The following is a 235,812-nucleotide window of genomic DNA, read 5'->3' on the forward strand; positions in this document are numbered from 1 at the left end:
TGCCTCACCACCAGGAGCTGCTGTGACCTGCTCTCTTCTAAATGTCACTCTCATGGTTCTTAAAACACTGTTGTATTACCTGTTTTCCAAAGCATGCACACAGAGAAAACCAACACACAGCTACTAATAGTTTTTATTCTTTTCCTGTTTCTCTGCAGGGCTGGATAAATGAAGCAAGACAAGGCTGTGAGAATGCCCAGAGGCATTTGTTAGATATAGCTGGTTCTGAAGACAAGCCCAGCACCATGGGCAGCCCAGCAGGAAGCTTCCTCTGGCCAACTTGCAGAGGAGCCACCAGAATCAGAGGACACTGGAAAGGAGGAGGAAGAGCACAGGCTTTTAACTGCAGGAGTTAAACTGTGTCTCAGCTGGTTGAGACACAACTGTGGGGAACCTGTCATGATGGCAGAGGATGCAGCTTGGCAGGATGAGAGACAGCCCAGGAGAGCTCCAACAGAGCAAAAGCTGGTCTTGCCTCTCCCTTAGTTGTTTCCACCACTAGTTTTGCACAGGGTGGATTGCTTGTCTGACCCCTCAGCAGGTGTTTCCCTTGGAAAATTAGCAGAACATCAACTGAGAAAAAACATGAAAAATTTCCCTGTAGGTTGCCAGAAAACTTTCTGTGCTTTCAACCTCAGTGATCTCTTAGAAGAGACAGGAATTTCCTGAAACAGCACAATATTATCCACCTAGTTAAATCCAGGCCCTGACCTGCTATCATGGCCACAGGTATGAGCCACATAGTACTCAGAAATTGTTTGACACTTTCCTCTGAAAGCTGATAGGAAAGCATTCAGAGCCACATACCAAAATTTCCACTTTGCCCAGCATGCTTCCAAAAGCCAGAAGCCAGGCTGCCTTTCAGCAAAGATCTGAAAGAAGAGGTGAAGTGTAAGTGGAGTGTAAAGAAGCTGTAGGAAATATTGCTTTAGCATCCCCCTTAGATGCTGTCCTGTCATCATGCCTGAGAGGTATATGGCAAGTTTGTGCAGACTGGAGATTGATAGATTGGTATCTCCTTTTCTGCTACGTGCCATCTGCAGTCTACAGCAGGAAGAGACTGCCTTTTGCCTTTTGCTAATATTTCTATACTTTCATTGTCCTGATTGCATCAGCACCTCTTCTCCCTTGCTTTGGACTGCAGATCAATGACATTTTTCTTGCTCCTAGAAGTTGCTTCTAATATTTGGCCTGTGTTTTCATACCAGTCTGAATGTCTGTTTTCTGATGCATTAAGCCTGTGTCTAGGTATCCCAGTATCAGATCAAAAATAACATGGCCACATAATAAAAGCATTGAATTGGTAACATTCACTGGTTCACACAATCTGAGTCCACTGGTTTATCAGACTGAATTTCCTGGCTGGTTAATAGACTCTCTGTCTTTCCACTTGTTCTCTAATTGTCAAGTGGTCCTTGTGCTTATCAATCTCAAATAACCATTTTTTTCACTTTTTCCTCAGAAAATTTGTATCTTCACTGGTAATTGAGCAGCATCAACTTTGTCTATCCAGCCTTTGCTTCTCCATAATTTTATGCTTGACTTTTAAAATAACCACAATTAAAATTATTCTCCATTTTCCCATCCCAAGTTTCTTTTTTTCCCCACTCAATGTAGCCAGCTAGACCTAAAATCCCCATGAATTCCTAACAAGCAATTAACAAGCAACACTGAGGGATACTTCCTTCATGGTGCCATCCAGCTATCAGAATTTTTTAAAACCCATTTATACTACTTGATTGCTTCAGTATTATCAGCCCAGAATGGAAACTTCCATGGCATTTTACGAAAGGAGGACATGATATTTTGAAGATCAGCCCACTCAGCTCTGAGGAAACAAGGAATTAATTCTATGAGGTAATGTGAACCCCCATTCAATGCCATTGTTTTTTACTTGGAATGTTCTTTGTCCTTTGTCCTTGTCCATAACCACATCAGAAATCCATAGGCCATCTCTCTGTGAAGCTCAGTTTAGGATTGCAGCACAATGTTGAAAATCTGATCCTGACGCTGCAAGCATGCCAGCAGGTGAGCTTCAGGAAGATTTCTCGCTTCTCTGGGAGTTTTCCTTCTAGTAAGTATTGACATCTCTATAAAGCCAGAGGGGTGTGTGCTGCTCCTGAGTCACATTCCTGATTCAAAGCTTCTAATTTGTGCCATTGCACAGGGAATTCCGTGGTTAACCAGCTGCTTCGGAAACTCATCACATGGCAACTCTCAAGGCTCAAGATCTTTCTTTTGTAACACTGAACATAAAATCTCATTTGAATAATAAAACAGGGTATTGAACGTATTTGTTTGAATCACTGTCTGCATAAATATATATTTGAGGGCTTTTCTGGTTCCCTCAGAGGCTCTACATCAAGTTTCTCCCAATCCATGTGGCTTTTCAGTGGATATTAAAAAATACAAATTGCTATCCTCAGAGATGGGCTTCTCCTCATGTATAGTATTTTTGTAGTAGCATCCATGGGAAGAACAGTAAACAAAATTGTAAGGTTTCCTAAACAGCCACAAAATAAAATAAATCAAATTAGTAACCTTTCAATGATAGAATATATTTTACAAGCCTAACATGGAAACCAGGGGAATCAGCTAAAAAATAGCAAACATCAGAACTATGGTTAGAAATATTTTTTGAAAAATCAAATACTTTTCCCTTTGTCCTTTTTGCTCCAGGCTCTCCCATCACAGGCTCCCTGGAAGTGGGACTCAGGGATAATCCCCTGGAATACCTGAGGCATAGAAGCCAACAGGATTAAAGCACCTCGTGCTCCTCAGCCTGGTCATGTGATGACCTCCTGATCCCAGCAAAGGCCTCGTTTCCCAGCAAAGTTCTCACTTCATTTGCCTGTCTGTTGTTCCTGCCTCCACTAAGCACAAGGAAATAACTCACAAAGCTTTTAGTCAGAAACAAACCCAAGAAAACCACTCATATTAACAGCAGTAGTAGGTGAAGAAAATAAAGGATAACTCATGTGAGCTTTGCCCAGCAGTTGTCCTCCTGCAAGGGGCAGCTTCAAAGAATGTCTAACTTTTAAATCTGCTCATGCAGCTCTGTCAGCTCTCCCCAGGCTAATGTACAAGAAGAAAGAGGTGGGTGGTCTGGAGGCTGCCCAGTAACATATTGAGTAAGGAACACAGATATGGTGTTTGCAAACTGCTTGATGGGAGAAAAACAGGAGTCAATGGTTTTTTCTTGATCCAGAGACAGATGCTCAAAGTTCTTTCTGAAAATCTATTGGCAGATTGTCTGTGTTTCCCACTAAACTGTGGAGAAGGCTGTCATGCAGACTTCTGTGTGTCATCAACTGTGAAAGCGCCATCAATTCTAGAAGAAAAAAACCTATTTTCTTATTTAGAGTATATTACTTCCCTCATCTCCTTTTGCCATGTGCTAATTCAAGAAAGGCAGTTTACACTGAAGTGCTAAAATGTTAAGTCAAATAATTTGTTCTGGTTCTTCCCTATGTTCGTACTTAATCTGACCACGTTTTATTTTTGCTTCCTGTTAGAAAAAATAGTTTGCTTACAAATTCTTTTTTTTTTTCTTTTTTATGCCTACTGTTCTTCTTATTTAACCAACCAGATTCTATTTAACCAACTATTTACTCTAAAGCATATAATCAAACTAGGAATTCTGAGAACTTACAATTGATTCAGTGTCCAAACTTTACTTTTACTTCCTCTCCAATTGCCAGGAGAGAGCAATCATGTGCTAGGCAGAAGATGAAAGTTTATAATAAATGCCTGTATTTTGAAACTTGTAGGGGGTGGGGGGAAAGTCACTTGGCTTTCACTTAAAACATGTGATAATGAGATTAACCCTGAAGTGTATTTTGTGTGTAAATGCATCCTGTGTAGGAATGGGGAAGCACATTGAAGGGTGCGCTGTAGCAGAAGTCAGCAGTGAAGCATTCCTGGTGGAGGGAAGGAATTCCTTTCATACACAGGCCTTTGGAGGGGTCAGAGAGAACACTCCATGCACTGAAGCATAACGCTGATGCTCTCCTGCTGCTCTGTCACTATGCTGCTATTTGCCCTGGCTTTTCTGCTCGTCATCCTTCAGCCGTCCGCTGGGCAGTTCCCCAGAGTCTGTGCGAATGTGCAGAGTTTGCTGAGCAAGGAGTGCTGTCCCCCCTGGGATGGAGATGGGTCCCCCTGTGGGGAGCTTTCCAGCAGAGGGTCCTGCCAGAACATCCTTCTCTCCCTGGCTCCACTGGGACCACAGTTCCCTTTTTCAGGAGTGGATGACAGAGAGGACTGGCCCTCTGTATTTTACAACCGGACATGTAGATGTGAAGGCAACTTCATGGGATTCAACTGCGGGGAGTGCAAATTTGGCTTCTCCGGGCTCAACTGCACTGAAAGGCAAGTGAAAACAAGAAGAAACATCTTCCAGCTCACCGCCAGTGAGAAGAACAAGTTTCTTGCCTATCTTAACTTGGCAAAGAACATCCCTAGCCAGGACTACGTTATTGCTACGGGCACGTATGCACAGATGAACAATGGCTCCAACCCCATGTTCAGAGACATCAATGTGTACGATCTCTTTGTGTGGATGCATTATTATGCCTCTCGAGACACACTCCTAGGTGGGTCCAATGTGTGGCGGGACATTGATTTTGCCCACGAAGCCCCCGGTTTCCTGCCTTGGCATCGGGTCTTTCTGCTGATGTGGGAACGTCAGATCCAGAGGATAACGGGGGATGAGAACTTCACCATCCCCTACTGGGACTGGCGAGATGCAGAGGACTGTGAGGTCTGCAATGATGAGTACATGGGTGGCAGACATCCCACCAACCCTAATTTACTCAGCCCAGCATCAATTTTCTCCTCGTGGCAGGTAAGAACCAGCCAAGGAAAGAGGAAGGGAATGACCCCATCTGATTTTAAGCACCTAGGTGAGGTGCACAAGATGGGGGCTTAGCCCTACTGCCTTCCCTTAGATACTCCTGGAGAGAAAGGAGGAGATACCAGAAAGCAAATCAGATTTTTAGTGGATTTTAACAGTTCATTTGTAACTTTGTCTCATTTCTTTCTGACTGTAGGATTTAGGTTGTTTAATTAAGAACATAAAAGTAAAGTGGAAGGGGGAAAGTTATGCTTTTGTGTCCAAACATAGTCTTTAACAGGTTAAACAAGCTTGACTCTGGTGTGCCAGTTAGGTGAGAGAAGCAGGATTTATGCACACAAATTTCTAGCACCATTGCAAAACAGTGGGTGACTGAATGATGGAAATAGAAGCAGATGCTTCAGAGGCTTTTCAGGCACTCTACCCCTCTCCTACTGTATTCCTCCCATCTGTGAGTTAAAAATTATCAAATTTAACTAACCTGCTTTCAATGTTAGACAGACAAACAAGTAAACCAAACCTTAAGAACAGAGAAGAATCAGCTGTATAATTCACATCAGTAGTCCAAAGAAATAGAGAAGAAATAATATCTGTTGCTCAAAGGAGCTGAGAGGCAAATGCAAAAGTGATTCTTGGCAATTAAAAGCACTTCAAATGAGGCCATAAAACACAGTGACATTACATCTATATGTAAGTGATAAGGTCTCACATAGCTGAATTATAGTGTCCTACTCTAACACTGAGGGCTTTTTTTTGTCTCTTGCTCATCCCTGCCACATTGCCTAAAACTCAGTGACAACGGTCTATCAGCTTCAATAGACGCACTCATCCATGACAATAGCAGCAGTTGCTTCTGGTGTTGAAGTCTGTGATTATGATCATCTAAATCTGCCTTCCATTTATTTCGGCAGCCCAAATGAATGTTGGGCAGTTTTAGTGATTTAACAGAGCGAGAAATTCAAGCGGCTCTGGGATATTCTGGCATATTACAAATCAGCACTCAACTGGGCTTACTGGGCTGGTTGTGCTGTATTTAGTCCTGATTTGTGCCCTCTGAATAATAGAGGGTGGGTAGACCTCTAAATTCAAGCATTTGGAGATAGGGTAACAGAACTATTCAAGTTATTCTGTGGCATACCTTTTTCTCCCTCAGACAGGAATCGTTTCAGGGACCATTCCCAGGAGAATGTTTGCATAGAGACACCCTGTAAAATTATTTTATTGACATAAACATGGATTATTGGATGTCACTTGGCCTCAGTGCCTCAGAAATTTCCTGAACACATTTAACTTAGTGTAGACATAGACATAAAATAAATAAGAAAACAAATATGCATTTTCATCCCATTTACTAAAATTCTTCTTATTTCTAACAGATTGAATCTGGATCAACTCTACTAGCTTAATTAGATTGTATTGTCAGAAAGAAGTGGATTTTATGCTGTTCTGCACTGAGCTGAATAAATGATTGTGTGAAAAATGTACATGTGGGGAAGTAGATAAAATGAAACCAGAATTGCACTGGTTACATGTGTCAAGTAGAGCTATCAATGCAGTATATTGGATGAGATAACCAGGGTAGGAGGAGACAGGTAATACACAGGAATCAGCAAATTTACTCTCAGGATTTTCTAAAAGACATGCAGCTGTCAGGCAGTTGTGTTTAGTTGTCTTTTGGTTTTTTTCAAAGGCTTTATTGTGCCTAGATTCTTAAGATATTTTTATCTTGGTAATAAATACCCAGAACTTTATGATATATTTAAGAAATAGTCAGGTTTATAATTTCTTATTTAAAATTAGTTCCCACTAATATGGTCTTAAAATAAAAAGGGTTTTTTTTATGGAACAAGTTGTTCAAACAGATATTTTTGTATAACTTTAAGAGGTGCAGGAATAAAAGGCATGCTATTTTTAAAACACATTCAGTGTCAGTGTACATAGGTAAGAGCATTTAAGTTGTTTGCTGACGTTTTCCAGGTATTTTCTGGAAATGCTTATTACTTATATTTTTCAGCAACTTCTGGAAATGTTAGAATTTTTTCAAAATTTCCAAAATATGTGATAACTTTACCTTCAAATACTAATATTTCCCTCTAATATATTCCATCTATTTATGGCTCTCCCAGCTTATCCTGAGAATGAATGAAAGAGTTTGAACAGATCAGCATTTTCAGTCATGAGTTTGGGCTAAAGATATTTCTTTATTAGCATTGAATCCAAATTTTAACAATTGCTTAATAGGGAATAGCAGTCAATACAGTAACTTCGAGTAGCACAAAGTGAGAGATCAAAATATCACTCCAGAAAATCAAAAGGGAACAAAAATAGCCTTAGCTTGAACCCAAAAACAGCCACAGATCTGCTGCAGAGTGCTCTAATTATCTAAGCTCTGTAGCTAAACAGCATGAGGGGAAAAAAAAGAAAAAAAAATAAAAGAGGAGGATCCAGAAATGTGAAGGAATTTGAAGGAATTTAACAAGAATGCTTTCAGCAAGCATTCAAAATAAAAAGAGGGCAAGAGTAACCTTGGAATAGCACATCAATAATATGGTGTCCTTTTTAGAATTTTAAGTGTCTTTACAATGCCTGCTATGTTAGGAAAGGTTTAGATTTATTTTAAAAAAGGTAAAGTGCCTATTTGCAGAAAAGCATCCCTCTTTCTTTTTTTTTTATTTTTTAATCCCAAAGAAAGGAGAAAATACTTTATTCCATTGAAGGGTTGCCATAGCAACATGGATACCCATGGATACATGCTGAAATTCTTGCTTTCACCTTACTTTTTCTTCAACATGCTGCTGTTACCACTTGGCTGAGTGAATTATCCATCCACGTTTTTCTCATATTTGTCATCTAAGTGACACTTCTGATTCCTGCCTCTTTTTTACTAGCAAGACTATCAGGAATATTTACTGGTTTTGTTTGTTTGCTTAGCTCATGTTTTAGGGTGGGTGGGAAGGGTTTTCTCATGTTTTCAGTTACTTGTTTGTGATGATTCAAGTGTTACACTCAGCATTAGGACTGCATGAGGCAGACTAATGCTTTAGTAATTTTTGCAATTCTATGTCAACTTATCAGAAAAATATATAGGAATTGGAGATATTCCATTACCTTTTTAGAGGGTGTTCTTTTGTTTCAGTGCTCTTTTCTGTAACTATACTAAGTAATGTATTTGCAAAAAAAAAAAAAAAAAAAAAAAACCAAACTAGTTGAAACTGTCCCTGCCCATGGCAGGGGGTTTGGAGTAGCTGACCTTTAAAGGTCTCTTACAACCAAAACTGTTCTATGATTCTAAATAGTAGGAGGTTAAATTTTTCTCTCTTTTATGCTAGAAGAAACAACTGAAGTCAATGGAGTTGAAGATGCATAAAAGCCTACTGCAAATTAAAAGCAGAATCTTTCTTCTGGCAGTTAATGTTAGAGTCTGGGAATCCCCACCGTGTGCTAGACATAGGATGCAGAAAATACAGTTGGAGAATCTAAGAGCTATTTCAGTTTGCTGTTGTGGTAAGCAGGATACACCACCAACTTCAGCTCCCTCTATTCTGTCTCTCGTAAGACTTGAGAGAAGCAATTGCATAACATGGAGAGCTGGCTGCTCTCAGATGTGCTGGGGTGAGCCTGCTGCCAATTCTTTGTTGCAAGCATGGAAAATTTCCCTTAGCACTTCATTCCATATCACCCTGAAGAACCACTTACACAAAAGCAAAGCTACTACAAAAGAGAAACAAGTTACACAAATAGAAAATTGATAAAATGCTTCTGAACTAATAATGACAGTACTTTAGATCCATTACCTGAAAACATGGCTTCATAAGAAATATGAATTCAGCTATTCAGACACAGTTATTTAATTCTAAGTACATTTTATCAGGAAGCTGTATTGCTAGGTGAATTGTCTGACAGCGTTTTTTGAAAGATTATTCTACACCTACCTTTAAAAACGGCAGGAAATTTTCAGATATACAAAGCCAGAAGCCAGCACTTCTTGATTCTTAGATCAGAAAAAGTCTTACATCCATCTGCTAATGGACACCCAAGGAACTCAAAAACTTTATTTTTTATTGCAACTTAATAGATTGTGGTGCCAGCTATGGGCTGGTAAATTAATAAACAAGAGCCCAAATAGAGCAACTATAAAGAAAGAATTTATGAAGTGTGTTCTCAACGATATGCTTACATGGATTATAAATTTGAAACATTTTCTGTTAGGAAGAGGTTCTTCTTCACATGCCACCTCAAGACTGCAGCAGGAGGGTATCACAATCTGTGCACAGCAGAAACAGCCACTTGGGTATCCTCAGCCTCTGTGTCCCTGTGACTGGCTGTCCACGGGATCAGGTGTGGGTGACAGTGGAGCTGGGTCCCTGAATGCTTGGCTGTTCACTAGTGTACAGCCATGCTTGCCCAGAAGTCATGAAAGGTAAAAGATAAAGAATATACACCTCTAGAGGTGTGTAAATCAATAGCTAGGTCGATTTCCTAAAAACTGGGGTTTGTTAATAATTCACCAGCAGAAGAATCTTACCATCTCTCTCCAGAGAGATGTGTCTGAGTGATTTCACAGTAGACATGGAGACAGCAGCAGTGATGGTACAGCCTGGAGACAGCTGCAGAGCTGTCAGACCAGGAGGTGCTAGTGAATGCTTCATCAGTAATTGGTAACAGACTTTCCTACTCCAGCCCAGCACCATTTAGAGGTGCTTAATCAGCTATAGGTTGCCCTTCAGTTCTGGGCTGCCTTCATGCAAAAAGGTGAAATTCAGCCAGCTTTTACTGAAGGCTGAGAAAATACCTTGAAGTCCCCAGGTTTGTTTTAATGCTGTCAGTTCATGTTTGTCTTATCTCCTTTTAGTTTGAGTTTCACAGCTCCCCCAGTTTATGTATGCACCATAAAGAGAAGAAAGACAATTAAGGACCTCACCCTTTTAGATGTTTCTTAGAATTTCTTCAAGGTTTTGCTTTGTGTATTTTCTTTTCTTTAAATTCTCTTTATCCTTTTCTTTCAATTCTCTGCATGTTTAACTTTTCCATTCCTGCCAATATTCAGCAGCATATGAAGAACCAGATATAAGTATGCACAATCTCTTAAAACCCTTTTGGTCTGCTACAGATACAGCACCTTTCAAAGTTCCACCTGTAAAAACAAGGTCCCAAGATACAGCTTTTATCTGGGGATTTCCTTGCATTTTCCCAGTTTGGTGAGTAAATGGCTTCTGGATGCCACTTAATTAGCATTAAATTATGCCAGGCCCTAATGCAGCCAAAAAAGAGAAAAAATTAAACCTCTTTATAGCTGCCAAATGTTTTAAATCCAGTGTGAGAGCTGTGCTTTAATGAGATTCCCAAGCAAGGTTGTGAGAATAAGTGGAGAAAGATAGAGAAAGATAATGAATCAGTAAAAAATATCTTTGGGTTCCATAACAAATCTCCATTCTGGACTCCAGCTCAGGAGTCCAGACTTCATCTGGGAGAAAAAGGTGAGGGGAGGTGTGAAAAAAGGCAGTGAAGTGTCTACATCACATCTCTGCGTCTGACACACATCAGCAAGTCAAGTGGCTGCTCTGACTGCAGTCTGAAGTGGTTCTTTTAGGCTATCTAATCTGCAACACAGCACTATGAAAATGTGCTCCTACAGCTTCTGGAGGGGGGCTCAGTGGCCTCAGGGGAGAAGCAGTACAAGGGATCAGTTCTGAAGGACACAGAGGTGTGGATTGGCCCTTTGAGTGGCTCTACTGCCCCAATGAACTGAGGAGCTTCAGATCACTTTTTGAGTGAGCACCTATTTTGATCCCATAGAGAATCCTCTTTTCCCAAGTGTTTAGGTATATATTACCAGTGTTGAATGCCTTTGTGAGCACATCTCTAATAAGCAAAAGTAACCCCAAGAAATCTGTCACAAAATTCCACAAAGGTTTAAATTTAAAGACTGCAGGCAAAAGACTGAACATCACTGAAATCTTCTGTAAGGCAGTTCCCTTAATTTTGGCACAGGGGCTGGTCTGTGCAAGCAGTTGCAAATTAAAAGACAAAAGGCTTTCCCATTTGCCAGAGGTGTGAGACAGTAGCCTCTACAGTCTGTTTTCTTAGAGAGAAACACACAGAGCTGTGTTCAAGATCTCAGCTGCAGTGCACAGAGGGATATTTTTTGCTGGGTGCTACAAGGTCCAGAAGCGATGCTGCATATTCTGGACTGCCATCTACTGGTATTTGCTCTGCTCACTACTTACATAAGCTTTTTCTCAGAGTATCTTCCTGACAGTTTCCTTGGGACTGGCAAATTCACACAAGCAGGTCCAGCTGGAATTTGAAGATGTGTCCAGGGTGAACTGAGAACTGAGAAATTTGATCAGGACTGTTCTAAAAGGGAATAAAATATCATGTTTTAACCAACACGTTTACACTAGAAAGTATTCCTGCTGAAGCTAAATAAGACAATGGTGTGACCCATTTCATGTGTTCTTTATGCAGATTACATCCAGAAAGAACCATTTGACTGATCTATTACCACTTACTCATCACATGACTGTTAAAGCAGCAAATTATAGTTTCAGGATAGACCCATAATTAATATCACCTAAGTTAAATATTTCTGGAAAAGCATTCTGGTTAAATTTATAACCAGGCCTTAATTTTTAGTTCACAAAAAGGATTACAGGCAAAATGTTACAGACAAGCATTATCATTCCTGGGACTTATTTTGTGGCATTTCTTGACCATGAGTTTCCAAATGCCTCTTAGCATCTGGCTTCTGTTTAGGATGAATTTGGTTAGTCAGACAGTTAATGAAGGCTACACTGAGAAATAAATGGAAAAGAACATTAGCACTCTAAAAATTTATAAGCCTCATAACATTAACAACTACATTAAATCCCACTGAAATGAATAAACAGAACAAAGGGGAAAAGTTTTTTTGTTTAGAGATATATTTAAGCTCATTCTTGAAGATTCCCTGCCTGAATATCTGAAAACTGGGTCTTGAACACAGCATGTAATTCCTCTTTAAGACACAATTAAGATATATCCCTAGGGCAGAGGGAAAACGATGGAAGATAGGAGATGGCAGGATGGAGAACCCCGGAGATATGAACCTTGATAAAGACCATAGGAGAGGTAGATACAAAATCCACACATAGGAAGCTTCTGAGCCAAGAAATAACAGAGAAACAGGTTGAGCTTCACCAGGCAGGACACATTTGCCTTCATCACTAATGACTTCTAGGGACACAGAATGGTACATTTTATAAATGAATTACTACAGCTTCTCCTGAAACATCCACCTATTTTCCTGCTAGTGGGAATCAACTCAGTAACACAAACTAATCATAAAACCAGTACAAACTATGGTTTGTGTTTATCACTGTGGGCCTATCCCTGTCACTACCTCTCCTTTCTTGGTGTGGATTCTTAGAAGAGATTCTTTAGAGACACACTCCTGACCCGAGTCCCTCTTAGAGGTGCAATCCTGACCCATTTGGTGAGCTTCTGGGGGAAACGTGCTTGTGCAACTCTGCTGGAAAACTACCTACAGCCTCCAAGGGCTCCTCAGTAGTTTTAACAGAGATAGACAGATTTCAGCTAACAGAGCAGGATGAAAGGGTAAATTGCTCTGATAAGCTTTCTTATATACTCCCAAAAAAGATGAGAATAGTTTTTTCATCATATTCATATTCATAGAAAATTTATCATTTAAGAACTCCAGGTTCTTAAGGACTCTGTGTTATATCACCAGCTTCATCAAACATTATCTATGAATTTGTCATCAAATCACTAACAAAAGGATTCATCTGATCTCCTTCCACTCTTTCAAAAGTTTGTTCAGCAGCACATCAACTTGCCTTTGGCTCTGTCTTTAGTTAGTTCAGAAGCACATCTGAGCCTCCAGGGTGTGATTCATCCCACCCTAATGCAGAAATAGAGCATTAAGTTGAACACTCTTAATTTTTCTTCCCTTGCTAACTGCAGTTCAGAGACCGTTTCAGCACTGATTTTTTTACTCATTTTATTTCACTGACTTAGTCAATGGAGAGAGTTCGGCACCCCTAGAGGTAAGTACATCTCACCTACCAGACATCTGGTTTGGGAGAGCTGTATCACACTCAGGAGATGCCTCCCTCTCCTCTGACTGCAGAGGTCACCCTGAAGTGTTGCTTCAATCTCACGGTTTCTACGTAGCTAGTATGTGTGAAATGAATCTCCCACCCACTTCCTTCAACAGAGAATTTCATGTTCTTCCATTAATCCCATTCAAAGCAGAGATGATTACTTTCACTCACCTTCTTGTTCATTGTTTTGGTCCATGAAATAGAAATAGACCTTCAGGATAAAAGAAGTTGAGGTTTCAGTGTTAGGTGTTTTCTCCCCTGTGATGTTTCACTCACTAATGAGACCTATTCTTTCCCTACCCCAATTTCTCATTAACCACATCGATTACTTGCTAAGTGCAGTGTCCTGTGTTTTAAAGGGGTCTCTTGTGGTTTGGAGTTTTACATGTTTTGGTTTTTTTTTCCAAAGGAAAGCAAAACAATAGACAGTTAAGTTTGATTCAGAGCCTCAACATTACCTCCTGATAAACAAAATAACTTCTGGGAATTATGAGAAGTTGTTCTGTTTCATCCTCATAGACCCACCATTGAATTACCTTGCTCTTCCAGGAGACTCAAATTGGACTGGCAGCTTCTGCAGATCATCTGACAAATAATGACTTTTTATGCTATTGTAATTGGACTTTGTCTGTGAACCCAAAACATTTATATAAATGATGCTGGATTCTAGCAGTATTTCACATCTTTCTCCATCTCTCTGTTTAAGATCCTTTCTCAAAATCCATCTCTACAATATTTCAGTTGGTGATATAAGTTCATCTCCACAACACTTCTAGGAAGTACAGCAGAAAATTTTCCCATATAATACAAGTAGCATCATTGACACATAGAGAAAGTAAGTGTCCATTTACTCTGAAAAAGCACACACAGATATTTTCATAATAATTTTTTTTTCATATTTTAAGTCAACATTTCCCATTCTTACTGTACTGGGTAAAAAAATATCAGTGATTATGGCTTTGTTCAGTAGCTTACTGAAGCCAAAAATCCTCCATTTAGCAAATTCAGCAGCAGATTTACCTCTGTGTCCTGCTGCATTCGTGGGTAACACTGAATTTAGCCTCACTGAGTTTTCAAGAGCATGAATGATTTGATGCCTTAGTCTATATGGGTAATTTCAGATACAGATCAGTGTATTACTTCAAAATGTGCACTGTATTAGAGGGCTGGTTTCTATTAAATAACCATATTATATTAAAATCATACACATAAAACATAAAAAACAATATATATTCTTGAAACAAACTTGTTGCATTGTACATTTCTTTTGTTCTTCAAAAAAAAAAATCATCCAAGTACCTCTTTTTTTTTTTTTTTTTTTTTTTGTAGTTGCAACTCCTCTAATAGAAAGTGTTTTATCCAGGTAATCTGCACTCGGTCTGAAGACTACAACAGCCAACAAGCTTTATGCAGTGCCACAAGCGAGGGGCCTATAAGGAGAAATCCTGGGAACAATGATAAATCAAGGACCCCAAGGCTACCATCCTCAGCTGATGTCGAGTTTTGCCTTTCTCTGACTCAGTATGAATCTGGACCCATGGATAAAATGGCCAATTACAGTTTCCGAAATACTTTGGAAGGTAACGTGTTTTATTCTATTACACCATTTCCAGCTGTAAATTGATTCTCTCTGGGCTTAGAGTCTTCAAACTCCGGGCAGTTTGAATTGATTTGGTGAAGGATAACTGTAAATAAAAGAAAAAGTTATGCTTTCACCTGGAATAGCAGAAGACAGAAAGAACCACATTAAAGGCATTTGATAGCAAACTAGACACTAGACTGGATCAGACCCTAAGCCTGTTAGGAGATATTGTCTCCTGCTACAGCCAGCACCAGGCACTGCAAAAAAATACAGGACAGCAGAAAAGGAGAACATCCAACAACCTGCTTGTGCACAACCATGAGTAACCCCCTAGCCATGGAGAGTGCATGTTTGCCCTAGAATTCACTGTCTTCCAGGGACCAGGCCGGATAACAAAAGTGAAAGAGGATGTTGCCAGCTGGCATGTTATGTCTACATCATTCCACTGTGAACTCCACAGCAGACTTTTTTCCAAACTCTAAGAAACATGGATTAAGTTATCCCTCAAAAATGACACTTAGTATAATTTCCAAAAGAATTTAGTGGTTTAGTTATCCAGCTATTTAACCTCATTTGAATTTTCCTAATTAGCTAGTAAGCAAAAGTTCTTTACTAAAAGAAATTCGTAATTATCTGTCTACTAAACTCTTTTGAATCTTGCAAAATTTCAAATAAGCAAGGATAACACGTTTTACATTTAACAATAAATATATTTCTACAATATCAGGTATCAGCTGAATTAAATGTGATCTACTTTTGATTTCTCAGAGCTTTTGGTTTTCAAAGAACTGCAAAAGGGCATAACAATATAAAATAGGAGTAGGAGTGAGGCTAAGAAAAGAGTCATAAAGATGATAAGAGGGATGAAGCAACTCTTTAATGAAGACAGGCTGAGAGAGATGAGGTTCAGCTTGCAGAAGAGAAGTCTCCAGGGGTAAATAACTGGGATCTCCTAGTACATTAAGGGGGCTTAAAAAAGAAGGGAGAGGAACTTTTTATATGGGCAGATGGAGAGAGGACAAGGGGCAATGTTTTTAAACTGAAAGAGTGAAGGTTTAAATCAGATATAAGGAAGAAATTTCTTTACTCAGAAGATGGTGAGGCACTGGCACATGTTGAATGGAAAAGCTGTCCCATCCCTAGAGTGTTCAAGACCAGGCTGGTTTGTGTCCTGAGCAACTTGATCTAGTGAGTGGCATCCCTGCCCATGGCAGAGGAGTTGGAGCAAGATGATCTTTAAGGTCCTTTCCTACCTTCACCATTCTATGAGTCTAAAAAAGTTTCAATATGTTCCGTCTAAGTCTTAATGCAATGTGGAATGCCATAAAGCTTTTTTGGGAGAAGTGGACCATTTTGTTTTTTAAAAATAATCAGAAATTCAGACTTTGTCCGTTGCAGCCTAGAAAGAATCCAGACAGTAATTGTCTGCATCTCCAAACGCAGCTGCATTTTCTGTCCCTGAAAACAGAAACTACATGAAGTATTGGAAAGAAAAAGATGACATAACTAAGTAGAGGTTTGCTTACATTTTACTCCATGAAGTGTGTAAATAGATGCAAAGGATTAGAGAAAAAGGAATAGAAGTAAACAAGTAATGAATTACTGAGGACCTACCATCATGCTACTGGTATTGTAAACAAAAGCAAAAGCAGTCTGTGAGAGTTTTTTATTTTGTTTTTTAACCTGAATTCTTTCAACACAACTTCAGACCACAGGACCACAAACATTTCTGCAACCAGCTTATTTAGATAACAGAATACTGAATGGCAATGAAGTCAAGAATTCATGGCTAATGTTGAAAAAAAATGGGGTAAAGTTTTAAAAGAAATTTTACTGAAAAAAAATCCCTTATAATTGCATTAACTCATTCCTTAGAAATGGCTAGCTTCATTTTTTGTTGTGTAAAAATGCCAAGCTTAGATTGGTGATTTGCATTTACTGTCTCTGTGCCTACTTCTTTATTGCGTTCTTTCAAATGTGTTAGGACCTTTGTAGATCCTAACATTTTGTTTTTTTTCAAAGCAAAACATTTTTCAACCCTGCTTTACTTATTTGCACAATCTTGTGCCAATACACCTAGGGTCAAATTCTAATTCCTTTTAGACTGTAAGGAAATCCAGAGTAAGTGCATTGACCTTAATGGAGTTACTCTAGGTTTACAAAAGGTGAACAGAACTAAGTCAGTAACTGTAATTGAGCAGTTCCTGATTTACACCAATGTGAGATTTACACCTCAGTTTCAGTTCTGTAATGAAAAATACTTGTGATCACATAGAACATCCCCTTCTGGGCAAAACTTAATGTTTTTTCATTCTTCAGTGCACTGGAACAAAGGCTGAAACTTTCAACCTTCAAAGGGGCAAGTATCAGCATCATTGTGAGCAGATGACAACAAGGCAGCTGAAATTTCTGTTTGACTAACATAAAGTGCTGCTGCAGAGACAGAAATTATGTCACTGAAGAATTTATAGCACAACATCCATAAGCAGAAAAGGTCAATATTGTTCAATAAAACACTCCCATGAGGCTGTGCCCATGAATTGCCCTCTCTGTGACAGACCAGATTCTGCTACGAATGAAAAACAACAGGTTAAGAGCAGCTTACACTTTGCCCCTGGAAGCAATTATTTTAAATAGGTTTCGTTGATTCGTGGTCCTAACTGGGGAACACTGCTGACTTCATTGGAAACTTCATGGACACAAGAGAACAGAAAATCAGCCTAGTTTAAAAGCATCCAGAAAGATCAGAAAAGGATTAGCTGACTGCTAATTAAGTAATTTGGCTTCTTTGTTCAGTTCAGTTTTGGAGTGTGACGCTTTGAAGGCTACTACCTAAGAATAAGAAATGGCTGAAAAATTTAGACTTTCTTTTTCTCAATGAGCAGATTCCACAGTTGAAATTAGTTTATTCACAGCAACTTCAAATGAAAAGCAAGGCCTTCTAAGTTTTGCACAATGTCACAGAAGAACACTGAAAAATTCTAAAACCCTGTATCACTCATTATTCATGAATTAACTCATGACAAATGGTATCAAGCCAAACCATGTCATAGCATTCCATTGTCTGTCACAATTATGTATTGTTGCTGCTACTTTGTCACGAAATAACTGAATAAAACATCAAACATTTCAAAATGTAATTTCATTTCAAAAGAACATTTTCCCTTTTTTTCTGAAATGAGAAATTTTCATCTGGAAAACTCTTCTCAGTATGTTCACAGCAATCCATAAAGCTATAGAAAAAATGGTTTCTAAAAATGAAGTTAGCCAACAGAAAACTTCTAATTGAAAAAGTTTCAGGCTACAGCCAACATTCCTTACCCTGTTTGAACCTCCACCCCTAGGTAAATTTGTGCTGTGCACTGAAAAAAAGTTGTCAGGTTGCAAAGAGTCATTGCTAGAGAACTAGAAAGACTACTCAGCACAGATCACATTGAAACTCTACTAGAGAAATTTTAAGAAAAAATAAGTAGATAGTGACATGGTCTAAATTAGATAATCACAAACTTTGATTTACTCCAGTCACATGGGTCAAAATCCATGGATCTTGCAGCTAGAGAGATTACAGTAATAACACCACCTGAGAAAGTATGAAAGATTTAACCCTGAAAAATTTCCTGTGAATTTGCCAATGGCATAAATACTGCAGAAATAGCAGCTAGAAGAACATCACTAACTTCAAAGAGCTTCAAGAATATGGCCTTAAAATTCTTATGCTCCTCCTGTTTTAATGCATATGCATCTATCTGGCCTGAACGTCTCTAAAATGTGAAAACTTTATTAAAGAAAACAATCATACTCAGGGAGAATGGGAAAAAGTTGAACTCAGAGAACCATGGAATCATTTAGACTGGAAAAGATGTTTAAGATCATTGAGTGCTACCATAAGTCCAACACTGTCATGTCCATCACAAAACCATAGAATCACAGAATTATTAAGATTGGAAAAAGTGTCTATGATCTCCAAATCCTGCCATTTTCACTATTAAACCATATTTCCAGGTGCCATATACAGATGTTTTGCAAACACTTCCAGGCATGGTGTTTCTATCACTTACCTGGACAGCCTGTTCCAATGCCCAGCCACCCTGTTCAAGCAGATATTTTTTCTAAAATCTATTCTAAACTTCCCCTGTGCAACTTGAGGTAACTTCCTCTTCTGTTGCTTGTTGCCTATGAGAAGAGGCTGACCCCCATCTTGCTTCACCCTCCTTTCAGGCAGCTGTAGACTGATCAGGTCCCCTCTGAGCCTCCTTTTCTCCAGGCTAAACACCCCCAGCTCTCTCAGAAACTCCTCACAGAACTTGTGCTCCAGATCCTTGCCCAGCTCCATTGCCCTTCCCTGGACATGCTCCAGCCCCTCAATGCAATGAGGGGCCCAGAACTGAGCACAGGATGCGCTGAGTACAGGGGACAGTCACTGCCCTGCTCCTGCTGGCCACACCCTGGCTGATCCAGGCCAGGATGCCATTGGTCTCCTTGGCCACCTGGGCACACACTGGAGCAGCTGCTGTCAACTAACAGGTCTTTTTCCAATGGGTGGCTTTCCAGCCACTCTTTCCCAAACCTGTAGCATTCACGTTGGGAACCACCATTTCAGCTGGATGAACCTCATACAATTTTCCTCAGCCCATTAATCCAGCCTGTCCAGATCTCTCTGCAGAGCCTTATTCCAGCCCAGAGGAGGGCAATGGGGTAGTGAAGGGTCTGGAGCACATGTCTTATAAGGAGCTTCTGAGAGAGGTGAAGTTGTTTAGCCTGAGGAAAAGGAGGCTCCTGGGGGACCTTAACACTCTCTGAAAGTAGGTTGTAGCCAAGTGGGGTTGGTCTCCTCTACCCAGAAACTACAGCAGGATGAGGGGACACAGCTCCAAGCTGTGCCAGGAGAGATTTAGGTTGGGTATTAGGAGGAATTTCTTCACAGAAAGTGTGATTAGACATTGTAATGGGCTGCTCAGGGAGGTGGTGGAATCTCTATCCCTGGAAGTGTTTAATGAAAGAGAGGACATGGCATTTAATGCCATGGTCAAGTTGACACGGAATGTTTGTTTGAACTGGATGATCTCAAAGGTCTTTTCCAACATCATTGATTCTGTGATTCCTGGCCTCCAGCAGATGAACCATCCAGCTTAGTGTTTTCTGCAAATTCACTGGGAGTGCAAATCAATCCCCTCAACGTGCAACAAACAAAGCAGAATTTGGCCTTTAAAGTACCAGCTGTCCTTTCCACTGGCCTAGAAAGTCACACAAAACTAAAATTTATTTTGTCAGAAATACTGTTTTGCAGTTCAGAAAACCACTTGCAAAACTGTTATGGATATCTAAATGATGCTAGGGATGCCAGAGATGCTAAGCAGTTCCCCAAGATAATTAAAGCAGATAGGATTGTTGGAATGGATCCTCCACTTCTGTAGCACTTTGCAGTGCTAATGCTCTCCCAGCTCTGCATACCTGCTGTTAAGTGTAGTTACAGCACTTCAGTCAGTGGCAAATGAGCAACTGAGGAAAACACTACCTGCTTTCTACATAAAGTTCTGCACTTGACTGATGGTGCATGGACATCTATGGTCTCTGATAGCAGATTGAAAAATCCACTGTTAATGTAATTAAGTGCTCTATTAAAAGACATACACCTGAGCTAATTGCATGCTGAATGAGAACCATCTATATACCATCCTAAAAACTATCAGGCAGCCTTAATTTTTGAGTGGCATCATTATTTTCTATTATAATAAACTTTTGTCTAAATTTCCATCTGATTTAATTTAGCCTGGCTCAGTAAAGTTACTTGAAATGCACTGAGCCACTGTTGCTGGTCCACAGTGTTAGGAGCAGGAGCAGAACAAGGTTTATGAAGCCCTAAAACTGATATTTCTCTTTTCCAAATCACTGGAGAAACTTCACTTCAGTGATGTATGTCCTGATAGCTATTTCTGATGCACCATAATCAACCAAAGGTTTATAAGAATGTCTCAATGTTACAGCTTCCTATACTGGCCAAGATGATTTAGTAGCTCACTGCAGACTCCTCCATCCATTTGTCAGTCGCTCTCCCTCCTTTTTTTGGTACCATCACTTATCTTCATCATATCCTTATCTGAGAGTCTGCATTTTAGGGGCCTGGGAAAAAAACCTGAGATCCTACACTCCAGGGTAGTTTCCTGCCAGAATAGTCAGTGAAATCAGTTCACAAAAGGACTGACGAGGTAAAGTTAGTGCAGAGGAGAGGAAGGCACAGCATGGGGCAAGGCAGCTGGAGGAAGAAGAGTTCCCCTACACAGAGAAGAAGAACTCTTATTTCAGCTCACTGCTTGCATCTGTAGTCTCACATCTGCTTTAGAGGTGATTTTACAGCAGCTACCTCAGCAAAGTTTCCTGTACTCTGAGAAAACTTTGAAGTTTTCACATGTTCTTTTTGGGCGACTCGACTCTAGCATGTCATCCTGCATAACTGATTGTACTGAAGTGTTTTAAAAAGCCTAAAGAATAAGACCCAAGCTAATAAGTCACAGTGACATCACATCATGGCTTTATTCCTGCTAACTTACAAATTTATATGGAGTTGAGCTACATGGAGTTGAGATCAGATGTTAGAACTTCTAACGTGTGGGGTTAAACACGACATCAACTTTGACACTGAGTGGATGCACCCCAATTATCTGGAGCTGGAGGGTGGGGTTGCTCAAGCTTTTCCAGTGCAGAAATTTTGATGATTAAGATAAATTACTTATGTGCAGATGTTCCATGAAAAGCTGTCCAGAGCCAAAATGAGTATTCAGTGTATTTTTATGAATGATTAGATCAAGTGTTTAAAATGCATTAAGAAATGTAAGAAGCATCCAAAGTCTGATATCAAACATATAGCTGTCTACCCAGACCCTGCAATAAGTTTTTTTCCCCTTAAACATACTTAGATACTTAATGCAGTAGAACATAAGTGGAAGAATTGCTTCAGAATGATACACAGATGTATGCTATCCAGTTAATGTTCACAGAAATGTCCCAGTATTGCCAAATTGACTGATTCCAATAACCATGTGCAAGAAATCCAAAATTGTGGCCACTTCTTCCTGTGAGTTCTGGACAGACTGTCAATGTACATATATTCTTTATAAGTAATATTTTACTCTGTTTTTTCCCCTGATTTGATATAAAACATAGCATTCACCATCCTGCAGATTTCTGTGGGCCCAATTTTCACTTTGAGAACTTCTGTCCTTTGCTGTTTAAGTGACCAAGCAGACTCTGGAATTCTGGTCCATATCTGATGTACTTAAAATCTGCAGGTGTTAATGTGTTCTTCTTTGTTTCCTGAATCCAGACATACTTTGCCCTAAAGTTTACAATATTCAAAGCAAGCCAACTCTACCTTCGCCAAATGTCCTAATTATATTTTCAACTCTGATTTCCCCTAAATTTTTCAAAAGATTTGTCATATTATAGACTCAGAAAGATGGATGGCTATTACTGGTTTTTTGGTTCTTAGGTGCCATAATTGTTATTTGATTCTTATATATACCAGTGGGTTCATGCCAGATGCTCTCCGCTTGTTTGAAGAAGTTGACTGACAACAAAAGGCCCAATGAGGGCCCATCCAGAGTGGCAAAGCAATGCAATAATTTCACACAGAAAATCAGAGTCTCAGTTGGGTGTAAAACTCAGGTTTCTAAGTTCAGAGTATGACCCTACTCATAAGGCAACTCTGGCCACGTCTCAATTAATACCTTGTCTGACTCAGAGAGGAGCAAATCCAGAGCAAGGTAGCTGAAACTGTGGACCCAAATTCCATGTTGCATGTAAGGGTTTTCACAAGGAAGGGTTTTTTTCATACTGGCTGTGGTTTAGTCTCCTGAACTGAACACCCACTTACAGTTGGCGCGTTTTAGATTTTCTCCAAAGGGAATCCAGGTGGCAAAGTCAGCAATTGCCCCGTGGTGTGAGTAACAGAGTCAAGTAGCAAGACTGTTGGGAGATTCACTTCAACAGTATATTACTGATTCTCATTCAAATGCTAGCTCTTCACCCAAATAAGTTAATAAAGCAAGTGTTCAAAGTCCATTAGGAATTTCCCATAGATAAAAGCTAATATCTTTATTTTCTCCACCTTGCAGATATGATAAACTAAAACAATATTTGGGAAATACTGAGGATCAACCCAATGACCATATTGTTCACAGCTCTTTTTTTTTGATAATTAAATTGTGAAGAAGTTTTAATGTGCCTCTATTGAGCTTCCTCTTCCTACAGCTTACAGAAATTGTGAGAAGAAGACACCTACAGTAACCAAACAGAAAAGACAGATATGAGAGACTTTGTGGCATGGATTAAATATCAGAACTACCATCAGGTTCAGAAACAGACTGGGAGGACAATATTTCTTTCTCTTTCTATTCTCTGGGGAAATCCCAGAGAAGGATCAGATGGTTGAGTTGACTTTTACTAGGAGTCGTTGCAAGTAGGTTGGAGGCATGGCTGATGGGATGATGAGTGGGGCTATAACTTCAGACTTAAATATAGACAGGCTACCAAGATAAAAACTAACGCACAAACTCATCTTCCAGTATTTCCTGCTTGGGAGTTGGTCTGTACAAACTCTTCCAAAAGCCCATCTTTTAAGTGTCCTCCAAAATAACAGCAGTCCACAGACTTCAGTCCTGCAAGTCTGACTGTAAAAAATGATTGATTACTCACCAAATCCTTCTGTAGAGGTTATAGATTGTATTGTGTTGGCTCCTATCAATAAAAGAACGTGTTCTGTAGAGGCAAACATTAATGGATGACATTAATATGATGAGATAAAATAGCCTGTTTTATCTTAGGAGCCTGTAAGTACAGAGATTAAAAATGGAAATAAAGCAAAAAAGTATTCTCAACATAAATAAATGTCCACACATAAATGTCTATAGGGATTATGTTGTGTTTTATCAGCCAGACAAAATAGAGCAAGAAATTTAAAAATATAAAGCAATTAAGCAGTACATTTGCTGACATGCTGCATTAGCTACACGGCAGGAGTTTTAATTTAGCTTATTTTAATTTCATCTTTGCTATGCCTTTGAAATATATTAGCACTCCTTTACAAGTTTTCCTAAGCTCTTGTCTAAAAAGCTGAATATAAATGAATGGAAAGCAAGCACTTTGATCTTCACTGTTACTGGAAAAGGAATTATACACATTGTCATATCAGCCTGTGATTTTTCTCTGCAGGCTTTGCTGATCCTCAGACTGCGATATCAAACCCGGCACAAAGCGGTTTGCATAACGCCCTTCACATCTACATGAATGGCTCCATGTCCCAAGTACAAGGCTCTGCAAATGATCCTATCTTTGTCTTACACCATGCATTTGTGGACAGGTAAGTTTCATTTTCCTGAGTAAAACTAATTCCTTATGTGGTTTTTGGGTTTTTTTTTCAGTGAGGTTTTCACCTGCATTTCAAAGAGTGCAAACATTTTACATTTTTTTACACACACATTTTCAGACATGTAGAAAGGAACTGTGCTGTTATTTGGAAGTATGTGTCTTTCCTAACCAGTCTGTATGTTCACTGGATTAAATATGATTTGATGAGTTGACAAATGCACTCAGCTTTTATTAAAAAGGTAAAAATAGTCCTTCAATGATGTCACAATGATTAATATATATGAATGTGTATGTCAGGAAGTTTGGATCAAAAGTGAGTGACTCATTTTAACACGACTATAATCATTTGGAGCAATTCCTTTACATTCTAAATGTCAGGGCTGTTTCAATTTCTATTCCATAAGGAAAATCTAAGCCTGCTATTCATAAATAAAGGGGAAAAATTAGTATTTAAGTGTGACAAACAAAATTCTGACTGTTTCTTGATGAAAGAGAAGAGTACAGCTGTGCATAATGAAAGGAGAGCAAACAGAAGGATATCATGTTTATTAATAAGAAAGGGTAGGAGAACACAGATTTGCAAGAAACTGTTGAAATTGCTACATTAAGGGCAACATTCCCAGATTTCATTTCTGTGCCACTATAGTACATGTGAATGGCTACAAACAATTTACTCTGGACTGCATTTACACCAAATTGTGATGACTAAAGAGCAATTTAAAGAAAAAAAAAAAAAGCTAAACAAAGAACTGTAAAAGCCACACAAACAACACTTGCTCTGGAGCAGTTTATATTTTCTTATCTATCTTCTACTTTTTCTCCACTAATTGCTACTTGACTACTGCATTGCTTAAGGCAAAAAAAAAAAAAAACAACAAAAAAAAAAAAAACAAACTTCCATAAATCTGCATGTTCAGAAACCTACTGTCTGAGACTGCCTGCGTGCAGCAAGGTACCTATTGAGATGAAGACCAATGGTTTTTTCCTTTGGGCCACTGAGGCATGCAGCATAGGAGGGGTGCAGATTACAGCTTGCCAGGATCATCTTGCAGTCTCAGGCAGCTCACATCAAAACTCTTATATAAAACTTTATCCTATTTAACTAAAAAGCTGGTAGGTGTAAAAATACTAAATTCAAGTTGGGCTTTTGCTCCTTATATATATTTAAATTATAAGAGGACTGAAAAAAAAATACCATCTATATCTAATAAAAATCTATTTTTATATATATATAAAATAGATTATATATTTAATGAGCCCAATGATTATTTTAACCATCCAGAAATAAGGCATCAAGTAAGGCAGGTCACCCAGGCATCAGTAGAATTGTTCTTTCAATGGCTGACTTACATGTCTTCAGCTCCGTATATCGTAGGGTATAATTAGCCTTCTGGAGGTGTCAGTTTTGAAAATCTTTTATGTGAAAAGCTTTTCTTGAGGACATTTTAAACCTTACACAGTGTAGATTAGCTGTGATTTAGCATATCCATACATTCACTGCTTCACAGGATGGATGGATGAGGGTTTCAAGTGTGGTTACCAAGCTCAAGTTGGTGCCTGAAAATCAACTTTCCAGCATCTAGGCTATTAAAAAAAAAAAAGGATCACTTGAATACTCAGAGAAAAGGAACACAGAAGAGAAAAATATTTTGGGCCATATCAGAAGAATTGTTTTCTTTAGACATTGACACTTGCAGGAGACCTTTGCACCTCTTAGCTCCTACTCATTGCAGGCTTAAATAGCACCTTGGTCTTCATGACAACCCTTTCCACCGAGGAATTTCAGCCATAGTCATTATGAGTCCCTGGAAATAATTCTTATAACTGTAGTTGTTATCAATTTTAAAAGGCAAAATTATTTGCAAATTATAACCTCATTAAACTGTACTAGTGTTGAGAAAATAAACCACTGCACAGGCTCTGTGGGGACAGTGAGATATGCATGATGCAACCTCATCCCATCTGTGGCAGAAAGGCACCACCAGTGCTCTGCAGATGCTGTGATATGGGCTTTAGTACACACAGCTGTAAAATCTGAGAATAATGCTGCCTTTTGTGTAGGTGACAGAAATGCATTTGCCTGATTCAGGTTACTTAGCATCTCTATCTGTGACAGATTAATCATGCTTTTAGTTATAATTAATAAGTAGGTGACTGATAGGTACATACAGTGCATATTAGAAAATCCTGTTCCTCTCCTACATAGACTTGAAGGGCTGCAAGGAAATTCTTTTCTGAGAGGCAAGCAAGAATGCAAAGAGTAGAGGAAGAGGGAGACAGTCTCCAGAGAAGCAGAAGCACATTTTTTGGTCCTTAGCAACTTTTTCTCATTAGGGCAGAACACTTTTGAGCTGACTGCTAACATTATATTGGGCCAATGGGTTTTTAACTAACTTTTCAACTGTATCTTCTGATGAGTACAGCAACCACAGTTCTGCTGGGTTTGCAGAGGCAGGGAGCAGCTCTGTGTCAGGAAATCAAGAGTGGACACGCACTTTGAGCATCCAAGTAGGATCTCACTGAGAAATTTCCTCACTCCACTGCAAATTCCTTGGGTGAAACCCAGCACGCAGCTTTCTCTCCCAAACTTTCATCCCCTGGAGATGTGTTTCCTTCCCATTGATTTCAATGAGGCCTTTGAGGAGCTGTGGATCTGAGCTTGAGCTAACCCATCTGTACAGTGGGAGATATTAGATGCCTACGCAGCAGGGATGCTGTCAGGCTAAATGTATTAATGACTGTGAAATGCTCAGTTACATCCATAATAGGAGTGATAGCAATAAGGCAATAGATCATTGGAACTGATTTTGCATGGAAACATATGGTACAGAGGAGGATAAACAAGTGTATACGGAGTCTGCTGACAGGTGTGAGCCAAATGTTAGGAGTTGCTTTCTAAACTGAGCAACAGGCAGCCTACCATCTGCTGTGCCTCACCTTCCCTGTCCAGGCCTGATGCAGGAAAGGAGGGAAGGATAGATGAAGCAGAGGTGCAGTTGAGATGGCACACGTGAAAGAATAAAACATTGGCTTGTAAACACTTCCATGTTTTTTTTTTTTTTTAGGTCATTTCCTCTCAGTAATGCAGATGTATGAAGGTACCCAGGCAACAGCTTTCTTTGCAATGATTAATCCAGCTCCTTGCCTTCTTATTTGCTAGAAGATGTAGGGATCAAATCTCAGTGTTTAGTAAAAGCAGGTGACCACCCTAAAAATTACTAATTGTTAATTTAATTGCCTAAAAAATAAAAAAGAAAAAAAGATGCAACAAAATATACATTCAGCAAAAACAAGAGCTTTTTTAGCTCTCTGAAGCATTTCTCTTAATTGCAAATCTCTTCACTATTCAGATATGCTCTACAGTCAGCACAAGGGAATAACAAGGGAGGAGTCAACCCACACAAGCTGTAAGGAGCAGCTGCACAGGCCATGAAAGCCCAAGCCCACATCCCACTTGAGATCATTGGGGTGTTTTCTGTGCTCAGAGAAGGAACTCTTTCCTCTCTGCTGGATCTTTTAGACATTTCATCTCTAGTGGCCTGTAGTATCTTCACCTATTCACCCTGAACTTCTATCATTTGAATACTTCAGCTTTCTTCTCATTTATTTCATAACTCTATAACTCTGGGTTTCCACACCACAACCCAACAATTTTCTTAAGAAAAGCTAAATAGCAACAGGGAATAGAAGTTGTCATCAAATATCTCTTCACAGCTTTATGCCCATGCAGCAGCTAATGCAATAGGGCCTCAGTCCTCATCTTGTTCCTAAGTTCTGCAGCAATGAGCAGGGTTTATTACAATAATGTGGATGGCTTCCAAAGGCCCTGCTTTTAGAACAAGCAATTTAGAAAAAATTTGCTGAAGACACACAACAGATGTGTAGGATATCAGTCTCTCACCTCTCTAAAGCCGAGTAGTTGTTAGACTATTTGCATATTAGTCCAGAGCTAATCCAGATTGCCAGTTCTTGTGATGGCATCATTACAAGACCTGTTTTGTCCAGCTATCATAAATAACTGCACAGCTCAGAGTGCTGCTGCAGCCACCATCACATCCACTCAATGCTCTTCTCAACTCCAAGTGCTCTTCTCTCTTCATACCCTTCTGCTTCTTCTTTGCTCTCTTCACATCTGATCAACTGGTTTCTGTTGTGAAGGCGCTTCACTGCTGAACCCCAAATCGTTGTTAAGGAACTCATGTACCCCTCCAAAATGGTCAGCATACCATTCCCTACTGTACAACTTTTTGGCATTCAGGCAAGTCCCTCCATACTCCTCTTTAGTGAGTAGATTATTGCAGTCCAAGGCATGGGTGCCTGGTCCTCCTCCTGTTTGCATCTCTCTGTTGTGCCTTGTCCTGCATGCATGTTGTAAGCACTCTCCTTAAGGGACTATGTTGTTCCCCTGGTCTGTGCAGCACCTGGCACATCCTTAGGCTCTGACTGTGGCTCTCAAGTCCAAAGAAACAGGAGGTAACAATTGCTTCATTTACCATCTCATGAAATAGCAAAGACAAGACACAGCTGGACATCCCTGCTCTGATCAGCAGCACCCCATTGCCTCAGCCAGTTTCAGTTTTATGGACACTTTCAGTCCTTGTGGATTCAATATATTCACCATAATGCCAGCACCTTCTTCCACTTAAAAAAAAAAAAAAAAAAAAAAAAAAAAAAAAAGCACTATGGCAAAAGTTAGAATAGTGATTTTGTCACAAAAAAATGCTTTAACAAGAGAAAATTTGATTTTCACTCCCAGATGTCAAAATAAAAGTTACTTATTTTTACTCTGTTTTTGAAACAGAACATTTTCATTTTCTCTTGAATGTCATCTCAGGGTTTTTAAACCAAAATAAGGCACAAGAAATAACCAAGTTGTTCTCTTGTTTTGAATTGTTTACAGGAAACAAAAACTTATTTTAGAAATTAAAAACTATTTGCTTCAAGGATTTGGAACATTTGGAGAAAATGCATTCAAAAAGTAACATCAAAAATTCTTGTAAGACAACGTTATGTTTCCAGACTTGTTTAATACGTGAAATAAGAGTGATTCTTTACCCTGAAATATCTCCATTGGGAGACAGCCCAGATAAACCATGAGGCTGAGGAATTATTTTCTCCCTTTGGTATTCAAAAACTTATAAACACCAAAACTTGACTGAGGTGCAGCTGATATGGGTATTGTACAATAATATATCAGCTAACAAAAAAGCAGTCTAAAAATTTAAAAATCACATTATAAACATAAATTATATGATTAATTGTATTCCTTGATATGGGCACAGCAAGGCTGTTACTGCTTTTTGAGGTTACATTTGCAAATGACACAGCCTAGAAGTCATATTTTTCTGGAGCTGATGAGCTACGGCTTGGAGCCACTTGAAATCTATTAGACAAAGGCAGGTCAAGAGGTTGCCATTAGCAATATCCTGGGAAGAGAGCTCTGATCAGCATGCACAGCTACATCCCACCAGCGGGTTCTGTGGCACAGCAGCAAGGTAGCCCAGCTCTCATCCTTCCCTGGTATTTAAAAAATTCACCTTGTTACAGCAGCTCCTGCACACAGAAAACAGCTCTGTTCTATCAAAAGGGACTTAGAGGGAGAAAACTGCTCTCCAGCAGAATATCTGAGATGAGGGTGGGCTAGGAATGACTCTGGGTCACAAGATTTATTGGCATACACAAACTCCTACAACAAGTATGAGACACAGACCAGGTAAGTACAGAAGGCGGGGGTAACTCGAGTATGGAAGTTTTTACAAAGGAATTTTCTACATTTTTAATTTTGTTTCCCCTTGGGGATGTCTACAAATGAGCAGGAGGACACATGCTCCCTCTTTTAACACAAGCCCTCTTTTTGCACTTAGCAGAGCTGTTAACCTTTCCCTCCTAACCTCTCAGGCTTTGTAGCATGTTAACCAGAGCTACTCAGCTTGTTTGATGGAGCTGACTCACTCAAAGTGGGCTCAGTATGTGGGCAGAGTGAGTTCACATCTCCTGTGAAATACCACATAAATATATCCATGGAAAGCAGAGTGTAAGTGGGAAGGATGGGGTGTTGCTGAGAAACAGCTCCCCAGTATCTCTGCTTCGATATCGCTGCGTCTGGGGCTGAAAGGCAAATCATACACCAAGGTACTGAGCTGGGCTCTAACATCCACTTCAGTAAGCCTGAGCAGTTGCAATTGCAAAGCACCCAAAAGGATGCAGGAACAGCCTTGGAGGGTCACACCATCTATCATCTAGCACGTACCATGGCTAGAGGTGAAAGTGAAGGAGTACAGGTTCAGAGCATCCCTGCTCCAGTGGACAGAGGGGGACTGAGTATGTGTAGTGCATTTGAGGGTGCACCTGCATTTAAAGTAACATTAAATAAGTCCTCTGGATATCCACAGATACACCATACAGAGACAGACACAGAGAGAAATAATGACAAGGATCAAGCTCTGGAGATAAATATTCTTTTTATTGATTAAGCATACACATAACCTGCAGTGCTGCTGCTCCACCTTGCTTTAAGGGAATGACCAGAGAAAGCTTAAACAGACATCTTCTGCATCATATGTGAAATATAGCAGTTGGCAATCTCACCTGCCATGTCATTATTCAGGCTAGATGTTTGTAATGATCCATTCTGTTCATAAAAGTCTATTATATAGCAGGTTCAATTCAAAGGGTTCCATTTAAAGTGCAGGTTTCATATCAATCTTACTGCAAGATTTTACTTCAACCAACACAATCACTGAATGGATCACCACATATTTTGCAAACAATTACTGGTTTTTAAAAGGAAAGGTTACACCGCCCTGAAACTTCACAAGAGCTGCATGGTTAGTTTTCACCTATTCTCTTAATGCTGGAGGAGGAGGAAGCTCCCTGCGGCACAGCAATCAAAATGAGCTCTGATGCAGACAGCTAGCATTTCCTTCCTGCAGCACTCCTGCAATAACAGCTGATGTAATTGTTCAAATTATAAAAAATCACAAGAAAACATGGTACTTTTCTCACCCACAAATAGCTACCTCCTATTCATCAAAAGAAATTATCACTTCACTTCCATAGATGTGATTTATGTATTACATGCCCTTGTGAACCTCAATAATGACAATATTTAAGTCTCAAAAGAACTGAATCGTAGAGCACAAAAGTGGGTTCCATAGTGTCAGTCCAGCTACCTCCACAGCTATCTATTTTAATCTGCTTGTTATCTTTGTCTTCAGGGAAAAGTAGTTATTAAACTTCGGAGCAGCTGGCATTTTTACTATCTCTGACTTCAAGTGATGTTTTTGTGTTAGCATCAAATCATGGCAAAAAATAAATCTGAGAAATTTAACACAGGATACACATTCCATCAAATGCTAACTTCTGTTTTCATTGCAGCACATGGTTGGTTGCATTTCTATTTCCTTATTTACGAAGCACACAGGACACCCCGTTATGTCTCATCTATGACCTGGGCTTTGCAGTGTTGGACAGTATTGGAGACCTAAATCTGAGTGGAAAACAAATATCTCTAGCCAAACATTACTCTGGGTTGTCAGTAAGGGGTGAAACAACACACATGATGACAGCCATTTATGGAACAAAAATTTATCTCCTGTACCTCAGAAAAGTTATTTACAACATTGTGCTAAACAAAGGCTGACTTGACTAAGAAAAGTAACAGTTTAGATCAGGTATCTGACAGAATCTCAGTGCAGCTAATCCTCATTTAAACTAATTTCTTTCCAGCAGAGGTACGGACAAGCTCCCACAGGAATTAGATCATTTTGCCAATAACAGGGTTAGGCTAAGGCACTACCTAGTCCTACGCTAGAGAATATGGACATTCCTCTGCACAGATTCCTACCCCTTTTTTCCAACACTCAGCTCTTGTCTTTAGTGTAAAGCTTTGCTTATCCATTATCTTCCTCTTTAGTCAAAATAAAGCTCTTTACATGCAAAGTTGGGCTCAGCACTCATTGTTTCATCCTACCCAGTTTTCTGATAAGGCAAAACCAGTAATATTTCAGTAAGGTTTCTTTACTGGGAGAGTAGGCTACAGGACTGCTCAGCTTGTTAAGCTCTGTGCCAGGGGAGCCCAGACTTACATGCAATGGAATTGAAGCCTCAGGTAGCTACATGACTTTCTTGGGAAGGTTAAGCAGTTTGCAATGTAACCAAAGGATATTGTGATAGCAAATGGGGAATAGAACTGCAGGACATCAGCAACCCTCTCTGGGAGAGGAACAGAGAGCAGTCATCTCTGCTCAGGATGATTCTATCTGAATTCTCTGCAGGACTCTGGTGCTTGAGCAGCGACTTTTCACTAGAGAGGCTTGAGGAGCTGGTGACATTTTTTATTCTAGGAGAGAAACATTTGGAGGACTACATGATTATTGGAGCAATGAGGGGAAGCTATATTGCCCTCTGCAGCTAAATAAGCATGCAAAGCAGCAGTGAGAGATCCAATTGCATTTTCTCCAAATAGCTGTGGAAGCTCAAGTCATTTGACATAAAGAGGAAAAGTGTCAGATGGAAAGTATGAAGACCCTTCTCTTTACTTAGTCCTACAGACATGTTGAGGGTGTTTGATAGATTAGGGGAAAAAGTTCTAAAACACATTGGCAGGGAAAATATTAAAAAATATCTCATTAATGGCATGGAACTGTGTCAGGCAAGATCTAGGTTCAAAAAGGAGAGCTCAGGAAACAGGTCCCTAGTTTAGGGAAAGGTTCTTTACCCAGAGGGTCCTTGGGCATTGTGCAGGCTCCCCAGGGAAGTGGTCACAGCAACAGCCTGACAGAGTTCAAGAAACATTTGGACAACACTCTCAGGCACATGGTGTGACTCTTGGGGATGTCTTGTGCAGGGCCAGGACTTGGACTCAGTGATTCTTGTGTGTCCCTTCCAACTCAAGATATTATATGATTCTATGAATGCAGCAGCTGCAGTAACCTTGAGGTTTTCAAGAAACAGGGACATAGGCAAAGCAGCACTGTTTTTCTCTTAGGTGGGATTGGTTGCATGGGATTGGTTGCATTGATTGGCCCTTGTCAATTCCCTCCCTCTTGTTTCCTTTATCTGACACTTTCCAAACATCCAGTCTGTGCAGTGAGAACAAAGGAGATGAAATGGTTGTAGTGAGATCCATGAAGCAGAGCAGTGCCAAGATCCTCAGGTGGCTCATGGCTGCCCAGCTCTGGTGGTACTCTGTAGTGGGTGGGAAGGTGTCAGCATCGTGTATGTTATTATCCCTCACTCAGAGAATGGTGCTTTAGGAGACAGCCTGCAACCAATATCATCAACCTTGCTGAATAAGGAAGGGGCTTTAGGTCATCCTCCATGTTTCAGGTGGTCTATTCCATTCAAGTCTGCCAAAAAAAAATCCCCACTTTTGGTTCAGAGGATGGGAAAAAGGGAAAAAATGAAGTAGGCTAGGCCTCTCTTGAAAATGAATATCCATATTTCAGATGCATTTAATTGATCTACATGAAGAATACGTGCTCTGAGAAAAAATATCAGAAGCACAGCATTATGTGGGAAGACAGCTCCACCAGGCTAAAACATCCTTTTTTTTTTCTGTTTCATGCAAGTCTATCTTTTAAGTGTTGACAAACCTAGAAGCCCAAGCTGGTATGGCTACCACAGCTTCATGTTTTTGGGTGCAGCCAGTTCTGAGGTTGAGCATGTATTCCCAACCTCAAACACACACACACACACACACACACACACACACACGCTAGGTGTATATATATATATATGTGTGTGTGTGTGTGTGTGTGTTTGTGTGTGTGCATATATGCAAACACGCTTGACCAGATATCCATATATGCAGATCAATGCAAAAAATGCAGCACTGACACAAAATTCTAAAGGCACCAACAGCCTCAACCTGTTCACCTGTTTGGCTGACCATGATGAAAGCATGTTATGGGAAAATATCCATACATACAGGGGGATATTCATGCACAGGTATCTCTGGTGGCTGGCCCAGGGACTGGCATAGGGGTAGCTTCACAGAGGTACTGGAAGGGTTTGGGGAAGAGGCAAAGTTGTCCAAAGATCCTTGCTGCATGCTGCAGCTTGGAATTTATGATGGAAACCCCTGGATGTTCTCCAGCAGCTGGAACCAGACAGAATAAGCACTGTAACCCAGGGCAATCCTCAGCAGTGATTCACCGGTGGAGGACACAGCCTCAAAGGCTTTGGATGGGTTTGCACAATTGAGGGCAGCATCTTAATTTTTAATCAGACACTTGCATTATGATGGTGTAACTTGTTTACAACATCCCTGAGAGTCCCTGTAGTGTCTTTAGCCAACTTAAAACAAAAAGAACAAAAAAGAATACTGCAATATAACTGCATACATTGGCAAACAGTACAGTGCCTTGACTTTACAGCCTCAGCATCAGCACCTCTTCCAGGACTGAAGCACTGATCTTTCTCCCAAATGCTTGGGATGGGAATTACCTGAGGTGACTTTGCAATACTAGCTGACTAGTGCCAACTTTTAAAGTGATGACTACTGTGTAATCACAGTCCTTGGGCTGGCATTTCAGCTTTCTTTAATTTATTTCCTTTTTCTTTTCTTTCCAAATGCAAATACATGTTGCTTGCCAGATTTCTTCTACAGCATGTCAGATCTCATGATACTGAAATAAATTGTACAAATGAGCTCTAAGCAACGTTTTGTATTCCTTCTGGCATAGTCAGTGTGACCTCGCCTCAGTCTCACAACTGGAGAGGAGGAATGAAAGTCTCTGTGTCAAACCTGGCACAATAAAGTACATGGCTTTGGATTTGAACCTGGTAAATTTATAAGTGGATAACAGAGCAGATGTCTAGCAGCTGAGTGGTTAATACTGAGTGCAGGCTCGCTGAGGCAAAGGTTTATCAGACTATTGAGAAACAAAGGGCACAATTTCAAGTCAGTTTGACCTAGTACATAGGTTAGGAAGAAGAAAAGCCCTGCTTGGCAATTAGCGCTGCCCAGAGATGCTCACCTCAGTTTCTCCCTTGTGTTGGTACTGGCCATCACACAAAAGAATAATGAATCAGATCCTCAGCTTTATCTCACCTAAACTATACCAAAACAAATGAAAATAAAGGGGAAGTTTGGTTTTAAAGAAAATCAGTTCCTTAATCCTGCTTATGGTATCGTTGTGCAAATGCTTACAAAGAAAGTGAGGACATGGAGGCAGGAGGAAATCTGCACAGTGTCCCCTGCAGTGAAAAGGACCCAGTGACCATGAGCCTTCATCATAAGGTGACTGCAGTCCTCCACTGGGCATACCTGCAATGCCACTCTCGTTCCTTGTTGTGTGACAGAAATTCATACAGAGGAACTGCACCCTCTTCTTCCCCCTTCACCTCTCTTCAGCTGTCCTTCTTTGCAAGGTAAAACACACTGGAATAAATTTTTCTGTTAAATCTTCCTGAAGGGACAGTTAGTTTACATTATGAACCAGTGCCTCTGAGGTGGCTCAATGTTAGAAATGGATATTTAAAGTCTGGTTTCTCCTCTTACACTCAGTGAAGAGTACCTCTGCCCATGACTGTGGTAGCACACTTGGGAAATGGCCATTATAAGGATGATCTGCAAAATGATAAAGAAAAATGACAATTCTTATTTTTTACTTTGCTTTTTCTAGATTTTAAGATTTCCTTCCTGTGAGCAGCATCTTTTTCAGAGTGCACAACACTATTTGGAACAGTAGGAAGGAACCCAGCCTACATACAGCAATACTATTATACTCTGCCTGGTATTTCCCACTGGCAGCATAAACCCAGTTATTTCTTGGCTCATCCTTTCATTAGTTATAATCCCATTGCATATATTATTTATAAAATAATATGAATTCATATTTTCAGTAAGAAAATATATGTTGGTGGGCTTTTTTTAATCATCCTCAAATCAATCCTATTTTCCCACCACTCATTAAACTGAGGTGCGTTTGTTTGTTTGGGTTTTTAAATTAATTTTCTGCTACAGCTCATTTAATTTCATTTTGTATAACCTGGTATGTATGGAGCAGAACAAATAAAACACTTGAGTCTATTTATACACAATTAAATAAAAGTGATATATCTATGTCTTTAATAGATGGCTCTAATTTTCACCATATCACACTAAAATGTTTTGCAAAAGCAAAGTATATTTTCCCTGAATGAAAAATTTAAACTGACAAAGCATCTACATACCAGGTGGGCATCATTATTGCCTTTTCCCACACACCAATACTTTGGAACCTATTAGAGCTGGTACACACAAGTATTAAGCTCACCAGCAGTTACAGTGACCCATACACAGATATATAGAAAAATTTTAAATAAAATCGAGACTCCATGCTCTGCAGTGGTATAACCTAACTCTTAGGGGTGTCGCAGTTTGGCACAAACTGGCCCCACAGCTGAGGTCTCATTCCCCTACAGTGTACAGTGTGGCTGGTATGAATTTAGGTAAGTTATTTTTACTCTGCACAAAATCGGCAGAGAGTAAAATGAGGCTTGCAAGAGTCTCTAAGACTTTTCCATTATGCAGGAAAAGTATTCTTTTCCTTTATGATTTTTTGGGAATCCTCTGACCTGATTACCTTCCTTAGCTATTTCTGCATCAAACATGGCTTCTGACTGAATCAGAGTTTAAGTGGCAGCGAATTTATCATGTCCTATGATCAATTTTTCCAAGGTTTAAATACAAACTTGAGCCTTTTTTTAATCTTCAGGTGTCTAAATCGAACCTATTCTACAATATTAAAATTCTGTTTCCTACCACAAAAATAGTCTTTGCATAGGGTGTTGATTATCATAATCTAGTAATTACTTTGCTATTACACCCACTAGAAAATTATTTCTAGCTTGGAAATGCACTTTAGAGAGACTGAGCCTCTCTGAGCACTAAATGTGAGACAGGGCATCTTCCAAAATACAAATTAGTCTCCAATCTCTTTCTGTTCTTGGACCTCTTATTTAGGACATTCACTTTGGGCACTTTGATTTCTTCAAGAGAAGGAAGAAGTCTTCCAAATGCAAACAGTATTTTCTCTACTCTAGATAGATTTTTTTTTTAATCTGACCAATGCCTTTAAATAAAAACTACCCTTTCCAAGTCAATTTTGCTTGCTGCCGAGGAAATACAAAGGGTATTAGGGGCTATCAGGAGACTAAGCTCTATTTAATTTAGTTACTTTCCATGTTTTAAATTTGTCTTTTTTAAGCTTTGATTGCCTGGGCCCCTTCTAGGTAGACCTATCATGCTCAAGAATTTATGGTTTATTGCTGCTAATCCCAGGATCCCAGGGTTTCTCTCCATTTCCATTCTCTGAATAAAATTCCCAACAACTTTTGGTTAGCTCATCTCTTCTTCCCTTATCTCGCCTTGTCTTCCCACCATGTTCACATCCCATCTGCTCCCATAGCACTGCCAACATCTCCCAAGTGATGCCAGTCTAGCTGGAATTGCAATGCTAAAAAAGCCTCTGGAAAATATCACTTCCAGCTATACAAATAGCTATTGATCTGCTTGCTCTCTTTGTCTAGATGCTGAGGAAGGAAAAGTAACCAACCAGACTTCTGCAGCAGCCAGAGAGATTTCTCTTCTTCTCATTAAACTTATGTCCACGGCTTTTTTTTTTCTTTTCCTTTTTTTTTTCACAGAATTAGTATGGAGATTGGATATAGCAGAGCCCGATCTGAACTGTAGATGTCCTTTTTGTTACCTTTAGTTAAATTATGTCAAACAGGGAGGCAATATGGAATAAAATGGACCTGAAGATGCCCTTACCTCATGGTCCTGCTTTTTTAGGCTCTCAGGTCCTGGGAAGGATGAAGAGGTTCATATGAAGAGAACATAAGAGCAGTGGTTTGCCAAGATAATGAACAATCTGAGGGAGTTAAGGTCTGCTGCTTTGCCACAAACCTGGCTTTGCTACCAAGAGCTTTGTCACTCCATGAAGGGACCAGCTAATTACCTCAGCATTTTGTCTCTCTGCATGTATCATTAATTCTGCAGACCTAGGCTCTTCCAAGGCTGCAGCTACTGAGAAAAGAACAGGAAACAGCCACATATTTTCAAGGTGCTAAAGGGAAATAACTTATGAGACTGCGTAGAGGAAGAAAAGAAAAACTTCTGTCAACTGTAAGCAGATCAACATCTGATGATGGGAACACTGATTTCTTTCTGTCATGGAAACCACATGCCTGTTATTGGATTAAACAACTGCAGATCAAGGCACATGGAAGAATTGCAGTAATCCATCATAGCTGTTTGGATGTGTTCTCTTTGCCTTCAGGAAAGGACAGCCCTGCATGACAGAGAAAACACTTGATGCTAACTGCCTTAAAAATAGCCATGGCTGGAGAAAGCACCTGATTTGAAGAAAAAGGTATTCTACAGTGTTTGACTCAGTGATCACAGTACTCTGAAACAAAAGAGAGTGTGATTACTTTCTCCAAATACAGTGTTTTTTTTCCCAAATCTAAGTCCCCAAGGACAGGAGCACTGTGCCAGTGTCACTACCTGGCTGACAGCAAATGCCATAGGCTACTTCAGGATTTCAGTTTTCCTTTAAAATGGATGAAGGGAATTAATGGACTTGGCTGGGGAGTCATAAAATGTAACTCTCTGATATGAAATGGTTTATGGTGCCCAAGGAGAACCATTTGTACTTTACCAATAGAAATATAGCTGAAGTTGTGCCCTGTCCATGGGCTTTTCTCTCCAACTGGATGCCATTGGGAGTTTTCTTTTTCCATTAAGCTAGGAAACTGTTTGTGAAAAGCAAGAATAATGTTCTTCTTCTCTAACTCACAAAATATGAGTAAGGAGTGGAAAAAGCAGTGTCCCTGGAAGTGTCCCCTTGAAAGGAGGAATACAAACAGATGAAGTACATGTAAAAAATATTACTGATATACTGCATCTGTCAATTTTCTCACACAAAATTAAAAAAAACCATGAACACTTGAAAATACAAATCACCATGCATTTTCTGGCCAGGAAAAAAAATAGTGTTTCGAGTCCATCTTACTTAAAATCTGGGAAGAAGCCTTTAAATTGGAATAATAAATGCAACTTCACCCAATAATTTTATTAGCGAGAAGAATATGATCTTAATCTTTCAAAGTGTCATATAAAACCCAAAAGGAAAAAAACCAAGATTACTACAAGATAAATGCACATGACTAGCTGTTCTGAAGAGAGTAAAAGAAAATGTGACTCCTAAATCTTTAAAGAGTGTTCCTGAGATTCCTGTGGTGGCATACAGGTATGTTCAATGAAAGAGATTTCAGCCAAGGTGATAAGATCTTGTGCCAGCTGACGGAGAGAACTGTTCCCAAACAACTCAATGAATTGTGCAACACATCATGTGCATCAGCAAGACTCATCACATCAGGATTTAGAGGCATATGATCACATCTGAATCTAAAGATCAGCTGCAAGGGCAGGCAATTCATTGCTCCTGCTACTGCTAAGCAAAGCTTGATACCTCATGTGGGAACCACTCTGCAAACGAAGAAAACCAAAAGAAGGAATCCAAAAGTACATATGTTCATTTCCATGGAAATGCTTTGCATTTGCATTCTGCTTGAAAGATTACTGGCCTAAGGATTCTTATTAAAAGCTCTTATGCAACAGCAACACTTAAATCATGCAGCAAGGATGCTGCATTTCAGGGCATTTCCTATTACCATGTTCCCACAACCAGAGTATCCCTGCACCTCTAACCACCTTGTGCTGCAGAGAAGAGCTATCTCAGCTCCCATCTGCAACTGCCAGGGAAATAAAGCTCTGATAGTCAGGATACTTTACCTAAGGCAGGTAAAGTAAAAGACAGGCAGGGAAAAGATTGGAGTACAACACTTCCCCACATCCCACCCCTCCTCAAGCTTAATTATTCCTTTATATTCTATGTCTTTTTTAGTGATTACTGAATTTCTTCATGCTGTTCCCCAAAGACTACAGAACTTCTCTTCAAAATTTCTTGAGATAACACCAGCTGAAGTCTTCATATTGTTTATACTTATCCATCTGAAAGCTTCAACTAAACATTATTATTCAGATAAGAGTTTTTCCAGACAGGATTGATGAAATTAACTGAAGAAGAGAGACACAAACAAAGATTTTAATCAAAATTAATACCTGCATTGTAAAGAGTAGACAAGGTATACGATCACAGTCATGTTTTCGTTTATTAGAATTTTTGATCCTAAAAAGAGAACAAAGATTTTAGCCCTACCTCTATTTTGATGAGTATGAGAGGGCTTTAATTTGGTGGGCTATGAAGAGTGTGCATATCAATATTTCTGCCCAAAAATAAGATGTAGAAATCTGCTGGCAGAATTCCTTGATAACCTGCAGAGATCCTCATACCCCTGAGCACTTGCATTTAGGAACTGTATTTCTGAGACAACCTGAGTCCCTGAACAGCTGGAGGTGGAACATGGAAGGGAAGTCCATGTCCTTCAGTTGGTGGCCAGTGTTGGGGAGGAGCAACTGTTGAGCTAAGATCTCCATTAAAGCACAATTTATAGGTCTCTTTAGAATATTTCTATCCCTTATAACTAATAAATGAATCCAGAGATGCCTCCCTGAGCCTAATCTTGATAAGTACCTCCCACCAGGATATGTGGATTTAGTATGGAGTCCCCTTTCCTCATGCAGAAGATACCTGCATCTGCTTGCCCTGTAGCATTTTTCCACCTTCCCTATTCCAACCTTGCACATTCAGATGAATAAACACAAAGGGATCAGAGAAAGTGTTTGAGGATTTAAAGTGAAGAGTTGACCTGAAAAAAGCTCAAAGGGAGGAGAACTGAGAATGTTTTGGAAGGTTCTTAATTTTGCTTTCCAAACATATTCAGCAGTTAAGTTGAAAATGCCACTATACACTTCCCCCACTGCGGCCTTAAAGCTTTCTGCTTCCAAGTTAAAGAGCAGACACATAGCCCTGTGGTGACAGGGAGCTAATGGAAGAAATTCTGGAACAGAAATATAGTATGGAGCAGCTGAGGCTGGAGTCATGGGGTACAGCTTCTATTGGGTTTACATGGCAAGGTTCTGGCCATTAAGGGGCTACAGGGTTGACTTCTGCCAGAAGGTGACAGAAACTGTCCCCATGTCAGATGGAGCTTGTTCCAGCTGGCTGCAAGATAGACCTGACACTGGCCAAGGCTTGATGCTGGCAGTGCCTCTGGGATAACATATTTAAGAAGAGGTAAAATAAAGCTGCACGGCAGCTGGGAGAGAGGAATGTGTTAAACAACAGTGCAGACACTGAGGTCAGTGAAGAAGCTCTGGCTGCAGAAAGACACTTAACTGGCAGCTGACTTGCTTTGTCAGCCTATCACTTCTTCCTCAGATGTTTCCACTCTTCTGGTGATGTCCATAGGACCTTGATGTAAAACCCTTGTTAAGAAATTAGAGGAAGAGGAACAGCAACTAGAAACAAGACCGTTCAAAACTAGCTACAAATGTTTCAGAGAGTGAGGAGGAAGGACTGAGGTCTTTAATCCATTTCTCTCTATTCCTCAAAACTACATGAATTGCTGAGCACAGAAAGGGAGTGATTTACATTTATGGAATTTCAAAGCACATTCAGACTCTTTGCAGTGGCACAGGCATTTGCTTTTTGTAGGCTTGCATAGGAACTCAGTACTGAAGTGGATAACCCCAAATTTGGAAATTTGGAGAGCATTACACACACAAACACAAGACATTGCATGCAACTCTTTCTCAGCATTTAAAAAAAACCCCATCACTTTATTTTAATCTTCAAGAAGAAAAATTCTGCTAATCCTTATCATTAGTTAACATGCTTTTTCTTCCACAGCATTTTTGAACGATGGTTGAGAAGACACAGGCCCATGCTAGAAGTATACCCAGCAGCTAATGCACCAATTGGGCACAATCGAGAAAATTACATGGTCCCTTTCATCCCTCTTTACAGAAATGGAGAATTTTTTAAACCCTCAAGAGAGCTGGGGTATGACTATGAATATCTGCAAGAACCAGGTAACGTCATAATTTTGGGTAAAAGGGGAAATGTAAAATCCATTGCCTACAACCTGGAATATGTCTGTCTAATGAGAAGATAAAAAATCATTTTAATTCCAGATTTTTTCAAAAACATTAGAAGACTGGACAATCACTAATCTTATAAGGTTCAAAAAAGGGGAAGTGTAAGATTCTGCACCTGAGATGGGGCGATCCTGGATGTATGGACAGATTGGGGAATGAGATGCAGAAAATACTTAGTCCAGATGCTGGAATATAAACTCATGAAACAGCCAGATCAAGACCAGAAATACATATTCATATTTCTTAATCAGACATTAGTTTCCTCAACTCCTCTTATTGCTAGAATTGTACAACTCAGACAAAGTAGCAAATACCATGACTTTCAGGAATTCTGAATCCTGAAATTGTACTGCAAGAGGAAGGAAGTGGTAAAATACTAACCATCCAATAATTAATTCCTGTTGCCTCTTGGACACTTGCCTTTTCCCGGGGAGAACCTAGTCCTCAGAAAAAGGAAATCCTATTAAATTCTGCCTATGTTTTTAACAGAGGTAAGGAAAGTAGTTCCTTAATTATTCTGAAAGATCAACACAATGAATGACATTCAACCTTGTTCAGAAAGATAATCCAGATAATCCTCAGATGTGGCTCAACCCCTTGGTAATCTTGCTGAGAAGAAGCAAGCTTAAGCTATTTCTTATCTGAAGGGGAGAACTGGTTACAAATGGAAAATGGTTGGGCTCTCAAATTACAGACACAGATTTTCTCACTCCAGTGTAAAAATATAGACTTTTCTTTAGGAGAAGAGAAAGTCTGTGATTGGCAAAAAGGAAATACTGGACAAGTAGGAAAAATTTATGAAAGAAAGAAGAAGTCAGTAAAAAAGATCTAGGTCATCAAGAAAAGGCAGCATTTCTGCAGATCTTCCAGATGAGGAAGAGGCAAGGCAGAGGAAGAGAACAAGACAGAATGAGGAATGAGCACACAAGATCTAGCCCAATCCTATTCTGAAAACCTGTATTCTTTGCTCCTAAAGAAAGTGGTTTGGGGGCGATTTTGGTGTTTCTGGGTTGACAGGTAAACTAGGTGGCCTTGGAGGTCTCTTCCAATATTGAAGATTCTGTGACTGTCTGAAGAGCAGCAGCTCTGAGTTACAGTACCAGCAACTTAGAAGAGATGAAGTAGGATTCAACTGAGCATGATGAGGCTGGTTGCAAGAAATAAAACTTGGAAAGAATCCAATGACAAAATGGATTTTTATTGTTGTTGTGACCCTGAGGAAAAACTGATGCCTGTAGCTCTGCTTTCCACTGCAAAGCAAATCAGTGTGTAAGAGTACATAGTTTTAATTGCAGTTTCATTTATTTTTATATGTATGACAGTGCTGAAGAAGAAGTGGTCTCAAACAGTGTGTATGGAAATCCATCCCTCAGGACCCCAAGGCTTATGTCAGAGTGTAGCTACTGGGGAGCTGCTCTGAGCAAAAGCTGGAGCAGACACCCAGCTTTCTATATCATGAGAACTGTGAGCTGTAAAATGACCACAACCTGCACAGCTGCCTGAAAACAAACAAGAGTTAGCATCAATAACAGAGATTTGGAAGACTAATGGCACCCCCTAAAAATAGCTGTCAAAAGAAGTTACTCTGTTAAGAGCTGTTTCAAGGCTATATTTCAGCACATGGACTAAGATTTCTCTGTATTTTTCTCCTTCTTCCAGAAATGAAAACAGATAAATTTACAGATGCAGTCTTGACTTTTGCCCAGAAAATCTCCCTCTTCCAGTGGGAAGAGTTTTATAGGATCACAGAATCATTAAGATTGGAAAAGACTTCTATGATCATACAGTCCAAGCATAAAACCAGCACTGTCAAGCCCACCGAAACATACCCTAGCACCACATCCAAATAATTTTTGAACACTTCCAAGGATGGTGACTCTACCACTTCCTTCAGCAGCCTGTTTCAGTGGTTGACAATCTTTCCATTAAAAAAGATTTTTCAAGCTGTAATAATGAGTAGACTGATGAAATGTGTAGGAGCTGGGAACAAAGAAAAATAACCCTGCCTTAAAGCTGAGGGACCCCATGACTTGAATCTCTCCTACTCGTCTTTCTAGTTTATTCCTTTCAGTACTTTCCCCTAGCACTGAAGGAATCAAGGAGAATACTACCTGAACACCTACTCCTTTAACTGCCCTGAAGTCCCTTTAGGTTACCCTGGGACTTCCTCCTTCATTCTCACCCTATCCACCTGGCATACTAATAGAGGGTAGTCAGGGTGCCACACCAAATCAGGCAGCTTCCTGGCTAGACCTCTTATCCAGGCCCTGGGAGGCAGCATCTTTTCAGAGCACAATCCATGTAACAGAATGTTTTTAGAAGTACCGTGACCCAAGAGGATATATGGATTGTTTTTCTGGGTGCCAGTGAAAAATGCCAGATAACAGGAAGACATTCACAGCCTTTGTGTGGGTACAACATTCTAAATATGGTTGAGTACATCTAAATCAGTCCAGATGCATAAAGAGCATTCAGAAATAAACCACCATAGGAGTTCCCAGAGAAGGTGCCCATAGAGGTGCTCTTTCTTTTCCCTACTAGCTAGTAATTACTGCTAATAATGGTCTTAGAGCTAATAATTGGGAGATGTGGATTCCAAATCCTCCTTGGCCCAAGTGGACAAGTATTCTTATTTTTCAAATTCAAGCCAGCACGTTGTTTTATGCATTTTGAACATTTCTTAAAGGTTTCTTTCCAGCCTCTGCTGTGAAGTGAGAGCCTTGTATGGCAGGGTTTTCGTAACTCATTAAACCATAGCAAGAAAAACAGACACACACACACAATTCATATCACAAAGCCAGAAGGCAGCTGATCATCTAACAGACAGAAACTGCCCTGGATTCACCAAAGAATGAGGATTTGTTGTGCAGAATGACCACAGAGTAGTTGTCTACTTCCTCTCCCCACAGAGGAACTTTCAAAGCAAGTGGAATGCAGGTTCACAATTAGTACAAGGAAGCTTTTCCCCCACCCAATATGTAGTTAATGTAGTTAAGGCAGAGATGTTTTTGCTGCTAAAAGTTGTGATAAAAGTTTAAGGAGTAGCTTGAAAAGATGATGGAAGGAGAAAAAAAATCCTCCAGTGACTATTACACACAACAACACAACATCTGGTTCAGGAAATCACTGAACTGCAAACTTTTGGAGGCTGGGTAAGTATTTTGTGAAGGCATTGTAATAGAGTTGACCTTTCCTTAAACTCTCCCCAGTGTTCTGCCTCATTTATTGTTGCCAAAGGATGCTGAGCTAGCAGGACCTTTGGTCACGCAGTATCATCTTCTTGGGTTAAAGTCTGAAGTTTTGACAAAATGGTGAGGAGCACTGGGGACAGATAACTCTGTGCCAGCTTTGGACATGAGGTCTGAGAAACAGACTGTCAGGGCTGAAGAGATTTATTTGAAACTATTTGTGACTCTCAGACAATTTCTACCACTCTTGTCTCTTTATACTCAGTCTTCCAGTGTTCTCTATTATAGAACTTCCATAAACTGACAGTGTATTGCATCAAGTAAAATGATCTTTCTTCTTCTGTTTGATTTTTTCAAGCCCTTCAGTCTTTCCAAGACTTTTTGACACCCTATCTTCAGCAAGCCCGTCAGATCTGGGCTTGGTTGGTCGGAGCAGCTGTGTTTGGAGGCATTGTTACTGCTGTGCTCACAGGGCTCATCAGGGCCTGCCGGAAGAAAAAAGGAGGAACTTCTTCAGAGATACAACCCTTGCTCATAGAAAGTGAAGATTACAACAATATAAGTTATCAGTCCAATTTCTAGAGGCCTCCAGTAACTCAGTCATGTTACTAAGGTGCTAATCAAGCATGCAGTGTTTGATTGATGTTTACAAATACCTTGTTGAGGTGTGCTGCAGAAGCAGGATGGGCCGTCTCAAGTCTCTTTTAATCTCCAATGTCATAGCATCTTATCAGATCCACTCCTAAAAAGATCTCCCAGATTCAACATAAGCTATGATGCCACCCAAAGAACACCGTGTATTTCCTATGCTTGATTAAATAATGCTCCTATGAAACCAGACTGGCTTGTGTGGTGGATTTAATGTATAATTCTATTTTATTTGCTTTTTAACAACTGTAAATTTGGTCTAATTCTGCTGTCCAATCCATGTGTTTGGCACATGGATATAGTGACAGGTGCCTTACTGCATAATTGGTGCTACATCCACTCCGTGTTTGAATGTAAGAGCAAAAAGAACCCTTTAGTTCAGTTAGCAAAATATACTGAGCAGACTGACTATCCCACTGACAAATTTTCTTCTGGTATAGGAGTTTTCCCTCCAGCTCCTATAATGCCCCATAATGTTTGTCCTTGACAGAATGCCATCAGCAAAAGAGAGGAAGGTCAGAATTCACTTCTCACTTGCTTTAAATGCTCATTAGCTGCAGTCTTCTATACTGCCTTGCATTTATCTGGAGAGCTGGGTGACTTTTAGGAGGGGAAACCTGGTCTCACCACACCCACCTCTGTTCCACTTGACCTAATGATTGCTCACACTATAGCTGACTATTCAGCATGCATGGATTCCACAATGTGACACACTTGTAACAAAACAAAGTGGGGTGGGTTGATCCTGGCTGGACAGCAGATGCCCACCAAAGCTACTGCATCACTGGCCTCCTCATTCTGCATGGCACAGATAATATATGGGAAAGTTCATGTGACAAGATAAGTACAGGGAGAGATCATCCACCAAATACTGGTATGAGCAAAACAGACTTGATTTGGGGAAATTAGTTTAATCTTAATTTCCTGCCAACCAAAATTCAGAATAGGATAATAAGAAATATTAATAATATAAAAGATACACCTTCCCCCTTCTTCCCAGGCTCAAATCCAGATTTCTACATTCTCCATGCCAGCAGCACAGGGGGATGGGGAATGGGGGCTGTTGTAGCTAAGATCTGAAGAAGCATTCAGTCTTTAGAGGGAGAGAGAATGAAAATCCTGTCCAGGGGCTTCCCAGGAAGAGTCTCCTGTTGGAGGCTGGAGCTTGTACACGTTTAAGGTCCCCAGTCCTGGAGTTAGAACGTGACCAGAATATGTTGGAATTGTGTACCTTAAAAGTCCCAAATGTCCAGCTTTGAGACACTGAATGGCTGTGGCAGTCTGGGACTGACTGGCAGAGCTGAGACCCCTGGCTGAGTGCTTGCCCTGACAGAAATGCCACTCCTGTGTTTCATCAGGTGCTTGGTGAAAAAGTGCCATCGTGCAAAATATTTCAGCGTCAGTAAAGCAATGTCATCCTTTGAAAAGTTTTTCTGTAGAAAAATCATAACTGCATTAAGCGAGTTTATTTCAGTCTTTTCAGTATTCCATGGTGATAGCATTTCACTTTCACACTGATCAAGTTAATTTTTACCAGATGTCACCCACTTGCAAAAGACATGGCCAACAAGTCATTTCTGATTGAACTGTTCAGCTCTTCATGTCTTCTCCACAGATCATGAGTGTTCTCTGGGCCTCCCTCCTCTGGCCATGGCAAATCACCACGTGTGAAAGGATCAAAGTGAAGCTTTGGCTCCTCAGGCCTACTTTTGGCACCTCTCCTTCCTTAAAACCATGGATTGCATAATTTGTACTTGTGACCAAACTCACGACCTTTTAGTGAAAGTCTGTTTATGCTCTTGAAAGTCTGTTTATGCTCTGCCCAGATAATTTACCAATTCCCAGGCAGGCTTCTTCCTTTCCCTTGTCTTCAGCGAAGGATCTAACAGCCTTTTCTTCCCCTGGAAGTTTCATCACAGAGAATTCAAACTAGCTCTAACTGCTAAAAGAGAATTTTTATCCCTTTCACATTTGTAGGCATACCCCCGAGCAATTTTCCCACTCACCATATGACCTGGAGACCACATCTGCTTTGAGAGGGAACAAAGAACACAGGCCTGCTTCCAGCAGTCAACATGGTCCGTGGCCAGGAACAGGCAGCACAGTGTATATTCATCTTAGTAACTAGGACAGAACTTCCACACGTAACACCTGCTGGTTCTCTCCATCGTCGTGGTGTTTCTGCTCAGACCAGGGGCCTGATGCCAGCTGGGAGTCAAAGCCCTTCAGAGGTGTCCCTGACTCTGAGCACATGGAACCCCAGCTGCTTCTCTTTTCTGAGCAAAGCTGTTTAGGTTCCTTAGGCATGGGAAGCAAACACAGCTGTGCCAGGTGTGGAATGACAGTACCAACCATGAAGCAACTGTTCTGGGACAGGAGAAACTGTCCTGTAGACATGCCTTCCCTTTGGCTTTTTGGGGACCCAGCATCTTAGCTTGGACTAGCCACCTATGTTTTGGACGGGACAGAAAGAAGGAGAGGCCTCATTTATCACCATGGCACTAAATGCTTTCTTGGCCACCAGCACTGCCAGGAGACATTGTGCTTTCTTGTCTGCAAGCTACAAATGCAATGGCACATTCTTTGTCTTCTCAGGGTCAGGCTTAGGGTGGCGTTGCTCAGATACATGTTGAATTAAATGTTGAAGGAACTCTTTTCTTCATAAATGCTTCCCTGAGAAGCTGGAGCTGCATTTTATTTTTAAATTGGGAATGAGGTAATGCCACAAGCCTGTACTTGCAATGTGATCTCACTGAATCAGAATGATCAGAGTTTAAACAAAACCCCGCTTTTACCTTTTTCTCCGTCTTGGCCAAGGTATCTTGGAACAAGACACTTCCCATTGCCATTAGGCAGATGGATCAGGCTTGGGGAGTTTATCCTGACAGGATCAATGCCAAAACGAGGGCATTACAGTACTTGGAGCCTGAAAATCTAGATCCTGTGTATGTACACCAGGCAACCACATAAACCTTCACCCAGTGGGCACTGAGGTCAGGCTTATACAAAAGTACTTGTTAAATGAGGAGGCCACCAGTTTAAATGTCCAGGGAAGTATTTGCAGCATCATCACCATGTTGTTTCATATTAAAAAAAAAAAAAAAAAAAAGAAACCTAGAGCATACCTGATAGCTTCATTTTAAGGTATTCATCTTTGCATGTCTCTGTCCTTTGCAAGAGACAGTTACCTCTGTCAAGTTTTTAATTTTCTAGCCTGGTCTCTTACTTCCTCAGACTGTTAAGAGTCACATTTAGTCAAGGCAAGACAATAAACAGCTGTCAGTCTTTTTCATTCTGCTCTCCCTTACACATTTTACCCAAATCCGTATTTTTAGCACCTGGCCTCTCCATTGAGTTAAATCTGTAATTCACCATCTGTGTACCCGCATGTGTATGGATGTAAATTTTGAATCAGTCTCCATAGTGAGATGAAAATTGGCAGCAATGAGACCTTGTCATTAAAAATGGCCTCTAACTGTAATTTTTGTAATAAGCTTTGAATTAGATATGAAATAACTCTTATAACTACAAAATCAACTTATTTCTGCATATTCATCCTCCACCCATTAGGGCTTTCTGGTATCCCATTTCATAAATGGACATTTCCTCAGAGTTCTGTCCATTATCTCTTCTCTTGAGAGCACCAGTTATGCAGAATTCACATGATGCCAAGGAGTTCTAGAAATCTGACCGGTTAATAAAATTTGTAGAAAAACAAGCACTTTCCCCATATACAGGATAAAAAATCCTTTTTGAAACAAGAATTTGGCAGCAAACAACAATTCTGGACCCTTGCTGTGGCTGAGCACTTCCAATGACGTTCCTTCATGAAACTTGATTCCCTCTCCTTTCCTCCCAGACCGCACTGTCTTATCCGACCAGAAAAGGGATCCCTGGGGGCTCAGGGGTGGGACTGTCCCACAGTTTTGAGGCTGGTGTAGTAGTGGTGATGACAGGCCTGGTGCTGTATGTACAGCAATGTACACAAGCTATTTAAAGGCAAGTGAGTTTATAAAAACACCTTCCCCACTTTTATTCACTGTTTTCTAGAAAAAGAAACATTCTCAGGCAATAATAAGCAAATAAGGAATTTTCAGGTCAATTACATATTGTCAACAAATTTTCACACATTTTCCTGTAATCAAAACAATGTTAGAATGCTTCTGGCTTGAAGTTGCTTCTGGTTTCTTGGAAAACTTAAGCCCAACCAATTCAATGGGCTACATTTTCAAACCAGTGTACATCTTCCCAAGCACTTTTGACAGTAATGCCATAAATATAAATAGTCTGCAGAGCCTCTTAACTCTTAGGGCAGAGTCATGAACAAGTCTTTCCTTTGCCTTCCATACAAGTACAACTTTCCTTGTAATCAGGTTATGGTTTTCCCCACCAGTGACTAATGATAGGAAATTTTCTACAACATTAATGTCTTCACTCACCTTCATTCCTTTGTGCAACCTATTACAAATAAAGTCTATACACACCACAGGAAAAAAAAAAAAAAATTGGAAGAAGTGCTAAAAGCTTAAGTTCTTTGCATATGACCCCTTCATGCAAAGGCAATAACATAAAAAAAAATGCTGGCTATTTTGTCACAGAGCTGAACGTATCAGGAAGGTGCATTAAAAGCTTAAAGGCCTAGACCATTTTCTCATAAATTTATGGGAGATTGGCAAGGTGGTGCTCTGCTAAATTTACTATGAACTGATTACGTTGTCAGATGACCTGTAGGAAATAAACACATGATTAAACAGCTTGAAAAATACCAAATTATCAAAATGACAGTATTTGTACACAGAAATACTTAATGGTGCAATTATGAGAAAATATTATTTTTTAAAAACTGAAGCATCAGACATATCCCAGAGTAACAGAGCTCCTGCAGTTATTAGCTGATAGCAAAATACATATACTCATAGCAAAAATACAAATACTGAAATAACTGTATACTCACTATAATAGTAAAAGTAGTGCAACATGTGTGCATATGTTTGCAGACAGGCACTATAAGGACTTTTTCCAGCTCCCGTTTCATCTGGACGATGTTACAGTCATTTGTAACAAAAGCAAGGGAATGTAAGACTTCTCAAGTCAGAAGAGTGGCAATTTGTTTTAAATTTCATCTTGCCAGTTAATACCAGTGACCACTGAAGATACAGACCACTAGAGAACTTAGTCTCCATGTCCTCTTTTACACTATCAAGGACTTGAGATGCTATTTTAAAATTAATTTTAGTCTTTTAATTCTATAGTCTGTGGTCTCAATTATTTAATCCAGAGGGCTGACTTTCAAAGCATCAGCCTCCTATTAATATTCAGGGAGAATCAGACTCTTAAAAACTCACATTTGAGAGCAGAAATGAAAAACAGGCTTTTCTGCGCTCCTCACAGCTACTTCAGAAAATCAACTCACTTCTAGTCAGAAAGACTCCTCCCTTTTAGTGAAACAAATGTGCTTAAATCTAAAAGTCTAGACACCATGTCTTAAAAGTGGTGGCCTTTTGTCTCATCATAGGAGCCATGGCACTCTAAAGCACCAAACAGGGATGTCTGCAGGGAGGCTGTCACTTGAGAAATTGTGTTTAGCAGTCTGGGCACAGACAGATTGCAAAAACCCTGCAGTCATCCTCATTAAGGTGACATTCTCCTACAAGAAGACATACTACTGTAAAAAGTTACAGGAAGGCTTGTTTGCAAAATTAATCTGTAGAGAGATGAGAAACTGTGGTCTAACAAAATTAAGTTTCAGGTAAACCAGAAAACAGCTTAGGGGAGGAAGACAAGCTGCTGGTTACTCAGACCATCAGTCATCAATTCACAAAGCACAATTTTAGATTAGAAAGCACAGTGTTATTAAGGTCAGTCTAATGCTTATACATATCCTAACAAGAAACCAGAAAGGGAAATGATAAATTATGGAGCCATTAAATTAATTGCGATTAAATTTGGGAGGAGTCAGAAAATGGATGAGAAATGCAGATTATTTGAAGTCATCTTACAAAAAATGATGATGGGTTTTCGGGAGAAACAATCCAAGTTGTTGCATTGATTACAAATTATTCCCATGGGCCACTCTTCAGCCCTCCTGTAACATCCACATGGCTGCAATGCGCTTTTGGGCACATTTCAGGCAAAGCATCAGGTTCCCTGCTGTGAACAAGGCTGTGGCTGCACTGCACAGCTGCTCCCCAGCTTTCAGAGGCTGGTGGGACCAGCAAGGGGGAATTATTATTTTTATTCCTGTATTAGAATCAGGAACAGATGAGGAATCACCTCTGTGTACTCCTCAGCTGGTTTCAGTTTTTCAAAAGTTCAAATAGTATTTTCAAATGGTTCTTCAGCTGAGATAATTTAGGACAGGGGAGCCAGTTCATATTCAACCAGTACCCATGCTTACAGGCCATGCCATGCTGTGTTCTCCAAATAAATGAGTATGTTCCCTGTAACTTCAATGGAGAGGACAAAAAAAAAATCACTTTTGAAATGACTTTGTGACCTGAAAGGCAAAAATCCAAGACAGGTGTATCAGATCTCCTTGGAGGGTCTTCAAAGGTTTTCATATCTGCTCCCTGACAATGTGAGAAGGGTGTTCATTTACCTGAGGAGATTTGGTCCATTAAATAACTCAGACCCATGTGAGTTTGGTGCCCAGGTCAGGCAGACAGAAGCTGCTGAGCCCACAGCTGCTTGTTTTCTCTCTAGAAAATCTCACAGGTTACTGGGAGCAGTCTTTGCCTACTATTGCCCATCCTTCTGCTCACCTCCTTATCAAGAATTTGTCATGGTCCATGATGCCCTGATAGTGTTGAAATGGGGAGAAGGAAGAAGTTTTTCTCTTCCATCAGGAAAACAGCAGACTGCAATACTTTGTTGTCTGCTGTAAGGAGAGTTTACTATTTGCATCAGCATTTTCAGCCAGGTTTTGCTAAAAAAAAAAAAAAAAAAAAAAAAAAAAGGTGTTCCTTTTTCCATAATCTTCTTGCACGAACATTGAGATTTCTCTTTTGACCAAATGCATTTGTGAAATATATAGTTTCCCATAAAACCTCTCCAAATATCAGACAGAAGATCAAAGCTCAAGAGCCAAAACACATTTTTGCCAAACCTCATTACTTGGCATGGGGAAGGTGAGTGGGAAAGGACATTCCTCTTAATGAAAAACACCATCATAATTTTTGAAAATACAAATTTTTTCCTCTGATAACTCTGCCCTGCCTGCCACTGACCCTGCATTTAGTATAAGTAAACACCTTTTGTAGTTGCACAGATCAGGAACTTCTCTAAATTGCAGCTGCTAGCTTTCCCTGTATGTTTTTAATTTAATGACCAAAAATAAATGAGAAGGAATATACAGGGGTTTGCTATTTTGGTTGGTTTTTTTTATATTGCTGCTGATAAACTCCTTATTCTGGAGGGATGGTACTTTTTTCCATCATTGTATCACCACCACTCTGTAATGAAAAAGTAAAAACCACAACTCTGAGATCAATATATGCAGTTTAACTACATATCCTTACTACTCAAAAATAAATTACCCAGAATTTTTAACAATTCTGAAAAATCTCAGAGAAGTCTGCATACTTGTATTCATCTGTGATGTGCAGTTTTCCTATAAAAACCCACAGCCCTGCGAAATGCAGGAATGATTAGGCAGACAGCACCCAGAACATTCAATATCTTGTAAGAAGTGGGGGCTTTAGTCTGCAGTGCACCCAATAGACCCCTAAACACATCACTGGGAAGTGAATTACGAGTTCTAAACCAGCTGTTGCAGATTTGCTGTAGAATCAGCAGTGTCTTGAAGATCATAATAAAATAGCAGCTCTCAGATTAATATCTATCCAAAGCAGCATGGTCTGAGCACACTGTGAAATACTTCACCAGAGCAAGCAGAGCACGTTTCAACATCAGGCCCTCAAGTGTTTGGCACAGGTGGGGAGGATTTCTACACACTTCTGATATGGGAAGGAACTCTTCCCCTCACTGATTTTGATGGGTCAGAATCAGGCAAATGCTCCTTTCTCCTTCCACTGTGCTCTAAACAAAGACAGAGTGTAGTGGAGTGATATTCTGGTGAATTCCAGTGTGTATGATGATGAGATTGTATGATGAATGTATTCTGCTTCTAAGGTGGTCCCACAGCCACAGATATATATGGAATAAGCACGTGCCTTATGTTCCAGGGCAGAAAATTACTCTGGGTGACTAAACAAGGGTGCTTAGTAGAATTCTGGTACTTTGGGTATCCTACCCAACTTCCTGCTGTCATGGCAGAGGATCCTGGATCTCCTGCAGCATATCTGTGAACCCTTTGTGGATGTTTCAGCAAGTTTGGGGCATCACAAAGAGTATCAGAGCCTCTGCTAAGGAGTGAAATCCCAGCCTCCCCCACCAGCAGTAACACACATGCATACATGCACATACACAATGCTTCCATGATTAAGACAGTATGTCATGGATTGAAATCAGGCCACAAACAGCAACTCAACCATGTTCTGCTCAGTCTTGGAATGGTTGTTTATTCCAAAGTCATGAAGCTTCCTGTAAAGTAAATACTTTCAGAGTACAGTGCCATAATTACATGATGTATAAACATATGGTGCTTCGTCAAATACAATAAAAGACATAAAATCACATTAAGATGATCTGCTAATATAACAGAATGTAAAAGTAACATCTGAACAGCAAAAGAACTCAGCAGCCAAATAGTTTAGTTTTCAGGACTGCCATTAAGATAAAATGTCTAATTCAGATGAGTATTTTGGGCAAGAAGCCTCCTTTCCATACTGCAACCAGGATTTTGTATTTTACTGAAACAAAATTTAAATGAAGGACTATTTGCCAGGCAAATCTTTTCCAGTGTGGCTGTCCCCATTTTACTGGTAGGCAAAAAGAAGACAGGATTTTAGAAAGAAACCTAATGCAGTTAGGTATAAAAATCTCAGTGAATTTGAATTCTTCTTGTTACTCTGAAAATCCTGCACAGAGTGACTGGTTTGTAGGGGAACTCTGTAACAACATGGGATAAAGCTCAAGAGCCATGTCTGAGTCCTTTTTTTAGCCAATGGATTTCATCTACCCTCACAACACTGTGTAATTAAGGAAGGCACACTGGGAGAAAAGAGTTCTGATCGTAACGCATAAAACAGAGAAGAATAAATAAACCCCGAAAAATAGGAAAATAAAAACCCAAAGATTTTTTAATGATCAGTTTTCTAGTTCTGCCTCATTATATAGACAACTGGTAAAAATATTCCTTTGTCTTAGTGGAAATAACAGATTCAGAAAGCTTATTGTTTACTCTTTGAAGGTTTATGAGGCATGCAGGTACAACAGTGACGTATTTAAGTCCTTCCAGTCAGTGAAACACAGTTCCTCTGTTGTGCTGGGGGGGGCAGCAAGCTGAAGCTACAAAATGGGATGTTTCACACAGCAGAAGTATGACCTGTTATAGACATGAACCCAGTATTCTTTTTCTTAAAGTCACGCTTAGGGTGAAAAACTTACAAATGAAATTCAGGGCCAAATTTTGCTTTCTGCTCTACTTGGAAACTAAGCAGACATTTCTCTTCAAAGAATTGTACCACATCCTGATCTATAAAAACATAAGAACAGATTGAAATTACATTAATATAAACAGGCACCTCTGAAAAGAACACAGAGTACTCAAAATTGTGGACATTTATGTGACTACTTTCCAAAATGGTTATCTTGCACATTGTAAAGAGACATAAAAAGTAAATGTCCCCTTCCTTTTTAATAAATTATTTTTGTTTCACTTCTAGTGGCAAAGATATATAATTACAGAACTGGAAATTCAGAAAGAATTTTCTGGTCTCTTCCTTTTGGGACAGGAAAGAGTGAGAGAAGAATGTGGTAAGAATTGAAAAAGTTAAGACCTGCAGCTACAGAAAACACAAGACAATTTTTCAGTCTCATTATACATGTAAACTGTAAATAACTACTTTCATGGCTCATTTCTTAAAAGAAAAATAGGAAAGCCAACATTAGTTTAATGCTTTTTCCAAATTTTAGGGATGGCAAAAAGAATTTCCACAAAGAATTTCCTTTGTGGCCCACATCTTCCTTCCTGAGACTGGATTTTAATTAATTTGACTAGTGGGATAAAAGCCTAAGGTCTTTTCAGCATGCTCACACTTGTAGCAGGGGCTCCAGTTCCTGTCTGTTTACCACATCAAACTCTCACGTGGCTTTTGAGTCCCAAACACATACCCAAAGGAAGACAAAAATCGATCATGTCTCCTTGCTCACAGAAACCCAAGTCTAGACCTGCTACAGACATTGCCTGGAAGGTTCAGATGACAGTGTAGACATGACCCTAAAGAGCTGCCTTGCTTCAAAAGGAAGACACTGAATTGCTACAGCTCAGACTGTGGTACTATTGCTTACTTTGAACTGTACTTTTTCACTAATGAAGGTTGGAAAGGAAAAAAAAAATATCAAAACCAAATAATGCTTTGCCATTAGAAAGGAAGAGTTTTTTTGAGCTGGTTTCCACTCTTCTTCTAAGCATCTGGGAAGAATTCTTTTAAAATAGACTTGTTTTGGACATACGAGCATTTTCAACGTAAAAAAGATGTTTCGGATTTTTTTTGTTTGGCTGGTTCTGAAAATGAAATTAGATTTACATAAAAAAATTTAAAATCATAGATCTTAAAAAACCTGCACACATACACATTATGGAACTAATATAGCTGGGCCCTTCAAAATACTTTTTTGGACATCAGTTTGAGGGGAGATACCACAATTATGATTTTTCTTCTCAACTACCACAAACCAAGAGAACCATTTCTTACCCAGACATGTTTCATCAAATTTGCTCCTGCAAATGATCAGAAGGAACACAGAGAGAGGAAAACTCAGTGTGAGCATGGGTTTCACAGCCTGGTACATTTGGACTAAGGGTAACTCTTTCAGAAAAAGCTAATTAATAAGCCCTGAGATTCATCAGTATATGAAGCCTGGAAGAGGGTCCTGGTCACACCTGTCTCAGTGAAAACTCTGCCCTTCTGCACTCACAGCAGCATCAGGGCCTCCCTCTCAAAGATGCAGAGCTGAACATACTTGTTGGGAGTTGTCTGCTTAACAGCCCAATACTTCTTTCCCTTTATAAACAACAAGCTTTCAAGCTCACAGAAGCAAAGAAACCAGGCAAGGAAATATTTAATCAGTGAAAGAATGAAATTATATGCAGCTGTTAAAGTAGGGGCTGTATGGAAAAAGCACATGTAATTGAAAGAAGAAACCCTTTCCATCACTACCCAGTGTCCTGAAATGCCTATGTGTGAAAGCAGAAGCATGACTTAATTTCAATGGCAGCCACAAGTGAGTGATCTGACTTTTTCAAAACCAAATTCCCAATTCTCATTCAGAAGATGATGTAATCTTTGCTCTTATGAGTTTCCCCATTTTCTACATATCTTTCCTTGTAGCACTGCCCCTCCTCTTATTGCCAGAAGCATCTCCAGCACTGGGATGCTGCAACCCTCATTTTCCTGAAGTTAATCAAAGAAACTACAATAGTCCCATTGGATTGTGCACACCAGGAGCATTACACAGGTTGTGCATGCTGCAAATAAAATTGGGGCCCTCTGCATTTCCCAGAATGGCATTCTCCTGAGTTGAGGGAAACAAAGAGTGGAAAAAGCCTCCTAATATAATTTGTGCTATGGAGGGAGGAAGAGTACAAAAAGAAGAACTATGTGATGGGAGTATGTGAGGGACATGGGTGATGATGTATCCAGTGATCAAAAGGTTCAAACACACCTCTAGGTGAAGGCTGAGGTTATATGCAGAGAGGAAGAGAAGGATCTGAAAGCCCAGCTCGCTCTAATCTTCCATGGTGACAGAGCAGACCAAGATGAATGAAGCACAAATGCATCCAGCTCCAGCAGACAATGACATTTCACTATGAGGTAGAGATCCCCTGCCAAGCTCCATCTAAGCTATATTTTAAAGCTTTGGGGCATTACGTTTTTGTCAAAAAGTGTGTATCAAACTGTTACTAGGGCTTAAACAGTCAGAAAGAATAATGTCATAAGTGAATCTTCACATTCATAGCAAATATTTTTTAATGGCTAATTATGTTGCTCTGATACAATAAAATAAAAATACAGCACTTGTGTCTTCTCTGCAGAGATTTTGCCATTTATTCCTCAAGAACACTACTGGAAAAATGAGCAGGGTATATTCAGTTGTGGGTGGAAGCTACCATTTACCATCCTCATCTGTTCTAAGCAGTACATGCTTTCAATCATCTAACACCTAATGAGGTACAATAACGTAGCCTGCTTCCCTGGCCCTGAACAACATGCTTCTACAAAGCTAGAGGAATACACAAGGTATGTCCATACCTTTGGCTAACCATGGAACTGTGACTGTACCCAAAGGTCAGACCAGCTCATTGCCTACACAATTCACCCTCAGGTATGACAGCTCTGAGCTCCAGGCTTGAAAGTGCACACAGGAGGTTCATCCAGCTCTGTCTGAAACACCATTCATCTCGCCCTGCAGACACAGTCCAAGAGCCCCTGACTCCACCTTTGCCAAAGCACACCTAGGACTGGCTCGGGCTCATCATGGTTCAGAGATGTGACAGGCAATGTGGTGACCTGGCCTGCTTCTGAGCACAGACCATGTATCACTGACATGTCCTCCTTAAAAGAGTTACACAGAATCACAGAATATCTGAGCTGGAAATGACCCACAAGGATCATCATTGAAGTGAACGGTCCATCAGGGGATCAAACCCACAGTCTCAGCTTTGCCTCTTCCCAGCAGCTTGCAGAGCTGCTGTGCAGCATTCCTAACCAGGCTGTGCCGAGTGCAGCTTGGGACACAGTCCACTCTGTGTGCTCTCTGGTATTTTACATTTCTCTCAGACTATTCAAGGCAGAAGCAAAACTCGAGGCGTTATTTATTCAATTCAGAAGGAACCCGTTATCACTTTGTTACACTTCTAACATGCAAACACCACGACACAGGAGGGAACCCGTTATCCCTGAAAAAGAAATGGCATGCTCTTTTGAAATCAAAACAAGTGCCCTGCTGTCGATGAATGTATTCTTGGTTACAGCACAAGGAGGAAGTTTTCGCTTTTCCTCCCCCATCTCTCATCCAAATTTCTTCCCCAGGGTTGCAGAGTATGAGATGAGCAACGTGACCTTGCAATGACAGAATTTTAATGAGTGACTGGTGCACCAAAAGCGATGCAGCAGCGTCTCCCTGCTCAGCGTTGCTATGTACACTAGACATTTATGTAACACTGCTTCTCATCCTCAAGGCTGTCCTTTCCTAGGGTCAGCAGCAACAAACACAACATTTATTTATCGAACTGTCAAAGCTACTTACAGCTGACACAGAGAACTCTACACTCCAGTGTTTTGGTGAAAAGGAGTTAACAGGTAAAGCTTTTTCCCAATTCCACAGCTGCAGAATAGATGTTTTTCAGAAGTAAGTTAACTTGAAAGAGTAAAGGTTTTATTTCAAAGGAATTGCTTATTTCCAGGGTGTTTGCTATAACATACTAGCTTTCTTCTGGGCTTTAGCACTGAGTAGTGCATGGAAATGCAATGCATTTGCATACATTACCTCTCAACCCCCAGGGAGACTCGGTATACACATCTAGAAAATGGGGCTTGGTTTAATTTCTAACATTAGGAATCTAAGAAGAATGTCTCCTCCCTCCACTTGGCTCCCAGGTACAAAATACTTCACCCTTCTTATTGTTGGCATTCATCATCCTCTCCTGCCCTCCTTGGGTTGCTCCTCCTCAGCTGACAGCAGTTTACCTGGAGCTCCAAGAAAAGCCTTCCCTCTCATCCAAGGGCTCTGTTAAGAAGCAATCTGCAACTGGGACATGTGGCTTTTTCCAGCCTTCTCTATGTGCCCATGTAAAAATGGGACAGATCCACTGCTCTTAGTACAGAGCCAAAACCTGTCTCTTAGAAATAGGATCCCTCTAGAGAATATAACACTTCAGGCATGGGAAACCTTGAGGATCTACTGCAAGTTTATAGAGATATTCATAACATCAGAAAGTACACAGCATTCCCTGGTACCAAAACAGATCTCATCCCTCTTACAACATGGGTGATACAATTAGCAGGATACTAAACCTTCAGATAGTAACCTTCAGATAATAACCTTTAGATATCTTCATCCAGCCCTTTAAAGAGAAGCATTTGTTGCTTAAAACCTTTGTGTCAGAGCATTCATTATACATGTCAGTCCAGCAGAGGACTCAGGTTTTTTAACCTTAAAAAATGCTAATTAATCTACTGTGCCTACAAAGGAAATTTCAGTTTCTAGGATTTACTATGCTTAGTACAGGCACTAAAATTCCAGGCTCTTTATGGGAATGAAGAGTCTCATTCCAGCTCCATACATTTTGCCAGTGCATCACCGTAGTGGCCTTAATGAAATACACCAGCAGCAGAAACAATGCAAATCCCAAATCACTGTTCACAGTTGAGTCATCAGCTATATTACATACATATATATATCCCTGAAAAATGTATATTCATAGCAAAAAACATCAGGTCAGCACAGGCATCAGTGGCATTTTGATTAAACCTTCCTGTTAAATCCTCTTGGCTAAAACAATAAAAACTGCTTGAAATTATGAGGGATGGGAAATGGGCAGAAAAATTGGATGCATAATCCAGAGAAGAAGAGATCCACCTTGCATTAGATCAAACTGGTGAGTTTATGAAATGATTGCCAGGCTGAAGTGAAAATTAATCTCCCTAGAAGCGCTTTTATTTTTCAAAAGAGTAAACATTGCCTTTTAATAACTTTGCCCCTTCTCTGACTTATGGTCCTTGAACTGCTATAAGCAGTGACTCTTTAGCCTCAGGTCTGCTTTCCCTAAGCCATGTCTTGTAGTTTGAAACTATAACTGGTGTATTAAATGTTGAGTAGAGGTTTTCCTCTTAGGCTGCTGTTCTCCAAGTCTTACTAAATAATTACTTCTCTGCTCTGTTAGGCTGGTACAGCTGAATTACTGTTCCCAACATGGCTGTTCTGCCACTTAATGCATTATCTGCCCTCTCTCAACCAGCTTCAAATTTCTTTGCCACCCATGTGCTAGAGGCTAGAAGAGGAGAAAAAGACAAGGAAGAACTCACATGCTAGCAGTAGTACCACATACTGAAACAGGGAAGTGTTGCTCCAAACAATGGGCTGGAATAATCATTGTGGAGGGACAGACCGTTCTGCAGATTTCGGTGGTGAAGGTCAGTCCCCACTAGGCCTTCCCACTCTGCTGCTCCTTGTTGTGGCAGTGGACATTTACTCACACAAGTAATCTCAGTGATATGGCAATAGGTCTTGGGTACACCTGATTGATCCTGCTGTTAGCTGTGTAAAGCCCTGAGTCCCACACAGCTGCATGAGGGCTGGATTCTTGTTGCAGGGAAAGGGCTTGATTTTCATCATGGTTTGGAAACATTCCTGGTCTAAAAAATAGAGTCCTGAAACAATTTTCATTAATAAAACACAAAGACCCTGCTGAACAAACACTGAGAGGTCTGCAGCTTTGTGAAAGACTGAGTGAAACTGGGAGAATACAGGGCAGGTCCTTCCCCTGCCAGCAAGACACTTATGACAGACTCACAGGACACAGTTTAAAGTGCAAAGTGATGCTCAATTGCGTAAATCCAGTTGATCTGCAAATGTGGAATTGAGTGCTGTCAGCCTTCACTTACTTCTCTGGCACTGAGTTATATTTTTACATACATTTGGCTTACAGATATAAAAGCAATGGAGTTTAAAAGAGGGCTTGACTCTGTTTTGCAAGCTGGAGATACACTCAGAGCAATGACAACATAGCCTGTAGAAAGATTGTATTTATCATAATATTTGCCACTCCTGAAGCCAAGTCACAGTCACTCAACAGCCCTTGAGCTTTTTGCCTCTCTTACAGAAAAAAAGCTCAAGGAAAAGGAAAAAACAACTGCAGCTTATAGACTTTCCCCAAACTCTTCCTCACCTGGTCTAGTGATTACTCAAATCAGCAACAGAAAGGTTTTCCCAAAATAAAACATAAGCACATTTGCATAGCAATTAGATAACTCTTTCTACTGCTTGTGCACCAAAGTGATCCCAAAACATTAATTAAGCCTCAAAACACTCCAGAAAGGCAGACAGTCCAGAGCTTGTTTTACAAGTGGGTCAGCTGAGTCAGATACAGCCGAAAGACAGAAAAGAGGACAGCCTGGATTTGCTTTGATCTTGCTGCGACAGCACTGCTTAATGTCACAACATGTGTTTAACATGCCTACAAACAGCATCAACTCCTGCAACAATGCAGAATAACAGCACAGTACTAGTATTACTATTTTAATTATAAAGTGTTACGTATGCAGAAGCTGAGCCAGAAAATATAATCTGCTTTAGCACAGAGCTAACTGCAAAACTAGCTGCTCATTATATGGTAATAGAGCTGATATCTGTCAGAGGAGATGTAAAACCACAAACAACATAGTGATTAGATGACTCTAAACTGTATTTTAAAAGGATGAGATACTAGATCCCAAAACTAGAGGAAAAGATCACTTTCTAGTTGTGGGTAACAGATGCAGGCATGATTTCAATCATGCTTTAAACTAACAGCCAGAAAACAAAAAAGTATGCAGGACCTACAATATCCAGTATCTATGCATCTTGCCAACAGTTTTATGTTTATTATAAAATCTATGCAGGCAGTATTAGAAATAAATCTTACTGATTAAAAAGAATCAAATCTTTTGCTGCACTCCTCCAGTTTTATAGTGATGGAAGAATAAGATCTGGTAGGAAAATAATGGTCCTTTCTGCCTCAAAGAGAAAAAAATTAAAGTCAGTAGCTGTAATGTAGGCTCCCATCTCACACTGCATTTTCTATTTTGGCTTCTCTCATCTGGGCTACTTCGAGAATTTTTGTCAGTAGGAATTCGTCTATCTCTGGTTCTTTCCTTCCTGCCTGGATTTCAAAGTGGGGAGAGCCAGAGGTAAAGACTTCAGCGCCAAGTCTGGACACTGAGGAACACATTTCCATGTGGCTTCACTGATGCACCTCCTCCCTGTTGCTCACTGAGTGCAACTCCTGAGCAGAAGCTGCCAAGGCAAAGACCAAACTCATTCTCACTAGCTATACATGCAGGATGCCTATGCACCACCTACCAGAAAAATGCTTCCCTCTGAACACTCACACTGATACTTGCAGACTCTGGTACAGTCTGTGTCCCAAGCAGAAATTTAGTGCCTTTCCCACTGCAATAAAAAAGGTATTCCTTGGACAGATGTAAATGAAAGCAAATGCACTGCCCTAAATACAGGTGAGCCACAGGCACAAGAGTTCTCAAGTCAGCCTCAGCTTGTGCATGCTGCAAACGCTACACTGTACTGCTCCCAAGCTTCTGCTGGAGATCAAGGGGAAGGTTTTCACCATGTTAAAGTGATGTTGATCTATTAAGAGACACTAGAGTGGTGCCTGTTTATGCCAGCTAAGTGTCTAATCTTTGTTTAAATGCCCTCATCTCAGCCAAGTAAGGAAAAGGGAGAAAATAAGGAAATAAAAGAAGTTGGATTGGCTATTTGGATGGACCAAAAAAAGGTGCTCCTCAGAACCAAAAAGTTTTGAAGTACCAGTTTCAACCTTTAGCTGTCCCATGGCAATTGCAGCAGAAAACAGCTGAGGGGAGGAGAAGGGAAGGAGAGCTTAAAATTGGGATGTTTTGAGATCTTCCTCTATGGCACAAACTGAAAGCATACTGCAGCTCCTGCAAGGTTTCTATCTGCACACATCAGCCAAGGAGCCACAGAGCTGAAGGGTTCTCACTCTGCTGTGGATCTGGTCTCATCCTACTTCCAGTGGCACCAGGGCAAACAAACGGGGCTTCAGGGAAGACACTCAAAGGACCACAGTCAACCAAATATATTCTGGGACCCCTAAAACTGGGTTTCAATGTGCTGTGTTGTAAAAGAATCAGTCAGAGGAATTGAAAGCTTGAAGTATTTAACATTCAGGGCATGTGAGTCCAGAGTGAGTGCAACTACCACGCTGAGTGTGTGGTATAATAAAACTTCAGGTCCTGTCTGCTCCTGTTCATTGCTTTTCTTGCTCCATCTTTATGGCTGCATAAATCATAATAATTTTGCAAACTCACTGAATACTGAACTGATGCAAGATACAGAGTTCTCCATGTACAGATGCGTGCTTGCCAAAAGGCTGTGACTAACATCATAGCAGAGGCTGCCCACTGGTGCTACACAATTGTGCTCACTTTTTCTTAGGTTAACTTCATTACAGAAGTAGACTAGCAAGAGTAACACTCTATGTTTTAAATACAGAATCCCAGTTCTGCAATGTATAATAAAATCTTTAACATGGAGTATTTTCACCCCAAAGCCTTAAGATTTGTATACCAACAAAAGCAAGAGTCTTTGTAATACATTATGTTTTGCCACTTGGATTAACCTGGGGTTTCATTTACTGATCCAGCTTCAGAGGACTGAAGTGGACGAAGTTCAAACATTCCACAGATTCTTCTTCCATCAGCTTATAAAGCAATTGTGTCTTTCCCCAGCTTCTGTACTTTTTAATTAACAGAAACAAATCCAACGAATCCCTCCCACCACAAATATTGTGTGAGCGTATTTGAGTAAAAGCACTGATTATTTGTTGGTATACTGCTGCATCCATCAGTCTTAAATAATCATAAATAAAAACATTTGTGCTATTCTTTGGTACATTTCTGTCTGTTTAAACCACAGCTGAACTTTTTTACATTGTATAAACAAAAAATTGCACTTTTATCTTCTAGAGAGTCTTCCTCCAACAGACTTTCAGCTGAAGGATTCTTTATTGTACTCAAACCTTGTCCCATAAGAGTTGCTGCTGTTGCTCAGTTTATGAAGTATCTTAGAGATTTTGTTTGGCCCACAGCAGAAAACTCCAATGGTCTTCCTGTTAAAAAAAAAAAAAAAAAAAGAGGGGAGGGGAAGTTATGACTTTGTGAATAAACCATAAGAGAGAGAAGTGGATCCTGGCCTCATGGTATTATGCATAAGCCACCCACATACAGATTTAAAGGTGAGAACAGTTCACTAGATTATGCAGTTAGTTTTACTGAAGGCACCACATCTCTCCCAAGCACCCCTACAACAAACCCTATTATTTATCTGACTAAGTCAACTCTAAGGAAGAAGCGCTTCATCTTAGTCTCAAGATAGCAAATGATAAAATATTACTATTTTTCACTCTATTTTTTTTCCCATGATTAATCACTTTTTTTTGTTAAAAAGATGTCTCACTGTAAAGACTTCCTTAGTGTAACTCATGAATTACACAAGCATATCTAATCACTAACAGTGATTCGTTACACTAATGAAAACAGAGAACTACTAACCCATGATTATTTCTGGCAGCAACAGAATAATTTTACTGCTTTACTTTCACATTAGCATGTAGTTTTTCCTTCAGCATCTATATGGGGAAATCTTACAAAAAAGTCAAACACAGAGTATGATCCTTGTTCATCACCCATAGATCTCAGCCCGGGCTCCTTAGTCAACCTGACTTTTTCACAACATTCTACTGACAACAGCTCTTTGCTCTCTGGTTACCTTAAAAATAGGCTGTAAGTCAGACTTACAGTCACACAACATTTCAGGGCTCAGAACTTTAGTCAACATCAGAACAAAGCACATCCACCACAGCAGGACTGAGCCATTCACAATATTCACTATCTCCCTTTTTTTTAAAGATGAGGAGAGGGAAAGAAAGCAGAGAAATACAATGTAGTGCTGCCTTTTCTGTATCATATAAAAAAAAAAAAAATTATCTTCTTCCTGCTGAAATTGTGCCACTACAGAAAAAGATCTAAAAGATTTACTAGGATGAAGAAAAAGCATACAAGAGGGAACATGTCTCTAACTATTGTGATCTACAGCACCTACCAAGAGGATGGAGATTTGGGTTCTGGGTTCTGCCTCCAGGACTGTTTCGATATTTTATGCACTAACTATTTAATATATAATATTTTAGCATATGCAAGATAATCAAATTCAGTTTAAAGCTCCCTGTGTGTGTTTGATGAGAGGAGGAAACTGATTTAAGAAGAAATCTTTGGTGCACACTGCCACGTGTACGTGTCAGGTGTCAGGCAGCTGCTGGAGTAGCATGGCACTGCACGCTGCACCAGTGCACAGCAACACTGGCAGGGCACTCAAACATCAAAAATCACCAAAAACATCTGAGCACTCAAACAGCAAAAATCACCAAAAAGTTATGCAGGTAACTGCAGTGGTGTCCTTGTGCAGGCACCTTACAATGCAGATTTTAACTGCCTTCAATGACATCATCTCTCATTTCAATCCATAGCAAAGTCGTAATTCATACTTTTCTCACCCTTATGTTTACATATTAAGCTTTCCTGTTCTGGCAGTATTCCTTTTAATGGCAATGGGTGCTGTGCTGGTGGCTGAATTTGCTGCAATAATGAGAGAGCTGCTGCTCTCAAATAACAATCCTCAGCACTTGCAGACTCTGAAATCCCTGTAATCCGTGCACACTGGAGAAAAAGGATTCATGAGCTGCCAGCAAGACTCTGTCTTCTACTGTGTATTTAATTGAAAGAATGAATGTCGTTGTTGGGTTTGGTTTTTTTCTTTGCTTGTTTGTTTTCCTTTTTCTTTAGTTGAATTAGTACAGTGAACTGATAAAATAAACCCCAAAGAGTTCAGCTGCCCCTCTCTCTTTCATTACATATAAACAGCCATCAAAGAAAATACATACTGCCAATGTATTCCCATCCCAGCAACATCCTTCCAAGGTATACAGAATTTTAGTCTAGTGATCAGAATTAGAGGAAGGTTAAAGGATTTGCCTGAAGTCACACAAGAGACCCATGGCTAAGGTCTCCTGAAACCCAGCTGAGTCACTGTTCTGTGCAGTGAGCCACAGGCTCTCAGACTGCCTTCCTGGGATATCCACCACCAGCATCCAGTCTGGACACCCCTTCACACATCATCTACCTTCCTCCCCTGTGTCCCTGCCTGCAGATGCCTGCTCCCCTCCTCCCCCAGATCCTGCCTGGCTTCTGGAACACAAACAGAAATGTGGCTGAGGAAAGCTACTACATGGAGCAGCACATTACTACCCTGACTGTTTATCTATCATTTGTTTGGGACAAAGGCTCACTTTGTGTCTGAGATGAAAACAGGCAGCTGTGTAGTCCTATGTCTGAAAATCTTCATTAATACCATTACCATGTTTACAGTTAAGGAAAGTATGTTATAGGCCATTCTTTATAATAATTATAAACTTCAATTTAGAATTTACTTCTTCAGAGCACTAAGCAAGTAATTCCTCAGTGTTCCTACGTAATGAGTAGGTCAGCACATATTCTTACATCCATTTTATGAACAGCAGGAGTTGAGAGAGAGATTAAATATTTTGCTACATTGAGGGGACAGAGTATGAAATGTTCCTCTTTTAAATCCCACATTCGTTCCTAGAGAGAGGTTTCTCCTTTAGAACACATGAGAAACATATCATGGTGCTCCATGTTTTTTTTTCTCCTACAGGTATTCATGTCTTTTTCTAGATCATTCTCTACCTGGAAAAAGGCACATGCCCTTTTGACCTAAGCGAACTGAGCATGGTGCAAGCTTTTCATCCAGCACACAACTGAACAGGAACAAGGCTGTTGCTCCATTCCCCCCCAAAAAGCATGAAAAAGCAAGACCAGTAATTTATTGTGTAACTGTTCCAGTTCAGATTGCTGGGTCGGCAGGTGTCATATGAAATACGAACAGTAGATGGCATACATCTGCTCCTCTCCTCCCGAAAATCAAAAAGGAGCAGGAACCTGATGCTGGGTTGTCCCATGTCATGCTTTGAAGGTCTGGCAAAGCTCAGACACTTACAAATGCACTTTGCTTATTGGGGACCCATACAGCAACAACAGCAACAATTCACAAAGCACACAGCAATCAGACGGCTACACAGAGAGACAGAGAGCTTTGCCAGCTGCCTGTTTATTTATATGCAGCTTTTCCCAAAATCACAAGATAAAAACTGGAAAATATCTTGGCTGCCCATAAACAAGCCCAAGGGGATGATTGCAAATGTGAAAGTCTGAACACTGGCACCAGATGTTGGAAACAACTTGATTGACCTGTTTTGCTTTAGTTTGGTATTTTTGGTCTCTGTATAGCAGCAGGGGCATTTAGGTGGAAAGTTACAGAGAAATAAGAACTGAAATAAAGCTAGTAGCAGACCTGAAAATTGGACTAGAGGGAAAAACTAAAGTTCCCATCTCATTCAAGGAAATACAGAGAATAATTAGCTACAAAAGGTAAATTTCTGCAGGACAGGTGAGATTCAGGCTTTGCTACTGTGCACCATTACATGTAACTACATCTATAGGTACAGACCTATATAAACCTTGATAAAGAGATGACAAAGAGGGACAAAGCCTACATCTTAGCAAGGCAATCAAAAGAGAACATTATTTTGGTATTAAAGACACCTTGCTTGAAAATGGCAGCCCAATTTAAAGACCTGATGTGAAAATGCAGAGGAAATGGTACTTGAAGTCTAGTTTGGAGTAATGCAATGGAAAGCAAAAAAAGAAAAGTCAAGTATGACTACTATTACTACTACTGCTACTACTAATGGCTTCATCTATACTATGTGCTCTTACATCCTCGAAGGGAAGTGGCAGGAACCTCATAATTTTCATCTTTTAAAACTGCACTCACATAGTTAAACAAAGACATTAGAATGGAGTACAAAAGGTCAACAGCCCACTATGCAGAGATCTGTGAGCCCAGAGAGTCAGCTTGGTCCTCTGAATTCTCTCTTTCCCTCTCTTTCCCATGTTTCTTTGCTCTAAGCCCCTTCTTTCAGTGTGAAAATTCTACCAGAGATGTAGCAGCCTATGGGGCGTCCTGCTCACAACACCCTCTATGACCTGAATCCAAGACAAGTACTGTCAGCAGCTCACACTGCCCACAGTGAGACATTTGGCACTCAGTATTTCTCAAGAGCTAGGGCTCAGTGTCCCCTAGTCATATTTAGCCTCAGAAGAGGGGAGTCAACAAGCAGATTTCACTTTGCAGGTGCAAGAGAGGACAAAAAGTTCTTGAGGGAAAATTCTGCAGAGCACCTCTCAACCTGATGCACCCAGATTACTATCAACAGCTACTCAGGGGGGTTTGCTCCAACACCACTGACTTTTCCAGAAGTAGATTAAGGAAGAATCACACAGTCCCTTCTTCAGATCAGCTTTTGAGGCAATGAACTGCCAGTGGCAGGTAAAATATTCATCCAACAAAGTTGGATCTGGACAAAGACATTCTATATGTACGCCTTCTCTGGTTTACACTTGTCTTATTTCAGACCATAATATGCTTTCCCAGCACAATAAAAATGCATTGCCAGGTTTTAACAGAGAATATAAAATAGCTAGAAATACCCAAAGAGAATAAATCTTCTGAATAAAAACAATACAGGTAATTCAAATTCTTCCTTGTGAATTCTGTTTGTAAGGTAGCATTACAAATCATGAATCAACAATTTTAAGAAATGTAACTTTATATAAAGAACCAGCATATGCTGAAAGCAAGACATTGTCATGGACAAGAACATATGTAATCTCTGTGCAGTGAGATGGAAATCTGCTACTTTTATTTTCTGAGCCACTGAACACCTCAACTGCATAAGAAGCTGAACTGCTCTGAACGTAAAAAAAAAAAGTGTTTCAGTTTGTATAGGCTATCTCTCAGCAAGATAAATCCCAGAAATATTTTCATGCAAACATAGCTAGGAACAGATATGCTCAGCCATCCAGGTGTGGCACCCTTCAAGTGGACGAGCACTTACCTCCTATTGCACTTTGCTATGTCATCAAACAGGAGCTTCCACCGGGGTCGTCCAATCAAAAGCCTGGAGTTTAAAGCTTGATATTTTTCACCAATTATTTTCTGAAAGAAACAAAAAATTCCATTCTGCCTGATTTGCAAATTGCCTCATATCACCCAGGGCTCCCATTTCTGCTATTGGCTGACTTGCTGGAGTGCTGAGGTGTAAAACCTGAGCACAAGTACCAAACAGTTGTGATGGGAGCTGCAGCCATTTTATGCACCAATACCTCTGCTCAGTATCTTTTCAATGGCTCTCCTTGGTGTTATATACATTGTCCCTCATGCAGCTGCTCATTAATTTCTACATTACTTTTAAACCAATTTATTTAATCCATAAAACAATACCCATGCTCCTGTTACTCATTCCCACACTGGCTTTTAATGCTAAGCTGGAAGAAATGCTGCTGATGCAAAAATCATATTTTTGTCTGAAGTCTTTTTTTTAAACTTTGTACAAGTAACTATTAAGATGACTAGGTCTGAAAAAGCAACAAGGGAAATCTTACTTTTCTCCCTGAGAGTAGTCTGCCAGCTGTTTTGAGCTGCTGCAACAGCAGAAAGCAGCCAAAACTGCTCCCCAGATGGAACCCACTCCATTCCAGAATGCTAACTCACCAGCCTTTTGATAAGGTGAAATGCCCTCCCATTGCAGGGCACAACCCTGGGTTTGCTGCCCTAACAGAGCAACAAGAGGCAGAGAGCCATCCATTATCTAGGCTCCCACATTCCCTCCCTTGCTGAACAATCCGAAACACTGCTCACACCAATGCAAACACAGTCCTGGCCAACTCAGCCTCCCTTGGGTTTTCATACACAAGAGGCACTTGCTGCAGGGTGAGCTCTTACCACACAGGCACAAGGGCTTCTCACAAAGGGAGCAAGTAGTGTAACTGCCCAAATTTTGGCAGCAGTCAGCACTTTGGACAAACATCAGTGAACACACCACCTGTATGGCCATGGAGACTTAACTCCTTGAGCAATTATGAGCAGCACTATGCTTCATGGCAGTTTTGTTCAACAGCACAAAAAAATGACTCTAAAGAAGGACTTCAATCAAAAAGCTGACTTAAATAAATTCAGCAGCTGCTTAATTAGCATCACTATCCAGTATTTGTGTACTATATAGTATCAGAAAAAGTCCCTTTGAATTTACTATTATTTCACTTTCCCTATCACATTGCATTGCAGTCCTGCTTCAGGTTTTAATTTTAACCTAACAACTACATACCAGGTTCATCAATTAGGCATTTTCAAGTTCTCCATTTCCATCAACATATGTTGCCCAGGCATTACATTTGTCATAGTCATAACTACTGTAGCTATCACATCATTTAAACCACAGGACTGTGTTCCTACCAGAGCTGTGAATGTTATGCTATCTCCACCTGATAGCAGGCAGATCAAAATCCTTTGGGCATGGTTTTTCACTGCATTTCATGTATTGCAGTAATTGTTAGGCTTGGCTCTGGGCCCTCTGTAGTCAATGCAAAGCTTCCTGACATGGCACAGTAAAGACTTGTACCTAGGCTTATGTGCTAAATAATGTAAAATGAAGGTTGCAAGCATAAATAGTTACATGAGATGCCAAGAGTTGGGGAATTAGCCTGGCGTTAGCGTGGGCAATACATGTCAATTGACAGTTCAGTATAATTTCCAGTCTTACACATCAAGAAATTTCTATCTTTCATCTATATATGAGACAATGAAATGAAAAGCTTTTAAAAATAGCTAGGTTCTTTCACGATATATATGGGACAAGAAGATCCGAGCTTGTGAGTTCCTAGAACTATTCTGGTTTGGTTCATAGCCCAGAAACGATGCAGATTTCCCATCAAACATGGCCAACTGTCTGGTCTGTGGCCTGGCCTGGAAGGACCTTGTTCTCCTAGAAAAGGAAGATAGGGATTTCTGCCTGCACCTAATTGAGTTAAGGGTACTGCACTAGACTGTCTTTATGCTGTGGGGATGAACTGGCTGTCTTGCTCTATTAATGAATCAGTCACCCGAGTTTATGGCCTCATCTCCTGTTTTTACCATCTGCAGTAATCCCCTTCTGCCTTTGACTGACAGTTTGCATTGCCTATTACTCCAAGGTCTAGTTTAGTTTACAAACAACATTTGGCCACATACCTGTATTCCATCTGTTTGACTGAGGTACAGCTGGATATTTATATAGTCTGGCCGATTCTCCTGCCAAAGCTGGGAGGATGATAAAAACAGCTAGTGAAATAATATTCTTTTTCTTAATGTAAGTGTGAAGTCACTTGTGCCTACTATGCTGAGGTACATGGGTTTCAGCATCAATGAAGTAAGCTTTTCAATGAAGAGGATGTGCTTGTATAGCACATCATGCCATGTAAAAAATATTATTTTAGGAAGCTCCATGGCTCCTAAAATATACTTGAAATTGTAAATCCCACTCCCTTTTCAATCTGCCTACTAGCCAAATGACTAAAGGTCACTCAAGGCTTCCCAGACTGCATGTGCTTCTTCTTTCATCTCATAAAGTAGTCTGGACACAGGTAAGTGTCCAGGCTACTGGAACATGGCAACACTGCAATGAAACATTGGTGATGGATGCTCAAACTGGTTTTGCTCCAAGAACAAGTGAAGCCTGGATCAGGCAGCCCAAGCTACTGCTGGAGCTCACTCGTTTTGAGCAAGGCTGCCATCCTCTACAAAATGCCAGGTGTGTGGTGTGGGCATACCTTGCATTTAAGCTGTCAGGATCCCTCCAAGCAACACCCATTACCTTGTTATGCAACATACAGAGCAGATCTGCAAACCAGCGGAAAGACTCAATGTCCCTGCACACCCAAATGAAGTAGAGTCTTCTGAGCTTGTAGCATTTCCAGCCGTCACTTGAAAATAAAATGTGTGGGTAGTTAAAAACTATAATTTAAAAAGGAAACATTAATGAGGATGCTTTATATTTATTAATGGAAACATGAATTTCCTTTAGAAGCTAACTGCTAAGCTGCTCTTCAAGCTATGACACATCAGACGCTGAATTGACCAGCACAGCCTATTTGGATTATCCTGAGAATATTAAATATCTAGCACAGAGCTAACAGCCATCACAGACACTGCTTCCACACTAGGAAGTTGTCAGCTATACAGATGATTTGGGCAGCAAATATGGATTCATATATCATCATCAAACTTTTATTTCAAAGCAAAGGAGACATTCTAAGTTCAAGTGTATTATGTCAATGCTTTATTAGGTTTATAAAGAGGTCCGTAAGTGGAAAATATTGACAAATGTAATCATGTCAGGACTTAATTCTGCCTTTCTATATGAAAGGCTTTGGTTGATTATAATTAATACTGTAGCAAAATCACAAAGACCAAATGAAATCAGAGCTCCATTGTGTTAGGGAGCTGTGTGATATATTACAGACCTCAGAAAATGCTGGTGGATAAAGTGCAGCCATGGGCAGATTCTGGCATTGCATTTAGAAAAACAGGACTCTCGTGTCAGATTTCTAATTCAATTAAAACACAAAAAAGTACAAAGGAAGGATTTGAATTAACTAGGAAAGAAAAGAGAAATAAAAATATCCTGATGAATAATGAGTTCAAATAAAGCACAAGTATTCAAGAAGCATTTTCTTAGTTAGCCAACAGTGGTTTTTGTTGTTCTAATCACTGAAATGGTCAGTGCATAGTTTCCTCCTTTTCCTCCTAGAATGATTTTCAGATAGAGAAGAGCATAGCCTGTTCACTTAAAATTAAAATGCCAGTCCTAGAAGCCAGGCCTGGTCAAAAAGTTTCATGATACATCTCACCATACCCACTGTACTTTATTCCAAACTGCAGAGTTGCTGGCATATCCAGCCAGGATATAGGGTTAAGAGATCTATATAAGTGATGGCTCCAACCAGTGTCTTGCCTCCCTATACATCTGCTCTGAGGAGCAAGGATGGAGACATCAGCAGCACCTCAGCAGCACGTAGAACTGAGGACTTGCCTTTCATGTAAACTCCCAAGAGACAGTAAAAAAAGTGCTTTCAGACTGTGTCTTTCAAGTCCTGATTTCCAATTTTTTATTTGTTAACTGCTGACTTTCTAAACACGATTTCCTCCATCTCTTTCTGACTGCCTAGACTAAGACAAGCACTTAGGAAGGGTCACAACCTGGTCAGATATGACAAGAGGACTATAAGCAGTAGCAAGGAAAATAAATGCTTTTCACTATAAACAGGGATAAAAGAGAAAAATGCAAGGCATTTTGTATTGAAACGCTCCAGTTCAGTAACAAAACACCACTTTCGGTGATGAAACACTGCATCTGGACAAAGAGACTGGACTGAAAGACTTCATCAAACAAATCCAGCATAGATTTAAAAGAGCACCCCAGACACATATGCCTGGGTCTACCTCCAGCAGGATATATTGTGCAGGAGAGGTGCAATCCCCCATTACAAAACCCATCTCTTGTGTGTTTCTGTGTTACACTGCCCATAACAGCCATTATTTCCAGACTCTTGTGCATAAAAGCCTCTAGCTTTCCATAAAGTACATAATAATTTCTTAAAATAGGGCACAGGGTTCAACAGCTAAGTGGAGGGAAGGGCAGGGGCATGAATCAAATTATGTACATACAACAGGAAAACAACAGAGCAGGAAACAAGATTTCAAGGACAGACTTTGGATCTCTCCAGACCTGAGTGTCCTTGACACAACAGGACTGGCCTGGCTGCTCTGCAGCGCTGGCACCATCAGGCAGTTTGCTAGCTCTTACCTGCCAATATCTGCTTCCAAGACAGGGCAAAGACACACACAGATCAGCCACTAAACCAGCGTCTTGTTGACGTTTAAATACTGAGGAGGGAAGCAGACTAAGACTTCTGCTTTCCCCCGGAATGATTCCCTTGTATATAACACAGTGCACAAGGGGAAGAGCAGCTAAAAAGGCAGGTTATGGAATTAGCTTCTTGGAAGTCAGTTTATGGCTTTATGCAGATAAATGGACATTGCAAAATCCTTTGGACACTACCATTTTCTCACAGTGTCTGTGAGAACTCCTACAGCCTCAGATAACACACATTCGAGGCAAACATCTAATTACCTGCTGCTGGCCCATCTTTGTGTTCCGTGACATTTTTGCTGAACGCTATCAGGGATAATCCATCACAAGGAAAACAGTCATTTTATCCACCTGAGCCCCAGGCTTTCAGCAAAAATGCACCCTGGTTTTGAGAAGGTGATCTGTATGCTCTCAGGAAAAGAAAATGAGGGAGCCCAAGATGGTCTTTGGGGGCTGCAGCACCGTGAGACACACAAGGCTAATAACCTTCAGCACTTGGCACTGTCAGGTCCAGCCCAGGCTAAGGACAGAAGAATGTTTACAGCACCTAAATTCCACACTTCAGCTTCACTTTGGAGTTAGAGCTGACCACTGGCATGCTCATCTTGCAAGAAATGCTTTAACTGTGCACTGCAAAGCCCTCCCAAAGCCAGATGGCCTCTCAGCCTCTCAGGGAAGGTTTGCTGCTTTGGCTGGCTGTTTACACTGGGTCTTTGACACAGGGGTGCTAAACCTGTGACTGGAGCCCTTAACCAATAACTCTAGAAAATATAAATAAAATCAATAGCAATCATAAAAGGAAGCCTATTTCACATAGCATAAGATTTAATGGGAACCATGCTGTCAATGTGACAGAAAAACAAGACGTTAAATGTTTAATCTGCATTGAATATCAAAGGCTTTACATTAAAGTGAAATTTAAAAAAAATGAGAAAAACATGAAGGGAAAAATAGAAAAATGCATATCAGAAATTTAAACTTTTCAAATGGAGTTAAACATCTGCATACTACCTGAATTCAGACTGATCCCCTTCTATTAAATCCTCAAGCTTAGATATTTAAAAAGTCAAACCAGGAGAGTTGGTCCTACATTTCCAGCAAAAGGATTGTCACAACTGTCTGACTCCCAAAAACTGTTACTGTACACAGCCTCACCTAAGCTGGGACTGGGGGAACAGGTCCTGCTGAAGGGCTGTGACTAGATTAATCACAACCTTGACTGGTGGCAGGATACAAAGGCTGGTGACACTGTCCCAGTTCAGGTGCATCTCTGCCACTACTCCTTGGGTTACAGAGCTGGTCTGAGAGGATTTATGCCTTTTAGGGACATCTCAGTCCTCTACCTCTTTTCAAGGAATCATTCACTTAAGGCAGTGGAAGTTTTCTGAGACCCTCAAAGCCTTTCTGACATGCATCGCTGCTGTAAACTGTGACAAAATGACTTTAAAGGCTTAAGCTCACTTACAGCAGTGTGTTGAGCACAGATGCAAATGGTGTAACCCCAATACCTCCAGCCACGCAGAGGCTGACCTCGTAGTTCAGGGATTCCTCAAAGGGACTTCCAAAAGGTCCATCCACATACAGTCTGCATAAAGAGCAAAAAGCACACTTTTAGAAGAAGCTGCTAACATAAGACAAAGGTAAAGAAAAAAAAGCTGAATTAAAACCCTACAAAGAATTTCTTTTAACTTTTTATTAGTTTTCAGATGCAGAATGTGAAAATCTTTTTCCTGGAAAACTTTATGTGGGCAGGAATGAATGTACAGGTGGCAAGAAAAAACTGTTACCTAAAATCTCTTGGCATGTTCCATGATTAGACAAGCTATTTTGCAATTGAACAAGTGGAGGTAACCAAATTATGGCTTCCTATTTTGTCTGGTGTTAGAGGGCAAAGAAAGGGAACTAAAAACAATGACTTGGAGGGTCATAAGTAGGAAATAAAGTAGTTTGGCTAGGCCTGCCTAGAAGGTTCATCTTATACGCATTTTCTGAAGAGGGAGAAAAACTGCTGAGTTTTTCCCCTTTGACTCATGCCTATCATTATTGTAACTATTCTGTCCACTTGATCTTAAAGATTATTTACAAGATTGTGTGCCATTTCCAACCCATTTTTAACAGTTCAGATACTACTGGGTAATACATTGACTATAATTTACAAGTCAGCTTTAGGTATTCTCAAAAGTTTGACCTCCTACCAGATCTCTCCTAGAGTGCCGACAATCTGAGCAAGGTCACCCATAGACAGCTGAAAATTTATGGGCTGGAAGATTTCATGCACTATGGAAAACCAACTGCATATCTTACCTCAGCAACAGATTCATCTTTAGAAACTGCTACAAAGAGAACTTGAATGGGACATTTACTCAAGGCCTTTTCTGTTCACGAGCGACTCACTGGATCAGCATGTTTTATTTAGGGAACTGCAGAACACAGCCAGGTGTGGTGGGACCAGCACTGTGTGCAGCAGCTCAGGGAACAGTATTTGCCCACAGGACTGCTGACCGAGAGCAAGCTTTGGCCTGAGTCCACTAAGGAGCTCCAACACACATCAGTTTCATGCACACACACTGGTACTTATTGCACAACCAAGCTGCACATACTCCATGTCTAATGAAAGGGCCTAAGCGCCTCCTTTATAACAACAGCCAGAGAACTGAAGGCAGAGAAGACATCTCCTTTCCCAGATAAAGCCTTCCAAACCTCATCTGATTAATTCCTTTGGAGGGATGGATTTTAGCCATAACTTAAGTTCCCAGTCTGATCTCATTTCTTTTAGTTTTGTGGTCTGACCCTTGGCATCATCTTAGCAGTCAAGACAGCATCTTGTCTGGGTGTCTTTGGCCAATATGGTCCTTTTTAGGAAATTTTTTCCAGACCTCTGCTATTGTTGCTTGATATGCCTGATATGTTAGGCTCCTTCTTCTGTGGTGCCTTAATTGAACACAGATAACTACCAACTTTCTGATGGATCTGAAGGCTGATCCTTGACTATGTCCTGTCTTACAAACTCCTTACTTGGTTTCCTACCTGGAGAGAAAAGGAGAAGACACTGGCCCAGCCACATCAGAAGGCATTGGAAATGTTTTTAAGCAACCAAATTTTATAACTAAGCTGTCTTCAACCTAAATATGCTTACTCTTATTTCTGCATTTATAGTCTCTATAGTAATCTACATTCTCTTGGAGAATCTCAAAGCTTTGCAATGTCAGATATATTAGCTCCAGCATGATGGGAATATTAGAAAAACAAATTCACTCCTTACTTAGGACACACATATTTTTTTACACAATACAGCCAAGAAAAACTTAACTGGTCATGTGTATACAATGTAAACAGAACTTTAATCATCTGCTCATTAAATGTTTCCTCTTACATAATACTTTATACCACATTTACTTAACCAGGCTTTATTTCCCACTAATGAAATGATATCACTGCTGGTGCAGAGTGCAGCAGCAGCTGCTTTAAGAGATCTAAAAGTTGCACTGTTTGATGGAGGAGGTAAAGGAGCAGCTCTTATTTAAATAAGCAACAGGGGAAATGTTGAGAAGCAGGCTTTAACACTGAAATAATCTGGTCCAAGGAATATTCTGAAAGAAGTCCACGAATGTCATGGGTTTCAGATGTATATGTAACAGATGTAACAGAGATCTAATTTTGGGATGTTAGAGTATGTAAAAAACAAACAAACAAACAAAAAACGCCCAAAATAACTGGAAAACAAAGAGCAGCAACCCTGGCCTACTTCATATATGTGTTACCTTAATCAGCCCCACCTAGCTGGTTAAATCTAGAGAATTGCTCCTAAAGATATGAAGGACAAAAGCACAGGCCTGAGGGAAATTCCTTACATTCTGGACAAGCAGCATTGACTTTCCTTTGGATACACAAACCTAAAGCCAACATTTTGAGTGAAAAACACAACATAATGAAACAAAAACAATCAAAGCATGTTTTTCCAGAAATTACCTCGGCAGATGTGACAATTGTTATTTATTGTAGGAGTGCCTTAACGTAACTGCACTACTTGAGGACTACCTGGATGTATGTATGTATGGCTGATCTCAGAGGGATTAAGAAATTCCTGGAAAGTCAGAGAGTGCCTCTGAATAATACTGACATGATCAGGAATGGAAAAATGCAAAACTAGATCTGGTCACCAGAAACCAGTCAAGCAGAGTGCCTGCCAGAAATTCAAGAAACAACCTGCAATTAAATATGCATTTTGGTCAGAATGCTCCAGTTTGTGGTCCATTAGCCCCATCTGACCTGCAAAATATTTCTATTTGCCCACTGTGTCTTCCTCTGAGGGAGTGAGGAGCAGTTGCTTGGACAGCAGATGCAGTCAGAGAAGCCAAGGGCCTACTGCTGTGTCTGCATGTGGTCCAGCACATAGCAGCCAGAAGTCACTGCTTCCAAGTGTGAAAAAGAGAAATGGGGGAAAACCTGGAGAAATATTGCTACTGTGTTAACCCATTCCACCACTCAGAGTGCCTGAAAAGACTGATTCCAAGCATAACATGATCCCCCTAGAAGATTTTACTGGAGGTCATCAATATGCACTATTTAATCCCATTTTACTACGGGGGTAATTTACAACTGAGACAAATGTGGCCCTGATGCCTTAATGGCAGTGGTCATTTATCCTTTTCTTATTCAGGCCAGTGGAAGCAAGAAACCTCCTGATGCCATATCAAATGGTTCAGGGTTGAACAGAGCAGTGATTCAGTCACAGACTTCTGCAGAGATTATGCAATTTTTGTTTCCTGTCAACATGTTCCTCCTTTCATTTGGTAGGGCAGAAAGCTTTTGCATAAATACAGTTCATTATTGAAAATTAAATATCACAGTGCTCAATAAAAAGACAAGGGGGGTGAGATGACTTTTTACTTCTTGAGCTGTGGCCCAGATATATCACACTACCATGCTATGCTCTCATATCCTCCCAGCTTTTATTTAATTTTATTCCCTTCCTTCATTAACATGAAGGAAGGGAATGGAATTTTCCTAGAAGTTTAGAAATTGCCCCTTCAGGCAAACATTCAAATAACAAGTTGTTCTTTTCACATATATTTACTTCCAGTCTTAGGAGTGCTCTTGCTTATTATTGTGGCACAATTTTTTAGCTCAGATAGAGAAAAAGCAGCTCTTCAAAGCAGAATACATCACAAAAAATAGCAGAGCACAATATTAAAAAGCATCTTACAGATATTTCTATTTAAAGCACACTTCCATTCTACAGTGCAGTTTTACCAAAACAGCCTAACAAGCACTAAACCAGCTTGTTCCAATGCTGGGCAATGCTACTGCACTAACACGGGGCTGCCCTTAAACTGTCTCAGGGACACAGGCAGCTGTATTGCTTTTGAGATCCAAGTCATTATTTTCCATAAGGAACTGCACAGTGATGTGTGGAGATAGCTGCTCACATCTCTTGGACTTGGCTCTCAGTGCCATGCTTTACTTCAGGTTGTAGGAGCCCTTAGAAAAGATAATGTACAATGCTGGATTGTATTTCACAACCCAACAGTAAATGATGTCATCACTTTTTTTACTAGGCTCTCTGGGAGCTACTGTAAGACATTATGTGGGATATTAGTGCAATAACAGATGGATAGGGGAGTTAAATCAAGAGCTCGTAGGAAATTTTAATTAAAGCGGAATCATCATCTGCAAGCTGAACAAAATGCTTGGATACAAAGTACCACATAGAGCACAAAAAGTGAAATCCCAGTCTGACTGAGGTTTCAGGCAAAGTTCTTATCAGTGTCAGCTGAAGAACAATTTAAACCAGCAGCATGAGATTTTATATCCTTGGCATTCAGTTCTTACTAAGATCCACATGTAGGTATCTTTGTGTGAGCACACTGAGTTCTGGATACAGTCACAAGACACAGTCAATAAAGCTAATGGAGCTGAATTCCTGATTCCTTAGGAAAACATCACTGGCATTCTCCAAAATCATAACAAAATCAACTAATCAACTCTACTCCCATGCTTGTTCTTCTCTTTTACTTGTCCCACTAAAGCCACATCTCAGTACTTATGGATTCAGCCTGAGAACTCCAAGGAGCCGACTGTCTGATGGCTGAAGTAATTTCCTTATGTTCTTCTGCTGCTCTAACTCTGCTGCACCAGAGAGATGCAATAATCTCTCTCTGATAACCCACACTATCAGCTTCCACCCCCACATGACAAATATTCAAACAAGTGCCTCCATGTTCCTCCCACACTTTCCTTCATGCCTAGGAGGGAATCACAGTAAACATCTGCAGAGCTATCTCATTATCTCCTTTCAAATTCCTTCTTAAGACTCCTCCTTCCTCTGATACAGGCTCCTGATGTGCTCATCGTAGCTCAGTAATACTCTGGATCAGTACTGTCTCACTGTTTCCCTGAATTTTGCTGTCTGATTGTATCCATCTGTTGTTTGCTGTTTCTCCCGTTTGAGTTGGTTTGTCTCTCTGCTGTGTGGCTCTGTCTATCAGAAAGGCTTCCTGATGCATGACTCCTTCTTCAGGGCACTAGCATAACAGAGATCAGAGAAGGATTGCTGGAAGCCACCCAAATCTGAAACTTGTATCAGAGACCATCTTTCATAGTCTGCAGAAAGCAAAACTGCACTGTTCTAGAACATTTTGAAGTCCAAGGCTCAATTCACATCTTTTCAGTAAAAGCCCAGTTACAAAAAATGATGTGATTTTTCAAAGAAGCTCCATTTACTAATAACAAATATTTTAAAATATTTTCTGCAGCAAAAATCAAGACAGCCACTTCATTTTCCAAAGTCAACATACAATACTTCACAACATCATTTAAGCCTTAATTTATATGTGTACACTTTGGCACCATTTTAACAGAGAGGTTGTGATTATTGACAGCATTTCAGCACCAAAAGCCTTTTACAAAAGAACCACTAGTGAACAAAGCATGCCATCCTTGGCTTTTATGGCTTTCCAAAACTACAACAACATTTCAAGGTTTAAAAGTGTCACAAAATGTGACATCTGGCATGTGTGATCAGAGATTCCCATGTGTTCTCCTGACACTGTGAAGGATGATGTTTCCATTAAAGCAATCAGCAGCCTCTTAGACAAGTAAGCTTGCAAAACCCAGTGGGTCCAATTAAACTTATATACTGTTTTGTGCAAGATTGAAAAGGGTTATGATTCTAACTCAGGTTTCATTAGCCATCTTCTCCTGATTTTTTTATACTGTTTTAGTTTAATTTCTGGTTGTTTATTCACATTTTTTTCCTTCCAATTCCTTTTTTCCTTCAAAAATATTCTTTTAGTATGTACTAGAGCTTGCAGAAGTTTCCTTCTCTTTTCTACAGAAGCTGAGTCCTTGATCAGCTAGTGAAATATCTGATTGTAACAACAAGGATGGCTCAAAGAACTATAGAATCAATTAGCACCAAATTTTCTTCAAATAGAAGCCTGCTAAATCATTATTATTTTTAGAATCCTATAAGAACCATCAGTTTTAGTACATCTCAGTTCCATTTAATTCTCTCTGACTGGGCAAAACAAAACAAAATCACCTTTTTCCACTTTTTATACTCTCAAGGGCCCAGAGGAAACTAAGGAAGCATTTCCAGCTCTACAACATCCTTAGCAAGAGGAAGTATGTTGAAGGCATGATGATAAGGGTAAGAAAGCGGAACAGCTGAGCAGGCACCTGTATTTTTATGGCTAATGCTCCTCCTGTAAATCACAAACCGAGATCCGTGGGTTTCTATGACACACGGTGAAGATTCGAGAAGATTCCACCGGAGTGGGCTAGAACACTAGAGCAGCAAAAGTTGTGCAATTACCTTTTGGGAGCTGGACTTGTAACAGAGGAGTGAGGAGGAGGAGAGAAGAAGAAAAGAACCTCCTAACTATGAATGAGAAGTTAAAAAAACCATGGTGATTGAACTACCACTGGTGGCAACAGAGAACAGACTTGCACCTCTGATGGACACTCTTGTAAACACAGCTCTTCCTTGTTCATGACTCCCACAGCAATCTGAAAGCAACCTCTCAGACCAAGTTAGTTTCCGTCAAGACTGAATAAAATTATCTAAATATTGCCTGAAGTGTTTATGGAAAACCCATATTTCTGACTGCTCATTGCTGACTATTACAGGAGAGAAGCAACAGTTTACACCATTCACTTACTCCCTTAAAAAGGTCTGTAAAATCACTATGAGAGCTACAATCAAATATAATTATAAACCGAGGCAACTTTGTTCTCTGAAAGTACATGTACTTTCTGTACCAAATTTTTGGGTCAATATTCTTAATTAACGTTGCATTAATTCTTCTCCATGGCAACCTTTTTAAGGTCATTTTTACAAAATGTTCTCAAAATGTATTCCTTTGATTAAAGAACACACAATTCATTTTATTATATCAAGAAATCTCGTTGTACACCTTTTTTCTTACCAATTTCAATTTCTATCTTGTAAAGTGCCTTTGCTCTCTGTAAACTCACATCCTACCAATTTTGCCTGAGGTAATCAAGAAAAATTAAAAGAAGAGCATTTGTAATGACTGCACCACCTATTGCATCCTGCTTTTTGCAAATTTATTTGTTACATCATTAAGTGGTAAGACGCTGCAGACCAGCAACCACAATGAGGTAGAATGTGCTGGCCATATTTCTCCACAACCCATTCACTGACATGGTAGTTATCTGCTTATTTCACTGCAAACTGTATTTCTGCTTTAGAGTAATCCACTTCCATACTTATCTTTGGTCTCTTTCAATATTTATAGGAAGCTTTCTGTTGCCTAGACTGCTGCCTTTGGTGGTCATCTCAGAGAGGAGACAGATGGCATGGAAGTAGTGCCAATATTGGTCCTCTCCCTCGCTTGGTAAATGGTACTCACTGAGACAGGATATCCCATGTCTCCACACCAGTGGAAATACCTGCAGCATCAGTTTCTGTAGAAGTCTGGAAGGCAAGGTGGCTAATGTTCGTGTTGTAAACAGCAACAGCTGGATGGACAGCTGTGGAGCCAAACAAGGATTGTTGGTAGCAAGAGCCAAGCATTGTTTGCATTAACACACTGTGAAAAAGAACAGGATGTGGCTGGAGAAGGGGCCATACAGATGTAGGGCAGCACTCTCCTGGGACAAACATTCTTGTTCTGGCTCCTGGAGAAGAGCACAACAGAGTACAGCACAAGTACAGGAGTGAGGTCAAAAAGCAGGAATGGAACGTAGAGGGGGGATCAAGATCACCAAAGACCTCGGACCCCTTTCTATACTGATGCATATTGATGCAACCACATTGCAGATTTCAGATGATGTTTCAAGTTTTTTGCATCTCTAATTATTACATATTAACCAGCACGGTAAGTCTAATGTATTTCCCTCAAGCCAGGGTTTGGGTATTTTCCATTGATGTAAGAATGGGAGAACTACATGAGAGTTTAGGAAAACCTGAAAGTACATACGTGAGTTTCACATCCCTGGCAGCTCCTTTCCAGTTACAAATATACTCAGGAGACATATTATACCAAAGGGCAAAATACTTCTTTGGATAGAGTAGGCTGGGGAAAAAGAAGACCACTCTGGTTGAGCATCCACACTGCCATAGGCTTTCCCAGTCAAGCTCCAGTACACCTTAGGGATGGGAAAAGAAAAGCTGGCTTCTGCTGACAAATCACAAGGATGACAAAGCACAGGATTTAAAATCCTAGCTAGGTATCTGCAGAAACAAAAGGGGAGGAGAGAAGCAGCTGACTGAAGTGCTGGCAGATACAGCTGCCAGCAGATCAATCTGAAGACAAGGACAGGCATATCACAGTTCTCTCCAAAGTCAGCCTACTCAGGCTCTTTGGACTGGATTAAATAGAGACAAAGAACTCAAAATTAAGAGAATATAAAGAGAAAACAAAGAAAGGCAGATCTCACAACAAATTCTGCAGTTGGAATGAAGCAGTTACTCCTGCAATCAAATGGAATCCTCAATACCTGTTAAACCTAAACTCAAATATTCTACCTAAAATGTAATACAGCTCCTAGAAAAATTTGCCATGTCTCACTGCAAACTCCTTCTTGTCTTAGGGCTTACACTGGGTAAACAAAGTGACTTTGTCCAGTCACAAGACCATCTTTTATCTGGAAGACTCTCTTTTTAAAACAATGTCTCTCATGGCTACGCTTTCTTTAAGGAAAGATGTTCTCTGTGAGCTTCACATCCTCCACAGGCCAGTGATTGTGCCTATAGAACTAGGTTTCCTTTGGGGCAACTTTATGAAACAAGTCATTATTGGCTTGGGGTCTGTAAAATATCTTTGCTTGAATTGAGCTGCCAGAAAGCCTAGAAAGAAATTCTCTAAATATGCCTCTGACAGTTGAAGAGAAAGGTCTGCAAGACAGTGATAATGCAACTTCAGATGGCTTCCAGATGTTCAGTGATGGTCAGACAAGCTCATTTCCTTAGGCAGAGAGTCTCTTATCTGGAAGGGGGGATACAGACAACTGGCAAGGCCAAAATGTAAAGAAAGAACACCTGCCCAGCAGTAGACTGAACTATACACAGTTGGAATAATATGGCAGACTAAGGATGAGATCACCCAACTTGGAGCAGGAATTTCTGAAGTCAACAGAAGCCTACAGATGAGTCTGCACATAGATTCACTGGCAGAAGCTTATCATCTCCCAGAAAATATACTGCATTACATCATAGATGAGCTCAATGCAGTCCTGACTATCTTGACCTCCTCTTTGTTTTTCTCTGACTATGCTCCAACTTCTTATTTCCAGTTCTGTTTTTCAGAGTGAATGGCCTATTATTGTCTGCAGCGTTCCAGTTTCAGTCCTGCCAAGGCCCTGTATAATGACATTACTATTCATAGGTGGCAGTGTCATTGCTATTACCTTTCTAGCCATACAAAGATGCCTCTGTGCAGCTGCCTTGGGTTATTCAAAATAAAGAAATTTTTATCCCTTGAATTTTTAAATTCCTTCAAGCTCTTACCTTTCAGTGTGCTCATATTAAAAGAGCCTTACTTTTTAGCACTTTTCTATGAGTTACATTTAAGAAGCTTACAGAGAACAGGTGATCCCAAACAAAACAGGTGAGTGATTTGGTGAGAGACAGAGAGATACAGGACTAGTGTTTAATTACTGCAAATACATCATTCTTTTCCTAACCCTTCCCACCCTCACTTTTCATAAATATCCTGAGGTCTACAACCCACTGGACGTGAGACACTGCTGCAGGTCAAGGTGACTGAACAGAACAGAGGCTGGCCATCACAGCAGAATGAACACCTCTGACACAGAGTCAGGGTCTAAGCCAAAGGAGCCTCTCCTGCAGGTTCCATATCAGCTCCTATTGAAAATGAACCCTGAAGCTGCTGTGCATATACACAGAGAAACACCACTGGGTGTGACTGGTCTTGTCATGATACACAACAGCTCATGACACATGAGACTTCTTGCACAAAAGCAGTGTCTCGCCCCTCCACACTGATCCCCATCATGTTTGTCATCATTGTGAGACGCAGATCCCAGGACTGTGTCTCAGGTCTAATCTCAAATGACAATGTTGACCAGAGAGGAGAAGAAGTTCACACTTTTAATCCCATCTCTCTCATGCTTATCCACCATCATTTCCAGAATGTCACTTACATCTTCAGTTAATGCTCCTAGTTTTGGTGAAACCAGAAAGCAACACATTCTCAGAACTCTCCTCCATGAGATAGGATTTAGTTTAAGTTTAATTAGCTGAGTGCTTAAGTTTACTTGAGGCTGCACCTCAAATCCTGTGTTCAGTTTTGGGTCCCTTATTGCAAGAAAGACATTGAGCTGCTGGAATGCGTCCAGACTGACAAGGGCAATGAAGCTGATGAAGGGTCTGGAGTAAGTCCTATGAGGAGTGACTGAGGGAGATGGGGTTGTTTAGCCTGGAAAAAAGCAAGCATAGGAGGGACCTTATCACCCTCTACAACTCCCTGAAAAGAGGCTGTAGCAGAGTATTCTCCCAGGCAACCAGCAACAGAACAAAAGGACATGGACTCAAGCTGTGCCAGGGGAGGTTCAGGTTGGACATGAGGAAGAATTTTTTCACTGAAAGGGTGGTTAAACATTGGTGACATCCAGCCACCATCTCTGAAAGTGTTCAAAAAATGAATGTAAAAGGGACTACATTAGTGAAATGGTTTAGTTGACTTAATGATGTTTGGTCACAGGTTGGACTCAATAATCTTGGAGGTTTTCTTCCAACCTTAATGAGTCTGTGATTCACACATTTCACACTTTATTACACACAGACAAAAGGCTGTTATAAAGTATGAACCTAACAGTTTCCCCACCCCATGTCAGTCTTATTCAACAATTTCTATTTTGATGAACTGTCTGACATTTCTGCCTATTGCAACTCATCTTCCTTTTCTTCCATCCATCTTCTAAAACCTGCCAGATGATTCAGAAATTTTATTCCATCTGCTCTGATATACACTATCCACCCTGGTCCAATATCATCCAAGGATTTAATTAACTTGGTGTTTACATCTCCCTTCTTATCATTCATTATTTGATCTATTGAAAGAACATATCCCAAGATTAATTGCTCCCAATTTGATACCTTACTCATTTTAAAGCTCTCTGCTTAAGAACTATTTGCTGCTTCCCACTTGTCAACATTGACTTTTTCTTCATTTAATATACTGTGCTATATTCTTAACTAGATAATACTTTGCTGAATTCTCTATAGAAAAAAAAATCTGATTCCAGTACAAAAAAAAATGGCAAATATGCCTCTGAACTACATTATATCAGAATTTAGTTCTGCAGGAGTAAAAGGTGTATTATCAGGCAGAAATACACTATAAAAGTAGATTAGCTTCAGTGGAACAGCTTTTTTTGCTGTATATCATGTTATGGTGCCTGTGACTGCAGGTAGACAATAGGACATGGGTAGTACAAATTGGATGAAATTCCAGCCCTCTAGGTTCTGTGTATCTACTAACCCTCATTTTTGTAAGACCTCACTCTTTATCCATCAGCTGTGATCAGTGATTTAAGTGTTCCACATATCACCTAATTTGCTTCTGTTTAAGGATTCCCTTAACAGCTGTATTTTAAACAAATTGTAAAGGTAAAATTGGACAGACAGGTGAATGCTTTCTGGTTGTTCCTCTCTGAGATTCTGAAAACTGCATTAGTGTTTTTCCTAATGGTTGCATATATCAACCATTTGCTAACCCACCACTGAACGTTTCTAACATCACTCCAACCACTGTGAAAGTGCCTAAAGGTCCCTAACCAAAAGGTACTTCCCCTTGGTGCAGGAACTTTACAAAGAGCAAAAAGAGATAGGAGGAATGCAGCAGCTTAGGTGCTGTGCTGGGATCGACCCAGTCTCTGTCATACCTTTCTTAGGAGAACCTTGGCAAGTCAGCTTGACACTGTGACAGTATCTACCTGTTAGACAGAAATAGTTGCATTTCTCAGACAGAGACAAGTATTGCAAAAATGACTTCATTAAAAGTTTGTGAGGCCCATAAATACCCTGTAATGGTGGTCATAAATTTCATCAATAAATGGATCACAATCTTTAATGACCAAGTAAAAGGAAAGGAATACAACATTACACAGAAGAGGGTTTCTAGATATTTGTTGTTTTATGGTTTCCATCTGTCCAGCTGATGGCTTTTATCTTCAGATGTGACCTGACAGTTTAAAAAAGGGTAAGCAATAGCTTCACGTCTCACTGGAGAAGCTTTGCCAATGCAAACAAATTAAAGAAAGGGTAAAGATGACTGTGGATAAAGCCACCATCCTTGTCATCTCCTTGTTAATCCTATTTGACCAGTTTAGCTAACCTTAGATGACAGTGTTCAAACACCTGAGCGCCTGGGGGGTTTTTAACACAAGTGGCCCAAACACAATAAAACCATACATGACTTAGATTGACTTTTCATTTATATTTTTCTGTGAAGCAGTTTTAATGATAATTTCCCTTGAAATTTCATTCTTCAAGGAACCTTCAGTACAGAGATAAACAGACCCCAGACTCTGCAAAATGGAGATATTTTTAGTTTATTAATAGATGCTAAATATCTCAGTCAGGAGTCTTCTTGCTGGATATCGTAAGAAGGATTGAACAAGGGAACAAGCTAAACTTAATTGGATCATAATTGCCAAAATATTTCTACATGGTGCACATGCTATTCACTGGTGCCAGAATCTGAGTGCAGGGCCAAATAACTAAAAATAAAGTTAAACTGGTGAGGGGGGTGCCTCCGACCACAAACAGATGGAATAGCCAATGCAGACATAAATGGATTTCTGAAATTCAAGCGGTGCTCTTTAGAGCTGCCTGCAGCCAACCTGCTCTATTTTACTATCAAATTACTTGAGAGAGACAGATCAAATTTTGATAGCTCCTGTTTTCATAGCTTCTTTAAAGTGGATTCCTTAACTGTAGTGCAAATATGCACCAATAAAAAAAGTTAACCATCAACCATTACATATCCAGTTACTGCCATCTAACAACAGAAAGGCAAAATATATACAGATGCACACTAACTATGCTCTCAGACAGTGAGGCACAGCTACAGATGGAGTAGAGAAATCTAGGAAAGTTCCCCATCTCAGCTTCTGCTGACTGTGAAAAGAGAGAAGCAGGGGCTGAGCTCCAGGGACAACCATTCTGCTGCACATAGGTCTTGGAATTAAGATGTTCAAATGCTAATGTGACCATGTGTGAAAGAAGACTTGCAGATGCTGAACTCAGCCTGTTTTCTCATCAGGACACAGCAATTTGCAAATAAATGAACAAGACATTCCCTCAATCCTCCTTCCTAGTACAAACCAGAGGGAGATGAGGTTGTCCATCAATACCAACATGGCTTGCCTGTCACAGAAGAGCAGTGCCCAGAGGCTCTCATTACAGCCTGTGTCACTGAACAAGCTCATTACATTTTGCTCTGCTGATCCCACAGGATAAACCTGCTCTTTTGAACTAAGGAATCTTTCTCTATGTAAAGTACGGACTGTGCACAAAACAGAAAGTTACATCTGACCTTCCCTTCCCTTCCCTTCCCTTCCCTTCCCTTCCCTTCCCTTCCCTTCCCTTCCCTTCCCTTCCCTTCCCTTCCCTTCCCTTCCCTTCCCTTCCCTTCCCTTCCCTTCCCTTCCCTTCCCTTCCCTTCCCTTCCCTTCCCTTCCCTTCCCTTCCCTTCCCTTCCCTTCCCTTCCCTTCCCTTCCCTTCCCTTCCCTTCCCTTCCCTTCCCTTCCCTTCCCTTCCCTTCCCTTCCCTTCCCTTCCCTTCCCTTCCCTTCCCTTCCCTTCCCTTCCCTTCCGAAACCTTCCCTTCCCAAAACCTTCCCTTCCCAAAACCTTCCATTCCCAAAACCTTCCCTTCCCAAAACCTTCCCTTCCCGCTATTCAGAAAACAAACTATATTAGAGTTTTTTTTTTCCTTTTGCTTCAGTTCAGCAGCCATGTCTGAAATATGTGAGTTGATGCAGAATTCCACGTTGTCTCCTTGAAACAAAACAGGGCTGACAGAGGGGCTGGCATGTAACAACTGCCCTTCACAGAAAGTCTGCTCTTTCTGGATGGAAAGCAGCTCAGCATTTCACTCTGGCATAACTTAAATATGTAACCAATGACTATTGCACTGGTTACAGACCACCAGTGATCCTTCAGGAAAGCAGCACTCAGAAACACTGGCACAGACACTGAATTGCTCACTGCATCACCCTAATAAATAGATTTTGGTACTTTCTAGCCTTTCTTCCAGCTTATACTAAAACTTTACGGAAAGCCTGGGTTCAGTTCACCACTCCAGAGTTTACCTTATACCAGCTTGAATGAAGTGCCAGTTTCTGAGATTTGAGGAAAGTGAGTGGGATCTCTCCAACGCACTTCAAACTCTTACTCATGGAGTGATGTGCTGAAATCCTAGAGATGGTTCCCTTGAAAACTGCAGTAGCAGGAGATACTCTTGGTGTACTATTAAGATCACAGAGTTTCATCTTCACAATGCCCAAACAGCCAGAACATCAGGTTTGTAACTCCTTCACAAGATAACATTACATCTACATGATTTACCTTGTCCAAGTTGGAGCACAGGAAAATGGATGGCTCAGTTCTGCCACCATTTCCTTGCTGCTGTGGTAAAAGAGTACCACGTGATGGAAAATTGCCAACAGCCACTTCCATTGCTGTATTTTCCCTAACAACATTAGGAAATAAGGCACAGGAAAAAAAAGTTGAAGTAGCTTTTGAAAGTCATTTGAGAAGGGGTGCATTTGAAGCTATCACTATAAATGCACGTCTGCATTTCAAATATTATTTAGGAAACTTCAGCTCTCTATGCAAGTAAAAGAAAAATTTAATCTATTGTAAGAGTTTCAGAACTGGTTCAATATAATAAAAATATTCAATCTGTTCAGGAGATGTGTCTAAAAGAGGAACTAATTAAACCTGAAGAATATTGGAAATCACCAGCACTAATGTACCTAGAAAACCTATTTTAATCTTGAAGACACAGTACACAGGGAGTGGAAATACAAAGCTATAATATCCTTATGTAACATCATGATGCACCATGCAGAGGGAAAACAAGACCTTGGAAACTCTCAGGCATTTGGCTTTCATTAAGACACTTTTGAGTATTTTTTGAAACCAGAGAGAATACAGAGAACACTTGTAACATAGGTTGTCATTTTCATACTGGTGAAGCAGACCTGAGGTAAGAGGACTGACCCTAATGCTGTGGGGGTTTTGGAGTAGGCAGCAATTTTGCTTTATAGAAGCTCCCAGGGGAATGAAAAAGTTTTAAATGTTTGATTTTAAATGAGAGTTTGATTCTACATGACTTTCAACCCCACACAAATTTAATTTAAACCTTGTTTTATAAAGATACCTTGACAGCAATGGATAATTAAGACATAAAACAAAGTATTATATCAAAGTTATTAGGCTCTAAAGCAAATTATTTTAATATCTTTTCTTTCTGGTTGATGCCTATAATACACCTTCTCTCATTGCTTTAAGGGAAGAAAAAATGTCACCACATTCTTGATACAACAGAAATGCATCATTAATCATCTTGCTTGACACACGTGATGCCTCACATTAGGCGCAGATGCTTAGACTAATAATTTTCTGCAAACTTGTAACCCACAAGATTCTTCTATTAAAAAACAACAACCAGGAACTCTGAATATCACCAAATTTATCTTCAACATCCAACAAATTAGTACATATCTTCTATTCAAACAGCTTTTGTGCTTGGACTTATCTACTTTAGTCTCCAACTCTGTTTGTGAGCAGCCTCAGCCAGCTGATTAGGCAACAATCAGAAAGGATTTGGCAGCTAATATCACGGACTGTTGCAGTCCTGCAGCTGCTAGCAGTGTTTTCCAGCTGCTAGCTGTCTGGCCATTCAAAAGCACTTGTGATTCTTTCAAACCACTTGACAAGGTCACAGAAGAAGTTTCCTTGGGGCTAGGCTTGGCCCACGGGGGCGCTATCAACCAGCATCCAACTCCTATCCTCATGACTGAGGATAATTAACATCTACAATAACATACTATAGGATGAGACAGCTTTTCAACCACTGCCAATTTCTATAACTTCAGAGTTCTGAGCTAAGCTCTAGCCCAGATGTTGAGACAGCTTCCTCCAAGAAGTGGGGCTGACGTGTATATTTCGGGATGCTCAATTCAGGGTGGTCCTCTTAGCATCCCACAGCCCAGGTCTCCCATATATTTCTCTGAAGAGACAGGGAATGGCTGTTAGATCAACATGGACTTCTTGCTACCTCTGATTATCACCAAGAATTTAAAAGTCAACATGCTTCATGGAAAGAAATGTGAAGTGTTTCCATCACATACACATTAAAGAGCCTGGCACTCAGAATTAAATTACTCCACCAGTGCCATGCACCAAAAGGCTGCTAAAACTTAAACCCGGGCTCGTGACCTGAAAAGAACAAACCATCTTTGCCCATTTTATGCAAAACTAGAATACTAACAGTCTCCTTTGTCTTGAATGTTTGTGCTTTCCTCTCCTCTGCATGAAGAGACACTTGTGATATGCATGAAATGCTTATCTGACACTTTACCTGCACCTTCAAACCTATTTGGCAAATGGCCAGAACTGCAAAGAGTGTTGATAAATTGCTACCATTGTTAAAGACCAGGAAGGACATTTATGGCTTATGTCTAACATGAAACACAAAAGATAACATGGCAGGAAGCTTTTTCTTTTTCCTCCAAATGTTTAGGGGCATAATATAGTCCATTTTGCCCCTTATTATAGCTGGAATCTTTCTTTTCTCCCTTTTCCACCAAGACTTACTAACAAAACACCAATCAAAGATGCTGCCTTCTTTAACAGTTTATATGAAAGGAAACAGCCTCGGGGTCCCTCACTGAAAGAATGGGGCCAAAAATAAAAATGCTAATGTGCAGGCAGGCGTATAGGAGTGAATGAATGATGCTGTCCCCTTTTACCCAGAGTCACAGGGAACCACAGAATCACAGAGTGGTTGGAGTTGGAAGAGCCCTCTGGAGGTGACCAAGTTCAACCACTTCCTGGAGCAGGTTGCACAGGACTGCTGCATCCAGGAGGAAATGACTACTGTCAACAAGCAATACTCCTTAGCACTTGTTTCTCTTCTTTTCCAGAGCCTGGTGCTTGGATTGCTGTAACTATGGTAATTGTGAAACTACTTTTTTAATACTAATATAATCCATTATTTTTAAAACTAGGATAAAATTGGATATAAGGGCGGAAGGGATCATTTTAGCTCTCTTACATAATGAATCAAAGAACCTCACTAATACATTCAGCATCAAACTACTATAACTTGTGTTTGAGTTGTTTTAAAAAAACATCCCTCAAGATATCTGGTGGCAGATAACTCCCCACAGTCTGATGATGCTGTTGAGTACTAGACATGTATGTATCAGTTAATCAGCAAGCTCTATCAAGAACCATGATCATACTCCCAGATAGCCAAATGAAAACCAGCTCTAATGATTTGTCTTATCCCATTCACTTTGAACAAAGCAATGATTTTATCTCTGAAAGGTTTAATCATCTTTTATTTTCAGTCAGCCACTTCCTATTTTCAACTAGGATTACCACAATGTTTTTCATGGAAGAGTTCATGCCTGCTAATGAGCCACAACTAACGAACAGGTAAGTTTGGTTCACTCTGTGCTGTTGTTACATGAACTCGAGGCTACTGGAAACAGAACAAAAGTGTCTTTATTTTGCAAGTTACTGCAGTACTGTACTGGTACTCTGAACAAATATAGCCTATGTCTTGAGGAATTTAGGACCCATATCTTAGTTTAATCTGTAGTCCTAATATTTCAAGATACTGATTTGATCCCATTTGATATTCTCTGGATTGGGTCCACACGAGTTTTTTGTAGAATCTGAGCTCAAATATGTAATGCACAGTAAGAATTACTGTCCTCTTTCTTTCTGTTTTCATTTCAGTTTCAAAAAATTTAGATCCAATAATTGCATTTTTACTCCTGTAACATGATTGCTCTTTTTAATGAACATCTACCAGCTACCCCATTGATACTGTTCTTTCCATTTTGTAAAAACCTCTAATAACAGGAAAATGGACTTTAATTAGAATGAAGGTTTTATTACCATGGAGCTCAGCCTTGCACTGGTTTGTATACTTTACAGAATAAGGTGTTATCGCTGCAAAAAGCCAGATTAAAAAAAAAATTAAAAAAAAAAAAAAAGAAAAAAGAAAAAAAGAGACAACATCTCAACCTCCTAAAATATTCTTCTAGAACAGCTTGAATTTCTTTTAAAGGTCATTCCAGATTCCTTAAGCAGGTCTCTTTTTTAATCAAGTTATCAAAGTCTCTTTTTTAATGAAGTCATCAAAATTCTCTGAAACTCAGGTTTCTAAGGACACAGACTGATGATGACATAGTTTGCTTCTAGCCTGCATTTTGAAATAAATCTTGGAACATTTCAAAACCAGTAATTTTCATGCTTCACGTGCAATGCTACACAAAGCATTTAAAGTGCTTGTGTGGGCACTTCTGAAAGGCTCCTTCATTTGGCACCTTCCCATCTGATTTCAGCAATATGGGCAGGCCACGTGTGTTTGCAGTGGCAAACAGGATAGATGTTATTTCAGATGAAAGAGCCAACTGCACACAACTGAAAGGACTGTGGAAGACCTGATTTCTATTTCTGGTCTCATCCCAAGGAGAATTGTTCCTGGATGATGCTGGCAACCCACATCAGAGTTCCATGCCTCCGTTTTTTCCTCTATAACAAGAGGACATCTTTTGTAAAGCGCTTCACAGGAAGCCTTTAATACAAAACCACTCCTTAAAAGTTCTCCAGCTCTTTTTAAAATTAGAAATCTCTTTGCCTTTGCAATGAAGACTCAGTGATGGTCATGGGGTCCAAATCATAGGTTATGATTTTTCCCCTTGAACATCAGGGAAGATGTTGCCTTTGTTTCTAATGCAAACCGAACTGGGTTTCTAGGCCATGCTCTGCTAGCTGCTCTCATGGTTGTTTAAATTTGTGATTCAAGGGAATCTCAGTGGATGCACTGACTGAGAAGCATCACTTCCAGCAGCCATACCTCACTACTTTCTTGAGTTAGACACAAATTATTTTCCTCTAAAAAGAAAAATGTTCTCAAGACAGCTGCAAATAAGACATAAACTTTATTTCTGAGGTATTATTTATGAAATTTTATCTGTTTCTTGGCTCAGATCTCAAACTGTAGGAAATTGCCACAGATCCATTATCATTAAAATAAATAACTGGGAACCAGAAGACAAAATGGTTTTGGGAGGGCTCTAACTTTCTGCCGTCTATTTGTCTAGACTTCTCCATGATGAGAATTGCATAACACCATTTAGCTTTGTTTGAGCTGAAAATTCTCAGCAGCTTTTCAAAGATGACCTTCAGAAATATTATTTGAAGATACATACATATAAATAACTGTATTTTCTGTGATTTTTCATGATGTGAAAATTACCAGCATTTTTGTGCATAGAGAAGAAGACTACTTAATTTACTGATAACATATGCAAAAGAATGGTTTGTAACTTTTTGACTGATGAAAAGTAAATGCATTCGGAATATTATTTCATAATACCTGATAGGTTTTAAGTTCACTTTTTTCCTCCAAAATTCAAGACTTTGTCATTCCATTTAAACAATAAGATTTATTTATTATACAGTCAAATTTATGAGTTTAGATTGTCTCCCTATTTGACTATAAAGAAGTGGTGCTATTTCTCTAGGTGAACATTATGGAAACAGTCACCAAAATTTTATTTTTCTTCATTCTGGCCTTTTTTTCCTTTTTTTCCTTTTTTTTTTTTTTTTGTGTGTTCTTGTTTTTGTTTATTTTGCTTTACTTTAAAAGTAAGTGGGAAAACTTTTGAAAGATTTTAAGATTTTGGGAGAGAGACCTCTTTAGCAAGCCTTACCCTGCAAGAAATTATTAATTATTTTGTTCAAGAGAAAGGCAAGTTTTAAACTGATCTCCACCCTTTTGTATGGAGGTGTCATTTCAGATGGTACAGGACTTTCTTCTTCAGCAGAAAATGGTACAGTGAGATGGCAGAAACTGGAAACTGAAGTTAAAAAATTTATCACAGGTGAAGAAACTGACAACTGAAACAAGCTGATCTAAAGGCTTGTGAGTTTTCCAGTTTTTAACATCTCAATTTGATTCTAAATTTCTGCTCTGGCTGAATGAAAAATTTCCTGCAGGGATTACCAGTAATGCTCTATGGCTTATGTTAAGAAGGGACTCAAATTAGCTGGAACATAACCCCTCCTTCTGTTCTTAAAATCTGTGAATCACCCAAAAACTTTTTTATCAAACCCACAGAAGATAAGAGGGAAGACTGCAAATATTTCTGAAGGGGGAAAAAAAGAAGCAAATAATCCCTCTAAAAAAACCGACTTATTTATATGAGTATTTCAGCAATAACTTGAAAATATAAAGTATGGCTGAACTATCAAGTTACTTCTAGACAGAAGAAAAGCTGCTAAAAACCTGTAAAGCGAGTAGCATTTCTGGCACATCCCTCTATAAGCACTGCTTTGTGCCATGTCAGCCTCTCTCCTGCCTTACTCACCCATCAACCTAATTCCTCACTCTTGAACTTCTTTTTTCACTTCCCTTATCGTTCTGTTCTTTTGGGTCTGCTTTTTTCTTATGACACTATCAGGCCCAGCTGCAAGTGGCACTTCTCCCTGGCACTTCAAGGCAATTGCATATCCTTCCCCTGTGCACACAGGGGAAGGATATGCAGGAAGGAAGGCAGTCAGGAGCAGAGTGCAGTCAGCAGGGATGGAGCAACCTCAGCCCCTGCTACCACCAGGCACCCTATCACATGCTGGACCCTGCAGCCAAGTTAATGAGCATAGTGCCTTCTTCAGGAGCAATCCTGTGCAGTCTTTGCTGCACTCTAGCAGTTCTTGCATTTTATCAGTGAAACTGAGGAAAAAACATGTAGGAATGACATCAGCAAAGCGGACAAGCAAAGAAAAGCTCCTGCAGAAATGTGCTACATGCGAAACCCTGAAAGGTTTTTTATGACATACAGGGGCTGTAACGCTCATTTGAAAAGTAAGGAGTCAGGATAAGATTTGTTGGAAAAAGTCTGGTTTGCTGACAGACCTGATTGTGTTGGCATAACTCCCCTCAGTGACTTCAGCAAGGTTGTGGAGTGAGGGAGAGCAGGAGGGAGCTGCAGATATGTCTGTCATTTGTTTCGCGAGCAGAGGGCTTTCCCATGCAGCTATGCACCCCAATCCATTTGGCTGCCCACAGCTGCAGGTTTATTCTTAGTTTCAGGAATGCAAATCCTTGTGGACATGGTAATGGCTTCATGTCAGCAAGGAGACAGGTTTTCCCCTCAAAATATTTCTCTTTGTGGACAGGTCAGTTTCCAGATTGGGTAGATAAGGGGGATTTGGTCACATCTGATTCCTGGACCACATCAGTCACTTGAGGTATCAAAACGACTTGCTGGGATTAGATTTCCCTTGCTAGTTCTGTAAAATGTAACTACCTGCAGTGCAGTATGTTTTCATTAAAAACTTTACTCTAGCCATGAGACAAGCATAAGTCAGAGCCAAGCTCCTTCTGCTCTGCAACCCCCTGAAGGAAAGTGAGAGGACAAACACTGCAGGCTGGGCTGGCTGGGGGGTGCTGCCCCACGAGCTGGCAGAGCTCTGTGTCCCACAGGCCACGGGGAGAACCAGTGCTCATGATGCCATGTGGGCACACAGCAGTACTTCAAGAAGTCAAGGTGATGTGCTGTGTAGCTTTATAAGACTTGAAATTTGTAAGATCCTCTGCTTGCCAGAGCAGGTATTGGCTCCTTGGCTAAGCCAAGGCTGTCCAAATAAACTCAGGCAAACACAAGGACAATAAAAATATTGCACATTTCTCCATCAACTAGGAGGGCAAAGCAAGTTTCTTTGACACATCTACCCCAGAAAATCCAGCATATTCTAGAAAACTTAATGTCTATGCATATTCTAGAAAACTTCTTCCAGACATTCCAGTGCATGGACATCTCTGAGAACAACATGCACCCAAAATTATCCGGCTGTTACCTGGGAAAGAGTTCAGGTCCTAATGTAATAAATTAACAAGATCATAATTCAGGGAAGAACACCAAGGTTTCTATTTTTTCCAAAGCTGATGGATTATAATTTGCCTATTTAGCCTTTAATATTTATTGCAATGATTCTGAATATCCTTAGTGGTGCTGAACATCCTCCTATCCAATCTCCTTCCTTTGGACATTTCTCTCTTAAATGTGTGAAAACTTTTATCCTTTCTACCTACGAAGCCCTGCTTAGTCAAGCTATTCAGCTAAGTCACTACTAAAAATTCTCTTCTATTTCTAACCTTCAATACTCTTCAGATTTCTTTAATCATTGCAAGCTCCAGTTTGTGCCCTGGGACAACATCTCATTAAAATGGTCTTTCTACTCAGATCCTAATGTACTACAACCAGCCACTGCTCAGCTGAAGTCATGAAGGGACAGCAGTTTAGGAGATTTGTCTCTTCACTCCCTTAATTTCTGTTAACCAAGCCTTCGGTGAAAATAGGAATAGGAAAGGGGAAAAAATTATATGGGAATAAGACAAAATATATTATGAAGGCAAAGGTTTTCTACTTTGCTGAACACAAGTACCTTGCTCAAAAGACAACCCCTGGGGAAATTTGGATAAGTCAAAAGTGTTCAACCAGTTTCTAAATGGGCTGTATATATCATATATATGATAAATTTCTGTAACAAGTGAGCAAATTTGCACCAATTATTAATGCTATAAAAAAGAATCTATTGTTTTCAAGAACATATGCAAACTTATTTTTGGTTAGGTGGCAAAATTTGGCTGACTTTTGCATGTTAGAGGAATCAGCCAATCTTCCCAAGTAACATGGCTGAAAACATGTATCCTTTTTGAGATGCTAGGCCACTATAACTTCAAACAGCAGCAGAGCTCCATACAAGCTATTTGCTCCGTGATCTTTGAAGAGTTGAACACATCCTCTGTCAGAAGACAACAGCCAACTCATTTGCCCATGAATCTGACATTATGTAATATTGTTAGTAGACTTTTTGCCAAGAATGCTAGCAATAAATTGAATGTAATGAAATGGAAAGTCAAACATCTTAGGAATGATTTATATAAAGATAAGTCTGTTCTTTGAGGAAGGACAACAAACTGGTTTCTCAGACCAGTCTGACAGTGTCCATATCAAAAATGAAATAATCTAAGCCAAGCAAAGCATAGTACTGCCAGGGTTCCAAAGGATGAGGAGAAAAGTAATAATTCATGGAAGTCCTAACAAAACAAACAGCTCAATCCATACACATAAGGTGCCTTCCACTATTTAATATATTGTACCTCCACAGTATTCCAGTAATATAGTGGACAATGCAAACAAGAAATTTAGGGTGACAAAACCGTGTCTCCCCTGAAGTCAAATAAAAGCTTCGTCATTTTCAGAATCAGGATTTCATCCTTGAGTGGTTTTATTTTCAAGTACTCACAGTGAGGAAGTGACTGACTTTCAGCACTCAGCCTCTCTAACTGTCTGTTCTTAAAAAAAATTTGTATTATCAGATTTAAAGAGATTTGACACCTAGCTTCACTGACTTCTTATCTATTTCAGAAACCTTCTAACAATAATAACTAAAATAAATAACTGTGCTTGCTTCCACCATCATTGAAGGACTGTCTACATACATTCTTTCTTCCATCTCCACCCGCTGTCCACCCTGCACTAGCATTCTTTCATTGCTCATTCTGGTCAGGATTAATGTGAAGACTATTTCATCTTCTTTCCCCTTCACTGCCTCTGTTCAAGCTGAAAGTGACTGTTACTTCTAGTCGATAAAATAACAAATAGCTTTTATTGCTTCACTCAGGTATATCACTCGGAAAAAGAAGAGGTATTGTCCCGTATACACAGTACATTCAAGACCTCCTTAACACTCAACACTGCTCTTTCAATCCCTTTAGGGATATAGGCAAACATATACCCCTAAAAAAGGCAGAAAAAAAATGTTTCTCAGTGTTTGCAGGCTTTCAGGGGAGAGCCTGTTAAAATTCAAGGGAATCTGTCACCATTAATGATGGAATCCCAGAAGACAAGAATAGGGATTAGCCTGATAAAACATCTACCTGTGTCAACAGAGAAACAAAGCTCCATCAGACTGATCCAGGCAACTCAACATCTGTGCTCCACCACCACCACCACCTCCCCCACTGACAGCTGAGCGTGCTTGCAATGCGTGTCTGCTTCTCCTCGACACCAGTCAAAAGACTGCAGAGATCAGTGCTAGTGTGGCTCCCTGACAGCTCTGTCTAAGGATTCTGCACCAAATGCATGTACAGTGCTATAAATGCTTTACTCTCCCTCGCTGCAAATAGATAAAGATTTTATTTCTCCCAAGAAGGCAATCTTACTTACTTGGGATAGCGTCTCTGCTGAAAGATGGGTAGAATCTCTGTATCTTGATTTGAATGCAGAAGCAGTAAATCCCGAAATCTTTCTGTCAGGACAAAGAAAAAAAAAAAGAAGAAAAGAAAAAAAAACAAACCCAGACTGTGACTCTGCATTATATGTTCAGGCCACGAGTAAGCAAGCAGTAGTATCAGTGAATTCTCTTCTCCAGAAATATTTAGCAGAGGACAAAACTAGGCGTAAAGGCACTAAAAATCACTGTTTCCTGTAAAACCTTCTAATATTTTAAAATGCCTTTTTCTTCATCCAATACTCAATTCAAGAAGTGCCTATAAGTTTCTAAGGTCTTCACAGAGGTCTTCTGGGTATCATGCACAGCCAGCCATAAACAGTCCCTGCCTTGAAGAGCCTAGTCTAAACAGAAAGGAAGAGCCCCTAAGAATCCACCAGTCACTCAAGGAACACAGTAGTCGAAACTAACACAGATTAATTAATTCATATAAATTAAACTGCAGTACAAATCCTTCAGTAACTGACTCGATGTTTTCAAGGATGGTTGGAAGACTGGATTGCTTTTTTGTCACTATTAGCTATTTCATAAACTGCATGATAGGATTTTCTGCAGGAGGTAAAGCTTTTGTAATTTAATTTCACTGACCACCAAATGAAGGGGTGGTTGCAGTTAGTGTAGCTGCCTTTCTCTTATGCTTTTCTCTAGAGGTGGTTAGACACAGTAAGTCAAGTGGGATCTGTAGGGCCTTCTATCAGTCCAAATTTCTCAGTTGTGAAAGATGGAAACCTCCTTAAAATTCACATGATACTCAGATTCAGGAATAGAATGGGATTTCCCACCCAGATCAAATTCCTTTAGTAGCTCTCCATAGCATGGGATGTGCCCTGTTTCCTTCTTTCCTTCCATCACCCACAACTTTAATCTGTCCTACAGTGGCACAGAGTCAATGCCCTTTCCACCTCCTACCCTTCCTTCAATACTTTATAACTGTGGCTGAAAGGCCTCAGCTACAGGTATTATCCTTCCTTTGCAGCCTTTGGCCTGTGTGGCAACTGTACCATGGATTTCTCCAAACTAACTCTCTTCCATGAAAGTTTTCATTCTGGAAACTGAACCTGAGGCTATGTATAGTCCTCATCCTCCAAGATTCCTATGTGTCTTAAAATATCCTCTAACACCAAGTTTATGAATAAGAAAATTGCAAGACAAAAAACCATTTAGTTTTATGCAATATTCTGTCATCAAAACTAAACTCCATTAATTTGGATACAGTTCTGCTATGTAGCCTCCAAAGTGAAAGAAACCCATCCAAACTGTACTTCATAAAGTTGTAATACCTTGAAAAAAGCACAGTTAATTCAGAAGGAAAACTCTCTTGTTAAGGCCTCAGTTTTAAAGGTCAGCTGTCTAACACCTGACTCTTTTCTCAGCTGGCTAAGATGTATTGCAAACATCTTGGATAAGATACCAGGATCTGCCAGTGAAGAAAGAAGGGCTTATCTTTGTTCCTTTATTTGTACACCTCTTGATATTCAATTCTCAAAGAAATAAACACTCCTACCTCCAAAATTCTTCTCACATCTTCAAAATGTAAATTAGTCTTCCTGTACCTAACTAGAACAAAGATGTGGCCAATACAAGAAATTCAATAAATGCAATACTGTAAAGATGAAAGTTAAATCCAATGAGTACCTTTCAGGAAAGAAACAGCCTGCTCACTGTATTCAGGAAAAGCTTGCCACTATGCTACTACTTGACCTCTGCTTGAAATTTTAGGAAGATGGAGAAATTTGCTCTTCCTTCAGTCTTCTGGTACATGGCAATAGGCTGTACACAAACATGCCCTATTACATCCTACCATTACATCCTTAGAGATGATCCATTACCATCTCCAAAAGCCAATGGACAAGAACTGAAAGGCTACAGAAAGTTTTCACCAATACAAAATATCCCCTCATGTTTCAGAGCCATGAAACTTAACTTCCACCCCTGCTTCAGAAATCTCCCCACATAACCAAAGCTACCAATGCATTTCCAGGCATCCTTTACAAAAGCCTCCATTCAAACAACAGCCTCTGTGTGTGCCTGGTGGAGGAATGGGAGGAAGTTTACAGTGGCAAACACGGAGTGACAGCACTTCTTTCCATGACTTGAGGATTTTGATCTCTAGAACACGGTGTAAGACACCATGATTAGGATCTGTCTTTGCATGGCATGGCTGATTTACTTCTGAGGGCCTGTAACCAGCTGTGACAGCGGTGTCAAACATGGAGAGACATGTTCTTACTCAGTTCAATGCTGCACAGCACCACATTACAGGCGGGTGAGTGAAACTGGTTCTCAGATCTTGGTAAGGATCTGTGACTCTCCGGGAGAGTGTGCAGATATGTCGCACCCATTGTTCTGTCTGAGATGGATATCACCCAGGCAGAGTGCCATATTCCATCTCCTACTCTGTGACTTACTCTTGTGCTGCTGCCCTTTCACATTGATCAAGGCCACCTGGCTGCACTCCAGGACTCAATTCAGCAAGCAGTGATCTTGAAAATATTTTGAATAGTAATGTGACAGGGCTGGCCAGTACTGGAGCAAAAGCAGCCAAGTTATGGCATCTGAAATTGGCCTGAACAGTTTTCCTACTAGATCTTGTTTTAGCTAAAGTCAACTTTTTTACTCCCCCCACGCTATGGCAAATTTCCCAGGCAGATGTATTTTCTTCTCACCATATGACTTTACTCATTTTTCCATGTGGCGTGGTTTAACCTCAGACAGCAACCAAGCCCCACACAGCTGCTTGCTCACTCCCCCCATGGTGGGATGGGGGGGAGAATGAGAGGAGTAAAAGCAAGAAAACTCATAGGTTGAGACAAAGACAGTTTATTAGGACAGACAAGGGAAGAAATTATAATCATGGCGATAATAATAAAAATAATTAGAATATACAAAAACAAGTGATGCACAATGCAATTGGCTCACACTTGCCAACCAGTGCCCAGCCAGTTCCTGAGCAGTGGCTCCTGGCCAGCTTTCCTCACAGTTTATGCACTGAACACGGTGCCATATTCTATAGAATATCCCTATGATATTCTCTTCCCTATGATCAGCTGGGGTCAGCTGATCTGGCTGTGTCTCTCCCAACTCCTTATGCCTTCCAGCCTTCTCACTGGCAGGACATGGAAAGATGAAAAGTCCTTGTCTTAGCATAAAGACTACTTGGCAACAACTAAAACATCAGTGTGTGATCAACATTATTCTCATCCTAAATCCAAAACACAGCCCTGTACCAACCATTACTACGAAAACTGACTCTGTTCCAGCTGAAACCAGGACACCACAGAAACACTTACACACTACATGGTAGTGCTGCACCTCATCTCAAATCTGTTCTACTACTTCTCCCAGCACATAAACCTCCATGTCCTGTGCATGCAGGAATCTTTAGGACTGAACTGTCCCATGGGACCTTTGTGTACACATGTCATTTTTCACCTCTACAGCATTAGTAATTCTCATATTATACTAATATGTGCCTAATACCAAAGTCACTCTAGTACAAATGACACTACTGCCTTTAAGGACCATCACCAAGGTGATGAGGGAGGTGACAAGAGCCTTGGCAGCTACTGACAGCACAGGTACTTTTGGTGCTCCTACAAAAGTAAATATGAGAAGACTAATGCTTTACAAGGTAAGGCTTTTCAATTCACAAGAAAGAAAGTTACAACGATAGCTTCCCAAAGGGGGAAGAATTTTTTCAGATACCTAAGACCTTGCTTTAATTCATGCTACAACAACAAATGAAAGACTTGAGAACTAATGAAACCAATAATTAGAACATTTTTACATTATTTTGATTTGCAATCAGTAGTTGACCAATAGAGCTAAAACAAGTCACAATCTTTTCATTACTTAGATAATTTTAGAGAGCTTTCTTCCAAAATTGAGTCCTTTTTCCTGTGATGCTTTTCTCTAGGTGTTGGTCTGATTCATTAAAATAAAAAAAAAAAACTTTTACTTAGCCAAGGTTGCTTACTTCTGAAAACTGGCAATTACCTTCTCTGCTCCTCATTCTATTAATACAATTTGCATGAGTTAAAGTCTGCAGCAGTGACAAGATTGTTCACATTGTTCTGAGATCAGCTATACCACTGATTGTTTTGTCACTCTGCTGTGTGTGACACTGCAGCCTGTCTCACTCGTCCCATAAGTCTGCCTACAGAACAAAGTTCTCAGAGACATCAAGAAGGGCTGCACAGTCACATCTTACACTCAAAATTATGTTTTCAATATGATGAGTGCCTCAACTTTCTCCTGGCTTTCATTTTGAGTGCACAGTTCCAAATCCTGAGTGCTCCTTCCAAATCCTTTATCAGTGAGAAGTCCTCATTTAATTTAGGCAGTCTTATTGAGACTATACATGCTTAGCTAAACATGTAGCATAATTAGTTACCTGTGATGACTGGACACTGGTTGTAATAACACAGGCTTATGCCCTGTCCTCCTAAATCAGGAAGGCTGCAGACTATAAAGAAGAGAGTTTGCCATTGAAATCTTTATGGATTTACCCCATCCTATATATTTATACACCTTTCTTCCCTGTCTTTTATCTAAGTTTTCTTCTCTTTGTTCTACCTTTTGCTCCTCCTCCCCCTCCCAAGCATAAAATATTCACAAGTCAGCTACTGGAGCCTCAGTTATAAATACCCTTACCATCTTTATGGTAATACATGTTACACCAAGCCAGTTAATCTACAAGGACAGAAGGATGCATTTCAAGAGAAAATTTCCCTTAAAAATATTTAGATTAATGCCATATTTGTTCTCAAACAGAGTGTGGTTGTGCTCAGTATGGTGAGTTGACAGTAATGTCAGAAAAATTAGAGCAGGAATGGGCATATGGTCTGAAGGTCACTCAAACTGGTTACACAGTCAAGTTTCCTTCTTCCAGGAAACACTATTACAGAAGTGGAAAGAGAGAAAAAGGAAATTTTTGCAGTATTTTAATATCTGGGGCTTCTCACAGTGGAGAAAAATAATTTCCATAGAAGGTCCCTGTGAGTTAAAACACATTATTATTCACATTCTGTAGACAGAAACATGCTGTGGCACAATGAGCACTGGCCTTGTTTTTCAAAGCTGTCACGTCCCTGAAGCTCTTATTGCTTTAGCACTTCAAAAATTATGCCAAAAGTCACACACTGCAGTTGTGTAAGGTTTGACTTTAAAAGTCAGGTCTTGTGGTTGTCTTTTCTCACTCCTTCTTGTTACAAAATATCTTACAGAAAATAACAGCAAATTCACTTTCATTGTGATTTCACTCTACTGAATTCCAAAGGTCTTGAAAAATCAAATCCCTGCTCCTTCAGAGTTTGATGGGTATAAAGCTATGAGGTCACTGCACTGTACACCTGAAGTCAGAGACATTACTGGTTTGTTTATCCCAACCACATTTCACCCAGCACCTTGAGGCGATTTTCTGAACCACTAATAAAAAAAGGTTGAATTGCATACAATCAACTCAACTAAGAACACTATAACACTGATGGCAATCGGCTTAACAGGATAAGGATTTCATTTCACTTTTATGGATTTTTTTTTTAATTAGGTTAATAAGGATAAAAAGAAATGTGATGAGAAATCAACCGGAGAGTGGGAGAACAGAACAGCTTCATCAGACCACCAAATGGTCTATCATAGTGGCACTGTTCTACATTGGAATATTTTGTAGTCACATTTCTGTAATTACCTCTTCTGCATTCACTGAGAAACAAATATCAGTTCCACCTTTCACCACAAGGACACTTGGAAGTCCTGCAATTTCAAACTAAAAAATCTGCCTGGTTGTATACAAAATGCACAGTGCTCTGAACACCTTCCATGTTACAAATAATATATTGCAGTAATTAAAACAAAATAAATTTTAAAAGAAATCAGCTTTCTTAAAAGTGCTGATGATATTTAATAGGATTTGAGATCCACTAATATGACTTGTTTTCAAGCTCCGTAAATTTGGAAATGCTGTCATAAGTACTTCTGCAGTGCCTTGTAAAAATAAAAAGGCAATTAGGAAGAAGTCTTTGCCAGTTAAGGGCTATAAAACGATGATGAGCAACAAGATGGCACAAAAATGAAATGTCTGATATTTTAGTTTGACCTGTGGCTTATTAATGACCAAGTTCTTGAAATTAAGGAGTTATCACTCCTCTCCTCTTGCAGAGTCAATGCTACAAATATCCTCCATCAGATTAAAAGAGGAGGAAAAAAAAAGATCATGAGTTAATGCTTATGATCAAAAGGTTCCAAAATGATTACATCATCAGCCTTGGAATTTCCCTGAAACATACTTATTTTGCTGATAGAGACAGGCTTTTTGACCAGATTGAACTTCTATGATTCTCAGTCCATTAAGCCTCACAGAGTTTAATTCTCCTATTTTTCATCACCATTTCCTTCCCTCCTGATCAGTTGTCTGAAAGACTAATTAGTGTCATTATTTACAGAGTTACTGAAAAACCCTGAAAACCAGTGAAAACCCAGGAATCGAAAACTATATATAAACCCTTAGCTCTTTATATTTATTTAAGGGAAATAGAGAAGCCTTTACAGAAAGGCAAGTGGACTCTTCATTTTCTAAGGTAGATGAATAAAGTGATCATCCTTCCTTTCAACATCTCCTTTTACAGGACTTCAGTTTATAAGCAGAGGGGGGATACAGGAATTCAACTAATCATTACATAGATCTGCAGTGAACTCCCAGTCACTCTGGACCTGCAAAATAGTCCTCCTTTCTTTAAAGAAAGTCTGTGTACACCCTGCTTTCCATCCTAACCTGCCTTTGCCCCCTAAAAAGTTCCTTCTATTTTCTCTAGCTGTGTGCCTACCAGTTCAAAACCATTCTCCCTCCCCAATTCCAGCATCAGCAAATCCTTTTCCTGATGGAATTCTAGGTGCTTTCGTGTGTCCTTAAATTTATCCCAACTGCCACATCAAAATTAGCTTGGACAGATTTATTTCTAACTAGAGCTCCCTCATTTTACACAATAATCACACATCTTGCATGATTTAGGTATACATGGCCATGTATCAGCCAATGAGGAAACAGAGCAAAAGGCAATTCTTGTCCCAGGAACTTTAAAATGTTAGAAGATGAATGATGGGAAGGAAAGAGCATTACTTGCTTTGTTTCAAAAGAGGGAGGAGAGATTTGGAGGACCATATTCAGACTGCATTTTGTACGACTGATCTGACAAAACATCACTGAGTGACCCAGACTGCCTGTTAGCTACACTGCCAGACCTGGGTTTCCGAGACAGCCAGGGAAGGGAAGCGAACACAACACCAAAGTCAAGCAGTCCTGATGCTCGATACTGAGTTAGAAATCCTTCTGAAGGCTACACAGCAACTCCCTAGTGGAGCTGGGAATTAGCTAACTGCTGGAGTTCAAAACAATCAAGGAACTTTAGCCAAGGAACATTTTTTGCCTTAGAGATAGATACTTACTATACTTGAAGACTATTTCTCTCATGACAGTAAAGCTCATTCCACAGCTCAGCTCTTGCAAAGTGCAACAGTAAAACACAGTTTCTAAACAACACAGAACCTCAACTTTAAAAAATACTTTTATAAATACATGCTCTGAAGGAAAACTTATTTATGCAAATTTTTTATAGCATTGCATTCTACAGTTGCTGCCTTTAGCCATGAAGGGCTACACTTTGCTTTTTGAATTCCCCATGAGCAAATGCAGGGAGGCTCAACTTCTATTTCCTTCACTAGTGCTGTACTTTCCTCTTTCACAACAAGCCAGAAGAAATGATTAGGCATCAGTATAGCCTTTTGGGCTTTAAGATAATGTAGTGACACTTGTTCTAAAAAGTCCTTATTTCATAGAAAAAGGAAAAAAAATATACTCAAACTACGCAAAGCAGGGGGATTTAGCTGGTTCCCTCTTTGTAACTTGTAATCTGATACAGAAACTGGAGAAAGCCCAACCTTCCAAAAGGTACACGGAACTTTTTGACACTGAAATGGAGCTACTATCCAGATGTGCAATTATTGCAATACTATCCAGCTCTGCACATCTCCAGGGGGTTTGCCTCTAAAAGGCTGAGCAAAGGCACAATTCATCAGGCTGTACAGATTCACACCAAGGCCCCCCTACTCTAATATCTGGATTCATTTGTGGACACATGGAAGAATGATCGCAGGGTAAGACCCTTCTGCTTTTGAGCTTTTCTGTGTCAGTGCATCTCCTGAGACTAAGGTGGTTTGTCTAATAAGAAATTCTTAGACTTCTTTTTAATGTACTTGCCCAGTCTCCATGTAAACCTAATCCATTCCACACTCTTTGACAAGGAGTTCCATGTGTTTCTCACCTACTACATGAAGATTCATCACCTTATGTTTGCTCTGAAATCTTACTGACTGTATTTGATGGCCAGAAACTCTGATACTGGCAGAAACTGCGAACAGTCAGGCTCCACCCACCCACTCTTTGAGCATTATGCATGATTTTGCAGACTGTGGCTATATTCCCCTGAGTTATATCTTTTTCAGACTAAAGAGTCCCTGCATAGTCAGTTATCCCATGTTTGGAAGCCTCTCTACGCTTTTGATCATCTTTGCCATTCCTTCCTGAACCCTGGCCAGTGTCATGTCTGAGTGATGAAGACCAGACCTGCACACAGGACTGAAGTCCTGGTAGCACCACAGTAACACCCACCAGCTGCACAGTCATCTCCTTGGCTTTATTCTCTACTCTACTCCTAATAATTTTTCTCTTTATTACTGCTGAGCACAAAGCTGATGTCTTCATGGAAATAGTTATCATGACTCCAAAGTGTTATTCTCGGGCTGCCATGGTGTCATCACTGCCAGCCATGTGTATTAGCTTGTCACCAAATATATTAAACACCAGCATGTACCCACATGCATACATCCACTGGTATTTTTAGACAGGTCTAAAAATACATTTGCAAGTGTCATATATTTTACACATTTGAACAAGCAACAAGAACTTTTCAACAGACAGATTAATATGGCAGTCAAAAAATAATGGAATTAATTTCTATCCAAGCCTGAAATTTTGTACCATAACAAAACCACTACCAGTCACTGTGAACACATTCTTGGGCTTTTGCCTATTCCTATTTGGTGACAATTTAAACTTAAGCATGGGATCATTTCACCCTCCAATTAATACAGACATAACTTCACCATTACACTTAAATAAGCCAATAGATTACTGTATAATAACTATAGAGGATCACAGAGGGCAGAAGAAATCTCAGGAGGTAATCTAATCCTGTTCTAAGCATGGTTAGAAAGATCAGGCTGCTTATAGCCATGTTCAGTTGGGTTTTATGCGTCTCCAAGGCTGGAACTGATGATCTTTAAGGTCCCTTCCAGCCCAAACCATTCCATGACTCTAGGATATAATCAGCAGGTCTGCTTCTGAAAATGATATAAATAGCAATATTTTGTGCTGTTCCCATTAATTGCCACCTTTGGACAAAACTGCAAACCCATGTCAGTTTGACAAGAGGGACACAGCTGGTTAGGAGACAACTGCCTGCACAGCTGATAGACATGTGGGGCAGGACACTGCCCTGCAATAAGCTTCAGACAGGCTGGGCAGGTTAAATACTGGCTTCTCTTAGCTGGGGCAGGGATGGGAGAAGAAGGGGAATGCCAAAGAAAAAAGGAGTTTGTGAAAGAGACTGTGAGTTTCCCTGCTAATTCACCCTCACTCACAGCCTTGGAATATAAAGTAGAGATGGCCCAACTCCCATCCCTCCAACAGCAGCCTTGAGCCCTGTGATGCTGCTAATCACCAAGGCTTAGCTGACCTCAGAGGGATCATCAGGCATAACCTGGCCTTGCTCACAGCCAGGCTGTGTGAATACCTGCATGGAAGGTGCTAAGTTGTTCCCAGAGGGGAAGCTGCACTGTGCTGGATACAGCACTCTGAGCGAGCAGAGCAGCGCTGACAGGCACCCCGGGTGGGAAATGCCTGTCCAGCCAAACACTTAGCTGAACTGAACAGCTAGAAATAACAGTGGGGCTGCAAGTAAGAAACAAAAGCAGAAACAGGCTGCTAAGGGACTCCATTGATATCTAAAAATCATTTCCCCTGTGTTTTCAGCTGCCTGTCTCTTTCAGAGAACACACACAAATTCTTCTCCGAAAGCACCAGTTACACTGAAGCATTACATAGGATAATGGCAGAGCTCAGCTGGATCCTATTTCCTATATAAATTTTGCTAGTCAGCTGGGGATGATCCACTGGGAAGAAATGTACATTTTTTCCAAAGATCTAATCACATCTAAAGCTCCATTTCTTACAACATCTCTCAAAGGGCAATATCAAAAACCTTAGCAGGAGATCATATGAATGACTGACAAATGAAATGAGCCAGTAGATACTGTTTTCCTCCTTTTTCTTTTTGATAGGTGATAAAACCTAATGCACACAAGTGTATCAAAAAATGTATCCAAAACATGGTTTCATTTCACCCTGATGTGAGCAATTCTGTTATTTCTTCTAACATTTGAATTAGACAAGTCATTCTTGAGAACTTAAGCCAGACAACTGCCTGAATATAAACTACAACATACAATCTTATCTGGGTAGTTTTCATTTGTTCTTAATTCATAATTTCTTACAAATACATATATTTGTTGACTTAGCACTAGCTCTTCTGTTGAATTTTGTCAAAATATGCTGTGGGATTTTCTACAAGGTTGTCACCTCCATCTTTCAACTAATAATGTTATGAACATTATGAAATATTAAATAGACATGTTTTTACATGACAGAAAGACTGTTATTACTCAAGTCAACAGAAAAAGTATTCCCAGCTTTGAACAGGAGAGGAAAGATGAAAAATTTTACTATGCAACACTAAAACTGATAACTATTCTCTAGAACACAGAACAAGTGGTTTAACAAGATTTGGATCAAACAGTTCATCACATCACTGTAAGGAAATGACTTGGCACATCTTTATTTGAGAAAGTGATTTTGCCAATTCCTGTAAGTATAAACTATCATTAGATATCAGTTACCAGTCATGACCTGGCATATAACAGCACATCAATGCACCATCACAATCTCAGCAACACATAACAGCACAGAAATGACAAAATCCTGTTCAAGCAGACATGGCACATTCTGGTGCATATGTGCTGGGAAGTATGGGACACTTCTAAAGAAATTCTTCTTCTTAACAAATTTTTGGATTAAGGAATTGCTGCTTTTTTGGAAATTGCACTGAGTAAGTTTCATTTGCCATGCTTCTTAATAACAGGGCACAATTAGCATAATCCCCTCAACCCATTAAAAAACGAAAACATCAAATAACAGAAATTATAAAAATATCTTTAATTAAAAATTTTGCTTTTTTCAAACCAGTCACAGCCAAGCTGAGGAGACACTCAGCTGACACAGTGTAAGTGAAATCCTTGAGGGAAAGCCCTGTGCTGTCAGGCTGGCACCAGTCACTTGGCAAAGCACAGCAAAGCACCACAGCTTTGACTCTGAAATGTGCGTGGGTGTCTGTGGCGTTTTCCTTGAGGAAATGGCACTTACAGTGTGTTTAATGGATAAGGGAATATGTTAAATTTATGACAGGAGATAGTCCTTAAAGCTGCTTGTTGCAGTGAAGAGCACAAAGTGCCCACTGATTTATTTTAATTTCATAGAACATGAGGAGGCTTTTTGGAGGCTGTAGGTGGACTTGTTATCACTGACAGTACAGTAAAATCCTCACAGCAGACACTTGAGCAATACCCAAAATATCCAATAAGCTCTGAAATCCTCTTCTCCCCCAAATCCCCCTTCAACATGGAAAGAGACTGTTGTCACCTCCACTGAATGCCTTTTTCTCCAATACATATAAAAACACTAATATGTTTATTTGGATCCACAGACTTTCCAGGCTCTCTCCCCAGCAGAGAAGCATTCTCTGTTAGTCACAATCATGGTGTTCACTACATTGATCATTCTGATCATGATCAGAATTTTAGGTTTTATTAACATTTTTTCTTAAAAATTTTCTGATTCCAGGTAAGTCACAAAGCTAAGCAGTCATCCACTCATTATCAGATTCTATATGCAGAATAGAAGAATTTACTTTCAAATTACTAAGAACACAGTGATGTTTTCTGTAAAGCATTGCCCAAATTTCACTCTCTGTAGATGGTCAAACATTTCCAATCAAACTGTGGCTTATCAAGGATATCGAGATTATAAGAGAAAAAAAATTAAAATTTAAAATTTAAAAAACACACCCAAATGCTGAAAGTTTAGGGATATGTGTGGGCATGTATATATAAATAAAATGCAGTACTACAGGCAAGTCATAGTTAAGTATTCCCACATGCCCATCTCTTTTCCCAGTTTCCCTGCCAGAAACTGCACTCTGCCAAGATGTGAGTGTGAGTCTCCACAGGACAGAGTGAGACCATGGCATATTACAGCAAATATACCCTAAGCTGGGAACCCAGCCAAGAGTAGATAAAGAAAGCTGGAGACATACAAATCCTAAGAAGAAGTTGGGAGAGGATTTACAAGTGATATTTTTGGCTTTTGGACAGTATTCTTGACCATATGAATTCTTTGAGAATCAATTAGTATCTTTCTAGTATTTTTCTTTAAAAAGTTAAACTAATTAAAAAAAACAAACAAGTGTTACATTTTATACTTTATTAATTTACTAGGCAATTTTATTGTTCATATTTCTCAAGGGAAAACTTCCTTTAAAAAGTAGCCAGGAATATTATTTCTTCTCTTTGCTTTGACTTCCCTGCTTCTTTGTCAAACCTGCTGAAAGCACTGCAAGCCTGGAAGACAACCTGGTTTTTTTTCCAGCTGTTTCAGCTGATCTAATGAAAGATATTACTTCTTCCTAGAATACTTCCCTCTCATGAAATATTACGTCATTATAATGTACTTTGGTTTTATCTGCTACAAATATTACAAACTATATTAACTAGAGTCACAGTATACTTTTTGAAACAAGCTCTGACACTTTGTCCCCACTTTGAGGGAAAAAAGCCTCAAAGAAAGGGAAAGAGGAAGAACAGGAACATGCCAGAGCTGCAGAAATGTGGGTTATAATATCAGTGAAACAAAATACACACTGCACCCTGCCCATCAGCTGCTGCACTGCAAGTGCCAAAGGGCTATTTATTGCTGTCACAGCACAGTCTACTCCCTGGACCACAGGGCAATCTCCTTTGCATTTTGGAAAGTGATTTCCAGGCAATGAATTCCCCCTAACAGATTCTCCTCACAGCACTTTAGTTAATACTGAGATAATTGAGTCCTTTGTCTCAAAGAAATGCCACATTCAGCATGTAGCAGCCACCATTTCAAGTCTCCCTCAAAACTGGGATGCACTAGTAATTAATTTACTTTGCTCTATCTTAAACTTTATAGTATATTATAGTTAAAGCATTTCTGCCTCACTACCTTTTGCAATTTAAGGACCTGATGAAAGGAAAAAAAAAGGGTTTTAATTACAAATTAATTCAGTGGACTGACACTCATAAAAGGATGTCTTTATATTAAAACATGGACTGCACTGGCAGTCTGACTCCATTCCCACTAGGAACTTGCCTCCAGCTCTGTGCTCTGCACTGGGGTATCCAAACTTTGAGGCATAAGGTTCAAAGTTGAGTATAGAGCTGGAATTGGCATGCATATTTGTGTGTGGTTTATATAAAATGAGTAGCCATAAGTATTTAAAACCAAGCTCTTCTGTTCACAGCACATACCAAAATATCCATTTGGAAAAGCTGTGGAAGCTTGCTACTTGGACAGTTCTCATGACATGATGCTTTCAGTGCAAGTTCTGAGGTTTGGTTTGACTTCTCTCTTTAAAGGAAGTCACCTTTTTTGAGGCTACCACATACACCTGAATCCTGGTTTTGCACTTGATAACTGTACAAGTGGTTGGTGGCAGATTTTTATTATTAATATTTAATATAATAATATTTTTTAATATCACTAACTTATGGGGAAACTCATTTTTCAGCGTGCATTTGATGCATCTGAGAAATTATGCATGTACAAAAGGACAGGATTGAGCAACAGGATGGTGTGGCACATGAATGCAAAGCTGAGTTGCAAGGGACTGTAGGGAACCGATGATAAAATTTGGGGGGTAGGATTTGCCTCCCACATAAAAGACCAGCACTGATTTAAATGCATTTTGGAATGGAAAGGCATTTCGGAACAGGTAACTGCTGTTTCAAGGATGACTGAAGTTCAGGGTAAGGACATGCAGCTGACAAAAAATGAAGTAAATATACTTAGAGAAAAAATACTGCAATAAAGGAGATGGGATATCCTAACTAGAACTTCAAAGCTAATATTATGCCAACGAGCAGTTATATAATGTTTGTTGTGAAAATAGGAAACCTCATTTGACCATGCTATTTGATCACAATGACATTTGCAATGTTGTGGGAGCTTTAATCAACTCCCACAGAATTAAGTGCTGAACACAGCACAAAATCTGAGTGAGCATTGGCCCCTCTCTGCCCTCCAATCCAAGCACCAGTAGGAATAAGCAGACAGGTAGGAGAGACCAAGGAATAAAGTGCAATTCAGTGACAGTTCAACTACCACCATTACTGGTGGTCTTCATGCAAAAGAGAGCTACACTTTAAATCACACCAGAGCCCAGAGCAACAAGACTGCCATTGAAAAGCAGCCCCGCTTCTGTATCTCAGGGGAATGTTAGAAGTGGAGAGGGTGCGGGAAGCAAAGAACCAGACAAATACCAGGTCTCAAAACTTGGATTTAATACAACAGGTAACCAAATGGAGGGTTGAAAGGTGCCATGTTCATTCAAAAAAGAGAAAGGAAAAAATGAAAAGCATGGGACAAAACCGACTAACTTATGTAATCATCACAAAGTTGAGCTTCATTTTCAAAAAAGAGTACAAAAAGAGCCCATGAAACGTTGAAGCTGAAAACTCTGCAGAATATTACAACCCCAAGGTTGTAATATAACTTATGTATAGAAATTATTCTGAGAAACTATCAAGCATCATGCAGGAGTTGGGAGCATGTAAAGATAAATGTTCCTTCTGATCATAAAATTTATAAATATCTACAGTTCCTACACAAATTTTTCCATTTTTTTTTAAGTTCTAAAGCTGGAATAGATTTTTCCTGATTAACTATGTCAATTTTTACAATCTGTTAGAAAAGGATCCCAAAAAGAACCATTTCAAATCTACTTTTACGATATTTTAACCAACAATTTTTAGTTAAAATGTGGTAACTCAAAATTCCAAACCTGAAATGTGTCTGGTTTTTTCCTTCTGTCCCCAAGGGAGAAGTAACAATAAACTGGGAACCAAACTAGACATTTGGCAGGAATTCTTCAGCAGAATTTGGATGGCATCTAAGAGAATCTATTGCCCCAGGGAAGAGCAGATATGCATGAAGGGCTGGTATTTTGATGTGAACTCTTCCATTTCTCTAGAAACCATGCTCACAAAAAGGAAAACCCCGCCAAACTTTGTATATTCAGTGTTTGAAGCAGCTGAGTACCTCTGCACAGAAACTATGTAAGAATGAGTCTTTCCTAAGCAGACATTAACAGAAAAATGGTGAAACACAGGCAACTCCAGAACAGCAACTTTGCCTCTTTAAGTAGGCAAACACAGCAATTTCAAAACCAGAAATATGCCTGGCAGTCCACTCAAATACATGTCCTAGAGCTTTTCACTCTAATAATTCTATTTTCAAAGTAGAGAGCTCTTTGCTTTTTTTTCCCCTACATTCATTCTGATTCTATCAGCTGGCACATGCAAATGTGCTCCACAGGCTTCACTCTTGTAGCTCCTCACAGGGCTGAAAATGTCTGAGGCATGACAAGAAATCCTGCAACGTTGTGTTATTGGAACAGTTCTTAACTACAGCAACATCCACACATCCAGTGCATAATGTATCAAAGGATAAATAGAAATTTACATCACTGAGTCATATCATTTTCTATAATCATTTCATGATTAAAAAGTGCCTGCGATATGCAAAAGGTTGGAAGTTTACAAATACCAGGATGCACCAAGAAAGGACTTCTGTGTGGGAGAAAACTTCCTTCAGTGTAGCCTTCTCACCCAAATATCTTTTTTCCCCTCTAGACATAAAACTCATTCACTGTTCAAACTGGGTTTGGCCCAAGTTACACTGTTTTTGGTACTAAGTCAGCTGGAGTTCAACTAATGTAAAACAATCCAGGTCTGGAGCCAAAAATTCAGAAGTGCTCACCTTCAGCATTAGTTGTTTAATCAGAGGAAAAGGGCTTTCAACCCCTTTTAGTCAGTAAACTACATCTGTTCTTTTTCTTCAGTCTCTTAATCCTGCCTTTTATTGAGATTTTTAAAGGAATAAATAAAATAAATAAGGAACATTGTTGGCAATGAATAATAAAATTAGTATTCCTTACAGTACACTATGGCTAATCATACTGTTAAGGCAGATTAACTTCCCAATAATGTAACCAGATCATTTTATTACTAATGTCAAATTATATTAAAAGGAAACAACAATTAAATGTTTTTATCACTCAATTCTGCTATCCTCCTCAGAAGTGTAAGATTCCCTGACAATACACAAACTGTTAGTCATAAAAATCTATCAGTGGAAAATAACACCTATCTCATCTCTGTCCTGCTCTTCCAAAACCACACACAGATTTTGCTGGAACAGCTGACAGCGCCACGTCATTAACACCTTTACACCCTGCCAGGAATCTGATGGAATAACTAAACACAAAAAAATGTTACTGTGGAGTGGAAAAGGCCCAAATCAAACAGAGCTTGAGGTAATAGCAAAAGAGTTGACCAAATGTTCATCACCAGTGAGTAAGTATTTTTAAAGAAACTCAGTAGCAGTTACAGTGAACCTGGGACAACCTTGTCACTTCCTGTGGACAGACTTTATAGTCTGATTATTCCTTCATGTCATCTTCTGTTCCACACATGACTTCAGTCAGAGTCAAGGTCCACTGACAATGCAGGAGATACTGACTGAGTGAGCCACTACTTCAATACATCTAAAACTGTCCTCAGCATTACTGAACCTAAAATATTGCCTCTTTGCTAGATCCTGCACTTGATGAGAAGTTCCAGGTAAGCACAGGAATGCATAGCCTTGGGATGCTTCAGACATCCCATAAATCAGGAGCTGCAAGCGCTTAACATGGTCATGCAGATACTCCTGACAAACTCTCCCAGACCAGAATGTTCAGATCATTCTTCCTTCAGAGGCACTTAAAAGGTATGTCATTTTCTTCTTCTGGTCAATGTGAGAAAAAGCTTTAATCAGGCTCCAAAATCCCAAAGAACTGCCCTACTTTTTGTTTGTTTTTCTGCTTAAAAATAAGTAATTTGGGGTGTGTACTGTTTGCTGTCTCAGGTCTTACTCCATAGGGAATTAAACAAGATTCTTTTTTTAATTCACAGGGAATTAAACAAGATGCTTTCATACATATGCCATGCTCTGAAAAATTGTTATTTTTTAACTGAAAAACGGTTTGCTTGTTCCTCCCTCGTGAAACTTCCTGCTCCAAAGCTGCACCTTCCAGAAAAAGGACTGTGACAATATGTGACAAAATTCCCATCATGCCACGCCCCCTGTAAAATAAGGTTGCCTGTACCTGAATGACCCAGTTACCAGGCATAACCTCATCTGTAACCAAAAAAATGAAGCAAAGACATATATTTGCAGACAAAATCTAGAGTTTATTAGGGTGAAGCACATCAGTACTTCATAATCTGGCTGTTCTGGCTCTATCTGGACAGTTCCTGCACACATCACCACCTCCTGCTGCCACAACATTTAGTGACCAATGGGACAGAACTCTCAGATTTAATAGTGGTGGTGGTGGTACTCAAGTGCTCTTATGGCATAGCCACAATAAATATCATGGTGCCCAGAACAAGCCTTGAAAATGTCTCTAGGAACATATACAACTACACGGAAGGATGGTGTCACTACTAGGTAAAAATTATACAAATTACTGCGGACCACAGAACAGCTTCAGTGTTCTAAACAGGGTGCCACATCAATTTGTTCCAGCAACACCCTGCAACATAACAGCAATGTTTCACTGCCTTAAGGCATGCAGTTCACCTCAACACCTCTGAGTGCTGTGTATTTGTTCTCCACAAAAACACGCTGCACGGCTTCTGAAGCCTGTTATTCCTGCACCATCAATATCACTTTCTGTCTCACACCCTCAAGTTTGTCCAGTGAATGAGACACATTGTCTTGATACACAGCCATATCTTTTTTCACTGCTGTCAAGTTGTTGGATGTGAGGCATGGCCCATGGCCTCTCTTTTTCCCTCCAGAGGTGCCAGATGAAATGTCAACTTCAAAGTTAAACAAGCAGTAGTACTTGAGGCAGCAGCAAGGACAGAAGAGACATAAGGCTGATAGATGACAATGCTGAGGACAAACTAGACAGTAAGTGGGACAAGAAGAAACCTTGAAAAAAATTGTGTCGTAAAAACTAAGCCAAAAATTACTTCAAAGCTAAAAGAAAAATAGGTGGCCACAGGTACCAAGAGAAGCAGAACAAAACAGGTATTTAGAGGGGATAGCCAGTAACAAGATCAGCCTTTTGGTTCCTCCATGCATCTCACAGCTCTGACCCACAAATTAGACACTGCAGGACCCTCAAACACTACTGCAGGGTATAAACACCCAACCAGCTCAGCTTGAGGAAGCCACAGAGGAAGACAGGCTGACTCAGCTCTGCACCACAGGGCTAAACCAACCTGCATGTGTGCCATCACCACAGATCAGCCACGGCAAACGCATCCTAACTTGAGCACCCAAGCCCTGACTGTCCAACTAAGCCGCGTTCCACAGCCGCAGGTTTCACAGTGTCACGGAATGTTCTGTTAATACAAGAGCTGCTGACTTAAGCAGCTCACACGTCAGCACAAGGACAGCAATTGCATAATGACAAACCCATTTTTAGGAAGGTCTGTGATAGCTGTTCCCCCGTTCACAATACTCATGGCAAAATATGGAATGAAAAATCCAATTAGAAATGTTTACATGGGAAGAATCACAACCAGTTGCCAATGAACTAAACTACCTGAGGCAGTGGGATAGATATATAGAGATTCTCTTTACAATCAATGAAGAGAAAAAGGCATGCTTGGAGCCTGGCTTGTCTTATCTTAAACTTAACATATAAACAGGTCAGAGGTCTACAAAGGGAGCTAGGGGAATAATTTCAGGAGAAAATATGTGCTCCAAAGGCATCTGAGGGCACATTACAGCAATACCAGTGCCTGTGTGTCTGTTTTCTGTGATGAACATGTAAGCCCTATACAGTTATTAATAGCACCACAACATGGGTGAGAAATAGGAGATCTCAGATTTGTACTGGAAAAGGATATGGGTGCTTATATAATGGAAAGGAAATTTGTGTTTTTATCCAAATCTGCTTCTGAGCGACACAGATTCTCAACTGTTCTAAGCTCAGACAGCACCACTTTGTTTGAATGGAGCATGAAACAGGGGGTCTAGATTACCAGTTGGTTTGTAAACGTCTCAGAGCTACTGGTTCTGTAGCTTCTCCCTCTCTTACCTACTTTTTCTGTCCTACAATTTCTATTATTTAAATAATTTATTTTAAAAAGCAAATAACAGTACTGTCTGAAAATCTACTAAATATCGAGTCTTATGCAAAGCATTGTTTCTAGAATGACTGGCTTTTCCTAAAGCTGCTTCTTTCAGCTTATTTTATTTGAAATCTAAAATTATTCACACTGGGATATGGGCAATTATCAGGAGCTGAAAATACTATTGCCCCTTTTCTCCTGACATAGAATTGCTTTCCCAACCTACAAAACAAGGGATTCTATTACATTTTCCAAGTATCAGTCAGAGACATTGTTAAGAGACTTGAGCTGAAACAACCTGCAGAATTGGTTTGCCAGCAATCTGCACTCCCTCTCCTGTCCTTACAGCTAGTGGCAGGAAATGTTCTTTCACCACGTCTCCCAGGTGCAGGCAGCTAAAGAAGCTAAAGTTATCCAGAGGAGAAATACCTCAACTAATCAGTTCTCTGCATTTCATGGCATATCTGCACCTCTCTTGCATTCTTTTAATTTAGGCTTGTAACTGAGTTCTCTGAAATAAATCATCAAGTCTCTTTGGTGTCAGGTATAAACTGTCAGGAATGGGAGATGGTGATATAAAAGAGAATTTTAATAAATAGGATAAAGGCTGAGAGAATAGGTCATGAAAAGAGCTCAAATGACAGTATGTCTCATAAAAACTCCTCCAGTCTAATATCCTGTCTGCAGAAGCAGCCTTTAAAGCATGCTTAAGAAAGATAATAAGGAACGTGGCAAATATAATAATCCTTCCTCAAACAGTCAGCAGATTAGAGACTATTAATTGTCACAGGGCTTAAGGGAAGGAGTGAGAACAGAGCTCCATGGTCCTGATGCAGCACCAAGGGCTGGGTAAACTGTCTGCTTCTTGACAGCACATCTGACAGGGGGAGAGATATCTCTCTTTAGTAAAACTACTACAAGAAATGGTCTCTATAATGTGACAGTGTCCTGAATATCACACAGTCCAACTGCTAGGCAGACCTTCTTTTCAGTGGAGACTGTAGATGCTGACTTGGGAGAATAATACATAAATACTAAAAGAGAGCAATTCAAACCACAGAGGTAATCAGAAAACTGTAAAGATGTCACTTTTTTGGCAAAAATCACTTAGCTAGTATTTCTCTATCCTACTTTTCCAAACAGCCTACTGTCACCTCCCACGTAGGAATGATGCTTACCAACAAAAGAGCCATCATTCTGAGGCAGACTAGAGGCTAATCTGCCCCTGTCTGGCCAACACTTCAAGCAAGGAACAAAAATCAGGGGGATTATGGAACACATGCGCATATGGCATCGCCCTTGCAGCCTCTGCCTACTGAAGTCTTGCAGAGACAAGTATGCAGCCAGACTAGAAAGTTCCACAAATATGCACAGACTTACTATCTCTGCATTGGTCTAATCCCTTTTAGGGTGACAAGCTCATTTGACTCAATTCCACAAACACACAAGCTGATACAAATTAACATGGAGAACACTTCTTCATAAGAAATGAACCAGACCCTGCTGTCTATCTGTCTTCCTTACAAGGAAATGCTGTGCTGAGCAAGAACAAAGTCAGACACTACGGAATAAGGACAACTATCACTTGAGTATACAACTGTCACACAGAGCACCAAATTGCCCTTCTCCTCTGCAGGGAATCCTGGCTTACACCCCTGGTCTGGAGGACATTCAAAGAGCAGTGGAAGAGCATGGAAGAACATGAAAGCAAACCTGTAATCTCAGTGTTCCACAGGCGTTAATTAACCTGGCTGCCATCCAAACTGCTGGAACCAAAATCCGCTTATCTGGGAGCTGCACATTTCAGCATTTCTGCAGACACTACTATGCACATACAGAGGCACTGCACTGCACAGGGGTAGCAGGCACCCAAAAACAAGAAAAAGAGGCAGAAATGGAGGAATGCTGAAAATTATTACAGTGCAATCAGAAGATGAGTTAGTAGTGGAAAAAACATGTAATATGTACATCTGAATAAAGCAGGGATTGCATCAAGAATGTAATAAAAACAACTCTGGGAAAACAAGCATGAACAGTCTCTAGTGAGAATGCACCACAGTGAAGGAACAATTGTGCTGAAGCCAGAAAGTGAGAGCAGTTCAAGTAAAGGCATTTGTCTCTGAAAAGGAATTGGTTTTCTACATACCTGTCCAGTCTCCTACTACTTTTAGGTGGACCCCAAACGTTGCTTTGGTATCTGTAGGGCACTAAAAATATTAAATGTATTAAGCACCACTTCTGAGTAACAGAAAAAAAAAAAAAAAAAGCATTCAAAGTACAGTTGTTAAGACAGAACCTGGTGTTGATAGGTCATTCCTAAACAGCCACACCAGCAGCTGTACCCTTAAAGAAGCAAGTCTATCATCAACACAGCTGGGGAAGCCAAGAATGCCTAGTAACCCTTCAGACTTAACCCTTTCTTCTGGTCACAGAGGAAACTGGATGCTTGTTTGGGGATGTGATTTGGAGCAGACACTTCACTAAGCAGTACTCAGCAAGGATACCAACAATAGAATGGAATTATTCCTCTACTACTGACGCATCATTCAAAATCAGGAACTGCCCCATCATTCTTAAGGCATTCAAGAGACTTTTGATTCCTGAATGTCAAGGCCCACGTTTTCAAGCTGATCCTTCTCATACAACTGATGTTTTCTTTTAAATGGAAACTGTGAGCAATTCACAAGACCATAATTCCATAGCCTGTCATAAAACTCACATCGCAGCCACCATTCTCTCACTCCACACATATGCCCTCACTTCAAGGCTACTGGTTGTGACTGTCAACACAGCAATGTTATCACTTACAATCTTATCCACACCACAGTATTTAAAAACCTCCAGTCAAGGACTAAGGACCCCCCCCTTACTTTCATTCCTTGCTAGAGGGACATTTTAAATGCACTGCTTGGACAGCTTTTGCAGGTGCACCAAATGATGCACACAAACAGGACAAGCAATATCAAAAAAAGATTCTTCACTTTTTTTTTCTATAAACCAACACCACTGGTTTCTTTTTGATAAGAGATATTACTCCTGAGTGTTGACGCCTTTCTTAGAGCATGTTAATGATCAATCCAAGCTCTATAATGAAACCAATACCCAACAGATGATGTTTTGTCCCTTTTCTTTTTTTTTCCTACTATTAAGGACAAACAGCAATTTTGAGGGGAAGGCTTAAATTCAAAGAACACATCCATATTATAAATAAGAGGGGCCCAGGCAGAGAATCCATGCACCAAATACTCATGCACCATGCTTATGAAGATATTTCCTGGCCATAAGTGCTCCCAAGGTAATCTTTTCTGGGTAGTGTGAAGCCACTGACCCCAGGGCTGAGAATCAGTTCCTGTCAGTTCTGTATTTAGCAGCAGACACAGGTAAAAGGTTAGTATTATCTACATCTTGGAAAAACTAAACAGGGAATACAAAGTCCCAGCTCATCACTCCGTTTTCCTGAGGGGGAAGAGCACTCCTTTAAAAAATACTGATTACTAGATAGACTTTTATGTAACTCCTTATTATATTCCAAGTTTTCCTACAAAAATGAGGTACAGAAACCCAGAGTCCCAATTATTTCAGCAAGCCTTAGTCTCCAAAGAAAAACAGCATCAAGGGAGGGATGCAGACAAACACACAATGAGGCTAGTGTTTGCTATGCCTCATTGCAGCATCTTTCAACAAAAATATCAAGACTAGTTACTAGTTCTCCATATAAAAGTGAGTAAGCAGTCTCTTAGGTGGGAAGGTGTATGCTGGCAGCAAAAAGGTCTGTTCCAAGGCTTCTGTAGGGTTTTTCACTCTGGGCTGCCCCAGGGTTCTCTGTGTTTCACAGGAGGTAGACTGATTTTCTTAGTCCAACTACCACAGTCCCAGTTCAGCACATCTTCTACAAAATTATTATTCCCTGCTCCCACAAAGTTAATGGCAGAATACCCCTTGTCTCCTGCCAGAATAGGTTCAAATCTGTTATACTTTTCATCACCCTTATGACTAGCTCTTTTCTGCACTACCCTGAAAAATTGTCCAATAAAAGTGAGATTTATTTCTTTTTAGACTTTAGGAAACCTATTTTGATACTTATAACTAGCTATGAGACATCCTCATAGAGTTCTGGAAAAATCTCCTTGTGCTGCTAGATCTTAGCAGAAGAAACATGCCTTTCTAGACTACATAGAGTGAATTTCCTCCAGTTTAAAAGAGAGAAAGAATGCAGGTGATCCAGGAAAGGAGCACCAGAGCAGTGAGAGGACTGGATAACCTGACATTCAGAGAGGGGTGAGTAAGGGAATGTGCTTGGGTAACCCATAGAAGAAAAGCCTTGGGGAGATGTCTGTCTACCAATAACTAAAAAAAACAGCTAAAGAGAAGATTAAGGTGCTCTCTCTCTTCAGCACCATGCATGGCAACAAGACACCAGACCAGGAGTACACGTTGTTTCAGGGGAAATTTCATTTGGATATAAGAAAAGTGTTTTGCATCATGGAACAGGCAGCCAGGGAAATGGTACAATTTCTCCTGCTAATTCAGCTTCACACCACACTGAATAACCTCATCCACAGCCCTTGCACCAGAAGGTCAAACCAGATGACCTCCACAGGCCTCTTCTGACTTTCAGACTTTCCTACATGCTTACAATTTTAACTCTGAAATTTGTATTTACATATTTTTACTGCACAGAACACTGATTTTACCTCTTTCATCCCTGCAAACACAATTAAGACTCTAAAAAGCGGCTTCTTCCAGACTGTTGAAGAATACCTTCCAGCAGCTTGAAAATATTCAAAGACAGTTTTTCAGAAGTTTAATCATGAAAGTGGGTAGATTTTCCCGTGTTATTTATTAACAGACCACTGGGAATGAGTAATGAAGTGCAAGGAAATATTCTCTTAAATATTTAACCTTGCTGAAATCACAGAATCGTACGATAGCTGAGACTAGAATGCACCTCTGCAGATTGGCTAATTTGATCCCCTTGTGAGAGCAGGCTCTGCAAGAGCAGGCGGCCCAGGAGAGTGTCCCATTGTGCTTCAAAGGTCTCCAAGGATGGAGACTCCACAGGCAACCTGTCCAGGCAACCTGTGCCACCCTCAGAGACAAAGAGGGGCTTCTCTTAGGTCCAGATGAAACCTCCTGTATACCAGTTTGTGTTGTCCTGTCACTGTGTGCCTCTGAGGAGACTAATTCTATTTTCTTCTCTTGTCACTCAGTTCAGCTTTTTCAGCCTCTCCTCATAGCCAGAGATTCTCTCGTCCCTTACTCATCTTCATGACTCTTTGGGCTTCAATACATCCATGTCTCTCTTGTGCTGGGAAATCCAGAACTGGGCACAGAGCTCCAGACATAACACTGATGGGAGAAGGGTCACCTCTCTCCATCTGCCTAATACAGCTCAGGAAGCTGTTGGCTATCTCTGCTGCAAAGGCACATTGGGGTTCATGGTCAACTTGGTGTTCACCACGACCCCGTGGCCACTCTGGGCTGAGCTCCTTTCCAGCCAGACAATTCCCACCACGTACTAGTACCTGGGGTTATTGCCTTGGCTAAATGAAGGTGTGCCAAAGCGGCCTCAGAAATGCATCATGCCCTCTCTGAAGCTGTGAATAAAACCAATTAAAATTATTTTGAAACTGTGTTTTGGCAAATAACATTTCAATTTCCCCCTGCTGCTTTTAACCTGGGAACCCTAAGAGACAATACAGTGTACTATGTTGAAGCTCTCTACTCTTCCTTTATTGCCCAATACACTGTCCAGTGGAAAATTATAAAGCTTAGTCAATCTTAAAATAATAGTAAAAAAACCTTTATCTTGGGTTCTTTTCCTTAAATCAACCCTGTTTTCCAAAAAGGGAAACCACTAACTTGAATAGCCTGTAATGAGAAGGGAGAATAGATATTAAATAGAGAGAGTAGATATTAAACAATATTAAACTAAAGGTTAGAAATGCTTCTCAGTAATTTTTTCCACATTTCCAACTTGTTTGCTTCACTCATTTGATTAAAATGCTATGATATACAAATTAACTGTTGCAGACACTGTAATAACATGAAGTTACGTATATCTTATTCTAACCTCATGTGATCTATACCTTTAAAAAGAGAAAGAGTTTACAGGTATGCATGTCTACGTTCATCAGGTTGTCTTCCAGCACTTGGCCCTTCTCAAAAACCAACTGGAAGCCAAAGAAATTCTGTTAACATTTAATACAGCTGTGCAGATTTACACCCTCAGAGAAACCAAACTATGTTCTTAGCATTAGGATGGAATACTTTCCTCAGTTTACAATGCCTATTTTTGTATATATTTTCACATTCAACAAAATTATCGGATTTTATATGTATATAAAATTTAGAGAACACAGATTGTTCTACATCTTGATTAAAAAAAAAAACAACTTTCCTTTTTTATTTTTTCCTTTTTTTCTTCAAGCTAACTTGGAACACAAATGCAAGTTATCACACAGGGATTGTGCAACAATCCCTGGAGAACTTTATTCTTATAAATCACTAAATTAATTACATTCACTAGTAACCTAAGCTCTACTATCTCTCTCTATGCCAAGATAAACTGAATAATTTAACTAATTTGTAATACACTACTAGATTACCACATATTTGAAATATATTTTATTTAACAATTTGACATTGTGATCACAGTTCTCTGTTGTCCTCTACCTGGCTTTTATATGAATGCAAAGTGAGCAAACTAATTACTGTTAGACCATAGCAGTTCTACTTTACACCCACTGTATAACGGCTCCAGATTGCCCCAGGAGAGATTTAGATGGCTTAATAGGAAAAATTTCTTCCCCAAAACAGTGGTCAAGCATGGGAACAGGCTGTCTGAGGAAGTGGTGGAATCACCATCCCAGGAAATGCTCAAAGGACATGCAGATGTGGTGCTTAGGGACATGGGTTAGTGGTGGACATGGCAGTGCTGGGTTAAGGATCTTTTCCAACCTGTGTGACTCTGTGATTCTACACTGGTACAAAAACCTGCTCATGGCAATGAGCAATGGAGAAATCTGTGCATGAGAGCCCAGCACAAAGCAACTGAAAACTTATGAACATCTGTGATTCTAGCTTAGGGTACCCTCAATATATAACACCACTTCTTATCTACTGTCCAGAACAAGAAATGAGACAAATCTTACTGAAGTTATTTCAATGTTATTAAATGCTGTTCAGTATTTTAAAACAGTCTTTTTAGGCGTTAGGGTGCAGGGAATAGGGTGAGACAACAGCAAACTAGCAAGAAAATAAAAAAGTTAATTCCTAAATGTTTCCAGTTCTTCTGTGCACCTGTACCATAAGAACTGTGAAGCCTCTTTAGAGAGGTGTTAAGTTCTAATTACTGACTATCACAGAAATGCTAATGCATGCACCAGGATAACACCAAGGAATATCTGTTATCAGAGGAAAGGAGATGAAAGGGATGCCCAAGTTACAAACCCCCAGTGGCTCTGCAAATAAAGCTCCTTACAAGTTCCAGTGGAGATACTGCTCTCAAGAAAACTACACCACAGTAAACATCACCTCTGCATTTGGCACTGCAGTAGGTGGCCTGAACAGTGACCAAAATTACAAAGAAGATCTGTGCTACAGCTGGAAGAACAAAGTGTCGGATTGGAGGAATTAAAAAGCTCGTTGTGGGATTTGTTTACATAAAAGGAAACTCCTTCAAAGAAGTCTTTCACTTTGAGTAAAAAGCCATGATATGATCCTAATACGGATTTGCAGATATCCTGGCAGGGACTGCAGACAGTGCAGAGACCCTGTTTCCATGCTCCTGCCTGCCAGGGTGAACCAGCTGCACTGCAAACCCTGGTTCGTCAGTCCATCCTTGCTGCAGACTCAATGAACCCTTACCCAGACCAAGAGAAACACAGTAGAGACTTGGCAGGTTTTGAAAAGAGGCAGAAGTGAGGAGAAAAAAAGAACTAAACACAACCAGTGCATTTTTCCTTCTGTAAAAGGGAAAAAAATTAAAAAAAGAGAAAAAAGAAATAAAAAGTTTTCAACTTTGCCAACTGACAAGAAAATATGAACCTTGGAAGCTCAGTAAGCTGCAGCTTGTCTGGTTTCATACAGAACTGATACAAACATTCCTAAAATGATTCATTCTGACATTAGAAAATGGAGAGGAGTGATGACAAACACAGGCATGCTATATAAAGGTAGCCAAGAAATAGTAGCTAGACTTTAGTCTGACTCATAAGAGGTGAACTCTGTAACACTGGGCTATCCCTGCTTTAACTAATTTATCCTGTAAGAAGCAAATTTCAGAGGAAAAAAAAAGTTACTACGTGGAGGTATTCTTTTAAACACATCTCTTCCTCAAACACTTGGAGATTTTTTTAAAATGTCTCTATTTTTTTCTGCATCATGTTATTTTACAGATTGGATTTTAGTAAAAAGCTTTTCCTGTCAGACACCTGGCTTTACAGGTATCCTAACTAAACTGGAAGACACCATAACATCTTGAATGTGGGGAAATCCTAACCATGGGGTATGATTTAAGTATCAGTGGTGCCAGGACGATCAAGACAAGACCACCATGCCTCAAATACCCATGGCTTCAGCCAGAGCCCTGCCACAGTAGAGCCAACTCCCAGCAAGCAGCCCAGCAAGCAGCTGCAGCAAAACATCCCAAACATTTTTCACTTTCCATTGCCATATACTACTTGCTGTACAACCTCAGACACCTGCAGTCAAGCTAGTGGAAAAAACACATCATAACAAACTGCAGGATGCATCACTGGGCAGCTGCAGCTCCAAGAAGGATCATTCTGGTCATCTGGGGTCTAACTTCCTCTGTAACACAAACCACAAACCCACACCCATCAATTCCCGTGAGTCTGTAGTTCACATTTGCTAATTCACTCCCTGCAATCTCAGTTGTTAAATTACTCTCAGTGTTAAAAATTATCTTTGTTTTCTTTAGTTCTCAATCTATGAGATCCCTAATTGTAAAATCTACTTGTTCCTTGATTTTACTCTTGCACTACAAGAAAATGCAAACTTTTAATGTAGTGTTGTCTTAGGAGTATAAATAGACCAATACTTGTAAAATACACACAATATGGCATAAAATAAATTGTTGAATATATAATATGAAATTTCTTCATTTGTTTTCTAGCAGGTCTGTAACAGTGCAACTGCTACTCTATGGCTGCTATGGATGCACTCCCTACAAAGGTACACGTTTAGACACTAATCAGCATTTCTTTTCCTCTGCAGCTCAACCAAGGCAAAAAACTGCTGACCACCCCTTCACCCCAGCAGACACTCTACACGTCAGAGTCATAGAATGCTCAAGCTGGAAGGAACCCATAGGGATCATCAAGTCTGATTCTCTATAAGAGAGAAAATAAAAGTGTTTCAATCCTAGCAATATTCAGCCTATATAATTTATGCATCTCAAGTTGCTGGCTCAGGGGAAACAAAAAACAAATCACAACATTTCAGGATGCTCAGGATGCAAGCCTTTGTCCCTGAAGGAATAAAAAGCAGAAGAAAAATGCTTCTGCCCCAGGCTGCCTCTCCAAGTCCTCCAAGGGTACACAGACACATTGCCAAGCAACAATGCACAGAACTGACAAACCTAGAACAAGGAAACTCAGCAGCACAAAAAGGTCCAATCATCCCCAAGCAAAACAATGGGCCACCTCAAGGCTCATGATGACTGGCTTTCAGGGGTGTGAGACACTCCAGATCAACAGGTCTTCCAACCAGATCATCACTTCAGGAACTGCTGTGTCCCTCTGAACTCCCCTACCAGCACACACTGTATTTTGCCAGGCTAAAGCAGAGAGCCCCACCAGTCAGATGGTCTTAATTTTACGACAGCAAGAGGCAAGGCACTTAATTTCCTCTAATATTTTGTCCACATGTTAACTGTATTCATGCTTAAAGCTTGTGCTCAGGTTTTGTTTTTGTTGTTTGTCTGGGGGGGGAGGTCATTGGTCTTTTTTGTTTGTTTTATTCTGATATTCTCCTGCAGTTCCTAGACCTTGCTCTAACCTGACTTAGCAGCCAAACTAAAAGCACTATCTCTGATGGGAGAAAACATATTTCTCTGCTGAAGTCAGTACATGCTTATTATGTATTGTAAGTTTACTTTCATTGAATCAAAGAAACCCAAACTCTGCTGATTAGAAGGATTTGCCACCTTCTGTTTAAAGTATCTGCTGAAGGAGAACTTGGGGTTTAGTGAACTTGAAACTTGAATGTAACAATTTCTATGTTCCCTTCTCACCGAAAGAGTCAGATTTGAAAGTTTAAAAAAAAGTCAGGGTTTACGTAGGGTTTTTATACAGACCCCACAACTATTAATCCCCAAACCAAACAAACAAGTCTAAGGAAGTACTAAAGACATCTGCAATGTTAATCTTTTCTATTTTTGTTTAACTTAAATTCTTCATCAAACAGCTGCTAGATATTCTACTTCTATGAAGAGCAGACAAGCTCTAGGGATTTCTTTAGCTTGCCAGCAAGATACTTCACAATTTCCCTAAACACTCTGCAAATCATCTCATAAAGACAAGTTTCATAACTATTTGCACAAGATATTTAACAAATCTTATTAGAATGTCATCATGTTAGATTTTGTTTTTATTGTATTTATCTGACAGTATGAACTTAGCTCTTATGTCCTTACGTACTTTTTACTCAGGCAACCTTCCAATATTTTCTCCGTTTTTTTTTTTTTTATGAAGTATTTCAGAATTTGGCCCCTAGGCTTTTCCTGTTGTGGATAGTTTATTTCTCAAGTTTACAGTGCAGGGCACATGTTTTGCCATCATCTCCTTATGCAGTACAAAATTTCTGGCTTAAAGAAGCTTAGAGCTAAAATTTCACTGCTAGACTATTAAGATCTTCACTGGTTTTAAATGAACCCTGGATTATCCAAGGATAAAGGCAACTCTTGGTCTACAAAACACTGATTTTATTTTACAAAAGCAAATGTGCTACTTCTGATGTTGTTTACACTGAGTGTAAAATTTGCTGAGATTTTTCTGACAAGGAATCAGGCCCAAAACCATAAAATGTACAGATCAGGGCCACCACCTTGTAATCCCATCATGTCTAAATCCAGATACCAAATGGACTTTAATGGAGATGCAGAGGTAACAAGGAAAACTCAATCTACCAAAAAAAAAAAAATCAAACAAATCCCTTAAAGGAAGAAAATCTATGATTAAGTAATAGCTCTGAGATTTTTAGGTACAGTATATAACTTGTCATGTATATCCAGAAACCTCCCAGGTAATTCTTCTATTTACTATGAGATGGTTAATGGATTTAAGAGTTTCTCTGCCTGTGATAATATTACTCTACTATCTAGATATTAATCAAGAGAGTATTCTTCTTTAATAATACATTTTGATCTGAGTATCTGCATAAGCAAACTTATCCTCTCTTAAAAAAATCAGTTTTGACTTGTTAAAAATGCACACATACCTTCCTCCCTCTGGAGTTTTCTTACTCATACAGAACTGTATGTGGAAGGAAAGGAAGGAAGATGTTGCACTACAAATCCTCCTGATGTGATCTACATTAAATTAACAATCTACTAAAAAATATGGAGAACCAGAAAAAGGGCAGAACTTCTTGGAGCTTTTTATTACCAGACTCTTCCAGTTTCCAGTTACTTCAATGGGATTTAAAAGCAGATTAAATGCAGCACTAAAGTAGGGGAGGTCAGAGCTCACTCTGACATGAGACAAACTTTCTAGTTTCAAATGTTTCAAACCTCTTCTTGCCAGTAGTTGATCACTGCTTAGCTGTTACCAGAACTGGGATCTGGACATTGAATGAAGAGCCAACACTCTTTAGAGGGTCTGAAAAAGCAATCTCCTTCCTTACTAATAAAGCAAGTATTTTATAAAGCCCTGAAATCTCAAGGCTGGGATCTTTGGTTTGGCTTGTTTTGATTTTTTGCTTTTTATGTGCCACTTCTGAGCCACCTGTCTCTTTTAAGTCTATCTATCTCATGAAGCTACTAATCAGTGGATATGCGGAGAGCTTCTTATACAGACACAGGAAAAGCTCAGCAAGTGTTTATGCAAGCTACCTGTGCTTAAATATCAACAGGAATATCTTTAGATACATGCATGTGTCAAGTGAAGAATAAAAAAGGCAACAAAGGAAGCTTCAGGATATTCAGACTATAGCTCTGAGGCAGAAGCAGGGGCATGACAGCTGCCACTGACAGCCAAAACTATCAAAACTTTGGAATAACAGATTATTTGATGCTGCAATTATGGATGTTTGTTGCAAAACAGAATTCTCCCAAACCAAACCTCAGATCTGAGCCATCTCCAAATTTAGGAGGAGTCACGTCTTATTCTTGTCCTTATTTAAAGGTCTGTTACAGTCTAAATTCTAAATGAAGTGATGTAGTTGTTTCCTACCTTCCTTTGGCACAAGAAAATCAACACTACTGAAATAACAAGGTTACCAAGCTTTATGAGCTGCTGGGAGTAGACACAGGTCTTTTGACAGCCAAGTGGTCTAAACTGCTTATGAGAGTTTGTGCTTTGACTCTGTAGTGATGTAGTGGATTCAGCAGAGACCTCATGAGAGAACTCAGGACATCTTCTGAAGCACTTAAAATCTGCAAAACACAAGGCTCTTTCCATGCATGAAGCTTACTCCTAACCACTGCTTGCTAATGCAAGAAATTGCAGAAACACAGTAGAAAAAGCGACTTAGGACACTAACATATAGTCTAAACAGGTCTCTGCTTCCAATGCCATTCATTAGCAAAAAAAAAAACAATGCAAAAAGGAAGCATGCAGTCATGGATTCATGGTGCTGCAAATCGAGGGAACTCAAAAGCAAGGGGAAAATTTGTGATGGAGATTAAAAAAACAAAAAAAACAATGTAAACTGCAAGCCTTAGTCTCTTCTACTTCCTACAGGTTAAAATAAAGAGGACTTCAAGGTCTCTAAAGATTGATTTAGAAAATTATTTTAAAATTGCATTCCATAACAGACAAGTTCCACACTTTCCTCCAAAAAGGGTAAAGAAATGTCAGCCTCAGAAAGCAGAGCATGTTTCTCTGGATGGTCTGATCTCCAGACCATATCTTGCACTTGATCTGAAACACAAATCTCTTTTAAAGAGTTCATCAAGGGGAAAACATAATAATTTTTCCATTTACAAACATTCAACTAAATTAATTATATACAGAACATAATTATTATCACTACAGATGAAAATATCTTGAAACAGACTGCGTTCTGCTCAAATTCAATTCTAAGAGCAATAATACCCTACCTAAAAAAATTAAATTGAACATGAGGACATACAGGACTGAGAATTTGACTCACGCTGACTTACAAAGCACAGTAACAGATATGCACAGTTGTGTAAAAAAATCAGTGAAAAAAGCAACATAAAACATGATAAAAAGAAAGCTTTTTTGTGGAAATGAAATCAGAACAATGGAGCAATGAAGACGCTATGAAATGAATGGCCCACTATGCACTACCTAGAACTGTCCAGCAGGTCACTTGCAGGTATCCCAAATGTTGGGCCAGCTCTTCATTACCTTTCCCAGACTTCCCAAAGACAAGGAGTCACGCCAGAGAGTACAGTAAACAAAGAGCAGTAGAAATACACTTCAGAAATTGAAATCACACTGCTCATGAGAGAAAACTCATATTTCTAAGTGTCTGAATTTCAGAATGTACAAGAGACACTACCAGAGGGTTGAGGTAGGTGATCCTCCTTTATTTAGCCACACTTTGAGACCTGTGTCCAGTGCTGGGTTCTTCACTACAAGAAAGACAAGAACATACTGCAGAGAGTCCAGACAAAGGCCACGAAGATAATGATGGGACTAGAACACATCTCCCACAAAGAAAGTTTGAGAGAGCTGTGACTGTTCAGCACTCACTTCTGGAGAAGAGAAAGCTCAAGGGGACCTTATCAATGCAAAGCACGCAAAGGCAGTGTGCAAAAAGAATAGAGCCTCTTTATGCTCACTTGGTTACAATTCAGAGCTCCCTCTGGCTCTGAGCAAAACACATGGGAGATTTGCTAGAGTGGAATGGGAGCGAGTTCAGTGCCCTTACACAGCCTCCCTGTGTGTTCCTCCACCCTGGTGTTATGTAAGAAACTGAGCTAAACTGTAAATATTACATAACCTCAAAAAGGGAAGGGACTAGTAAAATATGTCCATGACTCCTTCATGCTGACTCACCCCTTCCTTTCTCCTTAAGGTTATTACCCACGTTTAGGAGTACAATGCCTGCAATGGCCATTTCTTGTCTTTTAAGCATGCTCTAGGCACAGTGAGATATTTCACCAGTGTGAACAGAATATCACATAGGGCTTGGAGACAGACTTTTTAGTGTGACCTATTGAAATAGGACATAGGGTAATGGTTTTAAACTGAAAGAGAGTAGATTTAGACTAGAGATAAGGAAGAAATGTTTTACAATGAAGATGGTGACACACTGGAACAGGTTGCCCAGAAAGCTGGCAGATGCCCTGTTCCTGGAAACATTCCATATCCCTGAGCTGGATGGGGTTCTGAGCAACCTGATCTAGTTGAAGATGTCCGTGCTAACTGCAGGGGGGGTTGGACTAGGTGGCTATTAGAGGTCCATTCCAAGCAAAGTATTCTATGATTCTATGCAGGACAACAGTGCCAGGAAGAAGACTGCAGTCTTCCCCCACAGCTCTGCTGCAGTCATTGCTGAAGTCATGGCTGCAGTGCATTCCCAGTACCTGACAGCCACACAGACCTCTCATGAATTTCTGACTGTGGATCTAAGCCACTCACCCCATCACCAAGCTAGAAAAATAACCCAGAGATTATGATCATTCCACAAAAGAAGCAGCAGTAGTGTTCCAGCTTGCTTGGGAACTACAAGTAGGTCAGATGGGAGTGGAAAAACGACTGAGTTAAGCTTTTCCCTACACATTCTACAAGCACTGTCCTACAGCTAGCATCATACTAAACAACAAAAAAGCTTTCTAAGCAGGACATCAGCCCACACCATATTCTCTGACCTAGAAGGACACTTGGAAATGTGTCCCTTGCTTAGGCTGGGTAAAAAGATTGTCATTGATCTAGACACTTAGAATCCTCATTATGCTGTAAAAGTCATTTATCCAATGACAGCCTTTCTCCAGTAGAGTTATTGTTGTAGCAAAATACACTTGTGGCAACTCAGTGATAACTTCATACCTTGTAATAGAATATATATGTGATCTTGAAGGACATGGTGTTATGCTGAAAGATATCACCGCACTTAAAAGTGTAAAACACTGAGCATGAACAGAAATTGCCTGGTCTAGTATTACTTACCTAAAATACAGTGCATTGTGAATGAGTGGAAATTGCTAATTTTAATTTTAGATATTTAATACATGGTTGTAAAACTTACACAAACTGTAATTTATCAACTACAATTACATATTGAAAATATACTGCCCAAAATATTATCACTTATTTATGTTCACTAAGAAAACTCAAACTCACAACAAGAGATTTTCCATAGCTCCTGGCTCTAAAAGTTCATCTGCAAAAATAATTTTACATCACATGTATTGTCATACTATGCAATTTTAAATACTGGATGAAACTCTCAATTCATGCAAGAAATCTGACATCCAATTCAACTTCATCTTATGACCTCACCCAGTAGGTCTGTGTCAGCAGTCTCTTCTCTGACAAAAACTCTCATCTGAGCCAGGCCAAATATTTTTTTATGACATTATTTCTAAAAATTAAAACCACAAAATCCATTGTTTTAGCAGCGTCCTAATACAAGAAGACTGAATCTTTACAATAAGAGCTCCAGTTTCCAAACTGTTCATTTACTAACAATGATCAAATTATTACCATTATATTAATTTTGACTGAGATGGACAGTGAGAAATTAGGAACATGATGTTTTAAGATTAATGTTTAATTAAGATGTGCCCACTGGTACAGACCAGTGGGCACATCTATAGCTATACTGGGGCAAAAGGACTGGAGAGAGTTACCCAAGACTCAAAATAGTTCTTGAAATTTATGGTCCAATTACTAATGTAATAAAAAAATGTAAATAAGTTCTGACTAAACCATTCTGCATAAATCCATATATGCATGCAATTTTTCAGCATTCCAAGTTATCTTTGTGCACTATAGAGAGGAGAGTCTTAAAAGTACTACGTCCATTAACACATTAAATATAAATAATGTGTTATAAATAACACATACCACATTTCTCTGGTTTGTACTGGTAAAGTGAATACCCATAAAAACTTTGCAAAAAGTGCAATGAATGCTTCACCAAGCTACACAGAGGCAGCTTCCCTTGAGTGAGATTCATTCCTAGATTTACAGCACAAAATTGATTTTGGATGGAATTTAGTGTCGGTTCCCCTGTGACTCCTAGCTCAGCATACATATAAGTAAATTAAAAAGCCAAAATAAAACACCCCACAAACCCAAAGAACAGGACCTGACTGCGCCCTCAGAATATCGGCTGGCATAAAAACACCTCAATTGCTCCACAGCACCAGCCATAACTCAGTAGGAATAAAGTATCAGTTATCAGTCCAAAGAAAGCAATCAAACATGAACATTTATCTCCACAGTCTTCTTAAAGAAGAATGTCCAATTCAGACAATCCAAAAGCATTTACTCCCACTGGAAGAAAAAGGCTGCCACTAATATTCAACCTCGTATTCTGCTTTTGTTACAATATAGCCAGCCAGTACAGTGATTTTTTAGCAGAATCTACCAGGTCTCTGCACTAGGTACTCCCAGAGAACACAACTGCATGTTATTCCAGTCTGTCTCTACAGGTTTCAGCTCCCATTCTAGACCAGCTTACATAGCAATCCTAACATTGTATCACCTCACTGGTATATCATGTCCTCAATATAGCTCTTAATATAAAAATAAAGCAGAAGACAATTTTAGAAACTTATTTTTTTAACTTGATTTTTTTGAACTTTGGAAAAGGCAGTCATAGGAATGTGTTCTCATTGAAAAGGAGAGGTGACAAAAGTTCATTACAATTTGTGCCCTTTCTGTATTAAGGTCTAGAAATATGGCTGAAACTTCTTTTATAAAAGAATTTCCACAATCACATAGATTTATTGATTTATTTATGGATTTTTTTATGGACTTATTTATTATTAGTTTTCACTTATGGAAGACTTTGAAAAAAGTTCCCATTATCTTTTTCTCAACAGTGGAGAAAATTAAATATGTATTGAAAACTGTCACACGTAATAATCATGCCATTTCATATTCACTGGTACCCTCATAAATTAAACATGAGCTTTGCTGGAGAGAACTGTCACCTTGAGAGAAACAAAGACCATTTGCTTACCAAATATAAATAAAAAAGTACAGAAAAGAACACTACTTCTTACCATTGTAAGAGTGAACGGATGGCTTTCCAGGGCAGACACTCTCGGACAGTGGAGAATAACATACTGAAATAAAATGGTAGAAAGGATACATTCAAAACATTCAATGATGGGCTAGCACTTATAAAGTGATAGTCTTCCCTACAGATAATAGTTCATGAAAGCAAAGCGATTTTTTAGGGCCACATTAACTCACCTGACCAGGCCTTGCTTCAAAGTCATCTTTCACCATCCTGACTTCAAGGACGTTGGAGGGGTGGCTTATGACTGAGGTGATCGTGACTGGCTTGTTGCTGCGGATGTAGCGGTACAGCCGCTCCACACAGTACAGGCACAGCGGTCCAGAAATCCAGAACCAGGTCTAAGGGAGGACAAAAATATCTTATCTCACAGACTTTTAACTTGCTGTCTTCTATTTCCACAGTGATATGAGCACTTTCAGGATCTCACTTCACATCTAACATCCAAGCCTCTCTACATGCAGAAACCCAGGAATGTTCTAAAGCCTTAATCAGTCTAACCAGCAGCATCAACCACAAGCACCAGCAATTTCAATCATAAAACTCATCAGGAAAAAAATGCTAATGACCTAAATTGCTACCACGTTATTCTGGTTTGATGTAGTTAGATTGCAGCTGGTTTCAGCAATGAAAGAAACAGCACCTACACAGACCAGAATACTTTGCAATTGGTTAACATTTATGGAAAAATGCTGTCTGACTTCCAGTATTATTTAAGTATTACCTTTTTATAGTTATCTCAGGTTCAAGTAAAAACCAAAGAGAGCTGCCTTCTTGCACTATAGAAATTATGTTGATATTAAGCTGGTGTAAAATCATAGACAACAGAGAGAAATGGGCACTTCTGAATCACAATCCATTTGCTCCCATGGAAGATGTGTATGCTAGACTGAAAATGCTCTGGAAATACCCATTTCTCTGCACTGATTATATGGGGAGTCCTGGGTGACTGCTCCAGATGGAGACATTTGCAGCTGCTCAGCTAAACCCCATCCTAAGAGTCAATTATCAATAGCTTATGGCAGACTTATCTACTAATTCCACATCTGCTCAGTCATTCAAGCTGTGGCATTGAAGAGCCCCTCAACCCTCATCCATCTTCCCTCCCTTCCCAATTTCTGAAATTACACATCAACATCTCTTGCAACTAGCAGAGCATTTATTTTCAACAAAAAAGCCTCACAAGTTTTAGCAGCTCATGGTTTTGGGGTTTTTTCCAACTTGGTATTACAATATTTCCAAATCCAAAAAAGTCCTAAATAGTGTTTCAAAGCTGTCAGGAGAACACTGAGTGGCCATTTCTTTCCATGCCTCTTTTCCCATTAATGGCTCTAAAGCAGGCATCCTAAGCCCCTAAGAAGACTCCTTGCTGCCCTGTGGGTCATGTGGAGCCAGATACACACTGATGGTTATAATTCAGGAGTATTACCACAACAAAATACCAATCCAAAGAGCTTTGTTGGATGAATTCAATGTAGAAATAACTGCTTCTCATTAGGATTACATACTCTATAGAAAAATGGGCTCCCAGCACAGCTAGTAAGGGGGACACATGTTCAACAGAAAACTACAGTGATAATAACAAAGAGAAACTCCTGTGGGTCTTGTTATGGGACCATTTTGAATGGTGGGCCTTGGACTCATGAACTCCATATTTGCAAGCTTCCTCAGGCTACTTGCCAATACAACCCAGCTCATCTTTTCTCAAAAGAAAAGAAAAAAAATTCTACAAAGAAAAAGCTGCTGCCACAAAACACAAAGAAACAAAAGGAAAATGGAAAACTGAAAAAGAAAAGGCTTTTCTGTCCCCACTCTCATCATACTTATTTATCCATGCCACATATAAAACAAGCCTGTCTGCAAATAACAGACTATAAAAGCCAAACCACAACCAACAGCAACCCAGCAATGAGTATTAGGACTAGCATCCGCATGGTAAAAAAGAGAACAAATGGAGCTTGATTATTTCAATTAACCACTGCCACACAATGCTTACAAAAGGACCTTGCGAAATGTTATATAAATGTTTGCTCTGAAATGCTATGCTGTAAAATCACAATTTTAGCAGGATCAATACATCCCTTATGGTGTTGTTCAAAAAAGAACATTACAGCCAATCTCTTGACATTTTTCCACCCTCCCTGCTCCATTCACATTGTAATGCACTTCGGGGTTAAATACAGATTGTTTTTTCCCCACCAAATCTTTGAATGCCTAAAAAGGTTTTAATAATATTTTCCAGTATTAAAACATCTGGTCTGGAAAAGCAATAATTAGTGGTTATGGCTGACTGAAAGGCTTGGCATGGCTTTTAATACCTGAAATGTCGGATCATACAGACCTCTGGGAAGTGCGACTGGAACTTGGGTTCCTCGGAACAAACTCTCATAAAGCTATTTTGTACAAAGGGTTCTGGTACTGGTGGGTCCTCTGGGAAAGGCTCAGTAGTATAGTCAGGAAACAGCTCTTCAAAAGCCTTTGGCACAGTCAGATTCTGTCGGAGAGTTTTGTTAGGATTAAAGCAACCAGGAGGGTGTTCCTCTAAGTTGGTCTGGTACTTGAGCACTCCCCTACAGGAAAATAAAAAAAGTAAAGGCACTGAAGTAACAGAAAATAACAAACAACTTATCTTCATTCAGAGAGGACTTCAGAAAACAGTCACAAGCCTCATCTTCTGTTAGAAATTTTATTCTCTTTGCCTTCAGGACTTTCAATGAGATTGAAACTTTGCAACAATAGAGCCTTCTGTCACTTGAGTCAAGGTTTAACTTTTCCAGCTCACTTGGCACTCCCCCACTGAACAGCCTCAATCTTAATACTGCTTGAAATGAAGAAAATATTGTGGGGGCCTTGGGAAAAAAAAAAAATTAAATAATCGCATTTCCAATTCAATCACACACAGGCTGTTTTCACTCATCCTCCCTACAGTCAGCAAGCCCTGTTTTTAAGGCAGTCTTGTAGCAGAAGTGGCCTAAGTTGCCAAATCTTAAACTGCAGGAATGTTCCCACTACTTGGTGTTTATCACGTCTGCATGCAAATAGAAGGAAAAAAAAAGTCCTGCATGGTAGCCAAGGAACCTTCCTTGCAAATTATTTTATGAGGTCCATCCTATTTTATTTTTTCTCAAGCTAAGTTAAATTTACAGTAAAATGAAGTGAGAACTTTGAAGCTGCAGTTAGAAACTCAGAAAGAATTGGGAACCTCAGACACTCCAGAATATCTCAGCAGATGAACGAATCACTGAAAACAGGGAAGAACAGATAACAGTTGTAATAAAATTCCTCAGAAGTACTACTTGTGTCCAAATCTAGATTTGATTACAGTAAAACCACGAGGAAGAACATAATAAAAAAAAAAAAGCTAAATGACACCTGTAGAGGATGGTGCTGGGTGGGAAATGAGGCATACTGAGACAATGCTCTCTGAGTGCTAAGCTTTGTTATGAAGGCTCAGCACAAGCATACAATCAAACATAAGGACAGGTGCTCCCCCTCCTCTCCTCAATATACACACAGCAGCAGCAGCAACAGAGTTTAACTCAGAAGAAAGAGAACTAGGACATCTGCAATATTCCCAACCTAAATGGGCTCTGACAGGCTGCTGGCAATCTTCCCTACAAAAATGCAGTCCTGACAGCTAGTAACAAGCTTCCTACATGGTCTACTGAATCATGTCAGCTTGGAAGTTAAGCCTGCTCACTCTTAAATTCCATCTGACCCTGGGAGAATCATTTGGGAAGTGCCCTTGCACCTACACCCATGCTTCTGCCTGCATTTATTGCTCAGTCATGCCTATCACTTACATCTGGTATCACTGCTGGTCACCACATATTGGCAAAGTGACAGATACACCCAGCATTATGCTAGTTCCCTGCTCCATAAATATTATGGCGCTTCATGGATTTAGCTGGAAGTCAAAGCCCATGCAGTATTTTTCCAGTGAACCTTGCATACATGCATGCCTGCCAGCAACTCCCACAGCTTCTGACTTCTCAGCACACCCCCAGAGAGGATTGCCTTGAGAATAGCTGCAAACATGAACATCCCCTCCAGAGATGTCTAGTTTATTCAACCTATTATAAACATGCTAGCTGAGAGGCAGATAGGGATCAAAAAGCTGCCTGCTAACAGCAGCTCAATAACTCCCAATCCTGAAGCTGCCAAGGAAAACTAAGTCTTACACACCCAAGATCAGTGCCCAGAAAGGTTGAGTTCTACACTGAACAAACAAACCAGTAACACATGACAGATGAATCACATCACTTTGTATATTGCTGAGAAGTGGTTGGCTGCCTGAAGGATACTGTAAGAACATACCTACAACAGTTTGAAACAAAACAAGAATACAGAAATATTGTGGAAATACTTTGCTCCTAAGAGGTAAAACCTCAGTCAACCTGCCTGTGCAGTTCAGCCATGGGAAAAACCTTGCTCTGTACAGTAAGTGGCCATGCATTTGAAAATCTCTAAAACATCCCACACAGGAGTAATTTGGGCACCTAAGCATGGATATCTAAGCTTCCTTTTTTCTCAAAAGAGTTTATAGAATTGTTTAGGTTGGAAAAGACCTCTAAGATTGTAAAGTCCAACCATTAACCCAGCACTACCATGTTCACCACTAAACCCGGTCCCCTAAGCACCACATCTACACATCTCTTAAATACCCCCAGGGAGGGTGACCTTATTGCTTTACTGGACAGCTTGTTCCAGTGCCTGACAACCCTTTGGTGAAGAAATTTTTCCTAATGTCAAATCTAAATCACCCCTCATGCAACTTGTAGCCATGTCCTATTGATCTTATCAATATCACTAATGGAGCTAGGAATCAGTCCAGCTCACCTGAAGGTAGATCTCTGAAACAGCAAATTACATGAAGCATCCTTCAGATTCCATTGGCTGTATTTATCAGAACTCATTAGACCATAATAGGAAAGACACTGAGAAAGCATGTACAGACCTACATTTAGGCATCTTAAAGTTGAACTGACTCCCACTCTCCATGACTCATTCCTCTCCCACTTCTGACACTCAGTTCTTTCAGATTTGCACTAAATACCTTTATAATTCAGTATTAAGGAGGCTGTGTACCAGAAATATGTCTCTTCAATGCTCGCTGTATTACTGCAGGCTTGGTTTGTAAACTTGGTAAATGGAACATGGTTAGGAAAACAATGGGCAAAGGATAACACCGTGAAGGAGATTAATTAGACCGGACATGAAAAATACCCCTAAGGCAATCACTGGAAAAGACTGCCTAGGGAGGTTAGAGCATCTCAGTCACCAGATGTTTTAAAGAATTTGACAAACACCTGTCAAGAATAATTTCGAAAAAATTCATCCTGGCCTAGGATAGTGAGAACAGGTTAGATTCATTTTCCCAGCTATAAACAAGTGCTATGCCATTGGAAAAAAAAAAAACAAAAAAGCAACAAACCCAAAAAAAAACCCCAAACAACCTCCTCCAAACAAACAATAACCCCAAATAACCCAACAAACTCACTGAGTACTGGAATTGTGTCTATAAGTTTCAATTGTTTTGAACTCATTTTTTTTTAACAACATATTTTATTCAACAGCATATTCCTACAAAGATCTTGCTAGGCCAATTGCCTTTCCAAGTTTACTTTAAGCAGAAGGGCTCACTGTCACACACTCAAGCACCCTGTGTTTCTGTAGATGTTTGATGACATGAAGAAATAAACCTCATTCAAATACACCTTCCCTTCTCTACTCTCTTCATCTACATCCACAAAGCAAACTCCAGAGATGTTAATGGAACAGATTTTCACAGAATCATAGAATAGTTTGGGTTGGAAGGATCCCAACCTTTTAAAAGTCACCTAGTCCATCCCCCAACCCACGCAGACAAGTGTGATAACTTCTGGAAGATGCTTTACCTTGCAACAGAGCTCAGTTTGTTTGTACCTGATACAGATCTGACCATCAGCTTCATGGCACATAAACACTGGTCTGATGTTTGTGAAAAGAAGAAAAACTAGGAAATTTTGTAAGCAAAGAGAACAAGGTAATCAGGAAGACGCCATTCCTTCCCTCTCCTTTGGAGTCAAAAAGGAAGGCAGAAAGGAAAACGCAAGGGATGAGCAACTTTGCTTCATATTCTTGAATCAGCAAACAGGTAAGAGAGGGCAGAAAAAGAAACTATGTTTTCTTGATTTCTCACTAGACACTGAATGGAAAAGGAATAATCTTAAAAGTGAAGAAGTTTGTGCTAGTTGGCTGTAGCACACATAAATCTCCAAACTACAGCCTGATCTTTATTTAAACACACACCAGGAGACAATGTCTTGTCCCAAAGTTGGCCCACTGTGCTCAAGCAAGCTCAGGAAAGGCAGTAATCAAGGAAACTGCTCTTTCTGGTTGTGCTTCAGGAAAAGGAAGAGTATTTTCCATTTACTTACCCAGAAACATGCAGCATCAGCAGCATATAGAAGACAAAGAAAAGGTTGTGTGTATACCAGAAGATGTCATAGTTTGAAACCCTGAAAAGAATAAACCATGGTTCAATGCTGTTTCAACTCAGATGGAATCACTGCCAATTAAAAGCAGACCTGTGCACACAGGACATCATTATACACTGCACAGTTATGCAAAATGGTCAAGCCCAGAATGTTTTCCCACAGGCACACTGTACTTGCACACAATTAAGTGTTGAGAAGAACAAGTGACTGGCACAGAAGTAACAAGCTGAGAAGGAGAGGTAAAGGTGTAGAAGTACAGAGCCAGATGGAGAACTCTTCTGAAACTGGGAGATCTGACTGCTTTCACAGGTCCTAGTTAGTCTCCACGAGATCCTTACAGCTGAAATAGCTCTTCCACCTCCAGTCTCAAAACTCAACCTCCTTACAGTGAGTGTCACCTTACATTCTCCCTGCCCCAACACAGTTTACATGCCACTAAGGCTGCAGCACACAAACAGGTAGCGTGGACAGCAGCAGAAGGGCCAGTGGGAAGGGTAAAAACCTTGTGAGGGTATGGAGTGGAAGAAGGTACAGGAAGAATAGGACCCACAGCAAGGAAAGAACAAGAGCACAGTAGAACTTTCAGGGCAGGAAGCCACATACATTACTGCTCCAGGACTGATGGTCTTGGGAGGAACAGGAAGAACGTTACCACTGTGAGATCAGGAAAGGTGAAGGTGACTTCCTTTTAGCAGTAATTTTTTAGGCAATATAAAAAGAACCCAGACCAAAGAAAATACCCATCTGGAATTGTCTGTTAAGTTTGTTTGGGGTTTTTTTGAGTAAAATAGTTACCAACAAACAACAACCAAATGGCTAAGAAAATACACTACTTCACAGCACACAAACACACCTCTCATACTACACAGCACGGTGGGAGAGTCCCTTCTAAACCCAAAGAACCTACCCCCATTCATAAACTGAAAGAATTATTAAAAAAAAGTATCTTTGGCTCCGAGAACATGATTTGAGAAGCTATTCCTCTGACACAGCTAACTTCTTTTTTTTCCAGAGCTTTTTCCCTCCTCTGGTCTTCTACAAAACCAGCTAACTGTTCTTCCTTCAATACAACTGAAACATACACTGCATTTGGTTCTGTTGTTACAGGACTAATTTGTTTTCTTTCTCAAGAGAGGAAAAATAACTTTGACAATCCAAGGGCTACCAAAATAAAATCCAAGCCAGCAGAATAACAAGGAAGTAAGCAAAGGAGGAAAAAAAGAAAGCAAAGGAAAGAATAAAGCAACAGCAAGGGGCTCTGAAATCCTCCCTCCACCCTGCCATTCTTCCCCCAGTCAGCACTATGTTAACACTTTTTCCTCCTTGAAGCTGCTCAAGCCTTTTCTAATTCCCCACACCCTGGGAGGCATTTTCATGCAGTCACTCATCAGTATCTGTGAGAAGTTGTGGGAGGTATCATCAGTAAAAGGAAAAAAACTACAATGGTGTGCAGAGTGGAAGCACAATTGGAAAGCACAAAGAGGTAAAACAGACCCTCTGTCTCAAAACAGGTCATAGAATCCTAGAATGGGACCTTAAAGATGGTCTAGGTTAAACCCCATACCATAAGAAGGGAGAAGGACAGGTCTTGGAGCTCTGGTTTAATTTGGTTCCATGCCATAATACCAAAAGCTGCACACTGAATGTTTTATTGGCTCTTGAGCATCTTTTTCAGAATGTACCAATTTTTAAAAATTTCAGTGATGAAAAGTCAATCCCTGGACTGCTTCTGACATGTTGCTTTCAACAGCTAATTATTGCTATTGATTAAAATTACTGTACACTTCTTTCTTGAATACATCTAAACGTCAGCTTCCAACTCGTTGAGCATTTTATTCTTCTTTCAGCACTCCTACAGATATCTCCACTATAAAATCCTGCTTCCTCACATGTATCAAGTTGCCCTAAATGTGAGCAGGCCCTCTGAACTTCACCTCCTTAAATTATACAGGCATATAAATCCTCGAACCTCTTAGCATGAAGCATATTTTCCAACACTGTAATAATTATGTATTTCTTACTTGCATCCTTAAACTACAGATACATACATTAGTATTCTAATCTAGTCAATAATCTTCCTATTGATACACATGAATTTTTACAGCTCTTAAAAATATTTACTTTTTTTACCTTCTTAAGGCTTAAAACAGACATTATTCACAGAACGGATGCACTTCTTAGGAATGCAAGGTCCTGAACTTACTTTGAGGTAAGTTGAATATTTAATCTTGGTTAACCTACTTTAGAATTTTGCAGATGAAGACCTGAAAGAGTTAGTTTACTGAGAGATGCAAGAGGAATTTATTATGCTTTAAAGGGATACACTAAGCAGCACGGTTCTAGAAAAATATTTTTAATCCTGTTACAGACATTTTTAAAAGAAAGATATATGTGGTAGTTTGGAAGATGAAATTGAAGACTAGAATATTTGGTTACAAAAATAGATGGCACTGCAGCACCTTATTTTTTAATGTTATTTTAAATACATAACTTGCAAATCTTAAATATCAATAATTTTAAAGTTGCCAGAAATGTCAACATTTATTGACAGGATTTATTGCGTTTTCTGATAACTTCATAACCCTACTGAAAACAACTACTGAACAAAAAATGTTGGTCTAATTCTCAGGTATAACATTGCAAAAATTTAGGAAATTTTTCAACTAATAATCACTTTATCCTCTTAAAACATTAGCAGCTAATTCAGTCCTTCTAATACTTATCTTCACAGTTTACTGAAAAGGCAGGAAAATAGAGGCATACTCATGCATAGAACAATTTCAGGAAGAACATACAAAGGAAGAAATCACTAAGCAGGTCAGTGTGCAAGACCAGATTAGGGCTGAAATCCAAGACTATAACAGCTTCTGAAATACTTTTTAAAAAGCTCAGTTTCTGATAAACAGTGAACATTTACAATTAACTTTCCTAAAACTGTACTGTATGCTCAGCCATCATAAGGCACATGAGAATCCACAGGGAAAGGGATTGAAAAGGGACATAGAAATGCACACAGCAACTTGTTTCCTTAGGAGAAAACACTATAATAAAGACAAGCTTGAGCTCTATGCCTGAGGGAGAAGCCAGGATAAAATTTCCAAGTAAGAATTATTGCTAAGGTAACAGGAGATAGAGATGATCTCTTTTGGGGCTTTGATTCTGCTGGCTAGATGGCAGAAAGCTGGCAAAGTATTTGCACTCACAGTAACTGTGGAAGGAACTAAAAGGCATGTAACTTCAAAAGATGTTGCATGAACCCCAAAACTATTTCCAAAAGTTATTACAACTACATATATTTTTCTAAGTTTCCCAATCACTAATACATGATGTTTTTCTAATTTAATTTGGCCTTGAAGAAGACAGGACTTTGTTCTGGCTCAATATTGCGGAATAAAGTAATAGTTTTATTTTTCCCTCTTCCCAAAAGTGTCTTTCTTTTCCAAGCAGAGCCATCTGTGTGGACCATGTAATGTCTAGCCATGCTATATCTGGTGCAGCCACCTAATCCTGCACGTCTGTAGCCTGCAGTGCCTCACAGAAGTCTCAGCCCTGGAAGAAACCTTGTCTACTGAAGATGCACAAGTATTTGCTGAACTACTTTTTCAAATCACAGGATAACACTGCCAGGTAACACAGCTACTCAGGAAAGACAGATTAGTTCAACAAAGTTCATAACCACATATCTAACTCACATCAGTGGAGCACCATTAGTGTTTGAAGATACATAATTAATATTTCCTTCCATGTTTGCTGAACTGAGGTGATGCACTTACATGGGGAATTCAACCTCTGTAAAGATGAAGGGGTTATTTTTACACGTTCAATTGCAGAATCCAAGCCTTAAAAAGACTACAGCATTGGGCTAGACCCGCCAGGTGCCAGTCACTCACAGGTACTATCATATGTGCTCATCAACATTGGTACAGAATGTCAACCCACCAGAGGACCAAACCCCTAGAAAACCCAGCAGCTGCTCTGAGCCAATACCACATTGCTGCTTGGTATATTATAACTCACATTAAAAAGAATATATCTGACAACCAGAAGCAGAGCTCTTAAAAGCAATGTTCAACTTCAGTAGTATAGTTTTGTGTCAGTTTGTGTCATTGCTGATAGTTTGGGGTTTGGGTTGGTTTTTTTTGGTTTGGTTTGGGTTTTTTGTTACTTTTTTGTTACAATTAATTGGTGAAAAAAAGATAACATCTTATTTTTCTTCCACTGGACTTAATTTATGCACTGCACAGAACTTCCCATTTGCTGAGTTTACTGCCATCCCTACAACCAGGAATAAAAGAACTATTTAAATTTTTAAAGGTCCACACTTTTAATTCAGCACACTCATTAAATAGTACTTTTTCAGAAGGTAATTCAATCAGGTCTTGTAATTGTTTTCATACCAAATTCACTGTGCTAATTTACTGCAAGCTAGGGGAAAAAAAACAGACAAGAAAACTGGTATTTTTAACACTCTAGTCAGTAGGAGAATATGCTTACAGAAATTGCATTTTTTTAGCATAACAATCATATTGCATCTTACCTGATGGCATATGTGGAAGCTGTACACATTAGGAATAACACTAACACCATAATGACTCCAGTCAGACCGGGAACTAAAATGGACAGAACTTACAATTAAACTGTGAAGAGCTATACTTGTCTACTATGACCTTTTAAGAAAGTGGAATTAAACATACAAATCATGATTCAATCAAAACTCTTGAATATTCTTATCTCTTGAGCACAACTCATGTATCAAACCAGACAGGAAAGAAGAGTTCTTGTGTAATTTCCCACCTTCCCAAAGAAAAATACCCTTTTCCTTGCATTTCACCATGCATCACAATTTCTTATTTGTCTTTGCTCCTGTCATCTTTTGCTTGTGACATCTGTGTCTAAGCAGGTAACTAAGAACAAACACTGTTTATGTGCAAGACTAACTGCACAAGCTTCTGTCTCTTTTTTATTCCAAACACTACACTCTGTTGATCATGACAATTAAAAACCTGTTCAGGGACAGAATTTCAAGCAAATCAATTTCTATGCAAGCTGTCACTACAATTTTTTGCCAGCCCATTTCATTCTGGAATGGGGAAGATCCTGAAATTACTCTCCATGGCATTGTATCACGCTTGAAATTGTTGCCCATAGTGCAAGGTCTGTGACGGTGATCTGCAGCCAGCACTCAGGAAGGAAAGGTTAAAAATATTAACAATTTAACTCATCTGCTCAAATGAAGACTTGTATCAGAATTAGTTTATTCTCAGGTCTTTCTTAAGTCAAAGGAGAGATTATCTCAAATCTTACCTTTCTATAAACTTCTCAATACCCATTCATTGAAAAGTCTGATACCCAAAATCTGACACATCACAATTCACTCCCCAGTTTTTACAGACTTACAATCAATGGAAGCTTTGCCATGGACTGCACAAAAAACTGGATTTCCCTCCTTCGTGGAAAGATTGCAGTTAAAAGCAGCTGCAATAAAAAATATGCATTCTCTCCACTGCTTCCTCCCTAATTTCTTTTTTCTCAATCTGATTTGATGTGTAGCGTGCAATGAATCTCAACTCTGAACTAATACCTCCAATGCAATTGCAGTACAGCGCCTGATTTAGCTTCCTATACTGTCACACAAGCCAGAGGTCACCCTTTATGTCCAGTTTTTCAATTATCTTCTCCATCAGACTGAAATCACTCAGTCTTGCCCCAGTTTATCAGTTCATTTTTAGTGTTACCTTTCTGCCCTGTCCCTGACTCTCCTTTCCTCTACTAAGTATAACCTTTAATACTTGTTCCTCCCACAGTCTGCCTCACACCCTTATACAAGGAGCTTTTTTCCTGGGCTAATCTGAAAAGCCATCATCTCCCTATAAATCCTTCTGATTCCTTATTCCTTCTGTTTGCTGTTCTGAACTGTCTGGGAAGAAACCAGGGTTTTTTTGCTTGTTTGCACAGCCCCCAATGCAGCAAAGTCTTGGTCCCTTCCTGAGCACTCCTCCAGCACAAACAGTACAGATTAATTACCAGTCGTTAGGACAGGGAGTGAACAGAGTAATTTTAAATTTAGGATAACTCTGACCTCAGTTTCTGTCAGTCCACGTTCTCCCTTCCTCTTCTTTCAACTGATCTAAACCTTTCCTTGGGTTTTTGGGAAATACTGGCACGTCAGCCACTAATTGCAGCACACCTATTGGGATTGACAAACCTAGAACCACTGCTGTCTGCTCACAGATTTGATTTGACTGTGCCCTAAATGCTACCAAGTCAGGATTTTGTGTTTGATCCAAATAAGGGAGAAAGTGCGGCGGCATCAGGAAGGAACTTGATCTGCTTACGAAGCGCTACAGCTCAGACTGGTGCCTGCCCCTCCATACCCAAACATTGCTCACTTCTAAATGCCCACATCAAAAATGTCTTCATTTATTTATTCTGTATGAGTGCTGAAGCCTGACTCCCATGTAACAGTTTAGATTGCTCAGAAACCCAACCAGCCCTTAAATAAGGCAGCTGAAGCAAAAAGACTGGTTTTCCACTATGTTTCTTTTTCTAGAAATTGGATCGTTTAGGAATTTGGTTTCAATGTTAGGGAGAATCTCTGTTTGAAACCAATGGATTTCTTCTGACTCATCTGTACAACAACAGATTTGAAAATGCTGCTCACCCTACTACTGTGCTTATGTAACTCCTGCCTCCTGACTACCGGATAAGCAAACTCAGGTTATATTAACACAAATCACACAACCCCAGATAGCTGAGATACAACAAATGGAGCATGCCAATATAGGACCGAAATAAATTTTGTCTGCAGAACGACAAAGTTTTCTCACTCAGTTTTGCAGGTCTTACCAGTTGCAAAAAGTAGTTTCCTCGGGTCCTGAAAAACAGACAAGCAAAACCAAATAAAATCAACATACGGTATTTTATATTTATAATACGAATAATTTTACAATAATAAGCAGCCCATGAAGCTCACACATCTTAAAGACATATGCAGTCCCTAATCTGGAAGCAGGAATGGATTTGGTATTTGGTAACAGTTTACATTGACTGCAATTCAACAAAAACTAAACCTTCAGCCTTTGCCTTCCCCCAGCAAAGATAATTCTGATCTATAATCTGAATTTAGAAAATTTTACAGACAACTGTTTTTTGAAAGCTTAACTCTACTCAGTTACCTCATCCATTTGGGAGGACAGAGTGAAGCAGAAGAGGGAGATGTTTTGAATTTAAATGTAAGACAAAAGGCAAGCATTTTACTGCCAGCTATATCACCAAGATATTTGCAGAGACCCTAGTGAAGCAAGACTGAACACAATGGATCTGACAGATGTTCCTGTGCCCTTCACCACATGTGAAAGGAAGAGGGAATATTTCAACATCAGGGAAACTGCCTCACTTCCCCTGATCCAAGCAGTGAAGACAAAACCTCTACTTCAAGAGGTTTTGTCTTCACTGCTTGGAAAACTTTTTTATTTAAACTTGCAGTTAAATGTAGTGAGGGGAGGTGAGATGTTGTCATACAGGACAGGAGAAATGAAGTCACCCTCTTTCTGACCTTGTCTGCATCCAGATGTGTGTACCCAGGTAGAGAAGATGAGAGCACCATCCAGACTGTCCACCAGAATTTAAAAAGGGATAGAAGTGGGATTCAAATACAAAGGTGCAAGAGCTACTAAAGTACCTAAAATTCAGGAGTTTTGATCCTTGAGTTCCTAAAAAACTTGCTATTTTCTCCTTCTTCTATTGCAAAATTCCTAAGGCTACTTAGTAGAGGCTTAGTATCCTGGCATGTTCTTGCCTGAGGTAAGCTTCTGCTGATGCTCCTGATGAAGGGAAGTCTATCAGACCACTTCTAACACAAGCAGACACACAGTCAACCCAGAAGCTCGGCACAATAGTTGGTGTTGGCATGTCTGTCTGCCATTGAATAGCTGGGTGATTAGATCATTCACCCAGGGAGTGGAAAACCTTGGTTGCTGGTCCTTAGGAGCCTGGATTGAGTCAAGCTCCCTTTTTCCAGGAAATGATGCAGCTGGGATAGGGTCATTCTAAGTATTTCCTAACGAATCTGGATAAAAAGAAATGCAGACCAGAGACTAGAATGAACACAAACAAGAGAGAACTTGACTGCAGCACAAGAAGAAAGGGTCTTGCTTCGAAAATCTGCAAATATCTCTCCATTGCCAAATACAAAAGTAAGCATCTGCCCAAGGGACTACGAATCTGGTATTCCTGCAAGACATCTGCACCACAGTCAGACAAGGCACACAAACCAAGTATTTTGCAAGCAGAAATCAGGTCATGTAGACAACTAACTCCATGCTTAGCATATATATGCATACATGCATTCACTGCGGCTGAAAAATGCAAAATCAGTTTCAAATCTCACTGTATTCTAAAGAGTGGAAATGCAGAAAAAATTTGCCCAAAAAGCAGCAGAAATGTTGTAACCAGGCCCACCCAAGGAAGCAGAAGAGAGAAGCAGAAGAGAAGCAAGAGAACAAGAAAAGTTTAGATGATTGCATTCTCCATCTAATAATCAAACAGGACTGAACCTTGCTGGCTTTAACACATCCTTTGTCCAGACAAAGAAATAAAATCCACAGGAATCCACACAATGGTGAGTTTTCAGTGCATGAAACAGGAGCACAATACAGATCACACAGTGGCACTGAATATGCAAACATTCATATATTTAAATGATATGCCTAAAACCAAAATATGAAAGGAAAGCTGGCTCACCTCACCACGATAGTTTGCTGCATTTAGGGTCACAAATTCTTCATTGTAGTTCTCAGAAAAGTTAAGAGCATTCACCAGATGAGCAGCAACATGTAAGACTAAAAAAAAAAACCAAAAAACTGAGTAAATCTGTAAAAAAGTGCTGGATGTTCCCTGTGGCCACCCAGATGCCAAGATATAATCACATCACCTGCATGAGACACACCAGGGACCAAGGAATTCTTAAATATTCTTCAAGAGTAAATCAGCTTATTAATATTAATGACAGAAGGCTGTATGTATTTTAGGTTTTTTTTTTTTTTAACACTACAGCGATGATTTCTGTACTGCAATGCTTCAGCTGAGACACAACATTCAAAGGTGTCCAGCCAAGAATACTTCCTCTTCACCAAACTGGGTAGCTGTCTCCACTGCTCCCTCCTCTGCAGGTAAGCCGTAGTACCCTGGTTTTTCACTCAAATTCCTTAGACAAAATGAGGGTTCATTTGGAAGGGCAGATTTTGACCTGGTCTCACATACCTGTCTTCTAGGAAACTGGCATTTTAAGGAAAGGCTTGACATTAGAATGCATGCCCATGTGTTTAAAGCAAAGAATGAACCAAACCCCCACATACATTCAAGAAAGCATTTACAATTTAAGACGAGCAAGCACAGAGCAAGACTACCCCCAAATGTACTGCAGCAGAAAAACCACAAAGTGCTGCATCAACCTGCTTCCAAAACATGCTGCTGCTCAGCAGTGTAAGAACTCACCTGAAAAGATGCATATTGTAACACCACATGTCACATGGAAAGTTTTGCTTTTATCCAGCAGCCTTCTGGTTTTCTTGCTGGCAACCTAGTAAGAGAAGAATTCAAGTAATCTCTTCCAAACAAAGCAAAGAAAAAAATACTAACAGCAACTGTGGTGATATAATAGCAACTTCAGGTTAGGTTTAACACCTCTGCAAGCTTTGTACCTAAATTTTAAAACTACTGGATTATGCCAAGGAGACAATTTTGAGGACTTAGTGAAGAAACTATACAGATATCAAGAGTACATAAATTACCTCCTGGCCTTAATATTTAGGAATTCCAGCATTACTTGAGAAGGCATTGCTGACTCTTCTATAAGCAAGATCAAAAGGAGTGGTGTGTTTGCACACATGCGTGCATCTACAGGCATCAAATCGTATAGGTATTCTCACATGAGCAACAGAAGTCACGGGTTCAATTTGCAACCATCTAGCAAACACAAATGTTCCTCAAAAGCACTATTTATATTTCCGTAAAAGCAAACGGCAAATCACAAAGAAGCTAAACATTGTTTCTCCCATGATAACAAATGCATCAGGTTGGGTATTTTTATAGAACATTCCATCACCTCCAGTAGGACACTTGTGGTCATGCAGAGACAAAGTTGGGTTCACTCTGTTAAATTCTATCATGAAGCACTTGAGAGGACACATGTATCTCTAATAAAAGAGTTTGGAAAGGCAGAGGAGAATTCATCTGGTTACAGCTCCACAGCAACTCCCCATCCTTCAAAACGGCACTGAAGAAACCACCCTCAAAGAGGTCAAATCAAACCAGAAAAGCCTGTCTTCAAAGGAGTCATGAATCTCGGCTAAATGTCTGATCCTTGCACCATGCAAGGACATAGTGTAGAACAAACAGGATTTAACAGATTCTCTTTCTATTGTTTTTATACCAAACAGAGACCAGGGTCCTTCTCTCAGGCGCTGCATTCCGAGGACAGCACTCACCTTCTGGGATCCCCGCAGGAAGGCCAAGAGAACACGGCACATCGGGAGCAGGACCAGGCAGCAGTTGAGGTTGAGGACAGATGCTGAAGCTCTGCTAACACACAATCCTAGCTGAACAAACATTGCAAGAGTTAGATTATGGGGAGAAAGGAACAGTATGTGCCTCAGTCCTCTCTCTCTTTTACTCTGCTGTGAAACCACAGCACACGCAGCATGCTATCCTGTCCTCACAGGGAAGGAAACAGCTCTCATCTTTGCATCAAGAAGTTATTAAAAATTAATTCTGTCAACAATAAATGACAACTTTCTACTGGAAGATTCAGTATCTTCATCAGTGTTCAAAGTCACATGGAACAAAGCATCTGAGATGACAGTAAGTGTCCACTGAGAAATGACATGAAAGCTTCAACAGACATAACTAAACAAAAAAGAGCGATAAATACTATGATGACACTAGACAGCCACTTGAGTGTAATGATTTTCTATTAAGCCACCAAAAGTTGTGAAAAAATATTGATTCAGTCAAACTGAAATGGTCATAGTGCTTCAAGGACTGTTACAGAATTGCCATAAAACTCCTCATCCATTCACATTATGCAATGCCATATTTGGACATAAAGTAGGTTTTCTTCAGTTTAGCTGCTCAATAGCTGGGAACTGTAATGAAATCTAATTTCACTAATGCTTTCACTGATATATTTGGAACTTACATAATTAGAACAAAAACACTTGTCAAATTAATGAACAAAGCACACATTCATGTCATAAACCTGTATTTTTAATCTTATTATATTATCTCATTCATTTATGATTTTAAAAAGTTAGCAAAATGTCATTGTTCTCTAGTTATTAGGTTGAATTACAATTTTACTAGCTTATATAAAAGATGCTTTTAGACTGTCAACAGATTTCTGGAGGGATATTTCTTACACTCTTCTCAAAACTCCAAGTATTTCAACTCCTGAAAAAATTAGTAAAAAATATTAAATTATTAAAGAAAACTCAAATGCTGCAGGAGCATGTGAATGAGTTGAACAGGTACAAATTATCTAATTAAAATTACTTAAGGTTTATTACCTTTTCAAAATTAAACTCTACATAAAAAAATGAGCATGTTTTACTTTCTCCAACAAAAATTAATCTGTGCACCATCTATTATAATCTTATCTTTGTTATCAAGAAGAAACAAAACTTACTTATGTTTGGGTCAAAGAAAATAGACGAATATATAAGCTAGTAAAAACAAACAGAATAACTGCATTTCAGAATACTTCACAAGATCTCAAGCACAGCAGCATGAAAGTGCTTTTAAATACCAGGTACCATAAAGCATTACAACTTCCTGCTCTCCCAGTGAGCAACATCCATGTACCTCACCTGCTCTGCAGCACACCTGGGCACAGCACCAGGAGGCAAACAGAAGGTAAAGATGTTCAATCTACCTGAAGAACCAAGCTCTGCACCTAAATCCTTTTTCTCTTCCAGCTACTTTACATTATTTAGTTAGACCTGAGTGCTAGGGACCTCCTCACCAGACCCTACCAGCTTCCACAGAACAGAGCAGTCACCAGGGCACCCTCTCTCAAAAGCTGCCCGTGAGAAGTAGGAGAAATTACCCCACAAAATGTGCTCTACCTTGTTCTCTACCACGTAAATGTGGGATCTCCAGAAAAAAAAACCCAGGAACACATCATCTCCAACCTACTGAATGATAGAAAATAAGACTAAAATGAGCCATGTCACTTAGTTCTTTCCCACTCTCCAGATGTCCTCCACTATTTCTTCCAATGTACTGTTAGTCCTCTTTTTCCTTACATAAAACCTCCCTTGCTTCTATTTCATCTGTTGCTTCACTCTCTGATCACTTGCACAATGAGAATTTTTTCTTGCTACTCCTACCTCATAAGCCATGTTTTCAGACCTTAGGCCATCCTCTCCTCCCTACTCTGGACTCTCCCAGCTAGAAATGACCCTTGAACAGACTGGACTTAATGAAAAGAAAACTGTCTCTATAATGCACTGTTTGTATATACAACACTGTCTCTATTTTCATTAAATCCTCTGAAGAGAAGCTAAAAATGAGCTATACACCTCACCGAAGCAATAACTTCAGAAACATGGTCATTGAAACATATAAAGATTTTTTATTGGGGCTTACTGATATGCTACAATATTGCAGTGATTAAATGGGCATGACTTGAAAACCTTAGGAATTATGTTAGAAATAATGTAATGCAAACTCCAGAAGCAGACTGAATCATTTTTGTAGGTGTTGATTAATACCCAAAATCTGCAAAAGTTTCAATACCATTAATGAACAGTTTGAACATTTTAATAATGTCTGTTGTATGACCTATATGATACATCACTACTTTCTCAAGAATTTATGTTGCCTTTGAGTTTAAATATAAACTAGGCATGACATCAGTTATCCAAGACTTCCTTTACCAAGCCCAACAATTTTTTCTTACAAAGCTTCAACAAAACAATAGTTAGGTCTAGAAGAGAATCAATTCTACACTGAATAGTGTTAAATAAATGAAATAACTCCTGTCGGAGTTCAAGAAGCATTTGGACAACACTCTCAGGCACCTGGTGTGATTCTTGGGATGTCCTGCTCAGGGCCAGGAGTTGGACTGATGGGTCCCTTCCAGCTCAACATAGACTGGGATTATAAGTAAAATGCCAAACAATTTAACAAGTATGAATCACAAATGATGTGCAGAAAAGGCTATCCTGCTAACCATCCTTTGTTTTTCTCCACTATTTAAAGAGCAAATGTTCATTCATAATGCAATTACTATGGAAGAAAGCCCTTACCTTCATTATAATCCAATGCTATCAACACCTGTACATACGAGGAAAAAAAAAAAAAAGAAAAAAAGGAGGGACCAGCAAACAACTACTTACTGCATTTTCAAGAAAGTATGATTCAAATATTAAAATATTGTTACCAATTGTTCATGTAAGGTTTTATTCTGAAGAAATAAAGTTCAGCAATTTTTCCTACAACAAGCCCATGACTGATTTGCAAACAATGGGAAATACATTCAGAAATTCTTAAAATCAAAATTCAGGCAAGAAGAAAAAGAGTTTAAGTTTGCTCTTGATATATAGCCAAAAGCTAAAAATATTACCATAAAACTAATTCTTTCCAAATGGTTTCCAAGAGATCTCTTTCTTAACTTCCTTTGCATTGCCTGGGAGGCATAGTAACAAATTAACACAGTACATTGTTGGATTTTTAAACAATTGTAGAATAAAGAATGATTTTTGCTCCAAGGCAACTCACTGGGTCTAGAAGGGAATATATACCCTTATTAAGTAGTTAAGAAATGAGAAAAATATAACCCTATTTTCTTCCTGAAGTTTTTACTGTCTTAAAAAAAAAAATGTTATTGCATGTTACTGGTACTTGAAATTTCTGCAGGATCAAAAAGAAAAAAAAAACCCACAAACACAAAATCTCTGGTACAACATATACTGGTATCTGATTTCATGGAGGGTCAACGAATCATCAAAAAACTAATGATTACTCCAATTTACAGACTAAATCTGTGGCAAAAATAGTAGGGAACTGGACCATCCACGAAACTCAAATCCTAAAAACTAGGTTAGATTTTTCCTCCAGGCAAGTATAAAGGAATTGCCACCTTCCCCAAAGCAGCATAAAAGAGCTCCAGAATGTAAATTCTCCAGTTATCCCTGTCTGATGTACAGTCCACAGAAATCCAGATGGACTCCTGGCTGTGCTCATACAACATACAAAGTAGGACAGAAAAGTGAAGAGTCAGTTCTTGTTGCATCCTGCTGCCAGCAAGACTGAAAGTGAGAAAATGAGCTTTCTCTGTTAGGCAATTGATTTCAGTATTAGATTGAGGGCTGAAGTACCTTACTGCTACCCCAGAATTCCCCAAAGTTCATCATTTATAAATACAGAGATGGATGTTACATACAGCTGCTGTGCACAGAAATCTGATATTTTATACAGGGTTGCAAAATGAAGATTTCAACAAATACTGTCCTATCTCATCTTTTAAATCCATCTTGTATCAAAAGAAATGTTAGAATAATGCAAACTCTTTCACACCTGAGAGTGATGTGGTTGTTTCTCAAGACTCCACCACCTACAAGCAACAACCCTAAAGAGCTCATGGTGCAATAGAAAAACCACACTTGATGCTGTCTCTTAGAGCCTTTCTTTAAATTTTTTCAATCTTCTTTGGTTCAGGGCACCTTGAAAGGTAAGGGCAAGACTCACAAGCCACATGCTGCTCTGCAGACTCAGGTGAGAGACCACCTCCCCAGATCAGTACTAGAGCAGCTAAAGTTGGTTATTTTCCTGGGGGGAACAAACCGTGCTACATAACATGACTCTTTTTGACCCAGCTTCCTTTTCCTCATAGAGTACTCATTCTCTTGAGTAGCAGAGCACTGATAACCTAAGATGAAGGACAGAACTGAACTGTATGCACAGCAATTATTCCCCTTAGGCCTGTCAAATCTGTCTGGAGATCTTTCAATAAAAACACGAAGCAGCTGAAAATGTGAGGGTAGGGGAAACCTACCAGAACGTGTGAAAACGTCTACGAAAGTTTGACTTGGTTTTGCCCCTGAAGAGGGTTTCAAAGAAGGACTCTGTAAATCCCAATCTTATGTACTGCAACCCTTTAAAAATCATTTTAAGTGGTGCAATATTTTTTAATATGTATGGGGTATCTTTCCTGCCCTGCTGTGAATCAGTATTCTCCCTGTTCACTTGCAACTCATCATACAGGCATTCTTTGAAGGTTTTCCATCTCTTCTTGTCTACAAGTTTAGGTCATGTTCTCATTTTATACACAGTGCCTTTGTGTAGGATGTACTCCTTCTTCTGCTTAAATCAGTCACTCAAACTGAAGAAAACAACTAACTTAATCCTGAGTGCAGTAAGAGCTTCCAACTTCTCTGATAATCTCCAAGCAAAGGATCAAGGTACACAACTCCCCCCGATGCTAAGATGTGGGGGGTAAGCAGATTCCAGTGTGGTTGCATAACGACCAATGAAAGTGGAATTTGGTCTCAATTAGTGAAATCTCTGTTGTTAGGATAAACTAGCAAGGAGAGACATAAAAGTTACTGGAACATATTCCAAGCAGCGAATAAAGGTGACAAATGCTATGCACAATACTGCCCAATAAAAAGGCAGCAACTGTACAGATAAAGAAGCGAGGCAGCACTTTTCAGCCCCATTTTCAGTTATTCAAGTCTTTTCCCAAAGAGATCCTTCTGACAATGCATTTTCTTCACTTTGGTCTGAAACCAAGAAGCTTATCTCTTGCATTAACATTTGACTACATTACAGCTATTTGAGCAGGGACAAGAGAGGGAATGGGGAAAGAGACCCTTCATGCCATGACAAAATGAGCTCAAAGCTCTTTCTGCTCACAGGGAACTCAAGCAAAAGGAAACAAGCTTTTCATTCAATGCTGTTAAAGCAAGACTTGAGTTCTATAAAGCCAGTACCAAATTTATGGCTGATTTTTTTTTGACCAGGCACATTCAAACTTGTTAGACAAAAATACAGCCAAGCTAGACTGAAGAGAGAAATCCTGAAGTCTGTGAAGAAATCAGTCTTGACAATTTCACTGACTGAGCAGACCAAAATCTCCAACAATAAAGATTTTGGAGTCAAGTAATTTAAGACTCTCCCCTTCTGTAAGTCATGCCTACTACACATTATAGCAACTATCAAGAACACAAAGATGAGAATATTCCTTTCCTCTTTGCCAAACTCTTTTATAAGAAATTCATGTCTGTTGGGGATTTGTTCCTGGGCTTCTCTTCCTTAAGCAACGTAAGACCACAAGTTAACACCTATGAAATCATTAAAAAATGAGTTTCTTAATCTGAAATTTATCTGAATACTGGTGTTTTCAAACCAGTGTGAATGAATGCATTCATACAGTAAGACTATGACCTGCAGTGTTACAAGCAATTCAGTATCCAAAGGAACGGGTCATAAAAGCAAAAGAACTGGAAAGGGATTTACATCCACTAGGTTCTGCTGAACTTTCACTGCAAGTGTTATGTAACCACAGAATTATTCTGGTTGGAAGGGACCTCAGGATGTCTCCGCTCCGCTCAAACCCCCTGTTCTAAGCATGCTCAACACCAAACTCAGGTTAAGTTTGCTCAGGGTTTTTTGCCCAAATAGGTTTTGAAAACTCCCAGGGATAGAGACTGCACAGTGAAGAGTTCATAGTCTCATCAACAGAAGTCAAACTGAGCCAAGCCGAGATGTTTGACACAAAATAACACTAAGTTTCCCGGTACATAAGAGATTGATCAACCTCCTCCTACCACGTTACTGCCTTCTACTTGTCTGTTCTCTTGGCATTTCCAGCACACCACCACGATCTTAGTTCCTTTTCACAGCTGTAGAATTAGGGATCAGGAAGATTGTTATTGAAAGACTGAGTGAGAGTTAGGTACCTAAACTAATTTTAAATCCTGTCCTAAAGTATCTCTTTCAACATCACAGAGAAAGCAATTGGAAAAGAAATCTGAGCCTCGTTCTTCTGTAGACAGACGAAGGGAAGTAAATCATTTCAGTGACCACTGAACAAAAGACCAATCCCATTCTTTCTCTTTCTTCATATCAGAAAGAGATGGCATAAAAACATGGCACAGTTAAATATACTCAGAATGTTCAGTCCAAGATCTCATTTCGTGTCACACTGATTTCCTCCAGCAACTCTTCTTGTTCTCCAATTTGTTACTTGGTAAAGAACAAAATTACCTGTGGTAAATCTTTCCATGCTGCAAGTGCACAAGTTCTTAAGGCAATTATAGCCTATTGTAGCATAAGAAAGAAAAAAAGCCAACTCCTTAGGAAAACTCACTGAAAAAACCAGAAACTTTTTTTAACTCAAAAGGTGCCACTCCTTTTGGGCAACTTTGTTAGCTTTCTGGAAAAAGGAACCAGTTCTCATGGAAGCATCTATTAAAGAGTTCAATCTGAAAATACTAAAAATATCAACTGTTGAATTATAAACAAAGAATTTAATCTAAATCTCAAAATCTTCAGATACAAAGAAACTGCACAGAGGCTCTGCAAACAACTCACACATGCATAGAACAGAGAGGAGACTGGTTATACAGATGGGCCATGGGTCAGTGGCTATACAAACCAATGGAGAAAAAGAAGAGGGGCAAAAATCCCTGTGCAGCTGAAGTATTGCTAATGCCATCTCCTGAAGAAACCAAATTGGGTTCAGTTTTCCCAGCCCTTGCAAACCAATCTCTATGATTAATATGCATACACAGATATAATGGAGAGAAGGGAGAAAGCTTAATTCACAGAATGACTAGGTTGGAAGAGACCTTAAAGATCATTGAGTCCAACACAAATTTTAGAGTCCAAACCCTAACTTTGGTATCTACTGAATATATTTAGATGAGCTGTAGTACATTTTAGTCTTTAGTATTTTCAAAATGTTGAAATTAGTTTGATAATTTTGACCAAAAGTATCTTTTAGGCCTTAGCTCTTAATTTTTAACTTTATTTTACAAGTCCCTAAATTCTGTAGTACTTTTCTCCACAGTGGCAGACACAATTATACAAACATAAAAGCATGACCTCCTAGTCCTCATCTCCTGACCAATCTGTTGCCTGAGTCATCTCACATGTTCTGAACACACATTAAGTTACTTTGCAAGTGTCTTCCATTTTAAAGTATAAGAAAACCAAAAAAAAATCCCAACCAGATGATGAGCTGGTATGAGGCATACGAGTAATGTGAATTGAGAGAAACTTGCTGATTGATACCAGCTGAAAATCTGGTCCAACATGTTACCCAAGAACATTTGCTTTACAAACAACCCATTTGCTCCGCCAGGAACAAATGCAGTTTTCAAATGGATACAGTGGGCTGCAAAGCCACTAGAAATCAAGATAAAATTAAACATGTTTTTGTGCTTTTTCTGTCAAGAAGGTCACCACCATGAAGGATTTAATTATTGTCATTGCCTTATTTTTTGCACTATATTTGCTAAGATTCATTCTTGAACACATCTGAATCAACCATAAGAAGGAAAAAAAAGGAGAAAATTGCATCAACTCAACTTATTTCCAAGCAAGATCACAAAACTTTATGGTACCGGTTAGTTATGACAATATCAGCCATATAGGACTATATACCCTGAATTTATCAAAAATAAATGCCAGAGGCTCTACAGCAGATTAGGATGTGCATCATCTGTGTTTAATCCCGTGTCAACCTTCTACTGAAATCCATTCCTGAGTATGACATAGTGTTACAAAAAATCATGTATTCAGACACTTTTTCCTGGATGGTCAAATTCTGAGCAACCCGTGGGCATTTTTCCACAAAGATGTTAACCCTTACTTTATGCATTTTTAGACAGAAGGTTTTTTTGAAATTACTACAACGGGTAATTTCCTAAGGCAGGCTGGTATCTCACATCTCCAAAGTATCTTTTTCTGTTCATCTGCTGGTGGTGCTTTTTCTGTTCATCTGCTGGTGGTGCTGCCCTTGCTAAACCAAAACATCTGAATCTTCATTAAACCACCCAGAATTAAAGAACTTACTATTAGAAAACAAAACTGAAGTTACAAGCATTACAGTGAATTTACACAGAACAGAGGATCCATGAGAATGACAAAAACTATAAAGAACTAAGACTTATTAAAAGAAGTCCCTCAGCAACCATGTATATTACAATAACTGGATTGGAAAGAATTGGCCAACAAGAGTCCATAGCTTGCTAAATGCGCTGATGACGAAAAGTGGAGCTCCAGTCATTTGTTGAGCATGCCTGTGTTCCTCTGAGCTTGTCTGCTGCTGGGAATACCGGGAGGGTAGAGAAGAGGGAAAAGAATAGCTGTCCCACACTTGACTGGGACTTTTTCTTCTCAAGAGTGTTCACTTTCTACTCCTAAACGACTGTCAGAAGGATCCCAGTAAATTCTTACCTGATCATTCCCCACTTTGAAAAGTTAACAGGTAGTTTGTGTCATCTTTGATTAGCAAATGCATTCTGCCCCTTATCCCATCCTCGAGCATCCCAATTTCCAGGGTAAAAAGTAATGTCCAGGTCACTCACCCCTAACATCTGATGCAAATAATAATACTGTAGCCCTTGATTATAAAGCAGGAAGGTTTTCCCAAAGAGCCATACATTGAGGGAGAGCCAGAAAAACTGAAATGAAACAGAAATAAGAGATTGTAAGTGAAAGTTACATGTGCAAACTTTTCAGTGTTCATTTCATTCATAAAACTCATAGGTCTGTAGTTATATAAACATTCATAAATGGAATGGAAAAGCAAACTTCATGCACATAGTATGCTATGAAGTAGTAAAAGGAAGTGCCCCTATGTGGGAAATTTTCGCTTTCATTGAACTTCACAAAACGTTTTGGGTCTTACGACAACCGAGAGCGGGCAAAGCACTCCTATACAGGACACTATCCCAGATCTTTAGCTGGACGTTGCATTTAAGAGGATCAAAGAATCAAAGACAACAACAAAGAGACAAAGGAAAGTAAAGAACTTGACCTCCAAGAAACTGCATCTTCTCCCCCAAACTTTCCCAAACAGAGCCTAACAAAGAGCAAGCACACGCACAGCGTGTGCCAACCGGGCAGGGCACGGAGGGGCCATGCCACCCGCCTGCATCCATCCCTGCCAGCCGCGCACCGGGACGCGCACGGAGCACATCCCGCCCACCCGTCCGAGCCGCGGCACCCGCACGGCTCCTGCCCCGCAGGGCGGGCACGCTGGGACCCCTGCCCCGCACGGCTCCTGCCCCGCAGGGCGGCACCAGGTGCCCCGGCTCCCCGACCCGCGGGGCAGCCCCCGGGGCGGCCCCTGCCGCCTGCCAGCACCCACCGGCCCCTCCTGAGCTCCTCCGCGGGTCAGCCCCGCCGAGGGGACCCCCCCCCGGGGCCGCCCCTACCAGGAAGAGGTGCTTGCTCCCCTCGTTGGCCAGCCAGCTCCTCCAGGACAGCGCCATGGTGCGGGACGCCCGCGGGGCAGGACGGAGGGTGGGGGGCGCTGGGCGAGCCCTCCTTTTCAGCCGGGCCGAGCCGCCCTCCCCTCTCCCCACCCCTCACCCCCCGCCCTGTCTTCCGGCCGCCGGGGCGTAGCGCTCCGGCCCCGCCGCGCCGCCGGCCAGCCCCCGGCTCCCTCCCGCTGGCGCTGGCCCTTTGTCCCCGGCCCAGCGCCCCGGGACCCGCAGCGCAGCCACCCGGCACAGAGGGCAGCTCCGGAGGGCAAGCTGCCCTGCCCTGGCCTGCCCTGCCCTGCCTTGCCCTGTCCTGTCCTGCTCCGCCGCGCTGCGGTGCCGTGCGCCCGCTGCCTCTCGTTCCCCACCTTGGGAAGAGCGTTTCCCCGCAGAGAACCCCGTCCGTGGGGATCCCACTTGCCCGACCCCCCCCATCCCCGGCCGGGCTGAAATGTGATACAGAAAGCAGGAGGGAGCGGGGGAGCAGCCGTGCATGCAACAGCTCTGCAGTTCGGGTGAAACAAAGAGGCTGCCCGAGAAACTACTCTTCGGGCAGCACGTGAGGCCCTCGAAAGCCGGGAAGGGACAGGCTCTGTTACTGATTTGAAGTCTGATCCTGCTCCATCAGGTGTCCCTGGAAGACACTGGAAGAGGCCGTCTCCTGTCTGCCGGCACAGCGGGTGCGCAGGCGAACAGCAACCAAGAAAAAGGGGCTATGGGCAATTCCACATCCAGTGTCCAGAGTCTGGGTTGCTGTGCTTTGCCGGCAGTCTGCTTTTACTGGTGGCCTTCGTGTTTAGTTTGGGTTTGGGGAGGGTGGGGTTTGAGGGAAAGTTGCATCGGATACTGATTTTTAGATTAAGAAAAACCTTTTGAAAAAAATGCTTGTTGCTAGCAGCTTTCAAACAGGACAGCCTTGTGAGACAGCTGAAAAGTTCCACCAGGCATTGTGGTGCACGTGTTGCTCCTCGAGATAGCAGCAGCGGTGGCAGCTGGCAGCAGAGTAAGGATGGTGTTCTGGAAGATGCCAAGTCCGAGGAGCGGTGCTGAGTAGTCTCATCCAGTCCAGTTTGAGTGTCTGTCTTTCTCTTATTATGTGGCAGGTTGCCATTTTTTGAGTTCCTTATGAGCCACACACCAAGAGTCCAGAGAAGAATGGAAGGGGGCAAAGTGCCATCTTTGTGCATTTTGTATCAAGGTGGAGGGGCATGTCTGACCCATGTGTGGTCCTGGGAATAAAGAGTACAAGCAGGGCATGGCACCTTTGAAACTCAGTTGAGGGTGTTTTTGCTGCAGCAGGAGCTCTGTCTCAACAAGTGGCAGGATTTCTGTGGCTGTATGAAGTTTTAGGTGAAGTTCTGAAGTAGCAGGATTACATCAATTTTATAACATCTAACAACACTAAAAGGAGAACTAATGAAAGGAAAAATACATATTTTGAATTTAAGACTCAACAGAATCATACTTTGATGCCAAAGCAGCCCTAACAGCAGAAGAAATAGCACAGTTTATTTATCTTGTTTACTATTTCCATTCACTTCTTTGCTTCTGTTGTAATGCTAAGGAAAATGGAAACTGCTTACAGAGAAGCAGATGATGAATCTTCTCTGGACAAGCATGTCAAAGATGGGATGGCACAAAATAAAACTTGAAGGATATGTCAGGCCTAATAACATGGGGCCTTGGCTGAAACAGAAGCCGAAGAGACAAAAAAAACCAAAATAATTTGCCCATGCTATATTTGCACTTTAGAAATGGCTCTGAAAAATCAGCTTATGCAGGATCTGACTGCCCACTCACTTGAAGCTGATGACTCATGAGGCAGCACTTCACTGCCTACTTACAAAGTGCCATAAGGCATGTGGAGCACATGACTCATGCTCGTCCACATTGGATCCTACATCATATCTAGGTACAGAGCAAGGAATGTAGTTTTGTAGAAAACACCCCAATTTTCCTTCTCCCTGGAAATAGCCAAGAGCTTTGAATCATTAGCCCAAAAAGAGTCTGGCAAAGACCAGTACCACTCTAATACATCTATGCTCTTCCTCCACAGAAAAGGCTGAGTCCATTTTCAGTTTTAAGCCATCCCAGATGTGTGTGAGTGTGTATTTTAAACTTAAGAGCACTCAGAAATGACCGTAGACACTAGTTATAATCCAAATCATTAGAAAAGTTACACTATGACTTTCAAACCATTTGAGCTCATCTCTGCTTTGTGGGCATTCATTCTCTTATTATGATGGTCTCTGTTAGGGCTTTGTCCTACCAGCTGGACAGAGCAGAGCAAAGGTAGGCAGCCCTCTGTAGTGGGTTTGTGTGGCCAAGTTTTGGTAGGGAGGGGGCCTATAGGGGTGTGTTCTGTGAGAAGCTTCTGGAAGTTTCCTTCATGTCCTAAGAGGCTACAAGGCAGATGTGCCACTGGCCAAGGCTGGGCCAATCAGAAATTGTGATAGCATATTGAAGAAGAAGAAAACAAATCAGACTCTGTGATAACATATTGAAGAAGAAGAAAACAAAAAGTTATTGTGCAGCTGTAATTGGGCCCAGAGAAAGAGCAGGGTGAGAATAAGTGAGAGGAGCAGCCCTGTAGACCCCGAGGTCAGTGCTGAAGGAGGGGAGGAGGTGCTCCAGGCACTGGAGCTAGGATCCCCCTGCAGCCCCTGGCGCAGACCACGGTGAGGCAGCTGTGCCCCTGCAGCCCATGGAGGTCCAAAGGGATGGAGAGATCCACCTGCAGCCCAGGGAGGAGAACCATGCTGGAGCAGGTGGATGCTGGAGAGGAGGCTGTGAACCCATGGAAGACCTGTGATGGAGCAGGTTCCTGGCAGGGAGAGAGGCATACCCATGGAGAGAGGAGCCCATTCTGGAGCAGGTTTCCTGGCAGGGCTGGTGACTTCGTGGGGGACCCATGCTGGAGCAGCCTGTCCTTGAAGGAGTGCACAACACGAGAGAGTGACACCCATTGTAGCAGTTTGTGGCGAACTGCTCATGGGATGCTTGCTTCTCATTGGAAAATTTCATGGAGAACTGTCTGCCATGGGAGGGACCCCGTGCTGGAGCAGGAGAAGGACTCCTCTCCCTGAGCAGAGACATAATGACCATAACCCCCTTTCCCCATCTCTCTGCGCCACTGGAGATAGAGCTGGGAAGGATGGAGGGATGAGGGGAAGGTGTTTTTAAAATCTTGTTTTACTTTTTCTTATCCTACTCTGATTTTGTTAGTAATGAATTTCTTGAATAACCTCTATTACAGCTTGTTTTGCCTATGGCAGTATTTGGTGAGTGATCTCTCCCAGTCCTTATCTCTACCCATGAACCCTTTGTTTTATTTTCTCTCCCCTGTCCAGCTGCAGACAGAAGTGATAGAGAGGCTTTGGTGGGTGCCTGGGATCCAGCCAAGGATGACCCACTACACCATCTCAGAGACTGAACATACAGTGTTTCTGATAATGTTTCTTCTACTGCATCAGCAAAGTCAGCTTCCAGGCCTATTTCCCATCAACATCCTCCACACTCAAATCTACTCTCCTGAAGTGTATTTGGGTACTTCACAACAAACACTTTGCTGAATTTTGTAGTCAGTGTTACAGACATGGCTGATAAGTTTTCTTGTGCTGGAATTCTGCTTGTGTAACTGAGGGTGATCCAGGGTCAAATCACTTAAACTCCTAGGTGTCTCCATCTGTCAGCATGTCATGACCATCCTGCGAGTGCCTGCAGTGATGGCATGTGTTGTTATGAGCACAACACTCTGTCCTTCCAGTCTAGGGAGCAATCCAGGCACCTCATCTTCTGCTCTGTTGCAGTCTGGATTTAGGCAGACAGGCCCTTAAATTCTACATGCATACCTAAGGGGATTTGTCCCTTACACCTTCTCAGAATATTTACCCTTAGCACTGAGAACATGGGAGGAGAAGAAAATGTTGGCACTGACTTCATTACAGAGAACAGGGAAAGTGCAGTTTCTGCATAACAGCTGAGTGATTACAGTGTGTGCCCAGTAGTGGGAGAGCTGGATCTTTCTCAAAGAGCTGAAGCCATTGCATTCCCATCCTAGGAAAGTTTTCCAACCACTGCTTTTCACAGGGGTCAGAGAAGGAAACAATCCCCAAGTGAGCCACTGTGCTGCCAGGAAGGCAAGAGAAAGAGGTCAGAGAGAAAATCAGAAAGCGATGCTGGCCAAGTGGTAACAGCACACTAAGGAAGAGAGAAGATCATCTAGGAGGAGGAGACTTGAGATGCCAGTTCATTTATTGTTTCAATTGGAAGAAAAAATGCAGAACCAGTTTCAAAATTCAACATGTTTGTGAAGAAACTGCAATCAGAAGAGAAACCAGAAATAGAAAGCTTTTCCTACAAATGAACTTGTGTTTCTTGGAAGCTTTCTCTTTAAACTTCAGCTACATGCTGTTTACCTTTATCATTTTTCTTTTAACTCTAGCATTCAGTCACAACATAAGGGTAAAATAGCAATCAAAGTGTTTGTCACTGTGAGGATCTGTGCCATGTGAGTAATATCCTGGGCAACGGCATATGGCTTTTATGGCATTACATGTTGTATCATTTCTTTCCCTTTTTGAAACTGGATCTTTACATTTGCTGCATACCACTAGATCAGCTTGCTTTCTAGTATGCTCCGTGATGGAGCTGGAGGCCTCCCGAGGGTGAAATACTTCTCCAGGTTTGGGTGGCAGCCAAGTTTATTAATTTCCATGAAGCTGAAGTGATTCATGGCAATGCATTATTTACTGCTGCCGTGGTGTCTAGGAGTAATAGGCATGGCCCAGGCCCACGATTTACCTTATCAGAAAGGTAACATTTATGTCCAAAGACTTCCAATGAAAAACCAAACAACAACAGCAGATGGAGTTCTGATCCTCACTTCTTGTAGACATGGCAAAATGGGCAGCAAGGCATGAGTCCTCTGGTAGCATTAGCAGGCTGTGTTCTGCTGCCAATGAACTCTCCTAAACCAAGCCATTCAGCCACTGCTCAGCTCCATTCTACAAATTCAAAAATATGAAGGGGAGGTCCTACAGCATTTTGTTCTCAAATAACCTCCTCCACATTCCTGATTCAAAGAAAGATAGCAGGAAGACTCCAACACACGGCAACATCATTCATCACAAAAGAATGCAAGCACATGGCACATGGGGAAAATGTGTATAACACAGCTGGAGTGCATTCCATGACAATTTGAGAGAAATGTCAGTTATGTTTATTTTTCCAACTATTTGCAAAATTTTCTTGAACACTTGTTTTAAAATTGAACCACAGATCTACGGATCATTAACACACTGCATCTTGTTCCTTGTAAAAGCCTTTAGGTCGTGCCTACCTTCTACTGAATTTATGGGCCTTTTCCTTATTTTTTTTTGGTGGGAACCAGGTCTGAGAATACTACAGGGATTAAAATGTCTATTGCATTTATTTTAGAGGCCATTAGAGTCCTTCAAGATGGCATTCCAGAGGTTTTCAGCCAATTATTCCTGTATTTGGCCAATCAACTCTGTTTGGAATTTCTTTGAAAAAAAGTCACCAAGCTGTTAACTGCAACTCTTGGAGTGGGACCATCCATCCCATTCCTTATCCACCAAGTGGTCCATCCATCAAATCCATGTCTCCCAATTTAGAAACAAGGATGTTATGTGAGGCAGTGTCAAATGCTTTGTGCAAGTCCAGGCAGATGACATGAGTTGCTCTTCCCTTATGCACCAACACCGTAACCCTGTCATAGAAGGCAAGCAGATTTGTCAAGCAAAATTTGCCCTTAGTCAAGGGCTGTCAGCAGTCACCTCCTTGTTTTCCATGTCCCTTAGCATAGTTTGCAGGGGGATCTGCTCCATGATCTTGGTGGGAACAGAGATGCCACTGACTGGCCTGTAATTCCCTGTGTCTTCCTTATTTCCCTTTTTAAAAATGGGGGTTATGTGTCCCCTTTTCCAGTCAGTGGGAATTTCACTGGCCTGCCACAACTTCTCAGATGGGATGGAAAGAGGCTTAGTCACTTCATTCACCAGTTATCTCAGGATCTGTGGATGCATCTCACCCTGTCCCATGGACTTGTGCACATTTATGTTCCTCAGGTGATCTTGAACTTGATCTTCCCCTACAGTCAGGTGGTCCTGCATTCTCCCAGTCCCTGCCTTTGTCTTCCTTGACTTGGATGGTGTGTCTGGAGCACCTCTTGGTGAAGACTGAGGCAAAGGTATTGTGTTAGCCACTTTAACTACAGCACTGAACTGAATATTATTAATGCTTCCAGATCATGAATAAAAGTTATTGAACAGAGCTGGTGTGGAAAAAAAAAGGTCACTGAGCAATTGCATAAACACACTACCACTGAATATTAATCCCTTTTCAGTATTTAATAAAAAGGTGATAATACCTCAAAGAGAGACCACAGCTTTAGTGGAATCATTAATAGTCTTTGAACTATCCATGAACTAAGAAAAAAAATGGTCAAGAAAGGTTTCATATCAGCACAGTCATGGCTCAGGTGGAAAGGGAGAGCTGGTTAAGAGTGTGCAGCAGTAACTTCAGACAAGAAATAAAACATTTCTCAGAGCTCACATCCCAAGGTGACGTAGCACATGCTAACATTTGTCAGGGGGGATCATTCAATGCCAGGATACTTAAGTCAATGCCAAATAATCTGCAGTATCCATGTTTCCCAGGGCACTCATCAAGAAAACATCAGTCTCAGTTAACTGAAAAAAATTTAAACAATTATAGTACAAACTGCAACTCTCATAGTTTATAGACCATAGTTTACAAAAACTCTTAAAGTCTACAGCACAACATCCAAAAACTTGCTTATGCAAACATCAACATTGAGTGTAAACACTCATACTTCCCCAAGTCTTAGAAAAAACATTTTTCCTTGGAAGAGTCTAAAGTTAAAAGCGTCAAGACTGCAGATCTGAGAGGCTAGCACGTTATTCTGCATTAGCTCTGCCAAACTGGTGTTTGCACTTTTACTGCAGAGTTAGTGGAGCAGGAAAAAAAAAATAATCAGAATGGTAAGGCAAAAGAGGGCATGAAGCTAACAAAGGATGTTTGAGAAATAAAGTTGACTTCTATCTATTATTACAATAAAAAGTAAAATCAGAAAAGCAGTTTTGACATAGCAAGATGGAGAGTGACCAAATTTTAGTCAGATATTCCCGATATTGCAAATTCCTACCTGAGGGAGAGTTCATTCTTTGTCTATTCACATTGTCACACATCACAATCCTCTATAATTATGTTCCATGCACAACTTTATTACCCTTATTTACTTTGGGATTGCATTTGTCCTCGTAAAAGCTGCTTGAATGAGTCCTGTAGAGTAATTCTGTGGAAGTTCACTGCTGTCTGCATATTTGAGAAAGAAGTTCACATGGAGATGCAAGGAATAGTTGCTCAGATATATCTCTCCAAATTACTCTGCCTTTAAAATTTGCTTTTTGAAAGGTGCTTTTTGGTTTCCTTCAAGATGTGTCTTGCTGCCAGTTCAGATAGGCAATCTGAAGTGCAGTTCATGCCATGGCCGGAGATACAAAAATCTCTAAATGCCCACAAGAAGGTGAAGGCCTGAAACAGCACCAGAAAAAAACCAAAACCAAAACAATACAAAAACAAGCAAACAAAATAGGAAAAAAAGAAAACAAAACCAAAATCAAGCCATCCAACCAAAAAGCCAACCCAAAAGTACATAAGCAAAGACTGGAACCTTTCATGACAATAGTGCAGACTTCAGGCAGAAAAGTTGACTGTGCCATATGTCTGCACTTGCTGGGCAGCTGAGAACCAGTGCAGGTGCAGTGAAAGAACAAGATCTGCTTGGCTTGGAGAGAAATGGGATTCAGTCAGACAAAGCAACTGTGCTTGGAGGTAAAAGTGTAAACACCAACGCGACAAAGCTCTCCACCAGCCTTTAAATATAGGGGAACACCAGTATGTGAATAAATATTTATACCCTGGTCAGGGTTAATTTTAGTCTGGAAATTAGACAAAGTGCAGCAGTGTGCTGGAACAGCTTTCCAGTGAGAATATTGAGGAAAGAAAAAAGAACTTGTTAGATCTTAGTGCTCTGCTGTTTTATGAAAGTGATTGTATAATGTCTTTCAGAGGAAGTGGAAGACTGTAAATGATCCAGTTTCAGAAAAGGCCTTCCACTCCAAACACATCTTCCAGAAGTCATCACAATGATCAGGAACTGCCACCCAGGACTCTCATCAGCCAGGCAAACTGCTGACTTCACTACTCCTTCCAGTTTCAGTAGCAGGTTTCTGGGTCAGAATTGCTAATTTCATTCTGATGTTTTATTTTTGATTTATTATTGAAACCAACATTTCTCTTTCTTTAAATTAAAATTCTCATGATTTTTTTTTTTTTTTTTTGAGAATGTGCTTCTTATTTTCTGAATTAGTGGCCTTACATCAGAGTTAACTGTCTTTTTAAAAGCAATACTCAATTTTCCTGCTTGGTAATTAATTGCACTGCAAATTTAACTCATATTTCTTGCTTGGTATGACCGGCAAAGGTGATCTCATAATGTCAGAGGATCCCCACGCCTTGCTCAGTTTTATGAAGCCCAGTGCCATGTGGAAATTTCAGGGGATCATGTTGCATTTAGTGCTAAGACAAGGTAAACAGTTTCAGGAAAGATAGTTTAGACAAGAAAGATTGTGGATATTATGGAGAAGATTATAGGGGATACACTCAAATATGATGTTTTATTAAATTAGGCTCTCATCCAGTAAAGGTCTTAGGCACACATTTAACTTTAAAAAAAAAAAGCAAACCGAAAAAAACCCCAAAACAAGCACAGTTAGATCCAGTCTAATTTTGCCTACAGTTAAGTAAGGGGATTTCTTTGCTCAGTGAGGGCTTTCAGCACATATGTAACCTCTTTGTTGAACCAAAGCCTTGCACAGGAGTTAATGGGAAGCAACATTGCTGAGGTGCATGGAATTATGTCAGTTAGGCTGGGAACATAATGTGGCTTGTATTTCTCCTTGTTCTCAGTATTCTGAATAACAGGGCCAGTTTTATTAGAGAAAGCCATTATGAAAAACCTTGACACAAAATACTGCTGGCTTGAGAACCTTTATTAGTGTCCTGAGGTGACTCCCAAATTTGCCTCAAACCAGGACAATGTTAAATGCATCTCAAGTTTAATAACACATTTAAGAGTTATTGAATATCTAGAGGCTTATGATTTGCTATGGATACGATTTTTTTTGTCAGAATATGCCTTTCCTTTGAAAAGTATCTAGGTAGAAAACTGGGACGAGTCTTGCTTACCTTTTTTGTGCTTTTGTAGTAGACAGTCTTCTGGAAGAAGCTGAAAGTCTCTTCTCTGTATAACAGAGTCTTATATTAGAGTTAATGTTCCTTATTCCTCTGGAGTCACAAGCACTATGCAACCCCTTGCAAATTAATGAACCATATTGTTTCTGGTGAGGCTACTTGAACTGAACCTACCAACAAGCTAATGGAAGGTGGGTCTGGAGTTTGAGACCAGTTCCACAACTGAGAAATTAAAATTCTTGTGTGGTAGTTGCACTCCTCAGCTGTGCAGAGAGTAGCCTATTTCCATGACCATTTAGTATCCCCCTGACCACGTTATATGACAGCCCTGTTGTCTTTTCCCTTATTTCTGTGGTGCCTTTGAAATCTTTGCTGCAGCCACCTTGCTGTATTGAAGGTCCAAAATATGTTGGCCAAAGGCTTCCCCTGGGAAGAGTGCCACTATGGCACTGTGGATTATGTTAAGCCTCCCTGAAACTAAGGGCTATGCCCAGCTTCCATTTCCTCCACTGAGAGAAGCATAGGAAGTCACTAAGGTCCAGCAGTGAAAAGCTTGTTGAAAATAAATATCCTCAGATACGAGGCAAATTAATGCTCTAAAAGGCAAGGATGACAAAGCTGAATTTATTACAGGGCAGAATTTGCTACATATTAAGAAGAGGAAAATTTACATTTGCATGTGAACGTGTTGCGGGATAAAAACAAAAAACAAAAAAAAATGGAAGAAATAGAAAAGGTGTGAGACCTTCAATAGGAGTGTCAAGATTTGTAGTTGATGAAAAAAATGTGGAATACATATGAAGATAATATTTTTTGTAACTGGATGCCTTGCTAGGAAAAAATAAATATATATTCTTTATGAACAAACACTTTTTACAAATACTCTAGGAGGAAGTGCTTGGTTTCTTCTAGCTCCACTGATTAAAAAAAATAAAACAATAATATAGATATGAGTTAAATGTTTTCTTCAATTCATTTGTATACAAAATTAATAGTTTATTATTTCCAATTTCCATCTTAAGGAAAATATCTAACTTGAAAGAAATGCTTTCATTCTGCCAAATAAGAATTTTTCTTATCATTATTCATTTATTTTTCTGTGAATTATTATGAACACTTTATAAAGTAGAACAGATGAATAACATTTTCTTTCAGGTATGCTGGGCTTTTGGAATTACATCAGCAATTCCTCCTTACTTGGTCATTTATTGCCTGAAAGCAGTTTCACTATTTAAGTCTTATTAAAAAGCAAAAGTTTTTTTCTCTTACGAATTCAATTTGAAGTACATTAAATCATTTAAATAATGAATTATATGCTTGAGTATTCTTGAGTAGATTTTTTTGGATGTTCTTTTATTGCCCTGTACCCTCAGTGGAATTTTATCTGTTATTGCCTGCTTTGGAAGGCTAAAATGTGAATTATTGTATCAAATAAACAGTTAATATTAATTATTTTACAAGAAGTTTGAGTGGAAATATTTACAAAGATGTTTTAAATCTAAAGGTCAATAAACAGCACAATTTTTCAATATTTTAATGCCAAGCTAATTTTGCTGTTTGATTAAGAAACACAAGGGGAAAGTGAAATGCACTTGCCAGGAATGAAATGCATTTACATTTTCCTTCCAGTTATGGTAATGGACTGACATCAGAAGCAAAAAGAAATAAACAAACAAGATATAGTCAATTTTCTGTGAAAATGAAAAACATTTTTCTGTAATTAAATTGCTTCCCAGAGGAAATAAATTTTTCAGTTCAGTGCCACAGTCTTTCATCAGCTAACATACCCCAGCATCTACAAGGAGAGTGCTGAAACACTAAGATACTAGCCTTTTTAAGTATGTAAATCTCTAATATTTTATTTGACAGAAATTAATGCTTTAATAGGAAAAATCTACTTCAGCATAAACTTATTTGTATGAGCTGGGTGCTGTTCACTTTGTTTCTCCTTTCGTTTCCTTGCTACCCATTGGTGAAGGAATTCACAGACACATTCTCATCATATTTCTCTGCAGGTAGAGCTACATGTCACCTAGCCTGTCCTTCCACCAAGACATGCTTTCTTGAGTAACCTGAGGACTTTAGCTGCCTATCTAAAATTTCCAGACATGCAGCAATTTGATCAATTTATAATGGTGAGTTTTAAACTCTTTTTTGGAACTAGGCCCTGCATGGAGGGTTTTTTTGTGGGGGAATTGTTTATTTTTTGGGTGTTTGGTTGAGGTTTTGGTGGGGTTTTTTGTGTGGTTATTGTTGGTTTTAGGGTTTTTTTGAACGTGATCATTTCACTACAGGAAACCAAAACATAGTCTGTGGTGGTAGTGGAGCAAATAAGAAAACCACAGAATGAATCCCAGCTCACTGAGGATGACCATTAGATCTAAAGCTTATAATTGAGTGGTATCCAATATTGAACCTATGTTTTTAGTCCTCAGTCTGAGATTTAGTCCTGTATTTTATTCCCTGCCACCACTTTCCAGGGTAGGCTGGATTGTGGACATGCCACTGGAACTCTCATCCAGTGCACTAAATGATGCAAAATTCAGGCAGCAAAAAGGAAGACGATCACAAGCAAGGTTTTTACTCTGTTACAATGGAAAAGCATAAATAAAAAGTATGAATTTTGCACCTGCAGTCCCAGCTCCTCACATTGCTGCTGAATAGAACATTAAGAAGCTAACACAACTTGTCAAAACCAGATGCTTCTTAAATTAGTTCACCAGATGCTTAACCTTCTTCCTTTGTGTCACACTATTCCAGTAGAAGCCAGTAGATTCAGAAAATCATGTATTTTTATTAGTATTTGATGAATGTTTTAATTTGAGATACAGAATTCCACAGTGTATCTTCTGGCATAATGTGACACATTTCAAGATGATGTGATAAACATTTGCAAGGCATTAAAAATGCAACAACAAAAATTAAAGGCACTTTTATGTTTTTCTCAAACAAGGCTTTGGTAGATGGTTTTCATTGTGATTTAAAATACCAGTGTCTTCTGTGAAAAAGACCTTTCCTTTCCTTTACCAGCTTCTCAAGAAACTCAGTGATGGGCAGTAAAGGAAGTGGAAGTTGCCATGGGCAGAATGGAAGCTTCAGACAAGGTTTATCTGGGAGATCCTCCTCTTGTGTCACAAGGTGCAGAAAAGACCCCCCTGCTTTCTAAACTCCTTCTCAGAAAGAAGCCTAGGTGCAGCTGGATCCAGTCTTAGCCCCAGACTTGGTCAAAGGCTTATGTCTAAAGGATTGCAATACGTGTGATTGATCCTTTATAAGATTTTGTCCCACAGGATTAAGGATAGCAAACCAAATGTATTTATATGACTAAATAATACATGACTAAATAAATGATCAGTCTAAATGCATGGTGGTGATGACTAGACTAAAAACCTTAATAAAAATTATTTACAGATAGGTACAACTACTAGTGTAGTGCCCTCTTAATGGAAGCAATGTTGAAGCAATGATATTAAAGGTAGCAAGATAATTGTTGAGTAGAGGTTGATTCAATTCACCCATACACAGTTGTGGGCAAATTTTGTTCAGGCTCAAGGGGAAACCTTTAGGAGCGTCCCCTTCAAGGGAGGAAATTCCACACACTCTGAGAAGGGGTATGTTAGAAGATCCTGCCATTAAAAAGTGGGACTGGGCTGTCAGTCATGTGTCTACAGGCCAGCAGTGTCACCTCACTGTCACCACCAGTGTCAGCTCAGCAGCCTTAGATAAGTTATCAGTACTATCACTTGTTGATTGCTTTATCAGGAACGTTGTCTGTCACCTCATCACCTGTGCCAGTTTCTGTCAGGAAATATTGCACTTCCTCAGTGTTTAACTTTGGCTGATGAGACTCAGCATCCTCCAGCACCAAAATTACAGTGACTCCCATTCTCCTTCCACCAGTGATAACTTTTTTAAATAGGGTATTGCCCAAGCTGTTCTACCTCCACTTAGGCAGAGCATCCTGCTACCGTAGTAGATGTGTTACCAACATAGCTCTGTTTCAAGTCTACTGCAGAATCCATGACTTCCAGCTTGTTCTGCTACTGTACCAACTGCTCTTGCTACATCTGTGTCTCCTCCCCATCCTCTCTGGCATCTGCATATGGCTCCTTACCCTGATTCTGGAAAGAGATGGCACTAAAAGCAAAATATGCGTGCCTTCTCCTCTCCCTGGGGGATAACATTCCTTAGGACAGGGCTTTTGAGCATTTGGGATTAGCTGTCTCAGGTGAGTGGAGAAGGTAGGGGCTTGCACCTCTTGATACTCTTGAATAAGACAGTGTAACCTGAGAAACAGGTTTTGCAGCCCTTGCTTTGAGATAAGGTTCTCAAGGAAAGTTTTGGTGTCTCAGCAAGATTGGGCAGGGAAGGAAGAAAGGAGGGAAAAGGGGAATGACGCCCGCAGCTGGAATCACTTTAAAACCTACTGAACTGTTACTAAGAGGTTTAGTAGGATTAGTTAAAATATAAATATGTGGGTATTTCATAGGAATCTGAGCAGTATGATCTGTTGCACTAATAGAAATATTTACCCTTTCAGCAGAAAGCAATTCCTGTACCATTTTGCAGTCATCATCTTCTATTCACCAATCAGACAGATTGGTGTGAGGGAAGATGCACTACAAGGGCAACAGTCATGCCTGGATGGAAGTGCTGAGCACCTGGAGGGTCACCACATTCCTCAGGTCATAAAAATAAACATCATTCCATGAGAAGTGCTGCAACAGTTTATCACATCTTCCAGGCAAATCTGTGCATCACATGAGTGCTGTTTGTCTATAGACACAACACTAAACTTAATCTCTTTTAGCAAAAATCCACAATACATGTGCTTATGTATCTATAAAGACATATATTTACTCAGAGTGACATCTTTTTGTTGTAGGCACAAACAGAGAAACCACTGTGATTCTAAATAAGAAAATGCATCTTAAAGATCCTAATAGCATTTTACAGTTTTATGTATTTTTTTTATGTCCCACAATATTTCTAAGTATAACTATTTGCAAATGTAAATGCCAATAGGAAAACTTTTTACATCCATTTCCTTTGCTATGATTGCTGTAGCATTTATACAGTTTATTTATAAACTTCATCTTTTTAAATAAAGAACTCCCTGTTGTTTGGCATAAAATTGTGCTAATTCAACAAAGAATCTGAACCTACAGCAGAGAAACAGATGTTCTTGCTGAAAAATGTTTTGATGGTTTACCTGTTGTTGCATGTAATTTCTAATTCTAGAATTCACATTTTTCTACTGAATGCCAAGATAACATTTGACTTTAGGTTTCTCATTGACCCTTATTCTTTGTCATTGTCTTAAGTTCTGGAGAAGTTAAGAATTGGTATTTAAAAAGTAAAAAACCCATATATTTTAAGGAAAGGGTTGCTCTCATGACCTTCCTGCAGCAGGAACCAAGGCAGCAAGAATGACTTACCTGGGCAGAGTTGCACAAATTAAATAAAACCAAAACAATAAAAAGAACACTTGGAGATTTTCAACGCTGTTCCTTATTAGCTGAGACAACTTATAGGGCAAATTACTTTCTGAAAGCAAGAATAATTGACAAAATGTTGGTGTTATTTTTCTAATCACAGCTGTTACCCTCTGTCATTTTCATTATTTTAGCTGGCCTAGACAATGGTATTTCAAATGAGTGTCAGACATGTACTGAAGTGTGATCAGTGCAATTCTAATTTAGCTGGACTTTTCTCATGCTTTGATTATCAAACCATATACAGTAAAAAACAAAAGAGGGTCATAAAGTGATGTATAACAAGGACCTTTATCATGCTATATGAAAAAAATGAAAAAAAACAAAAATCATTTTGTAATATAACTTTAAGAGTTGGTTATTACATTGAACATTGTCTACTTGTTATTTCAGTGAACTAAATTGAAGTGATAATAAACAATACAACAGACTTCCTAGAAATGTCAGTTCCTTGGGGTAGCCTAGCCTACGGGCTGGAAAGTTTGCTCTTGCACTGGTTTCATTCCAGAAGAAATAAACCCAACCTAATTCAGAAACAGTATGGCAATATCCTATCTAAAATGCATCACTGGTTTACACCAGTGACAAGACCAAGGGTCTGGTGCTGATGTTTAAAAGACACACTTATAGGAAACATTCTCATAGAATAGCAGAAGTCCATTTTATACATCAAAGTAACTACTCATGTTAGGAACATCACCACCACTGGCTAACACCACCCTTTGCTGTGACTTTCCATATTTTCCAAAGATAAGGGGCACAAGAAGATACACTAAAGTCAAAGCAATGGATATCAAGGATATTAATAATTAGAATAAGTAGTGCAAGCCCACCAGCATGGCCAAAGTTTTTGTAAGCATGAAAGGTTTGAAGCAGGCCGTTTAAGTGGCTTTCAATATTTTCCCAGCAGGCTCCTTTTAGCCATAGTGCCAAGATGGGAAAAAGCCCAGTTTGTGTTAACTGATGGATTTGGTAAGTGGACCAAGAATGTCAGCAGTCCTGGCTGACAGAGGTTGGTGATTGATATTGTGATACTAAATGAGAGGTAATACCCACCAAGGTACTTCGTAATCAAAGTATTTTATGTTTGATATGTCAGTGAAAAGGAGCAATGCACCATAGAGATTGATAAAAACACTAAGGAATTTTCCATATGAAGAAGGGCAATTCACAAATCACAAATCAGTGTCAAAATCTTCAGTATTGGTGGCAGGGAGAAGCTTCAGTATCTTCTTTGTAAAAGAACAGTAATAGAGCTCTAATCTTTCAATATTCATGTAATGCAGAGAAGTATTGCTGGTTTTAGTAACTCTAATGTAATCAAATCCATAGAAAACTTGATAAATAAGCAAGGGGGTTTTGTGATTGTTTGTTTGTTTCTGGAAGATTAATACTCCAGTACTTTTTCTTACTAATGTGGCAGTGAAATAAAGCTCACAACTATTTTGACTTTAAGACATGACATTTTTTGTCTTTTTTTTTTCCCCCAAAATCTTTAACACAGTTTTTAGAGTCAGATGTTTTAGACATGAAAGACATTAGATCAGAGACTGAAAATGAGGTTTCTGGGTTTTCCTCCTCTGCTCAGAGAACTGTCTTCTGCCCTACAGAATGCTACAGTCACTGTGAAAAAGAGCAGTGTCATACCATCACCAGAGGGAAGACACTGCTTCCAGCCCAGCCTGTCTGACAGTCTGGTGGTAAGGACACCCTCCCACAAAGCACCTAGGGTGAGTTTTAGTCCCTGAGCTTGAGAAATATTTCATCATGAATCTTCCAGCATCTTGCTTGCATGCTCTCACTGTCAGGGTACCGAATCAGACCAGTTATCATCTTATTCTCTAGTTGGAAGAAAAATAATCCAGTGGTACTTAGCAAAGTTCCCAGTTTGATAAAGGTTTTGAGAAGACCTGTTTGATGTAGCTCAGCTGTCATTGAAATTTGCAGATGAGAACATGACTTGCATGAAAGCAAGTCATGGGCAGCCTGTTACCTTCTGGGAAGAGATGCTTAGGGCCTGAGAGGAAACACTACCTTTAAGATGCTTGAGAACTGCCAGAGTTAAAATGATGCATCTCAAAGAGAATGAAGTAGTGCCTGGGTCTGGATAAAATGGAGATATCATCTCACTGTGCAGGGAAGGAGAGTTGGAACTATGGTTATTAGGATCATGAGCATAACTTTGGCATCCAGAACCATAATCACAAAGACTGAGCAAACTGACATAGTACAAACAAAATGAGTGGTCTGGGGACAGCTCCAAGGAACAGATGCTTGTATGACAAGGTCCAGAAAAACTTCAGAAACCTCACAAGGCTGTGAGAAGATAGATATTCAGAAAAAATATGGTAGCACACGTAGGAGATTGACTAGATAGGAAAGTTTAAAAAGGGGATAATAAGGAGAAAAATCCTCACCTCTCAGAGGAAAAATAAAATAGAAAACATGACATGCCGTCCTTTCATATTAACCCAGACCTGCTGAGGGACAAAAAGTGTTACTCAGACTTTTTCTTTTTTCCTCAGAAGACTCTCTCTGTACTCTTAACAAATCTTGTGACTTGGATTTTTTTCTTTTTTTTATTAGATCCTCTGATGGAGAGTTCTCAGCAAGTGAACCATCTTGCTGTTTTAGAATTGTCTTTGTTTCTATTTTTTATTTACCTATTATTTCTTTGTTTCTTTTTCTCTTTTCCTATTTATCCAGTGTGTGGCCTCCCACTTTTGTGTATTGCATTGCACACAGAACACTCGGTTTCCTTAGGAGCTTTTTTATATTGTGTGCATTACTGCAGAAAATAAATACCTGTAACTTTCACAAATTTGCATGCAACCTAGTGAGATATCCTTATTTTACAGATAAGAAACTACAGTAGAGCAATTTGTCCCTGAAATGCTTCCTGATTCGGAATGGATGAAGTTCTTTAGTTCTAAATCCTTCAATTTTTCCTTTGTCTGCTCTCCAATTGTGTTGGCTTTCCCCTTGTTACATTACAAGCTTTACAAGATCAATAGCCCTGCTCATCTTTTTGCCTTGTCAGTGCTGAATAAACAATGTGGGATGATAGAAGATATCTTTTTCCCAAACAGATCGAGAAAGAATTTGCGGTTTTGGCCATCTTGCCAGGCACATGTCAAGTATTGGTTAGTTAAACAACTGTTTGTGAAAGATAAAAAATTTGGGCTCCCAGTACATTTTCTTTACCTCCACTTTTTCAATTTAGTTCTCTAGCCTATGCAACATACAGGCAGATTCAGTTTACAAGGGAATTGCTTTAGGGAATATGTGTTCTCTCCAGCCCAGAAGTGCATGTACTTCTCTAGACTAAACATAAAAGATATGTATCCCTAGCACTTGCAGAGCCTTTGCAGTTTTCAAAGTTGACTGTCCCAGAGGCTCCAGCCTCTGTGCAATGTTAAGTGACCCAAAATGCCATAAGACAACATCCAATTTATATTATTATTTATTGAATTCCAAGCATGCAAGTTCATATTATAAAAGTCTGAAAAAATGCTTTTGTGTGCAATATCCATTCCAATGTCGGACAAATGGCCTCGTACATTGTCCTGTGTCTTAGGGCAGACAGCAAAAAAACATGAGAAAACAGCGAGAGTCTTAGGGATGCCTCTGCTTAATCATCTTCCAGCATCTCACTGTTTGTGGTTCAGAGAGTCCTTGAGAATTGGTGAGGATTTTTTTAATTCTTAAGGGGTTTTTCTTTCCATGGATTGTCCATCACTGTAATAACCACGTAGGCTTTCAGTGTCTACTGCCTCCACAGGTAAGAAACTGTGCAGCTGAACTAGAGATTAACAAATATTTACTTTGCCCACATAAGATCACTCGCCAGTTTCATCTGGCATCTCCTACTTATTGTTTTAGAAGTACAATTGTTATATAGTAATTTTCACCAAAGCACTTAGAATTTTGAAGACTTGTATGTACCCTTCTCCCTAAAGGTGTGTTTCTTCCTGGGTGATAACCCCCAGTTCTGCCATAAGCTCTGTCTCAAACTGGTTGTCTTCTCTGTTCCTCTCCCAGGTATACTGTAACCTTTGGCATAGGATGGATGCTGTGTAGCACTGGTTGAAAAGAGCCCTGACATTCTAGACTCTGTAACTCAAATATATGTATGGAACAAAGTTTTACATAAAAGAAACTGAGAATTTTAGAACTAAGTGAACCATATTTTTATAATCATCTGACAATTGTCAGTTTTAGTCAGACTTAACCAGAAAAATAAACAGCTTGATGAATAATCCCAAGAAAAAATACTGTAATGTGAGTAAAGGCAGCACTGAAGAGGCAGAGAAAAATTGCCACACTGTAGATGAAAGTTATGAAACAAAATTAACAATATGAATAAAAATAAAAGAATAGCTTAGGGTTTTGTGTTTTGCTGGGGTTTTTTGTTTGTTATCTAATGTTGAGTAGACTAAGAAGATATGCCTCAATATTTAAGTAATATTAAATCTGCAAGTGACAAAACAAAGTTGATTTGGAATTGTTAAAAGGCGCAGTGACCTAAGTTGAGATTTTGGATGGTAAAAGCCACTTAGCTAAATCCCATCAAGAATCCTGCTTACTAAGTGATGGTACAGTGTGGCCTAACAGGAGAAGAAAATAAAAAAAGTAGAAAGAAAAGGAAAGCCTAGAAATAATGATCAATGTCCTAAGGCATTTGAAAGTAGAAACAAACTGTGCAAAGAGACATTATTAAATAAGGGTAGTACTTGGGGATCTCCTGTAAGAAGTTGAGGAATGAATTTGTGAGAAGATAATGAGAAGAGAAACTATCATCTGGGAAGAAGATGCAGTGTGATAGCCTCCAATCACAGTTGCATAGAAGAAAAATAACAACACAGACTGGCAAAGGGAGGAAAATGGATAAGCTTTAATTGTCTCAACAGAGCTGGTTTTAGGCACATCTGAACACAAATCAGAAAGGTCATCTGAAAGAATGTGAAGCTGCTAAAAAACAAAGAAAAATGGAAAGCAACTTTTCAAATAATGAGAAATGGGATTAAGGAGAGGAAGAACTCCCAGTCCTTATCCTTATTAAACAGAATTTTGTTGAGTTTAATTCAGTGAAACATTCAAACATAACAAACAATCCACCAAAAGCATAAAAACAAGGATCAGGCTGCTGCAGAAGTTTGTGGAGTCATTCATCAGGCCTGACCCCTAAAACTGACCAAAAGTTGCAGGCAGGAGAAGAAAACTTTAAAAAGCTTCAGTGAAGCTGACTTAAGGACTTCCTTGGACTTCTCTATCAGTCCCCTGGCATGAGAGTTCCTCGTGCAAAGCCAGAAATTTGTCAAGGATTTTAAGACTTTGAAAGTCCACAAATAATATTTATGCTACTATCATTTGCTGTGAAGCCATAAAAAGTTTCACAGGGCAAATCACACTGGGAAAAAATTTAGATCAGACTGTAATGCAATTAACTTCAGAACAGGGAGGTCATCCTAGGGGGAAAAGCAACACAACGAAGTCTCATTGAATTTCAAAATGCAGTTCAGATCCAGAAAAAAGAGTGGGTTTGTCCTCAGAAAGAATAAAATTAATAGAAGTCATTGTATAAAAAATCTCCATTGTTGTGAAGGAAGAACTGAGAGTTCTTTGGAACTGCTCTGAATCTCATTTGCATTCAGTGTCATCTCCTAATCCGTATGTGCAGGTGGAAAAAGTAGTGAGAGCAGCCCTCAGAGGCTTGGAGATGGAAACCTGCAAGTCTGAGTCTGCACCAAGGGTCATCTGGGACAAGACATCAGCAAAATATTTCTGTGACCTATGTTTTCTTACTTCTGGGTTGGTTTTTTTTTTTCAAAAATATATTTCTAATCTCATACCTAAGGACTGGATTTCTTGCTTTTCTACAAATCAAATTTACTGTTTGCATTTTGATCTCTATTTAAAGTGAACTTAGGTGAAGCTTATGTGTAAAAGACATTTTACTTTTTGGGGGGCATTCAGTTGCACTAAAATATTGCTGTAGGTGTGTCCCTCTGCTTCATGTAATCCCCACTGCATGCCAAATCTTTATTGCAGTGTCAGAGGAAATGATCATGGTGCAAGTGGCAGGAACATGCCATGATGTGGCAGAAGGCAAGTGACAGAATGTGTCAAGGGAGACCGATTAAGAAGAAGAAAGCAAGTTGTTCCCTTCTTCACTCCCCATGAAAGAATCATAATTTACTGTGCCCCTGATGCTACCCTTAAGGTGTTGTAAAGCACTTTACATTCAGAAAACTTGGCAGGTATTAATAGTGGCTACGTATCAGTACCCTCAGTGTCAACAGAGATTCCTACAAATCATTATGCATACTTTTTTTTCCCAACACAGGCTTCTCAGGAAACACCTTTTCTATCATTATTTATATCTTCACATTTTTCAAAAAGATGGGTCTCAGTGATCTTTTCCCACTCTGTTTCCACAGCTAGCTCCATTATTTTATGATTTGCCATGAAGTACTGGAATTATTTGCTTTTGATTGGAAGGAAAGAGTGCTTAAATCACACCTTCCAAAGATGCTTAATCGTAATTTACAGAGATCCAATTTAGAAGTCCTGTCAAACCTGAGAACAACAGGTTGGGGATTTCAACAGCAACTACTTCTCAAAAAAGCAGTCAGTCCTTTAGAAGCAATGTACAATTAAGGTCATCCTGCCTAACTTTTGGAGTATCACATATCAGAGGACTTTATCCAGCAATTCCTACAGTGTAGAAGTACTTTATGCTTGATGGTGTTTCTTAAATATATCTACTCTCATTTAAACACTCAAATGATAAGTCAAAAATCTTCCACTGCCATAGTTCTTAGTAGTTTACTAACTGTTCAAATGCTTCACTCAATTCTCAATCTGAATTGAGTTGTCATCAGTTTCTAGGGATTGGCACACACACCTTGTACTCTTAGGTCAAAGGGCAGGTACTGACAGATTTATTGTCTTCTGTCAGTATATTCAAAAGGCACAGCATTGTAATATTTCTAATTGCAAACAAATTAGACTTAGGTATCACACCTGAAACCAAACTTCAAATCTCTCACTTCTTTTCAGAACACTTAGGAATTACTTGATACTCCTTTTTTGAAGAAATTAAACAGATCTAGTAAAAATATTCCAGTAGTGGAATCCTCTCTGTTCTGCACGTGACTGTTACATCACTTCTTTTTTCTAGCCAAAGTTCCTGTGATGGTGGACCCAAGTACTCTGTTCATCTTCATCTACAGCACCACACCACACATAAGTTTGCACTTGATTTGCTACAGATCATGTCCCAGCTCCTATCTCAGAATCATTTTTCCAAGAGACAGTTTCTTACCATATGTATATGGCCTTTTTCTTTGAGTTTCCATATAACTTCATCAAGAAACAAATTATTCATAGGTGCATTCCAAATGCAGCAGTAGAAATCCATTGATAAAATTGACTTTCATTATTTGAGAACTACATATGTTGATTTTTGTTTTCTTTTGAGCCATATTAGCCAGCTCAGAAACACTGCCCAAGACTAACACAAAGAAAAGTAAGATTCTTGCTGATTTGTTTAAGGAAAATACAAATCACATATATGCTGCCCTTACAAGCATGAGTGTAGTTTCAAGAAATTAAAATTTTTAAATATATACTAGTATCATTGCTTTCCTGGAGACAGTCTTAGTTAATAAACTTGCCCACAGAGTAATTTTGAGGACTAAGTATCTTGAGTATTCGTGCCTCAAGATTTAGGGTGTTTAGACATTACAATTACTTGAAGTCTAAATGTTGTTATGAAGATTTTAAACTCAAATTGGAGAAGTGGAAACAGCCAAAGAGCAGAAGAAAAACAGCCATCAGTCATTCCAACTGAGATAAACAGAGACTGAATAACTTCACTTCAGTGAAGTTCACTTTTTTTTTGCTGGCAAGATATTCTGTTTTTAATTTGCTAGACCAACTTGTTGATTTTTTTTTTTTTTTTTTTTCATATTTGCCTGTCTGGAGAGTACTGCACATGAACTTAAGGGAAAAGGAGATGTACTCAAAACAGTAGCAGAGCATAAAATGTTCAGACACTGGTTAGGGATGACCTCATCCTATTTTGCCTGAGTTGACTGGCTGTAAGAAGTGAGCTTGCCATTAATGTGTTCCAACAATTCTTTGGGGAACTGAAGTTCAATATCAAGAAGCATAATCCCATTCTTCTTCAGCCACAGTAATACAGTGGCTATTTTGAAAGTTTGAAATGCAAAAATAAAAGAAAATTAAAGGAAACTAAAAGGTTAGTTCTCCCAAAGAAATACTAAGGAGGAATTATGATTAACATCATAAAAGAATATATCACAACATGTACTGTAAGCAGTAAGATAAATTAATCACGATATTGTTTTGCAGTAGGGAAAATCCTGAACAAATTAGAGCAAATAAATTCACTCCTGGATGCTTGTACTCTTGTTATGACACCATTTAACAAGACCGTGGCTTTTAATCTCTTTTCTAAGAAAAACTAAGGAAAAAGCTGCTTTCACATAAAAACTGAAACTGAAATGAAACTTATCTAATCTAAATGCTATTTTCTAGTGAGACTATCTCTGCAAGTTTGTCTTATGCTGTTCTTATTCCTGTTTTCTGTCCTCCAGCATGCTTCAATGAGTTTTCCAAACCCACAAAGCTGAACACATTATTCAGTTACTTTTTCTCTCTCTGTAAAATAAAGCTTGTCACATTAGTCAAAATCTGAACATCTCGGTCTGTTTTCTCTTAGCTGTTTCTTAAGCTCCAGGAAACAATCTGTGTTCCTCACATGCTTACCAACAAAAACCTCAGAATAACCAGGACTACATTTCTTGCAAACTGGGAGAAGATGATATGTGGCACTAGAGGAAGCAAACTTCTTAGTTGTGGTTAGGCACATCCAGAATTATGTCATCCACTTGCACACATTGACTCCAGAACACAAGTCTATTTCTCCATCAAGCTTGGACATCAATTTTCTCCTTTTCTGAAGGAAATTAAAAACACTGGGGCTCCAAACTGCAATAAGTCTATGTCTTCCTTCTCATTGTAGAGAGGTGTGGGGGCACATAGACACAGAGATAACCTCTCTCCAATGTTTTGAAAGAACACAGCACTGAAACTTATTTTCCCAAACTACACAGCCTTTTGCAATTCATATTTTCATTCAAAGGAACAAATTAAAATTACTTCTATTCATAGAGGCATTTATCTGGGGTTGTGGGATTTTTTTTCAATCAAGACAATATTGCATGGCCTATAAATTATTTTTTCCTCACAGTTCATAACTCATGAATCACCTACTAGACTGTAGAAAGCACAATGGTTTCCTCCAAAGAAAGCGGAGAAAAACTTATACAAAATGTGCAGCCTTGTTAAAATGTTTTTTCCCAGTAGGGCAATAGAACAGGTTCCTAGTTGGAAGGAAAATGTTTTATTTTCTTTTTGTTTTTGCTTCAGAAATAGCATCAGTGCTATTTCTGGGATGGATGAGAAGTATTCAGAAGTGAAAAAATGAGCAGATTTAGGCTGCTCTAATTTAAACTGTAATAGAGGAAAATCAGAGCTACCATATAATGACAAATAACAAAATTTATGAATATGAATGAAAGAGTTTTATAGATAATTATTTTATTGAGAAGCATAATTTATTATATAATGGGAGGGAGATTGTTGCTTCCTAAACACTCCTGAGCAGTATAGTACCAGGCACCTTGATACACAATCACAGGAATTTCTGTACTATAGGCAGTTCAGTTGCTTCACAGAAATGCTATCCTCTCCCCTTAATCTTGCAAAGGTGTTAAGAGTGGGCAGGGAACCATTTCCACCTCTCTTCATCTCACAGGAGCAGGAATCATGACTCAGTGTAGTGGCTGCAGTGCTGTATTGAGGTATTTCAGTGCTCAGGGCAGGACGTTAATTTGCTTTCCCCTCACTGCTCCTCTGCCACTAGGCAGATCCTGTGTCCAGGAAAGCTCTTGTTTTAAATCTCTGATATTCCCACACACAAACCAAAGGAGCTTTTTACACTGACCCAAATAGAATTCTTCTTCCTGAAACGTATCATTGACTCTAAGTTGTTCTTAAAAGGGGAGCTCAAGTTGAACTTTCTCAACTATGGGAGGAAAATTGTAACTTTCTAGAAGGCTGGGAGACAAAATTTTTAAGATAGATATCTGTGAAAAAAGTCACAATGAACTATTCAGAGCAGAAAAAATAATTTTGCATTGAATTGACTTTATATTACAGTGGACACAGTCTTGCCACTGCTGAATAATGGAAAATTATCTCCATAAGTCATCCATTAACCAACAACGCAGGCCCAGCTCGTTCAGCAGAACGTAAATATTTCTCATTATTCATGTGAAGATAAAACAGTCTGAAATGTGTGAGAAATTGAACAATGCAGTAATAAAGAATAGACCATGTACAAGTATAAAGGGGAAATGATAATTGTCAGAGTTGCCAAATAGTCTTGTGCTCTATCAAAATCTATCCATTCTCAGTCCACTGAAAAAAACAACCTGATTGGAAGGAACCTCTTCAATCAGTGTATTCAGACCTTTGAGGAACCTCTCATAAATTGATTATTTCTTAAAAATCATTCTAATTTCAGTTCTGCTCTTCTTGTTACTATTGAGTGATCACCATACAGCTTCATTCTTCAGAACCTAGATACTTTCTTCTGCTACCCAGCTGAAATGTGCTTACACTCCCTGAAATCTATCCTGAATTTTCCCAATATTCTCTTTCAGTTTAATTTCTGTTTTTCTAGTTCTTCCTTTTCAACTCTATGACCTGTCCACTCGAACTCTGCTTTGATAAGCCAAATATAGAACAAGGATATTTTCTGGGGTGGTCTGAAATGTTGCATTCCACATGCGTACCAAGGCTGAGTTATGACTCTTTCCTGGAAAGAGACTGCAATCACAGACAAATTTCCAGAGCCTTGGTCAATAACATTGATAGTTCCTTCTCTCTGATAGAAACATGTTGTTCAATATATCACAGCACTTTGTTTGTTGTTTTGAAATTCTTTACTGAAGCCAAGATAAGGGAAATTTACTGTGTCTCTTTTTTTAGCAAAACCCAGAACTCTTATCAGAGAAAATGTTTGGGTTACTGGTTGTTTGTTCTTGGGAAGTGCATGTTGCCTTTTCTCCATTTCTCAAACACAGTTCATGGATAAAGGATTTTCTTCTTCAAATTACGTTGTAAAGTCTTTCATAAAATCAACTCAGTCTAACATAATCAAATTCTGTTTTATGCTCTCTACAAGTTGCATTTAACTGCCCTTCTTCCCCCACCATTTGGCTATAAATCTCACTAATACACTCATGTTTAAAGCTATCAGAATATCAGAATTCTGGAATGAAATATATCTTACTCTCACCATATACACACTTTCTCCCTTGGATGATAAGAATCTTGAGATCATCTTCCACTTCAGTTTTGGTCATTTTTAATCAAGATATTGATTGACTGGAACTTCAGATCTGGCTGTTTGCAAGATAATACCTAAGCTGCTACTTGGAATTTCTGCAAAAAGGAAAACAAATGTTTCTTGTGTTAGGGAGCAGCAAGAGCTAGGCTGTTGCACAGGGGAAGATGAGCTGGGAGTTGCAGATGATTGCAGCAGAGGCTTGCTGCAAGACCCAGATATCTGAACACACCAGGATATTGACAACAGCTGTTTTGTTGGCAATCCCAGACAAAGGAAGGTGATGAATCCAGTCCAACATGTATCTAAGAGGTCCAGAGAGGCAAAAGATAGGCTGGAGACAAGACCAGCAAGATAAGAGACAGGACTAAAAAAGCATACAGTATAGCCTAGGCAACGCACAAAATCGCCTCAGCTTATCCAGGCAAGGCACAAAAACAGCTCCAGCAGAGCTCCAGGAGAAAAGGACAGAGGACAGGGAGTGGAGGTCCCAGTGGAAGGTCAGCCAGGACGTTAGGGCCTGCTGTGCACTACCCTACTCCCAATTACTGCATAGATTTGACAAAAAGCAGACCTAGAAAGGGAAAGGATGAACTATATAAACCTGAGCAAGAACCTAGAAATAGCATATTCAAGTGAATAAGTCCTCTTGCTTGACCCCTTCATAGCCACCCACTTCTTCAGGCATCCAACAGGCAATAGAACCCCTTCACTAATTTTCTAATCTTACAGCATTTTAGGACTCTCACTGTGGAAATATCATGACAATATTTTGTAAAATTATGATGCCAAACCAACAGTCATGGACCAGAGTTTATTATTTTCATTTGGATATGACTCTTCTCCCACTAAACAAAGCAAAGCAGTGATTTGTGAAAGATTTTCTTCATCTTTGCACCATTTTGACTTCTCATTATGCCTAGATACAACCTGTGAAGAAGCCTACTTGTCTCATTATATTAATAGTGATCTCCTAGTAGAGACCTTCTGCTTAACAATTTATCTAGAAAAAAATGAAAGTCTTAAACCATCAAAATCAATAACAATTTCTAGCATTCACCTCATTCTTCTTCCACTTTCTCTTTTTAAAGCTGCAGGCACATTTGATGTAGTTTTTAGATCCCCAGTAATTCTAAAGGCTGGATTTGGTTTTTATTGTCAAAAGAATCTCACCAAAGGTAGTAAAAGGGGAAAATATTGCTACAATGCTGCAGAAGATAGACTGAGGCTGTAATGACAGGCAATGCTTATCTGGATTTTAAAGATTTCTGGGATTTACAGGTGGAATAGCATGGCCTGAAGCAGCAAGAAGGAGTTCAACCCCTAGCCAGGGAACACCAATGGCAACTGCTTCAGCGTGTTTGAGAGTGGGGCAGAGAAACAGGAAATAAATAAACTTCTTTCAGGTAATTTGTCATGGTTTAGGAATGGTAGTGCCCAGTTTAGTGCTCCTGCTGAGACTCTCCAATCCACACTGTGCTCGGTCCCCTGAGATGGGCTGGAGAGGAGAATTGGAGGCACTGAAGGAACGGGGTTGAGATAAGAACAGTTTATCAGAAACAGCAATGAGATAAAACAAACAGTAACAGTAATAATATTAATAACAAAAGTGTACAATAGAGACAGTGATTCATGTGCAAAAAGGCTCACTGTGAAGCTTGCCCCAGCCCCCATACAGCCACAGAACCCTTACTGGTCCCTCCAGCTCAGAACTGGCGCTGCCCAACCTCTCCCTCCAGCTCAGAAGCAGGGCCACACAACCACTCTCTCTGGACTGGAAGGAACCCCTCCCCCTTGGAAGGGACTCCTTCTCCCTGCCCTTCTCCCTGCCCTCAGCAATGAGGTGGCATGAGGTGGTACAGAATAATCTCCAGATTCTGGACATGGCTCCTCCTGGCCACTGCAAAAGTTAACACTAGCCTGGCTGGAACCAGGACATAATTGCACCTCCAAAAAATAAAAAATATTTCCCCCCTTATTTCCTTATAGAGTAAGATTGATGGATGGTGGACTGATGGATGGATGATTTTGGATGGAGCCTCCAAATCTATACGTGGGTTTTTTTCTGTTTCGTATTCCCTCTTTCCCATTTTCTGTTGACTGCATTGACACAAGTAAGTGACAGGTGTTGCTATTAACTTATATCACTGAAGTATTTTACATGAGGAAGTACAAAATCTGGTGACACAAACCTAAAGCACAACTGCAGCCATAGTGCTTTACAATTAAGACAAGGTTGATTAGGGAGCTGTTTTCTCTCGTCTTGCAGATGGCACAGTCTACATTTTGTAGCTGGCTACAGTTTCTGTCAAGAGAAAGCAGATGGGGATGTCATGATATTTTCATAGTGAGGATCCTAAAACACTGTAAGACTAATAAAAACAAAAAAAAACCCCAATGATATACAGACTGCTAATACTTCCCCTGCTGTAAGAGGCAGCGTTAATTAAATATATTCACAGCTAACTAACTGCAGATTGGAGGGAGTACTGGGACTGAAAGGTTGCCACTGAAAGATAAACAGTGACAACCAACAGTCACATTGAAAAAAGAAACCAGAACAACAACCCTGGTTTTTGGGCAGTGCCTGGTAAAAGAGACAATTTCTCACAGGCAAAGTTATGCCCATTTCTGAAACTTAAAGCATAAAATCTGACTCAAAAATAAATAAGCACCACCAGCAGCACCCAAGGATTCCAAATTCCAGATGGCAGAGGCTTCAGCTGCAGGGTAGAAAAGGTTTCCAAGACAATCTTGCCCTGCTCTGAAATGTCACCTCTCACTCACTCAATCTTTATTTAGCTTTCCCTTGAGATCTGCCAAGCCCAGTAGCATTTCCTCCAGAAAATTTTTTTTATAAGCCAAAGAGTAATTCCCAAAGGGAATGAGCCTTTATTAGGGAACAAAAAGGGCATCTGGTTCAAATCAAATAGTGGATCAGAGAGCAGGAATATTTTTTCTTTACTGATACAAGACTTCTGCAGTTTCGAGTGAATGGAATGGGGCACAGAATGCCAATTCAATTAAGCAGCACTGTTTCCTCTGACTCCAGCAGGGAAGTTCACTGTTGCAAGGCAGAGACTCCTGGGAGCTGCTAGTTACTTCCTATGTGACCTTGGGCAAGATTCGTCATATTCTCATGCCACAGTTAGCTGGCAAGAGTGTTGAAGTCTTAATTAACATGGGAGAAACATGAAGGGGAATGTAGGAAAAGCAGAATTTTGTCATTATTACGTTCACATTTGGACTGGTTGACACATCTCTTGCTCCTATTGATCAGGTTCCAAAACTGCCTCAGATTTAAAGAAAAAAAAGCTGGTATTTTAATATGCTAATTTATAAGGTAAGAGTTATGCTACAGGGAATCAAGTCAAGTCTAGGAGCTTACTGAAAGAAGCAGTCAGGACTCCCACCTCCTCTCTGTGCCAGTGCTGCCATGTGCTTATGCTTTCCTGAGTGCTTCATGAGCTGGTAGTGCTCACTAAAGGCAGGAAAAAAATGCATCTCCCCACACAAAAACATGGATTCAGAGAGCAGACTTGTTTCAGTCAGGTTAGCTGAGATCTTGAGACAGGGTACAGCAGGAACACAGTCCCAAGGAGCTTCTATGGGGCGGGACAAGGAATAGCAGCTCCATCCTGGTGGCTGTGAGCTCCCCATGTCCTATCTAAGTCTTACCCATGAAACGTCCCCTCTGTCCAAGCAGAAACCCCCACAAATTATTCATTTTTTGGATAAGGAACCCAAGACCAGTAAATGTGACTCTCCTCAACAAGCAAGGGGGAACCTCTAGGTGGTAAGAGGCCTTAAAAATAAAATACAATTTTAAAAACAGGCTCACTTATGCCTGCTTGGCACCCTGTGGTCCTGGAAGCCAATTCTCCTCCTTTCCTTTTTTTACTTCTTTCAGAGCTCTTTCCAGAGAGATAGACAGCTGATAAGTGAACCTGGAGTTGTTGCACAGGAAACTATAAGAATAAATTTAAAGTCTCCAATAAATATTTAGACTATTTAGTCATAATCATACTACAGCATCAAGAAAGCTTGCATGTTAACTGCAGCAGATGAAGGGCAAAAGAGAAGGGAGGAATGCAGTGAAAAGTTTCAGAGGGAAAAAAGTTCACATTTTCAACTCTTTGTGTTTCTTCTCAGTGATGACTGTTAAAGAAAATATAAAGTGGAGCAAAAAATTGCTTTCTCTTTCAGGATAGAATTTCATCTGGCAAGTTTTCTTGACTGATCATTTTCCTGTTTTTTTCAATACTGTTCAATCCTTTTGCAACAAACAAGAGAGGAAAAAGTAAAGGGAAGAAAAAATCTCCAGTTCACTCTGAAACAATCATCCATCTCCTGGTCATTAAGCTTTTGTTTGGCCTAGTGGAAGAACATGATTTCAAAAGCTGGATTTATTTTTTTTATTTAATTAAAGTTATTTTAGTGAAAGCTGGATGTAGTACTGTTATTGCAAAATCAGTCCTATTGCCTCTAGTAGAAGGGCCTAGAAAGAAAAATTGCGTCAGCAGTTGTTTTGGTCCAAGGCATATTCATACTCTGTTTTAATGTTTGTAAAGTAAAAATTTACCAGTAAAGGAGAAAAAAAATCTTCCTCATGCTTACTTGTTCCGTGAAATTAAAACTAGCTCCTACAACTACAGATGAATCAGAATAATATACCTACAGTGCACAGGCATACTAACACATGATTCCCTTTGTTTGGCTCTAAAGTAAGAGTTATTATTAGTTATCCTGTGGTAGTTAAAAATCAGAAATTGCTCTTATGATCTTCCTTGCTTTTAGAAGACTGATGAGAACCAAACTGTATTTCCTTGAAATTCTTTATTTTTGTTCTGCTTGCTCCTGCCCTCTTTTGAAGTCCTCTGAAGTTGGAACTTGTCATATTTGTTATATAATAATTGCGTAATCTTCCATTTTTACCACCCGTAGTCCTTATTTTTAAGGTTCAGCCACTAAGGGCCATTAAAAAAAAAACAAAACCAAACCAAAAAACAGAAAAACCAACCCCACAATGCTCTCACTCCAGAATAGACACATTGAGTTGATCAGCTGAAAGAGCCTGTCAGGCAGCATTGCAAAGATGATTCTGTGCTTCACCTTAAAATAGGAGAACTAGGGCATACTACCAAAACATTGATTAGCATGCATTCACATTAATTGGGGAAACAGAAGGCATGTCCTTCAGAGATCTGGCTTGTTATTTTCAAACTTTTTGTGTTTGAGATAAATTTCAGTTCATCCCAAAGGATAAATGAAAACATTTAGCACTCCACTAAATCCATCATGAACCTCTTGCAAAGGAGAAGCTAACAAACATATCCCAGACTAGGTGCTTTGGAATTTTAGCAGAGAGAGTCAGGGCAGATGCTTTCTGACCCATATGAGTAACTGTGTTGCTTCAGTAACAAAGGCAGTGCGTTATTCCATGAGGTGTGCAGTGGCTTGGGTCTGCTGGAAGATGACCAGCTGCCCTCCAGGGAGCAGAAGGATATGTTTCTGGTAAAGCAGGAGTGTTTTCTCTCCATGCTGTGCATCCACCCCAACCAAGATGGTTCTCTACCATTTTTCAGCTGCTGTAAAGTCCTTGCTTTGAACTGAGGAAAACCAGGAGCAAAGCTAAGCAGTCCTTACCCAGGAAAAGTACTGTAAGAACTATGGTTCACATAGGAATCAGCAGAGGCCTTTCTCATAGGAAAAGGGAGTAGGTGTTGATCATTTTCTGCAGCAGATTCTCAGCAGAAATAAATCAACTAATCAACTGTCCTTATTATTTTCCCCATTCTTGTCATGGTCTTTTCTGCTAATTGCAGATGTTTCTGGAATCTTGAGATTTTTCAAGGTAGAATTCACTCAGGACACTATGAAAGAAAAGGCTGTTACCCTTAATGAATAAATCAAGCAGCAATAATGATTGAAGCCTTGAACTCCAGTTCATTTCTGTGTAAACTACAGAATTTTTAGGAATATGTGTATTTTTTTCTTCCCCCTTCCCTTCCTGCCCCCTTTTTCTTTTTTTTTTTTTTTTCTTTATAGAAAACCTACAGTGGTAAAACCTACAGTGGTAAAACAAAGTTTAAAAAAACCCAACAAACAAACATAAAATCAACATTGAGCCTATTAGGATGCAGTTTTCAATACAGGATGAGTAAATTTTCTAAAAGATGTGGGAATTGTTTTTCAAATTTTAATCACTCAGGTTATAAGACTCACTGAGCTATGATGATTGTGAAATTAGCAAGGCTACAGTCTCAAGGATGAAACAGGAAAAAGACAGAGGCTGTGTGCTTGTACAATGATAAATCCTATACTACCCTGATAAATTACTCTTTTTGTTCTAGCCTGATAAGTGAAAGCAGGAAGAACAGAACTGCACTGACCAGATCAGTGCTTCCAGCTGCATTGTCCCTTCCATCAGTGAGGTGGCCCATTGACTCATTAGCCTCATGCATTAAGAAGGGAATTTACCTCTAATGTACTTGGAGTGTCAAATAATTTATGAACAGCTCCATCCTCAGTGCAGAAGGGACAGGAAAACTCCAGACAGTAACTTATTTAGCTGTCTCAAGCCTTCCCATACTGCATTCAGCTCTGGGGTCCCCATCATAAGAAGGGCATGGACCTGTTTGAGCAAGTCCAGAGGAGGCCACAAAGATGCTCAGAGGTCTGGAGTATCTTGCCTGTGAAGAAAGGCTGAGAGAGCTGGAGTTGTTCAGCCTGGAGAAGGGAATGTTCCAAGGAGACATTCTAGGATCCTTCCAGTACGTAAAGGGTCCCACAAGAAAGCTGGAGAGGGTGTGTAACAACAGGACAAAGGGGAATGGCTTTGATCTGAAAGAGGGTAGGTTTATATTTGATATTAGAAAGAAACTCTTAGCTGTGAGGGTGGTGAGGCACTGGCACAGGTTGCCCAGAGAAGCTGTGGATACCCCATCCCTGGAAGTGTTCAAGGCCAGGCTGGAGGGGGCTCTGAGCAACCTGGTCTGGTGGAAGGTGTCCCTGCCCATGGCAGGGGTTAGAGGTTAGAACAAGATGATCTTTACAGTCCCTTCCAGCCCAAACTATTTTATAATACTCACTCACTCACTCCCTTTAGGATTCATGTGATTTTCAGTAGGTCCACAGACAGCCAAGAGAACACACACAGAGAAATGTTTCAGACACTTGAATCTCATGAATTCATTTGCTGTAAATAAAACAATTCACAGGGTTGCAGAACTAAGTGCATTTAGGTCACACATGGCTCTATATAAAATGTGGGAAGCTTTACAGTGTCATAGACTGTGATTTTGTTTATAAGGTGACTAGGATGCTATAATTGCCATCAGAAGGGCTTCTTCCTTTCTAAACAGACACATTTTGGAAAAAAAATGCTTACCATTCATTTTTTAACAGGCTTAGTTACTATGACTCAGAACTGTACAAGTAACTGTGAATCTCCAGAGCACTGATTAATTTTTATGAAGCTTTGAGAGCTGTCATAATTTGCAAATTTTACACGAATATGAAATAAAGTTACCAGATCACTAACTCTAAACTGAGTTAATGCCATTAGACTTACAACAATACTTTCTTGGATACAGAGTGTGATGAAGCATAGGTCAGAGATTTACAGCCTTTGCCCACCCATGACAGGTAAAAATTTTCTTTTTTATTTTTAAAAACCTATTAATTATTTATGTTTGTGGACTGAGCATTAATTTGTCGAATCAAACTTCAAAAGCAGGGTAAATTTAGCAGATGCTCTGATAAACATCTATAGCTCTTGTTAAACTAATAAAACCAAAATTGGTTTTCTTGGAAGGTCAGCCTAAATGTTGCCTCCTGTTTGCCTTATCCATAAAGACAGGATTTGTTTAGAGAAGCAATTCATATGACACTTAGTGTTCTAAATTCGTAGTCCCAAAACTACCAAGAGTGTCTCTTGGCTTTCTTACAGCTTTTCTGGTTCATATTATGCATTAGAAGGAACTCATCAATTGCTACCTGTAATATTTAAAAAAAAAATCCATCAATACTTCTTTAAAAAAACCTGAGAAGGATGTGCTACTTTGAAAAAGAAGCAGTTGCATTGTGCTCTGCTTAAACATATTGTGTCTAATGAAAAAATACAATGTGGAAAAAGAAGAGTTTGGGTAAGGCTACAGATACAAAAGTGGTTTGGTTTTTTTTTTTTTTTTTTTGACGGTGTAACAGTTTATTGCTTGATAGTCATGAAACTGAGGCAATTCACTTCTCAGTTGAGGACATCTAACACTGGTTATCACCACTCTTCAGCAGGCAGGTAGAAACCACAACAGAACAAATCATTTTTAATCATATGACCAAACTTTCAAGAATCTAGAGGCAAGAATTCCTGTGGTATCAGCATCATACCTACATTGCACTCCTCCACTGGTTGTATAGAAAACAACTCAGCTTGCCTGAAAGAGGCAGCCTCACCACAGTAACTCAGAGCTTGACATGGGGTGACTTCTCCAGTGGAGAATCTGATTACAGCCTTAGAAACAAAAGAAGCAGTGTTAGTTCAGAATTCTTATCTAAATAACATCAGATGTTTTGAGAATTCAGACAGACAGAGTAGGTCTAGAAAAGTGAATCTTTACACAGGATAGTTACAACCCCCTGGATGTCAACAAGTTTTTGGGTTTTTTTTTTTACCTTCATTATTTCATTGTTTTAATTCTCTCAGCCTGATGATGATGTCAATGCCTGTTTGATGTGTAGGGATTTTTAAATGTCTTTGCATATAAAGTATTTTAAAATATTTCCAATTATATCAATGGAACAGTATAAAAGGGGGAATAATTTTATGTTTATGCTTATTTCGGTTGTCAGCTGAACAGGGAAGAAAGAATTATATTACCATTGGGATCCTAAATTACTCAGAGGTTTGTATGCATTACTGCTGTATAAATAATGTCTGAATCTCTTTGAAATTCTGGAATTGCTGACTATTACTTATTTTGTATAGTAAAAGTCTTAGAAAACCAAACTAACAAAACTCATTTATTTTGGTGTCATTAGTAAATAGAAGAACACAACCATGGATCCATTACTGACCCTGGCACAGTTCAGTGCCTCAGCATTCCTATTGCAGGTCACAACTGTTCAAAGGCCTCCCATTTCTGTCAGAGTACATAAATCAAAATATTTCTAGCAGTTTCATGTTTCTTTTTGAAGAGAACTTGTAAAAGGAAATGCACTTCCAAAGCTGTCTTCTGTCCCCAGTAGAGAGTGCATGCTTGGGAAACACCTTCAGAATTCATTTTGAGCATTCTTTTTAAATGCATGCTGCCAGAAAAAGCTAATACCATGATGGTAGCAAAATCAGCAGTGTGAAGCATTCTGAGATAATGACTTAATTAAATACTTTGGTTTCAACACAGAAAAGGACTTTAATAACTATTCATATTTAATAGTGATGCATAAATCAGGACATATACTGTGAAGGTCTTATAAGCTTTAGAAATACCCAACATGAAATACCATATCTTTCTTTCTCAGTTGGGATAACAATGAAGTAACTAGAGAAAACAGAAATAAGGGCATTTACTAATATAAAGTAAGTGAGCCGAAGAACAGTTATTGCTCAACTTAATTATTTATTTCATTGCAACCTGCACTGCAAGCCTTCTCAAGTGCTATATATTGAGTGCTCCAGAGTTGGAGTAAGAATTAGAGCTGTATTTTAAGGCTTGATAGTGATGTGCTCCCCCATTTTTTGCCATCTGTGTTTAAGAGGCAGTATTTTCTTTGGATGTAAAATCAAATAACAAAAAAATTGTCCCCCTGGCTCAGAATGGAAGCATCAGCATCAATGCTAGTGTTTATTTTACAGAAAAAGAAATAGAGCTAAAAGTGAAAAATGACATGAAGTGCAAATATAAACTTTAGGGGGATGTGGCACACTTACTGCATGTCCTTCACAAATGCATGCCTCTTCTCACTATGGAGAAGAGCCAACACAAAGCATCCTCAGAGTATATTTCAGCATTTTTATATGGCTTTTATACAGCTGCCCAATTCTGGCGTGGTAGGCTGGGTAGCCTGTCCAGCTGCAGCTCAGTTCTGTGGGTTTTAGGTGAGAAATTACCATCCACTGGTACTATTTCAAGTTAGTGTGACCAACTTTGGCAAGAACTTCTTTTCCTATCTGCCTATAAATGCATCCTAAATCATTATCAGATTGTCTATCCTTAATGTGCAATCTGGTGCCTGACCTAAGCAGACAGCATGTAATTTTTCTGCATAATATTCTTAGCCCATCTGTGTGACCGATGACATGAGCTCTTCAGATTTGTCCAGTCTTTTCTGGGCTGTTTCATAAAAAAGATAGAATGATTACAAAGAAGTAGAATTTAAGACACACAGACTACCTTGCTGCTTTTGTTAGGGTATCAGCTTGGGATAAATTAAATGTTAGAAGCTAAATATATAAATGTCAAATATATAAAAATATAATATAATATAATATAATATAATATAATATAATATAATATAATATAATATAATATAATATAATATAATATAATATAATATAATATAATGTAATTAATATAAATAATATATATAATATCGTATATAATATATAATATATCATAGTATATTATAATGCATTATATAAAATCTTTTTAGACATATATATATATATCACTTGGGATATAAAATATAAATATATCTTTTTTTATATAAGTAAAAAATGTTTATATGGACTAAAAATATAGTCCATATAAAAAGTATGTCCATATAAAAAGCATTATAAGTATAATAAGAGGGTGTGATAATATCCATTGGCCAGGCAGTCACTTAGCCTTTTAAACATTTTGTTCTGAAAATGTCTTTTAATGGATAACTTCCTAAGCATATCAGAAAGAATAAATCCAACATATAATCATATAAGTAATTTCAGCTTCCTTGGAGACTTGGTATTGGCACTGAACCGTGAATTAATGAAAAAGATCGTATACAAAAATAATGATCAATTATCTATTTGTCTCTTTTTTTTAATTGATCAAAGTCATTCTTTGTTGGAACTCAGAGCACCACGGAGTTTTGACAGGTTCACAACAAAAATTTTGATTCATGAGGTTTTCATAAACTCTGCTGGGCAAGACCTAGTGAAACAATCTTTTTAAACTACTCAAATGTGCAAAAAAAAGGATAGTTGCTGATACAGTTCCAGTTAAAATAAGATAGATCCAAACCAAATATCTAAGATCTAAAACCAAATAGGAGCTAAGTAGTTCAGCTTAATTCATGGAAGTATTTAGCCTACAAATATCCATGCTTTCCCTTAAATCTGTAGAGAATTCTAATTTCACCTCTTGAGCATACTGCAGATCACTCTGTGTGGGACCAGAATCACCAAACACAGACATTATTTCTAGCAGAAACTTGGAAACACTGTTTCCTTAGTTCTAGCTGCAATTATTTAATGTTTTTGAATAGAATATTCTTGGTTCAGTCCCTGGGAATGTCAATGCATATCATGGCAATCAGTGTCATGGAAAATGAAGTTAGGGCCAAAGAGAATAGTCCTGTAGTAGCTGTTTAATTAACTCAGAGAAAACAAGTTAAGAAGGGCCCAAGTGTTAGCAGCTAACCTCTCAAAGCACGTCTGCTTATTCATTTTTGTTTTGACAGTGATTTATGGTTGTGATTCTTGCATAGCAAGAAACAGCAATACTGCCTCAGGCCATGTGTTATGAGACATAAAGAAAACAAGCCAGTCCAATAGTTGCATTCCACTATGTTCCATCACAGATGTGAATTCTATAGCAAAATAAAACACAGATCAAGACACACATACTTAGCTCCATCACCTCCTCACCTCCTTGCAGCCAGCTTCTCTTGTTTCTGCTCTGACACTCTGCTGCTTTAAAATAGGAAGATGCTCAGCACTCAGAAGAGACAAGGGTCAAACCCAGCATAAGTGGTATCTCTCTCATCCTTGAATTCCCCGCACTCTTGCAAGTGAGAAACTCACTCTGCATGCCATGGGAAAAAGGGTGATGCCCAGCTTGAATCAAACAGAGGAGGCCAGCCCCTCAGTCTAGAAGGCCCTGGAGGGGATGTGAGAATTTAAGTGAATTGTGAAGGTTCTGAGAGCCCTCAAACAGAGCAGGTTTCCCATTGTGGTATCTGCCATTTGCATGGCAAACAGCTCTCTGCTGGAAAGAACCCACAGTATTAAAGCAATCTGTGGCAGATAAACTGTTCACATCTGCCTTTCCTCCTCTGTAACCCCAAGATGGTAGAGTGGGGAAAAAACAGGAATTTTCAAGGCAACTATAAGTATTTTGGTCAGCAGTTGTAAGCTTTTTTTGTTTATTATGAGTTTTAAATGGATAGAATTTATGTTGAGTACTGTGTGGGATGTGCAGAGTTCAGGCCTCTTCACAGTGTACAAATAGAGATTCCAAACAAACATGCTTTAAGGCTTTTCATTTAAAAATAAGTAGGAATGTGTTAGACTGATCTCATACAGTCTCTTTCTGATATGGGACACAGAGCCTTAGCTCAGCAATTACAGTGTGAAGGCACAAGGGACACTGGAAATAGTTGTGAGGTTTGTGATGTTTAATTTTATTCCATCTCTACTGTGGAGGAACTTACAATTAACTTATTTGGTTTTCTCAGTTAGTTAAGCTGCCAAAAAAAGTCGTGACATCAAAGTTGTTCAGCACCTTGCTTAAATATGTCTTAATGATTGAGGAATGATACCAGACTGTTCAGCAGACTACTGGCAACAGAGGGTACATTCTTATTTAAATGGATTTCTATTACCTTATCTCAGTTTTCTCAAGAGCCTTATTCTTCTCTCCCTATATACAAATATATTTATACAGACAGATAATTTCTACAATGTTTACCCATACATAGGCAGTTTAGAAATCACTAGAATTACTGGGAAGCTTCCCTGTTTGCTTTATACACATGGTACAAAAATTAATATCACACATGGGATGTGTTAGGCATTTTAAAAGGGCTCCATAAGATCTCTTCATAAAAAACATCCTGTCAAAAAATTATAAAAATAAGAAAACTGTCACTGCTGGATCAAGAACTCACCTGAGGACACGAGACAGGATAACCTGAAAAGATACCATCAATGTGTAGTAACTGGGCTGAATGTGCAATAACTCTATAAATTTATCCATTAACATGATGTGGTCCTGATTTGACTTCCTGACAAATAACTTCTCGTTATGAAGTATAATAATGACTGGACTGCCCTGCCCTTTGCAGAAGGATCACTGTGTTACACTGCCTTAAATCAAGGGCATGGTTTAAGGGGTAAGTTGGAGGAAAACACAGCAGGTGCAGAAGACAGCAAAAAAGCGGTCTAAAGAAAGCTGTCCTTGTCCAGAGAAAGGAGGCAATTATCTTCAGCACTCAGCAGACAGACAAAGCACTGTTACAGTGTTGGTAAAGCTCGTTTCCAGTTCCCTGGAGATCAATATTCATTGCTCGGTAGAGACATGCCTATCGAAACTGGTTTGTTTGTAAAAGCAACACTTTTTACCACTGAAAACAGCACTCAACATAATAGAAAGCAGATGTCTTGTATTACAAGACCCAGATGTAAGATCAAGGGACATCACCTACAGTCAGCATTGCCAAGTTCATGTAGTTGCATCTATTGTCTTTAAATTGAATAATCATCCAGCTATCTCTATTGTGCTTAGCTTTCTTAAAATTATAATTTCGTAAATATTACTTTTTATTATAATAATTCACCTTGGAACTGTTTGTGTGTCCATAACATGGAGCTGAAATAACTACAATGAAGGCAAATACCAAGACATGTTGTTCAATAAGATGTTATTCTTATTGCTGGGCTCCCTTAATGCAAGGGAGGGAGATTCAGTGAATGCCTTCCAAGTGTCCAAGCTCCACCATCTCAGCTGCTTTCAAGTACAAAGTTGTTAGTTTGTTTTCCCCTAGTTCGTCGATCTCACATTCCAATATTTTATAAGAGTAATCCATAGGTATCTTCAGAAACCAGAAAGTTGGAGGAAAGCTATGACTCCATTTCTTTTAATGAGCATTCATTGCAAACCAGTAATCCCTCAGAGTCTCCAGTTTAGCTGTCTTAAAAGGAAAAGAAAGTTCATCCTTGCCTTTAGCTCCTCATTAACCTAACTTCCACTTAGGCTCTGTCCTAAGCTCAGTCACCCCTGGCATCTGTTACCCTCTGAAGAAGTGACAGCTCTAAAGGTGAGGAGGTGCTTCATACAAAACCTCAGCCAACAGAAGCACATCTAGCAATGGAAGTGTGGCTGCTAGAGGAGGAAGCAGGGAACTTTGCCATGTCTTGTCCTTTGTCATACACAGATGGTTTCTTGTACCATTTTTCCGAGAATATCACCCAACCAAGGAGAATAAGAGTCTAAATATCTCAAATAACTCCAAAAGAGAAAAATCTAGACTTCAGGAGCATATGTTAAAACCTGAACTTCAGAGCTAAATCTGGCATCCAGAAATTCAGTACGTCTCCAGTTTTTCTTGTTAAATCAAGCTTTCTAATAAGTAAATATTTAAATCTAAGAGCAGTCCTTGGGATGATTTTCGGACTGGGGAACTGTTGAGATAAATGAGGTAAATAAAACTTATTCTTTCTCTTTTGTTAGATAATGGAATAGTCCAGGTTTGCACCAGGGACTAATTCCACAGTAGTTAACATACGACCATGTGAAAAGTGTTCTCAATCTCTGCCAAGAAATTTCAGAAATTACTGACATTCAATTATTTCTATCTTATTTAGCAATAGATATGTTTTAACCTTGCTTTGTTGTATAAAACCCTTTTCCTGGTTTAAGGGTTATAAAAATACTTTGATTTTACCTTTGGATGACAACACAGCTAGTAGAAGATTGCCAAACTCAAGCAGTAAAATATGTCTATGAGTTAGCTCAAAAGAATGCAGTGGGGGGGGAAGTGATTAAAAAATGCATATATATATATTTAAACATCTAAGCTACTTTGAGCATGTTTTTGAAATTTAATCTATAAACATGAGGTACAGTCACTTTTTTTTTTTAATGGAAAGTTACATTAGAATTGGGATTTTTTACCCTGAGCAAAATTGTATTTGTTTAATCAAATTCAACAGCTGACAAAAAGGTTAGTATCAAATTCCATGTAGACTTTCCATGGCCAACCATTTCTAGCATCACAGACCATTTAAGTCTTAATATATTTATCCTCACTTAGCTATCCCTTTGAGGCAGGGCAGTGACTACATCTGAAGTTCCCAATGTCTCACAACAAGTCCAGGAACAGAACTCTGGCATTGTTTGCTCTGTCATAGTAATTTTATTTTTTTGTGAGAACAGTTTTTCACATTAGACAGCTATTTTGTTTTCAGCCCCACAGCACTGATTGAGCCAGACCTTGTTTACAGTTTATTCATCAGAACCATTGAAACCAAGACACCAGGGTTCACATAAAACTGAAGCAGTACAACAGTCAGAACTACATCCCAGGAATCTTGCCTTCCATACACACATTTTGTCTTCAACTCAAGCATCCTGCTTGCCATGAGACATAACACAAATCATCCAAAGCAAGACATGCCCTACTAAATGCCTGCTCATGAGTAATATAACTGAATACATGAGTTGATTTCCAGCTGAAGAACCTTTTAATATTACTATGTATAGAAAGAACTGAAAGAATTGAGGATATTTAGGGAGATGAGTGGATATCTAAGAGATATTGGCTTCAGTCCTATATCCTTTACTAGTGTAGCAAGGCATGCTGTCTGCTTGGTATTTCAATTGTCTCTCCCAAAACAACAGGAATTGTGAAACTTGTCTGGCATTGAAGTCTTTTGGAAGCTGAAATTAAAAAATGTCATACAAAGAAGACCAATGTTTTCAGTTAGGAAGCATTTCCAAGAAACAAATGCATTCTCTTTGTAGATGGGAAATACATATTTTAAATCAGACAATGCACTTATATGGTCCTGGATTTCCACACAACTCAGACAACTTGTCTCATCTCCAGATGAACAGTTTTTCTCATATTATTATTATTTAAATTGAATTCTAGAAATTGGTGAAGTGAGTTTCATTGAAACTATTATTTCAGGAAAGATACTGGTTTTAGAAAACAAGTACTTTTCACTCTGTGCCTTTTTTACTCTTTACACTCAAAACAAGTAAAGAAATCCCAACAAACCTTACCCCATTCTGTAGCAACAGCAAGAGAGCAATTCCTAATAATGACAATGGAAAATGGCTATTCTGAGAAGGCCACTCAGGCAGCTACCAGTGAGTAAAGTACTTATTGCCTTCAGTTAAACAATACTAACAATAACACTCAAAGCAGTCAAAGATACCTGGAAGGGTTTGATTCCATCCTGAAGCAGTTTTTTAACAATGATTTTTCTGAGAATATTTAGGTAGAGTATTTAGAGCTGTACTTCAAAAGCAAAAGCCAAAAAAAAAACCCATTTCAATGAAAGCAGCTGCTTTTCAAGAGCAAGCTATCAAATTTATTAGTAAAAGAACTTCCAAATCACACCTACACACCTTGAAATCCTTTCATGTCCACTTCAATAACTCAGACACACACACAAGAACCAAAGCAGAGATAGCCCCAAACTGCTGCCCAAATTTCAAAGCATACATTTGTTCAGAAGAGATGTGCAGGAAATGTGTCCCCAGCTTCTGCCGAACCAGAGCATTCCATGATTGTCTGTGTGCTTTCCCCTCAGAAACACCTACACAATGCTAGGAACTGTTGGCTTTGCTGAACTATTAATATATGCTTTCTTCAGCTCAGAAAGACTGTAGCATCTCAAATCAGATGTTTTGCCCTCTGGAGAAGAGAGTTAAGACTGAAGGAACAATGTACTTGCATGTGTGCATTTAGATTTTGTTTTCAAACTTGAGTATCTATTCTCTTACTCTGAATCACCAAGCACGTCATCAAATAGAGAAGAAAAGCAGAACAGCAAAGTAAAAATGAATTAATGACTGCAGCAGTGTTTTATGTAAAAAAAACATAAATCTCAGCAGAGGACTCTAAACATTACTCCAAAGTATTGTTTTCTTTTCTGCAATCTTCCTTGCCACTGAAATACCAAACCTACATAGGAAAAAGTATTTCAGGACATTAGAGGAGATGGTGATTGGGTTGTCCCAAAGAAATACAAAGAAATTATGAATGAATACTTAGGTACAATAAGTAATTAAAATAAATCCCTTGCTTTTCAAAACAGATAGGTCAGAAATGAGGAAATATATCTAGATTATTCTTGACTGAGGAGCCACTTATAAGGAACACAACAGCAGAGTTTTTAAAGAGAAAGGAATATAGCCAGAAGAGCTAGTGAAAAAGCATGAGCCCCTAGAATTATTAAATCCTCAGGAAAACAAAGAAAATTCAATGATAGTAATATATTCCAATGAACCATAAAGTCTAATATTAGACAAAAAATAGGGCAATGTTAAAAGAAAAGTGAAAAAAAATCCGAGAGATCTTGTATAAAAGAAATCTAGTTGCAGTCACTAGCATGTTCTAGGAGATAAAAACTATTTTGTTGGAAAAAAAAATTTAGAAGGAATGCTCCCATGCAAATGACAGATGAGTGGCCTATCCTTATCAAAGAACACAGTAATATCAGAAAGGATAAAGATAAAAAGAAATCAAGCAGAAATTGAATAAATACACTTCTTGGGAATGAACTAAAAATATCAAAGTGAACCCAGAGGAAAGAGATGAAAACAATCTTACAAAGGATGCCTTTACATATGCACATGCATTGCTCTCAGCAAAATTCACAGGACAACTCTTCTGCTAATATTCCATTGTGAAGAGATAAACACAAGTCAAGTATCCCAGCTTAGATATATAACCCACTAGAGTAAATTTCTTCAGAGCAATAGAAGTACACAGGAACCAGAGTTACGAACAGCCTCAAAACAAAGACATGCTTATCCACGGCTGGTCTTACTCAAGACAGAAAAGGCACTACCAACAACAGTGCAATTCATCTGCTCCAAAAGTCAATAGTGCTCATATTTATCTCCCCACATACAAGCTGCCCAGCTCTTCTCTGCTACAAAGTGAGGTGCATGGGGTGGAATGAAGAAAAGAAGAAATACTGCCCAATTTCACCTAAGATGCATCTCTAGATGGGAATTTAACTGTGCTGAACACAAATACATCTCTATGCTTTCTGTGAAGCTTCTTTCTCAGGAAGTAGGATACAGCAGGGATCCTGCACATAACATCCTAGTTTAAGGGCTTAGTGGCTGATGGGGAATAAGTGATAGCCCTGGCTGAGGGACAGTCTGATTGACAGACTACTTTATTGCAGAATGTGAAACTCAGCCTGGAAACAGATTACAGGATTCAGACACACTATCACTAACAAAGAAAATCCCATCTATGACCCTAACCATGCCAAAACAACTGGAGATGACAGGCAAAAAAACCAAAAGTACCTAAATGGGGACACACATTATTTCCACTGGAGAGCATTGTTAGACTTGGTGTTGACTTAAACCAAGTTCTCTGTCTAAAATATGCCAAACAATACCTCAGAGATTTTTCTAATACATTGTTTCAGTGGGCCCTTTGTCTATTATTTCTAAGAATTAAAGCCTACTCTTTTTGTCAAGGTCAGTGCTGGCATATGTATCTAGATACCTCAGCTTTTTCTAAGGCTATTAACCACAGGCATTCAGCACTACAGACATCCAAATTCTTCTCTCTCTCTTCTTGTAAAAAGGGCTTTTGATATAATTGATACCAATTCTAGGAAGCAGAGAAGAAAAACAAATGTTTTCATTGTGGTGTTTGTGAATTCATTTGCAGTAAGTGCATCATGTTACTATGAAGATGTCCATAAGGACTTTGAGAGCATTTTAGATTGATTGTTTGGGAGGAATATCTTTAACAACACTGACCTGAGAGTGCCTTAAATGAGGCAGAAAAAAATGCATCTCATATTAAGTTCTGTATGTGAAGCAACAATGTCAAGCACTGCTCTGCAGTCGATATTCACTGCAGAGTTGAAAGGCTTAATTACACAGAAGCTGATTGTATTTTGTGTTTGAACTGAAGAAAAAACATCTATCAGAGTTGTTCCAACCACACTATTACAGAGTGGGCTAATAGAAAGACAGTATCAGCAAAATGTTCTTACAGATGCACAATGAGCAACGGGACTAGGCTGAGGATTTCTTTCCCTGCTAACCCAGATGACCAACAAGGAGATACCTGTGCCAACAGAGACTAACCTGCTGGTCAAGTGCAGCTTATATTTACACCAGATTTCTGCCAGCAGAAGAGGATATTATAGCTTATATTTCCATAGGACTTGTATTTCAATAGGACTTATAAATCCAATATTCACAGCCCTCAAGTTGGAACTGGTGTCACAGATGCAGCTCTCACTGCAGTTAATAGAAACCTCATCTGTATAATTGTACCAATGTAACCAATTATAGAACCTGATTTCCAATGCAAGATTTCATTGGATTGTTTTTGCAGTGCTTAGTTGATAAGACTGTGGTACCTCTGGTAGTTCTGTGTCTTTGAACAGACCTATTAAAAGAAATAGGAAGGTTACTGCAGTAAGCTCTATAATAAACAGACTGCTAAAATTCTGTTTCAATATCAAGAAGCAGCATGTCCCTTCATACAGCTACTTTGTGTTCTACTAATCTAGAAGATTAGTAGATTTTGATTAGGCTAATCAAATTAAATCAAAGTCAGTCTTCAGATGAACAAGAAAAAACTGAATTTCTTTGTGTTCCCATCAAATCTCTGGATCTGTATCTCCAGATCTCTGGATAAAGCCTTTACATCATGATAAACACAAGAGAAGGCAAGGAAAGAAAAAAATTTGGATGAGCCACATGTCCTTGATTAAAAAATCAATCTTGTATGCAAATTTTAGATTTTTTTCAGCTGTTGTCAAAGAAAGGACAATGTAATGTTATGTGGTTTTGGATGCTTTTTTAGATTGCCTGCCACAGTATGTTTTAGTAGTCTCCATTCTCAGAAGATGTTGAGGTTATAACATCTTCTGTCTGATCTCACAGCAGGTTTTTTTTCCACACTTGCAGGAATGCACATCCCACCAGAGCCAGACAGCTCCCCCATGATGATTCCAGGGCTTTGCAGCTCCCACTGCTCTCCCCACTGATTTGCAGACCAAGGAGACATTGCACTGCCTGGGTCTGAGGTGGGAGCCACATGAGCAATGGCAAGAAAGCTCCCTTCTTTAATGATACGTGAGAGAGAACATCAGCTATGGGATCTAGGGAGTTAAGAAGCAATTAACTGAGGAACAAAATTCATATTTGAGAAGACATCATGCCGAGAACAGGATTGACCTGGGGATCTTCACTCCACCCTCCATTCTGCTCCCCAAAGTTTGGAATTTTAAGGTGCCTCAAATTGCTAGCAGTGGAAATCACCTGTTCATATCCCAGTGAAGCATGGATTTAACAGCAATGCTGTTTTGCCTTTAACAATACTGTGTAGGACAAGGCAGTATCATATCACTCAATCAAAGTACTGCACTGCAGATAAATTTTGTCCCAGCTTGGCATTCTGCTATCTGATCTTCCAGAAACATAACCCTCTAAATTCCTGCACTATGAAATTTTACAATCAAGAGATTAACAGCTTGTAGCTGTATTTCCAGAAGTAATAAATTAATGAAAGCAAATTCATGCATCTAATTTCTGCGGGGTTTTGTTGCTTTTTTTTTTTTTCCTTTTTGTAGGGGGTATATATATTTTTGTTTGTTTGTTTGTTTGTTTGTTTGTTTGCTTGCCTTTGTTTGTTTTTTAACATTTTTGCAGGGGAAATACTTTGGTTAGACAGAAAACAGCCATTTAAATTTCTGGATAATCTGAAAGTTGGCAATTCCAACAGGAGCAAATAAAATCATTTATTTATAGTCCTTTTCCTTCAACAGCTAGTAGTAGACTGATTTACTGACAAGAGCAGCTATTTTTCCTCACTGTCTGATAGAAAATAAATCAGATCCCTTTACAATGCAGTACACAGAATTTAATATAATGCTGCTGGGACAGAGGTCATCTGCAAATGAACCAGATGTTAGATCATGAATATGACTGAGCAATATACTTTTGCACAGTTCTCATTTAACTGTGAGCAGTCTGACAGAACATCTGGTGCTGGGAATTCATCAGCTATTCCTCACCAATATGCTTTCTAACTGCCTGGTCTAGGGGTGACTGTCAATGCTGATCACATTTCCTTAGATTCCAGGGAAATCACAATATGTAAGCAGAATATAAAGGAGGAGAAATAGGGCACCGACGTGAACAACATGAAAAGAACATAAACACACAAGTAAACAAAAAAACCCAAATGTTAGAAACAGGAAAGAGGCAGGTAAAAACATAAACAAGGTATTTTAACATAAACTGTGAACTGATCTGAAAATATGCAAAATCATTATATATCTAATATTATATATGTTTTAGCAAATAAAGTTTCACAAACAGCACTGTAGAAGAATCTACATTATCACAGATTTGGGATATGCATGTACTTTTATCTATGCAAAACCTTTATTCCTGTAATCAATTCTGACACCCTTGCAATTAGGCCAGCACTTCTTCCACCTCTACAAAATATAGGCAAAAAACCAGGAGACAAATCTCATGTCAAGCATGATCAGGTGTTTGAGCAATGAATTTTTTTCTACTTAATCCTTTAAAAAGGCATAATAGTTACCACATTTGTGCCTACACTTGCTTTTCACTGAAAGAGCAACTTTACGGTTCCTTCAATCATTTGGGACATTGCTCAGCAAAATTGTAAGGCTTTGCTACAGGAACCTCACTCACAAGGCTCTTCCCATATAACTGAAGACTGAAGAGTTCATTTCTAATTGAAAATTCTCTCCAGGAATTCATCACTCTGGTTCAATTTTCCCTCTCAAAGGAATTTAGACTTTCAATGCTACAAATAATTTATATTCCTGCATCAAGACTTGCCCCCCAAATTAACAGCACTTGCACTGACTTACAAGAAAATGTTTTTAAAACACAGGTAGCCCGGAACAGAAACAGTGGGCACAGACCTAGAACCTGAAAATGCTGCATAACATCATGTCAGTTGCTGCAGGGATTTGCCTAGTTCATGTGCCAGTGGGAAAAACAGTAAAACTGACCAAAAAAACCCTCAACCCCAAAAACAAACCATGAAAATGTCTAAATCTCCTTGATAGGACAGTTGTGGAATTCCAATGTTGTAAGCTTGTGGAAAGCTGTACACCATGCAGCCTTAAAGTTCTATGTTAGCAAAAGTATCTTCCTTCTTCCTCTTGGCTCTGGACCCAATTGTATTCTTTTGGATTCTAGTTTCAGGTCACTTCCACCCCCCCCCCCCCCCCCCCAAAAGTTTGACACTTCTAGGATAAATATCTTGGGGAAACATGGCACGTGGATTAACTTTTCCACTTTTACTAGTCAAGTACCAGCTTCAGCGATCTCTGCTGTGTTGAGTCAAATGGCATTCCACTATCTTCTGAAGGACTTGCAATAAAATTGTGAATGCACAGGAGATTAAGTCAGACCTGCCAGTGTTGCTAGATCTGTAGATCTGGAAGAGGCCAACAGCCCTCTGCATGGTACTCCTACTAAACCTACTAAACCTCAGCTGTGACAGGAGTACAGCTCCAAACTGATCCTGAGATTGTCTGCTGTGAAAACAATTGTCCAGTGAATTTGACAACTTCTTATACTTCTTCATGTTTAATTTTATCAGTGACTGTCAGACATCACAACCTGCTACATCTTTCAGGGTACAATCTATTTTACCGTAAAGAAGTGTTTAAAATTACTTCATCTAATTTTCTGATTAGTCTGGTGCTTCTGTCCTTTTTACTTTAACCAGAACTATTGACATTATTGCCAATTTCCTTCATGTTTGAATAGTTCAGTAATGGTATGACCTGGGATAAAACATATTCTTTCCTGGACATAGTGCCATACATGGATCAGCTTTTACTTTCTGTCTTCTCATGTTTGGCACCATAGTAAATTATGCACTTTCTGAGTACCACAGAATCACAGACTGGGTGAAGTTGGAAGGGACCTCTGGAGATCATCTGGTCCAAGAGATCTGGATACAAACTAAAATATAGGAAGTTCCCTCTGAACACCAGGAACTACATTTTTACTGTGAGGGGGAGTCAGCACTGAAACAGGCTGCCCACTAAGGTTATGGATTCTCCTTGGTGACATTCAAAAACTCTGATCTTGGTTCTGGACAACCAGGTCTAGGTGACCTGCTTGAGATAGTCCATTTTATACTGCATACCCATGACTTGCATAATTTCTAGACCATTTCTAGGCCAAACTAAGAGCAATTTCTTCAGCTTTATTAGGCTTGGATCTTCTTTGGTCATTAATATATGCCTTCACTCTTTGTCATTTATTTGTGCTACAATGATGAACTAAGAAAATAAGCTGTCCTTATGCATTTTTATGTAAGTTGGAATGTTCTGACATCTGGCCAAATTAAAATCTATCTAAGCTTTCTTACTATGATGGAAAAGACTTTGTAACACTGTGTTTCAGCCTGCCCAGACCATTTGCATTTATTGTTCTAACAAAATTATTCAACTATATGCCTTTTTTTTTTTTACTTCTCTTTATGGTAACAAAAATAAAAGAATATTTGGATTTGGATATGAAGCTCTTCCACTATTTGTTCCGCATTATTATAGATGGGTACCAGATAACAGCATATCTTTGTGATTCTTCAGGTTACTATTCTGACCAGAAAGAAAAGCTGAACTGCTTTTTTAAAATCAGGTAGAATCAAATTTTGAAGAAGCTAGGAGACAGTATATGTTTGATGCTGCTGATGGTTCATAAGCATCCAAACTATATCAAACAGAAGAGAAGAAGATGGTTTCCTGGCCTACAACAAGCATCTTTCCAGCAGTTTTCTAACTCATTCTCCATATTTCTAAATTTAGACTAATTTTATCTTCCAGCCTCAGCTCCAATCTGTCCTTTTCCCATTTCAGTGTGTATCACACACACCAAATATCCTTCACAATGATTCTTCTAACTACTGAATGCCATTACACCTTCTTCTCTTTTGGGCAAAGTACATGGTGAACTGTCTTCCATAGTAATTTTATGTGAAAAGCAATGATTTAGTAATGTATGTCTTAGTCTTATTATCTTATGCACTTCATCCAGCAAAACACCAATGCAGAAAATTTAACAGACACAGTTCTAATTCCTTTGCCTTTTCAAATAAGCATTGTTTATTGATTGATATTTCTCAAGCACAAAATTATAATCTGAAATCCTTTTTACCCCATAAACTTACAAGCAAAATGCCAGGTGTTCCCAGGAGGTATCAAACGAAGCTTTCACTTCTCAGCAGAAGCCTATGCTGTTGAATGAAACGGGTGTTGTACTGCACGCAAAATATCAAATATGAGAGAAGCAATGACTGTAAGGAGCTCAGTGATAAAATTGGCATATTATCAGTCATCCCACCTAGGGTATTTGTTTGTTAGAATGACTACTTCCATCAAGCAGCCCAAAGTGCAATAATCCACTTGATTGATGCTAACAGCCTGTTCAAAAGAAATGACAGCTACTTCACACTTCATACCTTCTAAAGCACAGAAGTCTCAGCTTCACAAGGGTGTGGCGCAGCAGAACCTGGCTCTGAATAGATTGAATTCATAATGCGATTGATATATCATCTGAGAGTGTCTGTCAGCTTTATCTGGATTTTGATGAAGTTCAATGACAGTTGGTTTGACTGAGCAAGCTCAGCTTCACCTATGTCTGCATTTCAGCTTTTCATATGCATGAATCTGGGAACATTACATTCTTGGAATAAAAACTCTCATCTATCCTCTGAATCTCTTGGAAGATATCTCTTTATATATCTGGTATGTATAGTCACTGAATTTTCCACAGGGCAATCTAGAAAGGATGTGTATTAGCTGAAGAAGGTTCAGAGAACAGGGCTAGTAAAAGACAATCAACATTTACTAGAATAAAGAAAAAAATGGATTGTTTTCTGTAGAGAATGAGGACTAGTGAGATGTTTATTGTTCTTTTCAAATATTTAAGAGGTAGCCATGTGATGATGAAGGAGATAAACACCTTCTATGCCTATCATGAGTGAAAACAATATTAGTGTTTTCAATTATAGCAGTAGAGCTTTGTTACCTCTACTAAGAACATTGTCCAGCATTGGAAAAACAAAGCTTTCTTGTAACAAGAGCAATGAAGAACAGGAATGTTGTCAACCAAAGCCAGAACCTCCATCTGAGAAGATTTTAAGCATTTGTTGGATAGGTACCTTTCAGTAATGAAATCTGTTTCATGTACACCTACTTCATGTTTTCATGTACATATTCATGTATACTGTCCTTTATCTGTCTTCTGTTACACTGTATTTTCTATGATCAAATCCTCCCCGTAAGTCAGGTTCTGAGAATTTTTTCAGGACTCCAGAAGGCACTTAGATATCTGTTCATGACTTTTGATGTACTTCCAACTTTAAAATTTTCAGATAATGCAAAGAAGCATTTCAGTTGGAGATTCATTGTTTGATGTTTAAGTCATGGATTTTTCTATGGCTCTGAAATGCAATTGCAGACTCTTCAATATATGCCATTTATTCTCTCTTGACATTTCCATTGATTGTGTAGAAATAGATAGCTTTGGCGTTGCAGCTAATGACTCTATTTTGGAACATAGATACAAAATCTAGGAGGGATTGTGTGATAAGTGGATTTTAGCACCCTTTATTAGTGTCAGGCCACAGAGTTTTGATTATGCCTGTTTTATTTCTTATCTTTCTTGCCAGAATTTTTTGCTGCACAAGATTCAAATACATCTCTACTGAAAGTCTTATGAGAGAGAATACTGATAGAAAATTAAATAACAGTTCATGGACTTTTCTGATATGAAAATCCCAAGCTGCCAAGATTCATTTGAATCAGTTCTGGGAAAAAGGCAAGGCTGCAATAATATAATATTTTTCTAGTTCACTTGATGATTTATCTCATTAACAAAACAATTTGCTCTAGACCCTGGAATGATGATTGCAAAGTACAATTAGCCACTGTCATGGTTTAACCCCAGTTAGCAATTAAGTCCCATACTGCTCCTTCACCTGCCCCATGTGAGATGGAGGAGAAAATCCAGAGAGACAAAGTCATAAAACTCATGAGTTGAGATAAAGACAGTTTAACAGGTGAAGTAAAAGCACACAAAAACAAAGCAAAACAAGAATTCATTCCCCGCTTCCCACAGGCAGGCAGGTGTTCAGCCATCTCCAGGACAGCAGGGCTCCATCACAGTAACAGCGACTTGGGTAGACAAACATCATCATTCCAAACATCTCCCCCTTCCTTATTCTCTCCCCAGCTGTATCTGTGAGCATGACATCTTCTGGTATGGAACATCCATTGGGTCAGTTGGGGTCAACTGTCCCAGCTGTGTCCCCTCCTGACTCCTTGTGCACACCCAACCTCCTGTGGTGTGGGCTGAGGAGCAGAAAGGACTCTTTAAAGTGCTGCTCAGCAATGACTAAAACATCCCTTTGTTATCAATGCTGTTGCCAGCACAAATGCAAAAAACAAGCCTCATACCAGCTACTGTGTAGAAAATCAACCCTATCCCAGCCAAAACCAGGACAACCACCAGCTTTTTCACTCTTCTGCCTGAAGGGCAGAATAATGTTCCATTTCAGAAGAGAAAGTTTTCTGCAGTACCTTACATAACTTTTAAAATCTTTCAGTATATGTACCTTTCAAAATTTTTCCTTATGCTTAGCCTCCTTCTTTACCACTGAAAGCCCTGAACAATTCTCTGCTCTTCATGGTACGGTGGAAGTACAGAGAAATTTTAACCTACTTAACCTCAATTATTTTCCCAACGCTTCAGAATATTTGAGAAACTTAGAAGATGTAAGAAACGGGCATTAGCACAATTTTTAACACTAAACAGTGAAATTGAAACAAACATCTAAGTGTCCCACATGATGAAAAACCCAACATGACACACAGCTCCAAGTACATAACATTATATGCAAGTAATTGAAGAGTTATTGTATATTCTTCTTCTAAAAGAATGCATAGATTAGCCAAGGATTGGTTTTCCAGGCCGAGCAGCTCTACAGGACATGTTTCCTGAACGATCAATATATTATTGCTTATTCAGTAAGCGATGAACCTTGGCTGCTTCACAGAGCATTATTTTCTCTGCTTCCTAATACAGAGAAGAGCCATGAGCAGTGGATATTTGTGACCCAAATGCAATCCACAGTGGCAATGCCATTACCATATTCTCCCTAGTGGCTGGAATATTCCTGTTTGCCACTGCCACAAGGGACTGAAAAGATACTTCAGGACATGCACTTTACTGAGAGCACTCTCTTCTTCCCTTTTCCTTGCACATTTCCCTGACTTCTGACATTACAATCATGAAGGAGAACTGAAGGAAAACCTCATGTCTCTGCCTAGTCATTTTATTTCCGCTTAGAAACCACATAAATTAGGTTGGCTGCCTTTAAAGGTTAACGAAGAAGGAGATGATGCTAAGAGCATGAGGTGTCTATTCCCATTTTTCATGCAGGAGTGAACTAATTAAGCTAAGAACAACTATTTTAGGTCAACTCAAAGGTCCTTTTAGTCCAGAATTTTACCTCCAACAGCTATAAACACTAGAGTGTAATAACAAGACAAACACATTATAGCATTAAATTACTTCTTTAGACTACACTCACGGGCTGTAAAGAATTTTGGCTTAGGAAATCACTGAGCCAGAGCTGCTTAATGGTTTGGATATTTTTTTGGTAATGTACAACCTAAGACTCACTTGCATGAGTGTAGATTCTCTGCAGAAAACCAAAAGTCTGTTGAAGTTATTGAAACAGCCTCCAAGTTAATTCAGGATTCAGTGTTGCAGTTTATGTTGTAATGATTATCACTTGAAATGTTTCAAAGGTGTTCAATTAAGGTTCAGATTTTATATCCCATTGCACCTGTCTCCACCACTATCACTTTGCTGCTGTGGTTCTTAATAAACTTCAGTATGCTTTGAATTGGGTTTAGGAAAACATTAAAGTTTTACCTTTTGGGAATTGCTGCCAGGAGTAAATCAAAGACTAATTAAGAGTATTCTAGAGTAGGATTTCCTTCTTTCCACCACTTAAAAAAGTGTGCATTCTTCTTTTTTCCAAAATGCTTGTCTAAAATTGGTGACTTTGCTTTAGGTATATTTTCATTTTCAACTGGGTAAAAACTATTTCGTAAAAAAACACCAAAAATGGGAAAATCCTTATATCAAAAAGTAAACTCAAGCAAAAATTATGTGTTCTTTTTCTAATCTCTTGAAAGAAAACATTTTAAAATATTTTCTTCTTCTTGTCCAGCTTTCTTTCATATATTGCTTTCTAATTCAAACAATATGCAAAGAGAAAAAGACAACATTGCTTTCCATATGTAAGATGACAAAAATTGTAAATGAAAAAATTATACACCAATATTACAGCTGTTAAAAGTAAGAAAAAACATGTTATATTTTTTAAATTACTGCTGTCTGCTTCTAAAAAAGTGTTCTTTAATTAATATTGACCTAACCCCTTCATTTTGCAGATGTATATTTGCCATTTCCTTCTTTATTTTGATTTGCCTGATTAGTCTCTGCCTCGCGTAAAAATTAACTACTTTAGATGGCTGCATTCTTCCATGAATAAGAAGCTAGGAATATATCCAATGGATTAGATGATGCAGCAGATTAATACTTTTTGTATCTTCAATATAAAAATTTTGGACCATACTCTGAAGATATTAAAATGATATCAGAGAGTATTGCTTGTTAGCTAGTGGATAGACAGCTGAAGCAACTGAGGAGACATTAACATCTATTTAGTACAATTGGCCTATTGTTAATGTATTTGACGTATTTCCTTGATGTGAAAAATTTTAGATGCAGTGGAGATGACATAGATATTCATTCATTTTCAGATATGCATTTACGATGCCTGAAGACCTCTGAATAGAGACATAGTTCAGAGAGGCCACTGCATAAATTACCAGTTTACTTAGACTGCCAAAAGACAAATTAAAAAAAAAAGCACTGAAGTTGCCCACTTTGTAAAATATCCAAGTGAATGAAGCACCTGAGAAAACTTTGAAGTCCTCTGGGCTAAGAGCTGGTAACCAAGCCAAGTTATGAGGCAGTTTCAGCAGTTATTCTGTGTCTTCTGTTTCTTCCTCTCCTAGCATGGCTGCCCTTGGATGGCTTCAGTTAACAAGCTGTGATTTTAGACTTTAAGGAAAAAAAAAGATAAAATATCAAAGAATAAGGATATTTTCATTTTTGTTGCTTAAAAAGTAGTGAAATTGTTGTTAAAGGATAAAGACATGAATACTATGTTTAACTAGAACTATAAAGAGCAGCTTCAGAATACAAACCTTTTTAGTTTTCCAGTCCTGGAATACCCAAGAACTTATTTTACTTTAAGGTGGTATGTCAAGAGGAAAAAAAAAGTACATTTTTAGAGCTCCAGAGAGGAAATAAAAGTCACATGTCTTTGCAAAGCTTCTGCTGTTTTGATTAGAGGAAGGTTTCTTTCTAAGGAAGCTATTAACTACAGGAGTTTAAAATTCTATTTTAAGATCTAGAAATAAAGCAGTTGCACCTCAGTGAGCTTTGGCACATGATTTCTGGCTGCTTTTAAAGGGCTGTGGAGGGGTTAATTGGCTTTCTGCAAAAATGCAGAAGGATATGCTGACAGATCCAAGTAATATTTTGAAAACCAGATAAGGAAATACACAGTTTGCACACACACAGTTTGTGGAAGCACTGTCAGCTAAACCAACAAGCATTTAAGTTGTGCATTCAGAAGATGCCTAAAACCCTGTAAAAACACCATACAAACCTTAGAGGAGAAAAAGAGTCTGATGACAGTGGTGTACTCATTTTATGGGTACACTGAAGGGAAAACTGGGATCCTCCTCCAAAAAAAGCTTGGAAGAGTATGAAAGGTTTCTAAGAGATTCTAAGAGAAATGTAAAGAGAAAAACATCTACTTCATGAGGTTTTGACAAGTTTGCCATTTTGCAGCAGATACCTGGGATGAGAACCTGCAAGCCTCAGTGACTGTGGAGCTGTTTGAGTCAGGCTGAAGGCTTTGGGGTGCAAGAGTTAGGAAATTTGTCAGTGCTGTTTTCAGTTACGCATGATGTCAGTCCTAGACCAATCATGTGGATGGGGTCCAGTACGAAATAGCCCTAACAGCAGTTGTGAAAATACTTCTGAGGGGAATGTGAATGTGCAGCAAGTCTGATGACTTTCTGTGCATGCAAGATTTCTGCACCAGGCTCCAAAAGCACCACGATCCTCCCTGACACTGTTGGACTCACCACCTGTTTGTCATTGCAGAGGTAGTGCAGATGCATATGCACTAAGGATATGGTATCTGCTACTTTTGCCACATTGAGAGGAAAAAAAGGGGCAATGACAATGGTGGCTAATCTCTCCCATAAGAACAGAGACCGAGACAGCATCCTTGGCATTCCAGCAACAGAAAGAGCACACGGTGCATCACTCTGACACTCCAGTCCAATAAGCATATCTTTCTTGGGTTTATCTAAGTTCATCACCAGTTCTACTCTCTGCACTTCTATAAGCTCGTCACTTCGTACTGGCACTGTTTTTCTATCCGCCCTGTCTGATGTCATCCATCAAACAGACAACAGAGACAAGTCTTTCCTTTACACTCATTTTAAACCCAGCAAGGGACAGCCAGGCCTCAGGATTCCTGCTTCAAATTATACGGTTTACTTCAAATAAGCTGGCAGTAAAGTTCTGAACATGCCCTTCAGCGACAGACATTGCTGCAGAAAGGACTGCGCCCATTTCAAACTGTGAGTGAAAACAGATTTCAGATGCTTGGTCTCTCATGAACAAAATCATCATCATTTATAGTCCCCTGGCACAGCTGAGTCAATGTGCATAGCTGAGTGCTAGAGATGCACGAGGACAGATAATGGCACTTGATCAGGGTTAGAGAAATGTAACCCAACCATCTAATACCAAGGCAGGCTTTAAAAAATTGTAACCAGAAAATAATACATTTTATTAGACCACTCAGAATGAAAACCTACAGAGTGGAGACACTGGAAGAAATTACCTAATATTAAAACACTGAGTCACACTTCATTTCTATTTAATTTTTATGGAAATTTTGCTGAATGGGGAAATTACTTCAAGAGAGGCATAAAAAGAAAGGGAAATAACAGAAGAAAGCAGAAATATAGGCAACAGGTAAATCCAAAGTCTGACCCTCTTAGGGAATCTCATGGATATTTTTCACCCTTCTTTTGGCAAGAAAACATTTTTCTCATTATGAAGGTCAACACTGGCACTTCACTGTCCCTAATTTCTTACCAGTTAGTGTGCCTGACTGCCCAGAGAAGAAAACATGTTAATTAAAAAACTAAGTCAGGGCAGTAACAATTTCTTTCTGCTTCTGCTACCCTTTGTAAAGAGAGGGATATACCACATTTTGCAAAGTTCACAAAGAACTTGTATCACTACTGCTATTAATTTCAGATAGCTACTATAATGACAAGTACAAATGTCCTGTGAGAAAAGGATGGCAGCCCGAAATATTATATTTGAAAATCTTTTTGAGATTGACCTGGCTTTCAGTTAGTGACAGCTTTAATCATAATGGAAGCTTTGTGACAGAGTCTTCAAACTTTAGCTGCTCATGAGACACACACATTAATCCTGGAGAATAAAGGCTATTAGTCCTGCTTTTCAAAAAAATCTTTCAAATGTGACCAAACTCTTATCTATCTTAGGAAAAACCATCCTAGTGAACCCTAACAATGAGAAGGATAACTCAGACCATGATTTACAGGAAAATGTGAATTTCCTAACATAGAGTTCTAATCCCACAAAAAATTTCCAGTTTCTCTGTCAAGAGCAGTGATTTCACTCCTATTATGCAATTCTACATTTGAAGCAGTATTGCTGTTACAAATGAATCGCTTATTTCTTCTTCAGTGTTCTCGCCTTTTGGCCCTCATCCTAACACAGAATTGCAACTTGCAAGTTACATAAAATGCTGTGGGAAGTTTAATTCTAAATTAAATAAGCTACTATTATTTAAAAATCGCCCAAGAAAATGTATGCATGTCATATACATAACAAAATTTAAAAAACCTGAATAAATAATGTGACATCAAACCACACCATCTTAAAATTTCTTCATATCATCTAAGGGATTTTGCAGCTACTTTAAAATAAGTCCTAAATAAAGAGAAGTAGCTTTACTTTCAATACAGTTTGAGATTCATCAATGACTTTAATATAAGCAGGACTCAAATCTTTAAACAGTATTCAAACACAATGAGAGAAGGCAGATATCTAACCATGCAGCTGACCCATCTCAAATAAATGGTATATGGTTTAGAAAGTAATCATCATCTGTCTACACACCCTTTCTTGAAAATAATGCAGTTTGAAGGAGTTTTATCCAAATATCACTACTATAGAAATCATAATGAAAAATATTCTGAAAGTATGACGTCAGATTACATGTCTGAAAGTCCACGGAAATTTTCTCTGGAAGATTTACTGAGCAGCTAGTTTAAGGACAGGCTTAACATTTAATAGCTGTCTATTAAATGCAAAGGAATACATGGAATACAGACCAGAATGCAAGGAAAAATCCCCAAAATTAAAAAAAAAAAATTAATGCAACTATACTACAATACTACTACACATTAACAAGGCAGTATGCAAAGAAGGATTAAATTCAGCAAGAGTATTGCAGCCCTAATGGTTCAGTGGGTAGGATAAAAAACTGGAAATTACTGCATGGAAAGAAAACAGAGTTTTGTTGACTTGCAAAGGAGTTCACACTATCAGGACAAGGAAGGCACATGAATATACAGAGAATTAAATCCCAAATGTAGTCAAGATTTTACTGAATAATGTTAAAAATGAGTAAGACTTTTCAAAGCTTTCATAAATTTTATGACACAAATTTTGGCCAGGAAGGAAGTAATTTCTCATCTCCTGATATAGTTTTATGGCAGTGACTTTCACAGGAGCACAGAGCAATCAAAAGCAATTGTCACAACCTAGGCAGATCTGCTGACCTAAAATAGAAAGGGATGTCATTTATAAAATAAAGTGCTGTCTGAGTAGCTGTCAGCAATCTGCAGAGACAACTAAGTCACACTGATGTGTGTTGCTGAATGATGGCTAGAAGGAGAATAAATGGGTATAGGTAGGGGGAGGCCTTTGTTGCCTGAGGCAAGGATGGAGATGGGAGATGATGGCCCATGGTGCACTAGAAGGAAAAGATGCAATGCCACAGCATAGTAGATGATATTCTGGTTTGAGGACTCTTTGCCTTCCACTTAATTCTCTTTTATTTCATACACAGAGGAATCTCTGGGTCATAGTACCCTAGGATATATTCAAAAACCCCATCATGTGTAAGTGAGAAGACAGATATACACAACAGCACGACATCCCTAAAGCGCTGATCTTTAACTTCATAGCCCCATTCACACCTTTCAGACCACTGGTCTCTTTAGGGTTTCTGAGCATCACGAGTAGTTAGGTCCATGCCAAGTACTCAACAGGGACATACAGAATAGCCCAGAGACCATTGGTCTGAAACACTGCAATGCTTTCTTTGAGATATCACACAGAGAAAATACTGCAGTCTTTTAACAAAAATACCTTCCAAATTATTTTGGGGAGAAATTCAAGGCAGTGAATCTGACTACCAAACCTCATGTTCATCTAGGCTGTTCAGCAGCTTTCAATTCTTTCAGATACGCCCATCTCATTTTCTGCCTCCTCCCTTTGTTCCAAGCAGTCTGTTTTTTTCTAGTTTGAACACTTTCTCTCTTTGCTTTACTGTCTTCTACATAATAGTCGGAGTACAAACAAAGGAAAAACAAGACCTGCTTCACTGTAATATTTTCTTTTTAAGGACTGCTTTATATATTTATGTGAATGAAATCTGAATAAAATTGAGTGTGTTCTGTTTAATTTTATAGAAAAATCCTAAAAGTAACAGAAGGGATCATTTTCCAGTTGACATAGCAAGTCAGAGCTAGAGATCTCAGGGGCTAAGATGTGAACCTTCACACACCTCAGAAAGAATGATTTTCCAAAAGTAGACTCCAATGCCTGTCTGCAAAATCAAATGAACAACAGCAAGGTAAGGTGATTTGATCTCCCTCAAATTAAAATATTGCAATAAGTCGGCATTTTTTAAAGTCTTAACATAGATTTCTATTGCAGTTGTTAAAAAACACTCTTCCCCAACATGCATTCCGTTGTGGCATATGAGAAAGGCAAAGACATAAGGGCATTGTAACAGATATTGTAACAGATACAGTGGCTGGGGCTGTAGAGACACAGGTATTTTCATCCCATCTCAGGAGCAGTACCAACATTGCTCGCTGCACTATAAACAGATAACTTCTGTAATAATAATAAAATTTCAAGATGTTTCTATTCTAAAAAAACCCCAAATGTGCAAGATGGAATTTCCTCATGTGTAACATCTGTTGGAAATAACCACCCAGCTCTTCTGTTGCCATGCAGCATGAGCATGTCAAAAAGGTCCAAGAGCTGAGTCTCCTGCACAACCAGTTCCTGAAGCAGTAGGATCAAGACAAGGGCCTACAGTCAAACTGAGCTTCACAAACATTTTTCCTGTTAAAAGTGAATGGCAGGCAAAGCGCCATAGCATCATTCTTTACTGATGACTCCATTTACAAATGGAGGAAGTATCCCAAAATCCCAGTAAAATACAGATAAAGACGTTTGCAAGGGTACTTTATCTAACAAAAAAAAAAAAACAAAAAAAAAAAAAACCAAAAAAACAAAAAAAAAAAAAAAAAAAAAAAAAAAAAAAAACACAAAAAAACCCACAAAAAACCCAAAGAAAAAATATCTTCCACTCCCAGCCAAAGAAAGCAGCTGGCAACTTCAAGGGTTTTTTTAATATAAGTATTCCACAGTATTCCATAAGTTCAAATGCATTTTAAAAAATAACATTACTCTGGTTTTGCAGCAAGAGAACTTACTGGCAAGTAATTTAAAGTTTTTGCAGTGCTCTACAGTCTGTGTTGCTCTTAAGTGATAGGAATATAATGTGTTTGGTTTTTTTCTGTGTATCTGTGTACTGAAAGTGAAGAAATCTGTAATACAGCAGCTGCTAGAGACCTATAAATTGTACAATATATATTCTAGGATGGGAGATTTCACCATTACTCTTGTCCAATACTAAGTTATATAAAACCAATTTTTTTTAAGAATCATTAGATAGTTTCACAGCAACAAATATAAATTTTATACTTTTAGCTGAATGAAATTTATTTTATGTTTGTTTGTTGGTTTCTTTTTTTTTTAAAGGAAGTCTCAAAAGCTCTAAGAGAAATGTACAGTAGCTAGCTATGCAAGACCCATTACCTGACCTCCAAGGCTGGAAACAAAAAGGCATCAACGGTTTGGAGTGTCCCTGCTGGTCTCAAAATATCCTGAAGATGGATGTGTCATCTTTTGTTTTAGTGAAGAACTGGCAGTTAATATCCAAAGCAAAAGTTCGAAAAGGCATATTCTTTCACATTACTTAAACTGAAGGCAAATGATGACTTTGCCTTAGGGCATAAGTAACATTCCTTTTTCCTAAGATGAAAATAAAAATAGTATTGCCAGCTTTACTTTCCAGAAGAGGATGATCAGTAGCTGCTGAAAACCTACCTGGTCTACACATGTAAAATAAAGTAGGTCAGGGAGCACTCAATGACAAAGCCTTTCAGAAAAGCTACCTTCTTTCCTTCCCACAAATGAAATGTGTGGGAAAGAAAGAAGGGGGCCTGTGATTTCTCATCCATTCAGCCTTTCAAATGTGTAGGCTGCTGTTTAAGGTAGAACTGAGACAAACAGCTAGTTAGAGATCAATTTCATAGATTCCTTTTGAAGACCAGCTCTCAGATCAAAACCGAGGCTAAGAAAATTGGAATAGCTGCTCCCAGAACCAAGACACACCTTCCTCAGCCTTTTGTCTTCTCTTTCAGTCACCATGAAAGAGAGAGGACACAAAGGACCCAGTGGCCCTCAGCTTGTGCTCCCTCTCAGGTACATCAAGGTGTGGCATCACAGCTTCCTTCCTGCTCACTGACTGAACGCCTTGACTGCAGCTGGCTGGCCTGAGCTGCATCCCACCACCGTGCTGCTCCTCTCTATCAGGGCAACAGAGCTAGAGAAGAGCCTGTGGCATTGTACTTCAGCTACAGATTTACAGTCCAACAGGATCCTGGTAAAAAGCACACTGGCCTACTATCAGACATTGTGATCTCAATGCTCTAATACACTTTTCTGTTTGAGCTTGTACATGCCTTGATTTCCATCAGCCTGGAGTTGCACTAGAGCCTGCTGAGCCAGGAGCTTGCTGGGGACCAGGATGTGATGCTGGAAAGTGATTACATTTTTCTGCAGAAGGAAGGAAACCTTCCCTTTATTCATCCACATAACTTGGGGACTGAAGAAACAAAAATTATTTTACTTGGCTTCTTACTTCCTCAGCCTACACAAGTGCAAGATTCCCTTGTTATTATCACATCCCAACCATGCAAAAAGTTTCATTTTTTCTTTTTCATAGATAAAAGACATACACCTCCTACCCTGCACCATTCTAGATTAAAAGGCAGTTTTGGGGAAGTTCAAATATTATTTCTTGTTGTCCACTCAGCTATGGAATTTTTCCTTTTGGATTTAAGCTTCGTTTGAGGGCTGGCTTCCTTTTTTTTCATTTAAGAAAAAAGGTGTTCAAAGATAAATAAAAATACAAAAATCCTCTTAAAAAAACACTATCAAGCTGGCCAAAGTCCAATTAGATAGAGAGCCATTTGCTACCCTTCCTTGAATCCAGAGAAAATATACTAATGTGGAGAGATTTTCTCTGGAAAGACACAAATGTCATTTAGTCATCAGGCTTCATTTTGTTTAGTGCTCATCTCTGTTCTGTATGATCCCTCCCCGGCTGCTCACTCAAATTATCCAGTGAAGCAGCTTATCCAGTGGAGCAGGAAGAGTATTAAAATTCTGGGGTTTTCTAGGTCCCCCAATCCCTGCCAGCTCAGAAAACCTCTCTGCACACAGGCAAAATAAAAGCCAAATACAAAGAACACATCTGTCAGCTCTCAGGAAAAATCAGTTTCCCCTGTTTCTATCCTTGTGTCCTCCTTGGACACTAATTTCTAAATTGAGCAGCTACTACATAAAATTAAAACGAGTTCTAAGAGCTCCAGAAAACAATAGGCTTAAGTGATATTGCTTATAGAGTGAATGGTATAGTGCTAGGAACCCAGAATACCTGGGATCTCTCTTGGCTCTGTCTAGATCAACTCTGTGAGCTTGCACATATCCCTACTCATTCTGGTGATAACACTCCCACACTATTTAGTCAGCAGACTTTCTAACAAAGTCCCATCCCATGACAAATTTGCACAGGGTCCAGTCCAGCAGAGTTACATCTCTGCAATATGCTGGCAATCATCTCTGAAAAAATTAGACATCTACTTTCAAAGCACCTGAGTCACACTTCAACTTTTTTTGCTCCTGATGATGTTGGAGTGGGAGAACTAAGGCACTTTTTTAACAGTGGCATAAAGGAGTGGAAGACTGGGCTGAAACAAGGAGATGAGATACTAGCAAGTTCCTCACAGGAGGAATACTCCAAGCAAGCTCCAGTGCGCTGCCATATCTCCCACACAGTAGGCATGACAGGGAATGAAAGAAGGCATAAAAAGCAGGGAAGAATGCATGAATACCAAAAAGTCTGACCAGAGCCTCTCACATTGAATGCATGAGATTTATCAAGTGTCAGTGCAGTCAGTGGGCTGCACATCACCAGATGCTGTCAAACTGGGGCTATTGTTTTCATGAGCTTAGGCCTGTGTAAATAGATTGAATGTGTGTCATTGTCTCTCTCCACAAGCTGAGGACCTGACCTGACCAGACCAGACCAGAAAAAGAGCTGTAAGGAGAATGTAACCCTCAAAGAATTAATTTATTCCATTGATTTAAATGCATTACATAGGCACATCTTTGCACACATATAAGGCCAGATTCCTCACTTTCCCAAATGGTAAATGCTGTAGCTGCAATTATATAAAGCAAGCATAACTGGAAATCAGAAGAACTCAACTGCTCAATTTAGAGTTGTATTTATTTTTGCTGACTTCCTGGAAAGCAAAGCAGCTCTTGTCAGACTATGGTCTCCGGTCATAGATGTTATATGAATAGGAGGCGGGTGTGCGCCAATCAGTGGGCAGTGTGTGGCTGCCCTCTGGTGGGTAAAAGAAAAAATTACATAAGGAAAAGAAATACTTCCATCTCTCGATCATGCTTTTTAAAACTGCATTTTTAAAGAATATGCGTGTATTATCAGTTTCTTTTATTTAGGGGTTAGTAAAATTTAGGGGTTAGTACGAGATATTCCAAGAGTCATTATTTACATAGGCAAGTTGTCAGGAGTTTAATTCTCCTATTTTACCTTTTGCTTCCAGAAATCATCAATCATTGAGCTCTCCCTCCCTATCCCTCATGTAACTTATGCTCTGAAGTCTAGCTCTAAAAAGACTTCCTATAAAAAGCTCTAAAAAGTAGTTGCATATAGAAGAGCAAGAGATTCTCATATGGTCCTCATCCTTTATCTAGTAGAACACCAGCTCTGCAGGCACATCCTTAGATACTATAGAATCTAAACAGTATTGTCAGACAATAGCAGATGGTGTTGATTGGTTGTGATGTCCAGAAGGCCAAGAGCACCAGAAGAGGAGAAGATAGACACATTGTGAGGAAATCTAATGACTGAGGTTTAATGTGGGATGCAGTTTTATAAAACTCAGGATGAAATTCTATAAAACTTATCTAGGATAGATTGCTCGCTTTCACTTCCCCATCAAAACCCTTTCAATTTAGGGCTGTTCCATTTACGTTTTCAAAATAGCATTCATTCTCCCCAGCTTCCCTATTTCTATGCTGTCTTTTCAATAACTGTATTATTCCAACAGAAGAATAAGTTGTCATTAGAAACATTTCTTTTTAACCCCCTTATGTAGGACTGTCTGAAGAATTCACCCTGGGGTTCAGAATGTAGAACACAATTTCTCCAAGGAATCAGTGAAATATTGTAAGTCTGATTGTCTTTTTTTAAACTCTTCAGGTGAGGGAGAAATGCTTACACATTTTGATAAAATACTCATGAAAAGCCTTCAGTCAAATATGTATGGTTACAGTGCCATATTTTACAGGCATCCCTACATACGCATAGCACTGATCCCACCTGAGGATGCAGATGTGCCCCTATAACACAAATAATACAGCACATGAAATCTCACATATGTTCCACATAGGAAAACTAATGTAATCTTATTCCAATGATCACATTTATAGAATGGGATGCTAAATGTACCAAACCTTCACAGCTCCTTCTCAGCATCCAGAAATATCCAGTAAGTTCTCATCAACTTGTACCTTTTTAGTAGTCTTTTAGCAACAAAACCCAGTCTCAATCAATTTCACTGACCATCATCAGCTTCTGATGGGACATACTGAACTGATCATCATATGTACCTACTGCCATACATCTTTTCACTTCAGTCTTCCATGGAGGTGCAGGAAATGTGCTTGGTTTGCATTTCTCATATCTGTGAAGAGATCTTTTTTCATGATAATGATATTCAGCAACTAAAACAGACTAAGACATGAATGGGACCTGATCTGTAGTGCCTGCCATTCACAAAGAAAGAAACAAAAAGATAGACATGGCAGGTCTCCTCAGAGTCACTGTTTTCATTTACTTCATACTTGCAGGTTCAGAGGTAGATTTAATTTTAACTGAAGCACAAAGGTACAGGAATTATTATGTTATCTCTTAACAAGACAAGAAGAAAACGTATTTACAACTGAAGTAAGTAATCTTGTAGTGAGTGAGGGATGGAGTGGACCCCATAGAAACAATTACATTCACCCTGAAAGCTGCCAGAATCTCATTTCAGTCAATTTAGTTTAATGCTTGTTTCAAGCTCTACTGGATGCATTTTCAACATAAAATGTCTCAGCAGAAGAGGATATTCCTTACACTGCTGTGTAGGACAGCCAACGTGACTGAATTCTTAAAGTGAATTTCTTTCTTCAAACAATATCAAATTCACTGAATGAACATGGAAAAACAGATGTTAGCACTTCCTTTTCACATGGATTTTCAGAGAACTGATGACTTCTCTTTAGAGGTCAGGGCAGGAGAATGCATTTTTCCCCTCAGACTGCAGGACTTTCACAAGAGTTTTTTTAAAGAGTTGTTTATTTCTTGCCTTGCCTTTCTTCAGCTTCTGTCTTTAATGTGAACTCTGTCCTTTGCTCACATTTTTTTTTCTACAGCTGCATACCGTTTTATTGCTCTCCCAATTGCTCTTTTTATCAGGAGGTTGAGTGCACTTGAATTTGTCCTTCGCATTGTGATCACAAAAAGTTCAGGAGTCTGACTTACTTGTGTATCATTCCAATTTCATGCCAGTGCAGTTTCTTTTTTAAAATGCTAGTGAGTAAAACTGCTGTGGTTCAGGCCAACACTACAGATTTGTATGCAGTACTGAAAATCATTTGAGTATTTAGGTGTTTGTTTGGGGGACAGTTCCCAGGCCACTGGGATATTCCTCAAGGAAAGACATTGCTTGAAATATGCAGACAAATGGAGGTGAGGAAAATCCTCCCCAGTTTTTACTGACAGTGGAAATTATGATATAGTAAGTGGAATTTTGTCTAGTAGCCTTTCATTTTTCTACATGCACACAGTAAATGACTATCTTTGTCAAAACAATTTTCCTTTGCAATAGCAGCAGTTGCCCATTCAAAGAATTAGTTAACTCATCATCTGAAAGAACAATGTAGACATTAGGGATACTACAGTCTGGATTCAGAATATTGTAGTCTTGTGGCCAGGACACAGGGCTGAGAAATCAGAGAACTTCATGTTCACTACAATGACCTCAGATAAGTTAGAAAGACTCTGCACTTCAGACTCTATAAGGATTAAAAGAAGTATTGTGCATAAAGTTTTTCAAACAATCCAGGAAAAATGGTTCTAAGGCCAAGAGTTCTAATTTCTCTGTATAATAAAATGAATAAAAAGAAATAAAGGAGCATGAAACCTTAAACCACTGAATTATCCCAAATAGGACAAAAATTGAAATAGACCCTGTAAACTTCTTGAGCAAGTACTTATTTCTTACATCTGGCCACAAAAATCCCACTGAGAATTATTAGCCTCTCATTTCTGAGAAAATAAAATTCACAACAGGAAACTGTTAGAAAAAATAAGCTTCATATTTTGCATTACGATGTAATCACACAACAAACACAAATGTCCATAACAGCAGTGCCTATTTTTAACTTGTTTTTAAAACTTTAAGTCACTATGTCTTGTTCACCAACAGAATTGAAATGGTTTCCCGCTTCTGTCTACATATACTAAATCTCTTCCAGCTGCAATAGAAAATCTTAAAGAATAATCAGCTAGAAGCAGACAAATAGCCAAAATGCATACAACAGTGATAATCACAGCAACAAAACTGTTCTGTAAATATCCAAGAATACATCCCGGCTAACTGTGGCTCACCGTCAGCAAGGAGGGTTATTTAACAGGCACTACAATTTAAGTCTGTGCAAATAAGTAGAAGCAGAAAAACCAGGAAAAAACCCTCTTTTCTTTTGCTCCTGTAGCATTAAAAAGCTAGAGTATTTGTAGGCTTCAGAGCATTCCAGTGCAGCTTTGAGGAAAGCAAAAATGGTCAGGATGCTCATCTTAAGGCAGCTGCAATATGACTAAACTGCAGTTTATTGATTTCTCAGAGAGGCACATATTTTGATATTAGCTATGCTCTAACATCTGAGAGAATTTCCATACATACATTATTCTGCTTCATCCTCCTTATTTTCCACATTGGCACTTCAGTCTTCAGCACAAGAACAAGAAAATGTACTTGCTGTACTTCTAATATGGGAAAGATCAGTGTCCTGTGAAGGCAAAAGCTGAACACAGACACAGAAGAATTTATGTATATTTCTGTAAAAACTTGTTCCGGAGCTGTAAAATGATTCAAGGCAATTCAGCCATGGTGGAGTCAACTCTGCAGTAGCAACAGGCCATTTCTGTTCTCATGCTGCCATTAACACAGGGCACCTTGAGCTGATTTAACATTCTGAGGCCAGAAAAGGGGCAGATAATCCCTGAATCATGTTTTGTCACATATGAAGCTTGTCTGACTTGTTCATATATCAAATCTACACCAAAATCCAGCAGTAAAGTGAAGTTGATAGCAATAAATATTCTTCTGTGCCATAGTGATGAAACCTAAAGAATTCATTCAAAGCAGTCCAGTGAATACAACAACTTGAAGAGAACTGAGTTGTAAAGCCAAGAGCAGTAGTAACAGTAAAAGCTCTTCATTCAATATGAAAAGATTTTAAATCAGCACAGCACCTTTCCTTAGCTTTATATCCCTGCATCTTGCATCACTGGGACTCCCGTTACAACTGATTACAGTTATGAATTTCCTCCCCTCTTTCCATGTGTAGCACAGATCCTTATGGGCCTTTATGCTAGCTCACAGTACCTTCACCTTCCTCCTTTCACAGTGTACTACCCCAAAATGTTGCACTATTTGAAAAACCAAACTCCCTTCTGCAAACAGATGGATATTTACTTCTATGACCTCTGTAGAAGTTAATGTTCCAGCATTTCATTAGGAAGCCCCAGAAGATGGGGAGCACAATTATTTCAGATAAAGTAACATGTATCACCATTCAAGACACAAGGGATTCAACAAAAAAGGGCACCTGGATAGTTAGTTACTATGGCAAATTCATTACCCTTTCCTTTAGGTTGTAAAAACTGATTCCCTTGGAGACCTTTAAGAGCTGGGAGAGGAGGAAAGAGGATACAAAAGGAACCCAGAAGAAGAAAGGAGGACAAAATTAGTGAGCCATTACAGTAGAAAAGCAGTCCTGGTCTGCTGCTTTTTTTTGACAGTCACCAGAGTCACAGCAGAAGGAATCTTATCAAAGTAAATACTCCACAGATCTCCAGGCTCGTACCATAGGGTCAAGGTACAAACCCAACACAGCAGGTAATAAAGGTGACTACTACTACTTGAATTCAAGTCAAGGAAGTAAGAGAAATAAGGACAAACTTTTTAGTAGGGTCTGTTATGATAGGACAAAAGGAAATGATTTTAAACTGAACAAGGGTAGATTCAGATTAGATATAAGGAAGAATTTCTTTGTAATGAGGATGGTAAAACACTGGAACAGGTTGCTTAAGAAAGGTTGTGGATCTCCCATGCCTGAATAGATTAAAGACAGGTTGGAAAGTGCTCTGAGCAACCTGGTCTAGTTGAAGATGTCACTGCCCATGTCAGGGAGGGCTGGATGAGGTGGATTTCAAATGTTTCCTCCAGTCCAGACTATTCTGTGAACCTATGATTCTAGGATTTCTTAGTGTTTTAAGTAGGCACAGAAGCAGCAATCTGACTTCTTTATACAGAGACCTATAGGGAGAAAAATATTAAACAAGCTTACATTTTCTTTCAAATACACAGCCACACGTTGCACCTTGCAGAATGAGATGTTTCAGAAGCACTGTAGTGACTTGTGAAAATCAAAAGCAGCATGGTTTCTAGGCACCTTCAAAGCTTTATCTATGTACTTTCTAATGCAAATCGAATGAGAAGAGTATATAGTATGAGAAAGGAAAACATGAGTTATAAATCTACTTATTATTTGCACGCTCTATGTGAATAAAAAGTGTGAAACTAATTTTTCAAATTGTTTGAAAATATGAAGCTAGAATAAAGTGTAAGAAAAGGTTCACTTCATGCTCTTCTATTGACATTTTACAACAATATATGTCATTTCTTTCACTCATGAAGTATATAACAATAGCTTCTATCCAAACCACTTGAATTTTAATTAGTAATTGTTCCTACAGCCTAATAGAGACTTGAAACTCATTAATTTGGGGGTTTGGGGTTTTGTTTGTTTGTTTGTTTGTTTTAGAGGGTTTTTGTTGTTTTTTTTTTTAAGTTAATGATTACAGAACCCCTGGGAAAGAGGCAATTGTTTTTATTTCACTATCTGCTCCTCAAATTTTTAACAGAGAAACAAACAGAGAAACACAGACTTCAACATTTACAAAGTAGTCTCCATATTAATTTACAAGCAACTCTCTATTAAAAATACAGAGTCATAGGAAAATATTAGAAGGGACCCCAGAAGGTCAATTCAGACCAACTCCTGCTCAAAACAGAGCTATGATCCAAGTTAGATCAGGTGGCACAAGGCTTTGTTCAGGTGTTTGGAGAAGTTCCAAGATTTTTTATGCTACATCCTTGGGCAGCCTGTTTGAGTGCTCCCATGCTGAAGGCCCTGTAATCATGAAACTTCTTCTAGCTGTGTAAAGAAGGCTTGACCCGTTTCTCAGCTTTATAGAGTAATCAGTAGCAGGTGACCCCCATGATATCTCCTTGCTGGCCTCCTCTTGAGCCCTGACATAATTCCACAGCAGAACTCCATGCATTTAAGCATCTTTGTTTCATCCACTCTCTCTCACAGTTAAAACTGTAACAAAGACTGGCAGCTACAAGCAAACACACCTTTATTTGGCAAGTTATAAAGGCTGGCCTTGGACACCATGGTAGTGTTACCTCCACTCTAAACTGGCTCTTCCTCCAGCGGGTTGTAAATGACACAGCCACTTCCACCTTCTTTGTTTTCTACCCTAAACAAAAGAATTTGGAATCTCCTAACTCAATCATCTGTCAAAATAGCTTTGTGACTCAGGGTAATGAAAGGCTACTGCAAAAACCATCACTGAGATGACTTGTCCCC

General features: G+C 39.4%; 2 protein-coding genes across 3 annotated transcripts; one reads left to right on the forward strand and one right to left on the reverse strand.

Moving 5' to 3' along the window:
• Window positions 1-3,834: 3,834 nt before the first annotated feature.
• TYR (tyrosinase) lies at window positions 3,835-45,985 on the forward strand. The gene is made up of 5 exons (XM_059840360.1): window positions 3,835-4,846; window positions 14,321-14,537; window positions 23,747-23,894; window positions 41,710-41,891; window positions 45,504-45,985. Exons 1-5 carry the CDS (start codon window positions 4,004-4,006, stop codon window positions 45,725-45,727), a joined length of 1,614 nt encoding a protein of 537 aa, XP_059696343.1. The 5' UTR covers window positions 3,835-4,003; the 3' UTR covers window positions 45,728-45,985.
• An 8,307-nt stretch (window positions 45,986-54,292) lies between these two features.
• Window positions 54,293-164,647, reverse strand: NOX4 (NADPH oxidase 4). Of its 2 annotated transcripts, XM_059838527.1 has the most exons (18): window positions 164,519-164,647; window positions 163,667-163,762; window positions 154,559-154,669; window positions 153,567-153,651; window positions 152,814-152,911; window positions 150,918-150,945; window positions 148,609-148,681; window positions 144,012-144,092; window positions 139,934-140,162; window positions 137,769-137,933; window positions 137,576-137,638; window positions 122,330-122,390; window positions 100,515-100,596; window positions 76,003-76,122; window positions 72,480-72,588; window positions 71,858-71,926; window positions 69,687-69,787; window positions 54,293-64,763 (listed from the first exon to the last, which is right to left on the reverse strand). In XM_059838527.1, the coding sequence occupies exons 1-18, from the start codon at window positions 164,573-164,575 to the stop codon at window positions 64,643-64,645; spliced, it is 1,749 nt and encodes a 582-aa protein (XP_059694510.1). In that variant the 5' UTR covers window positions 164,576-164,647; the 3' UTR covers window positions 54,293-64,642. The 2 variants fall into 2 exon arrangements, with proteins under 2 accessions (XP_059694510.1, XP_059694511.1); XM_059838528.1 differs by lacking the exon at window positions 164,519-164,647 and having other exon boundaries at window positions 154,559-154,665; window positions 163,667-163,760.
• Between the last annotated feature and the right edge of the window lie 71,165 nt (window positions 164,648-235,812).

This window comes from Haemorhous mexicanus, chromosome 2 (genome assembly GCF_027477595.1).
Source record: "Haemorhous mexicanus isolate bHaeMex1 chromosome 2, bHaeMex1.pri, whole genome shotgun sequence".
NCBI lineage: Eukaryota > Metazoa > Chordata > Aves > Passeriformes > Fringillidae > Haemorhous > Haemorhous mexicanus.

What these genes read in the sequence shown, in the direction of transcription:
- NOX4 (XM_059838527.1), bottom strand. Translation starts at nt 164,575, where the DNA reads ATGGCGCTGTCCTGGAGGAGCTGGCTGGCCAACGAGGGGAGCAAGCAC. An exon ending in GCTTCCACATATGCCATCAG is followed by an intron (nt 144,093 to 148,608) that starts GTAAGATGCAAT and finishes TATTCTTTTCAG; the next exon opens with GGTTTCAAACTATGACATCT. An exon ending in TTGAAGCAAGGCCTGGTCAG is followed by an intron (nt 137,639 to 137,768) that starts GTGAGTTAATGT and finishes ATTTTATTTCAG; the next exon opens with TATGTTATTCTCCACTGTCC.
- TYR (XM_059840360.1), top strand. Translation starts at nt 4,004, where the DNA reads ATGCTCTCCTGCTGCTCTGTCACTATGCTGCTATTTGCCCTGGCTTTT. An exon ending in CAATTTTCTCCTCGTGGCAG is followed by an intron (nt 4,847 to 14,320) that starts GTAAGAACCAGC and finishes TGTTTTATCCAG; the next exon opens with GTAATCTGCACTCGGTCTGA. An exon ending in TTTCCGAAATACTTTGGAAG is followed by an intron (nt 14,538 to 23,746) that starts GTAACGTGTTTT and finishes TTTTCTCTGCAG; the next exon opens with GCTTTGCTGATCCTCAGACT.